The sequence below is a fragment of the Schistocerca piceifrons genome, chromosome 5 (assembly GCF_021461385.2).
Source record: "Schistocerca piceifrons isolate TAMUIC-IGC-003096 chromosome 5, iqSchPice1.1, whole genome shotgun sequence".
NCBI classification, from domain to species: domain Eukaryota; kingdom Metazoa; phylum Arthropoda; class Insecta; order Orthoptera; family Acrididae; genus Schistocerca; species Schistocerca piceifrons.
This window is the reverse complement of record NC_060142.1, coordinates 78,016,825-78,260,617: the sequence shown is the minus strand read 5'-3', so window position 1 is coordinate 78,260,617 and position 243,793 is coordinate 78,016,825. Positions and strand designations below refer to the sequence as shown.

At 43.1% G+C, this 243,793-nt stretch overlaps 1 protein-coding gene and 1 non-coding gene across 2 annotated transcripts; both read right to left on the bottom strand.

Moving 5' to 3' along the window:
- Positions 1–697: 697 nt before the first annotated feature.
- On the bottom strand, positions 698–220,138 carry LOC124798014 (methyl farnesoate epoxidase-like). Its single transcript, XM_047261211.1, has 9 exons — positions 220,012–220,138; positions 133,529–133,616; positions 117,224–117,460; positions 75,217–75,371; positions 34,551–34,796; positions 22,265–22,370; positions 21,837–22,017; positions 9,188–9,305; positions 698–1,212 (listed from the first exon to the last, which is right to left on the bottom strand). Exons 2-9 carry the CDS (start codon positions 133,614–133,616, stop codon positions 889–891), a joined length of 1,455 nt encoding a protein of 484 aa, XP_047117167.1. The 5' UTR covers positions 220,012–220,138; the 3' UTR covers positions 698–888.
- A 9,993-nt stretch (positions 220,139–230,131) lies between these two features.
- Trnat-ugu lies at positions 230,132–230,205 on the bottom strand. Its single transcript has one exon. It is a non-coding gene; the product is annotated as a tRNA-Thr (tRNA).
- Between the last annotated feature and the right edge of the window lie 13,588 nt (positions 230,206–243,793).

Below are 243,793 nucleotides of genomic sequence, written 5' to 3'. Positions count from 1 at the left end.
TAGAAAAGTGAAATTTCTATTCTAGGAGGTGTTCTTGTATTTTACCTGACCAGGCTAGATGTGCAGTACTGGCATTTCAACCATGTAAATTAATATCAGTAAAATGCAATGAGAGTGTCATTTTAACACAAAAAGTAATACCAATTTATGCTTGTGTCGACACAGCAGTCTGCAATATGATGAAAAAAAAGTGTGTAGTACTGCAAAATAAAGTTTTATGGCAGCTTTTTGGTGGTACATATAAAAATTTCACGAATTTTGAAAGGAGGAGGTGGATGTAAAATGTCTATTGCACTGAAAATTACCTCATTTAGTTATTGCTGTTTTATCTGTAGATATAATGGAAAGGCTTTTTCTCTCTTTTCTACTTAACACAATCCAAATATTGAAGACACAAATGAAGTTGCTGTGAATTTGTAGCATTCATTTAGCTCCTATGTGACAGCAAACGGCCATGGTTTTCAAGTTCACTGAATTTCCTGTTTATCAATTAAGTGCACAATACTGCCCTAGTTTAGGGAGTGTTTCAAATCAAAATTATAAATACACTACTTCTTTCAGCACAACTTTGCATACTTGTGAAGATATTGCCAACCCTGTGAGTTTACAAACAATGAATGGTCTATGATCAAACAATGTTTTCACATATTGCCATGCTAAACAAGAAGTTCAGGGTAAAAACTGACACACTGCTCTGTTAGCGAGAATTATGTTTTTATAAAAGTAAATATATTTATACAAAAACATATGATGTTAGACAAGAAGTTCAGAACATTTACAGGAACAGGCTGTTGCTAAATGAAAAGCATATTTTCATACAAGTAAATACATTTACAGAAATGCATTCAATACACTACACTTCTTTTTCCAGACATTACTTTTCAAATATCACCTTGTTGAAAAGTGTGCCCTGAAGGGCTTGGGTGCTGTAGTAAACCCAGGCAATGCAAGTGTAGATGGCTTAGGTTCATCTGGAGGCAAAGAAATAGTGAAGTCCTGAAGGAGACTTGCCAAGAAAAGGAACAAATTATTCTTGGCAAGTGCCATGCCAAGACAAACTCTTGAACCAGTGCCAAAATTGATGAAGAAAGGGTCTCGTACAAATTTGCCAGTCTCCTTGTCAATGAAACGCTCTGGCCGGAACACATCTGGATCTCCCCAATGTTCCCGGTCATGCATGATGCTCCACAAGCTGATGAAGAGCCATGTTCCCTGAAACAAAGTAAAAAGTTAATCATGAGCCCCTTTTTCTTAAATTTGTGAGGTTTCAAGGTTTCCGCAAATAAGTTGTAGATAATAAATGCTACAAGCTCTTGGCCATAACCTTAGTGATCGAAGGAAGGAAGATTGGGTTTAATGTCCTGTCGACATTGAAAGCTTAGTGATACCTGTGACGGTTGGTGATACACGCTCCAGATAACTGCTCATTGTCCTTTTTGAATTTGACTACTGATTGAAGTTTTGATTTATCTTGCATAATCATATGACAGAATGCACTGTGCTTCATGAAATAGCATGCTCATAGCAACTAGTTCAGATTCATTCAACACACTCCATTTGCAACAAATGGAACATGCCAACCTATTCAGGAATCTTTCACCTTCTGCAGAGATAGAAAGAGGAAGTATTTTTCTACTGGGTGCCGAGCCATTTGCGCGTGTGGCAATAAGCTGGTGGACAGCATTGTCTAACTCACTAGCCAGCAGTATACTGTGACTGAACTACCATTCTACTGAACTCTGTTATGTCACTTCTCAATCATCATAAGTCAATAGTGAATAAATGGGTGGGTATGACCAAATGAAAATAAAAGAATCAGGGTGTCCAAAACACACAGTCCATCGACAGTGCACCTCCTTGCATCCTTAGAGATGATAAGTATGTTTTCCATACATATCGCTCTATGACTTTCTCTATTAACTGAAGGGGTCTGTAGAATAAAGATCTAATTCTGAATTTGGTAAGATACAACCCGTTCACTTTATCAGAGTGCTTTTGAACGTGCTGCATGATGGTAAGTGGTATAGCCCTCTGATCACTAGAAAGCACTGTGTACCATATACATTCAGGTGACAAGTCATGGGATAGTGATATGCATTTATACAGGTCCAGAAATTGTTGGAATTCAGTATTCTGAGATTCACTATGTCAATAGTGTGCTGAGAATACCAGATTTCAGGCACTAACTCCCGCCATGGACAACGCAGTTGCTGACTGCGTTCACTTAACAATCAAGACCAGTGGCATTATTGTAATGTTGTCAGCGCTAACAGAAAGCAACACTGCATGAAATAGCTGTAGAAATCAATGTGGGATGTTTGACAAATGTATCCATTATGACAGTGTGGCAGAATCTGGCAGTAATGTGCTATGGCAGTAGACAACCGAAGAGAGTGCCTTTGCTAACTGCACGACGTCACATGCAGTACCTCTCTTGGGCTCGTGACCATATCAGTTGGATCCTAGAAAACTGGAAAACCGTGATGCGATTACATGAGTCCCAATTTCAGTTGGTAAAAGCTGATCATAGCGTTCAAGTGTGGCACAGATCCCATTGATCTTCAACTGAGCTGATCACTGATTGGAAAGGGTGAATTCCAATCCCAAAGAAAGCAGGCGTTGACAGATGTGAAAATTACTGAACAATCAGTTTAATAAGTCACAGCTGCAAAATACTAACCCAAATTCTTTAGAGATGAATGGAAAAACTGGTAGAAGCCAACCTCGGAGAAGATCAGTTTGGATTCCTTAGAAATATGGGAACACGTGAGGCAATACTTACCCTACGACTTATCTTAGAAGATAGATTAAGAAAAGGCAAACCTATGTTTCTAGCATTTGTAGACCTGGAGAAAGCTTTTGAAAATGTTGAATGGAATACTCTCTTTCAAATTCTGAAGGTGGCAGGAGTAAAATACAGGGAGCGAAAGGCTATTTACAATTTGTATAGAAAACAGATGGCAGTTATAAGAGTCGAGGGACATGAAAGGGAAGCAGTGGCTGGGAAGGGAGTGAGACAGGGTTGTGGCCTCTCCCTGATGTTATTAAATCTGTATATTGAGGAAGCAGTAAAGGAAACAAAAGAAAAATTCGGAGTAGGTATTAAAATCTATGCAGAAGAAATAAAAACTGTGAGGTTCGCCAATGACATTGTAATTCTGTCAGCGACAGCAAAGGACTTGGAAGAGCAATTGAACAGAATGGACAGTGTCTTGAAGGGAGGATATAAGATGGACATCAACAAAAGCAAAACGAGGATAATAGAATGTAGTCAAATTAAGTCGAGTGATGCTGAGAGAATTATATTAGGAAATGAGACACTTAAAGTAGTAAAGGAGTTTTGCTACTTGGGGAGCAAAATAACTGATGATGGTCAAAGTAGAGAGGATATAAAATGTAGACTGGCAATGGCAATGAAAGTGTTTCTGAAGAAGAAAAATTTGTTAACATCGAGTATAGATTTAAATGTCAGGAAGTCGTTTCTGAAAGTATTTGTATGGAGTGTAGCCATGTATGGAAGTGAAACGTGGACGATAAATAGTTTAGACAAGAAGAGAATAGAAGCTTTCGAAATGTGGTGCTACAGAAGAATGCTGAAGATTAAATGGGTAAATCACATAACTAATGAGGAGGTATTGAATAGGATTGGGGAGAAGAGAAATTTGTGGCACAACTTGACTAGAAGAAGGGTAGGACATGTTCTGAGGCACCAAGGGATCACCAATTTAGTATTGGAGGGCAGCGTGGAGGGTAAAAATCATAGAGGGAGACCAAGAGATGAATACAGTAAGCAGATTCAGAAGGATGTGGGCTGCAGTATGTACTGGGAGATGAAGAAGCTTGCACAGGATAGAGTAGCATGGAGAGCTGCATCAAACCAGTCTCAGGACTGAAGACCACAACAACAGCAACAACAACAATGTTTGGCTACTTGGAGACCATTTGCAGCCATTCATGTTCATGTTCCCAAACAAAGATGTCATATCACCAGGCCACAATTGTTCATGTTTGGTTTGAAGAATATTCTGGGCAGATTGTCCAACATGAATCCCATCAAACATAATTGAGAAGTCATTTCATGCACAAAATCCTGTGCCAGTAACACTTTCACAATTATGGATGGCTGTAAAGGCAGCATGGCTCAAGATTTCTGCAAGGGACTTCCGATGGCTTTTTGTTGAGTCCCTGCCATTTCAAGTTGCTGCTCTACGCCAGGCTAAAGGAGGTTCAACATGATATTAGGGGTATCCCTTTACTTTTGTCACCTCACTGTAAATGATTCTGTGTTAATGTATTCATCTTCTTTTCATTGAGTTTAATCTGGCTTGTAACATGCAATACCTCAAAATACGTTCTAGTCATTTAACACTTTCTTTTGCCAACCTCTTTAATTAGAACATGAAGAAACAGGTGCCAACATTGAGAACACATGTAAATAACAAATTCAGTAAATCATAACTGACACTAAATGAGGTGAATGTAGGTTTGCTAGAAATGATACATCAAAGCAGAAATACATATCCGACATGCAAAAGAAATAAATAAATAAATTTCACTGAATGTAAAGTATCTTTTCACAATAAGTCAGACCTAGTTTTCATTATCTGTTATCAAAATATCCAGTCAATAAATAATGAAGAGTGTGTTGTTGAAGCATTCTTGTCAGGGTATATTCAGTATTAATGTTATTTATTTCTCTGAGATCTGGCTTAAAAACATAAAGATGCTGTTCTCCAGTTTTTCTAATTATATCACCAAGAAGATTTCTGCAGGTCTAATGGTGCAAAGTGTAGCTGTCTAGTGCTTGTACAAGATAGCACAGAATTCAGGACCTGTATCAAAACTCACCATTTAAAAAATAAGGAAAAAAAATTGATCTTTGTGCAGACAAAATCATATTGCCTTAATGTAATAACAACTTACACTTACTATTAACTTGATATTATAATGTACATCGTGGTCTCTGACCAGACTTCCTAGTGTTACAGTGGGTATTTATATAACAAAGAAAATAAACAATTTTTGACAGTTAATGTAACTGGATAGATAAAAAAAAAATATTCTCACCAAGTGGCATCAGCAGAACACGCATATAAAAAAAGGTTTTATGTATGCAAGCTTTCAGAGCCAGTGGCTCCTTCTTCTAGCAGAAGGGTTGAAGAGGAAGGAAGAGGGGTTTAGGAAAAGGGTTAGAGTTGAGAAGAGTCATCTAGAACCCCAGATCAGAGGAGACTTACTGGACAGGATGAGAAGGAAAGACTCTTTTGCCTACATTCTAACTCATAACTACTTCACAAACAAATTTGTGGCACAGTCATAGGCACTCACCTATGCCAACCTCTTCATCGACCACCTAAAGGAAATATTTCTAGCTTCCCAAAACACCAAACCCCTGGTCTAGTTCATGTTTATTGATGATATCTTTATAATATGGACACAAGGCCAGGACACCTTATCCTCATTCCTCCAAAATCTCAACACCTCCTCTCCCATCCATTCCACCTGGTCCTCCTCCACCCACTGTACCACCTTCCAAGGTGTTGATTTCCTCATCGAAGAATACTCCATCCCCACCCTAGTCCACATCAAACCCACCAATCACCAACAGTAACTGCACTTTGCCAGCTGCCACCCACTCCATACCAACAAACCCCACCCATACAGCCTGGCCACCCATGGCAGACACATCTGCAACAATGAGAACTCCCTCAAGATCCTCCCTGTGGTCCTCACAAAGGCCTTCACAGACAGGCTATACCATCCAGACCTAATACACAAACAGATCTCCCATGCCATATTTCCACACATACACACACACACACACATATGATCCTCACATCCATCCCAAGAACCAACCAAAAAGAAGTGCCCCCTTGTCACCCAATACCACTTGGGAATGACTGAACCATGTCCTCATCAGGACTCTGATTATTTATCATCATGCCCTGAAATGAGGAACATCCTACCCAACATACTTCCATCCCCTCACAAAGTGGTGTTCCACCACCCGCCCAACCTCCCCAATATCTTAGTCCATCCATATGTCATTCCCACCCCCAATTCCCCGCTACAGAAATCATACCCTTCGGGAAGCTCCAGATGCAAGACCTGCACTATCCACCCACCGAGTATGTCCTACTCCAGTCCTGTCACCGGCTTGTCCTACCCCATCAGAGGCCAGACCAACTGTGAAAGCAGCCATGTTATATACCAGCTCTCCTGCAACCACTGCACAGCATTTTGCATTGGTATGACAACCAACCAGCTGTCAATCAGAATGAGTGGCCAATGTCAGGCTGTTGCCAAAAACAAAGTGGTCCGCCCAGTGGCACAACATGCAGCAGAGCACAACATGTGAGATTTCAGTGGCTGCTTCACCTCCTCTGCCATCTGGATCCTCCCCACCACCACCACCAGCTTTTCTGAGCTATGCAGATGGGCACTTGTTTCTCCTACAGCTTGAAAAGGAATTTCATTCTGAAAGCTAGCAATGCAAACCTCTGTACCTTTTGTTTGTGTATCTGTTGACAATGCAGCACTTCTGCCTTTCGGTGAGTCATGTCTTTAGTCCTAAATAATTCGTTTTTCTCAACCAGAACTTTGTGTGTGTTATTATATATAGATACAGATATGGAAGTCATATTACGTGTTGCTTTTGCCATAAAATTTTCCAAATGTCTCATGCTGAGTGGTCTGTGTCGCATGTATCTTTGACACTTTCAATTTCCAAAATATAATGAAGGTAGGATACTAGATATCAAAGTAAAATAATATGTGATCCAAGTAACTGTACCTGTATTTCTTTTATCTAAGCCCAGGATGAAAAATTCTATTGAACCTTTAATAGCTGTTCCTGTTAGTTACCATTTTTGGTACCTACGAGTGTTATTATTTTGTTTTGATTTTCCAAGAAAGTAATTACTCTACTGAACAAGTGCATTTGTAATATTTTTTTAATAAATATTCTACTAGAGATACTGATAACTAATTATTATGAATAGCACTATTTCTTCTTAGACACATGAATCACCTTGCTTAATTTCAGTTGATGAGAAAATACTGAGAGAAAAAACTGCACTAAACAGGCCTCGGAAGGCCCAACATTGCCATGTAATATTTTTGCAGCCACCTACTCCATTAGACAGCATGACATATGAGCATGACCCACAGACGTCTTTGCGTTTAGCTTTTCACAGCAATTGTCAGATCATTTTCAGTTAACACTTGTATGAGTACTGAATGGCATGGGTTTCCTGATACAAGAGGCTGACAGTTTCTTTGAATTCTACTTCTGTGCCTCAGTTTTGTCTTCTGTACTTATGTAGTTATTGTCCAGAATGATGGTGATGCCTGTTTTAATTGTGACTATTTAGTACCTCAACTTATCATTTTTTATTTAATGTATTTCTGCCTCTTTCTTAACACATGTGCGGAAAAAAGAAAAACTGATTGAGCATAGAGCGATATGCTCACAAGATGATTCCTTCAAGCTTCTTAAAGGGGTTAACACAAGACTGTAGTTATCTCGCTGCATGACACACATAGCTGTGTCTAACATTTCTTCTGCCACTTTTGGACTGTGAGACCATTGAAAGCATAAGCCACACATCCTCACTTCAGGTGGTGGTAAAATTGGAAGGGCAATGCAGTCATGCCACTTGGCTGCCAGAAAAAAATACCATGTCCCTAGTCACTGAAACCACCCAGCCACAGTTCTCACTGCTCTGGCTTTTGGCATCAGGAAACTTCTTATTACCTGAAATAATGTATAAATATCTAATAATTCCTAATAGCCACCAAAGGTGCCATTGATCTCGAAGAACTTCTGGTGAATTATTCTTTGGGGAAGATTCAGCTAAGGGCTTACTATCGATTTTTGTTGTGTTTCAGATCCGAAGAATTCTGTGTCCATGAGAATTTGTGTTGAAATTATCTGTTATTATGTGTTAATATTTAGTAGCTAAATTATTTTACTTTAGACTCATGTTTCTTGATTCAGGTGAGGTACATAAATACTGAAAGCTAATGTTCTGTCTAAAGTGCCTGCCTGATATTTTGAAGACACATTGTACTTCAATCCACAGATGGGCAAAAATTTTACCTCATCATATGATATGCCAGTTGAGTGTGTGGATGGACACAGCCCACTTGTTTACCAACGTTGGCTTTGAGTTCAACTGTATAGTGAAATAACCTTGGAGTCTTTTGCAGAGGCACAACTGAATAAAGTCCTTTAAATTTCGAGCCATACCAGCTGAGCTAAAATTCTTGAGCAGCTGTCTCTGTCATCATCTTCAAGAGTTATTAACCCATTTACCATTCTTAGCAGTCAGTAATTTTAATTACTGAAGATAATGATGGTGACAGTTGCGAAAAGATCGAGAGTTATAAATCAAATAACGCAGCTTGAAAACCAAGAGGATTTTTTTGAGTTGGTGAACTTCTTGTACAAGTTGTTTAATTCCTTTGTGTGGTAAGTTTCATGAACTTTGAAGTTTATTCTAAAAATGGTTAAGTAACTAAAGGATTTTTCTAAGAATCAGAGAATTAACACTGAAAATCCATCAAGTAAACACAAAATGAATGCAAGAAAAGTGATATCTAAGATCCTCCTAGAACACAAAACAGGCATTCTGGCACTGCAGCAGACTGACACTAGATGTGAGAAGGGCATATAGCAATGAGGATAAATCCCAGATACTTCCGTGTAGCCAATACTGATGACACCGAGTATTTCAGAAACTGCTTGTCACATTTCTGTGCTCTCCTCAATGTTTTCATGTGTGATTGTCTATTGATGTTTAATACCTGCTCTATGAATTATTTATTATAATTTTAAACCATGCTGTATCTTTCCAATTTTTTTTATTATGTGAATATTAAATTACTGCAAATGTGGATTGGGAGAATACACTGCAAATCTATTCTGTTGGCTACTACTTAAGTGAATCATTACTTTGTCATGAAGAGCCAGACACATACTCAGTGCATACTGCATCTTGTGATGGATTACTGCTGTATTCCAGGTTTAGCTGACGATATACTCTACAAGATGCTGTATCGATATACAATTCAAACAGTACAAGAAATACGGGGAGCATGGTGCTGTGCTATGAAATATTAATGTAGTCCAGTACCTGTCTGTGGTCTTCATTACTCTATGTGCTGATTTAGAATTTTGTTTTACCTGGGGAATGTTGTATCCACAGAGGGTTGTGTCCTTGAGAGCAGCATGTGGCGGACACAAGGGTGCAATTGTGTTTATGCGGGAAACCTCAGTTATCACAGCTTCCAGATATGGTAACCTGCAAGAAACATTTGTACTAATAAGCAAAACTTCCTCCTCTACTTTATACAGCACTTCACTATATCAGTTTAGTGTAAGATTTTGACTAAGTTTCTACCTAAAGTAATTAGATCGAATTTAGAGTAGCGGGATTTACTGTAGTTCATGTGCAACACTAATTAACACTACGTTGTTTGCCACTACTATGCACATCTGTATTGTTGCTCCATTTCAATATAACTAACAGGGTTAAACTAATGTAACACACTCTATGGCACAGTGCCTTGAATAGAGAACTGTGTACTGAGAGAGTGAATCATACTCAGGGGAAATTATGTGTGCAACTAGCCAGTTGATGGACTGAGAAAACAAGATACATTTTATGATAATTTTGTTATTTAAAGAGGGAATTATTTTGGTATTTGTAGATTTTATAAATTTGTCCCATAGATAAATTATTCATAAAAGATATTAATTTGCAATTGGTTAAAATTGAAAGACACAGGCTTGTACAGTTTAATACCAATATTAGATTGGTCACGATGTATATCAGTCAATCAGAGGACAGTATGTTCACGCGAATTGTCTTGTGACATGGATATAAAGAGCTTTGAGCAGATGTGAAAATTTTACAGAATAATGGTTAAAATTTGATCATGAAGTGCAGTAAAGTGGACATCAACGCATGAAAAAGATGAACATGTGAAATTCCGATGTTAATATGTAAACAGTGACTTTTGAATAACCAATATCCTCATGGCATATTATACAAGCTGTGACCACAAAATGAACATTTGTAGTTGTAAAATTATGCAATACTTGAGTGAACGTTTTGTCACAGATAATTTATTTTGTAATCCTTTCCAGTATTAGGTTCAATACCATAATCCGGCTGTTATGAGTGACTGTGTGTGTATTGAAACTAGAACTTAAAATCAGCATGGACTTGACAGTGTTTTTATATCAATCAAATGCCAATATATCCAAGTTTTCACTCTCAAACTACCTTTAGTTAATATGGTACTGAAAAACATTTACTGCATCCACTGGTTAGTGTAATGCTGTTGCTTTTCCAGTAGAAAAACATCATTTGTTTTTAACAGGGAAGGTGTGTGGACCAGACTGCAAAAGAAGAAATTCACCACAAGGTGAGAGGACACTATTTCTGAAGGATGAGCACAAATAATCACGCCATTGAAATTTGAAACTGAAAGTTCCATGGAATATTAGTCCCTTTTAAAATTATTGTTCACAACAGAAAGGCAATAATCTACATCTACATCTACATCCATACTCCGCAAGCCACCTGACGGTGTGTGGCGGAGGGTACTCTGAGTACCTGTATCGGTTTGCCCTTCTATTCCAGTCTCATATTGTTCGTGGAAAGAAGGATTGTCGGTATGCTTCTGCGTGGGCTCTAATCTCTCTGATTTTATCCTCATGGTCTCTTTGCAAGATATCCGTAGGAGGGAGCAATATACTGCTTGACTCTTCGTTGATGGTATGTTCTCGACACTTTAACAAAATCCCGTACTGAGCTACTGAGCGTCTCTCGTGCAGAGTCTTCCACTGGAGTTTATCTATCATCTCCGTAATGCTTTCACGATTACTAAATGATCCTGTAACGAAGCGTGCTGCTCTCCATTGGATCTTCTCTATCTCTTCTATCAACCCTATCTGGTACGGATCCCACACTGCTGAGCAGTATTCAAGCAATGGGCGAACAAGCGTACTGTAGCCTACTTCCTTTGTTTTCAGATTGCATTTCCTTAGGATTCTTCCAATTAATCTCAGTCTGGCATCTGCTTTACCGACGATCAACTTTATATGATCATTCCATTTTAAATCACTCCTAATGCGTACTCCCAGATAATTTATGGAATTAACTGCTTCCAGTTGCTGACCTGCTATTTTGTAGCTAAATGATAAGGGATCTATTATTCTATGTATTCACAGCACAGTACACTTGTCTACATTGAGATTGAATTGCCATTCCCTGCACCATGCGTCAATTCGCTGCAGATCCTCCTGCATTTCAGTACAATTTTCCATTGTTACAACCTCTCGATACACCACAGCATCATCTGCAAAAGGCCTCAGTGAACTTCTGATGTCATCCACAATGTCATTTATGTATATTGTGAATAGCAACGGTCCTATGACACTCCCCTGCGGAACACCTGAAATCGCTCTTACTTCGGAAGACTTCTCTCCATTGAGAATGACATGCTGCGTTCTGTTATCTAGGAACTCTTCAATCCAATCACACAATTGGTCTGATAGTCCATATGCTATTACTTTGCTCATTAAACGACTGTGGGGAACTGCATCGAACGCCTTGCGGAAGTCAAGAAACATGGCATCTACCTGTGAACCCGTGTCTATGGCCCTCTGAGTCTCGTGGACGAATAGCGCGAGCTGGGTTTCACACGACCGTCTATTTCGAAACCCATGCTGATTGCTACAGAGTAGATTTCTAGTCTCCAGAAAAGTCACTATACTCCAACATAGCTCGTGCTCCAAAATTCTACAACCGATCGATGTTAGAGATATAGGTCTATAGTTCTGCACATCTGTTGGACAGCCCTTCTTGAAAACGGGGATGACCTGTGCCCTTTTCCAATCCTTTGGAAAGCTACGCTCTTCTAGAGACCTACGGTACACCGCTGCAAGAAGGAGGGGAAGTTCCTTCGCGTACTCTGTGTAAAATCAAACTGGTATCCCATTAGGTCCAGTGGCCTTTCCTCTTTTGAGCGATTTTAATTGCTTATCTATCTCTCTGTCGTCTATTTCGATATCTACCATTTTGTCATCTGTGCGACAATCTAGAGAAGGAACTACAGTGCAGTCTTCCTCTGTGAAACAGCTTTGGAAAAAAAATTTAGTATTTCGGCCTTTAGTCTGTCATCCTCCGTTTCAGTACCATTTTGGTCACAGAGTGTCTGGACATTTTGTTTTGATCCACCTACTGCTTTGACATAAGACCAAAATTTCTTAGGATTTTCTGCCAAGTCAGTACATAGAACTTTACTTTCAAATTCATTGAACGCCTCTCGCATAGCCCTCCTCACACTACATTTTGCTTCACGTAATTTTTGTTTGTCTGCAAGGCTTTGGCTATGTTTATGTTTGCTGTGAAGTTCCCTTTGCTTCCGCAGCAGTTTTCTAACTCGGTTGTTGTACCACGGTGGCTCTTTTCCATCTCTTATGATCTTGCTTGGCACATACTCATCTAACACATATTGTACGATGGTTTTGAACTTTGTCCACTGATCCTCAACACTATCTGTACTTGAGACAAAACTTTTGTGTTGAGCCATCAGGTACTCTGTAATCTGCTTTTTGTCACTTTTGCTAAACAGAAAAATCTTCCTACCTTTTTTAATATTTCTATTTATGGCTGAAATCATCGATGCAGTAACTGCTTTATGATCGCTGATTCCCTGTTCTGCGTTAACTGTTTCAAATAGTTCGGGTCTGTTTGTCACCAGAAGGTCTAATATGTTATCACCACGAGTCAGTTCTCTGTTTAACTGCTCAAGGTAGTTTTCAGATAAAGAACTTAAAAAAAATTCACTGGATTCTTTGTCCCTGCCACCTGTTATGAACGTTTGAGTCTCCCAGTCTATATCTGGCAAGTTAAAATCTCCACCCAGAACTATAACATGGTGGGGAAATCTACTCAAAATATTTTCCATATTATCCTTCAGGTGCTCAGCCACAACAGCTGCTGAGCCAGGGGGCCTATAGAGACATCCAATTACCATGTCTGAGCCTGCTTTAACTGTGACCTTCACCCAAATTATTTCACATTTCAGATCTCTGTCAATTTCCTTCGGTACTATTGCACTTCTTATCACTATAAACACGCCTCCCCCTTTACTGTCCAGCCTGTCTCTGCGGTATACATTCCAATCTGAGTTTAGGATTTCATTACTGTTTACGTCTGGTTTCAGCCAACTTTCTGTTCCTAGTACTATATGGGCGTTGTGACCGTTTATTAATGAGAGCAGTTCTGGGACCTTTCTATAGACGCTCCTGCAGTTTACTATTAGCACATTAATATTGTTATTCCCTGTTGCATTTTGCCTACTCCTACCTTGCCGCATCTCAGGAGGCATCTTCTCGGGTGTAGGGAGGGAATTCTCTAACCTAAAAAACCCCCATGTGCACTCCACACGTACTCCGCTACCCTTGTAGCCAATTCCGGCGTGTAGTGACCTATTCAGGGGGACCCTACATTTCTCCACCCCATAGCGGAGGTCGAGAAATTTGCACCCCAGATCACTGCAGAATCGTCTGAGCCTCTGGTTTAAGCCTTCCACTTGGCTCCAAACCAGAGGACCGCGATCGGTTCTGGGAACGATACTACAAATAGTTAGATCTGATTCCACCCCTCTGAACCCAGACGGCAGGAGTCATTGGTGCCGACATGAGCAACAATTTGGAGTCAGGTGCACCCAGTGCTCTCTATCGCCGCTGGCAGGGCCTCCTCCACATCTCAGATGAGACCCCCCGGCAAACAGGCAGAGTGGACACTGGCCTTCTTCCCCAACCTTTCCGCTATTTCCCTAAGGGGCTCCATCACCCGCCTAACGTTGGAGCTCCCAATAACTAATAAACCCCTCCCCCCGTGTGCCTGCTCGGACCTTGCTGAAGGAGCGGCCACATGTCCACTCAGGCAGAGCGGGCGATGCCACACGGCCAGCCTCCACATTTACCCTCCTTCTCGTGCGCCGCAAACGCCGCTGAACCCACCACTCCCCTTGGGGAGAGGGTGGCCCAACTGCGCCCGGTACCCGCGAAGATGTCTCGACAGCAGGGACAGTGGGTGAAGCATGTAACATCTGGGGTGTACCATGCAACACACCAGACTCCCCACTGCCGCTACACTCCTAGGCAGTAGCCTGAAGACGGCTGACCGCGGCCATCAACACGTTCAGCTGTTCGCGAACAGTGGCCAGCTCCTCCTGCGTCCGTACACAGCAGTCACACATCCTATCCATCCTAAGATCTCAATTTACTGTAGAGAGTTAATCAACTTTTAACTAGACTGCTAATTCACTAAAGGTGGCTGATTGTTGACTAAACTGTGGTTGCTAGCCACTTCTTGTAGAAAACAATGAAAATAGCACTACCTGTCTCTGGACTGCATTGAAAACAAACACTAGCACTACTGGCACTATGGTTGACTAAAGGGACTCTCTCTGACTGTATTCAAAACAAACACGAAATATATGGAACACTATTACTAGCACTCGACAATTAAAGCTTCCTAAAAGCAAAAACACACGGAAGGAGAAGTGACAAGTAAGAAAAACACAGTTAATACTTAAATTAAGGTACTGAACTGAAACTTATATGTGGGCATTAACCTTTGTATGCTTTCACTCACATTATGACCATTGTGAAACTATAAATCGTTATGCACAAAATATTAACAATGTCTACATCATCATCTATAGTCCACAAGCCAGCTTATGATGTTTGGCAGCTGACATCACTCTGGACGGTTACTCTTAGGTGATTTGTGCTTGGTACTGTTTCCACTGTCTGCCTCTGTAGCTGAGTAGTCAGTGTGGCTGACTGCTACACAGGAGATCTCAATTCAATTCCTGGTAGTGCTAAGGATTTTTCCTTGTTGGAAGAACTGGGATGGGGTGCAGTCAGACTTGTGAGGTCAATTGAGGAGCTGTTTAAGAATAATAGCAGTTCCAAAGTCCAGAAACCCCACAATGACCAAAAGAGTCATGTGTTGGCTTCATGTCCCTCCATACTCCATCCAGTGACATCACTGGCAGGGGAAGACATTGCAGTCAGTCACACATGATCCACCCGCCTTATGCCAGGATGAGGAACTTTGTCGTACCTTACCTTACCTTACTATTTACACCAACTTACTGCCAATAGCATAATAAAGAATAATGGAACCCCGAGCCTATTTCTCACAATACATTACATAGATGAATGAAATTTAATGACCACTTTAATTAGATAATTTAACTAAATTATCTACAATAACAATGTTTGTTTAATGAATCTGCCCACAGTTTAATCACTGCAGTGTAAGTAAATTTGCAGTGCATTAATCATCTATTAAATACCTAATATTTTACTGTAAATTGTTTATTCATAGAGTACATTGTCTATTCAAGGAATGGTTTAAAAGTAGAATCCCCAGAAAATGCTACCAAGTCCTTATCATCTTCTTCTATGTTCTCCAGCTAAGTGGTTCTTCCTGTACACTACCCATGAAATGCACATGCCTTTGTTGTCATCCAGTATATTGGCAGGACACTTAGAAAATGTAACAGACCTACTAAGGAGACTGCCTACACTATGCTTGTCCATCCTCTTTTAGAATTCTGCTGTGCAGTGTGGGATCCTTACCAGATAGAACTGATGGAGCACATCAAAAAAGTTCAAAGAAAGGCAGCACGTTTTGTATTATCATGAAATATGGGAAAGACTGTCACAGAAATGATACAGGATTTGTGCTGGAAATCATTAAAAGAAAGGCATTTTTCATTGCATCAGAATCTTCTCACGAAAATCCAATTACCAACTTTCTCCTCCGAATGCGAAAATATTTTGTTGACGCTGACCTACATAGGGAGGAACGATCACCATGATAAAATAAGGGAAATCAAAGCTCATACAGAAAGATATAGGTGTTCATTCTTTCTGCGCACTATACGAGATTGGAATAATAGAGAACTGTGAAGGTGGTTCGATGAACCCTCTGCCAGGCACTTGAATGTGATTTGCAGAGTGTCCATGTAGATGTAGATGGAAATACCAATCTAGTAACTGAATCAAAGTCGTGTGTCTGCAAAAAACAAGAACCAAACCCATGTGATTGTGACAATAAACAAATAGTAGGCTCTGTATCTGATGAGAAGATGACAAATGAAGCACTAGTCAGGAAATCAGTCTTGAAATACAAATGGAAAACAGTAAACTATAGTAAAAAGAAAAACAAGGTTGATACTGAAGTGGAAAAAACATGTGATGAAAACATACGACCAAAAAAATATCTGATAATAGGCGACTCGCTCTTAAAAAATATAGTAGTACCAGAATGCGAAATTGATGTTCATCCTGGAATTAGAACTTACCAACTTAGTAAACATATGACAAGCATTTCGACAGCAAAACAGGGTGCGGGAACCAATGCAACGGAAGCCAGACAAGGTCACAAAGGCATTTTCATCCATGTTGGGACAAATTCTGTTTGAAATAGCAGTGAATAAGAACATACTAATGAAGCCAGAAACCTGATTTGTTCAGCAAAAAGCGCTTATCCATCCTCGAAAATAATAAATAACGGCATTGTAAATAAGAGGTCAGTAAGTGAAAAGTACATTTTCAAAATAAACAGTGGTGTGAGAGAGCAGTGCAACAGACTTGGAGCAATATTCATTGATCCTAATAAATTTTTATATGATAAATGTCTAGGGAGGGATGGTTTCCACTTGAACAGACTAGGCTCTGCAGCTTTAAGTAAAATGTATATGGATGTATGCAAAATCATAAACGAGGGAAACTAATATATCCTGATGGGGGTAGTAAACTATTTAAACAGAAAAATGTCCACATTTCTGCACCTAAGACGTCACAAAGTTGTGAAAAGGCAGTTTTTCGGGAGGAATGTCCTGAAGAAACAAGAAACAAAATGGGTGTTACAGTACCCAAGCAAAAAGTGCATACAATTACAGCAAGCACTAAGTGAGGAAAATGCAGATGTAGTCATTCTTACAGAACATGGATTGTCTAATACTTTAATTATAATGACTAAATTTGACAACTATACTCTGAGTAGTAATTTCTGTAGAACAGAACATAAAAGTGGGGGAGTTGCCATATATTGTAAAGACCATCTACATGTCACAAAACTGGATTTTATCACAGAACTTAGTGTGGAAATGACATTTGAAATTTCAACAATAAAGCTGTTGGTAAATAAAGTGCCCCTGATTGTTATAGGTCTGTACAGATCTCCTAGTAGTATTGTGATTAATTTCTTACAAAACATGGAAAAAATTATAGAAATTGTATGTAATAAGTATAAGAACATAGGTATTGTTATAACTGGTGATTTTAATACAGATTTCTTAAAGTATTATGAAAAAGTAAATGATATTCTGTGTAGCTATAATCTGTCAGACAGAGTTAATGGGCTAACAAGACTAACTAAAGACTCCTCTAGCTGTACAGATCACTTTACACCAAACTAGATAACTGCAGAGTTGACATAATAAACCTTCACCTCTCTGATCATCTTTGCCAAACAATGGAAATACTGAATATGTACGATTCACAAAGTACATATGAGAAGATGGAAATAAGATGTATAAATGAAAAATGTTTAGAGAAGTTGGTGTCCGCACTGCAGTCTGAGACATGGAATGACATATATTGTGCAGAAAATGTTGCAGACAAATGGAGTAACTTTTACAACACTTTCCTTGCCCATTTCAATGTAACATGTCCAGTTACTTTCAAAAAGAAATATTCTCAAAACCGAATAAGACTTCCTTCAGAAGTAAAACATCTGAAGGAGAAAATGTTTATTACTTGGATAATATATAAAACGTTTCCAGGTACATCAACTGGAGACAACAACTAAACATGTCAAAAAGCCTATAAACAAGCACTGAATATATACACAAAGCAAATTATACAGCAAAAAATTGCTACCTCAAATAACATAAGCAAATCAGTATGGAACTGTGTAAATGAGAGAATCAGCAGAAAATCAAAGCCTAGTGTCAACAATATCCAACTAATGACTGATAATGTAAATATTTCAGATCCATATATGATCAGCAAGGTTTTTATACCAACCTTATAAATTCAGGTAACATGTGTGTGACCTTTGACACTGATGACAACATAACTCCTTACCAGGTACAAAAATCAGTGCTAATGTATGAAACAGATACAACTGAAGTAGAGAGAATCATAAATAAAATTCAAAACAAATTCTCTATGGGATGGGATGAAATCTCCTCCGTTACAATAAAATGAGGCAAACATTCACTCATACCTTTCTGGTTCACCTTTTCAATGAAAATTTCAATAAAAGTGTGTTTCCATCTGTATTAAAATATACAATAGTCAAGCCATTGCACAAAAAAGGTAATATTGACAAAGTTGAAAACTACTGACCCATTAGCTTCATTCCAATCCTAAGAAAAGTATTAGAAAAGACTATTTTACTGCTGTCAGAAAACTTTCCAGTCAAAGAAAAAGAGCTATGAGAAACCAAACATGGTTTTAGGAAAGGCTATTCAACATCATCTGCCATATGTGATGTAGTACATACGATACTTATGAAATTAGATGAAAAAGAAAATGTGGCATGTTTGTTCCTAGATTTATCACGTGCCTTTGACAAAGTATCTCATAAGCTGCTACTTGAGAAACTGGAAACTTATGGTATCACATGAATAGCCAAAAGTCTCATACAGTCATACCTAAAAGACAGATATCAGGTCACACAAGCCACACACAAAGTGGGCAACATTATTAAGAAGTACAGCTCCAGTCCAGCTATAGTAAGGTATGGTGTGCCCCAAAGGTCAGTTCTGGGTCCTTTATTGTTCATACTATATGTTAATGATCTGCCCACAGAATACAACAGCAAGATACTTAACTATGCGGATGACACAACCATTGTTAACTGGGGAACCAATGAGAATGATTTGGCCCAAAATTGTTCTGGTTTCTTATTTGGACTGAAGAATTACTTCAAAAATAAATCACTTAAACTTAAACATCAATAAAACAAATCTAATGGAACTTCAAATACACCACAAACAAGATAAAATGAAATGGAGTGTTGTGTCTAATAATGGTTCAGAGATAAAATTGAAAGATCAAACCGTCTTCCTTGGTGTAATATACCTAAAAACAAAGATGATGAGACTTACCAAACAAAAGCCCTGGCAGGTCGATAGACACACAAACAAACACAAACATATACACAAAATTCTAGCTTTCGCAACCAACGGTTGCTTCGTCAGGAAAGAGGGAAGGAGAGGGAAAGACGAAAGGATGTGGGTTTTAAGGGAGAGGGTAAGGAGTCATTCCAATCCCGGGAGCGGAAAGACTTACCTTAGGGGGAAAAAAGGACGGGTATACACTCGCACACACACACATATCCATCCGCACATACACAGCCCTCGTCAAAGATTTACTGTCCTACACTCGTACTTTTACTGCCCTCGTCAAAGATTTACTGTCCTACACTCGTACTTTTACTCACAATCTGGAACCACAACACCCTAATTCAGTAGTTAACCTTTCCTCCAAACCTCTCTCCCAATCCGAAACCTCTGTCCTATCCAAAGGCCCCACCTTCAGCCCCACTCCCAGATTCAACCAAACAGCCCTCGTCAAAGATTTACTGTCCTACACTTGTACTTTTACTTGTTTCCCTCTATTATATTCCTTGGTGTAATGTTAGACCAGCATCTCTCTTGGGTGCATCATATCGATTTCTTATGCCAAAAACTAAGCAAATAAATTTATGCAATGTGGACAATGTCACAATTTCTTAAATATGAGCAAATGCGTATAATCTACTATGCTTTAGTGTATCCATAACTCACATATGGAATTGAAGTATGGGGATGTGCTGCTGCCTAGCATGTAAACAGGGTATTCATCCTTAAAAAAAAGGCAGTTAGGATCATATGTAAGCTAAGATATAATGAGTCCTGCAAAGCAATTTTCAAAATTAAGAAACTACTAACACTCCCATCACTATATATTTATAGAACTGTTCAGCTGATGCTAAAATACAAGCTGTACAATCATCTAAATAGGGAAGTGCACATGTCCAATACTAGGAGGGATGATGATTATCACCTGGAAAGAAATGATACAAAAAGTGCAGACAAGAGCCCCTATTACATGGGGATCAAATTTTGTAACAAACTTCCAAAAAAATTAAAAAGCTTAAGTGGAAGCTGCTTTGAAATTGCCTTGAAGGAGTTCCTCAGCAATAAGCGTTTTTATAGTATTAAGGAATTCCTCTCAGAGGAGTAGAACACTTTCATTTGTATAAGTAAGGTTTTGGAGACAATGCTGTAGGTTGGACATAGACCTGCAACCGGTAACAAGCGTCTGAGGAATTGGTGAACATCAACTGACAATGATTATTCCATTTGGCATCACACCAGAAGGTGTTCAGAAAGTGATTGATCTGGTTCTGCAAGATCATCCAATATCTCAGCAACACCTTGGGAGTAAGTTATGGACTTATAAACATAGTCTGTCAGAAGAACTGTATACAAGAAGTTTATGTCTTGACTGTGTCAAGGTAACCAGAAGCACCATCATGTAGAAATCTGTAGGGAACTTAAACAATTGCATCATAATGATCCAAACTTTCTTTTGATGGTTGTCCCTGTAACCCTGAAACCAACCAACAATTGTTGTAGTTCGAGAATCCTTCTTCACCTAGGCTAAAAAAAGTTTGACAAGTCAAGAGTAATATGAAGTTCTTGTTGATCTGTTTCATTTTTATATATATTTGGATTATTCAGAAAGAGTTCTTTCCTCCTGGTCAGGCAATCAGTTAAGTGTTGTACTGTGATGTTCTAAGATGTTTCAGGAATTACATAAGGAGAAAATGTCCTCAGAAGTGGTGTATAAATGACTAGGCACTCTACCAGGAAAATGCATGACAACATACAGAAGGAAATTTTGACTAAGAACAAGAAGATAGTCGTTCTGCATCAGCTGTGTCAGTGGCACAGCTGGGGGGTGTGTGGGGAGTGATCCGCACCCGGTACCAGCTCCAGTGGGGTAACAGAACTTGCAACATCGTGTGGCATGAGGCCCAAAAATACTTTTTAAATGTCTTATGGTTTGGATAGAACAATGAGCTGAGGACAAATATAAGACAATGCTGCTACAGTATCTGGAATGTGTTTAGGAGTTCAACCAAGAATTTGTGAATTTAAACCTAAGGTACTGCTTGTACCACTCTATTGATCTGTGCAGAAAGTGAGTTGACAAATTTCTATGAAAACTGATACACACACTGCGAAACCACGTGACTTATATCACGTTATTTTGCTGTCTTCGGCCTCAGCAGTCTGATTAAAACCTCAGAAACAGAATTTACAACGATTGTAAAATGTTTAGTTCACAATTATAGTGATATTTTTGAAGAAGGAATCAGTAGTAATTCCACATCTAAGAATATTTTCGTAAGCTGCCAAATTTCCAAAGTGAGGGTGGGGTGACAAGTTCAAACTCCATGCTGGGTGCCAAACTACCTACTTTGCTACTGTTGCATGTGAGATATGAGTTCTTCCTTTCCCAAAGATGAAATAAAGTTGAAGGGGAAAAAATTTGATACAATGAAGGAATTACAAGTGGAACTGCAGAGGATACTAAACATCCTATTTTAGGAGCAGCAGAAATGTTGGGATGGAGCTGATGCAGAATAAGATCTAGGTGAGACATAATAATTTTAGTTAAAATACTTTTGGAACTTTTGAATACCACTTTGTATAGACTTAATGCAACATACTGTGGCCTGTCTTCAAGAGAGACCCTGCGGGCCTGCCCCACAACGAGATCCAGTTCTTTGTGCAGTTTCTGCTGCACATCTGGGTGGAGAACTAGGTACATCACAGCAAATGCCAATGTGTTGGACACTGATTCCGCACCAGCACCAAAGAGATCGAATACAGTGGCCACAAGTCCATCCTCTGAAAGAAAAAGAGAGAAGAATTAACTTTGGCACGATGTGCATTGGATTGCTGTCGCATCTGTTAAAAATGCCACAATTTTGACTGGTACTCACATGAATAGCATTAGAGCAAGACAGAGAAGTACAGCCAAGAATAGTTTTCAGCTTAAAAGTGTGCACAATACTGTTTAGCATGTTTGTATGGTAAAAATGATAATGGCTTTACAGGCATGAAGTTTAGTGCTTTTCACACAAGATTCACTAACCTGTGAATGTAGGGTCCTTGGATGCATCCATCTCCCGCAGGTAAACGTCAATGAAATCTCGTGGATTGTCCACATCTAGAGTCTCCCTGTGCTGGTGCACTGCTTCCTGTTCACACACAAGACATCAGTTAAGTTTTAATGATAAGATAAAGTACATAGTTATTTTCTCTCTTTATGATGTTTAACCCTCGAATAGTCGCATGGGTGACATATGTCAGCCAGCGATTTCCTTTTTGTTGTGTTGTTGCCCATACGAGTTGTCCACAGATATGCATTTGTATAGCTTCGGAAAAGAGGAGGAGGAGGGGGGGGGGGAGGGGGTGCAGTCCCCTTTAAAGGTCAATATTTCACCATCTTTGTTTGAATATGTTACGGAGTATAAAAATAAGTTTATCCACATTGTGTGCTCTGACTGACAATTTTCAACCACATCACTATTGGTGTTGCCATTTCCATTTCTATTCTGACAAATAATTTATTTATTATTCAGTGTTTAATGTCTATATTATTGGGTTTATACTTCATATTGTATAATATGCTTCACATTGCTTCACACAATACCCTTGTTGTTGTACTGTCACAAGAAGAATAAAGCTGTCCTTGTAATTTCTATGATGCACCATGACGAATTTATTGACAGTGATACAGGGGACATGAAAAAGCCTGAGATTGTACCATTTTACAACATGATAAAAGTTGGTGTGGATTTTCCTGACAAGCTGTCTCAAAAAATAAATAAATAAATAAAACAAATAAATAAATAAATAAATAAATAAATGATGAGGCTCAAAATACAAGGCACTGGGCTATGAAAGAGTTCTACAAGCCACTAAACTTAGCTGCAATAAATGCAATTTATATTTATAAATTCAATAAAAATGAAGATCAAGCACTGAAGAGCACTACTGTCCTAACCAATCTTGCATGGGAACTTACAAGACCCTAAATAGACAGGTTGAGGACAACTGGTGTCTAGGCAGATCAGGAGGCATGAAATTTCACTGCTTGGAGTGAAAAAGAGTGTAAACAGGCTGCAAGGGGAAATAAAAGGAAGAAGAGGAAGATGTTATGAGTGAGTTAGATCTCGGGACAAATTAACAAGAAAGTGATGTATTAGGTGTGATAGGCAGGCCTGCCGTGAACATTTGAAGGCACTTTGCATCAATTGTTTGGACAGTGCAGACTGAGTAATACATGTGTCAGGAAGTAATTTTGGAAATACTGGTTTAACTATTGTATTAGTGACGCTTACATACAAGTACTGCAGTACACAAACAACACTCATTATTCATTTTTACTGCAGTATAAGTTTATTTTTGTTTGTTTTCATTAAAATAAATAATATGTGGACATTACAATAAACATAGAGTGTCACCTGTGGTGCTGAGTAATTATTAGTAGAATCTTACGTTTTTTGTTTCATTTTTAAAACAACATTGAAAACAATGGTCGCTGACAACTGTCACCCATGTGACCAATAATGTAACAGAAATTCACGTTACTACTGCAGAATCTCTAATTGAACTTCTTTGCTTCAGTTCAGTAGTGATGTTTGCTGTGTGGTGTTTATGTATTTTCAGTATTTTTGTGGTCTTGGACAAATGTTTCATTTTAAAATGGTATGTGTTGTTTTCTCAACAGAATTTTATCAGGCATTGAACTTTTTTTAAAAATATTTATCGAAATGATTTTGATCACTATTTTATTCAATTAAATGATTTAAATGCAACTTTTTAAAATTTTTAACCCTCTGTTACATCACTTTAATCATCACGTTAAGGGTGGATTTAGACACCTGAGCTTAACCTACATCACTGTACAGATGGTTTTAAAAATTCGAACCCAACCCCAGTGACCTCACCCTGAAAGTGAAAAGCTGTGGTAGAACCGGCAGCCATGCCTACCTGTCTGTATCAGTGCTTACTCTGAGGTCAGCTGAGAGAGGTACAATCATAAGAGAATGTTTAAAAATGTGATGTCAAGCTTATAGGTCTAAAAAAAAAAAAAAAAAAGAAAAGATCCTCACCAGTCATAAAATTCTCGTACATTTTAGCAATTTGACTTTACTTGACAGTGCTAAAAAATCACAACCGTCCAGCCTAATTCCAGACATTCAGTAACCCTAACTGAAAGGCACATTTGAATAATATTCCTCAAAAAAATGTGCACATTTATTTATTTATTTATTTTAGCCATCTTTCAGCACTAACATGCAATCGATGTCGTCAGAAGAGTTACAGCTATTTGTACATTATGTTTTACATACCAAAATATTACATAGTAAAAATATAGCAATGTTGTAAACTATTAGGTTACAACAGCCTCTACACCTAGATCCATACATAACAGTAAGCCATAATTTATCAGCATTAACATGCAATCAATGTTGTCAGAAGTATTATAGCTATTTGTACATTATGTTTCATATAGCAAAAATATTACATGGAAAAAAGAAGACAGTGTTGTACCCTATTAGCTTATAGCTAGCTGCCTCTACATCCATAACTATACATAACAGTAAGCCTTATTTTATCAATAAATTAGATCATCTTTACAACTATTCTGAAATTCTTCTACACTGTAGAAAGTATTTTTCTTCATCCACACTTTGGTTTTAGTTTTGAAAATATCCATTGAAACCAATTGAGCCTGTACGGGTAAAGTGTTGAATAATTTTATGCCTATGTATTCATAGCTAGATTGGGTTTTCTTAAGCCTGGTTGTGGGTATATCAATCATATTTGTTTGTCGAGTATTGTGTTGATGAACTGATTTCCTTATAGTGTAGTGGTTTAAGTTTTCTTTTATGTTTAATAGGCAACAATATATGTAAAGAGATGGGACTGTGAGAATTTTTAAGTCTCTAAAATAAGGCCTACATGAGGTCTTGTTGTCAGTGATTCCGTAAAAACGTCTATGTAATTGCTTTCTTCTGCCAAGTGAAAATTTTTTTGGCTCCTGGAGAGTTACCCCATAAAAGAATGCCATATTGTAGATGGCAATGAAAGAAGGCATAGTATGACTGAAGCAATAAATTTTGTGTAACACATGTGTGTAGTTTGGCTAGTTGGTAGATGACTCGTGATAGCTTTCGACATACATAATCTGTATGTGTGTCCCAAGTTAATTTTGAGTCAATGTGTATTCCTAGTAGTTTAACAGATAACTCCATGTTACTGTTTGATAAACTGAAGATTATCTTGACAGTCTTTTCATGGTTCATAGATAAGTCATTAGCTTTAAACCAGATATTAGATATTTTGAGACACTCTTCACTTTCCTCCTTCAATATGTTTATATCCTTTCCAGAATTAGCTAATGTTGTGTCATCAGCATAAAGGATAGATTTACAGGGTAAGTTATTTGGAAAGTCATTTACAAACAATATAAATAGTAGAGGGCCAAGCACTGAGCCCTGAGGAACACCTCGATTTATACCTACTCAAGTCTGTGACTGTTGGTCATTATGCTTTACTATTTGTTTTCTATTGCTGAGGTATGATTCAATTAGTGAGAGTTCCAAGTGTTTGATTCCATAGCAACACAGTTTATGTAATAATAATTTGTGGTTAACTGAGTCGAAAGCCTTACTCAAGTCAATTAGAATGGCTTCAGCAGATAATTCTGACTCAAATGCGCTTAGTACAAAAGAGATAAGGTTTTCAACTGCTTTGACTGTTGATAAGTTTGACCTGAATCCATACTGAGAATCATTTAATATATTATTGTCTGATAGGTGTATGCATATTTGCTGCAGTATGCAATGTTCTATTATTTTTGAGAGAATAGGCAGAAGTGAAATTGGTCTATAATTATTGATATAGGACTTGTCACCCTTTTTGTATAATGGTACGACAACTGTTTTTTTGAGACATTCTGGAAAGTGTCCACTCGAGATTATCCAGTTTATCAGTATGCAAAGAGGATATGTTATGAGATCTACAACTTTTTTAATTACATAGTTTGACAGGCCATACACATCTTCAGATCTAGAGTATCCTAATTTAGAGGTTGCTTTAATTATATCAGTTACTTGTACTTCTCTCCATTTACAAGCTGACACTATGTTTGTAATGTTTTGTTGAAAATTTCTGCCAGATATGGGGTGAGAAATAGGTGTATGTGTTGAATTGGAATTCTCGTTGCTGTGGGTTGGAAGGCTAAGATTGGCAGAGTTGACAAAAAAGTGATTAAAATCATCAGCAGTGACGTTAGCAGCATTTGTGTTGTCTTTGTAGTTGATATCCATACCTAGCTCTGCTTTTATTACTTTCCATGCAGCCTTACATTTATTGTGTGATTTTTTAATGAAATCACCATTTGCCTTACACTTGGCTATTTTAATTTCAGATCTATATTTTCTTTTCAGGTTTTTGTAAGTTTCTTTATCTACTGCTCCCTTTTTGACCTTATCGTGACAAGTAATTACCAATAGTCTCAGTTTTTGTAATTGGGGTGAAAACCACTTCTGTAAAGTTGAGTGGCTAGGTTTCCTAACTGTTTTGTTTTTTTGTTTTTTAACCAGTGGACAGCATGTGTGGAAGATTTCAAAAATGATTTTGAGGAATGTGCTGAAGGCTTCATCAACATTTCTGGAGGAATGTATAACAGTATTCCAATCTATAGACTTAAGTTCTTCTCTATACTTGCTAATATTTGTATCTGTAGATAGTCTGACACACTGAGTTTGTTCCTCATCTTCTTTTGGTTTTTTAGTAATTAGTTTCACCCATATACCTCTATGGTCTGACAGGTAATCGACATTAAATAAGCCTAGCTCAAAATCACATTTGTATACATTTGTTATTAGATTGTCAAGACAGGAGGAGTGCCTTTTAGCACAAAAGAGATTATAGGATCTTAACATGTTTACTAAGTTAACATTTCTGGCTGTCATTTTCCTAATGTCTATGTTTAGATCCCCAGAGATTAAAATTTTGTATTTAGTATATTTTTGTATACTGATCACAAGTTTTTCTAAACGTTCTATAAATTGTTTTACATTACTTTCAGGAGTGTGATATAAAGACACAGTTATGAGCTGTATACTAGGTATAATAAAAGCAGCTGCTTCAAAAACACCTTTAATGCATAGGTCACTAACTTCAAGAACAGAAAACTTTAAGTCTAGCTCATTGCTAATATATATGGATGAACCCCCATAGGATTCACTGGGTCTGCAGAAGTATGTAGCTAATCTGAAACCTGATGGTACATACAGTTTTATACCCTCTTCCTTTAACCAATGTTCGTTTATACATAAAATCATTCTTTTGTTACTTTTTAATAGTATACCAAGCTCATCAGCTTTATTTTTCAGAGACCTGACATTTAACTGCAGAAATAAGATAGAGTTACTGTCACAGGAGGGGAGGAGTACAGTATTATGGGGCAATGGAAAACATTTAATTGTTTTTTCAGCCCTGGAATCTATGTTAGGTGGCGGTTGGACTTCCTTGGGATAAACCATAAAAAATCTTCATTTCTCTTTGGTAATTTTTTGGGTCTGTTTGAAACATGGTTGGAAGTTTGTTTCACTTTACTGACCACAAGTTTCATAGGAACATGTTTTCCCAAATCATTTGGTATCACTTCATCATGAGACAAAGATGATACTTTACATACTGTGACTGGTCTATTCTTTTCTGCTACTCTTGAAGGTGATGGAGGAGGAGCTGGTACTGTTTCTGCTGTTGGTGAAGTTGGTTTAGTTGCTGCTGGTGGAGGAGTTGTTTCTGCTATTACTGGTAAAGGAGTTGGTTCTGCTACTGCTGGTGTGGGAGATGGTGCTCCTGCTATAGGAACTGGTTCTACTGCTGGAGGAGTTGTTTCTGCTGTTGCTGGTACTGTTTCTGCTGTTGGTGAAGTTGGTTTAGTTGCTGCTGGTGGAGGAGTTGTTTCTGCTATTACTGGTAAAGGAGTTGGTTCTGCTACTGCTGGTGTGGGAGATGGTGCTGCTGCTATAGGAACTGGTTCTACTGCTGGAGGAGTTGTTTCTGCTGTTGCTGATGGTGTTTCTTTTGCTATTGCTGGTGCAGTAGTTTGTGCTGCTACTGCTGGTGAGGGAGATGGTGTTACTGCTGTAGGAACTGGTTCTAATGCTGGAGGAGTTACTTCTGCTGTTACTGAACGTGGTTCTTCTGACACTGCTGTTGATTCTACTTCTGTTAGTATTGCTTCTTTAGGTCCTTCTGCTGCATTTTCTGTTACTGTATCTGATTCTGCATTCTTGATAGTGTGATCTGTGTGTTATTTGTTACAGAAGTCATTTCAGTAGCAATTAGTAGTAATTAAGTATTAAATTCTTATAGCAATAAAAAAAGAATGAGAAAATGAAATGTTTGGTATCAATTTGTAAGTCTAGAAATATTATAAATCTAAGTACCCTGATGTATTTTCCTGTCTGTATGTGAAGGGTATTTTCAGGAACTATTGTAGGGTTATTGACATGGTTTTCAGCAACAGATAGACTGATTCACTAAGAATGTTTGTATACACATGTTACCATTGCTACACCAGACAAGGTGTCTGGCCTATAATGGGACTATACCTGCGTGATCCTGGAGTTGTGTTACTGCTGATACAGCCACAATCAATCATACATCATGATACATCATCTACTTGTCTGCCCCCAGTAGCTGAGTGGTCAGCATGACAGAATGTCAATCCTACAGGCCCAGGTTCCATTCCCGGCTGGGTCGGAGATTTTCTCTGCTGAGGGACTGGGTGTTGTGTTGTCCTAATCATCATCATTTCATCCCCATCGACGCACAAGTTGCCGAAGTGGCGTCAAATAGAAAGACTAGGCAACCGGTCTACCCGACAGGAGCCCTAGTCGCACAATATTATTATTATCATCTACTTCTGTTATATTTCGTAACTTTTGCAAATGCTTATTTTTTCTATGTAAGATTACTGATTAATACCCATGTCTGGAGACCAATGTTTTTTATGTCATGTTATTTACTACCTTTTATTCTGAAAACCTTCCAAAGAAACTATCTTATATTCAAACTTAAGAAAATGTAGTTATATCCTGATGCATTTTTCTACATAAATGTTATCCATCATTAAGAATCATACACTTAGGCTGTGGTGATTGGTAGTGGCAGAGGGTCATGAGATGTGATGGAGAGAAGTGAAATTGTTACTCACCTGTAATGTTCCATTGTGGGATGTATTGTTTATGTTTCATGAAGTGAAGAGAAAGTGTTTCGTGGTTTTTTAAAAGTGAAGAATATATAGCAGAGTACTTTTATCTGGTGTTTCATTTTAAATAAGTTAATTTTATACCTGAAATATGTCACTTTAAGAAGTCAGCTAATGTTCATTGAAATTACTTAATGAAGGAGTTATGCCACAATACTGACGGTAAGAGGAAGAGCAACATATGGTCGTTAAAAATTTGCAAGACCCAGGAAGCCTCTCTGGGAGATATCCCATTTATTTTTTAGGACAATGAGCTACAACAAGAACATCAACTATGGCAGCAAACAGAAAGATGAGTATTGTTTTCGCTACTGAAATTCCAAACAGTGTTAGCAAAAACTGTTTTAGTTTCCATGTCCTACAATTAAGTTTAACCAATCCTGTGTCTGGAAATTTCTGACAGAACAGATATCTGAACTTTATTTTATCAGTTGTTTAACAATATTTCAATTATAGACATGGAAGGGCAGGGGTAACTTTTTCTTGATATGACGGCCACATAAGAGAGGTAGATGAAATGTGGACCACACATACAAAGAATTAATGTACAGAATGTAACTGAAAAAAATACTCAGCGGTATGAACGGAAATGACACTTTTATTCAAAGTCAGTACTGAAACTGAAGTCACCACAATTTATAATGGTCCCCTGGACATTATATAAGGCAGGAAATTGTATTAATAGTGTGTGAGACCATCATGGATGGCAATGCATGTTCTGCAGTGTGTTCTCATGCTGGCCACAAGGTTGTTAAGGAGTTCTTGTGGTAGGGCGTTCCACATCTCCACCAGTGCAGTTGACAGCTGCTAGATGGTCATTGGTGCACGTGGGCATGTTGCAATACTTCTCCAGAACGAATTTCACATGTTCTCGATGGGATTTAAGTTGGAGAAAAGCCAGGCCAGTCCACTTGCTGAGTACTCTCTCATTCCAAGGGCTCCTACTCTTGCACTGTTCAATCTGATTACACATTATGATCCATAAAAATGAAGTCAAGCAGAATGCACCCCCAAAAGATGCACACAGTGTCACAGTAATGTCATCCAGTGAGTGTACCATGTTCAAAGATTTGTGATGGCGCCACAAGCATAGGGACTGGATGGATGAGGAATGGGACTGCGTGGTCTCCTCGAATGGGAGTGGATACATATTGAGCAGTAATTCCAGGCATACTCATGTGGAGAGAGATGGCAACATGTAAAGCAGCAAGGAACATAACAGTTTTGGTGCTCCAGTTATACGGTTTGCGGAGGCAGAATATTGTATGGGCATACTGACACCCAAACCTATGAACATGGTACACTGAGCAGTTTATGTTATTGTGACACTGTAATTCATAATGCGGGTCTTTTCAGGGGTGCACTTGGTCCTGGATTCATTTTATGGATTACAGTGTCCGACCGCATTGAACAGCACTGGTGGAGGAGCTCACGGAACAAGAAGATATTCAGCAAAAGGGCAGGCCTGCCTGTCCCCCTGCTTGAATCCCATTGAGAACATGCAGGGTGCGTTACTGCAACACAACCGATGACCATCCAGCCACTGCCGACAGTGCTGGTGAAGAAATGTAACACCCAATAACAAGAATTCCTTGACAACCCTGTGCCTAACATGGGAGTATATTGCAGAGTACACATTGCTGTCTGTGCTGATCACACATGATATAAGGAACAATGTCCTGCCTTTTGCAATGTCTAGGAGACCATTATAAATCACAGTGACTTCAGTGTCATTATAGTCTTCGAATAAAAGAGACATTTCTATTTGCGAATTTCTTTTTGTTACCTTCTGTACAGTACTGTGGCAGTCATTTCTAGGTAAGGTCAAAATTTCATTGAACTACCTTACTTGGTAGTGAAACATCATGTAAAAGCTACTTCCGTCCTTAAGTTTTGCATACCTGTCTTTAACTATGTGAAACCAGTGGAGGGTCCTAGTAACATAATAAATGGAATGATTAGTAGACTTGTCTTTTATTACTATCATGCAAAATTAACTTCTCCTGATTAGCATGAGGAGGGAGATTTTGTTTTGTGTGCCATTTGAGATAATGGATCATTTTAATTCAGTTGTTCACACGCACAAAGAAGGGATACCATACCTAGGTAAAGGAGCAACTTCACTGTAAAAGATTGACAAGTTTTGATAATGAACTCGACTGCAACATCAAGTTAAATGGAGCAACATGTTCTTTGTAATAAAACACAGTCGTGTTAATTCCAACCTGCAAGAGACAAACTTACTAAATCAGTTAACTGTCAAGTTGCAAATAGAAAAGGAGGTGCCTAAATCTTCTGGGAAACTGAATTTGAAACGACAGGAAAAGCCTTCCTGATGGATTACTTTCCATCAGGTAGTAACACAGACGTAGAAAATTTCTGAAATGACAATATTTCTTTCGACGATTGTAAATATTATCTGATTCCCACCGTTACGTCATTTTCGACCAGTAGGTGACGTGTGTAAAATAGACTGTTTGTTAAAAGTTTTACACTATCCAATCACAAATATCTGAACATCCCTATGAAATGTGGACCTGACCACTAAATGTCAAGAGAGGCGGACCCATTAGTACAAAAGGAGGCGTGGAGTACTATGTTCTCAGAAGCGAAGCAGTAACAGCAGAACAGGTAAGTTAGGAGACTAAGTGACTTTGAACATGGACTGGTTATGGAATGTCACCTGAGTAACAGGGACATTTCAACCATTCAAAGCTGCCACACTGACTGCTGCTGATGTGACTGTCAAGAGGAAACGTGTAGGAACAAACACAGCTACACCGAGACCAGGTAGATCTCGTGTACTAATGGACAGTGACCGTTAAGAATTGCGAAGCGTGGTCATAAAAGATTCACATGAAATTAGGGGAAGAAATCACTTGTGAGTTCCAAAGTGCTGCCAGCTGTTCAGCTAGCAGAGTTACAGTGCATAAAGAGTTAAAAAGATTGGGGTACAGTGATCAACCAGTTCTCATAAGCCACACATTTCTGTAGTCAGTGTTAAGAGACACTTGAGGTACAGAGCAAAGCTGTTGGACAACGGATGACTGCAAATGAGGAATCTGGGGTAGTGAGTAACATTATACCCAATGGTAATCTGATGGTAGGGTTTGAGTATGACGAATACCTGGAGAATGTTACCTGCCATCATGTGTAGTGGTGTAGTGAAGTTCAGTTGAGAATGTGTTGTGGTATGGGTCATTTCTGGTGGTTAGGATATCGTCCCCCCATTGTACTTCAGAAAACGGTAAGTGCGCAAGGATATGAACACATTTTACAGTGTCAGATACTGTGTACAGCAATGGAACAGTTTGTAGGTGATGATTGATTGTATCAATACTACAATCACCCTCTCATAAAGAGCATGTGTGGGCCAATGGTTTATGGACAACATGATTCCTGAAATGGACTGGCCTGCCCAGTCATGACCCAAAGCCGATGGAACACTTTTTGGATGAATTGGAGCTTCGACTTTGGTTCAAACCCGTGCCCTATATGACTATATCCTCTGGTTTCAGTGCTTGAGGAAGAATGCGATGCCATTCCTCAGATAATGTCTCCAGCAGAATTCAAGCTGTCGAAAATGTTATGCACACAAGAAAAAAAATCCTGTTTTTCCCAGATTTCCTGGTTAATAATACACTATACCCCTGGTGAAAATACACTGGGAGTGACAATATAATTTCCCTCAGATTTGTAAAGCATATCAGTCCTTTCAATGGCAAAGGTTTTATACACCAGAGTAGAACTTCCTGGCACTTTAGGAAACGAAACCGGCAAAAAAACAACGCGTTTTGGAAACATATTTGATAAGCAGCAACATGTACACTGCATATTTTAGTGCTGCGAAAGTATAAATGCAAATACCACTGAATACAGCACGGTACCTTTCGAAGCACTGTTCCGTAATAGAGATTAAAATGCGTGATGGGCTTTTGTAAGTCAGTCATGTCACATGATCTCGCTAGCAAATTATAGCAGCATAGGGCACGTGATGCAGTGAGCTACTAGCAACATCACTGTTAAGCAGTAAAAACACATAAATAGGAAAAGTTAATGGTTGAAATTAATATACAACAGTATAGCTGCAAGAAAAGTTAAGGTTTCACATATGCCATTGGCCGTCAAAAATTTTTTGCTGTTTTTTCCGGGGGTGTGGTCAGGCAGGATCCTAACAGCACAGCTTAAAACGCAGCAGCTGAATATTTCTGACATTTGTGAGAAGCACCATTTAAACCACCATTTGCAATGTTTTATAGCGAGGTGTTAGAAATCTCGGCAGTTGTGACGTCACGCTCATCGAAAGCAGTTTGTTGTAACGAAGTATTCCATAGTCTTCGTCCTAAAGCCTTTGACACATTTTCCTGTCGGCAACGCTTGTGTGGGCACTTTTTGTTGCTGTAAATGACGCATTTTCTTTGTAACTCAAGTTCTTTTTGGTGTTATTCTCTAGTTTATGCTTTGTTACTGCAATGTTGTCCTAAAGCCTTTGACACAAATGTCGGCTAATGTTATGTATGCTCTGTGTTTTGTTGTTGTAAATGACACATTTTCTTTGCAACTAAAGTTGTATTTTGCTGTTACTCTCTCGTTTATGTTTCATTACTGCAGTGTTATTCCGCAATAGCGAGCTAAAGTAGAATTCTTTGATAGAGTATCAGTTCTTGCCTGACAAAATTACAAAAATTTAACTGAAAACTAAAACAATGAAAAATTCCCGAAACTCTAGAAAATTTCCAAGTTTTTCCAGGACGAAAAAATTCCCGAGTTTTTCTCTTAATTTTCTGGTTAACGTGGGGCGTACACACTGCCACATTAACGTTCACTAATAGATGTTCCTATACTTTTTGATCAAATAGTATATATTTGCTCGCCATATGCTGGTGTGTGGCTTGTCCTGATGCGTGCCTACTGCCGCTGGAAAATGGCATGATATACGAAACTGGCCAATCGTGGAAAATAAGAAGTAGGTACAGTCGGTGGCGGAAATGTTGTCTTTACAGACGTTTTTGGTTGCTCGAGTCGTGCACGTAAAAATTAGCTCAAAGAGTGATTTGTCGCGAGTGCAGCCGCTCACCCGGATGAAGTCCTGGAGCTCCGTCCTGGTCTCGACCTCCCTGGTGTAGCCGGTGAGGCCGGGCGCCAGCTTCGTGAGGAAAGGCAGCATGCGCCTCAGCATGCTGCCCGTCGGATTGCCGGACCGGAACGTTTCGTTCACGCCTTCCAGCAGCTTCTTCAGGCGCGCGTCGTGCCTCTCGAAGCGCGATCCAGCCGCCACGGCCCACAGTACGTTCACCATGTGAATACCGAAGAGTTCAGTTACCTGAAAAGTTCAAGAGAGTCACCAAAGTGCAGATATTGTTCGCTAGGGACAGTGAAAATCCTTTAAAACAGCAGTTGTCTCCTCGGTCCTCCTAACAAGGAACCATATAAGTGCGAGGTCGCAAGTTCAAACTTCAGTACGGCTCATTTGAAAATGTTGTGTTACCAGTCGTGACAGGAAAAATATTAGCTGCTGATGACTCAACATGTGCAACAGGTCGACAGAAAATAAGAGTCCTGGTGCTGCAGGGATCATCCTTCTATGGGATTTATGTATTACACTTCACAAAATGGACATTATCAGCATTCAGGAAATGTTCAAAACAAACCATTAACTTGCACCATGAATACCGAATGAAAAAATGGCACACCGCAATGACCGCAAAGATCAGTGCCATCGAGATTGTGGGCGAATTCCCTGAGATTTACGAACCGTAACGTCTACTCTTAAAGAATGCATGTAGAATCATATTGGTGTAACAGGCTGATGAGAACTGATGGAATGTAATGGAATGCAACTGAATGAGATATAATCTGACGAGGAGCTTACTGTAAAATTGGCTATTCTATAAGGTGTGGCTGCAGATAGTGTGATAATATGTTGTATAGTTATGGAGAAAACAAACATCCAGACGCTGAATTTCACCAGTGGTTCTAGTTTATACGAATTGCAACGTCAAACACTTTACGAGAAGGGTAGTTTGCTCTAAAGGAGTATGAGTTTTAGATGTAGTTAAGCAATCAAGTAAAAGCACGTTATTTTGACCAGCTATTGACCAAAAGCAGTGCTCGTACCATAGTTGTAGTTCTCTTACGCCCATTTTCCCACTCTTGTTCGCTGTGACATAAATATTCCCTACTGTCCTTGCACGATAATGCACACGAGAAAGAACTGTTGGTGGCAGAGCACCTTCAACTTGTCACAGCACAACAAATAACTTCCCAGCCAAATTACCATACAGATTAACAGTCGGCATAATTGTATGCGAAATGCGTTAATGATGTTAGTTGAACTTGATACAATTTTCTCAGTACCTCTAATTTACAGCGTTCCTTTCACATGCATTACCTCTTCAAATCCCAGCTGGTTGAAGATGATAACAAGTTCATTACTGAACTATGGAATAAATTTGTTCATCTCATCTACAAATTATCAGGCCGACTTTGCACCAAATTGACTCAAAAACAAACTCCGTCCCAACAGGCCTTGGATGGCCTAACGGTACCGACCAGTCGCCGTGTCATCCTCAGCCCACAGGCGTCACTGGTTGCGCATATGAAGGGGCATGTGGTCAGCACACTGCTCTCCCGGCCGTATGTCAGTTTGCGAGACCGGAGCCGCTACTTCTCAATCAAGTGGCTCCTCAGTTTGCCTCACGAGGACTGAGTGAACTCCACTTGCCAACAGCGCTCGGCAGACCGGATGGTTACCCATCCAAGCGCTAGCCCAGCGTGGCAGTGCTTAACTTTGGTGATCTGACGGGAACCGGTGTTATCACTGCGGAAAGGCCGTTAGTGCACGAAACTGACACTTTGTTTAAAATTTAGTTATCTTATGTTTTCCAATTCTGTAGCACTGTTTGAAGTTAGGCAAGCATCCACTGCTTCTCTTGAAATCACTGTAATCTATGTCACGCGCAATTTGGCATATGTAACGCAGCCGTTCACTATCGTGCACATCCTGTGAACTGTGTCGAGCATCGTTGAAACTTGCAAGCGCCAGTTTTTTGTAACAAGTCCGCCTTGTCCTCCACTGAATATTCGTAAATTTTGTTATGCACTACAGACTACACGGTCACATTACTGCGGATTTATCTGAAATCTGTTAGTAATTATTTTTCTGCTATGCTTCAGATGATCTTCCACGTACGAGAGGGGGGGGGGGGGGGACGCGAAAATAACAGGTATTGGGCTGCCGTGGGGAGGGAGAGTGGGGGAACCCATTGTTCGACCAAGTGTCGGTTACGGTCACGCCATCTGAGTCAGTGTGCGAAGTTGTGTCGCTGTGAGTGCATCGGTTCGTCAGTGAGAGCATTTTTTAGTAAAACAACTTTTTCCATTTCGGCGAAAACGTGATTTCAGATTGTCGTGAGGGACGCGCGGCTGTGAATTTGTTTCCTGTGGGGAAATCGGCCGCGGAAAAAGTGGAGAAATGTCAATTGAAGACCAATCCCATTTTGGGTGCCCCTCAACGTCAAGAGTGACGAAAACGTCGACAAAATCAATGCCCTCGTTCGAGTAGACCGTCGCTGAACCATTGATCAACTCTGTGAGATGTCTGACAAATCACAGAGTTCTATTCAGAGGAGTTTACCCGAAGATTTGAACATGAGAAGGGTTTCAGCCAAATTTGTCCCTCACCATCTCACAGATGAGCAAAGGAAGCGTCGACTGATGGCGTGTTTTGAGCTCCAAAATCAGCTCAAAGAGGACCCTGAATTTTTTTTACAGGGTGATTACTGGTGATGTATCGTCGTGCTATGGGTACGATCCCGAAACAAAGCAGCAGTCAAGCCAGTGGGAGACAAGGGGGTCTCCTCTTTCCAAAAAAGCTCGCCAAGTGAACTCAAACATCGAGACAATGCTCATTTACTTCTTAGATTGCAAAGGTATTGTGCAGGCGGAGTTCGTTCACCCAGGTCAAACTGTCAACCAGGAGTACTACTTGGAGGTTTTGAAAAGATTAAAGTAGAGTATCCGGAAGAAAAGGGCAGATCTGTGGCGCAACGGCAACTGGTTCTTCCATCATGACAACACACCGACCCACACCAACCTCTCTGTAACACAGTTTTTGATCAAAAACGGCGTGACACCGATTGTCTATCTCCCCTACTCACTGGATCTAGCCTCCTGTGATTTCGTTTTGTTCCCTGGACTCAAATGCGATATGAAAGGAAAGCGTTTTGTCACTGTGGAAGAGGTAAAACAGGAATCGCTGGAAAGCACAATTAGTGAATTTAATAACTGTTTCGAACAATGGAAGGATCATTTGAAGAAGTGTGTTGGGTCAGTGGAGTGTAAAAATATTGAGAAATAAAGACGTTACGACAAATTTCCCGACTTTTGGGTACCCCTTGTAATTGTTTAGTACTCGCTCCTTGAACAACTATTATCCTTTACTATGTTTTACTAGCGATGGGATTTGTGGCTCCCTATCCAAGAAGGATGATGAACTACATGCCTCGACACCTATTTCAATATCACTTTCACTTGTGAAGCACGTATCATATCATTGTCCTCCTCATGCACATTGTCCAGACAGTCGAGCAAATTCGACAGCACACATTCCACGACTAACCCAGTACGAACGCCAATATTTTTTCTGCCACTTCTTTCTCACTGTGTGGAATTCCTTGGATTTCAGCAACTGTTTTAGGTCGCTCGCTGGTGTGGGATGGGAACAATGTCACCTTGCAGGGAGGTGGTAAATTGATGCCACCGCTAGAGTCCTGCAGGGGTGTTGGATGTTGAGGTCTGTGGAAATAATATAGGTGGAAGAAATGCAATCTATATGGGTGAGGAAGGAAGTCACAGGGGATGGAATGATTAGGTCAGATATAGATAAGGTAATGGTAAGGTTTTGGAAAAAGAGGGAAAAATAAAGTGTTCAGTGGGAGTATTGTATAAGGATCATGGCTGAACAGGGCTGTTCTCATAGTGGCCAACTGAAACTCTGCTGCTGGCCAGAGGAAGTAGGTTATCTGTCTGGTGGGAGATACAGGGAGAGGTTTGGATGTTGTGAAAGAGTTGGTGGAAAGTTTCATTAAGGAGAAATGCATGGACTTTGTGTTGGGATAGGGTATGCATTAAAAATGTTTATTGCTGGGGAGGGAGCGGATTTTGTAGTGCTGTCACACCATTATAAGGGATAAGATTGGTGTGTGTGGACGAGGTGCAAAGAGGTTCAGACAAGGGTGTCAAGGCAGGTGAACACGAAATACACCTGGTTGTGAGAGTAGGTAGCTTGAGTATTGAGATGGAAGATGGAACAGGCAGCAAAGGAGATTTGTTGGTGAGTGTGTGGATGTTGGAATGGATGAATGTTTTGGAGGACAACTGTAATGAATTTGATAATATTTTCAGGAGAGGGACTTGGCCAGAGGAAATTTTTGAGGTGAATGGGGCTATCAACGAGATAGCGACAGGGAAAGTGAGCTCAGGTCTGGTAGGTTGTGACTTACCTTTGCATTGCTTAGAGTAGCTGGGGTCGGAGTCATTGCAGGTGTTACAGGTAGGAGAGGATGCTAGGTTAGGGCACTGTTTGAGAAAATAGCAGCCTTTGCAGTGTGGACAGGTAGGTGTGTTTTTACAATTTGCAGTAAGTTGTGGTAGATCACGGCTCCCTTTTAAAGGAAAGGGTCTATGGTGACGGCAAATTCAGGGAAGAAATGAACAAGATGAGTCGAGCCACAATTATTATTGATCTGTAGGCAGACTCTTTTCTTTCTTTCTTGTGATTTCATTCCCCTACCCCATATGGGCAGAGGAGCGCTGGAAGCGGCATAATCCGCTCCTTTTCAGCTGAGTGACATTACAGTGAAATAAAAAGAGGAAACTAAACGTAAAAAAGCAGAAAAAGGGCGACGTTAAAAACACATTAAGTGGAGACAGTGGGAGTCAAAATATACATTGACACGGGGACATTCATTGGGAGACAGTTTAAAAAAAAGCTGACATAAAGTTAAAAGAACACAGTTGGCGAGCCATGGGGCACTTAAAACACACTGGAGTCACATTCACAAGAAAAAAGTTGGCCACAGTATAAAAACACACAGAACAAGAGACACTCCACAAACTACTGTAAGCAATGGAACACACACGAAGAATAAAAACTTCCGGGAGGGACATGCTGAGGGAGAGGAAGCCTGAGAGGAGGGAAAAAGAGGGTAGGGAGCTGGAGGAGGTGGGAGGAAAAGAAAAAAATGGGGTGTCGGGTGGTGCACCAAGAGGCAGGACCCGCACAGGGTGGGAGATGAAGAGGGAAGGCAAGTCAGGAGGGAGTGCAGAGACACAGAAGGGGAGGGGGTGTAGCAGGGAGGAAAACCGCTCAGGAGAAGAGGGAGCCCTGAGGAGTAGGAGGGGAAAAGTGGGGTTAGAGTTAGTAGGAGGGGTAGAGATCAGGACGAAGCTGATCATCCAGGAGGGATAGGTGCTGGAAGTTGGGTTGGGAAAGGAGGTGGAGGGTGTGGAAATGGAGAGAGGGCGGGACACAATGGAAAAGGTGCAGCAATGGTCTGGGGTTAGAGAGGATAGAAGACACCAGAGGTTGTGGAGGATCTAATCAGTGTACGATGTACAGGGTGCGGATGTGTTGAAGGAAAAGAAGAAGATGTGGGAAGGGGATGAGGTCATAGAGGATCTGTGTGGGGGACAGAAGGCAGATATGGAAGGCGAGCCGGAGTGCATTGCATTCTAGGACTTGGAGGGCTTTATAGAATCTGGGAGGAGTGGAAATCCAAGTGACGCTGGCATAGTGAAGGATGGGGTGGATCAAGGCTTTTTAGGTGTGAAGGATGGTGGAAGGATGCAGTCCCCATGTTCGGCAGGACAGGTTTCAGGAAGTGGATTCTATTGTGGGCTTTGTGTTAGATCGTAAAGAGATGGGGAGTCCAGGTGAGGTGACGGTCAAGGGTGAGGCCAAGGTATTTCTGGGTAGGAGTGAGGCGGGTAGGATGACCATAAATGGTGAGGTAAAAATCGTGGAGCTGGAAGGAGTGGGTGGTATGACCTATGACGATTGCCTGAGTCTTGGAATGGTTGATGCGAAGGAGCCACTGGTTGCACCAGGTGGTGCACTGGTCGAGGTGGGTTTGAAGGGTAAGTTGGGACCATTGAAGGGTAGGATAAAGGGCCAGGAGCGCTGTCTCGTCAGCAAATTGGAGGAGGTGAACTGGCGGGGGAGGTTTGGGCATATCTGCAGTATACAGGAGATAGAGGTGAAGGGAAATGCTGCATCCTTGGGGAACGCTGGAAGGGGGATAGAAAGTACGGTAGTTGGTATTGTGGACAGTGACATAGGAGGGACTATGGGAGAGGAAGGAAGCAATGAGATGGACGAAACTGATGGGTAGAGCATAGGTCTGGAGTTTAAAGAGGAGCCCGGGATCCCAGACACTGTCATAGGCATTCTGGAGGTTGAGGGAAACAAAGATAGCCGAGTGACAGAAGTTGTAGGGAAAGAAGATTGGTAAGATTAAGGAGCTGGTCGTCAGCTGAGAAGGAGCGCCGGAAGTCACACTGGGTGAGGTGAAGGAGGTGGTACTGGATAAGGTAGTGATGAATACGGTGAGAGAGGATGGACTCGAAGACCTTACTGAACGTGGAGGTGAGGCAGATGGGACGATAGGAAGAGGTGTCAGAGGGGCGTTAGTTGGGTTTAGGGAACAGCAGGATTTGGGAATCTGAAGACAGAAAGATCATAGCCTGTTAAATAAGCTCAACATTTTGTTTGAACAAATGAGAATACTTGCTCACACTACAAACTATTGGGACTCTGTAATGAAATTAGACCTTGCGAAAACAGCTTCAATAGCGACACCAGCTATGGATTTAGCAATGCATGGATACTTGCACTTGACAAAGAAAAAAACACGGAGAAACAGTTCTCGGAGTTCACTGTCTGATGTGATGGATGGCGCTGCAAGTAACGCTAGACAGAGAGCGTAAGCAAGATCTGTGGATGCAGAGGGTGGCACCTCTGTAGGCGCCGTCATGACGTAATCCAGCCAATCGGATGCCATTCTGTGAGAATGAAAGAGGGAACGAGAGTCAGTCTTAGTCCTGACGAAGATGACGACGGTTATCACGTAAGCTTGAAATTTTATCCGAATTTGACGCACTAAGTGAACTGAGAAATTTTAATGCAACAAAGTATCGACTCGTGAGAATAACAGGAAAACACCCATGTACCTATTTGTTACTATTACTATCTTCTTGCCATGCTTGCACAATACATACCACTGACATGAATATTTGCAGTCTTATTAATTAACCAAGTTACTACATTAATTATTAGGCTCAACTGCTTCATTTCCTTTAATATGAATAATTATACATTTTACTTTTTTAACACCATGCCTTGAGGTTGTGAAATCACACTTTCCAGAAGTCTTTAAGCAAGCAAATTTGCTGCCTATGATACTGCATATACGAGGTGCATTCAAGTTCTAAGGCCTCCGATTTTTTTTCTCCGGACTGGAAAGAGATAGAAACATGCCCATTGTTTTAAAATGAGGCCATGTTCATTGTCAAAACGTCCCAGAGATGGCAGCACCGTACGGCAGATGGAATTTTACCGCCAGCGGCGAGAATGAGAACTGTTTTAAATAGTTAAAATGGCGACGTTTTCCTTACTTGAACAGCGTGCAGTCATTCGTTTTCTGAATTAGCGTGGTGTGAAACCAATTGAAATTCATCGACAGTTGAAGGACACATGTGGTGATGGAGTTATGGATGCGTCGAAAGTGCGTTTGTGGGTGCAACAGTTTAATGAAGGCAGAACATCATGTGACAACAAACCGAAACAACCTCGGGCTCGCACAAGCCGGTCTGACATGATCAAGAAAGTGGAGAGAATTGTTTTGGGAGATCGCCGAATGACTGTTGAACAGATCGCCTCCAGAGTTGGCATTTCTGTGGGTTCTGTGCACACGATCCTGCATGACGACCTGAAAATGTGAAAAGTGTCATCCAGGTGGGTGCCACGAATGCTGACGGACGACCACACGGCTGCCCGTGTGGCATGTTGCCGAGTAATGTTGACGCGCAACGACAGCATGAATGGGACTTTCTTTTCGTCGGTTGTGACAATGGATGAGACGTGGATACCATTTTTCAATCCAGAAACAAAGCGCCAGTCAGCTCAATGGAAGCAGACAGATTCACTGCCACCAAAAAAATTTCGGGTAACCGCCAGTGCTGAAAAAATGATGGTGTCCATGTTCTGGGACAGCGCGGGCGTAATCCTTACCCATTACGTTCCAAAGGACACTACGGTAACAGGTGCATCCTACGAAAATGTTTTAAGAACAAATTCCTTCCTGCACTGCAACAAAAACGTCCGGGAAGGGCTGCATGTGTGCTGTTTCACCAAGACAACGCACCCGCACATCGAGCTAACGTTACGCAACAGTTTCTTCGTGATAACAACTTTGAAGTGATTCGTCATGCTCCCTACTCACCTGACCTGGCTCCTAGTGACTTTTGGCTTTTTCCAACTATGAAAGACACTCTCCGTGGCCGCACATTCACCAGCCATGCTGCTATTGCCTCAGCGATTTTCCAGTGGTCAAAACAGACTCCTAAAGAAGCCTTCGCTGCTGTCATGGAATCATGGCGTCAGCGTTGTGAAAAATGTGTACGTCTGCAGGGCGATTACGCCGAGAAGTAACGCCAGTTTCATCGATTTCGGGTCAGTAGTTAATTAGAAAAAAAATCGGAGGCCTTAGAACTTGAATGCACCACGTAAATGGGATTGATCTTGACAGCGACGAAGTGGAGAGTCATCGACAAATACAGAAACTTCAGATATGGCCCAGGAAAATGTGTTGAGACCCTTGTAATTCATCATGTATGAGGGCGTGCTGAAAAGTAACGTCTCAGAAGTTTGTTGATACAATCTCTGTAGAATGTTTGACTTCGTTGACGGGGCTACAACCTCATCTGTGCTTGCAACTGTTCATCCCTGTCGAAGTGAAGTCCTCAAACGTGTCCTTTAAGTTTTGGAAACAGACGATAGTCTAATGGTGGCAAGCTGGGACTGTATGGAGGATGATCGTCGACAATGAACCCAAGGCATCGGATTGTTGCAGATGCAGCACTTGCGTGTGGTCTAGCTCTGTCATGCTGAAGGAAAAGGTGCCCTATGCGTGGACGGATGGATACTTGATTACGGCTCGCTGTTTCTCACCCACCGTCATAGTTACGTCACACTCCGTCATGTTAGACGCTACAATTCGGAGTCTTCCAGTGGCAGAGTGCTGGAAACATGGTGATGATGAGTCCCATGCTTCTTTACAGAGCGTAGGGGAGCGACGCGGGAGACCCGCGCCGCCTTACTAGGCAAGGTCCTAATGGAGGTGGTTTGCTATTGCCTTCCTCCGACCGTAATGGGGATGAATGATGATGATGAAGACGACACAACACCCAGTCATCTCGAGGCAGGAAAAATCCTTGATCTCGCCGGGAATCGAACCCGGGACCCCGTGCTGGGGAAGCGAGAACGCTATCGCGAGACCACGAGCTGCTGGAAACATGTTGTTGTTGTTGTGGTCTTCAGTCCTGAGACTGGTTTGATGCAGCTCTCCATGCTACTCTATCCTGTGCAAGCTGCTTCATCTCCCAGTACGTACTGCAGCCTACATCCATCTGAATCTGCTTAGTGTATTCATCTCTTGGTCTCCCTCTACGATTTTTACCCTCCACGCTGCCCTCCAATACTAAATTGGTGATCCCTTGATGCCTCAGAACATGTCCTACCAACCGATCCCTTCTTCTGGTCAAGTTGTGCCACAAACTTCTCTACTCCCCAATCCTATTCAATACTTCCTCATTAGTTATGTGATCTACCCATCTAATCTTCAGCATTCTTCTGTAGCACCACATTTCGAAAGCTTCTATTCTCTTCCTGTCCAAACTATTTATCGTCCATGTTTCACTTCCATACATGGCTACACTCCATACGAATACTTTCAGAAATGACTTCCTGACACTTAAATCAATACTGGATGTTAACAAATTTCTCTTCTTCAGAAACGCTTTCCTTGCCATTGCCAGCCTACATTTTATATCCTCTCTACTTCGACCATCATCAGTTATTTTGCTCCCCAAATAGCAAAACTCCTGTACTACTTTAAGTGCCTCATTTCCTAATCTAATTCCCTCAGCATCACCCGACTTAATTAGACTACATTCCATTATCATTGTTTTGCTTTTGTTGATGTTCATCTTATATCCTCCTTTCAAGACACTGTCTATTCCATTCAACTGCTCTTCCAAGTCCTTTGCTGTCTCTGACAGAATTACAATGTCATCGGCGAACCTCAAAGTTTTTACTTCTTCTCCATGAATTTTAATACCTACTCCGAATTTTTCTTTTGTTTCCTTTACTGCTTGCTCGATATACAGATTGAACAACATCGGGGAGAGGCTACAACCCTGTCTTACTCCCTTCCCAACATGTAGACATGAAAATAAAGATGTAGAGAGTTGTTTTATTTAAAAAGCTTTAAAGTTTTCACATAAAAATTTGGAGGCATTGCTTTTCAGTATGCCCTCGTATATCAATAACCTTGCAGAATACAGTTATAGTAACTTCAAACTTTTCGCAGATGACGCTGTTATCTGTAGCGTGTGCAAAAATATTCCTTTAGGTCTTGATAAGATTCCAAAGTGGCGCAATGACTGGCAACTTGCTTTGAATGTTCAGATGTTCAGATATGTAAAATTGTGCTCATCTCAAAATGAAAAAAATGTAGTGACTTATGACTACAATACCAGTGAGTCAAACTGGGATTCAGCAACTCATACAAATACCAGCGTGTTCCACTTTGTATCGATATGAAATGGAACGCTCATATACGCTCAGCTGTAGGTTAAGCAAGTGACAGACTTCAGTCTTTGGTGAGATACTAGGGAAATGCAATCAGCGTACGAATGGGATTGGTAGCAAAGCAATTGTGCCTCGCATGGAGAATATTGATCGAGTCTGTGGGGCTCAGTAACAGTGGATATTGAACGTATACAAAGAAGAAAACACGAACGGTCACAGATTTGTTTGACCCAAGAGAGAGTATCAGGCAAATGCTGTAAAAAATGAGAGGGAGATGCTTGAAGATATATGCAAACTATCCCGTGAACGTCTGCTTACATAGTTTCAAGACCCAGCTTCAAGTGAGGAATGTAACGTGTACCACAGTCCCATAGATTTTGCTCCCATAGTGTTAGCGAAGACAAGATGAGACTAATTGCAGTTCGCACAGTAGTATTACGATTTAAGCAATCATTCTTTGTGTGAGCAATTCGTGAATGGCAGGGGAAGAAGCCCCGCTAGTAACTGGTACAACCTTCTTCCATGCACTTTGCAGTGATTTGCAGGATATAGACATATCAGTAGATGTGTCCGAGTTATGAAATTCCACATCTATTTCGACTTTCTGAGTGTGCTTCAAGTCACCCAACATATGCTGTCGTCGCTTCCCAGCACACTCGTGAATGGCGCAATCAGGACATTAACGGAGTGAGAATGAGAGAGTCTCCTTAGGATGCCTAGCATATGTGGTTTTGAAACGGAGGACAGAAGTTGTCGGTTTCGTAGGATGTGAATAACGGTGCAAACACTTAAGGTTACAAATTAGGAACACTTTATTACCCAATAGTTTAGACAAGAAGAGAATAGAAGCTTTCGAAATGTGGTGCTACAGAAGAATGATGAAGATTAGATGGGTAGATCACATAACTAATGAGGAGGTATTGAATAGAATTGGGGAGAAGAGAAGTTTGTGACACAACTTGACTAGAAGAACGGATCGGTTGCTAGGACATATCCTGAGGCATCAAGGGATCACCAATTTAGTATTGGACGGCAGCGTGGAGGGTAAAAATCGTAGAGGGAGACCAAGAGATGAATACACTAAACAGATTCAGAAGGATGTAGGTTGCAGTAGGTACTGGGAGATGAAGGAGCTTGCACAGGATAGAGTAGCATGGAGAGTTGCATCGAACCAGTCTCTGGACTGAAGACCACAACAACAACAGTTCGGCATTACTCGGATAGGTCTCGTAGAGTGACTGCATACATTTACATATCAAAGACTATACAGGGTGCTTCCGCAAGAGCGTGCAAAAATTTAACATTACATAGAGGATGCTCCACTAAACAGTTTGAGGTAGGGAACCTGGGGCCGGAAAAGCCGGCTTAAGGAGGTAATGGGAATGAAATCACGATACTCTGTATTTTTTTATTTAAATTGGTTACAGTTAACACCAAATACCATCACTGACACAATGAACGTACCACTGTGCTGAATCTGACGAACATTAACCTCAATGCAAGCATGATATCGGCGAACAATATTCTGACGCACCCTGACAAATATCCATGGCGTGTTTCGAATCACATCACATGCAGCTACAATTCTGGCATCTAATTCCATCTTCCTATCCATTGGAGCCTCATACACAAGTGAGAAAATATCAAGGGGATTCTAGGCCAGATGACCTCACAGGCCATGGAATAGGACCTTCCCTTCCAATCAGGAAAGACGGCATAGAGAAGGTTGCGAGCATCCATATTGAAGTGAGGCAGTGCACCGTCATGTTGTATCCACATCCTCTCACGAGCAGACAAAACTACGTTTCCAACTACTGAGGCAGAACTCTGCACGAACCTTAAGTACAGGCTGACATTCAGACGGCCAGGTAGAAGATATGGTTCGTTATCCTTGTTTCCTTGCAGGAAAAAAGGAATGTTCATGTAAATAAACAGCACAGTACGTGTAAACTTGTACGCACGTTAGCTGTAGGCGCTTCAGTCTGGAACCGCGCGACTGCTACGGTCGCAGGTTCGAATCCTGCCTCGGGCATGGATGCGTGTGATGTCCTTAGGTTAGTTAGGTTTAAGTAGTTCTAAGTTCTAGGGGACTGATGACCTCAGAAGTTAAGTCCCATAGTGCTCAGAGCCATTTGAACCATTTCTTTGTTAGCTGTAAATAAGCTGGGAAACAGTAATGCTAGACAAAGTGGTAGACAAGTTTACTTCCATATCCCCTTAAGCTGCCTTCTCCGAACTCAGGTTCCCTACGTCAAATCGTTTAGTGGAGCATCCTCTATACCCTGTTAAATTTTTCCACGTTCTTAAGGAAACGTCTACGTCTATTTTTACATGATTACTCTGCTATTCACAATAAAGTGCCTGGCACAGAGTTCAATGAACCACCTTCAAGCTGTCTCTCTACCGCTCCACTCTCGAACGGCACGCGGGAAAAACGAGCACTTCAATTTTTCTGTGAGAGCCCAGATTTCCCTTATTTTATCGTGCTGATCATTTCTCCCTATGTAGGTGGGTGCCAACAGATTGTTTTCGCAATCGGAGGAGAAAACTGGTGATTGAAATTTCATGAGAATATCCTGTCGCAACGCAAAACGCCTTTGTTTTAATGATTGCCACTCCAGTTCACGTATCATGTCTGTTACACTATATCCCTATTTCGCGTTAGTACTTTTTTGATGTCATCCGTCAGTCCCACCTGATGGGGATTCCACACCGCACAGCAATACTCCAGAATAGGGCGGACAAGCGTGGTGTAACCAGTCTCTTTAGTAGACCTGTTGCACCTTCTAAGTGTTCTGCCAATGAATCGGAGTCTTTGGTTTGCTCTACCCACAATATTATCTATGTGATTGTTCCAATTTAGGTTATTTGAAATTGTAATCCCTAACTATTTAGTTGAATTAACAGCCTTCAGATTTGTGTGACTTATCCCATAATCGAAATTTAGCTGATTTTTCTTAGTACTCATGTGAATAAGTTCATACTTTTCCTTATTCAGGGTCAAAATGGTTCAAATGGTTCTGAGCTGATTTCTTTTAGTACTCATGTGAATAACTTCATACTTTTCCTTATTCAGGGTCAAAATGGTTCAAATGGTTCTGAGCACTATGGGACCTAACTTCTGTGGTCATCAGTCCCCTAGAACTTAGAACTACTTAAACCTAACTAACCTAAGAACATTACACACATCCATGCCCGAGGCAGGATTCGAACATGCGACCGCAACGGTCGCGTGGTTCCAGACTGTAGCGCCTAGAACCGCTCGGCCACCCCGGCCGGCCCCTTATTCAGGGTCAATTGCCACTTTCCGCACCATACAGATATCTTATCTAAATCATTTTGCAAGTCGTTTTGAACATCTGATGACTTAACAAGACGGTAAATGACAGCATCATCTGCAAACAATCTAAGGCGGCTACTCAGATTGTCTCCTATGTCGTTAATAACGCTGTATATGTTAGTCCCTTGCAGCAAATCCCGGCTCCTGGGTTCTATCTTTGACTGTGAGACGAGTGCTCTGCTTGAAACTAGTTCCCACTATACACAGTCAAATATTCTAACCACAATAGGAGACAAGTGCGGGACACTGCTCTTCCCTCTCTGTATGCTCACATACAGAAAATAAATAATCATCTCTCACTGCAACTCACGCAGTTAGACATCTAATTCACACTGGTAGAGAAGCATAAGCAGCATTTGTTCTTCTGTATATTCTAACACACACAAAATTCCCACCATTACTCGTTGCAACTACCACAGATGAACTCTACAGAGCTTGTTCTTTACTAACTAGCAGTAAATGCAAGATAATAACTGTTGGTGAATACTTATCGGGAACTCAGGTGCCTTCCCTCATAGTTCTTACTGCAGCAGCAGCGTGATGTCATTCTACACCGACCGACTCCGAGGCTCGGCTGTAATGACTGACTTGTTAGTTCTGTGCGCTAGTCACTTATACAGCTGAAGTTCCATAGAAACTGGTATAGGCATGCGTATTGAAATACAGAGGTATGTAAACAGGCAGAATACGGCCCTGCGGTCGGTAACTCCTATAAAATACAAGTATCTGGTGCAGTTGTTAGATCGGTTACTCCTGCTACAATGGCAGGTTATCGAGACTTGTCATCTCCGAGGTAGCAATGAAGTGAGAATTTTCCCGTACGACAATTTCACGAGCGTACTGTGAATATCAGGAATTAAGCAAAACATCAAATCTCTGACATCGCTGCGACCGGAAAAAGATCCTGCAAGAATGGGACCAACGACCACTGAAGAGAATCGTTCACCGTGACAGAAGTGCAACCCTTCCGAAAATTGCTGCAGATTTCAGTGCTGGGCCATGAACAAGTGTCAGCCTGAAAACCATTCAACGAAAGATCATCGATATGCGCTTTCGGAGTCGAAGGCCCATTCGTGTTCCCTTGATGACTGCACGACACAAAGCTTTGCGCCCGTCGACACCGACATTGGACTGTTGATGACTGGAAACATGTTGCGTCTGGTTGGACGAGTCTCGTTTCAACTTGTATCAAGCAGATGTATGTGATGGGTATGGAGACAACCTCAAGAATCCATGGACGCTGCGTGTTCAAGCTGGTGGAAGCTCTGTAATGTGTACAGTTGGAGTGATATGGGACCCATGATAAGTCTACGTGCGACTCTGACATGTGACATGTACGTAAGTCTGATCACCTGCGTTCATTCACGTATATTGTGCATTTCGACGTACTTTGACAATTCCAGCAGGACGATGCGGTATCCCACACGTCCAGAATTGCTACAGAGTGACTCCAGGAACACGCTTCTGAGTTTAAACATTTCCGTTGGCCACCAAACTTCGCAGACATGAACAGAAGATAACAATTCGCTTGATGTCTTCCTAAGAGAGAGTAAGTGTAGACCAGATATGGCTCAAATTCAAAGATACAGTATCGACAGCAATAGATAGAGTCATACCGCATAAGTTAATAAGAGATGGGACTGATCCACCATGGTACACAAAACACATCAGAACACTGTTGCAGAAGCAACGAAAAAAAGCATGTCAAATTCACAGGAACGCAAAATCCCCAAGACTGGTTAAGTTTCTCGGAAGCTCGAAATTTAGTGCGGACGTCAATGCGAGATGCTTTTAATGGTTTCCACAAAGAAACATTGTCTCAAGATATGGTAGAAAACCCAAAGAGATTCTGATCGTATGTAAAGTACACCAGTGGCAAAAAAGGTCAATACCGTCACTGCGCGATAGCGATGGAAATATTACCGATGATGGTGTCACTAAAGCGGAGTTACTAAATACAGTTTTATGGAATTCCTTCAAGAAAGAAGACAAAGTAAATATTCCTGAATTCGAAACCAGAACAACTGTTAGCATGAGTGACATAAAAGTAGATATTAGATGTTGCGAAACAACTCAAATCGCTTAAGAAGGCAAGTCTTCCGGCCCAGATGATATACCAATAAGGTTCCTTTCAGAGTTGTTGTTGTGGTCTTCAGTCCTGAGACTGGTTTGATGCAGCTGTCTATGCTACTCTATCATGTGCAAGCTCCTTCATCTCCCAGTACTTGCTGCAACCAACATCCTTCTGAATCTGCTTAGTGTATTCATCTCTTGGTCTCCCTCTACGATTTTTAACCTCCACGCTGCCCTCCAATGCTAAATTTGTGATCCCTCGATGCCTCATGACATGTCCTACCAACCGAGCCCTTCTTCTAGTCAAGTTGTGCCACAAACTTCTCTTCTCCCCAATCCCATTCAATACCTCCTCATTAGTTACGTGATCTACCCACCTAATCTTCAACATTCTTCTGTAGCACCACATTTCGAAAGCTTCTATTCTCTTCTTGTCCAAACTCTTCTTGTCTAAACTATTTATTGTCCATGTTTCACTTCCATACATGGCTACACTCCATACAAATACTTTCAGAAACGACTTCCTGACACTTAAATCTATACTCGATGTTAACAAATTTCTCTTCCTCAGAAACGCTTTCCTTGCCATTGCCAGTCTACATTTTATATCCTCTCTATTTCGACCATCATCAGTTATTTTGCTCCCCAAATAGCAAATCTCCTTTACCACTTTAACTGTCTCATTTCCTAATCTAATTCCCTCAGCATCACCCGACTTAATTTAACTACATTCCAGCCGGCCGGAGTGGCCGTGCGGTTCTAGGCGCTACAGTCTGGAACCGAGCGTCCGCTACGGTCGCAGGTTCGAATCCTGCCTCGGGCATGGACGTGTGTGATGTCCTTAGGTTAGTTAGGTTTAATTAGTTCTAAGTTCTAGGTGACTGATGACCTCAGAAGTTAAGTCGCATAGTGCTCAGAGCCAACTACATTCCATTATCCTCGTTTTGCTTTTGTTGATGTTCATATTATATCCTCCTTTCAAGACACTGTCCATTCCGTTCAACTGCTCTTCCAAATCCTTTGCTGTCTCTGACAGAATTACAATGTCGTCGGCGAACCTCAAAGTTAATATTTCTTCTCCATGGATTTTAATACCTACTAAAAATTTTTCTTTTGTTTCCTTTACTGCTTGCTCAATATACAGGCTGAATAACATCGGGGAGAGGCTACAACCCTGTCTCACTCCCTTCCCAACCACTGCTTCCCTTTCATGCCCCTCGACTCTTATAACTGCCATCTGGTTTCTGTACAAATTGTAAATAGCCTTTCGCTTCCTGTATTTTACCCCTGCCACCTTCAGAATTTCAAAGAGAGTATGCCAGTCAACATTGCCAAAAGCTTTCTCTAAGTCTACAAATGCTAGAAACGTAGGTTTGCCTTTCCTTAATCTTTCTTCTAAGATAAGTCGTAAGGTCAGTATTGCCTCACGTGTTCCAACATTTCTACGGAATCCAAACTGATCTTCCCCGAGGTCGGCTTCTACCAGTTTTTCCATTCGTCTGTAAATAATTCGCGTTAGTATTTTGCAACTGTGACTTATTAAACTGATAGTTCGGTAATTTTCACATCTGTCAACACCTGCTTTATTCTTCTTGAAATCTGAGGGTATTTCGCCTGTCTCGTACGTCTTGCTCACCAGATGGTAGAGTTTTGTCAGGACTGGCTCTCCCAAGGCCGTCAGTAGTTCTAATGGAATGTTATCTACTCCTGGGGCCTTGTTTCGACTCAGGTCTTTCAGTGCTCTGTCAAACTCTTCACGCAGTATCGTATCTCACATTTCATCTTCATCTACATCCTCTTCTATTTCCATAATATTGTCCTCAAGTACATGGCCCTTGTATAGACCCCCTATATACTCCTTCCACCTTTCTCCTTTCTCTTCTTTGCTTAGAACTGGGTTTCCATCTGAGCTCTTGATATTCATACAAGTGGCTCTCTTTTCTCCAAAGGTCTCTTTAATTTTCCTGTAGGCTGTATCTATCTTACCCCTAGTGAGATAAGCCTCTACATCCTTACATTTGTGCTCTAGCGAACCCTGCTTAGCCATTTTGCACTTCCTGTCGATCTCATTTTTGAGACGTTTGTATTCCTTTTTGACTGCTTCATTTATTTTCTCCTTTCATCAATTAAATTCAATATTACTTCTGTTACCCAAGGATTTCTACTAGCTCTCGTCTTTTTACCCACTTGATCCTCTGCTGCCTTCACTACTTCATCCCTCAGAGCTACCCATTCGTCTTCTACTGTATTTCTTTCCCCCATTCCTGTCTATTGTTCCCTTATGCTGTGCCTGAAACTCTGTACAACCTCTGGCTTAGTCAGTTTATCCAGGTCCCATCTCCTTAAATTTCCACCTTTTTGCAATTTCTTCAGTTTTAACCTACAGTTCACAACCAAAAGATTGTGGTCAGAGTCCACATCTGCCCCTGGAAATGTCCTACAATTTAAAACCTGGTTCCTAAACCTCTGTCTTACCATTATATTGTGGTGTCACCGCCAGACACCACACTTGCTAGGTGGTAGCTTTAAATCGGCCGCGGTCCATTAGTACATGTCGGACCCGCGTGTCGCCACTGTGTGATCGCAGACCGAGCGCCACCACAAGGCAGGTCTCGAGATACGGAATAGCACTCGCCCCAGTTGTACGGACGACGTAGCTAGCGACTACACTGACGAAGCCTCGCTCCTTTGCCGAGTAGATAGTTAGAATAGCCTTCAGCTAAGTCCATCGCTACGACCTAGCAAGGCGCCATTAGTAACATTGCATGTATCTAAAGAGTCTCACTTGTATCGCCACAATCTCCAGACGTACCAAAGGGATGGATTAAAGTTAAGTATTCCAGAAGCTACGTACTTTTCTTTATAGCATTTATTACGTATCCTGTTTCAGACCTCACGCACCCTGCTTTAACTTAGCGCGTGCCTTTCGGCTTCCTCTCATTGTGTCTAGGCTGTCTTGTCTAGACACAACATATATAATCTATTTATACCTTCTAGTATCGCCAGGATTCTTCCATGTACACAACCTTCTTTTATGATTCTTGAACCAAGTGTTAGCTATGATTAAGTTATGCTCTGTGCAAAATTCTATCAGGCGGCTTCCTCTTTCATTTCTTAGCCCCAATCCATGTTCACCTACTACGTTTCCTTCTCTCCGTTTTCCTACTACCGAATTACAGTCACCCATGACTATTAAATTTTCGTCTCCCTTCACTATCTGAATAATTTCTTTTATTTCATCATACATTTCTTCAATTTCTTCGTCATCTGCAGAGCTAGTTGGCATATAAACTTGTACTACTGTAGTAGGCATGGGCTTCGTGTCTATCTTGGCCACTATAATACGTTCACTATGCTGTTTGTAGTAGCTTACCCGCACTCCTATTTTTTTATTCATTCTTAAACCTACTCCTGCATTACCCCTATTTGATTTTGTATTTATAACCCTGTAATCACCTGACCAAATGTCTTGTTCCTCCTGCCACCAAACTTCACTAATTCCCACTATACCTAACTTTAACCTATCCATTTCCCTTTTTAAATTTTCTAACCTACCTGCCCGATTAAGGGATCTGACATTCCACACTCCAATCTGTAAAATGCCAGTTTTCTTTCTCCTGATAACGACGTCCTCTTGAGTAGTCCCCGCCCGGAGATCCAAATGGGGGACTATTTTACCTCCGGAATATTTTACCCAAGAGGACGCCATCATCATTTAACCATACAGTAAAGCTGCATGCCCTCGGGAAAAATTACGGCTGTAGTTTCCCCTTGCTTTCAGCCGTTCGCAGTACCACAACTGCAAGGCCGTTTTGGTTAATGTTACAAGGCCATGTAGGGAAGCAGCCTACTCACGCAGTATAAAATTCACATCAGTCTTTCCATTGTGTGCTAGCCTAGTCCGCTGTAACTAGCTCTGACGTCATAAATGTTGCGCAATACTTTAAAAATCAAGTAAATAACCTGAAACGTTTCTAGCATGTCAGGAGTAATACTAAATCAATATGTGTTGAATATCAGTTCAATAACTTTAACCATTTTCGAAATTTGGACGTTTTTCTGTAAAAATCATTGGCGCAACAGAAAAGAGCTAGAAACTTAAAAATTTATATTTAGATTCCTTTTTCATAATAATTTAGTGAAACAGTATTCTGGATCTCACAAATTAAAATTTTAGTTGAAATTAATGATTTTCTGATTTTTGTCTTAGAAATTCAGGAAGCAATATAGATTAAGTAGGCGAAGAAATAAGGCTAGGATGTTTAAATTTAAGTAGAAGGGAGATCCGCTATGATCATAAAGATGTGAGAAGTTTCAACAGAACAACTATGAAACTATAGCTATAGCGTATCTCCAAAGAGCAAGTTCAGAGCTCGTCTACTGCTTGTAGTGTAATTCAATTAATTCTCTCGCCCAAAATATTTGACTTAGCCACGTCAGACTTTTATTATGATTACTTACCTATGTGCTGAATGCACATTTAAATTGAGAGCTTCATCGACCATCAGCAAAGGAAGCAATGATTTATTCAATAACTTAAAGTGGTGCATTACTAGCCCAGCGGCTAGTCGGGAGAGCGGAATTGATCAGGCGTTCCCTTAGCCGTCCGCACCGCGGCTTTATATATAAGAACGCTGCGCGAGAGAAAAAGGCCCCAGTTCTCTCCAGATGCTGAATAGCACACCACCTGTGCCGGGAGTCACGTCGCGTCGGTATCATTGCTATAAACAGCCTCGGATGCCGTAATAAGTTACTCGGGATACGCGTAACCATGAAATCATTTTCGAGTGAAGTGTTAATTCTGGGATAACTTTAATGATCTATTTTCAGTTTGCGTATGTCGTATTTTCACGTGCCGTCGCGGGACAGACATTCTACCATTATTTAGCGTGGCGTTTGATGAACATTATCATCAAATTATGGCGAGCATTCACTTAAACATTTAATTTGAACAGTTATAGTTGCATCAGCGCATTAGACTCTGAACTGCTCTGTTAGTTGGATTGTGTGGATTCTTTTTGGTCTGTGACTTTCAGAATATAGTGAACATTTTTAGAGAATCATTTTTGATTATGAATCTCAGACAATCTCCTAATTCCTCAGAGCTATAAGCTGTAGCTATAAGTGTATTTCTCAGATGAAGTGGGCACTAGGAATTATAATTACAGGCTTCACATTTTGCTAATCACTTTCTGGTTGCCAATATTGTAGTTAGAGAGCCAGTGTTGAGAACGGCAAACAACAGCATTAAATAAATAAATAATAGGAACATTTATATAACAATTAATTCCACCTGCCGCTCACATATGGTTAATCGGCCGGGAAATGCATCTTTTCTACATTACATTCTACATTCATATAACAAATTATTCCACCCGCCGCCCCACAGCCAGATCAGTCAATCATCCAGACTGTTGCCCCTGCAACTACTGAAAAAAATATTCAGGAACCATACGTTTGTCTGGTCTCTCAACAGATATCCCTCCGTTGTGGTTGCACCTACGGTACGGCTATCTGTATCGTAGAGGAACGCAAGCCACCCCACCAACTGCAAGGTCCATGGTTCATGGGGGGCCTTTCAGAGTATGCAGACACAATAGCGCCTTTCTTAGCAATCATATACAACCGCTCTGTTACTAAAGACTGGAAAGTAGCACAGGTCACACCAATATTCAAGAAAGGAAATAGGAGTAACCCATTGAATTACAGACCCATATCACTGACCTCAATTTGCAGTAGGATTTTGGAGTATATACTGTACTCGAACATTATGAATCACCATGAAGAAAATGACTTATTGATATATAACCAACAGGGATTCAGAAAATATCGTTCTTGTGCAACACAGCTAACTCTTTATTCCCACGAAGTACTGAGTGCTGTCGACAAGGGATCTCAAATCGATTCCATATTCCTAGATTTCCAGAAGGCTTTTGATACCGTTCCTCACAAGCGACTATTAATCAAATTGCGTGCATATGGAGTATCGTCTCAGTTGTGTGACTGGGTTTGTGATTTCCTCTCAGAGAGGTCACAGTTCGTAGTGATAAATGGTAAATCATCGAGTAGAACAGAAATGATATCTGGCGTTCCGCAAGGTAGTGTCATAGGCCCTCTGCTGTTCCTGATTTACATAAATGATCTAACTGATAATCTGAGCAGCCCCCTTAGATTGTTTGCAGATGACGCTGTAGTTTGCCGCCTGGTAAAATCAGCAGACGATCAATTCCAATTACAAAATGATCTAGAGAGATTCTCTGCCTCGTGATGACTGGGTGTTGTGTGATGTCCTTAGGTTAGTTAGGTTTAAGTAGTTCTAAGTTCTAGGGGACTGATGACCATAGATGTTAAGTCCCATAGTGCTCAGTCATTTGAACCATTTGATCTAGAGAGAATTTCTGTATGGTGCGATAAGTGGCAACTGGCACTAAACAAAGAAATTTGCGAGGTCATCCACACGGGTACTAAAACAAATCCGATAAATTTTGGGTATACGATAAGTCGCACAAATCTAAGGGCTGTCAATTCGATTAAATACCTAAGAATTACAATTACGAGCAACTTAAATTGGAAAGACCACGTAGATAATATTGCGGGGGAGGCGAAACAGAGTGTGCGCTTTGTTGGCAGAATACTTAGAAGATGCGACGAATCCACTAAAGAGACAGCATACATTACACTTCTCCGTCCTCTGCTGGAATACTGCTGTACGGTATGGGATCCTTACCAGGTAGGATTGACGGAGGACATCGAAAAAGTGCAAAGAAGGGCAGCTCGTTTCGTGTTTCGCGCAATAGGGGTAAGAGTGTCACTGATATGATACGCGAGTTGGGGTGGCAGTCACTGAGACACAGGCGGTTTTCTTTGCGGGGAGATCTATTTACCACATTTCAATCACCAACTTTCTCTTCCGAATGCGAAAATATTTTGTTGACACCCACCTACGTAGGGAGAAAGGATCATCATAATAAAATAAGAGAAATCAGAGCTCGAACGGAAAGATTTAGGTTTTCCTTTTTCCCACGGGCCATTCGAGAGTGGAATGGTAGAGAAGTAGTATGAAAATGCTGCCAGGCACTTAAGTGTGAATTGCAGAATAATCACGTATATGTAGGTGTAGATTATTGAGCATATGAGATGCCTTGCAACGTGCTGTTCAAAAGAGATCCCCACCTCCTCTTGCTCTTACGGTTTTATGGACAGCCCTGCAGGGTTCATAGTGTCAGTTCCGTTCAGCACTACTTTAGACATTAGTAGAGTCCGTACCACGTCGTTCTGCGGCACTTATACGTACTCGGGGGGGGGGGGGAGGCTCTACACGATATTTGGCAGGTGTACCAGTTTCTTTGGGTTTTCCGTGTATACAGATGTTACAGGGACTTCTGGATGAGTTTCACTATCAGCGTTGCTTTCTCCTGAAGGTACCAAAGGTCTTCGTAATTTCTGGAAACTTCCACCCTCGATTGAAATGAATCTCAAACACAGCAGTCCCGTTGCCATCTCCGTGTTCGGCTCAGCTCTCTGACTGCCTACAGACATGTTATTGCCTCGCCAGTGACCCTGACTGTGACGTATCACTTTCGCCTCTGTGTGTGGGAGAGTGTTAAGTAGCTCCACTTTTTGCCGGCCCGGCGTTACGCGCTTCGTGCTTTCCCAGCACTACGCCTGTATGTTGCATTAACATTACTACTTAATGAAGTTTCCTTTCATTTCATAGCGTCCATGACACTTCTTACATTAATAGCATTGGATGACCATGACGCCTCTTACATTTATAAAACTTGACAGTAATGAAACCTTTTATGTTAATGAAATGTGACATCCGTGACAAAGCACCCAGGTAAGGAACCAGTCCTGGTACCAATTACACCTTCATCTACCTCAAGAGGTTATGCACCTTGTGTCGCTCTGCTAGGCAGCACGCCATATGTGGAGCCGGGAATAAGAACTGATGGGCTCAAAAGTGACACAGTGCAGCACTTGTGTGGTTCATAGTTGTGCAATCGTACACCGAGGAGTCGCGGCGAACACGTCACGTGGGGTACGCCGACCCCAATCGCATTGAATGTTAGAGTCAACAGTGCGATTTCCTTCTCTGTGTGACCACAGGTGGTACGTACCTGTCTCCATCTGTATTGGTCTAGCAGGCCTCGTAAGGGGCTTACGTGTACACACGTCAACAAACGTCTTGCATCATCCCTTTATTTTTAAATTCATGGCATAAAAAATAAAAGTTGCCTCTGGGGCCTGGGTATATACTCATTTGCAATGTGTCCCGATCACTACATAAAGATGGTTCAAATGGCTCTAAGCACTATGGGACTTAACTTCTGAGGTCATCATTCCCCTAGACTTAAACCTAACTAACCTAAGGACATCACACACACCCATGTCCGAGGCAGGATTCGAAGCTGCGACCGTAGCAGCAACGCGGTTCCAGACTGAAGCGCCTAGAACCGCTCTGCCGCAGCGGCCGGCGCTACACAAAGACAACGAACATTTGTGTAACGATACAATCGAATGTTTCCCATTTTTTTTCACAGCACCGCTGAACAACGTCAATACGTGGTGGAACGTCCCCTTGCTCGAACGCAGGCTATTGTCCGCCGTGGCATACCATCAATGGGATCGGCACCTTGTTCAAATTGTCCCACTCTGGCGATCCTGACTAACAAGGGGAGGCCGCCAATTGTGAAATTCAGATTCGATTCATACTGCGCATAATAAAAGCTCATGGCCAGAGGTGTAATGTGGCAAAGCACCAAGATGCACTTCTCAGCCGTTGTCGGGAAAATCTACAGGTACAAGAAACCGTTGCGGTGAAATACTCTCTACGATTATTAATTTTCTACAGAGTCGTGGCGCAGCGGTAAACGCTTGGGTTCGTAATCCGAAGGTCGCCGGATCGAATCTAGCGCCATGCAACCTCTTTTTTTGTTTTTTGTAATTCAAATATATAGATATATATATAAATTCCCGGCAATCAGTTGCAACAATTATGCACATAGTAAGTTGTTGAAAGTCGTTTGTCGTGGAAAAACTGGCGACTTCGAACATCATTATGTTTTCCGCAAACAAAGTTGTATTTCACAAATGTTATTGTCTTCAATAGAAACGATATTCCGAAACGAATACGTATAGTGTAAGTCAAACGTTCGAATTAGAATAGAGACCCCACGAACACAAATTTGCTGTGGCAGGTATGAAAATAAACTCCGTTACTCGCTCGTTACACTTGAAGGTCAGATGTTGAATGGGCCGAAACGAGCCGCCGCATAACAGCGTAGTTGCCTGCTAACTTCGAAAGAAGGTAGATGCGGTCCCTAGCGCAACTCATAACATCGCCGAAAATCAGTGCGTACGTGAGAGCTTTGGTACACCCTGTTAAACAAACGGACAAATGGAGGCGGTACAATTGGAGAGCGATCCGGGCCTTCCGCACGAAAGTGATGTTATCGAAGAAGATTCTATACACAGTGAAGTGCCGAAACAACAATTGAAACATACGTTGGTATATTTTGAAAGTCTCCTTCGTAACAGTAATCGCATCGCAGCAGAATCGTCATCATCAATCAGCGAAGAAGCCATGGTAATTGGGGAAGAAATGTTCCAGAATAAGCTGCAAATGCTCGCCGAAAAAACCCTCGTTCATGATGAGGAACTGATAGACATTAATGAAATCGACGATAATAATGCCTACGAAGACGTTGAAACGAGTCCCATTGCCAACGAATCATCAGACGAATACGAGCCGGACGAGAAGAAAAAAAAGGGTACGACTATATTTCTCTGGATTACAAAATTAGAGCTGTCAAAATGGCCAAAGAACTTCCAGGCTGGAGTCTCAAAACTCTACAAAAAAGGGGGTGCTCTCGTTTGACAAATATGGGCTATTTATCCAGGTGGGAAGAGCAAATCAAACGTGGCGGTAGCAAATTTGATAAATATTGTACCATCGATTCATGAGTGCATGATCGCTTCGTTGAAGCGATCATGGGTGCATGATCGTTTCGTGGAAGCTCGACAAAACTTCCAGCAAGTTACTACCAGAAACCTGCAGCAGTGGGCCTTGGGCGCTGCAAGTCAGTTCCCAGATTTCAACTTCAAAGCTTCAAAAACATGGGTCACCGAATTTAAAAAGAAGCATGGGATTCGGCAACGGAAAATCACAAAATTTGTTTCCCGGAAAGAGACGGCTACCGAAGACGAAATTTTGGCCGCAGCGGACACATTTCGGATACAGACGCGAACGTTGATAACTAACTTCGGCAAAGATTTCATAACTAATACAGATCAAACAGGTATGCAAAGAGCTGTTCACAAATGTCTTATGTCATGATGATAGAATATGATAATCTGATATATGATAGACAACACAGATTTCGTATATTTCTTATATAAACGATATTTTTATATTTTGTTTGTCAAGGTGCCAGTACCAGTCCACGTTCAACAGAACTCTCACCAAAAAAGGGTCAAAGGCTGTCCTGGTAACCCGCCACGACATGAACAAGGTGACGCATTCGTATACGGCACAATATTCAATCACGATGTCTGGACGAGCCTTGCCTCTTGTTTTCGTATGCCTCCAAGAGTCCACAGGTACGTTTGGACCCAGAGTACAGAAGACAGTCGACGTGTACGCCAAGAATTATACCAATGTTGTTATTACATCCTCCAAATCCGGTAAACTAACAACGGGTTTGTTCATGGACTTCTTGCGTAATGCTTTGCAACCATACATACAAAAGAAAGAATTTCTCCTTCTGATCGACTCTTGGGGTGGGCAAACGAACCCGGCGTTATACGATGAGATGTTCCAGGATGATAAGAAGTTACCAACGTGCACTATAAAAATCATTCCTCCAAAGTGCACTCCTCTCGTCCAACCGTGTGACGTGTATTTTTACCGGCAGGTAAACAATTTGATCAAGCGCCTTCATAATTGTGTTTTTTTAATCGAGCGAAACCGTGACATCAACTCCAGAGACGATTGTATAAAAATCCAATCCATCGTCCACCACCAATTGTCTTCTCCGATTTTGCCGATGTGATACGATACGCGTGACCCACGCCTGACGAACGATAGTACAATTTTTCAGAATGTCAATCAGGTGTGTTCCCCAACAGATAATTTAAAAAACAATTGTTTTGTAAAAACGCATCGTTTATCAGATATGCTCGATGTCGTGCTGTTTTCTGCTTTCCATGTTTCTATGATAACTATCACTCTGGTTCGTGCGATACTCCAGCTACTTCTGGTCACGAATTGTTAATTATGTGCGAGTGTATACCGAACTTTTCAATAAATTGTATCCACTTGAATATTAGAATATTATTTGTGATATTGTGTTTTATTTCATGTCTTATTTTCCCACGACAAACGACTTTCAACAACTTATTATATACATAATTGTTGCCACTGATTGCCGGGAATTTTATATATATATATATATATATATATATATATATATATATATATATGTGTGTGTGTGTGTGTGTGTGTGTGTGTGTGTGAATAATAAAAAAAAGTTGCATGGCGTGAGATTCGATCCGGCGATCTACGGATTACGAACCCGAGCGCCTACCGCTGCGCCACGATGCTGTAGAAAAATAAGTAATCGTGGAGAGGATTTCACCGCAACGGTTTCTTTTAACTGTCGATTTTCTCGAGAACGACTGAGAAGTGCATCTTGGTGCTTTGCCACATTACACCTCTGGCCATGAACTTTTATTATGCGCAGTATGAATCGAATCTGAATTTCACAATTGGCGGCCTCGCGCAGAACAACTCGTTTCAATCGCCCCTACACGTGTTCGAATGGGTTCATATCCGCGAACGTGCACGCCATTCCATTCTGGTGATCCTTGTATGTTGAAGGAACGTGTTGACAAGGACAGTATGGTGAGTTCGCGAGTGATCAACCATCACGATGAAATAGACACCAAAGTAACAAGTTTGCGTGCGTGTCTATCCTCCGCAGCAAGTACAAAAATATTTTGCTTTGTAAATAAGAACCGCCTTTTTTTGCTGCACTGTAATTTATTTCTCGCAGACGCGTTTCGCCTTTCCTTGTTCTAAGGCATCTTCAGTGCGATCTAGAACGATAAAGTTTTGTTTTGATATGTTATGTTTAGATTATCAAACAGATCACATCGCGTTTATTTATGTAAATAACTAATTACTTTGGCCGAGCGGTTCTAGGCGCTTCAGTCCGGAACGGCGCTGCTGCTCCGGTCGCAGGTTCGAACCCTGCCTCGGGCAAGGATGTGTGTGATGCCCTTAGGTTAGTTAGGTTTAAGTAGTTTAGGTATAAGTAGTTCTAAGTCTAGAGGACTGATGACCTAAGATGTTAAGTCGCATAGTGCTTCGAGCCATTTGAACTAATTACTTACAGTTTCTTGTCACCTGTGTTTCCTCACGTCTTGTCTGGAGATAGCACTACCACTTCATTTCCGAAACATAAGCACATTTTTGTATTTCGAACTTTTTCCTTCACACTGTTCACCATGTTTATCCTTATTTTGCTGACGCACTGTTTCTCTTTTGCCGATAGTTATAGATATTTGTTCGAAAACTGATCTTCTAAAGAGGTAGATATTGTGAGTTCACTATGTGTTTTCTCCTTTTTGGGTTGTTTACCTACATGTTGCCACCCTAACGAAGTATATGTTTAGAACTAAAGTCTGAGTTTTGGTTTAAATGTTCTGTGGAGGGGCTCACTCGCTTGTCCATGAACCTGTGCACACAACTTATAAACCAAAATTCAAATCAGCTTTTCACCAAAACTTTCAGCCACCCTCTGACAGCTATTGCGTTCATATTCAACACTCTACAACTCCAACCACCAACATCCCCCCTCCCCCACCTCGCGCACGCGCGCACAGACACACCTCACACAAACACACACACAGATACGCGCGCGCGCGTATAAAACATATACACATGTACACGCTCTTTAGCCCCCCCCTCTCTCTCTCTCTCTCTCTCTCTCTCTCTCTCTCTCTCACACACACACACACACACACACACACACACACAGAGAGAGAGAGAGAGAGAGAGAGAGAGAGAGGGGCATAAACATCAAGAATAGACGTTAGTTTTAAACCTATAGCCGACCGGTGTGGCCGAGCGGTTCTAGGCGCAACATTCTGGAACCGCGCGACCGCTACGGTCGCAGGTTCGAATCCTGTCTCGGGCATGAATGTGTGTGATGTCCTTAGGTTAGTTATATTTAAGTAGTTCTAAGTTCGAGGGGACTGATGACCTCAGAAGTTAAGTCCCATAGTGCTCAGAGCCATTTTTTTAAACCTATATAAAAGCAAATCTGTATCGTTCTAGATCCCAGTTAAGATGCCTTGAACAAAAAAAAAAGACGAATCGCATCTGGCAGAAATAAAAGGCGGTTTTTATCTACAAAACAAATGTCACAAAAATTCTGGCGATACGGTCCCACTATTGCTTGCAAAGTCCCTCCCGCACCGTTGAGCAGTAAGATTGCTCAACAACCACGAGAGGGGTGCACCTGAGGGACACCGTGTTGCAAGCGTTATATATTACCGGGTTTTCGCCTGACACATTGTCTACGATTACCAGGGTACAAACAGATACGATTTTCGCCCGTAAAAAACACCCGACGTCAATTTTGGGGCGTCAGTGCTGCATGATTTCTTGACCATAAGACGAGATGCTCCTTCGCAAGGTCCTCGGAAATGTAGATTAGCATTATCCAATCGCCTCCTAACAGTCTGATGCGTTACGTAACGTCCTTTAGCCTCTTCGAACGTCGAATTGGTTCTGGAGCACCCATTCCACGGTTCCTTTGATTCAAAAGTCGTAGTGCATCATGTGAACGTCGACGCCCTATGCATTACACGTCCTCAACACTATCCGTCAACCGGAACCGCTTCCACGTCCGCATCACATTACTTTAACTCCTGTGTGCACATCGAGCAACTTCTCTGATTGACAGGCCGTCTGCGCGTAACGTGCTGATGTGGACCCTATCATTTGTCGCTAGTGTTCTTCGTGGCAGGATGGATGTTCACTCTACTTTTCCACAGACGTCTCTAACGCGTCCCTACGGCTGCTATTCTTTCAACTGAAAGGCTGCTGTCTATTCAAGCGCGGGGCTCCATACATACAGTAAACAGCGCTCGTGGTAATTGAGTGTACCTTTACAATGCATAATCAATATAGCAATCCTGCGCGACGTATGAGTTTGATGTAAAATGTGCGTTGATGTGTCATGCCACATGAAAGCAAAAGGCGGAATTTTAAATACCGGGTGGTTATAATTAAAGTGCAGTTACTCACAGAGGTCCAACGTGGAATGTAATTATCGTACGGATGCGAAACTTCGCAGATATGTTAATGGTTAATGCAGAATCGATCGACGCTGGCAAAAAAATTAGTTCCAATTTTGGTCACCAGGTGAAAAACTGACGCTGTGAATGCAAGAAAGACGTTTAGAAATGTTTCCATATGTAATAGTTTTGGGGCGGATCGTGGGAGAAAAATTCGAATAAGTGAGAAAGGAATACTGTTGATTTTATTATTAGTCACCGCTTCCAAATTTGTTCAATACAAGCACCGAAGATTTCAACGAGATGCTGCATCTGTAAAACGACATGATCAACGGTGGCCTGCAGCAGTTCCAGTGGAATCTGAGCAACGTGTTCCCGTATATTGGCCTTCAGATCCGAACGTGTCCCTGGTAAACGCGTTGTTTTAGATATCTCCAGTGCCAAAGGTCGCATGGGTTCAGATCACGTGATACTGCAGGTCATGCATCTGGAAAACGTCTGGAGAGAACACATTCGTGGAACAGTGCATTAAGCAGATCTTTCACTGGGCGAGCGACATGAGGAATACCCCATCTTGCATGAAAACAGTAGTTTCCACACAGTTGCGGTTTTCCAATCCAGGAATCACAAGCTGTACAAGAGGGTCTCAATAATGGGCAGACGCATTGCTAGCCCTCTGGATGTACGCTCTTCAAAGAAGAACGGACCGAGAATGAAGGTGCTTGTGAATCCACACCACACAGTACATATGGCGAGTGCATTGGCTCTTCCTGCACAACACGTGGTTTAACAGTACCCCAAATTCGGCAGTTCTATGTAGTCACTGGCACCCTGAAGTGTAAAATGTTCCTCGTCACCCAGTAGGATATTGCCCGGCCACATGCCATCAATTTCGATCCGTGCCAGAATCCGAAGAGCAAATTCAGAACATTGCTGCGGATCATGAGGCTTCGGTTGCTGCACCGTCTGGGTCTTCTACATGTATCTGTCAATAACTTCCACCGGGATAGGACGCTTTCCACGTGCCACACCAAGCTCACTCGTGTTTTTTAATTTTACTATCATGCTCTTTACCATTTAATGATATCGGGTCTCTCCTAAGAACTCAGTCGGCTATCAGTGCAGGACTGTAGCTGCTGCCGTTCGCATAAAACAGTTTCACTAAAACCGCACAGCCTCTCTTCTCGGTAGCCATGTTGTTAACTCACGCTATAGCTGGTCAGATGACAGCGTGGAGGACAAACAAATAGTGTACAGTGCCAGATTTGCACCTGGAACTAATTTTTGCATCATAAATCGGTTTCGGATTAACGCATTAGCATATTTACCAATGTTCGATGTCATACGATAATTACAGTCCAGACTGGATCTCCGTGTGTACCTGCACTTGAATTATAGTGACACGGTATTTCCACGCTGCGCGGGATTAGCCGAGCGGTCTCGGGCGCTGCAGTCATGGACTGTGCGGCTGGTCCCGGCGGAGGTTCGAGTCCTCCCTCGGGCATGGGTGTGTGTGTTTGTGCTTTGGTTGATTTAGGTTAAGTAGTGTGTAAGCTTAGGGACTGATGACCTTAGCAGTTAAGTCCCACAGGATTTCACACACATTTGAACATTTTTTGGTATTTCCACCAAATTGACGTCTCCAAGTGATGTCGTCGTCGTAGCACAGAATTAGGAAGCAGATCCTGAGCCCGTTGCTTTTGCTGTGCGCCGTTAATGTACTACAACGAAAAGGTCAAAGGCTCTTTCTCACTGAAATAATGAGTTTCGTAGTTTACAGGGGTGCCTGCTGCTTTCTGTTATGCAACTTTCTTCAGGTACAATAGGAAACTCAACAATATGTTGCATAATATGCTTACGCGTAAAGGATTCACTCGCAAAGTTAGCAGTTATTCTTGTTAGTCGAAATAAAATTCTTTCAAACTGAATAACATCCATGTAATTGAATCGCCTCGATGGGCAATGAATCCACAACCTTCAGCGCGGATGCACGAAATCTTTCGGCCTCTAACGGGAATCCAAAAGGGAACTGCGGACAGTAGGTGGGGTCGGCATGGGAGAGGAGCGTCCCGAGATAATCCGTGCATTTGCGATAAACACTGTGTCCGGATGGCTCATGAATGAAACTACGTGCCTATATGCAGCAGATCCCTGGTTCGAGTCTCCGTCCGGCACACATTTTCACTCGTCCCGTCGATCCGACATAAAGCTCCGATGCAGCTGATATCATCAGTTTCTTTTCTTTCCTTTCTCCCCTCCACCACCTTCGATTTACATAAACTGAATTTGAGTGAAGTATGAAGGGTAACTATTACTGGATGAGACCAAGGCTTTGATACTACAACAGGCTAAATGAATGTAGGTTGCAATAGTTATGCAGAGATGAAAAGACCTGCAGAGGGTAAACTAGCATGGAGAGCTGCATCAAAGCAGTCCTCCTGCTGAAGGCCACAACAACAACATTGGGCAAGCGCGGTTTCCGTACTGGTAGGTATGGGAAATTTGTTTTTAGCTGATTTCTTTAAAATTTCGTTAGCGAAAAGCGCTGCAGAATTCTACGGATTGTATAATAGTTTTGACGTTTTCTTGGTAGAATCGACATTTTCCGATTCAGTATTGTTTGGATTTTCTTGCTATTGTCGCTGAAGGTTTTTAGTGGTCAAAAAAATGGTTCAAATCGTTCTAAGCACTATGGGACTTAACATCTGGGGCCATCAGTCCCCTAGACTTAGAACTACTTAAACTAACCTAAGGACATCACACGCATCTATGCCCAAAGCAGGATTCGAACCTGCGACCGTAGCAGCAGCGCGGTTCCGGACTGAAGCGCCTAGAACCGCTCGGCCACAGCGGCCGGCTTTTGATGGTCAGTTAAAGATATTTTTTACCTAGATTTTTGCTCGATGTTGCAACAGGAATTGCGAAATCTATTGTTGTCGAAGTTAATAAATAGCAGTAGCGTGAAACCTGGGATTTTGAACACATTTCTGGCTCTCCATCCATAGGGCCTTTTTTGCTCTGTATTTGTTTCATGCAGTTCTTTCCAATTACGAAAATCACCGGGTGTATTACAAAATGGTTAATACGGTCAACCAGCCACTGTTGCAGGTTGCCTATGTAACGACTTGATCTTCAGTACTGTAAATTCCCCTAACTATGGTCTCTAAGCACAACTATGGTCCAAACAGGTTATGAAGACTCCAAACAGTACTGTTTAGTAACAGCCAAGCGCCACCATCGCTCTAGAAATACTGATGTGGTCTGCCCTCTACTGGCAGGGTATGAAATTGCAATGTCGCGCACGGCAAAACATCACAGTCGCCATAATGTAAACGTGAAGAAGCTTCTTTTCAACGTGGTCATCCGACTTTCCTTCGCACTGAGAGCAAGGCAAGAGTTATCTAATTTGACTTTATTTATATTTTAATATATTTGGAATATATTTAGTTTGGTGCTTATCTGCTGACGTTATATGCGAGAAATGTGCAATAAAAGTAAAAGCATGAGCTTGAGGACATCTATGGTCCACTTTCCAGGATGGACCAAAGCTGTGTTCCATGAAATTGACAGTTAAAAATAGATTTTTTGGCATGTAATTAATAGCACGAAGACAAATTAAGAGTGACAAGGTATTTTTGAGTTTTTTTAGGTAATGCAGAAACAGCAATGAGTGATCGTAAGGGATCTAGTAGAAAGTTGGGGGGTCGCCCATACAAATCTTATCCTGAGGCTACGATGCAGCAGTGTTCGGAAGATATCAATGCAAAAAGACTATCCTCTCGCAAAGCTGCAGTTGTCTATGGAATTTCATGTGGTTCTATAATTCTTGAAATGAAGGCAGTATGGGAAAACGATGAGGCACAACCTGGACGAAGCTGTGTATTTACAGTATCAGGAATCATTTGCACAGCATGCTACCAAACTGAGCGAGTTCGGATTCCCTATTTCCACAACTGGCCTTCGCTGCATTGTAAAAATTTATCTGGATTCACGTGGCCGTAAAGAAATAAGATGCAACAGCAATTTTCTTTGAAAATGTTGGTCTGAAGCACTGTTCAGAGACATCACCACCGATTGTCACAAAGATTTGCAAATAATAATAAGAGGAATAGAGCAGCTATGAACAGAGATGTCATAAATTTACACATCGGTACTATTGAGAAGGAACTGGGAGGTACTGCTCTTGAAAATATTTACAATTACGATGTGGGAAACATGGTTGATTACTTGGGAATGGAAAGGGTCTTAATTAAATGGGGTTGTAAATATACCAAAGGCATAATGAATTCAAGTAAAGCGCCGGCGTCGGTTTCTATCATGATGTGTGGGAATGCAGCTGACGAGAACTTAACCATCATTTGTCAGTTACAAGGCGGAGAAAATGCGGGATACTTGAATGGAAGGTGGCCCCCTAGGAGCCAGATGGTTCAGGACTTTACTCTTACCTGAGCTGAAGAAGAAAGAAGGAAGCAAGGTCATTACAGGGGCAACCTAAGCAGTCACATTAGCCCAAGGGTTATTAAGATATTTGAAGACAATGATATTTCATTAATTGCCTAACCTCCAAACTCAACACATCTGACCCAACCTCTGGACTTATATTCGATCTATGTAAACCTACTGGCGTCAGATACTAGATGAATACAAACGCACATCTTGCGGAAGAAAATAGCCAACAATCCCAAAAGACATTTTCCCATCGCTGTTAAAGAAGTTGGTGGATGGACCTTCTAATCTGAAAGCTGGATTCAGAAAATCAGAACTGTACCCTCTCAACAGGTATGAAGGTTTTAGTAGGTTACCGAATAATGAACTCAATTCCTTCACTACCATTAGCGAGTGCTTCCTTTAGAGATCATCTTGAATCAGTGAGGGCACGAGAAACTCTTACAAACTCTGATCGTACTTGTACTATGAAAGGAGAAAAGACGTCAATGTCTAGCCAGGGAAGAGTGTGTGAGCTACAGGTGTTACTGATCATTCAGCCAACAACGGGCAAGAAGATACACTTGGACCTTCAGGAATTTCAAAGAAGCAAAAGAGATTTACAGTAAGCGTATATCACATCCATTATTCTCCTTTATTTTTATTGTTTACATTAAGGCAGTGAAATTCATATTATGCTTTAATTTTCAGAGTCTCAAGAAAACGGTGACCTCTAGTACTGATGAGAATACACCATCATTTGTATCAGATGTCACAGACAGGTCAGACATGTTTTAACGTTTCAACGTGCACTTGAGAATGGCTATAAAACCCAAATCATGACTGAGTAAAAAATGGAAATTAAAAGTCATATATACATCTCCAGAATTTGAGAATGAGAACAATTAGCAACTTCATACAAACTTTACATATTATTATAAATCTTTTAGAAACTTTTGCTTCTGAAACCTCCCACGAAATAACGGAAGAAAAGAATGTTATCGCATGCCATATTTTCACTGTCCATGAACTAAAGCTTCTGCATGAATCATGACGTTTTAATTTATTATTTTTTTTATCACTAAATCTATACGCAACACATTTTGTAGACAGTATCCACATACGCCACTGAATGTACCTGTAAAATCAGATCATTGTACGTCATACAGTACAGGAGATATGACGTTACGAACATCGTGATTCATAGGAAAGTAGCTTTTCTCAAAACGGAACGCAAATTAGTCACACTACACTAATACATTGTTTGATAACGAGAGTACTTATTTACTCACAACGTAATTAGGGCTGGTTCAAATGGCTCTGAGCACTATGGGACTTAACAGCTGTGGTCATCAGTCCCCTAGAACTTAGAACTACTTAAACCTAACTAACCTAAGGACATCACACAAATCCATGCCCGAGGCAGGATTCGAACCTGCGACCGTAGCAGTCGAGCGGTTCCGGACTGCGCACCTAGAACCGCGAGACGACCGCGGCCGGCCGTAATTAGGGGTTTTATGTCTCGAACTATAAAGATTTTACATGGTTAACGTTAAATAATTAACGTATTAACTCATTTATAAAGTAATCACAAGTTTGAAGTTGTTTTATACACGGGAGTCCGATTCTTTAAAGAACTGGAGGTGATTTGGAGAGAGGTATTACTGGTTAAAATCTAATTTGCCAATTCTTGTCGAAATAACCAGAAATATCTCCAGATGTGGTCAGGATATTATTTTAGCACTATGATACTTCAGAATCCTTGTAATATTGCCTGTCGGTGGTCCCACATGGTAGAAACCCCAGTCGCTTGTTCTCTTCCTGGGCCATTTCGATGCTACACGTTGTTGGCACTGCCTTCTAAATTTGTCTGTCACTGTAGTCACCATTCTGGAAGACCCGCAAGAGGTGGTGTTGGTCTTGAGGCAGGCTATCCTGGTCACTTGCGGCCCAGGTCCTGTGAACAAGTGTTCTCAAAACGGTAGGGAGTTCACTTGGTTGGTGGAAACACAGATCCGTATGCGTTGGTGTCCTGTGCACAGGGTGGTGTAATGTGCCATCTTAATTCTTCCGTACCCAGATGTCAACGAATGGTAGACAGGTATGTTCTTCTACTTACAGAGTGAATTTTATGTACAAGGAGCGTTCGAAACATTCGCTGAATGTTCTCAGCAAATAAAGGAAACGAGAGCTACAAACAAAACACGTATACTGGTCTTTAAAGTTTTCACCATAGGTACAAACACTACCAACTTTGGTAGTAAAGATCTTGGGAACTGTCACCAAACGCTTCTCGTGGAATCGATGGAAGCACCGCCGCCACGTGTTGTTGGCTAATCGTATCATTACAGCAGATGAGACCCAGCGCTACCAGTGCGATCTGGAGATAAAGTGACAGTCTCCGAAAAAAAGTCAGCTCACAAAATCTAAGATTTAATTCGGTGGCCGGCCGCGGTGGTCTCGCGGTTGTAGGCGCTCAGTCCGGAATCGCGCGACTGCTACGGTCGCAGGTTCGAATCCTGTCTCGGGCATGGATGTGTGTGATGTCCTTAGGTTAGTTAGGTTTAAGTAGTTCTAAGTTGTAGGGGACTGATGACCTCAGAAGTTAAGTCCCATAGTGCTCAGAGCCATTTAATTCGGTGTTGAGCACTTTTCCGAAAGCAAGGGCTTGATCCATCATTAATTCCTACCCAAGGGAGGCGGAGAAGACTATGAATCCCATGTCACTGACTGTCGCTTGGTTTCCGGACCGTATTGGTAGCACCAAGCTCCTGTAATGATGCGGATATCCAACAACGCGATACCACGGTGCTTCGAGTGATTCCATAAGAATCTGTTGGTAACAGTTTCCAACAGCTTTACAACCGATGTCAACGGCTTTACAACCGATGTCAGAAGTGCGTTGTAGCTAATGGTGAGCACTTTGAAGGCCAGAGATGGTATTTTGTTCGTAACTGTTGCCTCCTTTATTTTTTGAGACCATTCACCGAACTTTTCAGACGCACCCTGTACTTGTGGACTGCATCGATGGAGCCAAGAAATTCATCCAAGGCTTCCCTGCAACGTAGCTCCACGAAGAAGGTGTCTTCTAGGTCTCTGTACAAATGCTTGGGTATTTAAGCGTGTGGTTTTAATAGACACAAAATTTTCCACATGTACATTTGCTGTCCCTGGTGACAGGGGAGACACAGTAGCCACACCGTCCACCTGTTCTTGATAACGCCTTCTCCACAATGAAAGTAAGTGGTGGTGAGATCGTGTTGGAAAGGTCTCAATATACGTGGCTCGAAATAGGGCGCTAGCAATGCCCCACAGCGTCACCTACATAAATATGACCCAGACATAGTTTCGACGTTTCGCCAGATCATAATGGCGCCTGAGCCATGTGTCGGCTCTCGACATATATCGCGCTGTTAAGATTGTTCTGAGTCCTTCCATTCCATCGTTAATTGATTCTTTCATATTTATAGTTCTGTTGAGATTCCCCTCTAGCGGCGTGTCTGGTCTTATCGATCTTCGAATCGTTGCTTCCTGTTAGCCTTGTGTAAGGGAGTAAGATCTTTGGGGAGATGGCCGGTTGGTTGCCTAGCGGTGACGAGTCGGTCGGTCGGTTTTTAAAATCGGGAATTAGACAATGCCGGACGATGAGACCGCTGCGTAGCGTGGCGGTGGGAAGTTGGCTGTTGTTCCGGGAAGCCGCGTGGTCTATCCTGGCGGTGCGAGACGAGTGGGACGAGTTGATGGGACAAGGCTGTAAGCTCTTGCTGTGAGCACCCGGGGGCCACGGCTGTGGTTCCGAGTCACTACTTGGTGGGAGCGGCAACGGATGTCTTTAAATTTTCCGTCTGGAGGCGGGGATGATGGACTAGTAACTCGCCTAACCTGAGGAGTGGTATTTCGCCGCCGTGGATGCAGAGAAGACGAGGGCTCCTGTGACAGAGCGCGTGGCTGCGTGATTGTGCCCAGTTGGGTACGCTGGCGACGTGGACACGGTCGGGTGTGAGGAACCTTTGCATCGGAGTTCACCTGCTGTTTCTCTGATAAGCTGCAAGTTAAGTTGGTTTGGGGTTTAGATGTTAATTGAAGAATTTTGGTTTGCGCAACCAGCGTCTTTTCTGCCTTGTGGCCTCTTGCGTTCAGGTTTCTTGTCCGTGTCGCCGGTTTATTTATAGACAGTGATCTTTTCCGCTTCTTATTAGTACTGCCCGGCAGGAAGTGTATTTTTGGGCAGGGATTATTGTTTTAGATTACATTTTTTCTGCCTTGTGGCCTCCTGCGTTCGGATTTCCTGTCCCTGTCGCCGGTGTAATTACAGACAGTGATACAGTGATCTTTTGGCTTCTTATTAGTACTGCCTGGGAGGAAGTGTATTTTTGGGCAGGGATTATGGTTCCTGATTTGATTCCTCCTCCTACCCTGGCCTCGCGCGAGGTCTGTTAGTCCGCTTCTAGCCTGAGCATCCTTCGGGAGACAATTGTGGCCGCCCTTACACCCGGTCGGTTAATTATTTCTGTGCCAGGACATTTTGGTGGCAGGACATGGTATTAAAGTTGTTAGTTATTGTAAAATGTTAAATGGCTGTATTTTAGTCTGATTCTTTTTGGCCACTGTTTAAAAAGGTTAAGTTTGCCTTTCATTGGTGGGTTTTTTTAAAATTACGTGGCTTTAAAATTGTTAATTATTGTAAAAGGTGAATGACTGTATCTTTACTTTGATTGTTTTAATATACTTGGCATCCTTTGAAAATGCTAGTTCTGCCTCCCTGTTAGCCAGCCCTTGTAATTTAATATCTTGTTGTGCCAAAATTTAAAAGAAGTGTCTCCCTACATGTTCGGTGGCGAAATTGGTGTTTTGTTTCATTACTTGGAAAGTTATAATTATGTTATTAAATGCTTTATCAAAGTCTGTTTTAAGTAAAATGGCTTGGCTATTAACGGTAAAGTTTTTAATTTCATTACTTGGAAAATTTTGATTTGTTATCAAATGTTTTATCAAAGCCGGTTTTAAGTAAAACGGCTTGGCCGTTTACTGTCAAGCAAATTGTTTTGAAAAGGCACTCATGCCTGCTAGCTTTTTTGGATCTGTTCCTGGTCAAGTGGTAAAGAAATGACTTTTAATGGCTGACGTAATCAATAAAGAAATTGTAAATTGCAATTCGACAGTAACCAACTAATTTTTTCCCTGTTTCCCAACTGGAGGTTTTCCTTGATTAATCGTAACACCCGTCTCAGCGTCATTTCGTCGAACTTCGTATTAGTACAACTCACCGGGAAAATCAACGAGATTATACAATTATTTACACTAATTGTTGTTACTTGTTTATCTAAAAACTGAACTCCGTCCGAACAGGTGTCGAAAGGCCCAACTGTACCGACCGACCGCCGTGTCATCCCGAGCCGATAGACTTCACTGGACGTCGTCAGCATACCACTCTCCCAGCTGTTGTCAGTTTCCGCTACTTCTCAGTCGAGTACCTGCTCATCTGGTCTCACAAGGGCTGGGTGCACCACGCTTGCCAACGTAGGTCGGCAAACCCGGACGGCCAGCCATCCAAGTGCTAGCCAAGCCCGAAAGCACTTAACTTCGGTGATCTGACGGGAACCGCTGTTATCACTGTGGCAAGGTCGTTCGCTTTTGCTTCTGATTAGTTTTAATTTGTTGAATACTTTCTCGCTAAGAAGCCAGAAAGCCGCCCCAGCTGCCGCTTGCTCCAGCCGCTGAGCCCACCTGCACGGTCCTGTTGGCGAGGCTGCCCACCAGGTCCTCGACCTCCTCCAGGATGCGGCCCTCCATGCTGATCTTGCCGAAGCCGAAATCCCGCAGGTGGCGCAGCGTGAAGCGCCGTTGCTGCACCCAGAACGGCCCGTCCGTGAAGAAAACACCTGCCACACACCCAGCGCTGGTTTAACGCTTTCTTTTCTTTTTTTTTTTTCTTTATTGTATTTCAATTCCCCATCAGGGTGGGCTGGCAGGATCATATGCGCTGCTCTTCAGCCGAAAGACAGAGAACAAACAATAGAAGATAGTTAAAAATATACAAAGGAGAGAATATAGTGAACATAAGATATAAAAAAGGGGTCACATCATGGAAGCCAATAGACAAAAAAAGGGGCGACTGTAAAACGAGATAAAAACCGTAAAAAAGTAGCGCACGCAAAAAATCACACTGCGACAATTAAAAGAACACAAGGCACAGTATGATCGGAGCACAAAAGTACCGACGGATGCTGTAGGACATAACAAACACTGACAGCGAACCTCAAGGCAGCACACAATTAAAATCACACCTCTTGACGCATGGGAGAAACAGCACTAAACACAACACTGACGTGGCACACTGATGATGATGAAAAGAAAGGAGGGAGGGGAAGAGAGGGGGGAGATGGGCGGGGGGCGCGCTGAAGAGGGCCAGGTAGGGAGGGATGTGGGAACGAAAGAGGCAAGGATGGGGTGCAGGGTCTCGGGGGGGGGGGAGGGGAGGAGGAAAATCCGCTCTGGGAGGAGGAGGGGAAAGGAGGGGAGAGGAGAAAGGGGGCCCTGGGGAGGGGGGGAAACAAGGCCAGGTTATAGTTGGAAGGAAGGGTAGCGAAGTTCGAAGGAGGAAACCAGAGGGTGGGGGGATGAAGCCTGCGGACAATGTAAAGGATGCGGAGATGTTGGAGGAACAGGAGGAGGTGGGGGAAGGGGAAGGGGATCAGTTCATACAGGAGCCGTGTGGGGGAAGGAAGGCAGATACTGAACGCAAGGCGGAGCACTTGGCGTTCAAGGATTTAGAGGGCCCTGTAAAAGTGGGTAGGTGCGGTGATCCAGGCATTGCTGGCATAACAGAGGTTAGGACGGATGAGGGATTTGTAGGTGTGGAGGATGGTAGAAGGATGCAATCCCCATGTCCGGCCAGACAGGAGTTTCAGAAGGCGGAGGGGGGAATGGGCTTTCTGCTGGATGGTTTGGAGATGAGGGGTCCAGGTGGTGTGTCGGTCGAGGGTGAGGCCAAAGTATCTCAGGGTGGGGGTGAGCTGGATGAGATGACTAGGTTTAACAATTTCAACACTCCTATCTTATCCTCTTTGATTGCACATGTAACTGGCGATTTTCTAGAAAATTTAAAGAATGATTACACAATTGTCAAGCATATTAGAGGCGCACATTTAGCATAATTATACCATATACCATATAGATTAATAAATATCCTTGCTTATACAGGGTGATCCATTGATAGTGACCGGGCCAAATATCTCACGAAATAAGCACCAAACGAAAAAACTACAAAGAACGAAATTCGTCTGGCTTGAAGGAGAAAACCAGATGGCGCTATGGTTGTCCCGCTAGATGGCGCTGCCATAGGTCAAACGAATATCAACTCCGTTTAAATAGGAACCCCCATTTTTTTATTACATATTCGTGTAGTACGTAAAGAAATATGAATGTTTATTTGGACCACTTTTTTCGCTTTGTGATAGATGGCGCTGTAATATTCGCAAACGTATACGTGGTATCAGGTAACATTCCGCCAGTGCGGACGGTGTATGCTTCGTCATACTTTACCCGCGTCAAAATGGACCGTTTACCAATTGCGGAAAAGGTCGATATCGTGTTGATGTATGGCTATTGTGATCAAAAATGCCCAACTGGCGTGTGCTGTGTATGCTGCTAGGTATCCTGGACGACATCATCCAAGTGTCCGGACCGTTCGCCGGATGGTTACGTTATTTAAGGCAACACGAAGTGTTCAGTCACATGTGAAACGTCAACTACGACCTGCAACAAATGATGATGTCCAAGTAGGTGTTTTAGCTGCTGTCGCGGCTAATCCGTACATCAGTAGCAGACAAGCTGCGCGAGAATCGGGAATCTCAAAAACGTCGGTGTTGAGAAAGCTACATCAACATCGATTGCTCCCGTACCATATTTCTATGCACCAGGAACTGCATGGCGACGACTTTGAACGTCGTGTACAGTTGTACCACTGGGCACAAGAGAAATTACGGGACGATGACAGATTTTTTCCACGCGTTCTATTTAGCGACGAAGCGTCATTCACCAACAGCGATAACGTAAACCGGCATAATATGCACCATTGGGCAACGGATAATCCACGATGCCTGCGACAAGTGGAACATCAGCGACCTTGGCGGGTTAATATATGGTGCGGCATTATGGGAGGAAGCATAATTGGCCCCCATTTTATCGATGGCAATCTAAATGGTGCAATGTATGCTGATTTCCTACGTAATGTTCTAACGTTGTTACTACAAGATGTTTCACTGCATAGCAGAATGGCGATGTACTTCCAACATGATGGATGTCCGGCACATAGCTCGCGTGCGGTTGAAGCGGTATTGAATAGCATATTTCGTGACAGGTGGATCGGTTGTCGAAGCACCATACCATGGCCTGCACGTTCACCGGATCTGACGTCCCCGGATTTCTTTCTGTGGCGGAAAGTTGAAGGATATTTGCTATCGTGATCCACCGACAACTCCTGACAACACGCGTCAGCGCATTGTCAATGCATGTGCGAACATTACGGAAGGCGAACTACTCGCTGTTGAGAGGAATGTCGTTACACGTATTGCCAAATGCATTGAGGTTGACAGACATCATTTTGAGCATTTATTCCATTAATGTGGTATTTACAGGTAATCACGCTGTAACAGCATGCGTTCTCAGAAATAAGTTCACAAAGGTACATGTATCACATTGGAACAACCGAAATAAAATTTTCGAACGTACCTACGTTCTGTATTTTAATTTAAAAAAACCTACCTGTTAACAATCGTTCGTCTAAAATTGTGAGCTATATGTTTGTGACTATTACAGCGCCATATATCACAAAGCGAAAAAAGTGATCCAACTAAAATATTCACATTTCTTTACGTACTACACGAATATGTAATAAAAAATGGGCGTTCCTATTTAAAGAAAACGGAGTTGATATCCGTTTGACCTATGGCAGCGCCATCTAGCGGGCTAACCATAGCGCCATCTGGTTTCCCCCTTCAATCTAGACAAGTTTCTTCCTTTGACGCTCATTTTGTGAAATATTTGGCCCGGTCACGATCAATGGACAACCCTTTATATGCACTGGTGTCCAAAAACAAAGCAACAAAGTGCTATTTCCCCGTCCTGTATCTAATTCACGATACAATCATACAAACTCGCAGCCAAATGTCTGTACGAACGTGTTCTGCACGGAACATGGCATTCTGGTTAACGGACAACCATACCAACGATGACGTCAGGACTCCTATGAAACGAGGTGTTTGCCTGGTAGCCTCACATCCACAATCGCTGAGTGCTGAGTACACAGTCACAGACAGTGCAGTATAGCACTGACCTAGTAGATAGTGTCGGAAGTTCCATGCGGCTTTTCGCGGATGATGCTGTAGTATACAGAGAAGTTGCAGCATTAGAAAATTGCAGCGAAATGCAGGAAGATCTGCAGCGTAGAGGCACTTGGTGCAGGGAGTGGCAATTGACCCTAAACATAGACAAATGTAATGTATTGCGAATACATAGGAAGAAGGATCCTTTATTGTATGATTACATGATAGCGGAACAAACACTGGTAGGAGTTACTTCTGTAAAATACACTCCTGGAAATTGAAATAAGAACACCGTGAATTCATTGTCCCAGGAAGGGGAAGCTTTATTGACACATTCCTGGGGTCAGATACATCACATGATCACACTGACAGAACCACAGGCACATAGACACAGGCAACAGAGCATGCACAATGTCGGCACTAGTACAGTGTATATCCACCTTTCGCAGCAATGCAGGCTGCTATTCTCCCATGGAGACGATCGTAGAGATGCTGGATGTAGTCCTGTGGAACGGCTTGCCATGCCATTTCCACCTGGCGCCTCAGTTGGACCAGCGTTCGTGCTGGACGTGCAGACCGCGTGAGACGACGCTTCATCCAGTCCCAAACATGCTCAATGGGGGACAGATCCGGAGATCTTGCTGGCCAGGGTAGTTGACTTACACCTTCTAGAGCACGTTGGGTGGCACGGGATACATGCGGACGTGCATTGTCCTGTTGGAACAGCAAGTTCCCTTGCCGGTCTAGGAATGGTAGAACGATGGGTTCGATGACGGTTTGGATGTACCGTGCACTATTCAGTGTCCCCTCGACGATCACCAGTGGTGTACGGCCAGTGTAGGAGATCGCTCCCCACACCATGATGCCGGGTGTTGGCCCTGTGTGCCTCGGTCGTATGCAGTCCTGATTGTGGCGCTCACCTGCACGGCGCCAAACACGCATACGACCATCATTGGCACCAAGGCAGAAGCGACTCTCATCGCTGAAGACGACACGTCTCCATTCGTCCCTCCATTCACGCCTGTCGCGACACCACTGGAGGCGGGCTGCACGATGTTGGGGCGTGAGCGGAAGACGGCCTAACGGTGTGCGGGACCGTAGCCCAGCTTCATGGAGACGGTTGCGAATGGTCCTCGCCGATACCCCAGGAGCAACAGTGTCCCTAATTTGCTGGGAAGTGGCGGTGCGGTCCCCTACGACACTGCGTAGGATCCTACGGTCTTGGCGTGCATCCGTGCGTCGCTGCGGTCCGGTCCCAGGTCGACGGGCACGTGCACCTTCCGCCGACCACTGGCGACAACATCGATGTACTGTGGAGACCTCACGCCCCACGTGTTGAGCAATTCGGCGGTACGTCCACCCGGCCTCCCGCATGCCCACTATACGCCCTCGCTCAAAGTCCGTCAACTGCACATACGGTTCACGTCCACGCTGTCGCGGCATGCTACCAGTGTTAAAGACTGCGATGGAGCTCCGTATGCCACGGCAAACTGGCTGACACTGACGGCGGCGGTGCACAAATGCTGCGCAGCTAGCGCCATTCGACGGCCAACACCGCGGTTCCTGGTGTGTCCGCTGTGCCGTGCGTGTGATCATTGCTTGTACAGCCCTCTCGCAGTGTCCGGAGCAAGTATGGTGGGTCTGACACACCGGTGTCAATATGTTCTTTTTTCCATTTCCAGGAGTGTATCTGGGAGTATGCGTGCGGAACGATTAGAAGTGGAATGATCATATAAAATTAATTGTTGGTAAGGCGGGTGCCAGGTTGAGATTCATTGGGAGAGTCCTTAGAAAATGTAGTCCATCAACAAAGGAGGTGGCTTACAAAACACTCATTCGACCTATACTTGAGTATTGCTCAGTGTGGGATCCGTACCAGGTCGGGTTGGCAGAGGAGATAGATAAGATCCAAAGAAGAGCGGCGCGTTTCGTCACAGGGTTATTTGGTAGGCGTGATAGCGTTACGGAGATGTTTAGCAAACTCAAGTGGCAGACTCTGCAAGGGAGGCGCTCTTCATCGAGGTGTAGCTTGCTGTCCAGGTTTCGAGTGGGTGCGTTTCTGGATGAGGTATCGAATATATTGCTTCCCCCTACTTACACCTTCCGAGGAGATCACGAATGTGAAATTAGAGAGATTCGAGCGCGTACGGAGGCTTTCCGGCAGTCGTTCTTCCCGCGAACCATACGCGACTGGAACAGGAAAGGGAGGTAATGACAGTGGCACGTAAAGTGCCCTCCGCCACACACCGTTGGATGGCTTGCGGAGTATAAATGTAGATGTAGAGAAGATGGCTACCGGTCTCTCTACGGTGGAGGGCCATAATGGAAATGAACTTTTGGCGTCACTGGCCGGGAGGCCCCTTAGGGAGCAGGTCCTGCCGCCTTGGTGCAGGTCTTATTACATTCGACGCCACTTTGGGCGACCTGCGGATGGGGATGAAATGATGATGAAGACAACACAACACCCAGTCCCTGAGCGGAGAAAATCCCCGACCCAGCCGGGAATCGAACCCGGGCCCCTTAGGACGGCAGTCCGTGACGCTGACCATTCGGCTATCGGGGCAGACGGAGGGCCATAGAGAGATAGGATGCAGGACAGTAGCAAAATGATTTGGCCCGATGGCTTAATGTGAATCGTTCTGTTGTTTCTCGGATGTGGCGACAGTGTATAGAGACCGTAACTTTATTCTGAAGAATGGGACAGGGATGACCATGTGAGACTTCAGAAGACAGGACCATTATTTAATAATTCAAGAACTGTCTTAATCGCATTTATTATTGTTATAATACCGCCAACCGGTTTCAACCCGACGTTTACACCATTGGTCGACTGCTGGTGGTGGCACTCCTGTCTACATAGTTTCCTGCCGTTATGTAGACAGGAGTGACACCACCAGCCGTCGACCAATGGTGTAAGCGCCCAGAAGATGACCCCTACGTCGGGTTGAAACCGGTTGGCGGTATAATAACAATAATAAATGCGATTAAGACTGTTCTTGAATTATTGATTAATCATACTAATCGCTGCTTCTCTCCACAACCATGTTGTCCAAAAAGAGGACCATTATGTGACTGTGTGGGCACAACAGCACCGCCTTAGTACAGCACGGCAGCTGGCAGGTGAGCTCGCAGCATCCACTGGACGTGCTGTATCGAGCAAAACCGTGTACAGAAGGCTTTGGTAGAGTGGCCTTTATTCTGGGAGACCTGCTGCATGCCTGCCTCTGACACATCTTCACTGAAGGGAACGTCTAGAGCGAAGTCATCAACACGACACCTGGACGGTCGAATAGTCGGTCAATATTCTTTCACAGTTGAGACCGATTTAGTCTGGAGAATGAGTCTCGATGGATTCGTATCTGGCGGGAAAGTGGAACACAGTTTCGGGACCCAGATATTGTGGAAAGAGACCGATATCGAGGAGGACGCCTATTGGTGCGGGCAGGGATTATGTTGACCACTCGAACCCCTCTTCATAAAATTGTACGTAGGTGATTCTGCGAGGTTTAATTGCTGTCAGGTACCGTGAAAAGACCTTGGGACCTCATTTGTGGTTGTTGCGAGGCGCTGTAGGCACAGACTTCGTATTGATGGACGATAATGCTCGATCTCATAGGGCACGGGTGGCTGATGTTTTCTTGGAAATGGAAGATACTGCACGCATGGCGTGGCCAGTTCGCTCTCCCGATTTGAATCCGATAGAGCATATCTCGGATGCACTGCGGAGACGGCTTGCATCACGTCAGCATTCACCAGGTACTTCTCAAGACTTGGGAGCAGCTCTGCGGGAAGAACGGGCATTATTGCCTCAACACGAGATTGATGTCATCATTCACTGCCTCGTTGTCAGGCTTCTATTGCTGCTCGACGTGGTCACACCCCATAGTGAGAACATTAACCAGTTGTCGGAATATATGTACAAACCCGTTACGTTGAAAAAAACGAAGAACATTTTTATCTACAGTTATGCGTGTTGCCATTGTTTACGTTCTGTATTCTTTATGTTGTTTCTATTTTACTATTACTTGTCTACACTGTTTTGTGGCAAAATAAACGCAACCTTGCAAAATATCCGTTTGTTGCTTTAATTTTGGACACCAGTGTGTTCGCAACAGTACTGGTGCGTTAGCGAAGAAATTCCCTCCCTGGCAGAAAAAGTGTTACACTTGCTGATAGAGATTTCAAGTAGAAATAAAAACAAAAAAATAACATCGCAAAAAGGGCATACTTGATGACCAAAACGATTACATATAATCTATACACGATTTCTTCTAAATGGTAGTCTTGAAAATATTGGCGTACACAAAGTCTAACATTGCAGTCTTTGTACCCCCAGCTGCTCTCTTTCCTTATCCGCTTGCCAGTCTATTTCTTTCCATTGTCAGAGCATACTTTACAGTAACATGTGGCGTTTGCTTTGTTGACAGTGGGGGCACCTTTCCTGGAAAAAAGCGACCAAAATTTCTGTCTAGGTTAGTGGTTGGTGTTGGACCCAATGATCGATGTCTTCTTCTGCAGCTGCAATGTCCATGGTAACTTTTTTTTATACATTCCACTAGATATTTTATTTGCTTGATGATAGCCTTGTACAAAATAAAACTATTCACAGTGTAAGTAGGATGTTTAGGTTTTTATGTTGGTAACGCCACGTAGCGCTCTGTATGAAAATCACTGACTGTGCTGTGTGCAGTCTGTGGCTGGTTGGCATCGTTGGAATATTCGCTATTGTAGTGTTGGGCAGTTGGAAGTGAACAGCGCGTAGCGTTGCACGGTTGGAGGTGAGCCGCCAGCGGTGGTGGATGTGGGGAGAGAGATGCCAGAGTTTTGATGGTTGCTATAAGTGGACGACCTGCACGTGTGTTGAAACACGTATGTAACGCAGCAGCGATGGCGAGGCATTGCAGCGTCTCTGACCAGAGAGTATGCGCTTGACCGCGCGAGTGTTGCAGTGCAGTTCGCTAGTTGTCGCTATGCAGAGCAGTACTCTGTCTGTAGTCGTGGCAGTCTGTAGCTCGATTTAGTTACGAGCAGTCGGTCAGTAGTAGTCGTGCAGTGCAGTACGCTAATAGTCGTCATGCAGAGCGGTCGGTCAGTAGTAGCACCCCAGTGCGGTTGTGTGATGTAGGCGGTCGGCAACACTGGTCAAGATGCTGAATGAGGTATACTGTTAATTAATATAATCATTAGATAATGTAAAAATTTATTTATTGTAATTATTCTCCAACAAGTGCCCCAATAATAATTTTTATTTCAAAAGCATTTTTTCAAAAATTTAATTTTTATTGAACTAAAGATTTCGTTGCACTTCCCACTTCACTCCACTTTTTTTTAAAGAAAAATTTCAGTAAAATCACAAAAAAAGGAATATTATTATTTGCAATACAGTTCCTCCAAGCCGTGCGCAGAGATAAGAGCAGAAATTTGACATCCAGTTATACTGAGGTAAGAATCTAATTCTGATTGTTTTACACAGGGCCAAAGACCGATATTTCGGTTTAATTGAATTTTCTTATCACTGAATGGACTTTAATTTTTTGTGAAGAACTTATATTTGAGTCAGATTGCTAATTTTTGTTTAATTGTCATTGTCAGTAGATTCCATTGTGGGAAAGTTACACTTAGCGCAATGTCCATTAGCATTCCTAAATAACATTGTCATTACTTTAAAATTTCGGTGGGAAGGTTACACTCGGCTCCCATTTGTATTAAGTATTGTCATTTATTTTTTTTAAATTACGGTGGGGAGGTTACACTTGGCGACACCCATGCCAGGATCGTATTTCGTTGAGAGTCTTTTGAAAAACAGTCAGATATCTGCTCTTATTTGCTTAAGTATAATTAGGATTTGGCGCTACGCTTTTATTAACTTGTGACTTTCTTTCCACAGATCAACGACAATTCGTTTGCTCTGTTGTATTTGTGTGTTGCTTTTGCATTGTGCTTATTTGTTTTGTGAATAATTGTGACTACTGTAAAAATGCCGCGAAAGACTGTGAATAGTGTATCGCGAAGTATTACGAACGAAATTACCGGCTCAAACGACTTTACCGATAGGACATGTGACACGCAGTGTAATGATGACAATCCTGCGTTCACAAACAATCAGTGCATTACAACCACTAATGATGACTTTTATCTTAATGAGGGACAAACGAACTCAATTGTCTCGTCTGTTAATCTGACGACAATTGATGACGCTGGACGCTCTATTGTAATGAGCGCTACCCAGCTTAACACAACCGGTTTGGAAAATTCAAGTAACATACAAACAAATTTTTCGAATGAAAATGGTCAGTGTAGTGAAAGTACGACGGATCCATTTAATTCAGAAATAATGACCGACAGTGTACATTCGACTGACAAACCTTTTTGTAATTCTCAAAATAACCAAATGGTTACAGTAAGCGAGAAAGTTCCAGATCCACCACTAAACAGCACAGAGAGTATAAACGCTAACTTTGGCTTTGAACAAATTATGGCAAGATTGCTACAACAACAATTTAGTGAACAGAACAAAAAATTAGACGACAATTTCAAACAACTTAGTGAACAGTTTAAACAACTTAATGAAAAACTTGAAGAACGGAACAAACAACTTCGCGAAATAATTAATGAAAGTTTTAAACTGACGAACGAAAAACAAGACAACCTTAACGAACGGAACAGACAAGTTAGTGAACAGAATACAGCTGTTACCGTGCAATGCCAGGACATTAAAGAACAATTACGTGTGAATACTAAGACTTGTGCTAATAACAGTAATGAAAAGGTTGGCACTGTTGCACAAGAATTAAATAGTACACGTGAAAGCACAACAGAATTACATAAAGACGAAGTTAAATCAGTCACTGAACAACGTTCAGCAAACGCAACACAGATACACGAAATTAATGCAGTCACTGAACAATGCCCTAAAAACGCAGTACAGATTCGCGACGAAGTTAATTTAGAGTCAGTGGAAGTTTCACACACTGTGAATACGGAAATTGTTAATAAAAGTGAACGACACAACAACCAAATTGACGAAAGTATTAAAGTAACAGAGTTGAAAACTATTTCAGTCACCAATACGTCACAGAATCCGCCACATTATGAACATGTGTCAGACTCACGCAGCGTGTATAATGTGAGCAATTTACAGAGACTACGAGACGTAAAATCTGAAAAGCCACGCGACTTAAAATCTGAAAAGCTATGCAACTTGATATCCGAAATGACACAGATGAACAGATTCACTCACAAACCCGAACGTGTTTTCAAATTCAGTGACGAGAGCGTTGATAAAATGCAATTTGTATTTGTAAGAAAATGTAAAGAATTTAATAATGACAGAACACAGGTACACGCTTTGAGCTGTATACGACAATTTGTTTTTGTACTTTCACCGCTATTGCCTGTAATGCAAAAGCTAGCTTTGAACCTGATGCGACAATTTGCTATTGCATTTTCATCAGCATTGCGTGTAATGAGGAAACTTGAATTAACGTGCTTACAACAATTTACTTTTGGAATTTTACCGCTATTGCTTGCAACGCAAAAGCTAAAATTTATTTGCAGTGCGTAATAGACCTCAGGGGATTCATTACGCTTTAATGAATATGTGCCGTAGCGAGCATAGGGCCCCGAGCTGTAGTAGTGCTGTTTCATCTTTAGTTTTCTGCACTGCTGCCTTCTCTTCTACTATCCTTTATATCTATCAAAACTGCTCTTTAACTATTGCTCTACCTAGTATTAAGAAACGAGTAATGAAAACCGGATATGACAAATTTTTACCGAATGTGACAATATTCAGTAGGCACTCCCGTAATGACAACTACCGCCGTAATTTTAATTACAGATAAAATCGTAATCATCAGTATGTGTAAAATTAACAGCAAACGCATTTTTTTGTAACAATAGACGTTTTTCACCGCAACAGCATGAAAGTCAACCGCTTAGCATACCTAACCAACAATGCAGTCTACAAGGTCAACTAAACTTTAATGTTTCGCCGCGTGCACGTATAGTCCCAGCTCCAACAAATAGTAACGCATGGCAGCAAAGAAATAACCACGTACAGACAACACACCATTTCAATTCCTATCGCAATGCGCCGTATAGAAATTACTATCATGACAGACGTAAAAATAATGAGGACAATTTTCAGCGTACACTTAATAACAGTCGATCTTATGAGCAGCAACAACATCAGCAACAACAAATAATCATGAATGGAACAGACAATAGGTGTCATCCATAGCGTAACACGTCAGTAAGAAATAACAGAACAGTTCATATAGTGGATATGCCACAACATTCTCCCGTAAATAATAGCACGTACGACAGAATTTGACCAGACACAGTACAGATTGCATATTACAGTAACGCAAACATTACTTTTGACACGCAGAATTTTGTTCACGAGAATGTTATTTGAAACATGCTTTGTTGAATGCTCCACTATTATCGCACCCAGATCTTACCAGAAATTTTTCCATTGCCACTGACAGTTCCAATACCGCTTTGGGCGTACACATTTTTCAGGAAATAGAAGAAGATGGCTCTACAGTAATTAAAAACATCGCATTTGCAAGCCGCATTTTGTCACCCGCTGAACGAAATTATTCTGTTACAGAACTTGAAACATTATGTGTTGTATGGGCTTTTACGAGATTTAGGCATTTTCTTTATGGCAGACATACCACCGTGTACACAGACCACAGAGCGATACAATTTTTACTCTCGGCCAAATTCACTCACGATAGATTAAGTAGATGGAAACTGTATTTACAGGAATTTAATTTTACAATAGTTCACATTCCCGGCACGCAAAATGTTACAGCAGATGCACTATCGCGTTCTCTCGGCAACAATCAGCAAGACGTAGCAACCAACTTCTGCAAAACAAATTTCAGTGTCATGTACATTCAGCAAGTTGCATTTGAAAATTTTATTGCATCGTCATTACAGGACATAGCACAAGAGCAAAATAAAGACAATGTGTGGAAAGAAATTAAACACCTTTGGCAAGATAAGAATAATGTTACGATTAGGAACCACTACACTGTACGCAATGACATTCTGTTTCGCCGCTCTCATCCTGACAGCAACAATTGGTTATTATGCATTCCTGACGAACTGATTAACAAATTAATTTGGTACACTCATCTAAGTTACGCACATTACGGAGGACGAAAATGTTTTCTTATACTGAGACAAAACTGTTATTTTACCAACATGGAAAAACGTATACGACGAGTTTTAGCGTCTTGTAAAATTTGCCAGAAAGCTAAGTCAGACACCACTTCACATATTCTGCCTTTATATCCCATTGTACCTGTTAAATTAAGACACATGGCCGCAGTAGACATTTTTGGTCCAATTCCGAGAACTAACAGAGGTTTTTGCTACATTTTTGTCGCTGTTGAGCTCACTTCAAAATTTGTTACTTTCACTCCATTACGCAAAGCTACTGCCAAAACTGTTTCGAAGGCATTTGTAAAACATTTTCTATCTCATGTAGGGCATTTGATGAAAGTAATTTCTGACAATGGATCTCAATTTCGTAGTAGCGTATGGACACGCATGTTACGAGCCAGAAACATTTCTCCGATCTATATATCCAAGTACCACGCTTCTTCGAACCCCTGTGAAAGGTTAATGAAAGAAATTGGTAAACTGTGCCGAATATACTGCCACAAAAGACATATTGATTGGGATACACACATACTCTCATTCCAAGATGTAATTAATTCCATTCCAAATGAATCCACTATGCTATCTCCGACTGTTATACTGAAAAACGTTGAACCACCGAACAAAATTAAAGAATTAGTAAAATTACCCAAATGTAGGCGACTAAGACACCACGAAATAATTGACATTGCGCTGAACAACATCAAACGTGCCGCAGAGCGCCGGAGAAGACAGCAAAAACAGGTTTTTACACGCCGCGACTTTCACGTTGGACAGAAGATACTAGTACGTACACACTATTTATCCAGCAAATTAAAAGGTAAGTGCAGTAAATTTGAACTTCTATACGCAGGTCCATATCGGATTCGCAGCATCCCTCACCCCAATGTTGTACACGTCGAAACTTTGAGAACTAGAAAATCGAAAGGCAATCACCACATCTCAAATATTAAACCGTTTATTGAATGAAGACACTTTATGATTCAACACACTATGATGCCATTTACTAATGCAATTACTTCACCTGACTAATTACTAATGATTATCGTATTTTTCTTGGCAAGTGCCCGACAAGGTAAGGTTAGCAGGTCGCTTTTCTTGTCGTTACACATCAGACCGTGCATATTTTTCCAGATGAACTTACGTATTTTATGAATAATTATGCAATTCTATGTAATGACGTATTAATTTTATCAAATTCTCTCTCCATTAAAGTCTTTAATTCTCGCCTCTATTAACTACACTACATACAAGCTGAACACAACGAACGTCACATTTGTCTTTTTATGTACGATTGTATTCCAGTTTTGTTTATATGCACTGTGAAATAGTTAAATAGTTAAGATATAACACACACCAGTTGACTTTGACATTTTTTTTGCCCTATGACACCTCAACATCGTGACTGTTTTACATTTTTTGCTGCTGCATTGTGATATTCTGTGTACATTTTTGCATCTGAACACTGTCAATGTCTTTGACATATTACGTTTTCTGTCATGTTATGCTGTATGGCTAATTGTGTCACCATTAACCAGTCATTATTTAGTGGGTATATGATTTAAATGCAGGACATTAATCTTTGTTGATCAATTTCAGAAAGGAATGATGATTCTAAGAAATAAATTTAACATAAATGGGAATTTCACCTACGGAATAAACGAAAGAAGATGCAATAGCTTTATGAGGAAGAGTAAATGGATCAGGATTAACAAGCATTAACAAGAATATACTATACTCATCGTAGAATAGCAGTCTTAACTAATTTTTTCCTTCAGAATACAAGGTGATTGATGCAGGCTGTCAGACTGAACTACACATCTTAGTTTTAGTGATGAAATATGCTAGAGATAAGGAATAGTTGTATAATGAGTAATGAAGTGATTTTTTGCAGATGATAATGAATACTGATGAATAATGACGAAGGAAATGATGTTATGAATAATGAAGTTTTTCTTTACAGATGATGATAATAGTGAAGTTATGATGATATGGATAATGAAGTTTTCTTTACAGATGAGGATAATGTTGAAGTTATGTATTTATGCTACGTAGTTATTTAAGTATTTGTTGCAGTTTGTTTTGACAGCAGGTGTTACATTGCATAGTAGGATGACAGAAAGTTTTGGAAAGGACAGCTATGGAACATATTTTATACACATTTCACTACCTGTTAATTCGAAGTTCACTACTTTTCAGCATAGTGTGCGTTTCTTCTTTCAGGTCAATAATCCATTTTGTATATTTTTTCAGGAGAAGTTTTTCATGATACTTACTAAACCTGTTACTTATTATACCTGTTCTAGTACTTGCATTTTATTTTTTTTTACCCATTTGTGTTTATCATTTATGAATGAGATCACATATACTGCCTTGTTACATAACCTTGCTACAGCTGACTCATGACGAATGACGTTACCTATCCTCATTTGCAGCAATAAGTCAAAAGCAAATAGTGTTATGCCTCAGAAATTAATTATCGATCCCAACGCAATGCATTGCTAACAAAAAAATGTATTACCAGTCCCACATGATGTCACTAGTTTATGATAATTCTGAGTAATACTGATTAGCTCTGAATAGTATGTCACTTGAGTAATGACTTCTTAATGAGACAAAAAAAAGTATATATATAAAATAATGCTTTGTCACTAGCTAATAATTGCCACTGTTTATTGTAATGAGACTACTTATAATGCGCATGATTATTAATGCTATGACTGTAATTAACTGATTTTTAATAATGACTTTGTAATGATCTAAATACTACTGAAGGAGAAACACTGTTTATTGTAATGAGACTACTTATAATGCCCATGATTATTAATGCTATGATTGTAATTAACTGATTTTAATAATGACTTTGTAATGATCTAAATACTACTGAAGGAGAAACACTGTTTATTGTAATGAGACTACTTATAATGCCCATGATTATTAATGCTATGACTGTAATTAACTGATTTTTAATAATGACTTCGTAATGATCTGAATAATACTGAATGATGAACTATGTTTGGTTCTATTCAATACTTGCTGGCCACTGAGTGCCAATAATTAATGTCACTCCACGAATTGTTATTAATTATGCCATTAATTAGCTCTTGTTTTCAATGTTCATACTTTGTTATTGGAAAGGAATGTGACTGTTTAATAATGCTTTATAATTAGGAAAAGACTAATGATTCTTACTATTGGAATGACAAATGATTAATTAACGACAAATGATTAATTAACTGTAATTAGGAAAAGGCTAATGATTATTATTGGAATGACAAATGATTAATTAACTGTAATTAGGAGAAGGTTAATGATTCTTAATTATACTTTGTAACTGGAAAAGAATGCGATTTTTTCATAATGCTTTGTAACTAGGAAAAGAAGGCTACTGATTCCATGTAAAACAATTAATGAACATTTTTCTGTAATACTACATACTTGGTACAGAAATGTTCAATAACTGGGCTATGAATGCCACAAACTACTAATTAAGTCTGTAATTGTCAATATTATGTGACTTGATGTCCTTCACCTCATGAGTTAACCACCCTGAATTACTGCAATGTCCATATGTTCTGTTTATCCCAGTGATCATGGAGCACTGTATTTGGTTTTGCACTAATTCTACGTTGGTGTGCCTTGTAAGAGCGTGGTGTTGACACGACATGCTGTCCACCACCGTGAGCGATGAAGACGTTATTATGGTCCCACTGTTTGGTATACCTAATGTACTGCCAAAATGAAAACATGGAACATTACTACGACAGTTCAGTGTCTTGGCTACACTGATAAATTCTGATGGGAAAAGATCTTCAAGTTGTGTCACTTGGTGTTGTACTTCTGTGGAAAGATATGGACTTTCAGAACAGCTGTGTGCAATCTAAAGTGCTACAACCATGATGCAATCCTTTCCTTTCCTATCCTAATTCTTGTCACATAAAGAAAATCATTTTTTTTTGGTAACATCATTTATGTTCGTGGATTATACATTCTTTTTCGATTTGCTGAACTCCAGTGTGAGTACACTTATGGCACTGGTCGACATGATGTTTTGCCATTATGTTTATTTGTTGTGAAAATGCTAAAGACATTTCTTCAGTGCGTGTGCACTTTGGACATGATTTTTTTGCCATTATGTTTATTTATTGCGAAAATGCTAAAGACATTTTTTCGATTTGTTCTCAAGTACAGTATGTGCACTCTTGTCTTTTATATTGTGTATACATTTTTTATTTTAAGGATATGTTCTGAACTACAGTGCATGTGCACTTATGTTAGGTGTTAATATGTTTTCTACTGAACTTCAGTGCCTGTGCACTTTTCTCATTTTTCAATATGATTTGTACTCATTCTGTATGTTCAATACTTCAGTGCGTATGCACTTATGTCATTTGTTACTCATTGTATATACATTTCATCATTTACTGATATGTTCTCAACTCCAGTGCATCTGCACTCATGTCACTTGTCAACATAATATTTTTTGCCAGTCTGTTTATTTGTTCTGAATATGCCAAAGAATTTTTTCAGTGCGTGTGCACTTTGTTTTCTGTCAAATAATTTGTATATACATTTTTCTGATTTGCTACTATGTTTTGTACTCATATCTTGTCTTTGTCTTATATATTTTGTACTTAGTGCGTGTGCACAACATTTAATTCATGTACTACATTAAATATTCTGTAAATTGTAGAAGTTTATTAGTTAAAAAAAATTTTGCCGCGATTGGCAAGTCCAAATGACTCACCATCGCTGCCAAATTTTTGCCCCCCCAGTGGAGGGTTATGAAACACGTATGCAACGCAGCAGCGATGGCGAGGCATTGCAGCGTCTCTGACCAGAGAGTATGCGCTTGACCGCGCGAGTGTTGCAGTGCAGTTCGCTAGTTGTCGCTATGCAGAGCAGTACTCTGTCTGTAGTCGTGGCAGTCTGTAGCTCGATTTAGTTACGAGCAGTCGGTCAGTAGTAGTCGTGCAGTGCAGTACGCTAATAGTCGCCATGCAGAGCGGTCGGTCAGTAGTAGCACCCCAGTGCGGTTGTGTGATGTAGGCGGTCGGCAACACTGGTCAAGATGCTGAATGAGGTATACTGTTAATTAATATAATCATTAGATAATGTAAAAATTTATTTATTGTAATTATTCTCCAACAAGTGCCCCAATAATAATTTTTATTTCAAAAGCATTTTTTCAAAAATTTAATTTTTATTGAACTAAAGATTTCGTTGCACTTCCCACTTCACTCCACTTTTTTTTAAAGAAAAATTTCAGTAAAATCACAAAAAAAAGGAATATTATTATTTGCAATACAGTTCCTCCAAGCCGTGCGCAGAGATAAGAGCAGAAATTTGACATCCAGTTATACTGAGGTAAGAATCTAATTCTGATTGTTTTACACAGGGCCAAAGACCGATATTTCGGTTTAATTGAATTTTCTTATCACTGAATGGACTTTAATTTTTTGTGAAGAACTTATATTTGAGTCAGATTGCTAATTTTTGTTTAATTGTCATTGTCAGTAGATTCCATTGTGGGAAAGTTACACTTAGCGCAATGTCCATTAGCATTCCTAAAACACATTGTCATTACTTTAAAATTTCGGTGGGAAGGTTACACTCGGCTCCCATTTGTATTAAGTATTGTCATTTTTTTTTTTTAAATTACGGTGGGGAGGTTACAGTGTCCGCCAGAAAAAGGAAATTTGTAAAGATAGTTGGAGGTGAGCCGCCAGCGGTGGTGGATGTGGGGAGAGAGATGCCAGAGTTTTGATGGTTGCTACAAGTGGACGACCTGCACGTGTGTCCGCCAGAAAAAGGAAATTTGTAAAGATGGATGTCATGAATTGATCGGTATATATATGAGGACTTTTGAACATTATTAAGGTAGATACATCGTTTGTTCTCTATGAAAATCTTTCATTTGCTAACTATGCCTATCGTTCGTTAGTGCCTTCAGTAGTTAGAATCTTTTATTTAGCTGGCAGTATTGGCGCTCGCTGTATCGCAAGTAGTTCGAGTAACGAAGATTTTTGTGAGGTAAGTGATTCATGAAAGGTATAGGTTATTGTTAGTCAGGGCCGTTCTGTTGTAGGGATTATTGAAAGGCAGATTGCGTTGCGCTAAAAATATTGTGTGTCAGTTTAGTGATGATCAGAATAAGTAAAGAGAGAAATGCCTGAGTACGTTCAGTTTTGCTCAGCTGTTTGGAAATCAAATAACGTAAGAGGTTTTCCAGCACTGTCATTTTTAAATTTTTCTAAGGGGTCGTTTCAACAACAGACATTAGGAAAACGTGACTGAGAAGTTTTTTTCCACCACTTCAATTTTTTATTGCGAAGGGGTAGTATCTGCAAAGCTGCCTGACACGGTCTGCACTAGTAGTCTCGGTCGTGTTATAATCTGTGACAATGTTGGGCTTTATGGTCCTTTAAAAAACTCCTTTTGAACGTACAGGAACCTCTTTGGCGATTGCCTAATGTTGTTTTGAGAGGCCATATACATCACGATCACGATTATTTTTCCATTCGAACGGTAGGAAAGGACCATTCCTTAAAAAAAAAATCATTTTGTTTCAGCTTCCTTGATTTGAAGCTTCTCGGTAGGCCCTTTCTGTTCTTCACGACAGTTCCAACAGCTACGGCACAGTTTAAAACGACTCCTGCTGCATCTAGTGGACAAAATTTGAACCACTACAGGTGTCCAACAACGGGCAGTCGTGTAGCGAGCGGGAAAACACAATTCAGTGGATGGAAAAGCTGCGACCTCAAGAGATACGGGCGTCTCCCACGCAACCGACACATGCTCGCCCAGATGGCGTACGGGCATAGAGCTGAATGTGTTAAAGCTCAAGCGACACAAGCAGTCGCTTGTGGCGTCACGCTGAGAGGGGCTGGAGCGAAATTTGTGTACAGAGTGAAATCTGACACAGTGGGAAAGTATACGCAATACCAATAGAAGCAAAACAGTTCGAGTAAAACAGGGGTCGCAAACGAGAAATTTGCGAGATAATTGTGACTGTGTGGCTGCTAGGTGCCAATGTGAAATATTGTCCTTATTAGTGCAAAACTGCTTGAATATAATTTTTTCGATTAATTCCTATCTACTTGAGCTCAAATTTGATCCATGACCATCTAACTTAACAAAAAATACGATATTAGATTGGAGTGAGAAACTTGAGGACGAAAGTAACTTTCGTATGATGTGTCAGTGCAAAGTAACATGATTCGCGCACCCTTGGACCACAAGAGGTCTGTTCAAAAAATTCCATTAGTTTGTCCACAAAATTTTTCAACGCTTTCTTTTTACTTATTGTGATTTATTATTTTATTTATTTTGTGTATGGCAATACAGCGACAATATTTTATATAAGTACAACGATCTGTAAACGAAATGTATAAAACAAAAAATGTGTAAATAGTACATGAGAAAAAAACAAGCAATAGCACAAAAGGATAAAGTAGAAACACTCAAGACAAAATAACTACACGTTAAAAGCTTTGCAAGCCTGACTAGAAACTCATTCATATATGTAAAGCTCAATATATAGATTGCACAGCCAATCCAAAGCAGAGGGTTTCACATATATAACCGCACAGACAGGTCCGGTGCATCTTCTTAAGGGGCATTTCTCAATACTATGGCGGACGTTCTGTTCTGGTGCTCTACAGTCACAGGCTGGTGAGTCGCATAGACCCCACTTGTACTTATATGCATTGCATCTTGCATGGCCCGTTCTGATACGGTTTAATTTAGTCCAGGTACATCTCTTCAGGTCAAAGCCCGGTAATCCCAGAGTAGGATCTTGGATACCTTGTTTATTAATTCCAGAATCATTCCAAAAGTGCCGCCATTGCTCCTTGATGTCAGGTTGATGTTCTTGTGTATTAACCCATATAGGCTTCCGTGACTTCAAGCGGGTCGATGGTATTTCGTTCAAAACATCATGGATTGGGAGATTCTGTGGGTAATCTGTGTCATGAATTTTTGACCACTCTCTTGCTGCTGTTTCTTGCCTTCTCAATTGTGGAGGTAGAATATTGCTTAGAGTATGCAGCCAAGGGACTGGGGTGGATTTAATAGTACCCATTATTATCATCATACACTCGTTCAACTGGACGTCGATTTTCTTAGTATGAGTGCTCGAACGCCAGACAGCAGAACAATATTCGGCAACCGGATATACCAGGGCTATTGCGACAGTACGTAAGGTGGATGCTTGAGCTCCCCAAGTCAAGCCAGCCAATTTTCTCAGGATGTTGTTCCGACTCTTCAGCTTTTGGCTTACGCTTTCTAGATGTTTTTCGTAAATCAGGGAGCGGTATAGTGTTATGCCAAGGTATTTGGGGTTGAAGTTGTGTTTGACTCTTTGTTCACAGAAGTTCACATTCAGTTCCTGGTGGGCCATTTTATTGTTCAAGTGGAAAGCACACACCTCAGTCTTGGTTGGATTAGGGCAGAGTCGCCATTTTTTTATAATAGGAATTCAAGGACTCCAGAACTTCTGTGAGTACGTTCGCTCCTTCCCCAAGTGTTTTAGTTTGTACAACTAGTGCCAAATCATCGGCGTAGCAGAATTTCCTGCTGACTGTATTTGGCAAGTCGCTAATATACAAATTAAAAAGGGTTGGAGCCAACACAGATCCTTGGGGAAGGCCATTTTTTATTTTATACGATTTGCTGATGTTGGGGCTCACTTTGATCTGCTCACTTTGAAAGACCTGTTCGTTAGCACAGTGATTTCGTTTTTTGTGCAACAGTCACGCACCAACAGGGATGAATGTGAGGGTGTGTTATCGTGATGCAAGAGCCATGAATTGTCTCGCCACATTTCAGTTCCTTTCCGTCTCACATTTTCTCGCAGGCTCGTAACACGCCCCGATAGTACAATCTTTAACAGTTTGTCCCTGTGGCACGAATCCCTGATGAACGATTAGCATGGCTTTGACATTTGGCCTGAAGTGACGTGCTCTTTTTGCTCTTGGAGAACCTTTCCCGACTCATTGTGAAGATTGAACCTTGGCCTCAACATCCCAACGGTAGACCCACGTCTCGTCACCATTTATGATTCTCTGAAGGAACATCTCGTTCTCATTTGCGAGACCGAAAATTTCCTCACAGATTGCGAGGCGAAGGTCTTTCTGGTCTTGCCTCACGAACCGTGAGACGAACTTGGCGGCAACACGATGGGTTACAACATGCTTTGACAGGATTTATTGAGATGATCCAACTGAAATGTTACATTCTTCTGCAATCGATTGGCTCGCACAATTTCGTTGATGTTTCTGACATGACCGTCGTCGGTAAATGTCTGAACGAGGATCATCTTTAACTTCAGTCCGGCCATTTTTAAACCGTGTGAACGTTCCGTAACAGCGAGTACGGTTTAAGCACTCATCACCGTAAGCTTCCCGCTTCGTTTGGCGTGTCTCTGTGAAGGTTTTCTTGAGTTACACGCAAAATTTAATGCAGACGCGTTGCGCCTCTAACCCTGCCATCTCTAAATTCGCAAACTGTGCGACACAAAGTTCTACTAGATACAGCACTGAACAATAACTAGCAGACATACAACAATGAAATTTCTGGCAGTTAGATAGTACGTTACGGCGTAGAAGTCAAGCGCCGATTCGACGGTCAGGAACGGTAGAGCAGACAGGGCTGTGAAGAAGACGTCAGCCAATAGTACGCTGACCGACATCTCTCTAGGACGACACCGAGACAGCAGCGGCCTCTGGGTGAAGAGAACATACGGGCCACGCTGCCTCGCCGCGGCCCTGTTGAAGACTAGCCGTTCTATGAGCTTTACAGCAGCTGCTTACGAACAGTATTGTTTCACTTGTATTACGAGTTGTGTATACTGAAGAGAGTTTTTTATTTGTCTGTCGCCCATTGCTTTCGACACACCATTGTAAGTTCACAAAGTTAAGTATTGTCATTTATCTCACTGTTATAAAAAATTCACCAATACGAGTTCCTTGAATTGTCGTCTAGCGATCCGAGAAAGCAGGTTTCCTAGGCACCCCATATTCGACGAATAGGCAGGGCACAACACAATAATCACAGGCGTGTGCAGGAATGCCGACCACATTCCACTCCAACACACCAATGGAGCGTAATTACGAATGATCCGGAATTTCTTGCAGAGACATCGTACATGGCGTAGTACAGATTTATCCAATTTGACACTGGAGTCACAATTTATTACAGTCCCCTCTACACTAGTCTGCAGCTCATGGTCTCGCGGTAGCATTCTCGCACGGGGTCCCGGGTTCGGTTCCCTGCGGGGCATGGATTTTCACCTGCCTCGAGATGACTGGGTTTTGTTGCGTCGTCATCATCATTCATCCCCATTACGGTCGGAGGAAGGCAATGGCAAACTACCTCCGCTAGGGCTTTGCCTAGTACGGCGGTGCGGGTCTCCCGCATCGTCCCCTACGCTCTGTCAAGGAGTATGGAACCTCATCCTCTACATTAAAAAAATGAAGGGAGTGTGATCTTCATGGGTAGCTGTACACAATGTGCAGCGTGCCTCCACACTGACCACAAGGTTGGTAAGGAGCTGGTATGGGAGGGCGTTCCATTCTCCCACCAGTATGGTTGATCGTTGTTGGATGGATGGTCGTCGCTGCATATTGACGAGCTGTGGTGCGAGTCCCCAATGTGCCCCACAAGTGCTAGATGGGATTTAAGTAGAGGGAATGAGCAAGCCAGTCCATTCGCCGGATATCCTCTCGTTCCAAGAGCTCCTCAGCATGAGCACTGAAGTCAGGGCAGAATAGAAAGTGGGGAAGGAGTACGGTGTCATGATAAATTAGGAGGTTAGTTCTCCGAGGCAATATTATGCCTCCCTCGGGTGGCCTACGTGTTCCCACCTCTTGCTAGTACGGTTAGATCCAACAATGTCAAACAGGATGGTTTTGACGGTCCAGGGGAGGCATAGTGTTGCATGGGCATACTGACCTCCAAATCATTGAACACGATACACTGGTCGATCACCGTTATTCTGACCCCGTGCTACTTCACCACGGGCGTCTTTTCAGGAGTGCATGCGGCCCTGACTTTTTATGGATGACAGTGCAGGAGAAGGACCTATTGGAAAAAGGGGATCTCTGGCTAAAGGCATGGCCTGCCCATTTCCCCGACTTTAATTCCATCGAGCACGTGTGGGATACATTGCGGAGACGCATCGCAAGTCCACGTACACCGACGACCATACAGTAATACAACAACTGTCAACGGCGCTGAGCCGTGGCGGCTCATATCGATAGTGCGACAGGTGGTTTATATTTCCTGCCACGGTCAGGGCGGTAAGCAGCGCCCTCTGGGGTCTACGCGAGGAGTAACGAAGCGAGGTCCTGTGGGGGGTGTGCTCCGGGACGTGGCGGAAGACGGTTGTCGGGTTGACGCAGCGAGTGTGGAACCGGTCCTATCGCATGGAGATATACAAGTTGGCCCTGAACGGAAGGCGCCGTAGCAAGCAGCGGGAAGCGGGCGTCCTGTAATTTGTGTGAAGGAGTAACGATTTTTGCATTGGATGTCCCAGTGGTTCCCGAGAGTTTCGGTGGCTGCTTTCGGAGAAGAGAATTGGTAAGAGCTTGTGTCTACGCTCTTTTCTGTACGATGTTTCTGCCTGCCGTTATAAACGGGTGAAAATCAGGCGCTTGTATTGACTATTCGGGAACTGGTGATGTAAAATTACATTTGTGATTGAGTTTCACTTGTACTGTGACAGTTTAGAGGCGAAAACTGTGGTGGTTTCATTAGGTCTGGTTCTTTGCTGTGCAACTAAGGGAGTCAATAATTTGGGGTAACTGAGGGAGCACCATTATGTTGGTCTAAGTGATACGTTCTCCACGTTTTGTCTATGGCTTTGCGAATCGAAATCGTGGGGGAGTACACGTGTGAGTAATTTGCTATTGTATTGATGGTTATGTTGTAAAGACTGTTCTCTGGTGTGTTAAATCACGCGCTGGTTTGTAGTCAATTTAAGCAGAGGTTACCACTGCTACTTGCTTACGTGCTACTGTCCTTATGATTGGCGTTGTTTGTCTTTTGATTGTGGGTGTGCTCACGTTAAAAAAAAAAAATTACGGCTACTATTCGTAAGGGTTGTCTAGTAAGGAAATTGCTTAAGCTTTTATCATATGCTGGTCCGTCTGCCAATCACATTGGCTTTCTATGCAGTAACTGAAGGAATGTGTATGGTGGTTCAAGATTGTAGGCTGCGCGTGGTTAAATGTTCCGCTATTGGGGAGCCAGCTCTCTGTTCTTGGACTGTTGAAGGATACGTGATGAGTGCATCGCTGTAGTTTTTCGCGTGCTAAATTGCGGGGTGTCGGTGCAGTCCTAGAGCTAGACTTGTGATGTATGTTATGTTGAAAGGGAATTAACTGTACCAAACTTAAGAGAGCTTTCAGTTTGTTTTAGGTCTGTACATGGAATTATGTTGATATTTTGTCGATCGCGGCAATAACTTCCTGTGTGGGGAGATCCTCTGAGGGACTTGTATTGTACTGTTGCAGTGCAGTCCATCTGAAACGTGCTGCTTAAAACTTGGGACTGCAGCTCTCTGATGTTATATGTTAGTGTTTAATCTTAAATGTCTTGGATGTAATACGGTTGTTGAGGATTATGTAATTAACTTTGATCGCTGATTCCTTAAAGGAAGTATTCCGTTTCAAAATATGTGCTCGGTCAGATCCTATTTAAATATGATTTTAATTCATCATTCCAATTTTCTAGTCTTGCTTTCTTAAAAGGCTTTCAATTAAATGATTGCTATTTGCCTGTTTAAATGTTTGAGTGACTTAATTACTTTGTAATTTGTACTGATTGTTCCTTTTGGGTAATACCTGACTTATGAGTACAATAAATGAGTGTCTAGTCAATGGTGATGCACTGTTCTATTGCTAGCCTACCCCTTCCACTCCACAGCCTATTGAGCTGCTTTGTGTCGAAATTGTGTTCAGAACACCCCTCTGACCTGAGACCTCAGGCGCTGGTGGAGGAATGGAACGCCGTGCACCGAGAACTCCTTAACATCCTCTTGGAGCACTTTGCAGAGTAAATTACTGTTCGTGCTGTTCATACACTATATTAACACTTTGCCGTCCGCACGTGTCGTACAAATTTATTCGCTTCGCTCTGACAGCGCTAATTCGGATTACTTGGCCTGTCGCCGGCTGCTTGTCACCTTTCCGTTGATGGCAAGTTTCAAACACATTGACTTTTGCGCTCTTTAATTTTTCCATAAATCATCTACTTTGCCGTATCGTTTCACAAAAATCGAATTTTCTCTTCAAGTAACTTCTCTGCAAGTTCTACACTGTTATAATAATTATCCATGAAGAGGTGATGCCACTTTCCACAAGAAGGTGTCAAAGTTCCACCACTGTTTTTGCTAAAGGCTATCAGCGCCGGAATATATTTTAAATGGGGAAATGTATCTCATACTCGAATCACACAGCATCCGAATGAGTATGCCATATTTCGTAATTTTCGAAGGATTGTAAACTATGAAATTTAACTGTCCACGCTACGGCATCATTCCTTCATCAGTTGAGATGTTTTGACTTAGATTAAACGTTTCTATAAACTTTTCGAAAAAATAATCAGTTACGAATTGCATTTTGAAAAGCCGGTCGGCATTATCCGGTTCATTATAGTTGTCGGAAAAGTGTAAAAATGATAATATTTGTCTGAATCGGTTGCGGGACATCGTTTTGCGAAATATCTGTGTGTCTATCAACGGATTCGATGACCAGTAATCATCGATCCTTGCTTTTTTTACAATTCCCATAAGGATATAAAGCCCAAACCATTTCCTAACTTCGGGTCCCGTAACGTCGACAAATTTGGCATTTTTTTAAATCCAGTTTCCTTCTATTGCAATTTTAACTGTAATACTTGTTGGTTTCGTCGCTACTATATTAAAATAGATCGTCCCCAGTATATAATTCTACGATATCCACGACCCTGTGTGTATCTTTGGGAAATATATGTAGACGCGGAGATCCTTCAAATTTATTATTGGTCCTCAGTAAATCATAGTCTGTCTTCTTCGTCTGATTAATCCGAATCAGTTGGCAACGGTAGCGTTCGCCGAATTCTTCTTGGACGTATTTCACTATCTTCCGACGATTGTGCTTCACTTTAATTTTTTTGATATCCAATGTCTTCTTCCCAATCGGCCAAGTCGTCCAGAACGTCAGACAAGACGACCGCACATTCATCGTAAATAGTCGTATCGTCTCTTTCGTCTGCCATGACGGAAGTGCACAAGTACTTATAAAAACGAAACCCTGTTGTAGTGTGTAACTTATTGCCACCTAAACAAAACCCCAACAGAATGAAAAAGACACTAAAGTGCTGTCCCTGGCCACTGGACGATACCGTGCTCACGACTCCACTGTGGTGTCGCCGGCCACTTAGCTATGCTATGCACACCACTCCACTGTGGTGTCGCCGGACGGCGAAGTGTTAAGAACCATGTCCGCCTTTTGAAATGTAAGGGGACCATCATAAATCGCAGAGACTTTAGTGTTACTGTTATTTTTGAATAAAAATGTCGTTCTGTACAACACTGTAGCAGTTCTTTCTACACTCCTGGAAATTGAAATAAGAACACCGTGAATTCATTGTCCCAGGAAGGGGAAACTTTATTGACACATTCCTGGGGTCAGATACATCACATGATCACACTGACAGAACCACAGGCACATAGACACAGGCAACAGAGCATGCACAATGTCGGCACTAGTACAGTGTATATCCACCTTTCGCAGCAATGCAGGCTGCTATTCTCCCATGGAGACGATCGTAGAGATGCTGGATGTAGTCCTGTGGAACGGCTTGCCATGCCATTTCCACCTGGCGCCTCAGTTGGACCAGCGTTCGTGCTGGACGTGCAGACCGCGTGAGACGACGCTTCATCCAGTCCCAAACATGCTCAATGGGGGACAGATCCGGAGATCTTGCTGGCCAGGGTAGTTGACTTACACCTTCTAGAGCACGTTGGGTGGCACGGGATACATGCGGACGTGCATTGTCCTGTTGGAACAGCAAGTTCCCTTGCCGGTCTAGGAATGGTAGAACGATGGGTTCGATGACGGTTTGGATGTACCGTGCACTATTCAGTGTCCCCTCGACGATCACCAGTGGTGTACAGCCAGTGTAGGAGATCGCTCCCCACACCATGATGCCGGGTGTTGGCCCTGTGTGCCTCGGTCGTATGCAGTCCTGATTGTGGCGCTCACCTGCACGGCGCCAAACACGCATACGACCATCATTGGCACCAAGGCAGAAGCGACTCTCATCGCTGAAGACGACACGTCTCCATTCGTCCCTCCATTCACGCCTGTCGCGACACCACTGGAGGCGGGCTGCACGATGTTGGGGCGTGAGCGGAAGACGGCCTAACGGTGTGCGGGACCGTAGCCCAGCTTCATGGAGACGGTTGCGAATGGTCCTCGCCGATACCCCAGGAGCAACAGTGTCCCTAATTTGCTGGGAAGTGGCGGTGCGGTCCCCTACGACACTGCGTAGGATCCTACGGTCTTGGCGTGCATCCGTGCGTCGCTGCGGTCCGGTCCCAGGTCGACGGGCACGTGCACCTTCCGCCGACCACTGGCGACAACATCGATGTACTGTGGAGACCTCACGCCCCACGTGTTGAGCAATTCGGCGGTACGTCCACCCGGCCTCCCGCATGCCCACTATACGCCCTCGCTCAAAGTCCGTCAACTGCACATACGGTTCACGTCCACGCTGTCGCGGCATGCTACCAGTGTTAAAGACTGCGATGGAGCTCCGTATGCCACGGCAAACTGGCTGACACTGACGGCGGCGGTGCACAAATGCTGCGCAGCTAGCGCCATTCGACGGCCAACACCGCGGTTCCTGGTGTGTCCGCTGTGCCGTGCGTGTGATCATTGCTTGTACAGCCCTCTCGCAGTGTCCGGAGCAAGTATGGTGGGTCTGACACACCGGTGTCAATGTGTTCTTTTTTCCATTTCCAGGAGTGTATGTATGGTCCAACTGTCACCGAGCTATGTTACTTGTCAGTGACACATCTTGGCACGGACTTCAATGCGAGATGCCTTTAATAGGTTCCACAACGAAACATTGTCTCGAAATTTGGTAGAAAATCCGAAGAAATTCTGGTCGTATGTAAAGTACACAAGCGGCAAGACGCAGTCAATACCTTCGCTGCGCAGTGCCGATGGTACTGTTACCGACGACTGTGCCACTAAAGCGGAGTTATTGAACGCAGTTTTCCGAAATCCTTCACCAGGGAAGACGAATGGAATATTCCAGAATTTGAAACACGAACAGCTGCTAGCATGAGTTTCTTAGAAGTTGATACCTTAGGGGTTGCGAAGCAACTCAAATCGCTTGATACTGGCAAGTCTTCAGGTCCAGATTGTATACCGATTAGGTTCCTTTCTGATTACGCTGATACAATAGCTCCCTACTTAGCAATCATATACAACCGCTCGCTCACCGATAGATCTGTACCTACAGATTGGAAAGTTGCGCAGATCGCACCAGTGTTTAAGAAGGGTACTAGGAGTAATCCATCGAACTACAGACCTATATCATTAACGTCGGTTTGCAGTAGGGTCTTGGAGCATATACTGTATTCAAACATTATGAATCACCTCGAAGGGAACGATCTATTGATACGCAATCAGCATGGTTTCAGAAAACATCGTTCTTGTGCAACGCAGCTAGCTCTTTTATTCGCACGAAGTAATAGCCGCTATCGACAGGGGATCTCAAGTTGATTCAGTATTTCTAGATTTCCGGAAAGCTTTTGACACCGTTCCTCACAAGCGACTTCTAATCAAGCTGCGGGCCTATGGGGTATCGTCTCAGTTGTGCGACTGGATTCGTGATTTCCTGTCAGGAAGGTCGCATTTCATAGTAATAGACGGGAAATCATCGAGTAAAACTGAAGTGATATCAGGTGTTCCCCAGGGAAGCGTCCTGGGACCTCTGCTGTTCCTGAGCTATATAAATGACCTGGGTGACAATCTGAGCATTTCTCTTAGGTTGTTCGCAGATGATGCTGTAATTTACCGTCTAGTAAGGTCATCCAAAGACCAGTATCAGTAGCAAAGCAATTTAGAAAAGATTGCTGTATGGTGTGGCAGGTGGCAGTTGACGCTAAATAACGAAAAGTGTGAGGTGATCCACATGAGTTCCAAAAGAAATCCGTTGGAATTCGATTACTTGATAAATAGTACAATTCTCAAGGCTGTCAATTCAACTAAGTACCTGGGTGTTAAAATTACGAACAGCTTCAGTTGGAAAGACCACATAGATAATATTGTGGGGAAGGCAAGCCAAAGGTTGCGTTTCATTGGCAGGACACTTAGAAGATGCAACAAGTCCACTAAAGAGACAGCTTACACTACACTCGTTCGTCCTCTGTTAGAATATTGCTGCGCGGTGTAGGATCCTTACCAGGTGGGATTGACGGAGGACATCGAAAGGGTGCAAAAAAGGGCAGCTCGTTTTGTATTATCACGTAATAGGGGAGAGAGTGTGGCAGATATGATACGCGAGTTGGGATGGAAGTCATTAAAGCAAAGACGTTTTTCGTCGCGGCGAGATCTATTTACGAAATTTCAGTCACAAACTTTCTCTTCCGAATGCGAAAATATGTTCAAAAATGGTTCAAATGGCTCTGAGCACTATGCGACTTAACTTCTGAGGTCATCAGTCGCCTAGAACTTAGAACTAATTAAACCTAACTAACCTAAGGACATCACACACATCCATGCCCCCGAGGCAGGATTCGAACCTGCGACCGTAGCGGTCACGCGGTTCCAGACTGAAGCGCCTTGAACCGCACGGCCACACCGGCCGGCGAAAATATGTTGTTGAGTCCAACCTAATAGGTAGGAATGATCATCAAAATAAAATAAGAGAAATCAGAGCTCGAACAGAAAGGTTTAGGTGTTCGTTTTTCCTGCGCGCTGTTCGGGAGTGGAATGGTAGAGAGATAGTATGATTGTGGTTCGATGAACCCTCTGCCAAGCACTTAAATGTGAATTGCAGAGTAGTCATGTAGATGTAGATGTAGATCTTGCGAAAGTTACTTGCGTCCTTAACTTTTGCACTCCGGCGTACTTCAGCGCGTTACTTGATACAAATTACTGAAGACTCGCACCTGTTAAAAGATGTGCTCCACGTGTCTACATCTACATCGGTATTCCGCAAGCCACCGTACGGTGAGTGGTGGAGGGCACCCTGAACCACTACTAGTCATTTCCTTTCCTGTTCCACTAGGAAATAGAGCGAGGGAAAAACGAATATCTATAAGCCTCTGCATGAGCCCTAATTTCTCGAATCATAGTTTCGTGGTCCTTCTGCGCAATATATGCTGGCGGCAGTGGCGTTTTCCAGTCAGTTTCAAATGCTGGGTCCCTAAATTTTCTCAATATTGTTTCTCGAAAAGAACTTCGCCTTCCCTCCAGGGATTCCCATCCGAGTTCCCGAAGCATCTACGTAACACTTATGTGTTGTTCAGACCTACCGGTAACAAATCTAGCAGCCCTCCTCTGAATTGCTTCGATGTCTTCCTTCAATCCGACCTGGTAGGGTTCCCAAACACACGAGCAGTACTGAAGAATAGGTCGTACGAGTGTCCTATATGCAGCCTCCTTTGCAGGTGAACGTCTCTTTCCTAAAATTCTCCCAAGAAACTGATGTCGACAATTCGCCTTACCTACCACAGCCTCTCTTTCCTAAAATTCTCCCAAAAAACTGAAGTTGACCATTCGCCTTCCCTACCACAGTTCTCACATGCTCGTTTCATTTCATATCGCTCTGCACCGTTACGCCCAGATATTTATACGACTTGTCTGTGTGAAGCAGGTCACCAGTATACTGTGTCCTACCACTACAGCTTTGTTCTTCCTACTCATCCGCATTAACTTATATTTTTCCACATTTAGAGCTAGTTGCCATTCATCACACCAACTGGAAATTTTTTTAAGTCTGAGGGTATTTCGCCTGTCTCATACATGTTGCTCACCAGATGGTAGGGTTTTGTCATGGGTGGCTGTCCCAAGGTTATCAGTAGTTCTAATGAAATGTTGTCTACTCCCGGGCCTTGTTTCGATTTAGATCTTTCAGTGCTCTTTCAAATTCTGCACGCACTATCATATCTCCCATTTCATCTTCATTTACGTCCTTTTCCATTTCCGTGATATTGCTCTCAACTAGATCGCCCTTGTATAGACCCTCTGTATACTCGTTCCACCTTTCTGCTTTCCCTTCTGTGCTTAGAACAGGTTTTCCACATGAGCTCTTGATATTCATACAGGTAGTTCTCTTTTCTCCAAAGGTCTCTTTAATTTTCCTGTAGGCTGTATGTATCGTACCCCTAGTGATACGTGCCTCTATATCCTTACATTTGTCCTCTAGCCATCCCTGCTTAGCCATTTTGCACTTTCTGTCGATCTCATTTTTAGACGTTTGTATTCCTTTGCAACTGCTTCATTTACTGCATTTTTATATTTTCTCCTTTCATCAATAACATTCAATATCTCTTCTGTTACCCAAGGATTTCTACAAGACCTCGTCTGTTTACCTACTTGATCCTCTGCTGCCTTCACTATTTTATCTCTCAAAGTTATCCATTCTTCTTCTACTGTATTTCTTTCCTCCGTTCTTGTCAATCGTTCCCTAATGCTCTCTCTGAAATTCTCTACAACCTATGATTCTTTCAGTTTACCCATGTCGCATCTCCTTAAAATTCCACCTTGTTGCAGTTTCTTAAGATTCAATCTACAGGTTATAACCAATAAGTTGTGGTCAGAGTCCACATCTGCCCCTGGATATGTCTTACAATTTAAAACCTGGTTCCTAAATCTCCATCTCACCATTATATAGTCTATATGGAATCTTCCAGTACCTCCAAGCCCCTTCCAGGTATACAACCTTCTGTCATGATTCGTAAACCAAGTGTTAGCTTTGATTAAGTTATGCTCTGTGCTAAATTGTACCACACGGCTACCTCTTTCATTCCTTACCCCCTTTCCATATTCACCTACTACATTTCCTTCTATCCCTTTTCCTACTATTGAATTCCAGTCGCCCATGACTATTAAAATTTCGTCTCCCTTCACTATCCGAATAATTTATTATATCGCATCATAGATTTCTTCAATCTCTTCATCATCTGCGGAGCTAGTTGGCATATAAACTTGTACTGCTGTGGTGGGCGTGGGCTTCGTATGTATCTTGGCTACAATTATGTGTTCACTATGCTGTTTGTAGTAGCTTACCCGCGCTCCTATTTTTTATTCATCATTAAACCTACTCCTGCATTGCCCCTATTTGATTTTGCATTTATAACCCAGTATTCACCCGATCAGAAGTCTTGTTTCTCGTGGCACAGAACTTCGCTAATTCTCACAATAATGAACGTTAACCTACCTATTTCGCTTTTATACAGTTTCTAAAATACCTGCCCGAATGAGGGATCTGACATTCCACGCTCCGATCCGTAGAACGTCAGTTTTGTTTCTCCTGATAACAACGTCCTCCTGAGTAGTCCCCGCCCGGAGATCCGAATGGGGGAGTATTTTACCTCCGGAATATTTTACCCAAGACGATGTCATCATCATTTAGCCATACGGTAAAGCTACATGCCCTCGGGAAAAATTACGGCTATAGTTTCCCCTTGCTTTCAGCCGTTCACAGTACCAGCAGAGCAAGGCCGTTTTGATTAGTGTTACAAGGCCAGATCAGTCAATCATCCAGACTGTTGCCCCTCTTCAGGAACCACACGTTTGCTGGCCTCTCAACAGATACTCATCCGTTGTGGTTGCTCCTACGGTATGGCTATCTGTATCACTGAGGCACGCAAGCCTCCCCACCAACGGTAAGGTCCATGGTTCATGGGGGGGGGGGGGGTACCTATATTAAAAAATAGAAAGTGAGGACTTTTAAGAACATTGTTGATTTTTTTGTGGAATTTAGGGCACCACTTCTTTCAGCAGAGATTTCCGTTCCAACTAATTCATTGAGGACTGAACCAAATTAATGTATTGTTGTCATGTTTTAATTTGGTCTAGTCGTCTAATTTTCCTTTCCACAGTCCCAAAATTGCGATCACATCGAAGAAAGAAGTGTCCTGACAATGGGAAGTATTAATATAGTTTTGTAAACCACCCACTACCAACCAACGCAACGAGAAAGCTCACTGAAGTGGTGTTGAGGTTTTGACCTCAAAAGAGGGATGTTCTTCAATCTCGGGGTCCATATTGTTTATTTGCATCAACAGCATGCTACGTACATCGTCAGGAAACGTAGACTTACAACAAAAAGCATGACGTAACATCGGAAACGCCAAACGAACACGCTTTTAAAGCATTTAGAACATAACTATCATTCATTTGTCTTTAATGAAGGATATCTAAAGTCAGTCGTCCGCCATTAAACACGATGCAGTACTCAGACGTACTGCAAACTCGACGTTCTAAGCAACTGAACGGCAGATAAGACCACTAGCGTTGAGTATGAACGAACTGAAAACTGGGATTTATTCCCTTCTTCAGACTAACGAATATACCCGAAGTCCAATTACGCAGGCATATGACTGGCTTTCGTTCCCTTTTCATAGCTCACAATGTGCATCTACACTGATTAGCCTGAACATTATGACCACTCACCTAACAGGTGTTATATCCCCCTTTGGCGCGGATAACAGCCGCGACGTGTGGTGGCATGGAAGCAGCGAGGCCTTGGTAGGTAGCTGTCGGGAGTTGGAACCACATCTGCACACCCAGGTCACACAATTCCCGTAAATTCCGGGTAGGGAGCCGTGAGTTCTGACGCAACCTTCCAGACGAGTTCGATAGGGTTCCGACCTGGCGAGCTGATGACCAGCACATCAACTGGGAATGGTCACTGTGTTCTTCGAACCACTCTATCACACGCCTGGACTTTTGACCCTGCTGAAAACTGCCACTGCTGTCGGGAAACATAATCGTCATGAAGGGGTGTACATGGTCTGCAACCAGTTTACGATGCTCCTTGCCTATAATGGTGCCTTGTACGAGCTCCACTGGACCAGTGGATGCCCACGTGTATTTTCCCCAGAGCATAATGAAGCCGCAGCCAGTTTGTCTCCGTCCCACAGTACGAGGTGCATTCAAGTTCTAAGGCCTCCAATTTTTTTTTCTCCAGACTGGAAAGAGATAGAAACATGCGCATTGTTTTAAAATGAGGCCGCGTTCATTGTCAATACGTCCCAGAGATGGCAGCGCCGTACAGCAGATGGAATTTTACCGCCAGCGGCGAGAATGAGAACTGTTTTAAATACTTAAAATGGCGACGTTTTCCTTACTTGAACAGCGTGCAATCATTCATTTTCTGAATTTGCGTGGTGTGAAACCAATTGAAATTCATCGACAGTTGAAGGAGACATGTGGTGATGGAGTTACGGATGGGTAGAAAGTGCGTTCGTGGGTGCGACAGTTTAATGAAGGCAGAACATCGTGTGACAACAAACCGAAACAACCTCGGGCTCGCACAAGCCGGTCTGACGACATGATCGAGAAAGTGGAGAGAATTGTTTTGGGGGATCCCCGAATGACTGTTGAACAGATCGCCTCCAGAGTTGGCATTTCTGTGGGTTCTGTGCACACAATCCTGCATGACGACCTGAAAATGCGAAAAGTGTCATCCAGGTGGGTGCCACGAATGCTGACGGACGACCACACGGCTGCCCGTCTGGCATGTTGCCGAGCAATGTTGATGCTCAACGACAGCACGAATAGGACTTTCTTTTCGTCGGTTGTGACAATGGATGAGACGTGGATGCCATTTTTCAATCCAGAAACAAAGCGCCAGTCAGCTCAATGTAAGCACACAGATTCACCGCCATCAAAAAAATTTCGGGTAACCGCCAGTGCTGAAAACATGATGGTGTCCATGTTCCGGGACAGCGAGGGCGTAATCCTTACCCATTGCGTTCCAAAGGGCACTACAGGAACAGGTGCATCCTACGAAAATGTTTTGAAGAACAAATTCCTTCCTGCACTGCAACAAAAACGTCCGGGAAGGGCTGCGCGTGTGCTGTTTCACCAAGACAACGCACCCCCACATCGAGCTAACGTTACGCAACAGTTTCTTCGTGATAACAACTTTGAAGTGATTCGTCATGCTCCCTACTCACCTGACCTGGCTCCTAGTGACTTTTGGCTTTTTCCAACAATGAAAGACACTCTCCGTGGCCGCACATTCACCAGCCATGCTGCTATTTCCTCAGTGATTTTCCAGTGATCAAAATAGACTCCTAAAGAAGCCTTCGCCGCTGCCATGGAATCATGGCGTCAGCGTTGTGAAAAATGTGTACGTCTGCAGGGCGATTACGTCGAGAAGTAACGCCAGTTTCATCAATTTCGGGTGAGTAGTTAATTAGAAAAAAAATCGGAGGGCTTAGAACTTGAATGCACCTCGTACAGGCGTCAAGGAGCTGTTCCCCTGGAAGACTATGGATTCGCGCCCTCCTATCCGCAGGTATCGGGATTCATCAGACCGTGCAACGATCTGCCACTGCGCCAACGTCCAGTGCCGATGGTCACGTGCCAATATCAGTCGTAGTTGCTGATGTCGTGGTGTTAACATCGGCACATGCATGTTTTGTCTGCTGCGGAGGCCCATGGTTAGGAATGTTCAGTAGACTGTGTGTTCAGACACACTTGCATTCTTCACAGCATTAACGTCTGATGCTAGTTTCGCCACAGTTCGCCACCTGTCCTGTTTTACCAGACATCTGTAAAGAGGGGCGGCCGCCCCCTACCCCACGACATCTGGACGTGGTTTCACATGGGTTTCGCCACGGGTTGAAGACACTCACCACAACACTTCTCAAATTTCCGACAAGTCGTGCAGTTTCTAAAACGCTCGTGCCGAGCCTCCGGGCTTGATGCCAGTTTCGCCACAGTTCGCCACCTGTCCTGTTTTACCAGACATCTGTAATGAGGGGCGGCCGCCCCCTACCCCACGACATCTGGACATGGTTTCACATGGGTTTCGCCATGGGTTGAAGACACTCACCACAACACTTCTCAAATTTCCGACAAGTCGTGCAGTTTCTAAAACGCTCGTGCCGAGCCTCCGGGCTATCGCAATCTGTCCTCAGTCAAACTCAGATAGATCATGCGCCTTCCCCATTCTACACACGGACAGCACGCTCACTGATACTACATGCACCGTGCATGTGTCTGACTAGCAGTCATTCTTCGTGAGGTGACGATGCTATCGCCTGGATGGGATTATATCGATAGTAGTTCAGTGGTCATAATGTTATATAATTATTATTAGTGTTTTACGAAATTATGATAATAGTAATGACACTTGACGATAGTTCAGTTTCGTCACTGAAACAGAATCGAATCGTTAAGTTTTTACCCCTCAGAAAATTTCATTTTGCAGCTCGGGGGTTATTACACCCAGTCTGGGAACCACTGCTCTTGATCAAATGGACTGAAACTGGAGCGGAGCTCGTAGAGGTCCCCTGCTCCGGCTAGAGTGCTCTGTCGCCGGCGACTCGTAGTGCCAACTTATGAACCTATGCGGTGACATCGTTGCTATCGATACCACACTATATACAACAGGAATGTCTCTCCTATGATGTTGTCTGTGCCTAAACGACGAACCCCAGAGTCGTGATACGCAGCAGCGTGAATATCTGGGGGGTTACTGGGCTGGTACTGCTGGCGTGTGTTGGCTGATGTGTTGCTGGTGAAGACCAGGACGAAATGGTCAGGTACGCTGGCGTGGATCGCTGGGACGAAACTGTTGGTACTGCCAACTGGCAGCGCTGGGATTGAACTGTTGGTACTGCCGACTTGCATAGGGAGTACCTGGCTTCCCCCCGTCTGGCAGTCGCCTAAATAGTCGGGAGCGGATCGATATTCGCGTGGCGCCGCGGCGGCAGGTGACCTGTCGCAGCAAAATAGTGCACAGCCGACAACGCTCTCTGCTGCGCAGGTGCGCTGCCTGTTGGCGAGGTTGGCGCTCCAAGACGCTGTGGAGGAGATGTTTAATTCCGTGGTAAACAGCCCAGGCTATACAAGGAAATACACTGAACACCCAAAGAAACTGGTATGCCTGCCTAATATCGTGTAGGGCCCCCGCGAGCACGCAGAAGTGCCGCAACACGACGTGGCATGAACTTGACTAATGTCTGAAGTACTGGTGGAGGGAACTGACACCATGAATCCTACAGAGCCGTAAAAGTACGACGGGGTGGAGATCTCTTCTGAACAGCACGTTGCACGGCACCCCAGATATGCTCAATAATGTTCATGTCTGGGCAGTTTGCTAGCCAGTGGAAGTGTTTAAACTCAGAAGAGTGTTCCTGGAGCCACACTGCAGCAATTCTAGATGTGTGGGGTGTGGCACTGTCCTGCTGGAATTGATCAAGTCTGTCGAAATTCACAATGGACACGAATGGACGCAGGTGATCAGACAGGATTCTTACGTACATGTGACCTGCTAGAGCCGTATCTAACGTATCAGGCGTCCCATATCGCTCCCAGTCACACGCTCCACCAGGTTGAACAGTCCCCTGCTGACTTGCAGGGTCCATGGATTCATGAGGTTGTCTCCATACCCATACACGTCCATCCGCTCTATACAATTTGAAACAAGACTCGTGCGATCAGGCAACATGTTTCCAGTCATCAACAGTCCAATGGCGTTGTCGACGGGCCCAGGCGAGGCATAAAGCTTTGTGTCATCCAGCCATCAAGGGTATACGAGTGGGCCCTCGGGTCCGAAAGCCCATATCGATTATGTTTTGTTGAATGGTTCGCACGCGGACACTTGTTGAGGGCCCAGCACTGAAATCTGCAGCAATTTGCGGAAGGGTTGCACTTCTGTCGCGTTCAACGATTGTCTTCGGTCGCCGTTGATCCGGTTCTTGCAGGGTCTGTTCCCGGCCGCAGCGATGTCGGAGATTTGATGTTTTACTGGATTCCTGATATTCACAGTACACTTGTGAAATGGTCGTACGGGAAATCCTCACAACATCGCTACATCGGAGATGCTGTGTCCCATCGCTCGTGTGCCGACTATAATACCACGTTCAGACTCACTTGAATCTTGATAACCGGCGTTTGTAGCAGCTTTAACGAGTGTAACAACTGCGCCAGACATTTTTTGTCTTATTTAGGCTTTGCCGCCCGCACCGCAGTATTCTACATTTTTACATATCTCTGCATTTGAATATGCATGCCTATATGAGTTTCTTTGGCGCTTCAGTGTGTCTCGGTGTTAATGAGAGCCGTTTACGCACGTTCTGCTGGCGGGGCTGCTGCCCGCACGGTCTGCCTGGTTTGTGGAGGAAACGACTACCAGGCTTCTACAAAACAACAAGGATACATTGCACAGTGAGTGTCTCGTTCAGAAATCGCATTTGAGTGTTGGATATTAGTGAGATCGTATTACGCCTCATATAAGAAGAAGAAACAATTATCATTGGATTTCGACAGCAGCAGGATAGTGACCTGTCAAGACTGCAGCTAAACATTTCGTGATACTGTGTCTCGCATCAGGCAGGATCGTATGACTGTCGTGGGTAAACGTAACCGATGGATTCAGCGACCCCATTCTCAATGCCACGCAGGATATCACGGCTCCACACGATTAATGCCTCAGAAGACATACTGTTCGCACAGCATTGCAGGACCGCACAGACACGAGGCTTTCCTTGAGACAGGAGGTAGGTCTGTTTCCAGCATGACAAGTATCCTCACTGACAGTGCGACTATTGTATCCACCTTGTAGTCGATTCCTCCACACACCAGGCAGGCCATATGGGCAGCTGCCTACCCAGGATGACGTGTATGAATGGCTCTCACTACAACAGAGCTATGTTCCTTATATTGTCTGGGCTATTTATCACGGAGTTACGTGTCACCTCTACAGCATCTGTGGGCACCAACGTCGACGACAGGTAGTGCACCTGTTCATATAATGAAGGCTTCAAGACAGGATGTTTCAGCTGCTGAGAATTTTTCCGGGTTTTATAGCTGTGGTCCATGGAACTCTTCAATCCCTGACGTTTCGTCCAAGGCTACGTTGGACATCTTCGGAGATGCTCCTGGTTGTGCTGACTGACAGTCGGCAAGACTCAGCACAACCAGGACCACCTCCGAAGATGTCCAATGTAGCCTTGGACGAAACGTCAGGGATTGAAGAGTTCCATGGACCACCCGGAACAATTCTCAGCAGCAGAGCAACTGTTGCAGCAGAGAGCGCTATCAGCAGGGTACTATATTACTACGCCAGGTCACGTGCCCTCGCAGTGCCACGCCAATATCCATCCACTCCCATCTATTTTGGTTACTGTCAGACCATGTAGAGTCTGTTGCGCCCTACGTCGGCAATACCAGCAGTTCCGTCTGACTGTATCAGCAGCTCAGTTCCACAGCTAGCAGTTGATAGTACCAGCAGTTTCACCTCACATGGGGACCTTATGGTCTCGGAAATGCAGTTCTGGATGAGACTTTGCAGGTTAGTAGTGTGTCCACCCACAAAATTTGTGAAGCGCACTACCTAGAAGATTCTGAAAAAAACGGCTCTTAACTTTTATGCGCAACTCATATACCAGGCAATTTATACACCGCAGCAGCACAGAGCCCATGTGGGCTATCCAGGTTCAACTGTACCTTCGAGTAACTTTTTCTTGTTTGAAAAAATTATAACAACATCTAAATATAGTTAATGATCTAAAACATTACTAATTAATCACTTATCAATATTGTTTCATTTATGAAATGACAGTTACAGCTAATTAACGCTTCAAGCCCGGAGCACCGGTCCATCAGCACGTCAGCCGTCATACACCGGCATAGGTCTTCACGCCGTCGCCTACCACGACTCTGAGATTCCTCATGTAGGCACACCACAGACAATGTCACAGCAAAGACACTTCTGTTGTACGTAGTTGTGTAGATACTCATCCAAGGGCATTATAATTGAATTTTGGATTTGTTACTGAAGTTATTCTTTTGAAAATGTCTTTATCACTCCTCAATATGAGGATATTTCGGCGACGACACGTGGACACCATGACAGTCAATGCGGCGACCATCGCAACAGTAGAGTGTGGCACGCTGATAGTGCTGCATCTAACAACAACAAAACTGGACGCAGGAGTGGCGCCACACCATCTTCTCAGATGAGTCCTCGTTCCTCATACAATGGGTGCATCCGGATGTGGAAGCTCGAAGGAAAACCAACATTATCACTTTGCATTCATCATTGTCATACGCCCACAGCATCTGGCCACTCCGTACACAAACCAGTCACAGATGGTAATTTGGACAACAGCTGTTACACTTTTGAGATGTTAAAGCCGGTGGCTGTCCCTGCTTTCGAGATCTCCTGACGTTACCTTTCAACAAAATAACACAATACTGTATGCTGTCCGTGCTGTCCTGATCTACGAGTATCTTGATACACAGGGTATTCAACTGTTGCCCTGGCTAGCATGTTTCCCAGATCTCTCACAGACTGAAAATGTCTGGTAGTGGCTTGCTGAGAGAGCACTACAGCATCACTCACCCGTCACTACCTGTGATGTACTCTGGAATACACTTGAAGCAGTATGGAATGATGTACACGTAGCTGTCGTCCATGCCCAATTCGACTCATCGCCCAGCTAGATAGCTGTTGTTCCGACAGAGCTGGCAGCTTGATGTACTGAACACCCTGTATACATCCGAGTCACATATAAATGTAATCGTAGAATACTGTATACGCACTATAAATAAACTTTCATTATTTGCTCTCCTTCCTGGTGAGCAATGTAGACGTAAGTTAACCTGCATAACTAAGTGGTCGGCATGTCTGATTGCTACACGGAGGACGTGCATTCACTACGCGGTAGTGCAACGAATATTTATTTGGTGAGAGGACTGGAACTGGGCTCACATAGCCATGTGATGCAAACTAGGGAGTTTCTTAAACGAGAAGCAGCAGCTGCGTGGTCTGGAAAATTGGCAATGGCTGTGAGAGCTCTGTGTTGACGCCATGCCACTTCGTACCAGATCTAAATGATGCCACTGGCAGAGATTGGCAGGGCTGCCAGTCGGTACTGAATGGCCCACCAGGATCAGTATGTGCAGCCAGCTCATTAATTAGGGTAGATGTAGAAACAGAAACAATAACAAAACAAACATAGATCAGTGTGAGAAGATGGTGCACACCTAGTCTCTTGTTGAAGGTGCGCTCGCGGAAGGACTTGTTGTCGGGCCGCCCCTGCAGGTCGTCGTTCTTGAGGGCCTCGAAGACCGCATCAGGCCTGCAGACAGCGACGCCCAGCTGGCTGCTCATCACGAGCCCCACAACGGGGCCATACGTTTCGCGCCACTCCTCCATCTTCAGGTCCGGCCTTGCTTGAGGTACAGACAGTGCGCTGCCCACCACTGGGAAGCAAGGAGGCCCTGTGAACACGCAGTGTCTCTTGTCATTTCCACAATTCGTCTCATTGGCAAGAAATATGGATGTAAGGAAGAGTTTGGTAACCGTAAACAGCAGGTAATCAGATTGCCTATCGAAGTTGCGGTGTCCAAACGACACATATCGAACGGGCGATCGTAAATAGATCATGCGACTCTGGTGGCGGGCGTTGTGATCAGTTATTTGTGATCGTCATTTTTATCTGTTTCCCGTCGTTCCCTTATTGCTCTAAATTATATACCTAGGCGAATTATTTGTGAATTGCTAGGGAATCCGAGACGATGTATGTGGTTAGTGAGTGGGATGTCTAGTGCTCTTGACGTTTCTTCGGCGGATTCTCTCACACGGAAAAATCTAATTACATGTTTATCCAGCGTAGAAAACTGTTGGACATTTTGTCGCAAATATGGAGTATTACTGGATGAGGAAAGAAGGGACCGTATAGACTGTGGCGGTGCGAAGTGTGTAAAAATTAGTAAGAACAGTTTCGATGCTGAAAAACCGTTTACAATTTCATTGTGAACAGTGCGGAAAACGAACGAGTATCAGGAAGAAATTATCCATCCAGACCACCGTAATGGACTTTCACATGATTCCAACACCGACGACGAGTAAGGTAAGTCGTCTCCTTTGCAATTACAAGTATTTTTGTAACGCACTTATTTTGTCGTTGCTGTAGCGACCACCACCATAAACATACTCATAACGCCCGCCATCAGAGTTGCATGATCGATTTACGATCGCACGTTCGATATGTATCGTTTCGACCCCGACACTTCGATAGGCAATCATTCTTAGAAATTACCCGCAATGGAACTATATTCTCCTGGAGATATATGAACCTCAACTTTATCTTCAATAAGGATAGAAGCTGAAGCAATGAATTAAAATTAGTGCTTCTGCTGGGACTTGAACTCGGGTCTACCGCTTACTCGGCGGATGTGAATTGAAGTGTGTAAGGGAAGGCGTTGCACTCATGTAAGCTATGCAAGTACCGTACCACAGCGCTATGGTGTTGTAGAGATTAGTTCATCTGGCCAGTAATCAGGAGACCCGGTTTCAAGTCTCAGCCGTGGCAAAAATTTTAATTAATTACTTCAGCTTACATCCTTGCCGAAGGTAATCGGATGCATTCAATATGAGGTAAATATGACGACTTCTGACTGCTGCTGCCCCTTGCTGATCTCTGTTAAGTCTGGGCAGAGGAATGCGTGGTGGTGAGGCAAGTAAAACATGCCAGTTTCTCGTTATTTTGACAGAAAATAAGAAGGTAAATTTATAGTTATTACTGAATATTTTATGAAAACCTGTATTTCTTTCCATCACTGCATGGGTATACTTTCTAAATGCAACAGTTTAGCATCCATAATCTGATCACGTTAGCATGTAATGGCTCTGAGACAATCTGTGCACCTTCGTCAAAAAGAAACCCTTATATGCTGAAATAGTGAAATAAGTACGGAATGAAAAGAAACACCAAACTCGATTGTGGACCAAGAATTGGAAAGCTGTACGAGGGTAAAGTATTGGGCAGGCAGAAAAGAAGAAATAGGAACCAAGAAGTAAGGGGGAACGTCAGTGTTGTCAGAGCTAATGGATGTTGCTGTCATTTGTGATGATTACAGTGGCGATACTACGATAATGTTACGTTTGTTGGACTACCTATTCGTAGTAAAGAAATTGGTCTGTTACGTCACATACACGTAGGTGATAAATGTCATGGGGTACCTCCCAATATCGTGTCGGACCTCCTTTTACCCGGCGTAGTGCAGCAACTCGACGTGACGTGGGCTCAACAAATCGTCGGACCTTCCATGCAGAAATACTGAGCCACACTGCCTCTAGAGCAGTCCATAATTACGAATGTGTTGCCGGTGAAGCATTTTATACACGAACTGACGTCTGATTATGTCCCATAAATGATTGATGGGACCATGTCGGCCGACCTGAGTGGCCAAATCATTCGCTCGAATTGTCCAGAATGTTCTTCAAACTACACTATTGGCAATTAAAATTGCTACACCAAGAAGAAATGCAGGTGATAAACGGGTATTCAATGGACAAATATATTATGCTAGAACTGACATGTGATTACATTTTCACGCAGTTTGGGTGCATAGATCCTGAGAAATCAATACCACCTCTGGCCATAATAACGGCCTTGATACGCCTGGGCATTGAGTCAGAGCTTGGATGTCGTGTACAGGTACAGCTGCCCATGCAGCTTCAACACGATACCACAGTTCATCAAGAGTAGTGACTGGCGTATTGTGACGAGCCAGTTGCTCGGCCACCATTGACCAGACGTTTTAAATTGGTGAGAGATCTGGAGAATGTGCTGGCCAGGGCAGCAGTCGAACATTTTCGGTATCCAGAAAGGCCCGTACAGGACCTGCAACATGCGGTCGTGCATTATCCTGCTGAAATGTAGGGTTTCGCAGGGATCGAATGAAGTGTAGAGCCACGGGTAGTAAGACATCTGAAATGTAACGTCCACTGTTCAAAGTGCCGTCAATGCGAACAAGAGGTGACCGAGACGTGTGACTAATGGCACCCCATACCATCGCGCCGGGTAATACGCCAGTATGGCGATGACGAATACACGCTTCCAATGTGCGTTCACTGCGATGTCGTCAAACACGGATGCGACCATCATGATGCTGTAAACAGAACCTCGATTCATCCGAAAAAATGAGGTTTTACCATTCGTGCACCCAGGTTCGTCGTTGAGTACACCACCGCAATCGCTCCTGTCTGTGATGCAGCGTCAAGGGTAACCGCAGCCATGATCTCCGAGCTGATAGTCCATGCTGCTGCAAACGTCGTCGAACTGTTCGTGCAGATGGTTGTTGTCTTGCAAACGTCCCCATCTGTTGACTCAGGGACCGAGACGTGGCTGCACGATCCATTACAGCCATGCGGATAAGATGCCTGTCATCTCGACTGCTAGTGATACGAGGCCGTTGGTACCCAGCACGGCGTTCCGTATTACCCTCCTGAACCCACCGATTCCATATTCTGCTAACAGTCATTGGATCTCGACAAACGCGAGCAGCAATGTCGCGATACGATAAACAGCAATCGCGATAGGCTACAATACGACCTTTATCAAAGTCGGAAACGTGATGGTACGCATTTCTCCTCCATACACGAGGCCTCACAACAACGTTGCACCAGTCAACGCCGGTCAACTGCTGTTTGTGTATGAGAAATCGGTTGGAAACTTTCCTCATGTCAGCACGTTGTAGGTGTCGCCACCGGCGCCAACCTTGTGTGAATGCTCTGAAAAGCTAATCGTTTGCATATCACAGCATATTCTTCCTGTCGGTTAAATTTCGCGTCTGTAGCAGGTCATCTTCGTGGTGTAGCAATTTTAATGGCCAGTAGTGTAGTCGCGAACAGCTGTGGTCGAGTGACATGGCGTACTGTTATCCATGAAAACTCCATCGTTGTTTCGGAACATAAAGTCCATGAATGGCTGCAAATGGTCCCCAAGTAGACGATGGAGCAAAGGACTTAGTCCATTCCATGTAAACACAATCTGCACCATTATGGAGCCACCACCAGCTAGCACAGTGCTTTGTTGCCAACTTGGGCCCATGGCTTCATGGGATATGCGCCAAGCTCGACCCATACGTCAGCGCTTACCAACTGAAATCGAGGCTCATCTGATCAGGCCACGGTTTTCCAGTCGTCTAGGGTCCAACTGATACGGTCACCAGCCCAGCAGAGGTGCTGCTGGCGATGTCGTGCTGTTGGCAAAGGCTCTCGTACTGGTCGTCTGCTGCCACAGCCCATTACCGCCAAATTTCGCCGCATTGCCCTAACGGATACGTTCATTGTAAGTCCGACATTGGTTTCTGTGGTTATTTCGTTCATTGTTGCTTGTCTGTTAGCACTGACAACTCTACGCAAACACTGCTGCTCTATGTCGGTAAGTGAAGGCCACCGGCCATTGCGTTATCCGTGATAAGAGGTAATACTTGAAATTTGGTATTCTCGGTACTTTCTTGACACTCTGGATCTGAGAATATTAAATTCTCTAACGATTTCTGAAACTGAATGTCCCACTGGCCTAGCTCCAACTACCATTCTGCGTTCAAAATCTGTTAATTCCCGTCGTGCGGCCATAATCATGTCAGACACCCTTTCACATGAATCACTTGAGTTCATACGACAGCTACGTCAATGCACTGTCCCTTTATATCTTGTGTACGTGATACTCCGCCATCTCTATGTGTTTCCATCCCTGTAGCATGTCTCTTGTCACCTCAGTGCAGTACTTTTTTTCTAAAAAAAAAGTTGGAGGGTATTCCGACATTGGATATAATGTAGCGAAAATTACTGATAACTGAAGCATGGCGTCTGCATCGCCTTGTCGAACTAAAAAAAAAATGCTATCTGACTCTTCAGTTGATTTTACAGCTCAAATGAAGCAGGAAATACCGAGAAACACCCTAACATTCAAGAGAATGTGGTATCGAATACTTCAGTTTACATCACCTCAAATGAAGCATGCGATTCCCATCAACCACTGAACAATAAAAGAAAATGGTATCGTATACTTCAGTTGACCTATAATACACCTCAAATGAAACAGATGAGTTCAATCAACCCTCCAAAATACAAAACAATACAAGGAAATATTACCGAACGCATATTTTAACCTATAAAACACCACTAAAAGACACAATACAACAAAAATCATCCACCCCTATCAATACAGCAATAGAAACTACACTACAAAAATCTTATTGAACCTTGTTTGGCTCTCGAAATGGCATAGATAATGGGTGGTATCCCGTGCTTCAACTGATCCAATTTTTAAAACAGCTGAAAATTTATTTAATTTAAAACTACAGAGTTAGTTAAATTAATAGCATTACAACAGTTTCCAAACTGACTTCAGTTCAAGGCTGCTGTAGTCTTCACGCCTTCTTACTTTACTCTTGCTATCAGTAGCAAGATGTCTGCCTTTCATGAACCAAGAGCTTACATAGTCCATGGGCTGGAACAACATCGATGGAGGACCAACCAACTTTATGAACATCAGATTGCTGACCGTGGAAAGATGGAATGAAGCTCTTGTTGGCGTGACGATCATATTCATTTGGGAAAACCCATGTCCACATTCACTCGTTGATATAGGAACACATTTCATTGCATTCTGAAGAGGAACGAGGGATGAGGGGAATTTTCTTCTCCATCAAATACTCCCGAAATCCTCTACATGTTTTTCTCTCCGGAAGAGCGAAATGACAACACAAAGTTTTGATATTCGTTTCACCACATGTAATTTCAGGATTCTCAGGCCAATTTGACGAGTCCAAAACTTTCGCACATTCAGAGGTGACAATATGATATCGTAAAAAAATTACTTTGTCAACAAAAAAGTTTAGGTGTACGCATCCCCCAGCGTTCTCCCAGAAAAACAGCACTGCCTCAGTGTATGAGGAGACATAGGTGAATACAAAGAACAGATGTGTTTGGCGCTCTATTTGAAATCATTCTGCATGTGCTGGAGGAGGCAGACTCCAAGACTAAATCCGTAATGACTAGTCATACAAGAAATAAACATTCTAAAAATTAAAAGTAATATCGCTTATATTCGGTCGTCTTTTGCGACCGTAATAAAAGTCTTTGTTAGACCATGCACTTTCCGTTTTATTTGTAAGCATGTTCACTGTAACAATGTCCTTACACATGTTATTAAATTAATATTATTACTCGTGATTTTTGGTTTTTATTTCATTCCTAACTGTTGTGGGTTGGCAGCACAGCCGGGTTACTAGAGGAAGCCGAAAGGCACGCGTTTTAGCTCACGCAGGCTGGCGTGAGGTCTGGAACAGGACAAGGAAATTAGAATTTAGAAAAAAAACGGACGTTGCTGGTGGAATACTTAACTTTAATCCATAACTGCCGGCCGCGGTGGTCTAGCGGTTCTAGGCGCGCAGTCCGGAACAGCGCGACTGCTACGGTCGCAGGTTCGAATCCTGCCTCGGGCATGGATGTGTGTGATGTCCTTACGTTAGTTAGGTTTAAGTAGTTCTAAGTTCTAGGGGACTGATGACCACAGATGTTAAGTCCCATAGTGCTCAGAGCCATTTGAACCATAACTGGTGAACGTCGCTCTTGACTGTACATTATTCACAATATCAATAGTAACTGAACATGGCGCCTTGCTAGGTTGTAGCAAATGACGTAGCTGAAGGCTATGCTAACTATCGTCTCGGGAAATGAGAGCGTATTTTGTCAGTGAACCATCGCTAGCAAAGTCGGTTGTACAACTGGGGCGAGTGCTAGAAAGTCTCTCTAGACCTGCCGTGTGGCGGCGCTCGGTCTGCAATCACTGATAGTGGCGACACGCGGGTCCGACGTATACTAACGGACCGCGGCCGATTTAAAGGCTACCACCTAGCAAGTGTGGTGTCTGGCGGTGACACCACACTAACGTTTTTCTAAACATAAGATGTTTATTTTAATACATTGCTCAACACTGACATAAAATTATGATCGTTTTCATTTTATGTAGAGTCACTTCCGCATCTTCTACATCATTTTGATGCTGTAGAATGCCATCCCATTGCGTGTAACTCTGCAGAAAGATCCATTATTATATCTTTAGTATCTGCAGAAGGCGTGACAACGCTGCTACGTTCTGCTGGGCTGCAACTGCCGACTGGCATTGCCCGGTATGTAGTCAGAAAACTCGACGATGCATCGTTGTGGGAAGAAGCAAACACGGACTTTTCATCTGGGTCTTGAACGTACGCACAAGGTGATACATCTCCGAGTTAGAAGCCGAGTGAAAAGAGTCAGATTCTGAATTCCACTGCAGATGCAAAAGTCTTCAAACACTCGCAACACAAATTGTATATCTTATCAGACACAAGTGCCCTCAATGGCAAAAATAACCTACATCACGGGGACGGTGGCAGTCAATGATGTGCACGACTGCTTGGCTACGAACAGAGAAATTCGATAACGCATTGACCACCAACAGCCACATGCTACCCAGAAATGGACAGACAAAATGGACGTGCGTCCTGTCCCCAGTGTGCTCGGGGACCAGCCAAGGAGAGAACTGTTGCAGGGATGCGCCCTGGTTGTGTACACAAAGCCTGCATCAGATGTTCGTTGTCATGATGGATCGGTGTGCAGTACGTGTGATGTTGGGCGAATGTCTTGATTCGACTCAAGCCCCAGAGTGACGCTTGCCTTGGAACGAGGGCAAAATAAGAAAACCAACGGCTTGTGGTAAGTGAAGAGAAGCAACGTCACCCCTTACAGGAAGACATGAAACTTTTTAACCCAGAAAGTAATAGCTAATGTTCCTTTTCCACCTGTGAGTAGTTCTGAAGTGTAATGGAAAGTGTCTTCAGTGGATAAGCAATGGGCTTTTCAGTGCCGTCCGGTTTGCGATGGGACCAGATGGCATCAGTGCCATACTAGGAGGCATCACAGGCTAGGTTAAAGTTCAAAAAAATGGTTCAAATGGCTCTGAGCGCTATGGGACTTAACTTCTGTGGTCATCAGTCCCCTAGAACTTAGAACTACTTAAACCTAACTAACCTAAGGACATCACACACATCCACGCCCGAGGCAGGATTCGAACCTGCGACCGTAGCAGTCCCGCGGTTCCGGACTGCGCGCCTAGAACCACTAGACCACCGCGGCCGCCGTTAAAGTTCACTTGGTTTAAAGGAAGCAGAGCACAACCGCTACTTGCGAGACTGAAAAGCCAGTTCACAATCTGCAGACGAAACAAACTTATCCTTTTGGCGAAGCTGCTTAAGAAAAATGTGTGTGAAATCTTATGGGACTTAACTGCTAAGGTCATCAGTCCCTAAGCTTACACACTACTTAACCTAAATTATCCTAAGGACAAACACACACAGCCATGCCCGAGGGAGGACTCCAACGTGCGCCAAGACCAGCCGCACAGTTCATGACTGCAGCGCCCTAGACCGCTCGGCTAATCTGGCGCGGCACTGGTTAAGAGGTTGCAGACGTGTGCAGCCTGGGGAGTGAACTGAGCGGGATCTCTTTCAGGTTCTTGGGTGCTGGTAGGTTGACAATAGCCTTGATATGGTCTTCTGTGGGATCGAGACCATTTTTACTAAGGACATGACCCAAAAATGTATCTTCATGAAGGAAATGTTCCCTTTCCCATCTTGCAACGGAGGTCATTCTCAAAGAGGCGTTGGAAAACCGAGTGAAGGTTCTGCAAATGTTCCTCCCTAATAGGGCCCGTGACCTAGATGTCATCAAGGTAACTCATATGACAAGAAATGTCTTAAACTCCTCCAAATACTGCAGGTAAATTTCTGAAGCAGGTAAGATTCCAAAATGCAGTTGATTAAATTGGTAAAGCCCAAAGGGCGTGTTGAGGACCAGAAAGGTGCAAGAAATTGCATCCAATGGTAATGCAAGTAAGCATCGCGTAAGTCAATGCAGGAAAAATACTGGCTGTCTGCCAACTTTCTGGTACCGCGCGCCGCGGAATTTGAATCCGTACCAGACGGCATGGGCGTACCCAGCGAGGGGCAAGGGGGGGCAGCTGCCCCCCCCGCCCCAGAAGATATTGGCAGTTTTTCACTAGTTTACTGTTTTATTTAATAAGAAATGCTGCATGTTTTCTCGGATTGTACAAGTGCATTCTTGTATTTAAAATGTTTATTAAAAGCAGTTTTCCACTGTTTTACTGTTTTATTTAATAAGAAGTGCTGTATGTTGTCTCGAGTCCTTGTTTCCTGAGATTAGTATGACCTGCCTCCCGCCTCCCCCCCCCCCCCCGTTCATATCCTGGGTACGCCCTTGTCAGACGGCATGGACGTCGAAGACTCCTAGAGGTCTCTGCAGTATTGCACCGTAAGCCGTGGGGGCGCCCGCCTCCTGGCCCACATTTAGTGTGAGGGCGCCACTGTGGGACACGTGCTCCCAGCGGCCAATAGCGGCGTCCCCAATCATGTATTTAAGCGCCTGCCTCTCACTCAGCCAGTCCTCCCCTCCATCTACCCCTCCTATCAACTTTGAACCTCCCCCCCCACTTCCTGTGTCCTTTCCTTTAGGCACCCTCCCTCCCTTCTCTCTCCTTTTCCCCCTTCCCCCCATCCCTTTTCCTCCATCCCTCTTCCCCTGGGCTTCCCCTCCCCCTTCCTCCCTTCCCCCTATCTCCTCTGCCCATGGCATCTGTGCTCTCCCCTCTCCCTCTTCCACCCCCCCCCCTCCTCCTCTCTTGGCTGGTCCCCAGACTCGCACATGCTACGTGGAGTTTCGCGCGCCGGAGATCATCGCCATCAGTGTCTCGTGTGTGCCGTCGTGTTTAGTGTTTAGTGTTCACCGTCGCACTCCATCGTTCACTTGTGCCATCGCCATCATCAGTGTTTGTGCGTCGTATCAACAGTTTGCAGTGTGGATTATCGTCGAGTGTGAACGGCTCCGTGTTTGTCTTTATGTGTCTACTGTTTTATTGCCCACTGTTATGTAACTTATGTGTATTCTTACTGTTTTTTCTCATTGTGTATTCTATGGCTGAAGAGCAGCGTAGAGTGCTGCTGACAGCCTGCCTGTTGTACAGGTTTTAAACTAACAATAAAGTAAAAATAAAACTCAGCCAGTCAGTCTAATCTTGCGTACGTCTCTGGACGTATCGCCTCGCCTTACACAGCATATTTACTTTCTTGTTCTGTGTACAAGTGGACGTGATTGTCTATTTAGATTTTCTTGTGGCCCTGTTGCTTCGATCTTCTTGTTGTGCGTAAGGTCCTTCGTTGGTCATGTCAGTCCTCTCCCGTTTGTGTTGCTGTTCGCGGGCCGCTCCGTGGGTCCCGGCGCGCTTTCCGTCACGTCAACCCCGAGACCGTTCCGGTCGCAGTTACAACAAACTTCACCAACAACTACACCTGCCACAGAATGGAACAGGAATCCACGACACACTGAGCATTGAGCCTGTTTATAACGGCCACGAAGGTGCACAGCGGCATCGGACTTCTGAATCACAACCGAAGAGGTGGCGCACTGGCTCTACGAAATAGGAGAAACGACACCCTGATCTTGCCAACGTTGCAACTCGGCCTTTACCTTGTTGCGTAGGACGAAGGAAATGTGGGGACGATGAAATTTCGGGATCGCTGACGGCTCATAATAAACATGTGCCTCGAAATTTTCTGGCCAGCCCAAGGTATTTCCGAACAATGGGCTGTAGGACGGCAGTAAGGAGCCCAAATGGTGAAAAGGAATGGATTGAAACACTAAATGCGCTTCTTCAATACCGTGAAAACCGAAATGAGGAAAGGCACTGAGCCGGAAGATACTTTTCAACAACGGCGAATGGAGCAATAACACTAAGTTGCCATTTAACATTCATCTGAGATGCAGACATGTAGAATCGCCCTTGCAAGAACGTGAACTACTTACTGTAAGACACAATCTGATGGAGTGGCCGTGGCAACTCTGAGCACCCCAAGTTTCTGTAAGAATCCAAATTAATGAGGCGGATAGATGCTCCCATGTCTACTTGAAATTCGACCGGCCGCACATCCACAATCAACATTAGCAAAATACGCTGGGGCGACACTTACAGGCGTTAGAAGCAGTCCGACAGTCCAGGGAAAACACCGGGGCGTCCGACGACTCACTTGCGGTTCGCCACCTGTTACAAGCAGTTGCCAAATGTCCTATCTGACAGCATACTCTACACACGGACTCGGCGAACATGTAAAAAATGACAATCGCGACAGGACCAGTTGCTCATCGAACAAGTGAAAGAAATACGATGCTGAGAACCCAAAAATCGCCGAGGCGGAAATTACAACACTGGAAGCGACGCGAACCCGCCGAGCATGGCACGGCCGAAGGTGGGCAACGCCGAGACGCTGTTGCAACGGATTCGTCAACAGCGGCAACACAAGTTGTCTAGGTGGAAGCGAGGCCACCTGAGGCACCAGAGCTGTTGACCATGCGCACATAACTGTGCTACCTGCCGGTTACCAGAAAGGACTTCCTGAGCAGCCGCCGTAAGCTCACGCTATTCTGCAATTTGGGCTACGTTGGCTAAAGAAGGGCCGGACTAAGTCAATGCCCGAGTCTGAACCTTGGGATCGGGATCCAACCGGACAATCACATTCAAAATTGCCGAGTCTGATTAAGAGATAGCACATTTGGGACACTCAAAACGACACTTGCTTCAGAGGCATGGCTAATCGGCGATCCAGGCCGTGTACGACTGCCGAGGGCGTTTGTTTTGCTGGTTAAACTGCAACTGTGGAGCTACCAGGTGGATCTGATGACCGAAATACTGAGTAAGCAACCGACAAAGCTCGTCAAAGGGAAGCTCAGTGGAGGACTCCAAATTTTGAACAATGTAAACACGCACTGCTGGGCAATAACAAGGCGACCTTATCAACCAGAACGAACCGGTGCAGATAATACTCCCACCTGTCTGTAGACTCAACGAAACTGGCAATTGGCGTCGGGGGCGGAGAAGAAAACTGCCCCGCGACCTGGTGGCCCTCTGCCGGTGAGGCAAGAGAGCAAAGCAAGTCCGCGTCGCGTGTTACCAGAGCCTGTTGTTACTTTTGCTGCTGCTGCAGCTCCTGCTGCTCCTTCTGTATGGGCAACCGTTCCTGCCACCATTGGAGAAACGCCGGGTCCATGGTAGGGGCAAAGCTAACACAATGAAAATGAGGAAAATGGGGCATAAGAAAATGCTTTGGCGCCACTATAGTACCTGCAGAAGGCGTAACTCTGCCGCTCCTGAACACATCCGGCACGGGTACTTCACAGGCCGACGGTGACATGGTAACACCTGAACTATGGGAAGCCTACATCGTTATGTGACGTCCACTGACGGGGATACTAAAGTATCATCGCACGAGTGCAGGATAATCACTAGAAGCAGTCACATCGATAAAATATCTAGGAGGCTGGGTACGGAGCGATTTAAAGTGGAATGACCAGGTAAGGCAGTGCCAGGCTGAGATTCATTGAGAGAAAGCTCTTATTGCCACAAAGAAGGTGGCTTAGAAAACACCAGTTACAGAGGATCCGCAGAACAGCAGCACGTTTCGCTGCAGGTTCATTTATTAAGTGCGAAAGCGTCTCGGAAATGCTCAGCCAACTCGAGTGGCAGACACTACAAAAGGGCGTTCTGCACACGGCGTCGTTTACTGTCAGAGTTACAAATGCAAACGTTCCTAGAACACCCAAGCAATATATTACTTCCTGCTACGTACATCTCACAAAAAGACAATGAAGGTTCGAGACATTCAAGCTCACTCGGAGACTTACCATGAATCGTTGTTCCCGCGAACCATTCGCAACTGGAACAGGGAATGGAGGAAGTGGCAGTGGTGCACAAAGCACCCTCCACCATACACCGTGGAGTGGTTTGCGGAGTGGTGTAGATGCAGCTCACTGTGATTGGTGCGGTTAACAGTGATAAAACTACAAAATTGTTCAGGCTTTCGTCGCCACTTGTTGACAAACTGCCTATTGGCTTCTGTCTCGGGTTATTCGGCCGACGTTCATCTAATGATTTTTCTGACGTTTCGCCAGCACGAGTGGCTGGCATTGTCAAAGCTTTACCCTCCATTACCGGTGGTGAACTGGAGGCGGGCTCGCGGCCGCAGACTATATGTACCTGCGCGCCAACGTCCGAGGGCTTCTCCGCGGTCATTTCCGGTGCGGTTCTCCTCTTGCTACCTGCGACGGTCGTTCGCTGCAGTACGGGAAGCCAGGATCCGTTTAACTTAAGGCTTTCCTCTTTCTTGTTGAAACTGTTCGCGTGTTTTTGGATTTCTACAGCTTCTCTGAACAAGCGCGTGTGATAGTGCTTCTCTACAGCCAGAACTTTCGTGTCGGCGAATTTTATTACGTGGTCGGTCTCATTCAGTGCGTACTCTGCCACGGCCGATTTCTCCACCTGCCCCAACCTGCAATGTCGCTTATGCTCTTTGATCCTGGTGTTAATTAATCGTCCAGTCATTCCGACATAAACTTTTCCGCATGTGCATGGTATACGGTATATTCCCGACATTGCAAGTGGGTCTCTTTTCTCCTTCGCCGATCTAAGACACTCTTTGATCTTCCTTGTCGGTTTATGCCGTGTTTGCGCAATATACGGCCGATTCTGTTCGTCACTCTGGGAATGTATGGCAGAAAGGCCGTACCCGACATTTCTTTTTCTGGTTCCTTACTTCGCCGAGTGTTTGGCTCTGTTACACTTCTAACGTAATTTGTGGAGTACCTGGGACACAGCGTGTATGGAAAACCGACACACACGGACCGATACCTGCACAAACTGTCAAACCACCACCCGAGCAAGAAAAGAGGCATGATTAGTACGCTCGTAACGAGAGCAGGACGAATATGTGAGCCTCAACACCTCAAACGAGAAATGCAACACCTGGAAACTGTTCTGAGGAGCAATGGGTACTCCACAAATTACGTTTCATTAGATGAACGTCGGCCGAAGAACCCGAGACAGAAGCCAATAGGCAGTTTGTCATGACAAAACTGTTCTCTTCCTCATATACTGACGGAAAAAAGTCACAACACCAAAAGGTAATTAACGTAGAGTAACGAAATTTCGGGAATACATTGGTCTAGGTAACATATTTCAGTGATTGACGTTGTAAGATCACAGGTTAATGGAAGTGCGAGATAAGCTACTGCAAATCCGAAACCCTGGTACATTAATAACTGGTGTAATAACTAGAATGTTTAATGCAAGCATGCAAAGGTGCGTGCATTATGTTGTGAAGGTGCCGGATGTCAGTTTGTGGGGTGAAGTTCCATTTCTGTTGCACTTGGTCGGTCAATACAGGGACAGTTGATGCTGGTTGTGGATGACGGTGGAGATGCCGTCCGACGACGGCCCATATGTGCTCGCTTGGAGATGGATCGAGGAGGCCAAGGCAACATGTCGACACTCCGTCGAGCTTGGTGGGTTACAGCAGTGGTATGTGGGCCAGCGTTATCCTGTTCAAAAAGACCCCCTGGAACGCTGTTCATGAACGGCAGCATAACAGGCCCAACCGCCACATTGACAAACAATTTTGCAGTGACGCTGCGTAGAATAACGATGAGAATGCTCCTGCTACCATACCAGACCATAACTCCTGGTCTAGGTCCCAGCACGCAAGAAAGGTTGGCTGCACGACCTCAACCAGCCACCTTCTAACCAACGCACTGCCATCATAAACACCGCGGCAGAACCAGCTGGCATCAGAAAACACAACAGACCTCCACCCTTCCCGCCAATGAGCTCTCACTTGACACCACTGCAGTCTCAAATGGCCATAATTTGGGATCAGTGGAATGCACGCTACAAGGCACCTGGCTCGGAACTGTCATTTAAGTAACCGATTTATAAGAGTTCGCTGTGTCACTGTGGTTCCAACTGCTGCTCAGACTGCTGCTGCAGATGCAGTACGATGCACCAAAGCCATACGCTGGACATGATGGTCTTCTCTCTCGGTAGTGCCGCGTGGCCATCCGCAGCGTGGTCTTCTTACGACTGTACATTCTCGTGACCAACGCTGTCAGCATCATGTACAGCGGCTACATTGCTGAGAAGTCTTCCTACAGTACTACAGAAGGAACATCCAGCTTGTTGTAGCCATACTACAAGACCTCATTCAAACTCAGTGAGATGCTGATAATGGCGTCTTTATCGGCATAAGGCATTCTTGACTAACATCATCACACCCCGCGCAATCTCAAAGCTAACTAACGCCCATAACCGTTACGGCGTGCAGTTACAGCAAACCTGATTTGCATCCTCAGAGTGGCGCTAGTAGCGCCACTCTTATGCGACTGACGCGAAATTTGGAGAGACATTATATACACACACACACACACACACACACACACGTTGGTTTTTTGTTGCAAGGTGGGGTCGGGGTCGCTTCAGAGATATGAAGGTCAACCTTTTGTTTTTAATGGGATGCTATAGTTTGGTAATTATTTTCTGATAGCGGTTATCGAGATCAATCCAGTAATGTGTAACAGTAAGGTCTATGAAGTTTAGCGAATGTCACAAAGGTGGCAACTGGTTAATGTGTTCAGTATGGGGTGTGACCATTTCTGGCAGCAATATAGGCCTCACAGCGAAGGGGCATGCTATGAATAATGTCATCAGTCGCATGTTGATGCAATAACTCTTCTTCCTGTAGAGCTGCTCGCAGTCTTGGAGAGTGGTTGGTGGATGCTGATGTGTTGCAAGCCGTCTCCCTACTGCATCCCAGACTTGTTCTATGGGATTCAAATCCGGAGAGCGTGAAAGCCCCCCACATGCATGGAATATCTTCCGTCTTCCAGGAAAAATCAACCACCCGTGCTCTATGAGGTCGAGCATTGTCGTCCATCAGTATGAAGTCTGGGCCCACAGCACCTCGCAACAACCGCAAATGAGGTCCCAAGATCTCGTCACGATACCAACTAAACCTTGCCGATTCACCCGCACAATTTCACGAAGAGGTTTGGTTTGTGTGGCGCTAAACTGCAAGGTCATCAGCGCCCGTACAAAGTCCCAATTTTTGCACAATCCAATCCAGCCACTGTTAAGAAGTCGAGTGGTAAACAATCCCTGCCCACACCATTAGGGATCCTCGTAGATACCGGTCTCTTTCCACAACGTTTTTGTCCTGAAATAGTGTTCCACGTGTCCCCGAGATACGACTCAATCGAGAATCACTCTGCAGACTAAACCGGGACTCATCTGTGAAAACAACATTGGCCCACTGTTTGACCGTCCAGGTGGCATGTTGATGGCTCCACTCTGGACTCTAGACGTTCCCTTCTGTGAAGAAGGGTTATAGATAGACATACAGCAGATTTCCGACAATAAAGGCCACTCTGTCGAAGCCTTCTGCACACCGGGCTGAGGATTTTCTCTACTCAGGGACTTTGTGTTTCTGTTGCCTTCATAATTTCATCACCATCGTCATTCGTAACGGTGGCTGGATTGGATTGTGTAAAAATTGGGACTTTGGACGGGCGCTGATGACCACGCAGTTGAGCGCCCCGCAAACCAAACATCATCTCACCTGGAGGGAAGTTCTTGGGCTTCATGTTGATCCATCGGTGCAGCACCCAGCACACGACAGCGACGGCGAACAGCACGAGCAGCAGCATCTGCAAACAAGGGAAACTGTCAATGAATTGGCACTTCATCCTAAATTCGCTCTTACTTTGGGCCGCTGGTACCATTGGTAAGTGAACACTTTGGCGAGCAAGTTTAAGAATGTGTCTGCCTGTCTGGGGTTCCAAGTGTTATATGTTCCGTTTGCGGCGGATACCAGGCAGGAAAGTTGCGATCCCAAAATATTCAAAACTAAAATACAAACCAGAACCTGATAAGCCACTCAGGATCTCAAATGAAACACCTTTCAGCCGTCTAGCTACCAAACTTATTTTATTTGGCTTTCAGTTTCAGCGATTTACTACGCCACCTTCAGCCCCTGACCGACGTGTAGGAAGGTTCCACCGCGATTCTGGTCAAAACAAACCGATATTAGTATATTTCTGCTTGTTATAGCGATCTCTTCAACCATTATCTGCCGACTGAAGATGACGTAGTAAATCGCCGAAACTGGTAGCCAAATAAAATAAGTTTCGAAACTAGACAGCTGAAAGGTGTTTGATTCAACATACTGTATCAAACAGCCGAGTCCCGCAGCCACCTTTGGGAAGATGGGCAAACAGAGACTTGAAAAGCCACATGTTCTACAATTAAAACACGAGGACTCGCGGGTGTAAAATTTAGTTTAACGCTGATGTTTCCACTCTCGAGACGCCGGCCTCCATAGCTGAGTGATCAGCGTACCTGACACGTCAAAGGCCCGGGCCCAAGAATCCTATGGCAATCAAATATCCTCGCCTATATTGGTTACAAGTTTGAAGAAATATCCAGGCAAAGATTTTACTCAGTTCTTGCTAAGAAACATGAAATACCACTCAACCATTCGGCTGTGTACAAATTTCGTAGTCTTGAACGGAACATGACACACATACACTGCCGGAAAAAAAATAGTACACCTCGAAAGACGACATCGATTTTGATCGGATGACGGCATATGCCACCTGGGGCATATAAAATGTACGGATAGTGGTTTCAACGCTGTCCACCATCAGAGGGCATAGTGGCATAGATACAAGAGCGCCATCTGTCTCTATCCTTTCATAGAAAATGCTCACAGCCAGAAGGTTCAGTGCAGTGCAAACGTGCCACAGAGACGCACTCGTGCTTTCTACAGCCAAATTAACAGATTTGAAAGGGGTCAAATTGTGGCCTTCCGAGTGGCGGGATGGTACTTTCGTAGAATTGCCGTACGAGTTGGACGTGCTGCGTCAGTTGTGCAACGATTTATTTATTTTACTTATTTATTTATTTATTGTTCCTTGGCACCAAATTAGGGAGAAGTCTCCATGGTCATGGAACGAGTCAATACATGAAATTATAACACGATAGTAGAAACAGATAAAATGAAATATAAAAAACATATTCAGGCGACAATTCGTAAGTTTAAATAAAGAAAATCAACAATGTAACACTGGAATTTACTTAATTTTTTCAGCTCTTCCAGGAGCTCCTCGACAGAATAGAAGGAGTGAACCATGAGGAAACTCTTCAGTTTAGACTTAAAAGTGTTTGGGCTACTGCTAAGATTTTTGAGTTCTTGTGGTAGCTTATTGAAAATGGATGCAGCAGAATACTGCACTCCTTTCTGCACAAGAGTCACGGAAGTGCATTCCACATGCAGATTGGATTTCTGCCTAGTAATAACTGAGTGAAAGCTGCTAACTCTTGGGAATAGGCTAGTATTGCTAACAACAAACGACATTAAAGAAAATATGTGCTGTGAGGGCAATGTAAGAATTCCAAGACTATTGAATAGGGGTCGACAAGAGGTTCTCGAACTTACACCACATATAGCTCGAACAGCCCGTTTTTGAGCCAAAAATACCCTTTTTGAATCAGAAGAATTACCCCAAAAAATAATACCATACGACATAAGCGTATGAAAATATGCGAAGTAGACTACTTTTCGTGTTGAACTGTCACTTATTTCAGATACTGTTCTAATGGTAAATAAAGCAGCATTTAGTTTCTGAAGAAGATCCTGGACACGGGCTTTCCACAACAGCTTACTATCTATCCAAACGCCTAGGAACTAGAACTGTTCCGTCTCGCTTATAATATGCCCCTTTTGTCTGATCAAAATATCGGTTCTTGTTGAATTGTGAGTTAGAAACTGTAAAAACTGAGTCTTACTGTGATTTAGCATAAATTATTTTCTACAAGCCACAAACTAATTTCATGAACTGCATTATTTGATACTGTTTCAATATTACACACAAGATCCTTCACTACCAAGCTCGTGTCATCAGCAAACAGAAATATTTTTGAATCACCTGTAATACTAGAAGGCATATCACTTACATAAATAAGAAACAGCAGTGGCCCCAGCACCGACCCTTGGGGAATGCCCCACTTAACAGTGCCCCATTGGGACTGAACATCACTACCACTCTCAATATTGCGGAGAATTACCCTCTGCTTTCTGTTCTTAAAGTAAGAGGCGAACCAATTGTAAGCTACTCCCCTTACTCCATAATGGTCCAACTTCTGTAGTAATATTTTGTGGTCGAGACAGTCAAAAGCCTTCGTTAAATCAAAGAAAACACCTAGCGTTCGCAACCTTTTATTTAATCCATCCAAAACCTCACATAGAAAAGAAAATATAGCATTTTCAGTTGTTAAACCATTTCTAAAACCAAACTGTACATTTGACAGCAAATTATGTGAATTTAAATGCTCCAGTAACCTTGTATATACAACCCTCTCGATAACTTTAGCAAACACCGATGGCATAGAAATAGGTCTATAATTGTCAACATTATCCCTGTCTACCTTTTTATAAAGTGGTTTCACTACCGAGTACTTTAATCAGTCAGGAAACCGACCACTCCTAAAGGAAAAGTTACAGATATGGCTAAGTACTGGGCTAACATACATAGAACAATACTTCAGTATTCTGCTAGATACCCTGTCATATCCATGAGAGTTCTTGGTCTTTAGTGATTTAATTATTAACTCAATCTCCCTCTTGCCAGTATCATGGAGGAGCATTTCAGATAACAGTCTCGGAACACTTTTTTCTAAGAGCGCTATATGATTCCCTATTGGGACTAGGTTTCTATTTAGTTCACCTGCTATATTCAGAAAGTGATTATTAAATACTGTACATATATGCGACTTATCAATAACACGGACATTCCCACTACGCACTGATTCTATATCCTCGACCTGTCTCTGCAGACCAGCCACTTCCTTTACGACTGACCATATGGTTTTAATATTATCCTGAGATTTAGCTATTCTATCTGCATATCACATACTTTTTGCCTTCCTAATAACTTTTTTAAGCAGCTTACAGTACTGTTTGTAATGGGCTGCTGCATTTAGATTTTGCCTGTTTCTAACGTTTTGATATAATTGCCACTTTGTTCTACAAGATATTCTTTCCATCTAGTCAGTCACCCAGGCTGCCTGTTTGTGCTAGTACCCTGTTTTGAACGTTCTAACGGAAAGCAACTTTCAAAGAGCACGAGATGCTGGTATCAGCGGTCACGTGAACATTCTCACACCCGTGGACGAGGTTCTGGATGTCCACGCAACACAGATACCCGCCAAGATCGTCGTATTCTAAAAGGAGCAGTGGCAGATCGTACAGCACAGATAAGAGGGCTCGTGAATTCCGACGTGTCAACACGAACTCTTGCGAACTGGTTGTTAGCAGAGGGTCTATGGGCACACACATCTCTAACCCGCTTTCGATTCACGACACATCATTAATGTGCACGGTTCGACTGGTGTCGTCAGAATATCAGGTGGAAGATGGAATGGCGCGTCGTTATCTTCAGTGATGGAAGAGGATTCTGCCTGCACGCAAGTCATGGTTGTGTGCGCGTCCGACGTAGACCTGGTGAGCGCTGTCTCAGAGTCCATTCGTGCAAGACGCACTGATACCACCCCAGGGCCTTATGGTCGGGGTCTGATAAACTACAACTCTCGTATATCTTTAGTGTTTCTGGAAAGGACGCCACCCAGCGCTCGGTACGTGCACAATGTTGTTGGAGCCGTTCTTGCAACATTAAGGTGAAGTGTTGTTCCAACTGGATAGTGCTCGCCCACACACTGCCCGTGAAACTCAACGTGCTCTGGAATATGTGTGGCAACTTCCCTGGCCAGCACTATCTCCGATCTGTCTCCAATACAGCACGTGCGGCATATGAGGGGACGAGAAGTGACTCGTGCGACTCGGCAACCAACAACTCAAGAACCACGTGAAAAAGACGGGCAGGCGTGGCACGACGTATCCCAGGACAGTATCCGCCATCTGGACGATTGGCTGGATGCCAGAGTCTGCGTCTGCACTGCCGCCTGTCGTGGCTACACCACGTACTGATATGAGTGTTTCAGCAAGGGTCGATACCTGGTACCATAGAACCGCTTACGCTATTGATCTGTAAATATAATGATTTCATGTTCTCGATTTGCACTGTTGTTATTCACAGATGAGGTTTGCACAAAATAGAGTCGACAGTGGCTTCAAACTAATCTCCGGACCGAAGACCACAACAAAATAGATTCCTAAAAGCCTCAACAGGTGGTGGGGGGGGGGGGGGAATATGTCCATATTATGGACGTTCACTTGCGATAAATTAGGCCCTGATTCCCGTGGTCTAGGCGATGCCGGCTTGGTAGCTGAGCATCTTCGGTCAGAGGGTTGCTCGCCCTCTGTACTAAAAAACTGAGTAAAGGAATCAACGATCAACTTCAACGGATGTCCTGTGACGTCCGCCCAGACCAAACGCAACGGTAGCGGCTTTCATTCATAATCAAAACGTCTTCGGTCCCGGGTTCGATCCCCGCCACTGCCTAAATTTTTGGTTAATAATCAACATTCGCGGCCGAAGACTTCCGGCTTAAGAAGTCACCCACATTCTGCCAACGGCTTTCTCAAAGAGGGCGGAGGAGAGGTCAGAGGTTCAGAGCACTCTTGTCCTAGGGGGGAAACTGCCCCTAAAGGAGGAACAATCAGCAGTGATCATCGGCATGAGGATGCAGAAGGCAATGAAACCACTGCATTAAAGACACGTTACCTTTATCCACAGGACTGTAATTGAAGAAGCGTCATGATGATCTCTCCATTGGCAAAGATTCCAGAATAGCCCCCAATTCGGATCTCCGGGTCGGGACTGCCAAGGGGGAGATTGCCATGAGAAAAAGATTGAATAATCAACGAAAGGATAATGTTCTACGTGGAATGTCAGAAGCTTAAATGTGGAAGGGAAATTAGAAAATCTGAAAAAGGAAATGCAAAGGCTCAATCTAGATATAATAGGGGTCAGTGAAGTGAAGTGCAAATAAGACAAGGATTTCTGGTCAGATGACTATAGGGTAGTATTAACAGTAGCAAGAAATGGTATAACTGGAGTAGGATTCGTTATGAATAGGAAGGTAGGGCAGAGAATATGTTACTGTGAACAGTTCAGTGACAGGGTTGTTGTTATCAGAATCGACAGCAAACCAACACCGACAACGATATTTCAGGTATACACGCCGACGTCGCAAGCTGAAGTGGAAGAGATAGAGAAAGTGTATGAGGATATTGAAAAGGCAATACAGTGTGTAAAGGGGGATGAAAATCTAATAGTCATGGGGAACTGGAATACAGTTGTTGGGGAAGGACTAGCAGAAAAGGTTACAGAAGAATATGGGCTTGGGACATTGAATGAGAGAGGAGAAAGACTAATTGAGTTCTGTAACAAGTTTCAGCTAGTAATAGCGAACACTATGTTCAAGAATCACAAGAGGAGGAGATATACTTGGGAAAGGCCGGGTGATACGGGAAGATTTCAGTTAGATTACATCATGCTCAGACACAGATTCCGACATTAGATAACGGATTGTACGGTGTACCAAGGAGCAGATATAGACACAGATCACAATATAGTAGAGATGAAGAGCAGGCTGAAGTTTAAGACATTAGCCAGGAAAAATCAGTACGCAAAGAAGTAGGATGTGGATGTACTAAGGAATGACGAGATACGGTTGAAGTTCTCTAAAGGTATAGATACAGCAATAAGTAATAGCTCATTAGGCAGTAAAGTTGAAGAGAAATGGACATCTCTAAAAAGAGCCATCACAGAAGTTGGGAAGGAAAACATAGGTACAAAGAAGGTAGCTGTGAAGGAACCATGGGTAACAGAAGAAATACTTCAATTGATCGATGATAGAAGGAAGTACAAAAATGTTCCGGGAAACTCAGAAATACAGAAATATAAGTTCCTAAGGAATGAAATAAATAGGAAGTGCAGGGAAGCTAAAACGAAATGGCTGCAGGAAAAATGCGAAGAAATCGAAAAAGAAATGATTGTCGGAAGGACTCAGCATACAGGAAAGTCAAAACAATCTTCGGTGACATTAAAAGCAAGGCTGATAACATTAAGAGTGCAACGGGAATTCCACTCTTAAATGTAGACGAGACAGCGGATAGGTGGAAAGAATACACTGAAAGCCTCTATGAGTGGGAAGATATGTCTGATGTGATAGAAGAAGAAACAGGAGTCGATTTAGAAGAGATAGGGGATCCAGTACTAGAATCAGAATTTAAAAGAGCTTTGAAGGACTTAAGATCAAATAAGGCAGAAGGGATAGAGAATATTCCATCAGAATTGCTAAAATCATTGGGGGAAGTGGCAACAAAACGACTATTCACGTTGGTGTGTAGAATGTATGAGTCTGGCGACATACCACCTGACTTTCGGAACATGATCATTCACACAATTCCGAAGACGGCAAGAGCTGACCAGTGAGAGAATTATCGCACAATCAGCTTAACAGCTCATGCATCCAAGTTGCTTACAAGAATAATATACAGAAGGATGGAAAAGAATATTGAGGATGCGCTAGATGACGACCAGTTTGGCTTTAGGAAAGGTAAATGCACGAGAGGGACAATTCTGATGTTGCAGTTAATAATGGAAGCAAGACTAAAGAAAAATCAAGAACCGTTCATGGGATTTGTCGACCTGGAAAAAGCGTTCGACAATTTTAAGATGGTGCAAGATGTTCGAAATTCTACAAAAAAGTAGGGGTAAGCTATAGGGAGAGACGAGTCATATACAATATGTACAACAGCCTAGAGGGAATAATAAGAGTGGACGAGCAAGAACGAATTGCTCGTATTAAAAAGTGTGTAAGACAAGAATGTAGCCTTTCGCCCCTACTGTTCAATCTGTGCATCGAGGAAGCAATGATGGAAATAAAAGAAAGGTTCAGGAGTGGAATTAAAATTCAAGATGAAAGGATATCCATGAGACGATTCGCTGGTGACATTGTGATGAGATTGCTATTCTGAGTTAAAGTGAAGAAGAATTACATCATCTGCTGAACGGAATGAACAGTCTAATGTGTACAGAGTATGGACTGAGAGTAAATTGAAGAAAGACGAAAGTAACGAGAAGTAGTAGAAATGAGAACAGCGTGAAACTTAACATCAGGATTGATGGTCACGAAGTAGATGAAGTTAAGGAATTCTGCTACCTTGGCAGTAAAATAACCAATAACGGACAGAGCAAGGAGGACATCCAAAGCAATGGGAAAAGAGCATTCCTGGCCAAGAGAAGTCTACTAATACCAAATATCTGCCTTAATTTGAGGGAGAAATTTCTGAGAATGTTCGTCTGCAGTGCAAAATAGTATGGTAGTGAAACATGGACTGCGGGAAAACCGAAACAGAAGAGACTCGAAGCATTTGAGATGTGGTGCTACAGACGAATGTTGAAAATAATATGGACTGGTTAGATAAGGAATGAGGAGGTTCTGCACAGAATCGGAGAGAAAAGGAATATGTGGAAAACACGGGATGATAGGACATCTGCTAAGACATGAGGGAATAACTTCCATGGTACTAGAGAGAGCTGTAGAGGGCATAAACTGTAGAGGAAGACAGAGACTGGATCCAGCAAGTACTTGAGGACGTAGGTTGAAAGTACTACTCCGAGATGAAGAGGTTAGAACAGGAGAGGAATTCGTGGTGGGCCGCATCAAACCAGTCAGAAGACTGGTGACAAAAAAAAGTGTGACATCATCTGTCACTGACAAAAGATCCAGTAATCTACTGTTGCCTCATGTTGTAATGTAAGACCACTACACCTGCACATACAGTCCAGTCACACTAACGTAGCCACCGCCTATTTTCGAGATCAATGCACAATTGCCACTCACAACCGACAGGTGGCAGCACTACCAGTGGAAGGTATATAAAACATGTCGGGGTGGGAGGAGGAAAACAGTACAGTTGTTGTAATGCGGAAACAGAGCGATTTATGTGAAGTCCAAAAGTGCGTGATCATTGGCTTTGGTGGCAAGGGTGGAAGCATTTTTGAAACGGCTAAGTTTGTAAACATTTTATGTGCCATCACGGTTAAAGTATACATGGTGTATGGCAAAATGGCGCTTTCCAAAACTGGCGCTGAAGCAACTGTACTACACCGTGGAACATAGGTGGCATGGGTAAATGATGGCTGCAATGTGTATGGGCGAACAGACGAAAAACTGATCGCCCAGATGAACCAAGTCTCCCCAACATCCGTTCAGCGAACATTGCTGCGTATGCGCTTCTGCAGTAGGCGCCTGGTACATGCAAGCATGCTGACTGCTGTTCATTAGCGACAAAGCCTGGAATTTGCACGCCAATACCGCAAGTGGACGTCTACTGGGTGGCGACAGGTGGCCTTTTCAAATGAATCACGTTGGCGTGTATGGCATTTGCAACAAACGTCGAAAGGGTCCAGCCCGGAGTGGAGAGCATTATGGTGTGGCAAGTGTTTTCATGGCATTCCCTGGGCGATATCGTCACTCTGGGAGACACAATGAATCGACACAAGTATTCACCTATCCTTGGGGTTGTAATGGTACTCGAATTACGCAACCATTACGGCACATCACCTCAACCTCTCGACACCAGCAATATTCCACTGTGTCTCTCTAAAATAGTTAACATATTCTGTGACAACATTCAGATTTGATTTCATTAATGTAGGGGTACTTCGATACATCGATATGTATATATATATTGCAATGATATTATTCTTATGTGTATTCTTTCTTTTGTCACTACGATCATTGCCGTACTTGCAACTCTGATTTTTGGGCGCGTAAGCGGGCCGGCCTGTGTGACCGAGCGTTTCTAGGCGCTTCAGCCTGGAACCGCGCGACTGCTACGGTAAGAGGTTCGAATGCTGCCTCGGGCATGCGTGTGTGTGATGTCCTTAGGTTAGTTAGGTTTAAGTAGTTCTAAATTTTAGGGGACTGATGACCTCAGATGTTGAGTCCCATAGTGCTCAGAGCCGAGCGTAAGCGGTTATTAGAAAGTCAAGCTTTGGTCGTCATGTTAAAAAGACGCAAATTGTAGTCAGTTTATGAAATGTGAAGTTAAACAGTGAGGAAGATATTTTCAAGTATGTTTTATATTGTGAAGTGATGTTTTGGAACGAGTTACGTGATATTGCAACAAAAGTAATACAAAAGAAGTGTAACTTAAATTCGGAGTGCTGATTACTTTTTTACATCACCATTGTCCTAACTTGCAAAAGTTTAATCTTCAAGAATGGTTTATGAAACACATCTATAAAACTTTTGAATATCGCAGAATAACACCTAGGCCTCTTTGCATCCGAGCTTGGAATCATCACTACCTAAACTTTCGACGATTGAGCCATGAGTTCACAACGAGACCAGCGTGGGAAACACGAAAAGATGAGTGCCTAGTTTATCCATTATTTCAAGAAATGACTTTATTAACTGTTCTCTAATGACACCTGACACATAATATAACTTTGTTGTTGCCCGAAAATGCAATATGTAGCAGCGTGAGCAACGCTATAATCATAATTAATTTTTGACCTTTGTTGTGGTAGGGTTGTTAGGACTATACAACTTTTCACACAGCTCGCAGTGGTTCGAAGAGCACCAGGATGAGTTTACCGTGATCTCTTGGCCAGCAAACACCTCAGGTTTGAACACAATCAAGGATCTCTAGAATCACCTCAGTAGGGCAGCTCGCGCCATGGGTCCTCAACCGAGAAACCCAGCGCAGTTGGCCACGACACCAGAATCGGTATGGCTCCGCATTCACGGTCGATACCTTCCAAAACCTCGGTGACTCTCTTCCTACATGTGCGAGCTGTAAACAGTGGTTCAAAATGGTTTAAATGGCTCTGAGCACTATGGGACTTAACTTCTGAGGTCATCAGTCCCCTAGAACTTAGAACTACTTAAACCTAACTAACCTAAGGACACAACACACACCCATGGCCGAGGCAGGATTCGAAACTGCGACCGTAGCGGGTTCACGGTTCCAGACTGTAGCGCCTAGAACCGCTTGGCCACAATGGCCGGCGTAAACAGTGGTTATTCAGGCATTTTACATGCAGACGCATTAATGTGGCTGGACTGTGTATATGAGTGATAGTATCTATTTTTGTTAACGGTGTTCTATGGGAACAGTTTTTGTTTGTGACTGTACAGAGGACGTTACTCGTCATTATTTGTATTATTTACATTCGACTTTATTGTTTCTATACTGTAAAGTACGAGGGTAATCCCAAAAGTAAGGTCTCCTATTTTTTTATAAGTAAATAGACCCGATTATTTCTACAACGGTTCACATCAGTTTACAGCTTGAACATTTAGCTATTTTGCGGCATATTCACCACTTCTGCCGATGCATTTTTGTAGACACTGTGGCAGTTTTTGTATGCCCATGTCTTAGCAGCTCGCCGCCATGCTGTTTAGAAACTTATGAACCTCTTCTTTCACCTTGTCGTCGGAGCTGAATCGCTGGAACCACAATTAACGCTGACGGGTACTGTGAGAGACTGAAAAAACTCAAACGGGCAATTCAGAACCAGAGAAGAGGAACGTTGAGCAAGGGCGTACACATTCTCCAGGAGAACACTCGCCCACACCTCGCTCGGGAAACCGTTGCTCTCCTGCAACAGTTTCAGTGGAACATAATCACCCACCCACCCCATAGTCCTGACTTGGCGCCCAGTGACTATCACCTATTCCCCAGGTTAAAAGAACATTTGGCCGGAAAGCGATTCAGCTCCGACGACGAGGTGAAAGAAGAGGTTCATAACTTTCGAAACAGCATGGCGGCGAGCTGGTATGACATGGGCATACAAAAACTGTCATAGCGTCTACAAAAATACATCGACAGAAATGGTGATTATGTCGAAAAATAGCTAAATGTTCAAACTGTAAACTGATGTAAACCATTGTAGAAATAAACAGGTCTATGTACAGAGACAGGTCGAGGATATAGAATTAGTGCGTAGTAGGAATGTCCATGTTACTGATAAGTCGCATATATGTACAGTATTTAATAATCACTTTCTGAATATAGCAGGTGAACTAAATAGAAACCTAGTCCCAACAGGGAATCATATAGTGCTCTTAGAAAAAAGTGTTCCGAGACTGTTACCTGAAATGCTCCTCCATGATACTGACAAGATGGAGATTGAGTTAATAATTAAATCACTAAAGACCAAGAACTCTCATGGATATGACAGGGTATCTAGCAGAATACTGAAGTTAAGTTCTATGTATGTAAGCCCAGTATTTAGCAATATCTGTAACTTTTCCTTTAGGAGTGGTCAGTTTCCTGACCGATTAAAGTACTCGGTAGTGAAGCCACTTTATAAAAAGGGAGACAGGGATAATATTGACAATTATAGACCTATTTCTATGTCATCGGTGTTTGATAAAGTTATCGAGAAGGTTGTATATATAAGGTTACTGGACCATTTAAATTCACATAATTTGCTGTTAAATGTACAGTTTGGTTTTAGAAATGGTTTAACAACTGAAAATGCTATATTCTCTTTTCTCTGTGAGGTTTTGGACGGATTAAATAAAATGTTGCGAACGCTAGGTGTTTTCTTTGATTTAACGAAGGCTTTTGACTGTCTCGACCACAAAATATTACTACAGAAGTTGGACCATTATGGAGTAAGGGGAGTAGCTTACAATTGGTTCGCCTCTTACTTTAAGAACAGAAAGCAGAAGGTAATTCTCCGCAATATTGAGAGTGGTAGTGATGTTCAGTCCCAATGGGGCACTGTTAAGTGGGGCGTTCCCCAAGGGTCAGTGCTGGTGCCACTGCTGTTTCTCATTTATATAAATGATATGCCTTCTAGTATTACAGGTGATTCAAAAATATTTCTGTTTGCTGATGACACGAGCTTGGTAGTGAAGGATCTTGTGTGTAATATTGAAACAGTAACAAATAATGTAGTTCATGAAATAAGTTCGTGGCTTGTGGAAAATAATTTGTTGCTAAATCACAGTAAGACTCAGTTTTTACAGTTTCTAACTCACAATTCAACAAGAACCGATATTTTGATCAGACAGAATGGGCATATTATAAGCGAGACGGAACAGTTCAAGTTCCTAGGCGGATAGACAGTAAGCTGTTGTAGAAAGCCCGTGTCCAGGATCTTGTTCAGAAACTAAATGCTGCTTTATTTACCATTAGAACAGTATCTGAAATAAGTGACACTTCAACACGAAAAAGTAGTCTACTTCGCATATTTTCATATGCTTATGTCGTATGGAATTATTTTTTGGGGTAATTCTTCTGATTCAAAAAGGGTATTTTTGGCTCAAAAACGGGCTGTTCGAGCTATATGTGGTGTAAGTTCGAGAACCTCTTGTCGACCCCTATTCAATGGTCTTGGAATTCTGACACTGCCCTCACAGTATATATTTTCTTTAATGTCGTTTGTTGTTAGCAATATTAGCCTATTCCCAAGAGTTAGCAGCTTTCACTCAGTTAATATTAGGCAGAAATCCAATCTGCATGTGGAATGCACTTCCTTGAGTCTTGTGCAGAAAGGAGTGCAGTATTCTGCTGCATCCATTTTCAATAAGCTACCACAAGAACTCAAAAATCTTAGCGGTAGCCCAAACTCTTTTAAGTCTAAACTGAAGAGTTTCCTCATGGCTCACTCTTTCTGTTCTGCCGAGGAGCTCCTGGAAGAGCTAAAAATTAAGCAAATTCCAGTGTTACATTGTTGATTTTCTTTATTCAAACTTACGACTTGTCACCTGAATATGTTTTTTTATATTTCATTTTATCTGTTTCTAATATCGTGTTATAATTTCATGTATTGACTCGTTCCATGACCATGGAGACTTCTCCTTAATTTGGTCCCACGGAACAATAAATAAATAAATAAATAAATAAAATAAAAATAAATAAATAAAATAAATAAAAATAGGAGACCTTGCTGTTGGGATTACCATCGTAAATGTTTTGAAAACTAAAATGGAACGAATATAGAAGCTGATCTTTCCCTAGAAAAAAAAAGACTGAATTTTGAGGGTAGTCTTCTGCCAAGGGATGGGGCAAGTACTAACGCATTTGGCACGTTGAGTCACGGCGTGAGGAGAGAGTATAGTCACCGTATGCTTAGACATCGTCGAAGCGGGTCTTCTGACAGTTGCAGTGGTATGGAGCGGTGAAAGTGGGACTACCACTATTCAAGAACTCCGAATGTTAAATGCCTCATATGGAACAATGTGGAGACAAGAAAGCCATATTAACGCGTATTACACGATGTATTGATGGAAGGTGATATTTAATAACGGTGGAAATGATAAAGAGTTCGAAACTACTGCTGTGGCGTGATTTACTTTGAGCAATTTAAAGACTTTGGCATCTGCTAGGTGGAAGCAGCAAACAAATTTTATAACTGTAATAAGGGGACGTCATACAAAGTTCCTTTTAATTTGATAAGATCTTTTTCTTGCTTCGCATGTTTAAGAAATAAAGTACACCTTTTTGTTTTAACCTTATAAGCACAGTTGTAATTGTAGAAATCTCAATTTCACGCTTAACCTTCCCTTTTATCGTGCGGTTATTGCAACATCCTGCGCAATTTGTTAAAGATATTTTAGTATGGCAGTTTAAATAAAAAGTTAGCTGTGTTCGTTCATATATAACTACAAGAGCCGGAGAGATCAGTAATATTTCCTTGTATGCTTTGGCAAATTGAGACGCTTCTGTCTGTCGCTACTTCACAAAAGATTTATGTAGAACCTTTGAACAGAATCAGTCATTCTAAGAGTTTCTACAAATCTGGCGAAGTTTTTTAATGAGAAAATTATTTAATACTGGTATAGACAGCTACTGCATGTTTCACCATCTTGATCTTTAACAAAGTACAAAAGTTGCGTTGCACAAAATAATGACAACCAGTTGGGTAAAGGTCTGTCTCCTTACTAGGGAAACTCCCTATCGTAACACCATTACAATTTGTGGTAGGATGAAGGTCTACTGAAATGTGAAAAATGAAGCAAAATAGAAATAGTGAACGGCCCAAGGTCAAGATGTACAACATCGAGCGACGTTAATTAGCCACAGCGTCGTGGTTGTGAGGTCACTGTGTTGGAAGGGATAAATCTGTGTCCAATCTCCTTCGTGCCCTATTTATTTTTTTACATAAAACTATGAAATGTCCGCCCGGTCATTGACGCGTCTGTTCGTTGTATTCATATTTGTGTCTGTTCCGTGGTGTAACGCCATCTGCAACTGCGAGTTGCAGGGAAGGGACCTGCAGACGTACGTACCTCCTATCTGATACACAGAAGTACCATACGTTATGACTCTCGCGTCTCGTTTTGGAAGTTTTGTCTCTTCCATTTATTTGTGGTAACATAGTTCACACTCGTTTATTTGTTGTTTTCATTTCTGTGAGTGGTCTATATGGCCTCCCGCCTGCTCTCACTATTCATCACGTTTACTTGAGACGGTAATATATTCTTGCCACACCACTCATATTCTGTAACCGATGAATACTATGACAATTTCCAAGACTACAGAAGAACAGACACGTCAAATGACCGGACGGAAAGTTCATAATTTTGTGAAAGAAACTGCAGTAACCGATTTCGATTTATTTCAGAATAAAAGCAGTCTTCGTTGTGAAGTTATTTAAACTCAATATTGCGTTTCATCCTTTTGGTGCATCATCACTGTCTAGCAAAAACGAGAAACCAATCAATTATAAACAAACAGAAAAAGGGGCAGGTCCTATCTTGTAAGGCTACGCAGGTAAAATGAACTAAAAGTAACAAAAACTTAAGTAAAATTTGCTGGTTCTGTAACACTCCGTCATAAAGCCATATAAAATAAAAAACGGACGCAGTTACATTTGCGTCCATTTCCCATTTTATATGGCTCTATGATGGATGGGCATAACCAGCTACTTTTACGTAAGTTTCTGTAACTTGTAGTTCATTTCACCAATCGTACAAGATAGGATCGTGCTCCTTTCTCCGTTTGTTTCTAATTGGATTTATTGTTTTTATGGACAATCTGATGGTGCCCGAAAAGGGTGAGACGGCTTATTGACATTAAATAACTTCGCAACTAAGACTGTTTTTATTCTGAAATAATTAGAAACCGGTTGCTGTAGCACCCTGACACAAGGGAATGGAAAAAAATTTATATAGAAAATAATTGTCTTGTGAGGCTGGCGACCTATATGAAACGTAGTAGACTAGAAAGTGGAATTCCAAATGTTAGTTGCACTGGTCCCTGCCTCATTTCAGTACTGGCACTGCATTTCTAAGAAGAAAAGTATTCAGTTGCAGCATTACACGGTGAGCTGTGACAATAACAGTGCTGCAGAATCGACCATGCTACTGTGTGATAGTCTCGAAACTGTTAAACAAAGTCCTTCAGCACACAGTTAGTTAAACTGAAACTTTTTAATTAAAGAAAAAATTATTTTGAAATTGTTGTTTGGAAGTAGCTGCACTGAACTTTGTTGTGTCGTGTTGAATGACAATGTCATATCAGTTGGCAAAAACGCTAAAACTTTTAAAAGACTTCTTGGAATTTTGACAGTTTGAAGTGAGTTCTATGTCGCGAAAAGCCGATTTTTCGCATACCTAATTTTGTCCTGACCCGTACACAAAAAATGGTTCAAATGGCTCTGAGCACTATGGGACTTAACATCTGTGGTCATCAGTCCCCTAGAACTTAGAACTACTTAAACCTAACCAACCTAAGGACATCACACACATCCATGCCCGAGGCAGGATTCGAACCTGCGACCGTAGCAGTCGCGCGGTTCCGGGCTGAGCGCCTAGAACCACTTTAAAAGAGCTATGAGGACTTGTTCATCTTCGATAATGTAAAACACGTCCCTTGTACTGCAAGCTCTTCGATTTATATAATTTTGGAGGAGATAGTACGTGTCAAAACGCCGGCCGCTGTGGCCGAGCAGTTCTAGGCGCTTCAGTCTGGAACCGCGCTGCTGCTACGGTCGCAGGTTCGAATCCTGCCTCGGGCAGGGATGTGTGTGATGTCCTTAGGTTTGTTAGGTTTAAGTAGTTCTAAGTCTAGGGTACTGATGACCTCAGATGTTGAGTCCCATAGCGCTTAGAGCCATTTGAACCATTTGGACGGGTCATAACAATTCAACATGTCTATTAAAATATGGGCTCTTAAATGAATATCTTCCAGCTACGGGCCCTTGTTCAGTAGAAGAGAATGTTTCACAGTACCAAAGATGAACAATTGCTCATAGCTCTTAAGGTATTCATTTTAGAGCATATGTGTACTAGACATTTTTTACATGTTTTGGTCCATACTACCAGCTCTAAAAGTTGTCAGCCCAATAATCTCAGCAACGGCGGTGCCGGTACGTGTATTCCACTGTTAAAGGTAACGAAAGGATTTTCAATCACAACTTTTGACTCGTTAGTTTCCGGACCACTGTCCTTTACCTCAAACTTATACATTTACCCATCTTCATCATTCCTGAAACTTTTTATAATGATTCAGTCAAATCCACCTAAAATGTGAAGTTCTCAATCAATTCCTAATGATCTAATATTCGTTCCTACTTTTCTTCTTCCTTCATAAATTCAACAATAGTGGGTTCAAATCGAAAAAGCGCTACCGGCATGCCCGTTGACTTAACCAATGCAGTTTTCAGTAATATATATCGCCAAAAACTTCGTTTAATTATCGGAAACTGTGCAATTGGCAGTGTAATAATGTGTCCCGGTTCAGACAATGTACGAGGGTCGTTCAATAAATAATGCCCCACATATTTTTCGTGGAACATATTTATTGTTAAGAGTCAGAATTTGATGACAATATACGTCGACATGTCTTGTCCATGTCCTATTTTTCTATGTAGTCTCCATCACGTTCTATGGCCGTCTGCCAACGTTGTGGAAGAGCATGTATTCCCAGTTGGTAAAACCCCTTGTCCTGTAGGTGTAGCTATGTGTTCACTGCAAGACTGACTCTTTCGTTATCTTCAAAGTGTGTTTCCCGTAGAGAATCTTTAAGCGGCACAAAGAGATGGAAGTCCGAGGGTGCCAGGTCTGGACTGTAGGGTTGATGATGCAATGGTGTCCAACCCAATTTGACGATGTATTCCCGGGTTCTCAGACTTGTATATGGGCGTGAATTATTGTGTTGGAGCAAGGTTTCTGCTGGGTTCTTGTCCGATCGAACACGTCGAAACGGTTCATGAGTTTTTTAGAGTGTTCACGTATTCCTGTGAACTGACGCTTGGCCCTCTTGGTATAACATCCACGAGAATGACGCCATCGCAATTCCAGAAGACTGTTGCCATCACTTTTCCGGCAGAGGGGGTTGTCTTGAATTTCTTCTTTTGTGCTGAATGAGGATGATGCCACTCCATAGATTGTCTTTTCGTTTCCGGCCCCAAGTGGTGCACCCAGCTTTTGTCCCTACTAACGACCCACGACAGAAAGGCCTCTGCGTCAGTCTGAAAACAATTCAGATGAAATGGCCTTTCTTTGAATCTTGTGATCCGCTGTGAGTATTCGTGGAACCCATCGTGAGCACCTCTTTGAATATCCGAGATTCTCGATCACTGCAGACGCACTTCCAATGCTGCCAGAAATCTGTAGAGCCAATTGTCGAGTTGTGATGTGCCGGTCGGCACGAATATTGGCATCCGCACGATTCAGCATGTTTGGAGCAGTGGCTGTGACAGGACATCCCAAGTGTGCTTGATCATGGAGCTGTGTTTCTGTATTTCCTGAGCCTGTAACTTTCTTTAGCCAACGACCTTGCCGCAGATCACCGAAGTTAAGCACTGTTGGGCTGGGCTAGCACTTGGGTGGGTGACCATCTGGTCTGCTGAGCGCTGTTGGCAAGCGGGGTACACTCAGCCCTTGTGAGGCAAACTGAGGAGCTACTTGGTTTAGAAGTAGCAGCTCCGGTCTCGGAAACTGACTTATGGCCGGGAGAGCGGTGTGCTGACCACATGCCCCTCCATATCCGCATCTGGTGACGCCTGTGGGGTGGGGATGACACGGCGGCCGGTCGGTACCGCTGGGGCCGACACGGCCTGTGGACGGAGTTTACGTTTTTACGTAACTTTCTTTACCCATCTCCCAACTGTACTCCTGTCAACTGCAGCATCGCCATACACTGCACACAAACGTTTATGGATGTTCACCACGGTTCCTTTTTCTGCACACAAGAATTCAATAACAGCACTCTGCTTGTAATGTGAGTCGTATGTAGATGCCATTTTGACGCTGTACTATGGCTCTGCCATCTGCCAGAACGGTTCGAATCTTCAGCAGCGCACAGAACAAACATCGAATGTAAAGCACCAACAAGGACGTTTGCCTATGTATATTAATGGATTTGTAAAATAATGTAGGGGCATTACTTATTGAACGACCCTTGTACTATTTGTACTATTTGTCTACGCCTGCAAATCTGCTTCTTGATATATAGAACAATGAATCCCGTCTGTCGCTGCCCGCATCCCGTGGTCGTGCGGTAGCGTTCTCGCTTCCCACGCCCGGGTTCCCGGGTTCGATTCCCGGCGGGGTTAGGGATTTTCTCTGCCTCGTGATGGCTGGGTGTTGTGTTGTGTCCTTAGGTTAGTTAGGTTTAAGTAGTTCTAAGTTCTAGGGGACTGATGACCATAGATGTTAAGTCCCATAGTGCTCAGAGCCATTTGAGCCGTCTGTCGCTCACTATAAGTTTTCGCTTTTTTATTGTCAACTGAATTTTTAAATTCTTTCTGCAAGGTATTGCAATGACATTCGATCAGGAAATTTGCTGTACCCATCGATAATGTGACTGCGTAATAGATACTGAGAATCCTCGTGCTTCGCTTCTGTCATTCGCATTCATTTTTAAAGATTTACGGTGATACATCAATAGACTGCCTTTTTTCGTGCAAACAGCCACTGGAACTGTGAACTTCCTTTATACCACGAACATGCGAATATTTAACAATGCAGAAACCACGATTCAGCTGTTGCTGATACGGCGGTGTAGTTTTCGCCGCCATTTGAGTGTTCTGGAACATTTATTAACTCGTACTCTAATTTCTCTGTTTTTAGGATTAACAAGGTCTGTAAGTTAATACAGTAGAACATCTATTTGTTTATTAGTTTTGCAACCTAACTGACCCCCCCCCCATGAACCATGGACTTTGCCGTTGGTGGGGAGGCTTGCGTGCCTCAGCGATACAGATGGCCGTACCGTAGGTGCAACCACAACGGAAAGGTATCTGTTGAGAGGCCAGACAAACGTGTGGTTCCTGAAGAGGGGCAGCAATCTTTCCAGTAGTTGCAGGGGCAACAGTCTGGATGATTGACTGATCTGACCTTGTAACACTAACCAAAACGGCCTTGCTGTGCTGGTACTGCGAACGGCTGAAAGCAATGGGAAACTACAGCCGTAATTTTTCCCGAGGGCATGCAGCTTTACTGTATGGTTAAATGATGATGGCGTCCTCTTGGGTAAAATATTCCGGAGGTAAAATAGTCTCCCATTCGGATCTCCGGGCGGGGAGTACTCAAGAGGACGTCGTTATCAGGAGAAAGAAAACTGGTGTTCTCTGGATTGGAGTGTGGAATGTTAGATCCCTTAATCGGGCAGGTAGGTTAGAAAATTTAAAAAGGGAAATGGATAGGTTAAAGTTAGATATAGTGGGAATTAGTGAAGTTGGAGGAGGAACGAGTGGCAGGAGGAAAAAGACTTTCGGTCAGGTGAATACAGGGTTATAAACACAAAATCAAATAGGGGTAATGCAGGAGGAGGTTTAATAATGAATAAAAAAAATTGGAGTGCGGGTAAGCTACTACAAACAGCACAGTGAACGCATTATTGTGGCCAAGATAGACACGAAGCCCACGCCTACTAGCTCTGCAGATGATGAAGAAATTGATGAGATGAATGATGAGATAAAAGAAATTATTTAGGTAGTGAAGCGAGACGAAAATTTAATAGTCATAGGTGACTGGAATTCGAGAGTAGGAAAAGGGAGAGAAGGAAACATAGTAGGTGAATATGGATTGTGGATAAGAAATGAAAGAGGAAGCCGTCTGGTAGAATTCTGCGCAGAGCATAACTTAATCATAGCTAACACCTGGTTCAAAAGTCATAAAAGAAGGATGTATACGTGGAAGAATCCTGGATATACTAGAAGGTATGAGATTATATAATGGTAAGACAGAGATTTAGGAACCAGATTATAATTGTAAGACATTTCCAGGGGCAGATGTGGTCTCTGACCACAATCTATTGGTTATGAACTGTAGATTAAAACTGAAGAAACTGCAAAAAGGTGGAAATTTAAGGAGATGGGATCTGGATAAACTGACTAAACCAGAGGTTGTACAGAGTTTCAGGGAGAGCGTAAGGGAACAACTGACAGGAATGGGGGAAAGAAGTACAGTAGAAGAAGAATGGGTAGCTCTGAGGGATGAAGTAGTGAAGGCAGCAGAGGATCAAATAGGTAAAAAGACGAGGTCTAGCAGAAATCCTTGGATAACAGAAGAAATACTGGATTTGATTGATGAAAGGAGAAAATATAAAAATGCAGTAAATGAAGCAGGCAAAAAGGAATACAAACGACTCAAAAATGAGATCGACAGGAAGTGCAAAATGGCTAAGCAGGGATGGCTAGAGGACAAATGTAATGATATAGAGGCACATATCACTAGGGGTAAGATAGATACTGCCTACAGGAAAATTAAAGAGTCCTTTGGAGAAAATAGAACCACTTGTATGAATATCAAGAGCTCAGATGGAAACCCAGTTCTAAGCAAAGAAGGGAAAGCAGAAAGGTGGAAGGAGTATATAGAGGGTCTATACAAGGGCGATGTACTTGAGGACAATATTATGGAAATGGAAGAGGATGTAGATGAAGATGAAATGGGAGATACGATACTGCGTGAAGAGACCTAAGTCGAAACAAGGCCCTGGGAGTAGACAACATTGCATTAGAACTACTGACAGCCTTGGGAGAGCCAGGCCTAACAAAACTCTACCATCTGGTGAGCAAGATGTATGAGACAGGCGGAATACCCTCAGACTTCAAGAAGAATATACTCGTAATAATTCCAATCCCAAAGGAAGCAGGTGTTGACAGATGTGAAAATTACCGAACTATCAGTTTAATAAGTCACAGCTGCAAAATACTAACACGAATTTCTTTACAGACAAATGGAAAAACTGGTAGAAGCCGACCTCGGAGTAGATCAGTTTGGATTCCATAGAAATACTGGAACACCTTACGACTTATCTTAGAAGAAAGATTAAGGAAACCTACGTTTCTAGCATTTGTAGACTTAGAGAAAGCTTTTGACAATGTTGACTGGAATACTTTCTTTCAAATTCTAAAGGTGGCAGGGACAAAATACAGGGAGCGAAAGGCTATTTACAATTTGTACAGAAACCAGATGGCAGTTATAAGAGTCGAGGGGCATGAAAGGGAAGCGGTGGTTGGGAAGGGAGTGACACACGGTTGTAGCCTATCCCCGATGTTATTCAATCTGTATATTGAGCAAGCAGTAAAGGAAACAAAAGAAAAATTCAGAGTCGGTATTAAAATCCATGGAGAAGAGATAAAAATTTGGAGGTTCACCGATGACATTGTAATTCTGTCAGAGACAGGAAAGGACTTGGAAGAACAGTTGAACGGAATGGACAGTTTCTTGAAAGAAGGATATAAGATGAACATCAACAAAAGCAAAACGAGGATAATGGAATGTAGTCGAATTAAGTCGGGTGATGCTGAGGGAATTAGATTAGGAAATGAGACACTTAAAGTAGTAAAGGAGTTTTGCTATTTGGGGAGCAAAATAACTGATGATGGTCGAAGTAGAGAAGATATAAAATGTAGACTGGCAATGGCAAGGTAAGCGTTTCAGAAGAAGAGAAATTTGTTAACATCGAGTATAGATTTAAGTGTCAGGAAGTCGTTTCTGAAAGTACACTCCTGGAAATGGAAAAAAGAACACATTGACACCGGTGTGTCAGACCCACCATACTTGCTCCGGACACTCCGAGAGGGCTGTACAAGCAATGATCACACGCACGGCACAGCGGACACACCAGGAACCGCGGTGTTGGCCGTCGAATGGCGCTAGCTGCGCAGCATTTGTGCACCGCCGCCGTCAGTGTCAGCCAGTTTGCCGTGGCATACGGAGCTCCATCGCAGTCTTTAACACTGGTAGCATGCCGCGACAGCGTGGACGTGAACCGTATGTGCAGTTGACGGACTTTGAGCGAGGGCGTATAGTGGGCATGCGGGAGGCTGGGTGGACGTACCGCCGAATTGCTCAACACGTGGGGCGTGAGGTCTCCACAGTACATCGATGTTGTCGCCAGTGGTCGGCGGAAGGTGCACGTGCCCGTCGACCTGGGACCGGACCGCAGCGACGCACGGATGCACGCCAAGACCTTAGGATCCTACGCAGTGCCGTAGGGGACCGCACCGCCACTTCCCAGCAAATTAGGGACACTGTTGCTCCTGGGGTATCGGCGAGGACCATTCGCAACCGTCTCCATGAAGCTGGGCTACGGTCCCGCACACCGTTAGGCCGTCTTCCGCTCACGCCCCAACATCGTGCAGCCCGCCTCCAGTGGTGCCGCGACAGGCGTGAATGGAGGGACGAATGGAGACGTGTCGTCTTCAGCGATGAGAGTCGCTTCTGCCTTGGTGCCAATGATGGTCGTATGCGTGTTTGGCGCCGTGCAGGTGAGCGCCACAATCAGGACTGCATACGACCGAGGCACACAGGGCCAACACCCGGCATCATGGTGTGGGGAGCGATCTCCTACACTGGCCGTACACCACTGGTGATCGTCGAGGGGACACTGAATAGTGCACGGTACATCCAAACCGTCGTCGAACCCATCGTTCTACCATTCCTAGACCGGCAAGGGAACTTGCTGTTCCAACAGGACAATGCACGTCCGCATGTATCCCGTGCCACCCAACGTGCTCTAGAAGGTGTAAGTCAACTACCCTGGCCAGCAAGATCTCCGGATCTGTCCCCCATTGAGCATGTTTGGGACTGGATGAAGCGTCGTCTCACGCGGTCTGCACGTCCAGCACGAACGCTGGTTCAACTGAGGCGCCAGGTGGAAATGGCATGGCAAGCCGTTCCACAGGACTACATCCAGCATCTCTACGATCGTCTCCATGGGAGAATAGCAGCCTGCATTGCTGCGAAAGGTGGATATACACTGTACTAGTGCCGACATTGTGCATGCTCTGTTGCCTGTGTCTATGTGCCTGTGGTTCTGTCAGTGTGATCATGTGATGTATCTGACCCCAGGAATGTGTCAATAAAGTTTCCCCTTCCTGGGACAATGAATTCACGGTGTTCTTATTTCAATTTCCAGGAGTGTATTTGTCTGGAGTGTAACCATTTATGGAAGTGAAACATGGACGATAAATAGTTTAGACAAGAAGAGAATAGAAGCTTTCGAAATGTGGTGCTACAGAAGAATGCTGAAGATTAGATGAGTAGATCACATAACTGATGAGGAGGTATTGAATATAATTGGAGGGAAGAGAAATTTGTGGCACAACTTGACTAGAAGAAGGGACCGGTTGGTAGGACATGTTCTGAGGCATCCAGGGATCACAAATTTAGCATTGGAGGGCAGCGTGGAGGGTAAAAATCATAGAGGGAGACCAAGAGCTGAATACAGTAAGCAGATTCAGAAGGATGTAGGCTGCAGTAAGTACTGGGAGATGAAGAAGCTTCCACAGGATAGGGTAGCATGGAGAGCTGCATCAAACCAGTCTCAGGACTGAAGACCACAACAACGGTCATGCCGACAGAAAACTGCCGCCCCGCAGTGCTAAATAAAACGTGACGCTGTACCCAGTACTTTCGAGAAGAGCGGATCAAAGCCGAGACAGGTCGAGTGTCGGCCCAGATGAGTGCCGAATATGAATTGATGGCTGGAAGAACGTATGTCGCATTTCGTTAACTTTACCGGAAGCGTGTTTGTTGCGTGTTTACGTAGCTCGAGCTGGGCAGCTCTGCAGTGGCGACATACCACGTTATTCCACTGCACTCTAATGGATTTTGCCATTTGTAGGACCGGGTACAGAATCATACCATAACACAAACGTGTATTATTACAAACGTACTGGACAGCATTAAAAAATGCTCATTAATCAACGTACGTATGTGACACTGGACATTTTAAAAAGGAACACACAACAGCTAGAACATGGTTGTGAATGTGGTGATGGTCTTATTTGTCCATCAATTCAGTAATGTTCAACACAACTAATTAAATCAAACTTGCTGTTGTCCATTAACAAAATAGGCCTTTCATCTAATTTCCGCAGACTGAAACACAACACATAGCAGATTCATTCATTTCCTCGTCTTTTCAATAGGACTTACCAACGTCTTTTAGATTTTTACGCTTCTTATCCTTCCACTCTAACATATATACTGCCCTTTTCCGCTTCTTCAAACTCGGCTGATCACGGGCAGTAACATTCAAGCGATTCATGCAGCACGCCATGACGCAGACCTGTGCACTGGACACAGACTACATCAGACCTGTTTCGGCTACATACCACATTCTTCCAGTGCACACCCGCTACTTCTCCATGCTAGACCAATTTAACGGTGTGTTCTACAACTGCCGCAAATTGACACAACTCAGAGGGCACTCATACCTCGCTGTCCGACGGGAAAATGTAACATACCACGTTCATCCAGCCATCCTTCATATACACTCCTGGAAATTGAAATAAGAACACCGTGAATTCATTGTCCCAGGAAGGGGAAACTTTATTGACACATTCCTGGGGTCAGATACATCACATGATCACACTGACAGAACCACAGGCACATAGACGCAGGCAACAGAGCATGCACAATGTCGGCACTGGTACAGTGTATATCCACCTTTCGCAGCAATGCAGGCTGCTATTCTCCCATGGAGACGATCGTAGAGATGCTGGATGTAGTCCTGTGGAACGGCTTGCCATGCCATTTCCACCTGGCGCCTCAGTTGGACCAGCGTTCGTGCTGGACGTGCAGACCGCGTGAGACGACGCTTCATCCAGTCCCAAACATGCTCAATGGGGGACAGATCCGGAGATCTTGCTGGCCAGGGTAGTTGACTTACACCTTCTAGAGCACGTTGGGTGGCACGGGATACATGCGGACGTGCATTGTCCTGTTGGAACAGCAAGTTCCCTTGCCGGTCTAGGAATGGTAGAACGATGGGTTCGACGACGGTTTGGATGTACCGTGCACTATTCAGTGTCCCCTCGACGATCACCAGTGGTGTACGGCCAGTGTAGGAGATCGCTCCCCACACCATGATGCCGGGTGTTGGCCCTGTGTGCCTCGGTCGTATGCAGTCCTGATTGTGGCGCTCACCTGCACGGCGCCAAACACGCATACGACCATCATTGGCACCAAGGCAGAAGCGACTCTCATCGCTGAAGACGACACGTCTCCATTCGTCCCTCCATTCACGCCTGTCGCGACACCACTGGAGGCGGGCTGCACGATGTTGGGGCGTGAGCGGAAGACGGCTTAACGGTGTGCGGGACCGTAGCCCAGCTTCATGGAGACGGTTGCGAATGGTCCTCGCCGATACCCCAGGAGCAACAGTGTCCCTAATTTGCTGGGAAGTGGCGGTGCGGTCCACTACGGCACTGCGTAGGATCCTACGGTCTTGGCGTTCATCCGTGCGTCGCTGCGGTCCGGTCCCAGGTCGACGGGCACGTGCACCTTCCGCCGACCACTGGCGACAACATCGATGTACTGTGGAGACCTCACGCCCCACGTGTTGAGCAATTCGGCGGTACGTCCACCCGGCCTCCCGCATGCCCACTATACGCCCTCGCTCAAAGTCCGTCAACTGCACATACGGTTCACGTCCACGCTGTCGCGGCATGCTACTAGTGTTAAAGACTGCGATGGAGCTCCGTATGCCACGGCAAACTGGCTGACACTGACGGCGGCGGTGCACAAATGCTGCGCAGCTAGCGCCATTCGACGGCCAACACCGCGGTTCCTGGTGTGTCCGCTGTGCCGTGCGTGTGATCATTGCTTGTACAGCCCTCTCGCAGTGTCCGGAGCAAGTATGGTGGGTCTGACACACCGGTGTCAATGTGTTCTTTTTTCCATTTCCAGGAGTGTAGTTCTCACGTGCAGTTTTGCATGCTGTAGCCGGCCCTGTTCTACGGTAACAGAATTAATTTTTCAGGCGTTATTAATGTTTTAGACCTGTGGTACTACAAACGTAATTGAGAGGGTTGGTTTCCCCAAGGCTGTGGGTATCTGGTGGAGAACTGAGGGTCGTGGGTTCGAGTCCCACGCTGGACGATATGGAATTGCCCAAACTGCTTCGTCTTGATCAGAGCTTTCTTACGAGATTTCGTGAAGCAGCACTGCTTATTGACAGTTTCACTGTATAAATTGTAATCGGAACAATGTGAATCGCGAACTATATTTCGCAGGCGCAGGCATGGCCTGTCGAGGGTACATCGGCCATTGTAAATAACATTCAGGTAAAACAGTCATAGGCGGCCTACTGCCTCATTTGCAGTAAGCTGTTTCGCTCGTGAAAGACGAGCATCATCATATCTGCGAAAATAACAGTATTTAGCAACGGCATCAGTCAAAGTTACCACTAAGTCAGCTTACAACGCAGAAAGTTAAAACCATTGCTCTCGTAGCAACACGTTAAGCTGTTGAAAACACGGCTCCGTACCACAGTCAGACACTAAGTGATGTGCCGTAGATCTTTGATGTTTACTGTCCCTCACTGGCCGGATGTATTATCAAAGCACAACTGAGGAAGTTATCGCGTCCGATTGGGAACGTAAAACTAACATCGATCTGTACATACCTTGTACTTGCATAATCTTTTACAACAACTCATCGAACATGCAGGAAAAAAACCTCGCACATTGAACTCACTCTTCTTATTTACTTTTCCATAAATATCTGCATCTCTTATAACACATTTAATTACGAGGCTTTTGCGCTGTGTATGTTATGCTCATGGTGTTTTCAATTTGTCCTATGTTTACTCAGTTAGGTTTAAATGTTTGCCTAACGTACGGGTAGAATTGGCTTACAATGTTCTTCATAGCGGACACGAAACGCTTTTCCTGTCTGGTCGATACATATGCTTTCACAATTACGGCAAACTTATTTTTTTACAATCCGCGCCACGGACTGTGCGACCGGTCCTGGTGGAGGTTCGAGCCCTCCCTCGGGCATGGGTGTGTGTGTTTGTCATTAGGACAATTTAGGTGAAGTAGTGTGTAGGCTTAGGGACTGATGACCTTAGCAGTTAAGTCTCATAAGATTTCACACACACACACACACACACACACACACACACACACAAACACACACACACAATCCGGGCTCGCTGTACTTATCCCTGGGTAAACATTCTCTGTATTTCACGGCATGTATCAGAAAATTATTATTCAGTAATATGATTTAACCTTCAGTCACCAAATCATCCCGACTTTTTATATGACTAAATAATGCTCTTTTACCAATTTTGTTTATGGTGCGGTATAATATGCTTACATGGCGTTCGTCGTAACCGTTTCTTGGCTCTGAGCACTATGGGACTTAACATCTATGGTCATCAGTCCCCTAGAACTTAGAACTACTTAAACCTAACTAACCTAAGGACATCACACAACACCCAGTCATCACGAGGCAGAGAAAATCCCTGACCCCGCCGGGAATCGAACCCGGGAACCCGGGCGTGGGAAGCGAGAACGCTACCGCACGACCACGAGCTGCGGACAACCGTTTCTTAACGCAATATTTTTAATAGTATGTAGTTTTTTGGCTCTTCACTTATTTGTAACGGGCAACTGAAATATCATGTGGAACGTTGGGTAAGAACATTGTCTTGCACTGTTGTGTTCGTTGACCGGAATTACTCCCAGTCGTTATTCCTGAATATGTAGGCGTTCTGTACACATGTGTCCGATCCACAGCTGACAGACATACCGCGGAAGTACATACTATTTTCAGATTCAATTTCAAGTGTGAACGCAGTTCTTGAGTGCATTTGATTACGTTTATGTTTTCTGTGCGATACAAGCAGTCTTGCATCGGCCGGCGGCCATACGCTCCATTCCGTTTAATACAGCACACCTCTGGACGGCGTGTTTGTAATACAATCAAAATCACATTCCGCGTAGTCTCAGTTGTGGCGTCTTAGACGTCTACTTGCTGTTGTCTTCTTGCAGTCCATCGGCATCACCGTTACCAACACAACCGTTGTCATCGTCACTGCTGTCATTATCAGTTGTGTTTACAAACTCATCTTCTCCGACAGAAATCTGTGAAAATACTATATCATCGACATCAAATTCTGATTCTTCCAACATCTTCAGTAATTCTTCATCAGTGAAACCAGCTGTTTTTTCGACGTTTACAATGTCGTACCGCCTCATTGGTATGGGATCCAACTGGACTAAAACCGTTTACGCTCGTATTATATGGTAAAGCAAATCTCACTGTCCATTTCAATATACAGGGCGAGTAACGTAAGGCGTAACACTCCTTTTACTTCGTGAACGGTTACACATATCGAAACGCTGATTTCGGCAAATGTTAGAGCGCCGAGGAGCGCGATTTTTTGTTTCGTTAAAGGTTTTAGAGCTGGTGTCAACAGAGATGTTGAAACAGGTACGTTTTTTAAATAGAACCGTTTACTCATACAATGAAGACTTTCACGATCGGATGTTTCAGCTGCCGAGAATTCTTCCGGGTTGTATGGCCGTGGTCCATGGAACTCTTCTATCCCTGACGTTTCTTCCAAAGCTACGTTGGACATCTACGGAGGTGCTCCTGGTTGTGCTGAGTCTTGCCGATTGACGAGCCGGACGTCGAAGAACGGCCTAAATACCGTGGAAAGTGGGTGTGGATCGTAGTACGTACTATGATCGATAGTTATATTTTATCCCTGACAAGGTTTATCTCTGCTATCAAGTGAAATCCGGACCACGCCCACTTTCCACGGTATTTAGGCCGTTCTTCCACGTCCGACTCGTCAGTCAGTTAGACTCAGCACAACCAGGAGCACCTCCGAAGATGTCCAACGTAGCTTTGGACGAAACGCCAGGGATAGAAGAGTTCCATGGACCACGGCCATACAACCCGGAAGAATTCTCGGCAGCGAGAACCGTTTACCTTTTATAACGGCATTCGATAGCTCTTAAGAAGATAATTACAGTGATACAGCGTTTCTTAATGTTGACGTTGAAACCTGTCGCGAAAAAAAAATCGAGAAATGTTCTAGAATTTGAGAGCACGCTGGCCAGAATCGGCATTAGCGGTGCAAACACCGCCAAGCAGAGCTCACGTTCTACACTGTAGCAGAATGTCAACGTATTTGCCTGTTTACTTGTCTGCACTGCAGGCCGCTCATTCCTGCTTCAGCCATCGTATCGTGTAGACATGAACACCAACGAGCAAAAGTTGGATATTCTACTTTTATACGGTGAATGTAAAAGAAATGGCGTAAAAACAGTACAGTGGTATATTTAGGACTATCTATCCGGATCGCAGATGTCCGACGCGCCAGGTTGTTACACGAATTATTAAGACCCTAGTGCGGACAGGCTGCTTGAACGTCAAAAAGAGGCCAAAAAAAAAAACTGCAACTGACAGAAAACAAGAAGAACCTGTTTTGCCTGCGACGCTAATGACTCCTCACAATGGTACGAGGCATATTGCCAAAGGAATGTGGAATCAGCCAGACCAGTGTCATTCGCAACCTGCATCGACAAAATGTCCATCCCTGTCATCTGTCACTAATATCAGGCACTCGACGACCGTAATTTCGAATGGCGTACAGAATTTGATCGATTTGCCTTTCAGAAACAACGTGTGCTCTTTACCGATGAAGCAACGTTTACTAACCGAGCTAATGAAAATTTTCTTAACATGCACTACTAGGCAGCTTCGTCAGGTACAACATCAACGGCTGTGGAGTGTAAACGTATGCCGCGGCATTATAGGAATGTACATTGTGGGACCTTATTCATCTCAGGCGCTCTAAATGGACATTTGTACTTACATTTTCTGACGAACATTCTGTCGGTTCTTCTAGAAGGGGTACCAATGGATATTAGACAGTCTATGTGGCTGCAACACGACGTTTATCCAGCTCGCTCGTCCCGTCTTGCAACACAAATATTGAATGAGAACTTCCCTCGACGTTGGATGGGACGAAATTGCGTTGTCAAATGGCTTGCGCGGTCCCCCGATTCGATGCCTCTCGATTAAATTCTTTGTGGAGCACTCAAAGATGCACTCGATGACTAAGCCCCAACTACGCCAGACGATATGTGTCTTCGAATCGCCAGGGCATGCTTTACCATATCATCCTCTGTAATTACATTTGTTCATGGTTTTTTCGAACGGCGATTGCAAATGTGCCTTTCAGTCCCTCGTCAACAGCTTGATCACATGTTTAAATAAACAATAAAGTTATTTTTTCAGGACAAAATTTATTTTTCTGTGATTTGGGAGGTTACCAAATCATTGTTAGTAAACTGTTTATTTCATTTACGTGTATATGAAATTGCATTGCAGTGTCAAATAAGTCGACAGCGTGTAACGTACGTAGCTGGTAACACTGTCATAACGCGCTTACATTCAGTATGAAACGACGTTTCGTTAGGAAGAATATTTATTTTGCGTTGTTCAAATGGCTCTGAGCACTATGGGACTTAACATCTGAGGTCATCAGTCCCCTAGAACTTAGAACTACTTAAACCTAACTAACCTAAAGACATCACACACATCCATGCCCGAGACAGGATTTGAACCTGCGACCGTAGCGGTCGCGCGGTTCCAGACTGAAGCGCCTAGAACCGCTCTGCCACTTCGTCCGGCTATTTTGCGTTGTACAGGTGGTCGCCAAAGTATTGTTAATAAAATGTTTAGTTCAACGAATGTATCCCATATTATATAATTTAGAGGAGTGTAGGTAGAGACAATTGTCCTTCAGCATGTATTTTACCTCTAAGAAACACACAGCCACTTACAACAAGAGAGAGGTCAAGTCTTCCACTATTTAGATATTTAATGCAATAGTTGCTTTTTGCAGTGTGTAGGATCTCTTTATTTTAGAAAAATGAACAAGTGATTTCTCTGTTCCAGTTCACGTATATCTGAAAGGGCAGCCGGCCGCGGTGGTCTAGCGGTTTTAGGCGCGCACTCCGAAACCGCGCGACTGCTACGGTCGCAGGTTCGAATCCTGCCTCGGGCATGGATGTGTGTGATGTCCTTAGGTTAGTTAGGTTTAAGTAGTTCTAAGTTCTAGGGGACTGACGACCACAGTAGTTAAGTCCCATAGTGTTCAGAGCCATTTGACCATTTTTGGAAGGGCAGGCAAATGTGAAGAAGTTCTCCTGCCCCGAACCCTTTGTGATTCGCTACATTCTAGCCTATGTCGTATTTCCATATACAACATTCGTAGGTGAACTGGCATCTAGGTAGTAAGTTGGTTCAAGAGAAACAAAATTTTATTCTAGTAACACGGGCCTATCTTAACAGTCTACAGCTACGCAGCCTGGTCCGAGACGCCTGCTTGGCAGTGTTTGAACCGCAAATGCCGTTTCCGGCCACCATGCTCTCACATTCTAATACATTTCTCGAATCTTTTTATGACAGGTTTTAATGTCAACATTAACAAACGCTATATCACAACAGCTGCCTTTTCAAGAGCTATCGAATGCTGTAATAAAAAGTATACGGTAACATTAAAAAACGTAATTCAATATCTCAGTTGATACCAGCGCAAAACAATTAGCGAAACAAAAACATACGTGCCCCTCGTCGCACTAACATTTTCCGAAAACCGCGTTTCGATATGTGTAGCCGTTCACGAAGTAGAAGGGGTGTTACATCTTGTTTTGGTTGGCAGGAGAGCCAACACCGTGTTACTAGAGGAGGCCGAAAGGCACGCGTTTTAGCTCACGCAGGGTGGCGTGAGGTCTGGAACAGGACAAGGAAATCAGAATTTAGAAAAACGGACGTAGCTGGTGGAATACTTAACTTTAATCCGTTAATGAAGAACGTCGGTCTTGACGGTACATGAATCAATATCAGTAATAACTTATAATGGCACCTTGCTAGGTCGTAGCAAATGACGTAGCTGAAGGCTATGCTAAACTACCGTCTCGGCAAAAGAGAGCGTATTTTGTCAGTGAACCATCGCTAGCAAAGTCGGCTGTACAACTGGGGCGAGTGCTAGGAAGATTCTCTAGACCTGCCGTGTGACGGCGCTCGGTCTGCGATCACTGATAGTGGCGACACGCGGGTCCGACGTATACTAACAGACCGCGGCCGATTTAAAGGCTACCACCTAGCAAGTGTGGTGTCTGGCGGTGACACCACACATCTTACGTGACTCACCCTGTATATAAAAGAAATACAATTTAATCGCACGGGAAAGCGGTCTGCGTGGCGCCACCTGGGGAAGGTGTGTTGCCTTCCGATACTGGGTTAAAACCACCAGGAGACCCTCTGATTCCCGGAAATCTTCAGACTGTCTGAAGAGCTCTGTGGCTCAGAGGAACCTGAGTGGGGCGGGGACCGTAATGTCCTATCCCGTGGCCTTGACGTGGCCCCGGCGCTCAGTAGCCCCCTTGGATGGGGTGAAGCTAACACGGGAAGGGCCGCCCATGCATGACGTTAAAAGGCTAGCCCTTAACTGGGTGCAATCCTCACTGAACCGCACTGGCCCACCGTGAATTATCAAAAGCGGTGGGTGAGACATGGTCGGCCATGATCCCCCAGTACGTGTGGAGGCCCTCCAGGGAACGTAACTCGGGTTTGAGTGCCGCACCGTCTCGATGATGTCAAACTCCACAACATAAGACCCGGGCCATACCATCATTTTATCACATCATCACTCTCATAACACCTCCGGGCTGTGGAACGGTGAGGGTTGTCGTTGTGTCAAGGAAGGACGTTAAACTCCCGTCATGGTAGGGCGTTAAACGCCCCCAACCCAAGGCGAAAGCAAAGGGTGCGTGGCACAGGGGGAGCTGTGTCTGAGGGACTAACTATCTGTCCCTCAATTCGCAGGGCACAAGACCAGCTGGTGCTCTGCATGCCGGCGACCTCGTTTGTCGGCGTGGGACCGCGGCGCGAGTCGGCAAGTGCACTTCGCCGCACCCGTGGTTAACCGGGGTGTGTTCTGCCAGACCCAGGGGGTGGTGACATCGCCTGGGCCAGGTTAGCTGGGTCCAGACCGTCGAACGACTGGGTGACCGGCCCGCCACCTGAGTAGGAGCGGGTCCTTGGCCCGCAGGTGGGAGCTCGGGCTAGTAGGCGGCGAAAGGCGAGAAGTGCATCCGCTTCTCCGAAGTGCGGGGTGCACTTGCCGATGAACACTGGGAGAAATCGTCGGTGACGGGGCCACTGAAGGGGACCAGGACACTGGCAACGGTGTGCTGAACTCGGCGGCTCAGAGGTGCCCTTGACCTAGGGACGAGGTTGGTGGGCGAGCTGCATCTTAGCCCCCCCCCATGCCAGAGGAGCCGGTCCGGGGTTAGAGACGGGCTCCCAACCTCCCTTTTTTTTCGCTTGTCAAATCATGGCCGAACCAGAGACAAGCGAATCGTGTGCTTCCGCGAGAGCTTCGATGCTTTCTGCTCCCGACCCATCGGGGCAAATGGAGGAGATTGATGAGAGTGTGACCGAGAGACACAACAGAATCACACAACTGTTGGAGTCCAACGTCAAAAACGGGAAGATTAGCCAAACTGCTATTCTGGCGATAAAGAACGAACTTGCCTCCTGGGCGATTGCTCATGCTAGGCTTGAGGGGCGGGTTGTAGAACTGCAACGGGAAAACTTTACCCTTAGGAGACAGCCGGCTAGGATATGGGCAGGTGTAGTGGCTCAGGCTGCCCCTAAATCCCAAACAACTAGAGAGACAATAGCAAAAGTGGCACAAAAGCCGGACACGGCGGTCTTCTTAAGACCCCTGCCCGGCCAAGACACCAAAAAGGTCCAGGAAATTTTCACCACCATAGTAAATCCAGTCAAGGATAAAATAAAGGTGAACAAAGTTAAGGCAACAAAAAATGTAGTAATTGTGGACGTAGCAACCGAAGAAGATAAAACCAAAATTCTAAATAATCAAAATTTGTGTAAGGCGGTTAGGTGTGAACCCCTAAAGAAGAGGAATCCACTCGTAATCATGTACGATGTACCGGTTACGATGGACAATAATGAATTGTGCAATACGATTAGGAATCAAAATTTTGATAATATGACTGATGAACAATTTAGAAATGACTTTAAATTAAAATTTAAGACAGGACAAACAGACAGGCAAACAGTATATCACATAGCAGAAGTAACAGGATCTATGTGGAAAAAGCTTACATCTATGGGAAGGATATACGTCGGATTTCATGCTATCAACGTTACGGACTACTTGGTGGTGCCTCGCTGCCACAATTGTGGAGATCTAGATCATATCCACAAGTACTGTGACAGGAAGCCGGCTTGCTCCAGATGCGGAGTGGAAGATCACGTAAGGAAGAATTGCACAAAATCTGGAACCTGCATTCCATGTGCAAAGAGAGGCAAGAAGACCTGTAATGCCTCAGGTAGGAATTGCCAAACCTATAGGATGTTGGAGCAAAGGCTGATATCAAGAATTGATTATGGCTGAAGCTGCAGCTGTGTGCAGGATGCCAAAAAGGAAGTCTCCGGGGAAGAGGCGTAGGGACGCGGCTAGGGCTGCTAAATTCGGGCAATTCTTAACCTTCGTTGAAGGAAGTAAAACAGAAAGAACAGGTATGGTAGATGTGTCCGTCCAGACGGACCTGTGTGAACGGGAAGCTGCCGCTCTCCCCTCCCCCCGGAACTCGAGACCGCCAGAAGATCGGGCACCCGAAGTCAGGCGTCCTGAAATAGCGGGCCAAATTAAAGCCACAAAAAATAGCTCCACATCCGAAGGACCAGTTCAAGTTAACACAATTAGTAGTACAATAGTTACACCTACCTCTGACCAACCGTTAGTTAAACGTATAGAGGTGAATCCCGTCAGGATCTACCCCAATCTAGAACATGCTTTGCAACTTTTGCGTCTGGAGGAGCCGGCTGTCCCGACCACAGCTTTAAGGCATATAGTGCGGGTGGGACACCAGTATGGACGTAAAGTCACCTTCTCGGCCATGGAGGCTGTCGATAGGATACAGTTAAAGACCATGAATCTCCCCACTGACTTCGGCGCCCTGCGTGACCATGTTCAAAAGGTTTTTCAAAGAAGAAACGAGAAATTCGATCTAGACGAAATTTACAAGCAGGCTGTCTTAGCCAATGGAAGGATAGCTTTTGACTGGAGGAAGACCTTTCCAGAACAATACGTACACACGTATTTCCCATGACAATTAAAATACATATAGGACAACTAAAGGCACATAATAGTCGATTAGTCATGCAGGAGCTACGAAGGGTGGTGGAGGAGATGAGTCTCGACGTACTTTGTCTACAGGAGCCATACTCTCTTGCGGGGAACATAGCTTTCGCCAGTGTTAACTGGCAAATAGTATCCTTTGGAGATGACCCTAAAGCCACCACTATAGTCATAAATAAAGTCATACGAGTCACAGTGCTCGCTCATTTTTCAAATGAACACTGTATTGTAAACGAACTCCAGACTCCAGTCGGGGTCATTCACTTAGTTAATATGTATTACCAATATGGTGAGGACATTGAGACATATTTAGATCAATTATCACGAGTCACAACAGGGCTAAGAGGCAGAAAGACAGTGGTGGTGGCAGATGTCAATGCGAAGTCCCCCCTGTGGTACAGTGGCACCTGGGATGGCAGAGGGGAGAAGATGGAGGAAACATTAATGTCACTACAGTACTTGGTCGCCAACAGAGCCGGGAACCCCCCACCTACACAGGCGGAGGAGGAGAAGGAACATTGATATAACATTACTTTCACCTAATTTTGCTGTTCATTTGAATAACTGGAGAGTAAGAGACCAAGTAACGACAAGTGACCATAACTTAATTACATTTGAGCTTACAGACAGGGAATGCCACTGGAACATAGGCTGGGAGTTTCAATTAAATTATAACAAAACTGATTGGGAGCGCCTTGCAAGAGAGTTTGTTCCCCCGACATGGCCGGAGGGTGATGAAGACGTCGACAGGCATGCTGAAGAGCTGGTTAGTGCCATCACAAAAGCGGTAAAGGCAGCAGTACCAACTAGGAGAAGGGCTGTCGCGGCTTCCGCGTCACCATGGTCTGCTGAACTGGGGCAGATGCGTCAGTCTGTCAGGAGGGCGAGGAGGTACAATCAGCGAAGTGTCGTCTGGGAAGAAAAACAGAGATGGCTGGAAATCTATAGGAATGCCAAGGAAGAGTTCCAGAGGGAGCTCAAAAGGGTTAGGCTGGTAAGCTGGGAGAAGTATGTCCAAAGCCAATTGGCTACAGATCCCAGGGGTATCCCATATAAAATAGTCAGGGAAAAAATTAGGTCTCCTATGGTACTATCAACCGTCCGGGATGGGAATCGGATGACAGGGACATGGCAGGAAACTGCTGAAGTCCTTTTCCGGTCCCTGCTTCCGGATGACACGGAAAATGAGGATACAGAAGAACAAGGCCTAATTAGACAAGCTCAGCTAGAAGAGTACCAAAACAATACCTTGGTGTACCCTTTCTCAGAGAACGAGGTGGCGGAGCACATTAAGGCACTTAAGAGAGGAAAGGCTCCAGGACCAGACGGCATCATAGCGGAGGTGGTGCAATACCTCGCTCCTCAACTAGTAGCACCTCTAGCTAGAATCTACAACGAGGCCCTAAGCCTCAAAAAGTTTCCCACCATCTGGAAACAAGCAAACGTTGTAATGATAAAAAAGGGACTGGATAAGGATCCAAAAGAGGTCAAGTCCTACAGACCCATTTGTCTGTTGGATCTGCTGGGAAAACTGCTGGAGAGGCTGCTGGCTGACAGGCTGATGGCACACCGAGTGTTTGTGGAATGAGCAGCAGGCAGTTCGGCTTTAGGCCGGGGCGTTCTGCGTCTGACGCAATCGCTATGGCGGCTGAGGTTTGTGGGTCGTCCACATATAAGTACATAGTTGGCATCATGGTGGACATCAGTGGCGCCTTTGACAACCTGTGGTGGCCTTCGCTTTTCTCTCGCTTGCGAGAGAAGGAGTGTCCAGGGCCGCTATATGGCTGTCTCAGGAGCTATTGCTTGGACAGGAGGTTTGGCTATCATCCCCTAGCGGAAGAGTGGGCAAGAAGATAACAAAGGGGTGTCCACAGGGCTCTGTCCTGGGGCCACTCTTTTGAGATATCAATATGGAGCCTCTCCTTGAGACCTTGGAGAGCTGTGCAGATGTGCTAGAGGTGATAGCTTACGCTGATGACCTCCTCCTGTTGGTTGGCGGTCGGAGCCGAGAGGAATTAGAACCTAAGATTGAGAGAACCATGACATTACTCTCACAGTGGTGCCATAGAACTAAGCAAAAAATAGCACCTAACAAATCCACTTATCTACTCCTAAAGGGCCAATTGGTCAGAAACCCTACAGTTAGGATGGATGGCACACCAGTTATACGTCGTCAAGAAGCTAGATACCTAGGGGTAATACTAGATGAAAAATTGAGCTTTGCCAGGCATATTGAGGCAACTACACATAGGGCAATAGAAGTGTTAAACAATCTCATCAACATCGGCCATAGACGATTTCATCTTCCACCAAATCTCATCAAGCTATATCATAATACCATTCTCGTCTCCATCGTGGGCTACGGGTCCGGGGTCTGGGCCCACAGGCTCACGAGGGTCGTTCCTGCCATGGCCGTGAGGAGGGTGCAGCGGAACATGATACTTCGATCAGTAGGGGCATATAGAACATCACCAGGGGGAGCATTGCTGATACTCATGGGCCTGTGCCCCCTTGATGTAAAAATCAGGGAGCAGGCTGCATGGTATTGGGTGAAAAAGGGGAAAATTGAAAAAACTAGGGATATCATGGGGGTCAGAGTGGGGGATAAAATTACAATTAGAAGAAGGGGAATGGAACTTTGGCAGGAAATTTGGGATGAGGAAGAGACAGGAAGAAGAACGCACCAATTATTACCGAACGTTCAGGAAAGACTAGGGATGAAACATTTTCAGCCAAGCAAGGGACTGCTGCACTTCCTCACTGGGCATGGCCCGTACCCGGCATATCTTTACCGGTTCGGGAAAAGAGCGACGCCGTCGTGTGACTGTGGTGCCGAAGTGGGCACACCGGATCATGTGGTCTACGAGTGTCCGCTTTTCGACGACGTTGCAGCTAACTTACGGAACTCATTGCCTAACACAGACACCTTTCATCTCATTAGGGACCCTACCACCTTCACCATCATTGATAAACTGGCTACCGAGGTATCCGCCAAGATCCTAAGGGAATATACACTCCTGGAAATGGAAAAAAGAACACATTGACACCGGTGTGTCAGACCCACCATACTTGCTCCGGACACTCCGAGAGGGCTGTACAAGCAATGATCACACGCACGGCACAGCGGACACACCAGGAACCGCGGTGTTGGCCGTCGAATGGCGCTAGCTGCGCAGCATTTGTGCACCGCCGACGTCAGTGTCAGCCAGTTTGCCGTGTCATACGGAGCTCCATCGCAGTCTTTAACACTGGTAGCATGCCGCGACAGCGTGGACGTGAACCGTATGTGCAGTTGACGGACTTTGAGCGAGGGCGTATAGTGGGCATGCGGGAGGCCGGGTGGACGTACCGCCGAATTGCTCAACACGTAGGGCGTGAGGTCTCCACAGTACATCGATGTTGTCGCCAGTGGTCGGCGGAAGGTGCACGTGCCCGTCGACCTGGGACCGGACCGCAGCGACGCACGGATGCACGCCAAGACCGTAGGATCCTACGCAGTGCCGTAGTGGACCGCACCGCCACTTCCCAGCAAATTAGGGACACTGTTGCTCCTGGGGTATCGGCGAGGACCATTCGCAACCGTCTTCATGAAGCTGGGCTGCGGTCCCGCACACCGTTAGGCCGTCTTCCGCTCACGCCCCAACATCGTGCAGCCCGCCTCCAGTGGTGTCGCGACAGGCGTGAATGGAGGGACGAATGGAGACGTGTCGTCTTCAGCGATGAGAGTCGCTTCTGCCTTGGTGCAAATGATGGTCGTATGCGTGTTTGGCGCCGTGCAGGTGAGCGCCACAATCAGGACTGCATACGACCGAGGCACACAGGGCCAACACCCGGCATCATGGTGTGGGGAGCGATCTTCTACACTGGCCGTACACCACTGGTGATCGTCGAGGAGACACTGAATAGTGCACGGTACATCCAAACCGTCGTCGAACCCATCGTTCTACCATTCCTAGACCGGCAAGGGAACTTGCTGTTCCAACAGGACAATGCACGTCCGCATGTATCCCGTGCCACCCAACGTGCTCTAGAAGGTGTAAGTCAACTACCCTGGCCAGCAAGATCTCCGGATCTGTCCCCCATTGAGCATGTTTGGGACTGGATGAAGCGTCGTCTCACGCGGTTTTTCACGTCCAGCACGAACGCTGGTCCAACTGAGGCGCCAGGTGGAAATGGCATGGCAAGCCGTTCCACAGGACTACATCCAGCATCTCTACGATCGTCTCCATGGGAGAATAGCAGCCTGCATTGCTGCGAAAGGTGGATATACACCGTACTAGTGCCGACATTGTGCATGCTCTGTTGCCTGTGTCTATGTGCCTGTGGTTCTGTCAGTGTGATCATGTGATGTATCTGACCCCAGGAATGTGTCAATAAAGTTTCCCCTTCCTGGGACAATGAATTCACGGTGTTCTTATTTCAATTTCCAGGAGTGTAGAAGGGAGATCGAGTAGATAGGATCCAAAGAAAATTTTTGACATCACGCACCATCCCATTCCGCCAGGGTGCGTACTGGCCGACCGTCAACGACGATCGGGATCCGACGCGTCCAGGACCAGGGGGAGGGTGCGACTATACCGGCTAAGACGACAGCACACCAACTATGACTTATAATATTGATTATTATTATTTGTAGAATTAGATTGTAGGAAATTTTCTTTAGACCTGCAGCGATTGTTGAAAGGCCACCCCAGTGCCAGGGGTACGCCCACTGGGGTTAGCTCGGTTCAAAAATGGTTCAAATGGCACTGAGCACAATGGGACTTAAAAGCTGTGGTCATCAGTCCCCCAGAACTTAGAACTACTTAAACCTAACTAACCTAAGGACATCACACACATCCATGCCCGAGACAGGATTCGAACCTGCGAAGGTAGCAGTCGCGCGGTTCCGGACTGCGCGCCTAGAACCGCGAGACCACCGCGGCCGGCGTTAGCTCGGTGGGCATGGCCATGAAACAGTACGTTTATATTATATACTGGCACACCTGTAACGCTGCAGGATGTAGTTGTCAGTATTAAAGTAGGTTAGAGTTGATAGTATGAGTGACTAACAGTAAAAACACATAGATATCCATAGATAATATAGATACCCATAGATCGAACTAACTTCCTGAAGCTAATATTAACAGTAGAATATAAAAGATACAGTAAATGCTGCTGAAATGTAATTTTGTAGCTAAGTTCGACCCACTAATGATTTCAGATGGTGGGTTAGTTATGTATAATATTGGGTTTTGAAGAATAAAGATTTAAAAAAAAATACAATTTAATGCACAGTGCTACAGTATACACTGTCCTAAACAGAGAGGACCAAGTGCCCTTCGGAGAGCTTACGGCATCAGTTGTAAGACTCGGCTGTTGCCGTAGGCGGCCTCGCGGCAATCAACATGTTGACAATGGAAGAATAGTTGTCACGTAACTGTATATTCCGCAAGTCATAACTTTCTAATTTGTTTGTTTGCGAGCTTTTATTTAACCTTGTGATGCCAGTACGCTAGGATATCAGTGGAGGCCAGCGTAATTCTATTAGTGGCCCCTCAAGTGCTCCCAAGGACGACATTCCACACGCAGAGAAAGCGCCGGCAAGAGTCTCACAGCACACACTCCAAGCATACACTATCTGCTGAAAAGTATCCGGACACATCTGTGTAATACAGGACAGGCCACTAGATGTCACACAAGGCGAACCCGCCAATATAACAGGAGACAGGGAGTATTCTGTTACGAGCAGAAAAGCTGTAACAGCACAGTAGGTCGGCCAGGTCAGCTCAGTGACTTCGAATGCCGTCTAGTCGCTGGATGTCAGCTGGGCAACAAATTCATCAGAGGCATTTCAGCCCTTCTAAAGGTGTCCCACTGGACTGTTGGTAATGTGATTGTGAAGTGGAAACGCGAAAGAACAACCTCAACTAAACCACGATGAGGCAGATCTCATGTAGACCTGCTGGGGTCAAGCATTGCGCAGGGTGGCTGTAAAAACCAACGGAAGGAATGACTCGTGAGTTCAAAGTCCTTACAACAGTTCAGCTAGCACAATGAGATACAGTGATCGAGAAGCTCTTTGTAAGCCATACATTTACGAGGGGCAGCCGAAAAGTTACCGTAATGTTTCTCACAAACAATATCACCTACTTTTATAGTGATCCTCTGTGGGTATTTCGTGGTTCCAGCTTCGTTAGTTTTGCCGCTAGGATGCGTTGTATACAGTAGAGTAAGAAAATGGCGAATATCGAGAGAACCGTGCTGTGACTGAAAATCTTCATTTGAATGGAATGACGCCCAAGGAAATTGCGGAGGACATGCGCAGTAGACTTAAGAACAGTGCTCTGTCCCATGCAACAGTGAGAAACTGTGTGTCCGACTTCAAACTTAGAAAAACGAGTGTGGAAGATGCGCCAAGGAGCGGAAGGCCTGTCATCGTTGCCACTGATGAAACAGTGACTGCAATTCACGATACGATTTTGCAGGATCGTCGAACAACGTTGCAGCACATTGAAACCACGTTTGGAATCTCCCGTGGGCGTGCTCATGACATTGTTGTGGATATTTTGGGAATGCGGAAAGTTTCATCTCGGCGGGTCCCGAAAGACTTGAATGCAGATCAGAGATAGGAGCGTGTGCTGTGTTGTGAAGAAATCGTCAATTTTAAACGGGTGAAGACGGCTTTCTTGCAAGGTATGTGACAATGGACGAAATGTGGCTTCACCACTTTGATCCTGAGACTAAACAAGTCACAGCAATGGAAATATCCTTCAATCCCTACCCAAAACAAAATTCCGGGTGCAAAAATCAGGCCGGCCTCTGTGGACGAGCGGTTCTAGGCGCTTCAGTCGGGCACCGCGCTGCTGCTACGGTCGTAGGTTCGAATCCTGTCTCGGGCATGGATGTGTGTGATGTCCTTAGGTTAGTTAGGTTTAAGTAGTTTAAGTCTATGGGACTGCCCACCTCAGATGTTAAAGTCCCATAGTGCTTAGAGTCATTTGAACCATTTTTTGCAAAAATCAGCAGGTAGCCTAAGGTGTTGGCATCAGTCTTCTGGGATGCAGAAGGAGTAATTACGGTGAACTACTTGCAAAAGGACGTGACCATCAATGCATCATACTATTGCACCCTCCTGCGCCGGTTGAGAGAAGAGATAAAACAAAAAAAGGCGCGGAAAATTGGCGCGCGGAGTTCTTTCCCATCAGGACAAAGCCTCGCAACATTGGAAACTTTGCGTGGCTGCGGGTTCGAATTGTTAAGTCATCCGCCATAGTCTCCAGACTTGGCTTCGTCTGACTTTTTTCTTTTCCCAAACCTAAAAAAAAGACCTCGAAGGATGACGATTTTACAATGATGATGCAGTAATTAATGCTGTGAGCGCTAGGTTGAACTCGAATTCGAAGACCTTTTATTTGAATGGTTGGCAGAAATAATCCCGAGCTTGCTCGCAAATTTATTAGGGTACAGGTGTGTTGTATTGAAAAGTGAACTGGTATTATGAAATTTTTGTCATTCTTTATTTGTTAGGCTAGAAACCTTTCGATCCCCCCTCGCATGTAGTCGATGATGAGCTACGCTTGGTGTAAAAAGGGACTGAGCTGAACAGTGGATGACTGGAAATGAGTGATTTTTGACGATTACTCACGCTGTTCGCTGTGACAATCCGATGGAAGGGTTTTTCTTTGGCGAATACCTGGAGAGGTTTTCCCGCCATCACGTGCGCTGCCAAAAGTGATCTATGTTATGTATGGTGGTGTTTGCGTGGTGAGGACCTGGCCCTCGTACTGTCCTTAAGAAACGTCAAATGAGAAGGGATATGAATACATTTTACAGCACTGTGTGCTGTGAAAGATGAAGAACAGTTCAGAAACTATGGTTGTCTCTGTCAGCATGACATTGCACCCTGCAATAAACCAGCAATTGTGGGGCAATTGTTTATGAATAATAACATTCCTAAAATGGACCCTGCACAGACGCCAGAGATGTTCCCAATGGAACACTTTTGGATGGAACTAGTGACCTTATAAGGTCTAATAACGGATAAAGGAATAGCAATGCAGGTAAACTCTTAAGATCACCGCATTACGGTAACTGAGATGGACATAGAGCCAACACTCACCAGAGTAGTGCAACGTTGACTCTTCTCTAGACGCCATTACCTTCTCTTGTTTCGGACTTGAAGAAGAATGGTCTGCCATTCCTCAAAAGGCATTCAAACTACACACTGAAAGTTTTCCTAGCAGAGTTCAAGCTCTCATAAATGAGAAAGGGGCACACACACCACATTAATATACACTAATAGGTGTCCCAATACTTTTGATCCTATACACGTAGTGTACACTTGTACAACTCTGGTGGGTGTTGGATTTGTTTTAATCTCGGCTACTGTTATGCTGTGCTCTTAACAGTACTTTACCCGCATTACTATTTCTTCATTCGTTATTAGTCTTTCTAAAGTTTCTACCTTATTTTTGGTATTCAATGAAAATACATGAGCTCCATATTTATTCGATGTATCATACTTCATATTTGCGTAGTGGATATTTTTCAAACAGAAAGCTTCAATGGTAGACATGTTAGGCCACAGCGATTTCAGGTACAAGCATTGTGATCTTTGGTTGTCAGTAGCATTGTCGTTGCCAGCAGCATTCTGTAAGAAGTAAATGAGGGAGTCGGGTGTTGGTTACGCAGCTGCGTAGTCTGAGATAACTAGCAGAACACAGAGATGCAAATGCAGAGGATGTTGAGTTTTGTAAATATCATTTTGTAAAGATTGATTTCAGAAGTGTAAAAGTTTTCAGGTAATGTTGTCACTGCACTGCTTGCTTGCGCATAATTTATGAAATTTTGAAAGGCAAATTTTCGGTTAATTTTCGTTATTGGTTTGGGTCAGATAGTTTGATTGTCGAGACGAGATGAAGTTAAAATATCTGTTCACATGGATTCAACTCTGTGTTAGAGAATTACCACTCTTTTACCATTTCAGTAACTAATTTCATGGCACTGTAATATTTTTCAATAAGAAATAATTTTTGTACAGATGATTGCAATTCTAAGGAATGAGTTTCGAAATACAGTTCCTGAATGCTCGTCTCTTTTCAATCTTTTAGTTACTCGAGAGTCTACCACCGCCTCCTCACGAATCTTCTACTTTCTAATTGTGTGTTGCGGCGTTGCACTTCGCGGAAGACAGTGGCAAAAACAAGCATAGCAGCACGTCCTTGCGTTGGCAGCTGCTAAAGGCTTTCTTTTCTTTGGCTGGTTTGCTGCTGCGTTGCGTTTTTATTTTCATCACTTTCGAGCGATAGAGTTTCTGTTGTCAGAGGGAAGTCATGAAAATTCGTTGGGGCCAGTTTAATAACGGTCAGGACACAGCAAAGTCATTTACAGTTAAGCTTTGTGTTTCAAAATTATTATCAGGTTCAATTCAGGTAAAGTTTAGAGCACATCTCATTTCTTGCGCAGACATTCTTAATTCTAACAGTACAGTGTTGCATTCGAGTGTGTATCCTTTAATGTTTGGAAGTTTATTTAGTCATTTCTGGTACGTAAATTTAAAGAGCATTTTCATAGAAGCATTTTGAACTTTTGTTGTTTCAAAGAACGATTCGTGGTTTTATGTAGAATTTTTATTCTGTTTGTTCTGTGTTGGAACTGCAAGTTATCGACCGTGACGTCACGCATGGTAGCACAGTTCACTGCACTGCACTTCACAATACAAAATTTAGTATACAGTTTTACGTTTTCCAAAAGTTAGCTGTAATATAGTTACACAGTTTCAGATTGATTTGGCGGCTCGTTCTATCAGGTAGCGTTTTCATGATCACACCGTCTGCATTGTTCAGGATCGCAGTACAGACACACACGAAGTTTAACAATAGGAAACCAGTTGAGCATAGAACACACAAAACAGACACAACAAGTTACGACATACTTCTGTGTTACCCCTATTTTATCTTGTGTCGATAATCGTGCGCTCACATGACCAGCTCTTCTGTTCCTCCTGCCACCGCACTTCACTAATTCCGCTATATATAACATCAACCTCTCTACTTCCCTCTTTAAATTTTCTAACCCACCCACAAGACCCGTAGAAAGCGTTTTGTTTTTTCTGATGACGACATCCTCCTGAATAGTCCCAGACTGATGGTTCTAATAGGGATCAATTTTAGCTCCAGAAAATTTTATTCATGAGAATGCAATCATCGTTAAACTGTATGTCCTGGAGAAATACAATAGCTGTAGGTTTACATTTCATTAACTCCATTAATTAAAACTTCCGGACTTAGAGGCCGTGGTCGAACAGTAGAAATTCTTCCCCCTGACGTTTCGGTGCCAACGGCGGGCAACATCATCTGAGGTGAGCAAACGACCCAGTCGTGACTCAGCCGTGACGAACGGAAGACGTCGCCCGCCGTTGGCAACGAAACGTCAGGAGGAAGAATTTCCGCAGTTCGACCATGGCCTCTTAGCCCGGAAGCTTTAATTAATGAAGACGCGGGCCGTGAAAGCCTACACGTAACGATTTCATTAACCCTTAACCGGAATCGTGGGTCATTTTCGACCCGCCGACAACAACAAAACCGTCTAACAATGGAAACGCGTGGATTTTCAGTTTCGCGCCACAGTGTAATCTCAGTACACTGTGAGGCGCACCAGGGACTGGGAGCTTGCGCTTGAAATTTACTGTAAGTGGAGGTAGTGCCATTCCTGGGTCCAATTTGACCCGCGATTCCAGATACGAGATTTTTTTTAGTCAGTGAATACTGGCTTATTTTGTGGTATTTCAGATGCTTTATTGCCACAATGCAGCGAGGTCTGACTGAAAAAGAAATATGTGAACTGTTATTAGACGAAAATTATTCAGACTCAGAATCTTTAAGCGATTTTCAACCTTGTGATGAAGAGAATATTAGTGATGATGACATAAGAGATGATGAAAATACACAACAAATTTCTTCTGATTCAAGTAATTCATCGTGTGATAATTCAGTAGAGAGAGATAGCCAGCTGTCAATAATGCATATTTTCGAGATAAAAATCGATTCAAGTGGTCTACTCATCCACCAGATAGGTCCAGAGTCAGAAGCCACTACATCATCACTCACCTGCCTGGTCTTATCGGTACAGCTCGTGGAAAACGGAACATGTCACGAATTGAATCATGACAGTTGCTGATATCAGATGAAATGATCGCACACTAATCATAAAATAACAGAATACTCAGAAAAAGTATAAAACTAATGCTACTTACACCAACCATGTTAGTATTATGGAAACTGAAGCATTCTTTGGGTTGTTGCTATTGTTGTTGCTGTGGTCTTCAGTCCTGAGAGTGGTTTGATGCAGCTCTCCATGCTACTCTATCCTTTGCAAGCTGCTTCATCTCCCAGTACGTACTGCAGCCTACATCCTTCTGAATCTGTTTAGTGTATTCATCTCTTGGTCTCCCTCTACGGTTTTTAACCCCCACGCTGCCCTCCAATACTAAATTGGTGATCCCTTGATGCCTCTGAACGTGTCCTACCAACCGATCCCTTCTTCTAGTCAAGTTGTGCCACAAACTCCTCTTCTCCCCCATTCCATTCAATACCTCCTCATTAGTTATGTGGTCTACCCATCTAATCTTCAGCATTCTTCTGTAGCACCACATTTCGAAAGCTTCTATTCTATTCTTGTCTAAACTATTTATCGTCCACGTTACACTCCACACAAATACTTTCAGAAACGATTTCCTGACACTTAAATCTATACTCGATGTTAACAAATTTCTCTTCTTCAGAAACGCTTTCCTTACCATTGCCAGTCTACATTTTATATCCTCTCTACTTCGACCATCATCAGTTATTTTGCTCCCCAAATAGCAAAACTCCTTTACTACTTTAAGCGTCTCATTTCCTAATCTAATTCCCTCAGCATCACCCGACTTAATTCTACTACATTCCATTATCCTTGTTTTGCTTTTGTTGATGTTCATCTTATACCCTCCTTTCAAGACACTGTCCATTCCGTTCAACTACTCTTCCAAGTCCTTTGCTGTCTCTGACAGAATCACAATGTCATCGGCGAACCTTAAAGTTTTTATTTCTTCTCCATGGATTTTAATACCTACTCCGAATTTTTCTTTTATTTCTTTTACTGCTTGCTCAATATACAAATTTGAATAACATTGGGGAGAGGCTACAACCCTGTCTCACTCCCTTCCCAACCACTGCTTCCCTTTCATGCCCCTCGACTCTTATAACTGCCATTTGGTTTCTGTACAAATTGTAAATAGCCTTTCGCTCCCTGTATTTTACCCCTGCCACCTTCAGAATTTGAAAGAGAGTATTCCAGTCAACATTGTCAAAAGCTTACTCTAAGTCTACAAATGCTAGAAACGTAGGTTTGCCTTTCCTTAATCTAGCTTCTAAGATAAGTCGTAGGGTCAGTATTGCCTCACGTGTTCCCATATTTCTACGGAATCCAAACTGATCTTCCCCGAGGTCAGCTTATATCAGTTTTTCCATTCGTCTGTAAAGAATTCGCGTTAGTATTTAGCAGCTGTGACTTATTAAACTGATAGTTCGGTAATTTTCACATCTGTCAACACCTGCTTTCTTTGGGATTGGAATTATTATATTCTTCTTGAAGTCTGAGGGTATTTCGCCTGTCTCATACACCTTTCTCACCAGATGGTAGAGTTTTGTTACGCCTGGCGCTCCCAAGGCTGTCAGTAGTTCTAATGGAATGTTGTCTACTCCCGGGGCCCTGTTTCGACTTAGGTCTCTTCACGCAGTATCGTATCTCCCATTTCATCTTCATCTACATCCTCTCCCATTTCCATAATATTGCCCTCAAGTACATCGCCCTTGTATAGACCCTCTATATACTCCTTCCACCTTTCTGCTTTCCCTTCTTTGCTTAGAACTGGGTTTCCATCTGAGCTCTTGATGTTCATACAAGTGGTTCTCTTATCTCCAAAGGTCTCTTTAATTTTCCTGTAGGCAGTATCTATCTTACCCCTAGTGAGATAAGCCTCTACATCCTTACATTTGTCCTCTAGCCATCCCTGCTTAGCCATTTTGCACTTCCTGTCGATCTCATTTTTGAGACGTTTGTATTCCTTTTTGCCTGCGTCATTTACTGCTTTTTTTATATTTTCTCCTTTCATCAATTAAATTCAGTATTTCTTCTGTCACCCAAGGATTTCTACTAGCCCTCGTCTTTTCACCTACTTGATCCTCTGCTACCTTCACTATTTCATCTCTCAAAGCTACCCATTCTTCTTCTACTGTATTTCTTTCCCCCATTCTTGTCAATTGTTCCCTTATGCTCTCCCTGAAACTCTGTACAACCTCTGGTTTAGTCAGTTTATCCAGGTCCTATCTCCTTAAATTCCCACCTCTTTGCAGTTTCTTCAGTTTTAATTTACAGTTCATAACCAATAGATTGTGGTCAGAGTCCACATCTGCCCCTGGAAATGTCCTACATCAGGTGTATTCAAATCTGGCCATGAAGATATAGAAAGTTTATGGGCAACTGATGGAACAGGCCGAGATATATTCAGAGTAACGATGTCAGTAAAGCGATTTATGTTGCTTTTATCTACTTTGAGATTTGATGATGTGAATTCTAGGGACTAAAGTAGAACTAATGATCGCTCTGCTCTCATCTCAGAAATATTTGAAAATTTCATTCAGAACTGCCAAAAAAAAAAAAACTACAGCTGCCCAGAATATTTGACAGTTGATGAAATGCTTTGCCATTTTAGAAGGAAATGTTTTTTTCAGGATATATATGAAATCGAAGCCTGCTAAATATGGAATCAAGGTTATATGCCTTTGCGACGCTGAAATACACTATTCATACAATGCTTTTATCTATACGGGCAAAGCAATCACTAATAAAACAAGCTAACTTTCAGTTCCAACAAAGAATGTACAGCAGCCTGCACAACCTTTATTTGGAACAAACAGAAATATAACTGCGGATAACTGGTTCTCTTCTGTGGAGCTGGTTGACAAATTAATTGAAAATGGTTTGACTTACGTCGGAATGGGGCTCAAAAATAAAAGGGAAATACCACCAGAATTTTTAGCCAATAAACAACGGGTAGTAGAATCTACGTTATTTGGTTTTGTGAAGGATAAAACATTGGCATCTTATGTCCCAAAAAAGAATTGAAGCGTAGTGGTGATCTCATCAATGTACCATGACAATGAAAAGAGTGGAAAACCTGAGATAATTGAGTTTTACAACAGAATAAAAGATGGTGTTGATACATTAGATCAGAAATGCACCAGTTATTCAATCTCTAGAAGAACTCAAAGATGGCCATGTGCAATTTTTTCAGCAATATTGAATGTTGCGAGTGCAGATGGATTCGTTTTATGGAAAGTGTCAAATGGTGGAAAAGGTATGAAACGTAATCATTACATGAAACAAATTGGACTAATTTTAATAAGGCCATTTATCACAAAAAGAAAGATGGAGTATTCTTCGTTTTCAGTTGATTTGAAGAGTAGGATGTATAATTTTCTAGTGGCGGCTGATGAACCACAAAATGACCTCACGAAAAAGAGGAAGATTTTATTTACGTGGTCTTAAAACTGACAGCAAACAATCACAAAATCGCGACAGATATTTTAAATTCATCGGTAAACGACATGCAAAAAAAAGTGTTGTGTACCCAAGTGCCATTCTTAGTTCAGGTACTTTTATAGATAACATTTGGACACTTCCATGTTCCGTTTTCATTATTTTTGTTTCTGATTGATGGGATAAAGACTCCTTATTTATTAAGGGTAAGTTATGAGAAACTTCATAGTATATCTAGGTTTTTTTAATCTAAGTCTTTTTTGTAATCATGTAGCATTCCAAAGTAAGGCACTAAAAATTCTTGTAAAATATGAAACATAGGACTTAAAGATAAAAAATAACACAATGTAAAATTTTTGCTCAATAAAAGGTGGTTTATATTTGAAATAAAACTTATTTTAAAACAATCATTACGCATTTAGATATTAATTATGTCTTTTATAGGTATTATGTTGAATTTTTATTCAAGGGTCCACTTGGATACGCGATTCCAGCTATGTTCGTCAAAATATAGATTCCGGTTAGGGGTTAACTCATTCGCATAACCACGGTAGTAATACCATGGTGTGGCTTATGTTACAGTGTGCATCAGTCGATCTTCCAGACTGTTGCTCCTGCAACTATTGAAAAAGCTGATGCTGCCATTCTTCAGGAACCATAACATACAGCGTCTCCCCACAGACGCACATCTAGTATCGTTGCACCTATGATGCGGCTGTCTGTACCGTTGAATAATGTAACCCACCGCTCAGCGACAAAGTCCCCATACAAGGTACCAACAGGAATATGTTGTCTCCTGTATGCCTCTGGTCTGTACCGTTGAATAATGTAACCCACCGCTCAGCGACAAAGTCCCCATACAAGGTACCAACAGGAATATGTTGTCTCCTGTATGCCTCTGGTCCCAAGCAAATCAGTGTTTGAGAATGGCTAAAATACGTGTCTTTTTAAAGTTGTCATAGCTCTAAACTGCTCTTTGAAGTTCACAATAATCCATATTTTCCGCATACAGTGCCTAGTTTGCGACGTATCACGTATGAATACCACAACAGCAATGCAGACGCAATTTAGATGCCAGTGGAGAGCTTGTTACTAGTGAAGTTCAAGTAAAGAGTTGTTACACCCACCCAACAATTTCTTCTTCTACCAACCCCCTCCTCCCCCCCCCCCCCCCCTCTCCCCACGACTCACATGATATGGTTGCCGAACCGTTCAAAAGAAATCTGATTGAGAACAAATATTCGTCTCAAGTAATTACAGTTCGTGGAAACTTCAGGGTACTCTCAATATTTTGGCGAAAGTACGTGTTTAAAGACAGTGGTAAGCATAAAACACCGCCCGAAAGGAGACTGAATGTTTGCTTTGATAATTATGTTGCGCAACTAGTTCCGGAGCCCACAAGAAGTGTAAACAGTTGTGATAACATGCTAGCCTCAGTTACTTGGGATATTTGTCTTAGTGATAAACAGTATGGCGTAAACAGAGAGCTTCATAATGGGTACAGGAATAATAGACCACACTGTCAAAACTAAACCGTCTGTCTAAATGTAATAGAATATGACAACACGTTCTGTTTGTATATGAAGTATATGAGGGGAAAGAGAAACTTGACGTCTACACTGCATGGTAAACATGTGCGTTACAAATGACAGCACTATTTAAAACAAAATTATTGAACAATGATTTTCTAAATTCTTTCACCAAAGAAAACTGAGTAAATATTTCAGAATTCCATTCAAGGACATCAGAGACCACGAATAATTTAAAAGTAGATGGTTTGGACAAAAATATGGAAACCTCAAAAAACAGGGCACTTTGCAATTCACAATACGGTGTAGGAAACTCGTTGGCACTCAAAAATGCTTCCAGTCGTCTCGGAATGGATAACTGCACGTCTAGTATGGTTTTAGAGGGAATCTTACACCATTCTCCCTGCAAAGTAGTGGAACGTTCGGATAAGGGTGATGGAGGTGGATAGCGATCGTGCACCCTTCTCTCTATTGTAGACCACAATGGCTCAACATTATTGAGATCTAGTGACTGTGGTGGCTAGGGCAGACACGAAAATTCATGCTCGTGCTCACAAAACCACTTCTGGACGATGCGAGCTGTTTGAACAGGGCACATGTGGTCTTGGAACCCAGCGTCACTATTGAGGAACAAACACTGTACCATCGGACGTAGCAGATCAGCCAAAATGGGCAGTAATCCTTCCCAATTTTGAGATCTTGCAGGACAACGTTGGCACCGAAAAACCGCCATGCCAGGTAAACTCGGGCAGAAGTTGGAAACACTGCGAAACAATAGTCACTGGACCAAATGAGTTTGTTCCATTGCTCCATAGATCAGGTATTATGGCTTCAGCACCACGTTTTCCTGTTACAGGTACTTGCATCACTGATGAGTGGTTCCGGAATTCCAGCTAGTCCTGTAAATCCCAGGTTATGGAGCATCATTCGTGTTGTTTTGGTGCTGACATGGTTCGAGAGTGCGAAATTCAGTTCTGAAGGTGGCAGGGGTAAAATACAGGGAACGAAAGGCTATTTACAATTTGTACAGAAACCAGATGGCAGTTATAAGAGTCGAGGGCCATGAAAGGGAAGCAGTGGTTGGGAAGGGAGTGAGACAGGGTTGTAGCCTCTCCCCGATGTTATTCAATCTGAATATTGAGCAAGCAGTAAAGGAAACAAAAGAAAAAATCGGAGTAGGTATTAAAATCCATGGAGAAGAAGTAAAAACTTTGAGGTTCGCCGATGACATTGTAATTCTGTCAGAGACAGCAAAGGACTTGGAAGAGCAGTTGAACGGAATGGACAGTGTCTTGAAAGGAGGATATAAGATGAACATCAACAAAAGCAAAACGAGGATAATGGAATGTAGTCAAATTAAATCAGGTGATGCTGAGGGAATTAGATTAGGAAATGAGACACTTAAAGTAGTAAAGGAGTTTAGCTATATAGGGAGCAAAATAACTGAAGATGGTCGAAGTAGAGAGGATATAAAATGTAGACTGGCAATGGGAAGGAAAGCGTTTCTGAAGAAGAGAAATTTGTTAACATCGAGTATAGATTTAAGTGTCAGGAAGTCGTTTCTGAAAGTATTTGTATGGAGTGGAGCCATGTATGGAAGTGAAACATGGACGATAACTAGTTTGGACAAGAAGAGAATAGAAGCTTTCGAAATGTGGTGCTACAGAAGAATGCTGAAGATAAGGTGGGTAGATCACGTAACTAATGAGGAGGTATTGAATAGAATTTGTGGCACAACTTGACTAGAAGAAGGGATCGGTTGGTAGGACATGTTTTGAGGCATCAAGGGATCACAAATTTCGCATTGGAGGGCAGGGTGGAGGGTAAAAATCGTAGAGGGAGACCAAGAGATGAATACACTAAGCAGATTCAGAAGGATGTAGGTTGCAGTAGGTACTGGGAGATGAAGAAGCTTGCACAGGATAGAGTATCATGGAGAGCTGCATCAAACCAGTCTCAGGACTGAAGACCACAACAACAGTGATTTTTACAGCCGTCGACCTTTTATTTTTCGTCCAATCCTCTTCAATGACCGTCTGTCACGATCACTCAACACTCAGTTTCGCCCGCGTCGTGACTTGGCGTGTGATGTTTCTCCACGTTCTCTGTATGCGGTATAAATGTTCGATACGGTGTTTCTCGAAATACCAAACACTTCGGCCACCTTGGTTACGAATTAATCCACCATACAAGCACAAACAATTTGCCCACGTTCAGTTTCACGTAGCCCCATCATAATGCCCGCTCCTACACAACACTGTTCTGCCCAGAACTGACACTTCAAACGTATTGAGAACGTTGTACAGGCGCCGTTCGTTGTCAAATCCAACAACAGCGCAGCAACTTCTCACGGTTGAAGGTTCGAGTCCTCCCTCGGGCATGGGTGTGTGTGTGTTGTCCTGAGCGTAAAAAAAATGGCTCTGAGCACTATGGGACTTAACTTCTGAGGTCATCAGTCCCCTAGAACTTAGAACTGCTCAAACCTAACTAACCTAAGGACATCACACACATCCATGCCCGAGGTAGGATTCGAACCTGCGACCGTAGCGGTCGCACGGTTCCAGACTGTAGCGCCTAGAACCGCTCGGTCACACCGGCCGGCCTCCTGAGCGTAATTTAGTGTAAGTTAGATTAAGTAGTGTGTAAGCCTAGGGACCTATGACCTCAGCAGTTTGGTCCCACAGGAACTTACCACTAATTTCCAATTAGAACAGCACAACCCGGAGGCTTTTATGCTCAAGCATGCGTTTCTAGCGGTGTTTCCAAACTTTCGTCCAACCCCTATAGGTCTGCTTGGTATAGCCAAATATCTTGCTTAATATAGGAATTTCTTCTGGCCTAGTACGTGTACTAGTTAGTTTTCATTCTCAATATGCTGATGAAGTAGATCCATTTTCAGCAATCGTTTCTGTTAGCTCGACGAAAGACAGCAAAGCGGCACGAGTAACACCAATAGACATAGCATTACACAGAAGCAGTCTGCAAAACTATAGATCCGTCTCATTAAGGTGGACTTTTAGTAGCATTTCGGAACATACAGGCTGATTCAGCTGCCCCTGTCGTAGGGCTTTACGAGTATGTAGCCTGAAGCGCCCTAAAATACCACGTGCAAATTTTTCATATTCTCTTGCTCACTGCGTGCAATCTATAAGTCCTACAGAAAATATGAACAGAACCTTTTTGTAGGAAATTTAATGTAGTTAAATTGTGGTCTTGGTATACGTTTTCACCGGAGGTCACGGGTTTCGAGTTATTCAAGAAAAACGCATGTGAAGGTCACTTTTGTACATTTTTAAAAATAATTCCAAGGAAAACATATCCCAGTACAGAATTTAACTGCATTAAGTTTCCTACAAAAGGTTCTTTTCATTTCTCTGCAGAACTAATAATCGGCTCGAAGTGAGTGAGAAAATACGAAAATCTTGTGCGTGGTATTTGAAGATGCTGTGTATTGCATAAAACGCAGCAGTTGGGGAATCTGTACATTGTAATCAAACGTCTACCAGCGATCATCTACTCCCATATTCTGCGTACTACTGTGAAGTGCAGAGCAGAGCACGCTTACGATTCTACCGTCTCTGGGGTTTCTTCTTCATCCGTTTACTTACGGAGTGGGGGAAGAATGGTTGCCCAAATGTCTCAGTGTCTACCGTAATTAGTCTGATCTAATCTTCACGGTTCCTACGAGAGAGACACTTAGGGGAAGGAAAATACCTGTATATTCCACGGTTAATACTGCTGCTTCAAATTTTCAAAGCACGCTTTCACATGGCAGTTTGGGTCTAACTTCAGGCGTCTGTCAGTTCAGGTATATCAACTTCCCCGTGACGTTCTCTCAAGGGAAACACAGCAATGACCATTCTTGATGCCCCCCCCCCCATTTTTGTACCTTCAACATCTGCTGTTAAGCCTGTCTGGTATGGGTCCCACACACTTAAGCAATATTTTAAGATGGGATGCACAAGTGTTATGTAAACAATTTCCTTTACAGAGTAATTACGTTTCACCAGCATCTGAGCAATGAATCCAAGTCGACTACCTGCATTACTTGCGACTTCAGGAAGCTATAGGGGCTGACGCGGGAACAGTACACGATGTCCCACAACAAATTCCGCATTTTTTTCAATTGTTCGAGAAGAAAAATGTATGATATTACTTATTGGACGCCCCACATCCATGTTACATGTGTGCAGCCCCGGTACGCATTGCAACTCCCACGCCAGAGTAACATATCACACTGCAATTTACTGATGAAGAGAGCTATCTTACGGTATTTCGTTTTCTGTAATTGAAACATAACAAAAAAAAACACTGCAATGGTCCATGCTGAGTTGGTGCAAGTGTACAGTAGCAATGCACCACCATACAACACAATGGTAAGTTGGAGCAGGCGCTTCCAGTGTCGACAGACGATGAACGAGTGGCAGACCGTGTCTCTGTGAAGAACTGGGACTCGCCAAGAGTGGTTATCGAATCACAGTCGAGGCCTCGTGGATCAGTTTAAACATTTTACACGACATTTTTAAAATATGTAAGGTCGTTGACCACTGGGTTCTGCAACTGCTCATTCAAAAGTTCTGCCGAACCGACGCACCGGCGGAAACGTGGCAGCTGTGTGACGCAAATCCAGATGGCTCCCTTTGCCGACTGCTCGCTGTACACGAGTGCTGGGTGCATCGCTATGACACTGGAGTAAAGGGGCAAAGCAAGCAGTGTAGAAACATGTGGATTTACCACCATCGAATGAGGCAGAACCCAACCTACATGGGCAAGCTAATGCTCAATGTTCTCTAGGAGTACTGTGGTGTGGCGCTAAACAGATTACTCTTGTAAGGTGCAAACCGTCAAAGGAGTATGTGACCGAAATCTTCTGACACGGTTATGGGAGTCTGTCAAGACGAAGTGTCATGTTAAACTGCACACGGCAACACCCTCGGTCATTCTGCGCAGCCTAACAGCTCATATTCTCCTGACTTTGAACCCAGTGACTTCTTGCTCTTTCCCCAGATAGAGAAAACCTCGTGTTCCAGACAATGCCAAAACGGCAGAGTAAACTGAGGCAGACGACGCGTTGTGTAGCCCTGACTTTAAACTCATGTCCTAACCTAACCACAAGCTCGTGATGTGCGAAGTATCCGAGAAAACGGCGGACACCAATCTGCAGCAGAACTAAAACCACGATCGCTTTGTTCATGGCGATTAAAGCTCACTTCTACGAGCAAAGTCAACACAGAAAAAATTCAATTTAAGCGCTAAGGGCAAAGTGTAATTTCCCACTATCATTGGCTACCTGAAACTATCCTTACACTGGATGCATGAGCTGCTACGTTACCAACCGATGAGTAGCGCTGGTTGCCACTTAGTTGCAGATTATAGGCGATAAAAGCAGACTCGATACGAAAAAAGAATGGTAGGGAGAAAAATAAGAACAAATGAAAGAAAGTCAACATGTATTAGAAATAAAAAAAAGTTACATTTAAACCAATTAATTGAATAAAAATTATAATCAAAGACATTTGATGCAATTTAGAAATTTAAAAAAAAATCGATGTCTTTGACAAAATTCGAACCTTTGACTTTCTACAAAAATGGTTCAAATGGCTCTGAGCACTATGGGACTCAACATCTGAGGTCATCATTCCCCTAGAACTTAGAACTACTTAAACCTAACTAACCTAAGGACATCACACACATCCATGCCCGAGGCAGGATTCGAACCTGCGACCGTAGCGGTCGCGCGGTCCCAGACTGAAGTGCCTAGAACCGCTCGGCCACCCCGGCCAGCGACTTTCTACAATTCAGATCTATACGCTAACAACTGCGTTAAGCCATTACACTGCAATGAATTGTGTGTGTGTGTGTGTGTGTGTGTGTGTGTGTGTGTGTGCGTGTGTTTCTGTTGCGGCTGTCGTGAATACGAAGTTAAAGGGGCAGAACAAGGATTCGTGATCAAAACACACAAAAAAAGAAAGCTAGAAAAGGAACTGAAAGCGAACTGACCAATTGTTGTGTCAGTGTGACAATAGCGAACGGCTTGAGCGTAACACTGAGCGCTCTGTTTGGTGAAAACGAGCTACAAAGCTTGAAGTGTCAACTATCAAGTAATTGTAATTTGATTACAGTACTATCAGTTTCCTGCTATAAACGTCACTGTGTGTAATAATCGATGAGAAATACTGTAGAGCAACTTAAATTATATCTGGCGCCCGCCCCCATGTGAAGTGTGATAAGCTCTTTCCCGTTGTTGGTACGAAAACCGTTATATAAATGGTCTAGCATGGCGCTACAGCATTGCCAGCTTGACCGCCAGCTGCGCCATAGGCTCAAACAGCTGACGTGAGTGCAGGCCGTCCACAACTACAGAAGGCGTGCGTCCACAAGGTGCCTTTTTTTGATTTTCACCTTCGCGCATGCTCATTTGTTTCTAACAGCGTAACTACGCATGCGCATTTGTGCGTGCATAATGCCCTTGAAATGGAGTTCATGCGTAAGGCGCATTGCTTCCCGACTCCGGTGGAAATCTCTATCTTTTTAGCAGCTGGGGCCCATGTGTGTTTGATTGCGTAATGTGTTGAGGTAATGATGTGAAGCGATTTATGTGCAATAATGTCTGTTGTCTCCAAAGGAAGCACGCTTGACAGACAAAGAAAAATCGTATGGAATGCCGCTTCTAAAGATTATTTGAATAAAACTTTTGGGTGTGATGCCCTGAGTGTAAGTTATTCAATAAAAAGTTTCCGACTATATTACCTTAAAGAATCTGATACCGTATGTTCCGAGGTAGTAAAACAGACAAGGATAAGTTAGAAATGTATGAAAAGTGTAGTATATGAAAACTATGTACGAATATTTATACTACGGCGATTTAATAGCACATCTGAGGAGCCTGACATTTGAACAAAAGAAATGATAGGGTATGTGTGGCTCCTCAAGAAGCTATTAGAAATAGACATGAAGGACGCTGATGACACAAAAAACACAGAGTTGGAAAACACAACCTCCGTTCCAGTGCGTCCTGGCGCCTATGACACTCCAAAATTTGTCGAATCTGAGGATGTTAATCTACTTATAATCTTTCATGATTACAGTTGTGTAAACAACTTTGTCTTTATAAAATAAAATACACATGACGCATTGATGTTTAGTTTACCCTCCTATAACGACTAAGAACCACCCTTATGTATTTCTGTTTCAGGAATAATCACTGAAGTGCTTTGTTTTGAAATACAAAATAAATAGTTTAAAGTTGTGTACAAGTCGCTGGCATGTAACGAAGCGTTATTGCCAGCCAGCCTTATACCTGCAGTTAACCAAGAAGAAAATACAAGAGCTCGCTCTTATCTTCTCCCGAAAGTTGCAAACAAAACGTTGTCACTTTCAATTTCTCGTGCCTCTTTTCTTTAGATACTTATTTACCTACAGTCACTTTAGCGTTTTCTTTTTCTTTCGCCTTTTCATCACACTAAACGCAACACAAGCTCCCAAGCAAAGAAAAGGATTCAGAACATAGTGCTCCAGCAACGAGACAAAGTGGACATGCGTACGTGCGTTCTTTCCACAAATTTTTGTGCTCGCCCTATTATTCCCGTGCATCTGCGACTGCACACGAGGAAAGAACCATCACATGAAGATACCTTTAACGGGATTCGCGGAGTTCCACGGAATCAGGTTCGTTTATACAACACACTAATCGACCACAGCGAGTGATCAGACTTTGTGTTGTTATGTATTGGCAGTAGCGGACAGTCCTTTCAAGGTCGAAGCGTCGGCTAGTGAGTAATCTGAAATAGGCTACGCTGTAGTCGACACAAGACCAAAACGAATTACAAATTGATACACCGAAGGTGGCTGAGTCATTCGAAAAGGGAGAACTGGCCTTCAGTAATAAATACTGGTGAGATCCTTTATATAAGTACTAAATGAATATCAATGTACGACCAAGCACACAGGACAAAAAAAAACCACGCTAATACCATGTAACACTGTCTCTTGCATTGTTTTTAATGCTATCATCTCGACGAGGAAACTAGCCCACAAATGTCTTCAAGTATGCCAAAAGCTACTCACTGTTGATTAGATTCCGTACAGCTAATAAACTGTGGGGATTTCGATTGCTGTGCTTCACACACTGTTCCAAATAGCCCCCAGTATTTTCTTTGGGATTAAGGTCGATTGATGTAGTAGGACAGGCGAGGTACAATAGAGTGTCTAAGTGTTGGTCATGCTTCCCGACCTTTGAAGATGGGTGTTGTCATCTTGGAAGTCGCAAGAATCCATAGCATACTCACCGCGAAACTGTAGAAAGAGTGCAAATTTCGTCACAAGAATGTTGAAATAAACATCCTAGTTAACGTTCGCGATAACTTGAATGAATGTGCCAAAGTATCATTTGAGCAACGCTCCCTTCCAGCCTAACTTTATCCTCTAAACACTACAGGTTGAAGACCTCATTGGTCCAGTGGTGTACGCGAGGCCTTACATCGTTTAAAAACAGACGAAATCGCGCCGAATCAGCTACTGTCCAGCTTGTGTGTGCTTAGGCTAGGCGAAGACCTGTAGCATCATGTGCTGTGAGCAACAGACTTTTGCGAGCTACTGGAAGCCAAGAGTCAATTGCATGCAGTTTCCTTCACGATGTCTGCTTGGAAACTGACTATTGTGGACCTCCATTCACTGACAGTGGCAGTTCCTGTAGGTTTTGTGTGTTATACTACTTCTTACACAACGGTAAGGAGGGGTGAGCTACGGAGCCGTCGTCGTAGGGAAGCGGGACACGAGCACAAATTATTAGCGAACATGCAGATACAGTATACAGAAGTTATACTTAACTTGTAGCTTTCTCCAAGCGTTGCAAAAAAACTTCACAAAAGAACAAAGAGCAATAAATCCCAGCTATTACAAGAAGCAAACTAAAGAGTGGCACGCAGTGTGAGGTTCCCAATGTTGATCCACAGGCCAACTGTCGAAGGCTAACTGCAGACTGTCGAAGACTGGCCGTTTAGCTGCCGCCGGCCATCCTCTATCCCAGTGGGAGAGGGCGAGCGTAGTTGGAGCTGTTGAAGGCATGGCTAAGCGGACACGCATCATTGGATCCACGGGGTACCCACGCGACTGCTGTCGGCATATGTCAGAAACGTGCATTTCCGTTGCCAACTAAGAGGCATCGGTGAGGTTGGTACCAATCTATGATATCACAGTTTGAAATCGATTGTCACTGGTAAAGCATGACACTGGTCTCCAGACCTTCCGGTTAGGAGCATTTTCGATCACTGACCTTGTGCGACATTACATTGTTGCGAGACGAATCCCACTTTCTATAGACGCATTGGACGATCCTCACTGAGATACCAACAAATTGGGCTGCATCATTCGTGGTATGGTCATGCCAACCATCTGACGCGGTATCGCCTTCCTGCCATTCTATCACGTCTCCACGTCGACTTATTTTATGAGTGGTTCCCACTGACGCGATACAGTATGCCATATGATATGCGATGCTACGTGCGATATAATGCAGAAGCAACCCGTATTGGTGGAGCACGTAAAAAAGTAATTAGAGCAACTTAACTGCTTCATACTGGGACGACAGCGATATGACACCAACATGATCTATATTGTATTGACCGGCGCAACAGGGAGTGCAGACTGCAGCATGCAGTTGTGTCGTGCGATACATGTGTCGAGTCATCAGATGTATCTCGAAAAAATAATTGTTTAATATAAATGAAACAAAGCTACATTGTCTCTCTACTTAGTTTCTGAGTAAAGCTTTTGCACAAAAAATTAAAAACCACGATCATTAGATTTGCATGTTGTAAGGGGTCAACTGCCCCTTACGTATTTAGAACAATATATCTTTGCCGTCCGCAGTTGGTGGTCTCGCGGTAGCGTTCTCGCTTCCCGAGCACGGGGTCCCGAGTTCGATTCCCGGCGAGGTCAGGGATTTTCACCTGCCTCGAGATGACTGGGTGTTGTGTCGTCTTTATCATCATCATTCATCCCCATTACAGTCGGAGGAAGGCAATGACAAACCATCTCCATTAGGACCTTGCCTAGTACGGCGAGGAGGATCTCCCGCATCGTTCCCCTACGTTCTGTCAAAGAGTATGGGACTTCATCGTCACGCAGGTCGCAGTAGGTACTATCGATAGTCGAGTGTCCAGTGCGCCAGAGAGGAGTCAGTGTTGAGACTCCGAGCGAGTAAGTTGTTGGCTGCTAAGCGAGCAGAGCGAATTGCGGCCGGCCGCGTTTACAATTGTTTAACGGCTGTGTGTGTCACCCAAGCCGTGGACCTGACCTCCAGCAAATACGTAAATGGCGTTAACTGAGTGATTTGATTGATGTGTTTAAATGTTTATTTGTGCGCCATGATTACGCGACAACCGCGCCGGACGCTCATGATTTGGATTGCAGTGCTATTTATTTTTATTTTTTTCACAACTTCATGAACTGTCGATCCAGTCATTGAAATGTTTGTTCTTTTTCTGTAGTCTTGGCAATTGTCATACTACACATTGGTTATAGAACATAATTCATGTGGTAAGAATACGTTACCGTCGATAGGAAATGTGATCAAATGTGAGAGCAGGCGAGATACCACATAGACGTCTCACAGAAATGAAAGCTCGTGGTCTAGTAGCTAGCGTTGCTGCCGCTGGATCACGGGGTCCTGGGTTCAATTCCCGGCCAGTTTGCGGATTATCTCTGCCAGGGGACTGGGTGTTTGTGTTGTCCTCTCATTTCATCATCCTCATCATCATTTGTGATAGTGACTAGATTGGATTGTGAAAAAAAATGGACTGTGCAAAAATTGGAACTTTGTACGGGCGCTGATGACCGCGCAGTTGAGCGCTCCACAAACCAAACATCGTCACCATTTCCTTGGGAGTGATCACATTCACACTCATACAATCACCTAAATCGGGCAAAGAGAAATACTTCACTCAATCACCAAGCGTACAAATTAGGTCATATCATATGGCACACGTGTTGTCACTAATGCCGTGCATGACGCACCAGATATGTTTTCCGGTGGAGGATTCTGTTGACTTGTCGTCTTGTCATCAAAAGTTTGCGGTTTCCATTGGTTTCGCCTGCTAATGTAGTAGTTGTGCAGAATCGAAGTACGTTGTGCGTCTCTGCCTTACATCTTGCTGTTGCAAACGGAAAAAAGAGGTTCAAATGGTCCAAATGGCTCTGAGCACTATGGGACTTAACTGCTAAGGTCATCAGTCCCCTAGAACTTAGAAGTACTTAAAGCTAACTAACCTCAGGACATAACACACATCCATGCCCGAGGCAGGATTCGAACCTGCGACCGTAGCGGTCGCGCAGCTCCAGACTGAAGGGCCTAGACCGCTCGGCCACATCGGCCGGCTGAAAAAAGAGGCACGAGCGAGGTTTTTACACTGCTCGGCGCTTTATATTCCAAACTTGTGTTCACCTACCCACGACGCAATTAGTTCTTTCATTCGCTCACTGTTCCAGTTGTTAAGCTTGAGCCATTCGCTGCTTCTATTTTGCTTTTTTCGCAGTCCAATTCACCTTCTTCCTGTCGTCATGCTTGATCTTCGTTTAGCTTACGACTGGCTGTACTACCACTAAATCTGAGGGGGGAGCGATGGGGAGTTTCCCTTGTGAGTCACGTGCCCGCAACACCACCAGGAGGCATTCAACCTCGCAGTGGGCAGTGGTCATAATGTTTCGGCTCATAGGTGTATGTACCGCCGCACTGAATAAAGCGCCGTAGTAAGTGTTCTTACTACACTACTGGCCATTAAAATTGCTACACCACGAAGATGACGTGCTACAGACACGAAATTTAACCGACAGGAAGAAGATGCTGTGATATGCAAATGATTAGCTTTTCAGAGCATTCACATAAGGATGGCGCCGGTGGCGACACCTACAACGTGCTCACATGAGGAAAGTTTCCAACCGATTTCTCATACACAAACAGCAGTTGACCGGCGTTGCCTGGTGAAATGTTGTTGTGATGCCTCGTGTAAGGAGGAGAAATGCGTACCATCACGTTTCCGACTCTGATAAAGGTCGGATTGTATGTAGCCTATCGCGATTGCGGTTTATCGTATCGCGACATTGCTGCTCGCGTTGGTCGACATCCAATGACTGTTAGCAGAACATGGAATCGTTGGGTTCAGGAGGGTAATACGGAATGCCGTGCTGGATCCCAACAGCCTCGTATCACGAGCAGTCGAGATGACAGGCATCTTATCGGCATGGCTGCAACAGATCGTGCAGCCACGTCTCGATCCCTGAATCAACACTTGGGGACGTTTGCAAGACAACAACCATCTGCACGAACAGTTCGACGACGTTTGCAGCAGCATGGACTACCAGCTCGGAGACCACGGCTGCGGTTAACCTTGACGCTGCATCACAGACAGGAGCGCCTGCGATGGTGTACTCAACGACTAACCTGGGTGCACGAATGGAAAAACGTCATATTTTCGGATGAATCCAGGTTGTGTTTACAGCATCATGATGGTCGCATTCGTGTTAGGCGACATCGCGGTGAACTCACGTTGGAAGAGTGTATTCGTCATCGCCATACTGGCGTATCACCCGGCGTGATGGTATGGGGTGCCATTGGTTACACGTCTCGGTCACCTCCTGTTCGCATTGACGGCACTTTGAACAGTGGACGTTACATTTCACATATGTTACGACCCGTGACTCTACCCTTCATTCGATCCCTGCGAAACCCTACTTTTCTGCAGGATAATGCACGATCGCATGTTGCAGGTCCTGTACGGGCCTTTCTGGATACAGAAAATGTTCGACTGCTGCCCTGGCCAGCACATTCTCCAGATCCCTCACCAATTGAAAACGTCTGGTCAATGGTGGCTGAGCAACTGGCTCGTCACAATACGCCAGTCACTACTCTTGATGAACTGTGGTATCGTGTTGAAGCTGCATGGGCAGCTGTACCTGTAGACGCCATCCAAGCTTTGTTTGACTCAATGCCCAGGCATATCAAGGCTGTTATTACGGCCAGAGGTGACTGTTCTCGGTACTGATTTCTCAGAACCTATACACGCAAATTGCGTGAAAATTTAATCACATGTCAGTTCTAGTATAATATATTTGTCGAGTGAATACCCGTTAATCATCTGCCTTTCTTCTTGGTTTAGCAATTTTAATGGCCAGTAGTGTAAAAATACACCTTTCTTAGTGATACTTTTAACGTCATTCACATACTAGTACCCACTTATATTAATGTAATGAGCAGCTTCTGTGAAGGTGAAATGATAAGTCGAAATTTTGTACAAGGATTTGTCGGAGTAACAATTTTGGAAAGACTGAAGCGCCTATAACCGAAGGCCACTAAGTTGTGGTAAGTTCCTATGGGAGCAAACTGCTGAGTTCATCGGTCCCTAGGCTTACACACTACTTAATCTAACTTAGACTTATGCTAAGGACAACACTCACACCCGTGCCCGAGGGAGGACTCGAACCTCCGAAAGGGGGGGGGGGGGGGGGAGTCGCTCGAACGGTTACAAGGCGCCTGAGACCGCGCGTCTTGTCGGAGTAGCTGATACTAGTTGGTCCAGAAACTGGAAACTGTCTGGATTTACTCGATAGAATTGGTGGAATATTGCGTTCGTCTTGAGGAAGCTCTCCAGAAACTGCAGCCGAAATATGATATTTAGACGGCTGGTCCCGACGGAGGTTCGAGTCCTCCCTCAGGCATGGGTGTGTGTGTTTTTCCTTAGGATAATTTAGTTTAAGTAGTGTGTAAGCTTAGGGAGTGATAATCTTAGCAGTTAAGTCCCATAGGATTTCACACACATTTTGAACATTTTTTATGATATTTAGAACATTCAAATGGGCACACCGACAGACGTCCTTTCCTTTTCAGTTTTCTGAGCCTTCAATAATGATAAGCGACAAGAACGTACACTTAAGAAGTGAGCTCGTGGCAGCAACTGAGGCAGAAACGTCACTCGTGCTGCCTTATTGCTTGTCGTGTCGCACCAGTGGGGATGCGAGTGTCGCACCGATTAGGGTCGTGTCGCGCGACCTTTATTGCGGCGTGTCGTGTCGCGTATCGTATCGTTTCAGTGTGTTTGCGCCCCACTGCGCTGATTTCATGTAGCGGGCTGGCACATAACCCGCCATTTCACTGCCATGACCTGACGTCAGCAGTGGAGGGTCGCATGACCATGTGTACCAGTTCTAAAGTAGGCTGACAAAAAGTCATGGGGTAGCGAAATGCACATGTTCAGATGTCGGTTGTATCGCTTACATATTGGCGGAGCTGTCACTTGTACTAAGGTCATCCATGTGAAAACGTTTCCGACGTGATTGTAGCCGCATGGCGGGAAGTAACAGACTTTGAAAGCGGAATGGTAGCTGGAGCTAGACGCATCGGACATTCCGTTTCGGAAATCATTAGGGCATTCAATATTCCGAAATCTATAGTGCCGAGAGCACCAAATTTCAGGCTTACCCCTCTCCACGGACATCACTGTGGCCGACGGCCTTCACTTAACGACCCACAGTAGCGGCGTTTGAGTAGAGTTGTCAGTGCTAACAGACAAGCAACACTGCGTGAAATAGCCACAGAAATCAATGTGGAACATACGATCAATGTATCCGTTAGCACAGTGCGGCGAAATTCAGCGTTAAAGGTTTATGGCAGCAGACGACCGATGCGAGTGCCTTTGCTAGCAGCTCGTGACCGTATCGGTTGGACCCTAGACGACTGGAAAATCGCGGCGTGGTCAGATGAGTCCCAATTTCAGTTTGTAAGAGCCGATCGTAGGATTCGAGACTGTCGCAGACCCGACGAAGCCATAGATCCAAGATTTTTTATAATGACGAGGCAACAAGGCAACATGTCACCAGGCTACAATTGTTCGCGATTGGTGTGAAGAATATTCCGCACAATTCGAGTGAATGACCTGGCAACCCATCGAACATTTATGGGACATCATAGAGAAATTAAATATTTGTAAAAACTTATCTGAAACTGCCTCGGCTCCACTTCGCGACCGCGATGCGGCAGCCACGAGTGCTGATCCAGTACAGCAGTCGCGAAGTGGAGCCGAGGCAGTTTCAGATAAGTTTTTACAGTCTGACGATAATTTATGCATTTGTAGTTACAGCTTGACAATGTCCACTATGGACAAACGGTAGTTACCTTTATTCTGAAGAAGGTTGTGTTATCCCGACTGGTACTTAGGTAAACGGTGCAACTGAGGCTGTTGGTTATTAAAATTAAAATTGACATAATAGAGAGCTTAGTTCGTGCACAAAATTCAGCACCAGCGACGCTGTCGGAATTATGAACGGCTGTAGACGCAATATAGCTCAATATTTCTGCAGGGAACTTCCAACGACTTGTTGAGTCCATGCCACGTCGAGTTGCTACACTACCCAGAGCAAGAAGGGGTCGACACATTACGAGGTATCAGACGAGCAAAGCGACTAGTATCCGTTTTTTTATTAAAAGAAGGAAAGGGGAAACTAACATTTTTTTTTTCATGAAGAGCTTATTGATGTTAGAAGATAAATATCACTGATTTATAGGTTGTCTATTCAGTCAAACATGTAGAGTGTACAGTAGTCAACAACCTGAACAGGAATGACAAACTGAAAACGCAGGAAAGGCGAATTAAAGACTGCCTTTTATTGGCAGAAGGTGTAACAGATTTGATAAGCAACTTGGCATGGCTGTCATTAAAATTACGTCGGTTTTAATTTCGGCGCGGCCGCGTGGGATTAGCCGGTCAGTCTAAGGCGCTGCAGTCAGAGACTGTGCGGCTGGTCCCGGCGGAGGTTCGAGTCCTCCTTCGGGCATGGGTGTGTCTGTTTGTCCTTAGGATAATTTAGGTTAGGTAGTGTGTAAGCTTAGAGACTGATGACCTTAGCAGTTAAGTCTCATAAGATTTCACACACATTTGAACATTTTTAATTTCGGCAAAATCTTTTTGCCGAGTTTTGATCAATATTTTACTCCTCAGAATTGCAAAATATCTTTTTCTTCTGAGAAGCAAATTTAATGCGCTTTGAGAAACGCCGGCCACTATGGCCGAGCGGTTCTAGGCGCTTCAGTCCGGAACCGCGCGACCGCTACGGTTGCAGGTTCGAATCCTGCCTCGGGCATGGATGTGTGTGATGTCCTTAGGTTAGTTAGATTTAAGTAGTTCTAAGTTCTAGGGGACCGATGACCTCAGAAGTTAAGTCCCATAATGCTCAGAGCCATTAGAACCATTTTGAGAAAGAATCATGTAGATATACTCTGGTAAAGAATGGCATGGATTGCTTTGAAATAGGTAACCACAACTCAGGTTTCTTGGATTTTATGTTATCATAGTACTGAGAACAAGTGAGATGTTTATAGTTGTAACTGACGATCAACAGTTTATTTACACACTGTAAAGAATTTCCATTTCTTTCATCACTCCCACTTGTAGCCTTTCCGTCCCTGGTAGCTGAGTGGTCAGCGCGACGGAATGTCATGCCTAACAGCCCGGGTTCGATTCCCGGCTGGGTCGGAGATTTTCTCCGCTCAGGGACTGTATGTTGTGTTGTCCTTATTATCATCATTTCATCCCCATCGACACACAAGTCGCCGAAGTGGCGTCAACTCGAAAGACTTGCACCAGGCGAACGGTCTATCCGACGGGAGGCCCTAGTCACACGGTATTTCCATTTTACTTATAACCTGTTTCGTAAGGAAAACATTCTTACCACAGCTGAATTGTGGATAGGGACTGCAAAGAAGTATCGTACAGTTTTCAAAAGTTCTGAATATTCATTTCCAGAACGATTGTTCGTGAAAGCACACCACCTATCAGATGCACTTTTCTCTGAAATGTTGATGAGGTTTCCGATTTGAGCTGTTCACTTACAAACATTTCTAGGTCTTTTACTTGAACATCAAGCTTTTTGCCTCGTGTACTGCTCTTTCTTTCGTAGAAATGGAAATTCATTTTTGTAATTTTTCCTAAATTTGCATTTACAGTTATCATATTCGAAACGTTCTCTACGAACGCAATAGCTAACGTCCATGACGATTTCACAACTACGACCGACGCGGTACGTTAATCTAGAGGTGGGAAGCTGATGACCCGAGTCGCCATGCCAAACAGTCGACGATCGCCTGAAGTGTTGCCAACCTTCATTTATCTGTCGCAGTTTCTGCCTGGTTGCAATTACAGTCCGCCATTTGATACCTGACATCACAGAACAACAACCCGACAAGGAAGTTCAAGAATCTTATATATATATATATATATATATATATATATATATATATATATATATATATATATATATATATATATATATATACTGGGGATTGAAGTAGAGCATTATATAGAGCATTGAAGCCGCGTGGAATCCGGATGAAGCGGCTGCTTTGTTAATCGCAGTTTCACTACTGTTGGCGCTGGTCGCGGTTCCAAATACAAAAACAGGTTGTTGTTCTCGCTACCGCAGGTTTAATGAATCGGTATTATTCCGTGACTGCTGGGAGCTGTCGGAGATGGGCGAGCATAAACGCATCCTGCGTCAAATGGAACAACGCGAAAAGTCTTTTTACAAGAGGGGGGGGGGGGGGTGTCAGTGGAACAGAAGCCGCGGGTTGTTAACGTACGTACAACCTGTTTAAACACTTTGGTACGAATGGCGAGTCGTTGATGATGTACCATGTTCAGGGTGACGGTCAATAAGCGTAACGACTGGCAACATTGAGCGAACGCGACAGATGCCTGCACAAAATAGGCCACTGAGTTTGACATCGACATCAGAGCCTACAACACATTTTAACTATTTGTCTGGCCTCTGGATAAAGTTACGGTTTTTTAGTTGTCATGGTTAAAGGCAATAAGAACATGAAAATAAAAATTTCCTACCACATACCGTTTTCCAAAAGTAGAGATTTCATTACTTATAAAAATACATTCTCCTGATGAAAACGCTTCCCGTGTTTTTCGCTCGTATCCCCTAATTCCTAAGGGAGAAAGTCAAGAAGATAATCAAGGAAATGTAACTTTGGTGACACACGCTGGAAATATCTTTTCTTGTTATTCACAATCTCTTTATAGTCATCAGAGTTGTGATTCCCAAGAAAGTGCGTACATACTGACATGAAGGCATTCCATGCATCGTTTTCGGTCTCACTTAACGAGTTGGGTAAATCGATATATTACACTATCTGTCGTAGTTTGGGGCCAATAGATACTCTATCTTTAATCTTTCCACCGCTGATGTAGTGGAACTTTATCTTGAGGTCTGCAAAACCTTCCCCTTCTCAGTCTGGAGATTTTGAAAATGCCCTCATTAACCTTAAAGTTTTAAACATGGCTGGTTGTTCAGTGACCGTTTACAAATTAAAGTTAAAGAAATTACCGACCTCGGTCACAAAATTTAAATCTTTGGACCAGGTTTCAACACTTCTACGAGTGCCTTCATCAGAAATTAAATACTCAAATTGGCCGATTGTCGCGAATGGTTCGCGGATGTGGGTAGAAATGCATAAGATTGCATAAGATGAACGTGTAGGAAAGCAACCTAACGTCAGCCAGGGCGCTGGGAAGCAGGAGAGGTTGCGTTTTTGTGGTGAAAATATCAGCAAGAATACCAGCTAACGGATTTCCCATAGCGAGACCGTCGGATTGCTGGTACAATTGTTCATTAAATTCAAAATAGTTGTATTTGACTACGACTGTGATGAGATTCATGAAGTCAGTGATTTTATTCATCTGAAAGATCTTTTTTGAAATGACTAAATCTTTTTCTACGCTTGTAGGCGTTTCTTGTATGGGAACGTTAGTATAAAGATTTTTGATGTCTAATGAAAACAACTTGATATCTGAAGTGCGTTCTAAATCTTTTATTTTATGGACTAAGGCGTGACTATTAGGAATGGAATAATTGTTCTCGAAAAAGGATGATTTTTTTAGAGTTTCATGCAGAAATTTGGCTAAAACATGGTTCGCGCTATTCATAATATTAGATATCGGCCGTATCGGATGGTTAGGTTAGCGAATTTTAAACTGAGACCGAAATTTTGGGGGCTGAGGGTTCATGTTCATAAGCATTTTCTTCTGAAAAAGTTTGATTAGAAATTTTGCGTTATTGATGGCTGACCTGACTTCTTTTTGTATTTCTGGAGTCGGATCCTCATCCAGTTCAGAAATATTATTTTCGCTAAAAAATCTAATATTTTGGAAATATATTCAGAATTGTAGGCAACAACTAAAGAGCAACCTTTGTCAGACTTAGCTATTAAAGTATCAGCTTTTTAAAGTTTATTATTAATGGAATTAACCAATTTTCTATCGTTATGCATAACATTATGAAGAGAGGCTGTGTTTTTACTGACAATGTTAGCTATATCATAAGCAGTTGTAGTTTTACATGACTTATCTATTTTTTCACAACCAAGAACAATTTTTAGATCGACAAGGATTTTCTCTATTACATTTTTGTCTGACAGGTTTGGCATGACATTGTACTTCTTCCCTTTTTCAAGCAAGACAGTTTCATTCCGTGTAAAAGTAATGTTAGTTTTATTTAACCCTATTTTAATATGCAGGGGTGGGAGCTGTACCTCTTGAGGTTTTACAAACGGCTCATACAACACACTCATTTTACCTGGAATGTTAGTGTTTCACTAAGGCCACTCTTCACGCAGTAATGCTGTTCCTTGTTTGACTGTCCCACTTGCACAGAAAGTAGCAGTACATTCTGTAATCTGGTACCTTACCAATCAGGCAACAAACTGCTTGCAGCTCTGCACACAATTTGCAGTCACACATACAATACTGTAAGAAACTGAGTAAATCTCGCATAGTTTCATAAGTGTCCTTCTATTTAACCGGGTATCTGACTGGAACTGAGAGATATTTATTACAATTATGAAGAAAAACTGCTTTTAAACATGATTTCAGGGAACCAGTAAAGAGTCTCTATTCCTCAGGGCTGTAAATATGATGCACATCTCCATACAAATCACTGATGTCCCAAACTCATTGTAGGAAAAGGTTTCAAACTCACTCTGGTGCCTCCTACATGAAGACACTTTAACACCCAGAGCGAGCAAATTTCATCCTCGCAATGGCGAAGCCAGAGACCCAGGCTCAAGTTCCTACTGGGTCGTTCCTATAGGGGTCGTTAAGTTCTACGTGAGTAATACGACGAGGCGATGTTGATTGTTGTGGCAGATACTTTGGATATGTACCAACACGTGTTCTGCTAGTTGTTGCTGCTGCTTCTTTTGCACCGCTGTCGGATAGCATCTCTGTACGTTGCTTATCAATGATACATTGGCTTGGTGGCTTAGGAGATGGACATGCATCATGAGGAACTAGCTACATGGCTGAGAGCAGGTTTGGATATTGAATAACATGTTCTAGTTTGGCAGAGTACCCTTTCAGTTTGGTCAAGCAAAAATAGCAATCATTGGCATGATCCTTCTTTTCGCGCCATACCATTGGTACCATAAATGGGACTGACGCTAGAGAACCCTGCAACCACTCAAGCAAGTTACTTGCACATGTACCACAACAAAGATGTGGGGCAAAAGCCTTACCTTGGTCCCCAACTCTGCAGCCAAATTAGAACTCGTGAACTTTATTAAGTGTAGGAGTAAGATTCTGCCTTTGGTTTTTCACTGTACATATCCCACGCATTTAACAAAAACGTAATGGGGTTATTAACATGTTGTGTAGGCATTTTGTACACAAGATTCTGATAGAATATACTCGTATATCACAAACTCGTAAACACAACATACAGTTCAATAGTAACTGCTATTACAATATAGCACCAATACCCTTTCTTCGAAGTGGCACGGAAACGCACCAGGCGGTGGAACAAGGCAAAATTGTGACTTTTGTTTATGGAAGCTAAACTAGATGGACAAACGCAGAGACCAAAATACACATAGAGACGGAAGTTTCCCCCTTGCATGTGAATTGGAAGTTATTTCAATTAAATTAAAGTATATTTCTGCAAAAGAGAAACAAGAGGTACCCTGAAGAAACTGTACGTGACGGAGAAAAAGTAACGAAAAGTAGTCATGATCACCCATTTTCACGCAGAGAGTAAGGAGTGTTGTGCGGTGGAATCGTCGAGCCCAAAAGCTCACGGAACGTTTCCGTAACACTTTCATTCTGATCAAACCGACCGGTAACAAATAGAGCTGCACGCCTTTCAGGCGCGTCGATGTCTTCGGTTTAATCTGATCTGGTCGGGTTTCCAAACACGCGAACAGTACTCAAGAATGGGTCGCATAAGCGTTTTGTTGGCGGTCTCCCTCGCCGGTGCGCGACACTTTCCTAGAATCTCCCAATAAACCGTAGTTCCAGTACAGTTGACCTTAGGGGTCCGTTCCATTAAGTATGTAATTGAAGCGACTTACAATGGCACCTTCTGTTCTGACTCTCTTTAGCTTTCTTCATACTTGTAAGACTTGGAAGTTCATTTCGTGGACATCTACTTCCTAAAGGAATACGATGAAATTGTCAAAAAAAAAAAAAAACTGGGAAATCTAGTTTGAAAATCTGAATATTTCTAGCACTGCTAAATTTAAAATACAGGGTGTCTAAAAAAATCGGCCAGGTGCGAGTACGAATTCCCTACATATTTAATTTTGTGTATAAACAGTTCACGGGCACGTAAACGGACATACGGCCGGGAGAGCGGTGTGCTGACAACATGCTCTTCCGTATCCGCATTCAGTGACGTCTGTGGGCTGAAGATGACACGGTGGCCCCTTCGGTACCGTTGGGCCTCCATGGCCTGTTCGAGCGGGGTTTAGTTTCTTATATAGACACTTCATCCATTCTGGGATCCGGAAATCTCGACCATTTTTGCCTGTCATTCATATTGATACTGGCAACACATCGATCCCAGGGATTTCAAGATTTTCGTGAATGTTTTCTTCAAGCCTGACGCCGGATAACAAAAGACAAAAGAAATATTTTTTCGTGTGGTGTAGGGTGTGATTCAAAAGTTTCATGACTTAGTTCAGAACTTGAAATTTATTGGACTTTTAACTACAGCGGACTAAAATTCCTCAAAATATGATCCTTCAGCATCAACACAACGCTGCCAGCGCGTCTTCCACTGTTCGTATCCCTTCTGGAAGGCCTCGGGCGTCATGCTATCAAGGGCTCTCGTCGAAGCTTGCTGGATGGCATCGACGGAGTCGAATCGCTTCCCTTTTAGGCCTGTCCCGATCCGGGGGAAGAGGAAAAAGTCATTTGGAGGCAACTCGGGGCTGTAGGGTGGCTGCGGCATTGTTGTCACGTTGAACTTGACCAAAACTTCGGCGGCGTCGCGCAACGTGTGAGCGGGCACGTTATTATTGTCGAGAATCCAATCGCCCTTGATTGCAGGGCGGACGCGGCCAACTCGATCCCTCAAGCGGCGAAGCACTCACACTAATTGTAAGACGACGGTTACTGTTTAAAACCTCCCACACTCTCTCCACATTTTGATCCATTCGGCTTGATGATGGCCTCCCAGAGCGGTCTTCGTCTTCAACATTCCCGCGGCCGTCTTTGAAACGTTTGGGCCACGTGAAAACCGTTGCACGGGACGTGGCTTCTTCCTTAAAGGCCTTTGGTCTCCGTGGCGTTTTTGTTCAGTTGCACGCAAAACTTAATCGCATAACGCTGCTCCAAGTGCTGCTCCATTTCCGCCTCTCCCACTTTTCGATCGAGGTCACTGACACGCTGCAAGCGAAGCGCACTTCCAGGGTTCTGGAGGCAACTGCCGCAGGAGCAGTTCGTTCCCTGAGACTCCCCCACTACTTCCCCCACCCGACGGAAACGGTCCGCGCGCGCTCCCCTACTCAGAAATGAATCAGTCTTGAAACTTCTGAATCACACCATGTATAATAACAAAATGACAATTTTCGGATTCTTTTCCCTATATTCGTTCTGTGAAACCTTGCTTCTCGCCAAATTTCGTGATTACAAGTCAACGGAAAGTATCCTACAGTTTCTGATGAGTACGTTTAGGGAAGTGTCATAATATGTGACGTAAATGACTGTATCTTTTCACTGCATTGACTTGGAAGCTTCAATTTCTTCCAGCGCCAAGGCACCACAGACCTTAGTATGTGACGTAAATTTGAACTTGATACATACACGAAAGGAGTCTTAACATATGGACGGACAGAGAGACAATCAGCTAATAAATGACAAAACACGTTTTTCTGTGTGATATGGTCACAGATTGACCATTTTCGGATTTTTTCATTAACTTTTACTGTGAAACCTTTCTTCTTGTCAAATTTCATGGTTCTAGACGAACGGGAAGTACAGCATAGGTTTCGATGTGTGACTTTACGAGTATCAAAATATGTGACAGAAATTGCCGTACCTATTGAGTACATTGACTTAGAAGCTTCTATTTTTTACACCGCCAAAGGGCCGTAGGCCTTAGTATGTAATATACGTTTCAGCTTGGTACGTCCATCCATTTATGGGAGAAAAAAGTCGAACAGATAGACAAACGGACAATAAAGTGATCTTCAAAGGGTTTCGTTTTTATCGATTAATGTTCAGATCCCTAAAACGTGTCACATATACCTACAGGATGTAGTACTGGTCGAAGCTAGAAGAAAAGCTCTGATAATGAGGAGTCAGGAAACATGAACCTGCTGAGATTTTGGCCGTTGAGGACGCGCAGTTCACAGCCTGCATTTTGTTTACGAAAGATGAGGCAGGATTCAAAACACATGGCCTAATACCACAATCTGCTAGTGTCATCAGATGCAAATCCTCGAGTAATCATGAAAGTGAGGCATTAGGATCTCTTCAGTATTACGACATTGTAGTGCCTTTGTTATTCCAGTTTAGGTTCAAATGGCTCTGAGCAGTATGGGACTTAACATTTCAGGTCATCAGTCCCCTAGAACTTAGAACTACTTAAAGCTAACTAACCTACGGACATCACACACATCCATGCCCGAGGCAGGATTCGAACCTGCGACCGTAGCGGTCGCGCGGTTCCAGACTGAAGCGCCTAGAACCGCACGGCCACTCCGGCCGGCCAACTTGCATTTTTATGGAAATCCATAACTAATTGTGAATATTCTTTCGCTGCGCCTATCGGCGATTACATGTCACTACCATTCTTCCGAGGAAAACTGGCAAGGAGTGAAACGGCAGAGTGCCTCCCGACACAGAACCAACTCTACTTATGCCCTTCCAATAGTCGCCTCTTGCAATGTGCTTCGTTACGTGTGGTACATCGCGCAATCGTGTGGGGACCGAGAACCGTTCATGAGTATAAACCGATGCGTTTTACGATAGACACACTGAAAAAACCACACACTTGCAAAAATTCGGCGTTCATTACATGTGCTGTTACAATTGGTAGTAATTATTGTTTTCCATGTTTCTACGATCAGTGTCATCCTGATTAGTGCAGCGCTCCATGCGTTACACACTATACTTGTGGGAAATATAGTTACAATAATACAAATAAAACGACTTTACTGATTTGATGTATTATTGTTGTGGTCTCCAGTCCAGAGACTGGTTTGATGCAGCTCTCCATGCTACTCTATCTTGTGCAAGCTTCTTCATCTCCCAGTACCTACTGCAACCTACATCCTTCTGAATCTCTTTAGTGTATTCATCTCTTGGTCTCCCTCTACGACTTTTACTCTCCACGCTGCCCTCCAATACTAAATTGCTGATTCCTTGATGATTCAGAACATGCCCTACCAACCGATCCCTTCTTCTAGTCAAGTTGTGCCACAAATTTCTCTTCTCTCCAATTCTATTCAATACCTCATTAGTTATGTGATCTACCCATCTAATCTTCAGCATTCTTCTGTAGCACCACATTTCAAAAGCTTCTATTCTCTTCTTGTCTAAATTATTTATCGTCCATGTTTCACTTCCATACAATCCTACACTCGATACAAATACTTTCAGAAACGACTTCCTGACACTTACATCGATACTCGATGTTAATAAATTTCTCTTCTTCAGAAACGCTTTCCTTGCCATTGCCAGTCTACATTTTATATCCTCTCTACTTTGACCATCATCAGTATTTTGCTCCCCAAATAGCAAAACTCATTTACTACTTTAAGCGTCTCATTTCCTAATCTAATTCCCGCAGCATCACCCGATTTAATTCGACTACATTCCATTATTCTCGTTTTGCTTTTGTTGATGTTCATCTTATATCCTCCTTTCAAGACACTGTCCATTCCGTTCAACTGCTCTTCCAGATCCTTCGCTGTCTCTGACAGAACTACAATGTCGTCGGCGAACCTCAAATCCTTTATTTCTTTTCCATTGATTTTCATTCCTACTCCGAATTTTTCTTTCGTTTCCTTTACCGCTTGCTCAGCATACAGACTGAATAACATCGGGGATAGGTTACAACCCTGTCTCACTCCCTTTCCCAACCACTGCTTCCCTTTCATGCTCCTCTACTCTTACAACTGCCATCTGGTTTCTGTACAAATTGTAAATACCTTCGCTCCCTGTATTTTACTCCTGCCACCTTCAGAATTTCAAAGAGAGTATACCAGTCAACATTGTCAAAAGCTTTCTCTAAGTCTACAAATGCTAGAAACGTGGGTTTGTCTTCCCTTAATCTACATCTACATGATTACTCTGCAATTCACATTTAAGTGCTTGGCAGAGGGTTCATCGAACCACAATCATACTATCTCTCTACCATTCCACCCCCGAACAGCGCGCATGAAAACGAACACCTAAACCTTTTTGTTCGAGCTCTGATTTCTCTTATTTTATTTTGATGATCATTCCTACCTATGTAGGTTGGGCTCTACAAAATATTTTCGCATTCGGGAGAGAAAGTTGGTGACTGAAATTTCGTAAATAGATCTCGCCGCGACGAAAAACGTCTTTGCTTTAATGACTTCCATTCCAACTCGCGTATCATATCTGCCACACTCTCTCCCCTATTACGTGATAATACAAAACGAGCTGCCCTTTTTTGCACCCTTTCGATGTTCTCCGTCAATCCCACCTGGTAAGGATCCCACACCGTGCAGCAATATTCTAACAGAGGACGAACGAGTGTAGTGTAAGCTGTCTCTTTAGTGGACTTGTTGCATCTTCTAAGTGTCCTGCCAATGAAACGCAACCTTTGGCTCGCGTCCCCCACAATATTATCTATGTGGTCTTTCCAACTGAAGTTGTTCGTAATTTTTACACTCAGGTACTTAGTTGAATTGACAGCCTTGAGAATTGTACTATTTATCGAGTAATCGAATTCCAACGGATTTCTTTTGGAACTCATGTGGATCACCTCGCACTTTTCGTTATTTAGCGTCAACTGCCACCTGCCACACCATACAGCAGTCTTTTCTAAATCGCTTTGCAACTGATATTGGTCTTCGGATGACCTTACTAGACGGTAAATTACAGCATCATCTGCGAACAACCTAAGAGAACTGCTCAGATTGTCACCCAGGTCATTTATATAGATCAGGAACAGCAGAGGTCCCAGGACGCTTCCCTGGGGAACATCTGATATCACTTCAGTTTTACTCGATGATTTGCCGTCTATTACTAAGAACTACGACCTTCCTGACAGGAAATCACGAATCCAGTCGCACAACTGAGGCGATACCCCATAAGCCCGCAGCTTGATTAGAAGTCACTTGCGAGGAACGGTGTCAAAAGCTTTCCGGAAATCTAGAAATACTGAATCAACTTGAGATCCCCTGTCGATAGCGGCCATTACTGCGTGCGAATAAAGAGCTAGCTGCGTTGCACAAGAACGATGTTTTCTGAAACCATGCTGATTGCGTATCAATAGATCGTTCCCTTCGAGGTGATTCATAATGTTTGAATACAGCATATGCTCCAAAACCCCAATGCAAACCGACGTCAATGATATAGGTCTGTAGTTCGATGGATTACTCCTACTACCCTTCTTAAACACTGGTGCGACCTGCGCAATTTTCCAATCTGTAGGTACAGATCTATCGGTGATATTGTATCAGCGTGATCTGAAAGGAACCTAATCGGTATACAATCTGGACCTGAAGACTTGCCCGTATCAAGCGATTTGAGTTGCTTCGCCACCCCTAAGGTATCTACTTCTAAGAAACTCATGCTAGCAGCTGTTCGTGTTTCAAATTCTGGAATATTACATTCGTCTTCCCTGGTGAAGGAATTTCGGAAAACTGCGTTCAATAACTCCGCTTTAGCGACACAGTCGTCGGTAACAGTACCATCGGCACTGCGCAGCGAAGGTATTGACTGCGTCTTGCCGCTTGTGTACTTTACATACGACCAGAATTTCTTCGGATTTTCTACCAAATTTCGAGACAAAGTTTCGTTGTGGAACCTATTAAAGGCATCTCGCATTGAAGCCCGTGCCCAGTTTCGCGCGTCTGTAAATTTTAGCCAATCTTCGGGATTTCGCGTTCTTCTGAACTTCGCATGCTTTTTCCGTTGTGTCTGCAACAGCGTTCGGATCTGTTTTGTGTATCATGGGGGATCAGTTCCATCTCTTACCAATTTATGAGGTATGAATCTCTCAATTGCTGTTGCTACTATATCTTTATTCTATTCTTTATTCTATTTTCTAAGATAAGTCGTAGGGTCAGTATTGCCTCACGTGTTCCAACATTTCTACGGAATCCAAACTGATCTTCCTCGAGGTTGGCTTCTACCAGTTTTGCCATTTGTCTGTAAATAATTCGTGTCAGTATTTTGCAGCCATGGCTTATTAAACTGATAGTTCGGTAATTTTCACATCTGCCAACACCTGCTTTCTTTGGGATTGGAATTATTAAATTCTTCTTGAAGTCTGAGGGTATTTCGCCTGTCGCATACATCTTGCTCACCAGATGGTAGAGTTTTGTCAGGACTGGCTCTCCCAAGGCTGTCAGTAGTTCTAATGGAATGTTGTCTACTCCCGGGGCCTTGTTTCGACGTAGGTCTTCAGTGCTCTGCCAAACTCTTCGCGCAATATCATATCTCCTATTTCATCTTCATCTACATTCTCCTCCATTTCTATAATATTGTCCTCAAGAACATCGCCCTTGTATAGATCCTCTATATACGCCTTCCACCATTCTGCTTTACCTTCTTTGCTTAGAACTGGGTTTCCAGCTGAGCTCTTGATATTCATACAAATGGTTCTCTTTTCTCCAAAGGTCTCTTTAATTTTCCTGTAGGCAGTATCTATCTTACCCCTAGTGAGGCAAGCCTCTACAGCCTTACATTTGTCCTTTAGCCATCCCTGCTTAGCCATTTTGCACTTCCTGCCGATCTCATTTCTGAGTCGTTTGTATTCCTTTTTGCCTGATTCATTTACTGCATTTTTATATTTTCTCCTTTCATGAATTAAATTCAATATCTCTTCTGTTACCCTAGTATTTCTTTTAGTCCTCGTCTTTTTACCTAATTGATCCTCTGCTACCTTCACTATTTCGTCTCTCAAAGTTACCCGTTCTTCTTCTACTGTATTTCTTTCCCCCATTCTTGTCAATCGTTGCCTAATGCTCTCCCTGAAGCTCTCTACAACCTCTGGTTCTTTCAGTTTATCCAGATCTTGTCTCCTCAAATTCCCACCTGTTTGCAGTTTCTTCAGTTTTAATCTACAGTTCATAACCAATAGATTGTGGTCATAGTCCAGATCTTCCTCTGGAAATGTCATACAATTTAAAACATGGTTCCTAAATCTCTGTCTTACCATTATATAATCCATCTGATACCTTCTAGTATCTCCAGGCTTCTTCCATGTATACAACCTTCTTTCATGATTCTTGAACCAAGTGTTAGCTATGATTAAGTTATGCTCTGTGCAAAATTCTACCAGGCGGCTTCCTCTTTCATTTCTTTCCTCCAATCTATATTCACCTACTACGTTTGCTTCTCTCTCTTTTCCTACTATCGAATTCCAGTCATCCATGACTATTAAATTTTCGCCTCCCTTCACTATCTAAATAGTTTCTTTTATCTCATCATACATTTCATCATTCTCTTCGTCATCTGCGGAGCTAATTGGTGTATAAACTTGTACTGCTGTTGTAGGTCTCGTATATCCTTTTCTTAATTCCAGTTTCCTTACGAAAATTTTTTCTCATTTTTTCAAGTTAGAGATTATCAAAACAATAAATGAGCCATTTAATACTCGTAATTCGGACCGGCATAATAAATACGTTGTCAGAACTGAAGAGCAATGAACAAAAAACTACTTACAGGGAAATACACTCCGGATAGCTCGCGTTTAATAGACTAAATACTTACTCGCTAGTCTACGAGCTCCGTGAAGTATAGCGACGACAGAAACTATAGAAGCAGGCCTATAATTTCTCGAAAACTGAAGGGTTGCCTTTTCCTCTGTACTAACGTTGCAGTCCTAGTAGTGCTCTACACACCCTGTCAAGATGAATGAAGTCGGCGAGGGGACGTTCAAAAATGGTTCAAATGGCTCGGAGCACTATGGGACTCAACTGCTGAGGTCATTAGTCCCCTAGAACTTAGAACTAGTTAAACCTAACTAACCTAAGGACATCACAAACATCCATGCCCGAGGCAGGATTCGAACCTGCGACCGTAGCGGCCTTGCGGTTCCAGACTGCAGCGCCTTTAACCGCAAGGCCACTTCGGCCGGCGAGGGGACGTTCGTACGGCCCCCTTGTAAGAAGGACAGAAGAATGTGTCAGGATGCGTGGTAACCACATGCAGCCCAGCCTGTAGTGTCTACTTCTACGTAAAAAAATCGGAAATCGCTGGCAAGATCTTATGGGAGCAAACTGCTGAGGTTCTCGGTCCCTAAGCTTACACACTACTTAATCTAACTTAATCTAACTTACGCTAAGGGCAACACACACACCCATGCACGAGCGTGGACTCGAACCTCCAACTGGGGCAGCCGCGCGAACCGTGACAGGACGTCCTAGACTGCACGGCTACCCCGCGCGGCTTTCTGCGTAACAGACAGGTGGATATGACAAGACGGTTTGGTCGCCACCTGAACAGGTATTTGTTAGTTTTGACCAATATTACCTCTTGAAAGGATACAGGGGGTAGAAAAAATAATGTGAATACCTTTACTTACTTGGGGATGGTTTATTGATAAGGGGTTGGACCCCCATTTGCCCGTAATATAGCTGCGATTCGTCTTGGAATACTGGCATGTAATGATTATATAGTCTCGAGAGAAATGTTATGGCACTCGTCAATCAGAACCTCTTGTAACTCCTGTAGTGACGATGAAGGCGGAAATCTGCTCCGGAGTCTGCACTCCAATACCGCCCACAAGGGTTCGTGAATGTTAAAAGTCCGGGGACTGTGCTGGCCGCTGCTGCAGCTCAGTTGCATGCTCCTCATACCGCGAGTGTACTGTCCTGGCTGTGTCTATGGGTGCTTTATCGTCCTGAAATGTGGCATCATTGTTGGGGAACAACATTTGAATCATGGGGTGCACCTGATCACCTAAAATGTTAATATAATCGCTGGCTGTAACTTGGCCTTTGAGAGTAATGATGGGACCAGCAGAATACCATGATATGCTGCCCACACCATCACACTTCCATTTCCATGCTTAACCGTTGCAATCAAGCAATCAGGATTCTAGGCTTCTTTTGGCATTCTCCAGACATAAACCCGAAATAACGAAAACGTTGACTCGTCGGACCATATGACGTGTTTCCACTGACAGGATTTATCCTCCTGACAGCATGTTTTACACTTCTTTGCGTTGGTTGTCGTCACTAACAGTTTCGGCATAACTGCTCGTCCATGAATATCCGCTTTGTGGAGTTCTCGGTCGACAGTGTCGATAGATACGGGGTCCCGAAGATGGCTATTGATATTTGCAGCCACTTTAGCTGCCGTAGTTTTGTGTTGTTTTGATACAACTCGTGTTAGCTTACGACGATCTCTGTTATTTAGTTTCGATTTGCACCCACTATTACGTTTACCCGATGATGTCTTTCCATGTTTTGTGTAGACTGTGATGTCTGTTGAAATAATTGCTCCTGAAACATTCAATAAGTTGGCTTTGTTACCGATGCTCCAGCTAATCGGGGCCCCACTATCTTCCCTCTTTGGAGCTCTGTTAGGCCTTTCATTGCAGGTCGACATCGGCCTCTGAATGCAAATGCAAAGTGTGCGCCGGCCGGTGTGGCCGTGCGGTTAAAGGCGCTTCAGTCTGGAACCGCGTGACCGCTACGGTCGCAGGTTCGAATCCTGCCTCGGGCATGGATGTGTGTGATGTCCTTAGGTTAGTTAGGTTTAATTAGTTCTAAGTTCTAGGCGACTGATGACCTCAGAAGTTAAGTCGCATAGTGCTCAGAGCCATTTGAACCATTTGAACAAAGTGTGCACTACTCGTAAAAAGTGTGCACTACTCGTAAACAACCTACAGTGATGCGTGGTCCTTACTGAAAACACATAGCCCAGAGCAACACGTGCCTTACCTGCGTTGTTGACCGTCAAACACAACCATCCCATTACTACCACTGTTCACATTATTTTGCCTATCCCCTGCATATGAAGCTTTTGTTTAAACACGTTGCACATCAACTAATTAAGTGTATCGCCACTTACAGCATCCCCTTATAGATCGACATAATTATTCAATAATATAATATGTTAAACGCAGAACAGTGAAGCACATTACGTGTGACATATGATTTTCCGAACGTGTTACGACAAAAATACTACGAACGGTATTTATATGAGAATAACTGGGAATAAATTGTAATTCTCTATGCAAAGAATAAACATTGTGCCATAACATTTTTGAATAGTAAGAACATTCTGAGGTCTTCTTGGCAAAATACTGAACAAAAGCGGACTTGTAGCTGAGAGTAGACGTTTAATGTTAGCGCTGTAGTATACAGGTCTGTCTTGTAGTAAAGGAGAGCAATACATGTATTAAGCATAACTTTCGTCGTTGTGTAACAACAGCACCCTCCATGTCAAATATTTTAACATTTTGAGATTTTACTTAAAATTACAGCAGCGAGGAATAACATCGCTGACGCGCTACAATACGCCGCCATTACGCGGCAGATTTAATTTTCTTTAAATTGTAAGACAGGCTGGCAGTTCTTCGGAAAGTAAATTATACATTCTGATTTTTGGCATATTAATGAATGAGGGTAACATAAGCTAAGTCAGTTTTCAGTTTCTTGACGAGTATTTTTGCAACAGGCTGTGGCCGGTACTTGCGTAACGATAGAAATACTTTCATGAAGAATTTTGTTCATTAACCTTATTCGAGAGCCTAAAGCATTAAATATAAGACAGCTTAAAATTTAACTGCAAAGATTTTGAACACGATTAACACAAGGAACAATCTCTTTTTTTTCATTTTTGCTATTGTTTATACGTCCGTCTATTAAGTACATGCATATAAAGTAACTCATAAAAGGTTATTTTGAAACGTGAAAAGAAAAGGAATTAGCTATTTGATAATAGCAGAGGGAGAGTATACAGTGGCAGAGCGGGTAATGTTTTAGTCTCTTAATCACGATGTCACTCGTTGGATACTCACTAGACGCATATTTTTTTAAAGTTTTATTCGAATTTATATCCAAAATCTAATTGAAATGTTAATTAACAATACTGACGTGAATCGTAAGTTTGTTTACAAGTGTACAACTTGGAGAAGACATTTTCAAGAGATACTTAACATTTGTTACGTATATGTCTGACTTTCAGTGTCATACGTACGTAGTACAAAGTAGGAAGTATGAGTGTAATGATTCGTCTATGTGAGAAAGATGTTGTTCATTCGAGTCACAAGTTGTAACCAACACCGCATTAATGTTAGTAGTTAAGAAAGAATCTTATTGGTATCTTCTATAATCGATATTAGAGTGTAACAAAATAGTGATAATTGTAATGACTGAAACAGTGTGGAGCCCTTTTGGTCTCTAGCCCTCAGAAAATTTCATTTTACCCCTCAGGGGTTAATTACACCCAGGTTAAGAATCACTGCTCTAACTTGACGACATGCAGTACAGAACAGTAATCGGATTAAGAGCGTTCATACGCTGAAACTGGAGGAACGAAGGACGAGAAAGTACGGAGTTTACATTACGCGTCGATCAAATTTACGAGGTGTGATCAAAAAGTAACGGGGATTTTTCAGTTTCGCGGGTTTCATACATCCGATTTTCAAATTCTTTTGTCTTGTTGGTACAAATATTCCTGATGTATGTTTGCAATTCCATCTTTTTTGAATATTTAGTTTATTGTTGACAGTCGAAACGGTTATACGTGTTTCTGACTGCTCGGTGAATATTTTCTTTCGAAGTAGATGGATCAAAAGACTTGCATTAAATTGTGCTTGAGAAATGTATTGAAGTGCAGCACCGCACTCGAAATGGTGACTGGTTTTTGGCGAATCTTCTTCGTGGAATACAAGTGCTTACGAGTGATATAAACATTCCAAAGAGGTCCGAGAAGACGATGTAGACGACGACCGCCCTTGACACCCTGACACATCAATTACTGGCGACAATGTGGAAGAAGTAAAGAAAATGGTTGTGGCAAATCGCCGAATCACCACCATAGAGGTTGCTGATGATGTCGACATATCCTTTGTCTCATGTCAAGCAGTTTTCCCAGATGTTTTGAGCGTCAGACGTGTAGCAGCAAAGTTTGTTCCGAAATTGTTGAATTTAGATATCGCTCAGGAATTGCTGAATGATGACGATAGCTATACAGAACTTCTGAAGAAGATTATAACAGGTGACGATACGTGGGTGTACAGGTGTGATATCGAAACCAGGGCCCAGTCGCTCCCCTATGGCAACAGCCTGAAGAGCCAAGATCAAAATAAATTCGACAAGTTTGATCAGATGTGAAAGTTCGTCTCACTGTTTTCTCCAATTACTATAGAATAGTGAATATAGGTTTCTGTCTTACGGTCAATAAGGAATACTGCCTGGAAGTTTGCGTGAAGAAATCCGAAGAAAACGACTAAAATTGTGGTAAAACCATTCGTGGAAATTGCATCACGATTATGCTCCCGCTCATACCTCAAGACTTAGTCGTGATTTTTGGCAAAAAATAAAACCATTATGTTGCATCAGCCACCGTGTTCGACGTAGATGGCCCCCGGCGACTTCTTACTGTTCTCGAGCCTGGAAAGAACCATGAAAAGAAGCCGTTTTGCCGCCACTGATGAGATAAAAACGGAATCGATGAAGGAACTGAACACCATAATGAAATGTGAGTTCCAGCAGGGCTTCCAAGATTGGAAAAGCCCTGGTACAAGAGTGTTATACTGAAGGAGTTTATTCTGAAGTGTACAATGCTAGACACTTAACGTGTGACAGAATTCCACCAATAAAAGAAGACTGGAGCGTGCCCTGTTGCCGTCACCGCAGCGTAAACAATGCCGGTCTGGCTGACCTTGCGTAATCATTCGGAAGTAGGCACGTCACGCGCAGCTGATGCTGCCAGACAGCACACAAGGTCACCTTCATAGGCGGGAAAGGGTGCGTCCTCTGTTTCCGACAAGACGCGCATAACGTAAGCGTTTCTCGCAATGAAACAGCAGCAAGCGCATGCGAGAAGCTGAAGCGTGACAAGCGTCATACAGACTTTGGCTTACCTTGGGCAGCGGAGGCCGTCAGTAGCGGCGTGACGTCAGCGTCGGAGAGGAGACGAAGCCTATGCGTGTTGCGCCGCCGTCGGTGCCAGCGGCCACTGAGGACTCGTCTGTTATGTGAGCGCGAGAGGCTGGGGGTCGGTGGTGGGGAGCCCCGGACTCTGAATGATACGTGGACTGGTAGTAGCGGTCAGTTCCCCTTACCCCTACCCCTTACCCCCTCCTCCAGCTATGAGAGGTCCTAGACAATCTGCGGCTGTGACTCAGCAGCTGCGAGCGTCCCGACCCGTTCACAAACATCGCGGTGTGTCTGATGACACAGTGTGATGTTACATAAAAGCAAATGGTGCAACACCTTTAAAATGCGCCCTGTGTGATGATGGAAATATTAGGCTGCAACGCCATCTATTTGCAACACCAACATTCATATTAGAGCACAGTAATAAGAATTATTGACGGTAGGAGGGTAACCGAATACCGTAGGTCGGGTAAGTACACTGAATTTCAGATCAACCCAAACACTTTTTTATTCGCGTACTACAAAGTGTAAGTGAAAAAGTGCAATACGTCAGCCTTGTAGTAGGACATTATCGGTATATAATGTGTCATACGAATAAAAAAGAAAATATTCTACAGCTAAAATTCTCGGAGCAAAAGAGCATTCTCTGAGAAAGTTCGCAATTCCGTACGAACAGGGCCATTGAGAGCGAGGACAGGCCCCATGGCAAGATACGTGATTGGTCCTCATCTAAAAACATAGCATCCCAATTTTATTGTTACTTTAAAAAAGGTTTGATATGATTTAAACACAGCACATTTCGGGGAATATTGGGGATACACAAAAAATACCGCCTGAGATAGAATGTAGAATAAATGTAATTTCTTACTGAACACTACACATTTCTTTACAAATGCCATCGGTCCATGCACTACAGTGTGCAGTATCTGTAAAAAACTGGGTGCGAAAATGCGATATTTCAGGGAGTCATATCTCGAGTTATATGATTACAGAAATAAGAGATCAACTGTTTTTGATAGCCCTCAGCCTAGCAACTATTCGTAAACTGGCATACTGGAGCTATCCTACACTACAGGGCTAAAATTTAAACATTATACATTTTCTCCAGCCCAGGCAAATTGAAAAAAATGGTTCGTTCTTTTGCATTAGGTGTGGTCTACAATGGACTTAAAGTGACTTATAAATGCAACATTGGTCATGTGCGATTCCTGAGAAAACCCACGACTATTTGGGTACGAAAAGAATGAATTGTGAGGACGGCCACTTCTGCAGTTTCTTTTCGTGGCAGATCGTTGAAAATTTTACCATATGTTCTTAAGATAATATTCTCGGGGAATGTCGAAAGTTTTATCGATATCATTATCCCTTTCCAAGTTGTCATACTTACGTATTGAAATATGGTCTGACGCGTAAATATAGTTTCATCTGACGTGGACACATGGTAAGGGTTCTAGGGTCAGCGGAGAGTTCTCAGGTCACCAAACTATGTTTTATTTAGCATTTTTCCACCAATAAAACTCTGTATAATGGGCACTTCACGCCTAGAAAAATATGCCCAAACTGGAGGAAATGATGGCCAAAAATTATGTGAAACTAGAAAGACTGGAAATTCAGTTAAATATTTCTAACATTTTTACACTTTTATGACACAAATCATAAGCCAGGCGTTTTCAAAGAATTGGAAACGATGAGCAAAGTATTGGGGAAAAAACATAAAACAAACGGCTGTTTATCAACCTTACTTATGCATACTTATTTGTTGCTTATATGTGTCAAAGTATATAAGTGTGTCGAAGTATGTTGTAACGTCTACGCTCGGGCGTACGTTAACCCTTTAAAGCCTGTACTATGGTAAGTTGACGGGCTTCACCTTATAAGAAAGGATTTTAGTAAATATGTTGACCGCGTGTACCTGAATGGAGGCAAAATCAGACTTACACCCACTCAGTAACAACAATGATACGTCAAGCAAGTCTAAAGTGCAACTACACGTTAGGACGGGCAAGAAACATACACAGCAGATGCTTCCAATTGTTAATAATACGGTCGCCAGCCTAATTAGGCATTAAGTGAGTTTTTTCCTTGTACAAGTGGATGTACGTACAAGCATAACAACACGTAGTAATACTGCATTATATGGTAAATTTTAGAACCAGAAAAATCTACTGAACTAATATTTTCCCTTTCTGTACTAATTTGGACAAGCTACACTCCTGGAAATGGAAAAAAGAACACATTGACACCGGTGTGTCAGACCCACCATACTTGCTCCGGACACTGCGAGAGGGCTGTACAAGCAATGATCACACGCACGGCACAGCGGACACACCAGGAACCGCGGTGTTGGCCGTCGAATGGCGCTAGCTGCGCAGCATTTGTGCACCGCCGCCGTCAGTGTCAGCCAGTTTGCCGTGGCATACGGAGCTCCATCGCAGTCTTTAACACTGGTAGCATGCCGCGACAGCGTGGACGTGAACCGTATGTGCAGTTGACGGACTTTGAGCGAGGGCGTATAGTGGGCATGCGGGAGGCCGGGTGGACGTACCGCCGAATTGCTCAACACGTGGGGCGTGAGGTCTCCACAGTACATCGATGTTGTCGCCAGTGGTCGGCGGAAGGTGCACGTGCCCGTCGACCTGGGACCGGACCGCACGACGCACGGATGCACGCCAAGACCGTAGGATCCTACGCAGTGCCGTAGGAGACCGCACCGCCACTTCCCAGCAAATTAGGGACACTGTTGCTCCTGGGGTATCGGCGAGGACCATTCGCAACCGTCTCCATGAAGCTGGGCTACGGTCCCGCACACCGTTAGGCCGTCTTCCGCTCACGCCCCAACATCGTGCAGCCCGCCTCCAGTGGTGTCGCGACAGGCGTGAATGGAGGGACGAATGGAGACGTGTCGTCTTCAGCGATGAGAGTCGCTTCTGCCTTGGTGCCAATGATGGTCGTATGCGTGTTTGGCGCCGTGCAGGTGAGCGCCACAATCAGGACTCCATATGACCGAGGCACACAGGGCCAACACCCGGCATCATGGTGTGGGGAGCGATCTCCTACACTGGCCGTACACCGCTGGTGATCGTCGAAGGGACACTGAATAGTGCACGGTACATCCAAACCGTCATCGAACCCATCGTTCTACCATTCCTAGACCGGCAAGGGAACTTGCTGTTCCAACAGGACAATGCACGTCCGCATGTATCCCGTGCCACCCAACGTGCTCTAGAAGGTGTAAGTCAACTACCCTGGCCAGCAAGATCTCCGGATCTGTCCCCCATTGAGCATGTTTGGGACTGGATGAAGCGTCGTCTCACGCGGTCTGCACGTCCAGCACGAACGCTGGTCCAACTGAGGCGCCAGGTGGAAATGGCATGGCAAGCCGTTCCACAGGACTACATCCAGCATCTCTACGATCGTCTCCATGGGAGAATAGCAGCCTGCATTGCTGCGAAAGGTGGATATACACTGTACTAGTGCCGACATTGTGCATGCTCTGTTGCCTGTGTCTATGTGCCTGTGGTTCTGTCAGTGTGATCATGTGATGTATCTGACCCCAGGAATGTGTCAATAAAGTTTCCCCTTGCTGGGACAATGAATTCACGGTGTTCTTATTTCAATTTCCAGGAGTGTATAAATACACAACATTACACTATAATGATTACTACAAACTGCGTTTTGTCTATTGATCCGACTGAAATCGGGCATGGGTTACCCTAGAAATAGCACTTTTGAAACACACATACAATGTCAATTTTAAGAAGGGTAAAACACTGGTAAATTTAGGTTTTATATTGACTTTAACTTTGTTGGTCAAATCAGTTCAGTACACTTCAGAATTTAAATGAATAGAAAAGAAAAAGGGGGTTGGGGGGGGGGGGGGGGGGACCCTGAAACTGTAACTGTCACTGTATTGAAATTCTTTGACTATTGAACTCATTAAGCACTCTAGGGTTCCAATATATGAATTACTACTCTTTTTGTCTTATTTCTTGCTTATTTAACTACCATTATTTTTGTCTCAAATTAATTATTCTTCATTACTAAACCAATTTCAACATTATCTTCCAACTTTGTCAGACCTATGTTCTTTACTTGTATATTCATTAACAATAAAGTTCCTTAAACATCATTCTAGCATAGATAGGTCTGCAGGTAATTCTTATTAACATAAACTTTAAATCTTCATTTCGGGACACTGGGATTGCACAACATGTGGAAAGGACCCTGTCTAGGTTAGTGATGAGGATAATTAAATGATAGGATAATTCTGGTAAAAGTTAAGTTGTTATTGAACAGTCAGGAACAAAATTAACACTGGTCCACACGAATACAGTACTAAATGTTTCAACCTGTTCGTGTCGATGCGGCGGTTGGCGGGCGGCGAGATGGCGAGGCGCACAGCACACATACAATCACAGCTATGGCTCTTGATGTATCGGCACTTTGCTTCTTCTTAGCGTCGCAATACTTTTCCATTTAGTGCCTATGGAATACAGCCATGCTGTATAGTCGTCGGAAACAGCACATCCGAGGCTCAATGAAATCACGTTTTCCAGGAGAGCCTCCTCGATCCAGAGCGTGTTTCTCAGACCGATGCCCAACTCCGACTATATCTGCTGAGCCCGTTATGCCGTGCCGCGCCCGTGTGCATTTTCCCGCGCTCGCCTGCCATCCACCTTTTACCGCTCCCCTACAGACAGGGTATTCACCAAAGGTTTTGCATTCCACATATCCTAATACATTGCCTACGTATGGACCAGGCGCACAATTACAATTTTAAACATGTTACAATAGATTCAACATGGGTTACACTTCAATTCTGTTATAGCATTGCTTGAAATTTGACATAAATATTAATATTCACATCGAAAGTTGCTTACAGTTTCTTTAACATAATGACACGAAAAGAAAAAGAAATGAAATCAAAACATTGCTTACACTGATTTATCGAAAACCAGAAGAAAAAATTATTATATGTACAGTTGTTGTTACAATGTCAGTAAACTGTCAAAACTTTACTGATCTATAGAATTCGTTTTACATTAACTTCATACTGCTGTAGCAGGCAAAAGAAGCGAAACAACTGAAAAATTCCCCGTCGAAGTAGAAGAAGGTGAACAAGTTCCTTTCGAAAAGACTGACATAAAACTGGGAACCAGCTATCGCATTCCTCTTTAATCACCAAACGTTTTGACATGGAACATATTCACGCATTTTTGTGCTGAAAGAGAGTAGCAGAGAGATAGTGATGATGGAAGACGGGAGGGAGAGAGAGAGAGAGAGAGAGAGAGAGAGAGAGAGAGAGAGAGAGATGGTAGGGTAGAGAAAGTGTCATTCAAAGGGAAAGAGAGGTGAGTGAAGACAATAGCAGTGGGCGCCAAAGAGAAAGGAGATATTAATGATCTTTCCTTTGTGGAAGACCACAGTCATGTAGAATTTTTTAAAACAAATTTCCGTCATTTGACCGTTAATTGGGCATTTATTTTACATAATAATGATTTCGGCTTTATAGCCATTCTAGAGGGCATGCTGCAATTTTAAAATATGCCCGTGACATTTCATCGTCGAAAAAACATATTGTGGTCGTATAGACCAGCTGTGGTTTTTCACTCTGCACAGTGTCAACAATATTATGGACCTTCGATATGCACTCATATCCTGCAATACGACAACTCATATTACAAGACCAGAAATTAACATTTCAGCATGAACTTGAGAACGGTTATAAAGTCGAAATCATGGCTGCGTAAAACAAATGGACAATTAATAGTGAAATGGCGGGAGTTTATAAAAAAAGAAGGGCGCAGTGGCAGGTAAAGAGAGAGGAGACAGTGTAGATGAAAAAGAGAGATGAGTGGACACCATACACAGACCTTGGGGAGGAAGGTCTGGACCCATCCAGACCGGCGTAGGTATGCCAGAGGGCGCATTTTGAACTGAAATTTTTAACACATGGGTATAGGACAAAAATAACTTGGACGCCCCAGAATTTTTGAGCTGCCGAGGTGTTGTGGAGACAGTGGCAGTGGCAAAGAAAGACAAAAGGAGACAGTGTAAGTGAGAGCGGAGATAGTGACAGTGGGATATAATGTAAATAGATGGTAGAAAAATGAGACAGTGGGAGGGACACAAAGACGGTGACAGGGAGATGCTGAGTATGAAAGCTTTGCTACAAAGAGAGACGCGATAAAAGAATTTAGAATATTATGTGTTAAAACAGCGGGAACATGTTTTCATGCCAAAATTTTTGGTCAGGAAGATGAAATGATGACTGAGGCAGATGGTTGCCCACCATTCCGTCAGTCTTTTAAAGAGGAACATATTCGCCGTTTATGCGTTCCGACAGGAGCATTTTTCCACTGATTTATATTATTGTACTATACGTTGCACGGTATCTTGCCGGCGAAATTAGAGCGAATTAACGGTCGTTCGTGGTGCAATAGGCTGAATCAGAGAATGCGATAATATACACACTTGCATCATCGAGCCACCGTTAACAGTAGTAAGTTCGATTGCATATTGAATGCAATGTTGTCCTATATTGCATAACATGTGAACATTCAAGTTTCTAATTTTCTGATGTGGCAGAGAATAAGAACGTAAACATTATTTATCAATAATACAGTGTCTGCCAATGCTTCGTTTTTCCGCGCAGAAGCCAGTGCTCATCACTCCGATTTTAGATGCTTTTGCTTCAGCTGTTTTTCTTACCACGGAAACAAAGAACTACTGAAGTTATTATCTTCTGTGAGCTTTGTTTACCTAGTTTCTGGAATTAAAATACGTAACATTGCTTTTTTACGAAAATTAGGATTGACGGGCTTCCTAGTTACAGAACTGACACTGAAAACTAAATTTATTGCTTCCAGTAGGTAATATTTTTTCTTAAACACATTTTCTGCGTTCACATTTTCAGTCAGAACTAGAGCAGACTGCGTTATATAGAAATTTAAATAAAATTTATGAATGTATTTGGAATTTTCATTGTATTTAATTATAATAATTTCATAGAAAGAAAACAGTAGCATACCTAAATACGTGCTTTGGAGTGAAGTATTTCCAGCACTTTTATTCCCTCCCAGTCCAAGTACAAAACAATGCTTTACTGAATACTGTTTGTGACGGTACGTCACATAAATGGACATTTGGAGAAAGGGAAAGGAAGTTTTTGTTATGAGTCGTGTGAATTATAAATTATTTCAAGACTGTGTACGTGTGCGCGATGTATAACAAATAGTAAAGAACACAAGTTATTATTATCAAAACACAAATATCGATGTAGTTAACAAAACACAGTTATTTTGGTATAATCTCTGTGTAACACAGGCCATGAAGATCAGAGACAATGCTTTGGTTGAACTAGCTCTCCTGTTTTGTTTCGTGTAGCGGTAGGCCGCCATTGTAGTGCTGTCTGATAGTTAACTTAAGTTTTATCTGTATTTTGAAAAATATAATAGAAATTGCTATTAAAAAGTGTGTATTATTGACTTAGTTGTCACCTATCATGATCGCAACCATTAATTATAATTAACAAAGTTTTTAAAGAATTTCGCAGTACAGGGAGCTCATCTCCCCTAGCAGGATCTAGTCGGCCATTATGCTGACTGTATTATTTAATTAAAATATCATGTCATAATATTAAATGTAAATGTGAGAGACTTCTCAATTTTGATCCTTCATTAATTTCAAAGTCAAAAAGAATCAAATAGATTTCGTTTATTAATATTTAGAATACTGAGTGAGTCCAGTATGTTTCATTTTGACCGCCTAACGGCAGACGAGATTCTCTCCAGTTTTGCCTTGCAAATAATTAAAAAGAGAGATTAAAAAATCATTACATTACGCAATATCTCAATTAATCTTTGTATAATTTGGAACATAAATAACCAGTAGTCCCTGAGACAAATATTAATAATTACAGTTTACGTAAGAATACGCATAATTTCCAAACAACAGCGCTCACGCAAACTATTCATTAGAAGGCGGTGAGTCGCGCGCTGTGTTTAAAAAATATTATATCGTGCGTACTCCGGGGCAGCTGATGTCCGTACGAGTGTTATCGCGGTATAAGTTAATTAAAAGTCTCATGCTAGCCCACAATATTTAAAGCCACCCCACCCAAAATCATAAAATATATAATTATAAAAAATATAAAACATATACACTTATACTGTGATATGTTTTATAAAGCAAAATGTTTAATTTCATGTCCTCCACTATTTCAGTATCAGCTATTACGATACATCTTATATAATGTTCTATTAAAATCAAAATTATTTGGAATGTAGTAAAACAAAACATATTCGTAAACCATATCTCCAGTTTCCCATTGCGGCTTTGAAAGAAGAAACACACCAGATGAACCATAGAGAAGTGTGCAAAGGTTAAATACGTCGAGAAAGAATATCAGCGCTATTACGCTGTCAAGGGAAGAATAGTAATAAGCTGGTTTGAAAAGTAATGACGAAGACAGTTGCCAGCAGCCGAAGACCACCACAGCTAGTGAACTGGATGAATGATAGCTCAACCAAACATGTTAAGAGAGAAAACTGATAAGACTGACAAACTTGCAATCTCGGCTTCAGATGCTGATCAGTAATGAATGACTGTAAAACGCTCTATTTAATTTATTTTTTTAAATTACTTTCACTCCACTTTAAACCAAAAGGCAAAATATTATACTGAATTGTAAAAAGACGAAATGCCCGGTGCCAGTAACGCTGCAGTATGGAATGTTATGCCCCCTCTCTTTCCCCGGCGTGCCCATACATTTCTGTAAATAGATATCAGCGCTCTCTCATGTAAACCGCCATTGTTCATGCAACGGGTACCATATTATAACCTATTTGCCTACAACACTGTCAATGGCGCTTTGCAAACCTTTCTTTCAGGAAATTTTTCATTAAAATCTTCACTGTTTCACATTGGGTTCTCAAGTTAGGCATTAGATTGTCAACAATGACATAAATCTGTTCTTGGTTTCATCATGAAATCATTACCTCTTCTTAGTGCGCACCTCCCGAAATTCAAATTAATTGCACTGGCAAAAACTTTAGATCAGAGGAATGGCGTCCCAATTTTCGCAGAGATACTCTAAGTCACTTAATAAGCTCTCAGAGTGTCTTATCTCAACATCAGTGGCAGTATTTCGAGCTTGGAGTAATTTGCTTCTCTAGTCAACTGATGCCAACAGCATTAGCTAAATAGATGTCACGATGACCTGAATGATCTCACATAATCCAGAACAACTCGTACCACACCACGTGTTTCAGTTGACAAATTTAACTTACTGAATACTGCAAAAGCAATGGCAAGCTTACCTAAGTATTGGTATTGGTATTGCAGCGCCAACCTGAGCAATCCAGAGAGTATCAGACGAAGAATATAAAAATCTTCAATACAGAATTTCCTGGCGTTGTGGACTGCTACTGAACAGGCTGTAAAAAAGATGAATCTCTTCGAATAACGTATCAACTTCGTGGCAACACTCAACTGCTTGTATTCCATGTATAGCTATGACAAGCACATGCTTATATAAGTGTTATTCGTCTTAAGCAAAGCGCGACTTTGTAGCTATACTTTTGTCTGAGCCATCCCTGTTGAAGTAAGGTGACGCGAGGAGGACAAGTTCGTCATTCCACCCCACTTCAGTTTCCCACTGGTGGAAATAGGTAGCTAAATGAGATACGTTAATGTATATCTAATGGAAGTAAAAATAACATAGAGCATCATTTTCATATGAGTGGGTTCGTATGTTCAGATGCCGAGGACGCACACCAGGAAAACAGAAAGAGCTTCTTGGACGGCGGGTGCATTAAGAAATGCCGTCAACGCTGTCCGTAATGGAATTTCTATTACACAGAGCGTTACCCAGCACAGCATACCAGAGGCAAAGATGTGTAACTCGTACATGGTGAATTCGGCGAGATAGCGTGGAATGGTACTGGTGTATTTTTTGTGCATTTTGTGTCATTCTGAATGCAGTGTGTGTGACAGTTCTGAAAACTATAACTCAGACTCAAGTCTGAAGAAGTTACAATGAAATGAACACCCTTTGCTGCTTACAGTCGTTGACATACGTCAACGGGGACAGATGAGAATGTGTGCCCCGACCGGGACTCGAACCCGGGGTCTCCTGCTTACATGGCAGACGCCCTATCCATCTGAGCCATCGAGGACACAGTGGTTAGCGCGACTGCAGGGATTTATCTCTGGCACGCCTCCCGCGAAACCCACATTCCCAACGTATTGTCCCGCACTACATTCGTGGTTCCCCCGCCCGTTATACTCATTACTCGCGGCGCGTTGCCGATTCCCGTAAGAGTTCGGGCACTGTTTGTGCATTCGCACAGATGAAAAAGGTGGTCAAGTGGTTGGTTCAAATGGCTCTGAGCACAATGGGACTTAACTTCTGTGGTCATCAGTCCCCTAGAACTTAGAACTACTTAAACCTAACTAACCTAGGGACACCACACACATCCATGCCCGAGGCAGGATTCGAACCTGCGACCGCAGCGGTCGCGCGGTTCCAGACTGCAACGCCTAGAACCGCTCGGCCACTCCGGCCGGCTGGTCAAGTTGCCGATGAGCCTTAACTATGACCATCTTCTTCTTCTGTGCGAATGCACAAACAGTGCCCGAACTCTTACGGGAATCGGCAACGCGCCGCGAGTAATGAGTATAATGGGCGGGGGTACTACGAATGTAGTGCGGGACAATACGTTGAGAATGTGGGTTTCGCGGGAGGCGTGCCAGAGATAAATCCCTGCAGTCGCACTAACCACTGTGTCCTCGATGGCTCAGATGGATAAAGCGTCTGCCATGTAAGCAGGAGATCCTGCGTTCGAGTCCCGGTCGAGGCACGTATTTTCAGCTGTCCCCATTGACGTATGTCAATGCCTGCAAGCTGGCAAGGGTGCTCATTTCATTGTAATTTCATTCTAACGAGCTGCATGGTCACCGATGGTATCTGTTCTTTCATTTTACTCGACATGTCCGAAAGAACAGATACCATCTTAGTATATATATCTGAAGAAGTGTTAGTTGTTTTATAGATATGCAAGAGACCAATTACTGAATACGCTTATACTCGAATCTTCTTTTCCATTTTTGTCGCTATTTTATAAGAAAACTATTATTTTGTATCTATTCCATAGTTAATTAAGCTAATGTCTTCGGTATTTTCCTTTTCTAAACCATATCGTTTAGTGTTTTGTTTAATAAACATATCACATCATTGCATTGCGTCATTTTACTCGATATGTCGGGTAAAATGACGCAAGGCAATGCTGTCATAATCATCAGTTTCTTCCGAAAACGTGTAGCTGTATATTCATAGATTACAGTAGACACATGCGGCTAATGCTATACGAAAAGTGAAGCCTCTAGGTATAGAATAAAGGTTATAGTCAAACTGCCTTAGGTGTGCCAAATTCCCCCACTTTCCCTTGCTATCGGTGAATTCTGGAACTTAGTCGAAGCAGCATAGAATGACGCAACTTTTTATAAGTCATCCAAGATTAGTCCGACTTCACCCAGAAAGGTTACGCCATTGTTGCTGCCGAAGGTGGGAGGTCAGTGTCCTGATTTCGTATCCTGTACAGCTCGAAATTAACTGCAAATGTAATAATATATTCTCATCCAATAAGTAATTTTTTATACGTTTTCCTCCAACTAGTTGTGGTTTTCCATATCACTCCGGAAGAGTGAATGACGCTCGCGAACGGATACAAGGATATAATGATTTAATAAATAGGAGAGCTCAACTATTGTGCGATTTTGTTACGTATTTTGGAAGTGGCGAATCGTCTAGATCAGCCTTTCTCAATTTTCTTTTCTTTTGGGACACACCAAAGTACGTTTCAAACTTTCGTGACTCTCCTACATGTGACCTCCTTTCTAGATGCAAGAAAGCATACACACAAAATACGTAGAATACATTTTATTATTATGGAACGGTATGAGATACCAATTTTACAAACTTATTTCGTAAGACTCCTGGATAGGAGCATGTGAACATAGATATAAGGCATGCAGTAAAAGAAACTTATTACTCTTAAGTAGGAGCATAAATTCTCGCGACACATTTAACACCAATTGTAAGTAGGCTGTTTAGGTTTTTATGTTGGTAAGCCACGTAGCGCTCTATATGAAAATCACTGACTGTGCTGTGTGAAGTCTGTGGCTGGTTTGCGTTGTTGGGATATTTTCTATTGTAGTGTTGGGCAGTTAGATGTGAACAGCGCGTAGCGTTGTGCAGTTGGAGGTGAGCCGCCAGCAGTGGTGGATGTGGGGAGATGGATGGCAGAATTTTGAGAGCGGACGATCTGGACGTGTGTCCATCAGAAAAACGAAATTTGTAAGACTGGATGTCATGAACTGATATATATAATGACTTTTGAACACTATTTAGGTAAATACGTTGTTTGTTCTCTATCAAAATCTTTCATTTGCTGACTGTACCTATCATTAGTTAGTGCCTTCCGTAGTTAGAATCTTTTATTTAGCTGGCAGTATTGGCGCTCGCTGTACTGCAGTAGTTCGAGTAACGAAAATTTTCGTGAGGTGAGTGATTCATGAAAGGTATAGGTTATTGTTAGTCAGGGCCATTCTTTTGTATGGATTATTGAAAGGCAAATTGCGTTGCGCTAAAAATACTGTGTGTCAGTTTATTGTTGATCAGAATAAGTAAAGAGAGAAATATCTGAGTACGTTCAGTTCTGCTCAGCTGTTTGAAAATCAAATAACGTAAGAGGTTTATCAGCACAGTAATTCATTAATTCTTCTAAGGGGATGTTTCACAATGTGTTATGACACAGCAGTTGAGAAACGTTGATCTAGAGCAGGGTTTCCCAAAGTCGTGTTCCGTGGAATACTGGTGCTCCGCTAGAACCGAAAAGTGGTCCGCGAAAAACTTTCAATAACGTGACGTTTCCTTTTGACATTGTGACTATACTAATTATCGTTTAAAAGCTTTGTTATGATTTTTGTGCTGTTAGCCATAATTTAAAATTGAAGCAATCGCTGACTAAAACATGTTTTTCTCATTTTTTAAAAATATTATTAACCTTCGAAATAAACTATGTATTCTAGCAAAGTACCAGGGTTCTCACAGTGTTCAGTCAAAGGAAACGTTTAGGAACTCCTGGTCCAGAGGGACGCCGCGTGTCTTCAAGGTGGGACTAACTCCACCAGAGCAAGTACGTGTGGGGGCACTTGCGCACACTCCATGTGTGGTTGGTCCAGGCTGCAGTAGGACATCAGTGCTCGAGTAAGAGCTACAATCGAACAATACTGAAATCTATTAAGAAAGAAGGAACCGATGAAGATTTCCAAACGTATTCATTCCGTTGTATTCCGAACTGTCAATTGACGTTTACTGTGATATTCTGAGTCACAAATCTATCATTATGTTCCCGTGGAAAGAACTGTTTATCCTCAAGAGTAAATTGTATTATGCTTCAAGAATAAACGGCAAATAGATTTATGTACGAAATTCCATATTGCACAAGGTTCTAGACTTCCAAGATCTACTGCAGAATCAGAAGACGAAGTCTGATCTTTTGCTACCCATGTCTATTAATGGTTTGCCGAATAATGGAATAACGTTTTTAGCAGTCAATACTTGAAACTAATTTCAGTTTCGAAAAATATCCATATACCTGGTGATCAAAAAGTCAGTATAAATTTGAAAACTGAATAAATCACGGAATAATGTAGACAGAGAGGTACAAATTGACCAGGCCCCCACAACCGCACGAGCGGTCGACTGTGAAGAGCGGACAAATTGAATAGCTGGCCGGCGGCCATTAGAGTGGTAAACTGACGCGCGGAGTTCGAATGTCTATACATCGCTTTTGGTTATAAAATGCCTTCCCTTAAGTTAGGTCGCAAACATAATGCCTCATTTAAATACGTTACTACAATATACTTTTTAATTTATGAACAAACAGCAACTAGTCACTGTTTATGAATTTATCTTACGTACTACATGGAATCTGCCGTAGCTAAAAGTTATGTACTGGACCCCTAGCATTTTTCGTAGTTCGTTTACGATAGATGTACGCAAAATGCATCAAAATAATCGAAGATTTGCCCACTACATTAATCGATATTTTTGACTCTACCTTGCTTTAGATTTTATGACGAGAAGTGAGTTATATATGGCATAGTGCTTTGGCAACTCACGACCAAATTATCAAGTTTCAACCTAACCTAGACCATGAAAACACTACCGATAAGCCAACTTTCATCAAAATGATCAGAACATGTAAAATGGTATTCTGTCGGTCGGAAATCTTGCTTCCTGACAGCGTGTAACCATTTTTGTAACAGGTGTGGTTTTGAGAAAGGAAACCTGCAAATAGATGCACAGACATTATGCTAATACCGTGTTACAAAAACATTTATTAAGCAAGCGCACTGACATACAAAACAACTTAAAAGATTCACATACCTGTGAAATGTAATATTCGTTCCTTTCTCGAATTTATTTGTACAATTAATCGCTGCACAACTCTTCACCATTGTACTTCTTTTGATTGGAACGTACAGACAGTAGAATTACGAGTAACAAATACTGTATGTACGCCCCAACAAATATACAACGTTGAATCAGGGTCTTCATAAACAACAATACTATACAACACATCAGACTACAACCACTATAATGGCGTCCAGCCGAAGGTTCAAATTATCCCGCGACTGCAGCGCCATAAGTGAGTCTAGTTATTTTTTACAAGGTGTTTGAAATTGACACACATGCTTGGAATGTCTGCTCCGCTCACATACTTTTGTTTCCGCGTCACGTGGTCACAGCTCCACCAGGTGGAATCCATCGTCGCGGTGAGCAGTAGTCAAAATGTTCAGGCTGATCAGTGTAAAGCTCCATGTTTTTAAGCAGTAAGATTTCTAAAGGCTCACTGAAAGTGAAAAAAAGAAAGTAGGACGAAAATTACACCAGTCTCGGGTTTGTTGTCTCTAAAGGCTCACTTCTCTGTATGTTACATAGCGAGGTATTCCGAGTAGTTCCATGGTACCTGCTAAGAAACGCCAGCATTTGGAAACTATACACCCCGATTGCAAAGACAAGAATGAAGAATTTTTTATATGTAAGAAAGAACAGTTGTTGTTGTTGTTGTTGTTGTTGTGGTCCTCAGTCCTGAGACTGGTTTGATGCAGCTCTCCATGCTACTCTATCCTGTGCAAGCTCTTTCATCTCCCAATACCTACTGCAACCTACATCCTTCTGAATCTGCTTGGTGTATTCATCTCTTGGTCTCCCTCTACGATTTTTACCCTCCACGCTGCCCTCCAATACTAAATTGGTGATCCCTTGATGCCTCAGAACACGTCCTACCAACCGATCCCTTCTTCTAGTCAAGTTCTGCCACAAACTTCTCTTCTCCCCAATTCTATTCAACACCTCCTCATTAGTTATGTGATCTAACCATCTAATCATAGGGCATTCTTATGTAGCACCACATTTCGAAAGCTTCTATTCTCTTCTTGTCTAAACTATTTAATGTCCATGTTTCACTTCCATACATGGCTACACTCCATACAAATACTTTCAGAAACGAATTCCTGACACTTAAATCTATACTCGATGTTAACAAATCTCTCTTCTTCAGAAACACTTTCCTTGCCATTGCCAGTCTACATTTTATATCCTCTCTACTTCGACCATCATCAGTTATTTTGCTCTCCAAATAGCAAAACTCCTTTACTACTTGAAGTGTCTCATTTCCTAATCTGATACCCTCAACATTACCCGACTTAATTCGACTACATTCCATTATCATCGTTTTGCTTTTGTTGATGTTCATTTATATCCTCCCTTCAAGACACTGTCCATTCCGTTCAACTGCTCTTCCAAGTCCTTTGCTGTCTCTGACAGAATTACAATGTCATCGGCGAACCTCAGAGTTTTTACTTCTTCTCCATGAATTTTAATACCTACTCCGAATTTTTCTTTTGTTTCCTTTACTGCTTGCTCAATATACAGATTGAATAAAACCACTGCTTCCCTTTCACGCCCCTCAACTCTTATAACTGCCATTTGATTTCTATTCAAATTGTAAATAGCCTTTCGCTCCCTATATTTTACCCCTGCCACCTTCAGAATTAGAAAGAGAGTATTCTAGTCAACATTGTCAAAAGCTTTCTCTAAGCCTACAAATGCTAGAAACGTAGGTTTGCCTTTCCTTAATCTAGCTTCTAAGATAAACCGTAGGACCAGTATTGCCCCACGTGCTCCAATATTTCAACGGAATCCAAACTGATCTTCCCCAAGGTCGGCTTCTACTAGTTGTTCCATTCATCTGTATAGAATTCGCGTTACTATTTTGCAGCCGTGACTTATTAAACTGATAGTTCGGTAATTTTCACATCTGCCAACACCTGCTTTCTTTGCGATTGGAACTATTATATTCTTCTTGAACTGTGAGGGTATTTCGCCTATCCCATACATCTTGCTCACCAGATGGTAGATTTTTGTCAGGACTGGCTCTCCCAAGGCCGTCATTAGTTCTAATGGAATGTTGTCTACTCCCGAGGCGTTGTTTCGACTCAGGTCTTGCAGTGCTCTGTCGAACTCTTCACACAGTATCATATCTCCCATTTCATCTTCATCTACATCCTCTTCCATTTCCATAGTATTGTCCTCAAGTACATCGCCCTTGTATAGACACTCTATATACTCCTTCCACCTTTCTGCTTTCCCTTCTTTGCTTAGAACTGGGTTTCCATCTAAGCTCTTGATATTCATACAAGTGATTCTCTTTTCTCCAAAGGTCTCTTTAATTTTCCTGTAGGCTGTATCTATCTTACCCCTAGTGAGATAAGCTTCTACATCCTTACATTTATCCTCTAGCCATCCCTGCTTAGCCATTTTGCACATCCTGTCGATCTAATTTTTGAGACGTTGGTATTCCTTTTTGGCTGCTTCATTTACTGCATTTTTATATTTTCTCCTTTCATCAATTAAATTCAATATTTCTTATGTTACCCAAGGATTTCTACTAGCCCTCGTCTTTTTACCTACTTGATCAGGTTTAGTCAGTTTATCCCAGTCCGATCTCCTTAAATTCCCACCTTTTTGCAGTTTCTTCAGTTTTAATCTACAGTTCATAACCAATAGATTGTGGTCAGAGTCCACATCTGCCCCTGGAAATGTCTTACAATTTAAAACCTGGTTCCTAAATCTCTGTCTTACCATTATATAATCTATCTGAAATCTGTCAGTATCTCCAGGGTTCTTCCATGTATACAATCTTCTTTTATGATTCTTGAAACAACTGTTAGCTATGATTAAGTTGTGCTCTGAGCAAAATTCTACCAGGCGGCTTCCTCTTTCATTTCTTACCCCCAGTCTATATTCACCTACTACGTTACCTTCTCTCCCTTTTCCTACTACCGAATTCCAGTCACCCATGACTTTTAAATTTTTGTCTCTCTTCACTACTTGAATAATTTCTTTTATTTCCTCATACATTTCTTCAATTTCTTCGTCATCTGCAGAGCTATTTGACATATAAACTTGTACTACTGTAGTAGGCGTGGGCTTCGTGTCTGTCTTGGCCACAATAATGCGTTCAATACGCTGTTTGTAGTAGCTTACCCGCATTCCTATTTTTTTATTCATTATTAAACCTACTCCTGCATTACCCCTATTTGACTTTCTATTTATAACCCTGTATTCACCTGACCAAAAGTCTTGTTCCTCCTACCACCGAATTTCACTAATTCCCACTATATCTGACTTTAACCTGTCCATTTCCCTTTTTAAATTTTCTAACTTACCTGCTCGATTAAGGGATCTGACATTCCTCGCTCCGATCCGTAGAACGCTAGTTTTCTTTCTCCTGATAACTACGTCCTCTTTAGTAGTCCCCGCCCGGAGATCCGAATGGGGGACTATTTTACCTCCGGAATATTTTACCCAAGAGGACGCCATCATCATTAACCATACAGTAAAGCTGCATGCCCCCGGAAAAAAATACGGTTGTAGTTTCCCCTTGCTTTCAACCGTTCGCAGTACCACAACAGCTAGGCCGTTTTGGTTAGTGTTACAAGGCCAGATCAGTCAATCATCCAGACTGTTGCCCCTGCAACTACTGAAATGGCTGCTGCCCCTCTTCAGGAACCACGCGCTTGTCTGGCCTCTCAACAGATACCCCTCCGTTGTGGTTGCACCTACGGTACGGCTATCTGTATCGCTGATGTATGCGACCCGAACTGTGAGTGAAAAAGGTACGGAGGCATCAAATTTGGTCAGCTATGGCACTGCACAAGCGGGCGAAGTGCACACTATCGCTAGGAATTTCATAAAATCATGTGTGACAGACATAACAAAATGTATTCTCGATGAAAAGGGTGTAGAGTCAGACTATCCTTCAACGCAACTGACTTCTTTTCATTTGCGCTGGGCAAAAGAACAGTAACATTTACTGAACTTTGCTTCGGTGGTTGGCAGAACATAATGACAATATTAAAAAAAAACTTCCTAATGCTCTGTAAAACTGTGCAGAACAGTAGGAAGCTAATGTCCTTTTTAGTATTAGAAGGGTAGGCCTAGAATCTAAACAATTAATAACACTGTGCAATAATGAAAATGTAAATCGAATGAAAATAGTCAATTCCTATCCATTCTAATGTGCTGATCGCGATTATCACAAAGACAATGCAAAATTAGCTCTACTTTTCATTTTACGCTGTTATATTACTGTGAGATAATTATATACGGATTTTTATGTTAAATTTGAAATAAAATATTATAATGGTTTGTCAAAGTCATAATATGTAGTAACAATGGATTATATTACTGTCCCTGGTCTTACTTGTGTGCAATGTTTTGGATATAAACATTTTGATATCAATTTTAGTGACCTTTTCGTCTCCCTCCTCTTCAACTGCAGTGACTTTGTTAATGCATGCAATAATTTTTGCACATTTGTTTCCAGATTAACTACCAGTTGTTCAAGCTGACTGCTAACGAAGTGGACAAAAATGCCACGAGTTTGTGTTAACACGGCTGACACATTTTGCTATGTGTGTGTGGAGAAGTCACATTTTCTTCACAAAAACAGCAAATAGCTCCATTCGTTATAAAAGCTTACAGTAGTTATTTTGGGTGCAAAATAAGTGATCAGTATAAACCCTGGGCTCCACATGTGATCTGCAACACTTGTGCCAGCAAGATCAGGAATTGGATACATGGGAAAAGACGTTCAATGCCGTTTGCAGCGCCCATGATCTGGCGTGAGCCAACTAACCATGTCGCTGACTGCTACTTTTGTATAGTTCCTCTTATCAAGAAGGGGGTATCTAAGAAGCAGAAGCAGACGCTGATCTATCCTAACATTCCAGTTCTTAGGGAACGACGAGTAATAAATTACAAGGAGATTGTTGATAACATGTTGTCATCTTACGAAAAACTTGGTTGCAACATGTCACTGAAAATGCATTTCTTACATAGTCACCTTGACTTCTTCCCCAAAGATTGTGGTGCAGTAAGTGATGAACATTGGGAGCTATTTCATCAAGATATTACCACATTTGAGAACAGGTAAGCCGGAAAGTGGAGCCCTAATATTTTAGTAGATTACTGCTGGACTGTAATAATGGACGTTCCCGAGTATGTGTATAATCGTCAAGCCAAGCGAAAATGGTCATCATCTGAATTTACCTCTGAACAAAATATGTAATTGTATATACTGTACATATGGACATTTAACATTTGTAATCCTTTATATACATTTGTGACCAGTTAATTTATATATTTTCTTTTGTACTTTACATAGTTGTGGTACAAAGTAGATTTACAAAGTATTTTCATTCGCGTAATATTATCTTCATTTTTCCTTAATATTTTACTTTTGTACTTCCAGAATGGCACTCAAATTCGTCAATGCATAACAGATAATATAATTCAAGTAATTATTCACTTTTTGCTGAATCTTCAAACATGAATTCATACTTAGTGAGTTATTTATACAAAAATGTAGATCACTTTTTAAAAATAACTGGAGCTAAATATTTATGGAGATGATGATTTTGTATCAAATTATACTGAAATAAACATAACTAACATAAAAATCATGCAATTTACACACTTTCACTTCAAATTTGTTGTTGAGTATGATTCGAAAAACATCCAAATTTCCGATGTGCCTGAAAGAGTTGTGCATAATGGCCACATAGCTGGCAATGGCTAAATAAACCGAGAAAATCAGTTTTATCTTTGAGAAAGTAACATGAGAGTAGTAAGAACTTATTTATATTATAAATTACATACTGAGATTAAAGATTTAAGACATCACATACTTAAGTGACAAAAATCGTGGGATAGCGATAAGCATATACGCAAATGGCGGTAGTATCGCATAAACAGAAATAAAAGGGCAACTCAGTGGCGGAGCTGTCATTTCTACTCAGGTGATTCATGTGAAAAGGTTTTCGACGTGATGATGGCCGGACGAAGGTACTTAAGAGAGAACGGGGAATGGTAGTTGGAGCGTGACGCATGTGGCACTCCGTTTCCAAAATCGGAAGGAAATTCGATATTATGACATTCACAGTGTCAAGAGCGGGCAGAAGATACCAAATTTCAGGCGTTACTTCTCACCACGGACAACGTAGTGACCGACGACCTTCATTTAAGGGCAGTACGTACGTCCTATACTCACAGTGTTAAATTTGCAATATTGATGACCCATTATCTAAGAACCTGTGACAGATAGAGATCTGAAATTTTTGGGATGTATAGTATCACTCCTTTTCTGATTACTGAACCAGAATCAAAATGTGCAGAGAAATAATTAGCTAGTTATGATTTTTTTAAAAATGTGGTTCAATATTTTCTTTTAAAAGTCCACTTTTTCTTGTGTAAGTAAAAAACCGTTAGAGGTAGAGATGTTTTGGGAAATTCAGTAGCTGCAGTATACTAAGTGGTAACATAGTGTAAAATTAGAGATATGTATCTAATAGTTCCTGAGATAATGGGTCAAATAATTTTAAAAATGTCATTTCTGGCAAACCAAGTTCAAACATTTTATTTGATATTAACTTACACATGGAGGCATGCCAGCTTCTAGAAACAGCCTGGCCCATAATCAGCATTATCTGGATCCTGTTCTTGACTATCCTGCAAACCTAGAAGCTCCCTTCTTTTCCTGCCTCTTGCTTCTTTAGTCATTTCCTCTGCTGCACGCTGGGCTTTCATGATCCTAAGTAGATCCATTCGCTGAAAGGCTTGCAGTGTGTTGGCACCCGGAGTGATCCCAAGTTCCTCTAGTACCCCAATTCTTCCCTTTATACAATCATTAAACGTTATCACAGCATCACAAACACCCAAGTATAGAGTTTTCCTTCCTAGAAAGACATTGTTTGGTATGCGGGTCCAAATTACATTATTGAAAGACTCATTCGGGTTTTGTGTTCGACCATGGAGACATTTGGAAAGAAGGTCAGGATGAGCTAATTCTCTATATATTGGTTTAATAGCTTCCGTCACTGCAGATGGTACGCTATTTTGTGCCTAAATTGTTCCTCGCTACCCGCTGCCTGAGCTTTGCCGCACTTGCACCATGAATCAGCACCAGGTGGAAAAGACTATGTATAGGTGTATCATCAGTGGAAGATTTGTGGAAGAATGTAGCCCACACTGCTCGTTTCATCCCTTGTGGGTCATGTGTGTTAGTTCTTATTGCCATTCCATAATAATGCTGGAGTTCATCAATGTTTTTGTCTGTAAGTCTTCCTTTACCATCTAGTCTTTTCATCTGATAACTTCTCTTTTCTTTTTGTCTGCTTCAGTTTTCGGAGACGTGTTCCCATCCGTTTTTGAATGTGGCCCACACTTTCAATCCTAACAATCGACTTATTACCATAAGGTTGGCTTTCCACTACTGATCTGTAAACTTTTGAATCACCATCCCCCAAGTACTCAGTGTAAAACACACCTCTCTCCTGTTGTGAACGTCTGAACATAGAAACAACTGCAGTAGCCTCCATACCCCCACTAGTTCCCTCATAATTCTTAGCACAGTTATGGCTTTCACTTGTTTCATCAACTGATTTACACTGATGACAGTATTTAGTAAGCACTTCAATGTCTAAAACTTTACCTGTGTCAACACAAGTGACAGTTGCAACTGCATTTTTTGATGTGTGACCTCTCTTCTGCCATGTGCCATCAACTGCCACAGATAAGTCTGTTGTGTTATTTAATTCTACTGCTTCTTTAGCAGCAGCTTTCATGGAAGCAACAGCAACAGATTTGACACATTCACCAATTACTTCAGTGTACTTACTTGATCTGGTTGGTGGGTTTGGCAAGTTCAGCGTTGCACATAATACTTCAGCTGCAGTCAATCCTTTCCCAATGCACCTCATTCCATACAGGAATCTAACATTGCTCTCAAACAAGTCATTCTTGCACTTTTCAGAAGTCCAAAATGATGTCGAGAGCCTGCAAACTTCGCACTGAATATCAAGTTTGTTAGCCAGTCCAGTCCTTGCAGATGAGTCCTCAGAGATGCTAATTTGCCCACCACAAATCTTACATGACACAGCATCTTGCAAAATTTGTCCTAAGACTCAAATCTAAAAGAACATAACCTAAACTATTTTGATCTTTGCCAATAAATAAATCCTCATGGTGTCCAAGTTTCCTCTTCGAAGCACTAGTAGGCGTGTCCTTATCACGGGTCTGTGAAAAATCTATTTCAGGATCAACACTGGATTCAGATTTTGTGATATGCTGATTTCCATGGAAACGTCTCTTCTTAAAACAACCCTTTCTTTCCGTGATGTTGAAAAAAGGTGTAAGAGCGTATAATAACACACCAAACCACTATGTTTTTAGTTCAAAACTTATGAAACACGAAAACCACAAAGTAAATAAACAAAATGCAAGTGCTATACCGCCATTTTTGTTTACACAGTGCATCCAACCTCCTAACACGACATTAACATGATTTCAAGGAATAAATAGCTGGAAACCACAGCCTTCTTCCAGAATGAGATTTTCACTCTGCAGCGGAGTGTGCGCTGATATGAAACTTCCTGGCAGATTAAAACTGTGTGCCCGACCGAGACTCGAACTCGGGACCTTTGCCTTTCGCGGGCAAGTGCTGTACCACTGAGCTACCGAAGCACGACTCAGCCCGGGTACTCACAGCTTTACTTCTTTCAGTATCTCGTCTCCTACCTTCCAAACTTTACAGAAGCTCTCCTGCGAACCTTGTAGAACTAGCACTCCTGAAAGAAAGGATATTGCGGAGACATGGCTTAGCCACAGCCTGGGGGATGTTTCCAGAATGAGATTTTCACTCTGCAGAAGTAAAGCTGTGAGTACCGGGCGTGAGTTGTGCTTCGGTACCTCAGATGGTAGAGCACTTGCCCGCGAAAGGCAAAGGTCCCGAGTTAGAGTCTCGGTCGGGCACACAGTTTTAATCTGCCAGGAAGTTTCATATCAGCGCACACTCCGCTGCAGAGTGAAAATCTCATTCTGGAAACATCCCCCAGGCTTTGGCTAAGCCATGTCTCCGCAATATCCTTTCTTTCAGGAGTTCTAGTTCTGCAAGGTTCGCAGGAGAGCTTCTATAAAGTTTGGAAGGTAGGAGACGATGTACTGGCAGAAGTAAAGCTGTGAGTACCGGGCATGAGACGTGCTTGGGTAGCTCAGTTGGTAGAGCACTTGCCCGCGAAAGGGGAAGGTCCCGAGTTCGAGTCTCGGTCGGGCACACAGTTTTAATCTGCCAG

What these genes read in the sequence shown, in the direction of transcription:
- LOC124798014 (XM_047261211.1), bottom strand. Translation starts at nt 133,616, where the DNA reads ATGCTGCTGCTCGTGCTGTTCGCCGTCGCTGTCGTGTGCTGGGTGCTG. An exon ending in AGCTCCAGGACTTCATCCGG is followed by an intron (nt 22,371 to 34,550) that starts GTGAGCGGCTGC and finishes GTGTGTGAACAG; the next exon opens with GAAGCAGTGCACCAGCACAG. An exon ending in CAAGGACCCTACATTCACAG is followed by an intron (nt 22,018 to 22,264) that starts GTTAGTGAATCT and finishes TTTTTCTTTCAG; the next exon opens with AGGATGGACTTGTGGCCACT.